This window comes from Ochotona curzoniae, unplaced genomic scaffold, assembly GCF_017591425.1.
Source record: "Ochotona curzoniae isolate NIBS_2020 unplaced genomic scaffold, NIBS_Ocur_1.0 scaffold_1037, whole genome shotgun sequence".
Taxonomy (NCBI): domain Eukaryota; kingdom Metazoa; phylum Chordata; class Mammalia; order Lagomorpha; family Ochotonidae; genus Ochotona; species Ochotona curzoniae.
The window spans coordinates 26,875,030-27,163,387 of NW_024467083.1; the positions used below are offsets into that span (position 1 = coordinate 26,875,030).

At 43.7% G+C, this 288,358-nt stretch overlaps 5 protein-coding genes and 1 non-coding gene across 11 annotated transcripts; 3 read left to right on the forward strand and 3 right to left on the reverse strand.

Annotated features, from left to right (window-relative positions):
• The first annotated feature begins 833 nt into the window (after nucleotides 1–833).
• On the forward strand, nucleotides 834–4,844 carry LOC121168550 (probable bifunctional dTTP/UTP pyrophosphatase/methyltransferase protein). The gene is made up of 13 exons (XM_040998794.1): nucleotides 834–1,131; nucleotides 1,423–1,554; nucleotides 1,920–1,967; nucleotides 2,073–2,137; nucleotides 2,301–2,362; nucleotides 2,458–2,566; nucleotides 2,766–3,048; nucleotides 3,384–3,546; nucleotides 3,629–3,810; nucleotides 4,002–4,104; nucleotides 4,190–4,267; nucleotides 4,347–4,469; nucleotides 4,588–4,844. Exons 1-13 carry the CDS (start codon nucleotides 1,039–1,041, stop codon nucleotides 4,836–4,838), a joined length of 1,692 nt encoding a protein of 563 aa, XP_040854728.1. The 5' UTR covers nucleotides 834–1,038; the 3' UTR covers nucleotides 4,839–4,844.
• Nucleotides 4,845–5,371: 527 nt separating this feature from the next.
• Nucleotides 5,372–12,573, forward strand: LOC121168551 (serine/threonine-protein phosphatase 2A regulatory subunit B'' subunit beta-like). Of its 2 annotated transcripts, none has more exons than XM_040998795.1 (14): nucleotides 5,372–5,642; nucleotides 5,876–6,022; nucleotides 6,998–7,171; nucleotides 7,501–7,604; nucleotides 7,854–7,956; nucleotides 8,088–8,162; nucleotides 8,332–8,418; nucleotides 8,819–8,960; nucleotides 9,058–9,106; nucleotides 9,187–9,291; nucleotides 9,583–9,758; nucleotides 10,497–10,612; nucleotides 11,112–11,209; nucleotides 11,535–12,573. In XM_040998795.1, exons 1-14 carry the CDS (start codon nucleotides 5,460–5,462, stop codon nucleotides 11,635–11,637), a joined length of 1,662 nt encoding a protein of 553 aa, XP_040854729.1. In that variant the 5' UTR covers nucleotides 5,372–5,459; the 3' UTR covers nucleotides 11,638–12,573. The 2 variants fall into 2 exon arrangements, with proteins under 2 accessions (XP_040854729.1, XP_040854730.1); XM_040998796.1 differs by having other exon boundaries at nucleotides 11,538–12,573.
• A 2,152-nt stretch (nucleotides 12,574–14,725) lies between these two features.
• Nucleotides 14,726–26,166, reverse strand: REG4 (regenerating family member 4). Its single transcript, XM_040999051.1, has 6 exons — nucleotides 26,100–26,166; nucleotides 22,618–22,633; nucleotides 21,623–21,701; nucleotides 20,306–20,443; nucleotides 18,177–18,282; nucleotides 14,726–14,793 (listed from the first exon to the last, which is right to left on the reverse strand). Exons 1-6 carry the CDS (start codon nucleotides 26,164–26,166, stop codon nucleotides 14,726–14,728), a joined length of 474 nt encoding a protein of 157 aa, XP_040854985.1.
• Nucleotides 26,167–44,493: 18,327 nt separating this feature from the next.
• On the forward strand, nucleotides 44,494–46,845 carry ADAM30 (ADAM metallopeptidase domain 30). Its single transcript, XM_040999052.1, has one exon. It carries the CDS (start codon nucleotides 44,494–44,496, stop codon nucleotides 46,666–46,668), a length of 2,175 nt encoding a protein of 724 aa, XP_040854986.1. The 3' UTR covers nucleotides 46,669–46,845.
• A 16,540-nt stretch (nucleotides 46,846–63,385) lies between these two features.
• On the reverse strand, nucleotides 63,386–206,878 carry LOC121168386 (myomegalin-like). 5 transcript variants are annotated; one of them, XM_040998446.1, is made up of 45 exons: nucleotides 206,476–206,792; nucleotides 172,110–172,186; nucleotides 169,285–169,408; nucleotides 168,929–169,104; nucleotides 165,721–165,838; nucleotides 134,362–134,493; nucleotides 133,613–133,732; nucleotides 133,320–133,412; nucleotides 132,985–133,197; nucleotides 131,356–131,514; nucleotides 130,273–130,386; nucleotides 129,986–130,123; nucleotides 129,128–129,307; nucleotides 128,029–128,223; nucleotides 126,595–126,762; nucleotides 125,535–125,616; nucleotides 124,878–124,969; nucleotides 120,995–121,111; nucleotides 120,642–120,779; nucleotides 120,074–120,186; nucleotides 118,859–118,986; nucleotides 108,626–108,714; nucleotides 102,421–102,653; nucleotides 99,449–99,884; nucleotides 98,169–98,361; nucleotides 97,246–97,362; nucleotides 94,923–95,424; nucleotides 92,139–92,374; nucleotides 91,035–91,086; nucleotides 88,059–88,282; nucleotides 87,293–87,394; nucleotides 84,900–85,082; nucleotides 81,382–81,633; nucleotides 79,416–79,547; nucleotides 76,586–76,705; nucleotides 74,968–75,157; nucleotides 74,327–74,451; nucleotides 71,697–71,936; nucleotides 69,430–69,546; nucleotides 68,619–68,845; nucleotides 68,297–68,312; nucleotides 67,585–67,712; nucleotides 66,124–66,262; nucleotides 65,781–65,827; nucleotides 64,250–64,373 (listed from the first exon to the last, which is right to left on the reverse strand). In XM_040998446.1, the coding sequence occupies exons 1-45, from the start codon at nucleotides 206,614–206,616 to the stop codon at nucleotides 64,332–64,334; spliced, it is 6,960 nt and encodes a 2,319-aa protein (XP_040854380.1). In that variant the 5' UTR covers nucleotides 206,617–206,792; the 3' UTR covers nucleotides 64,250–64,331. The 5 variants fall into 5 exon arrangements, with proteins under 5 accessions (XP_040854378.1, XP_040854380.1, XP_040854381.1 ...); XM_040998447.1 differs by lacking the exon at nucleotides 108,626–108,714 and adding an exon at nucleotides 114,225–114,227 and having other exon boundaries at nucleotides 74,327–74,391; nucleotides 75,049–75,157; nucleotides 102,421–102,548; nucleotides 118,836–118,986; XM_040998444.1 differs by lacking the exon at nucleotides 68,297–68,312 and having other exon boundaries at nucleotides 63,386–64,317; nucleotides 67,585–67,728; nucleotides 87,293–87,445; nucleotides 97,246–97,365.
• LOC121168949 lies at nucleotides 188,745–188,852 on the reverse strand. Its single transcript, XR_005885802.1, has one exon. It is a non-coding gene; the product is annotated as a U6 spliceosomal RNA (small nuclear RNA).
• Nucleotides 206,879–288,358: the final 81,480 nt, after the last annotated feature.

The window sequence follows — 288,358 nt, forward strand, 5'->3', positions numbered from 1 at the left end:
CACAGCTGCCTCCCACGTGTGGGGCACAATGGTGGCCACAGACATTGGACAGCGGGGTGGGCGAGGGCAGCGCTGCAACCAGAGATGCATCAAAGATACACATCATGGCACAAGAAAATGGGAAACAAGTGCTTCCAACACATCCCGAACTGGAAAAGATATGAATTCCTGAAAGACGACAACAACCTTCAGGGTGTGGGGAGAGACAGAGAGGGGGCACGGGCTCAGCGACCCTCATGCACCCAGGGTAAGAGAGGACCAAAAGTAAAAAAAAAACACACACACTATACTTAACAGGAAACCAGTATTTCAGATAGGAGGCCAACACGCTCCAAGTTGGAAAGACAGGGTGAACTTTCCTTAAAGGTAACCAAGGCAAGGCCTGCTCAAGCACACCACCAGTCTGTCGCTGCTCTGGCTGGATCCATGGTGAAGGTTCCGAGCCAGGCCAGGACTCAAAAAAACCACAAAACCCCCATAATATCCCCCCAGGACCAGGCAGGAACCCGGAAGACCAGCAAAACCCGCCCCTGGGTGGACCCCAGAGAGTCCAGACAACCCTCCGGGACCTCTCCCGCCACGCCCCGTCCTCACTCCCCGACCCCCATCACCACAAGCCCCCCGCCTGGCCCAGGCCCATGACAGCTCCTCCAGCACCACCGCTACATCCCACCACATTCCTGGGCCCTTGCCGCCGCCGCTCCGAGCCACGCCCCCCCCCCCAGGGTCCCCGACCGCCACAACCCCCTCCGCCCGCTCCCAGACCCTCAACGCAAGGGGCTCCGGTTGCACCGCCTGCGCCGCTGGCACACTTCCGCTTCCGGCAAGAGGAACGAGGCGGATCCTGGCTGTGCTCAGAGCAGCGCTACATCCGGAAGCCTGAGACGTGTTCTAGTGATTGGGTCCGGGGAAACGTGTTTGCAAACAGACTGTTTCCAGGCAAACGGACTCGGGGCACAAACACATCCGGGCTGAGCTTTGAGGCCTAGGCACTGCCGCTATCGGGCCGGCCGAGTCCGCTCCAGGGCGGCGGCCACCATGGTGCTGTCCGCGGTTATCGGGAAGCTGCAGCACAAGCGTGTGGTCCTGGCTAGCGCGTCCCCGCGCCGCCGGGAGATCCTCAACAATGCGGTGAATTGGCCCCGGCCAGGGTCGCAACCCCGAGAACACGGGAGGGCGGAGGGTCTGCGGCCCCAAGAACGGGCCGCGCGGCGAAAGGGAACTAGACGGGGGCGGGGCCTGAGGGTGGTTGATGGGAACCTGACAGGGGGCGGAGCCTGAGGCTGCGTGGGGGCGGGACCAGAGGGTGATTGACGGGAGTGACCGGGCTGGGCCAGAGAGGCTGTGTGGCTGGTGGGGAGTCTCCTGCTGGGTGGGGACCGGTCTGTGACGTCACTGCCCTGTGTTCTTCCCTCCCCGCAGGGTCTCCAGTTCGAGGTCGTGCCCTCCAGGTTCAGGGAGACGCTGGACAAGGCTGCGTTCCCCAGCGCAGCTGCCTACGCTGAGGAAACAGCAAAGCACAAGGCCCTGGAAGTGGCCACGCGCATGCACCAGGCATGAGGTCCCCCTGGGTGGTCACGGGACACAGCAGCATGTAGACGTCACACATGTGACGTCATGGTGGTGTCACGGGTGTGACTTTAAGGTTGTAGCATCATGGGTATGATGTTGTGAAGTGATTATGATAACACTATCACTTGTAAAGCAGAAAGTGGACATCATACATTTAATAATTTAGGATGGCCATGACAGGACACGGGTGTGATGTCACATATAATAAGACTAAGGTTTGGGATGTGCAAAGTAGATGTCACATGTGTGATGTCATAAATTATCAGTTGTCACTTGGGACACAGAAAGTGGTTGTCATGGCTGTGATGTCATGTCTGACGTCACACATATGATGTCATCTGGTACAGAAGGACCAGCGGGCACCGGACGTGGTCATCGGGGCAGACACTGTGGTGGTGAGTGTCCCGATGCAGGGCCCGACCCCACCCCCTCAGAGAGAACCTTGGTTAGAGCCCGGACTGCCTAGTAATGTCACCCTCTTTCCCCACGTGTCCCCGCAGGCGGTGTCGGGGCTCATCCTGGAAAAGCCCGTGGACAAGCAGGATGCCTACCGCATGCTGACTAGGTCGGGGCAAAGGCTGCATAGGGTGATGTCGGCACCCCACTTCCTGTTATCTCCCTCCCAAAACAATGACGTTATACAGTAGGGCTGCTTTGGCTCCCAAAGTCCCACCCTTGATGTCGTTACGGTGACATCATCACACAGCTCCGGCTTTCCTGTTTTGTAGGCTGAGTGGCCGGGAACACAGCGTGTTCACCGGAGTGGCCGTGGTACTCTGCACCTGCACAGGTACAAGGAGTGGGGAGGAGTGGGAGTGTGGATGTCCCCAGCCCAGCCCCCCTCTTCTTCCTCTTCCTCTTTCTTATCTTCCCCCTCCACCACAGAGGGTCGCCTGCAAACACATGCCTCCACCTTCTCCGAGGAGACGCGCGTGCGGTTCTCCGTGCTGTCAGAGGAGCTAGTGTGGGAGCACGTGCTCAGTGGCGAGCCCATGTGAGCCAGGGTGGGCTTGGGGGATGGGCCCGTGGGGGACCTGGCCAAGGAAACCCTAGGAGCTGCACTGGAGTTCCCGCAGTAGAGGGTGGGGGTGGTGGTGGGAGATGTATCTAGGTCTCTATCCCCTTGTGGGCATGGCGGGGACATGGCCATCCCATCTCGTCTCACTCCCTGTGAACCCCCTGTGCCCACTTAGGGACAAGGCTGGAGGCTATGGGCTGCAGGCACGGGGCGGGATGCTGGTTGAGGCCGTGCTTGGTGATGCACTCAACGTGATTGGCTTCCCACTGAACCGCTTCTGCCGGGAGCTCCCCGCGCTGCTGGGGCCAGAAGATCCCAAACCCCAAAACACACAGGAGGACTCCAAGCCCCTCCAGGACCCCACAGGGGATGCCGCCACCCACTCTGAGCCCTGGGACCCATTTACTGGATACCCCGCCAAACTAGTGGACCTCATGGAGGGGTTCAAGGCCTCCAAGGTAATATACCCACTATGCTCAAAGTCCTGCTGTGATTTGGCCAATGTCATGACAGTAGGTGACATCATTATGGTTGGTGATGTCACCATCATGGATGGCATAAAGAATGACATCATCCCCACAGTGGCACCATCTTCATGGATGGCGTCACCCGAGTCTCCCAATGGTCTCATAGGGTTGGTGGTGTCACCATGGTGGGTGACATCCTCAGTGTTCCTGTGATGTAATGAGGATAGATGGAGCACTGTGGTGGATGACATCATGGCTGTAGTTGCTGATGATGTCCTAGCAGATGTGCAGTTATGCTTCTGTGTGTCTCCACTCTCCACACACAGGTCCTGTTCACTGCCTGCAGGCTCCGTATATTTGACTTCCTGCAGGAGACGTCACCCCTGACAGCCAGAGAGCTGGCAGGGCGGGTGGAGGCCTCTGTGCCAGAGACGGAGCGGCTGCTGGAGGCCTGCGTGGGGCTAGGGCTGCTGGAGAAGAGGGCACTTGGTGAGGCGGGGTGGTGATGGGTGACTGACAGGCGGTAGGTGACTGACGGGTGAGTGAGTGACCCTTTGTGTCCCCTGCCCAGGCTACAGCAACTCAGCACTGGCAGCTTCACACCTGCTGTCAGGTGGAGACCTGTCGCTGCGTGACCTCGCACTGCACCTGGAAACTGAGTCCTGGCCTCTCTTCTCGCACCTGGAGGCCGCTGTGCGCAAGGGGACGGTTCCCTGGACCCAGGCACTGAAGGAGGAGGCAGGGGTGAAGCAGGTGCAGTCCACAGGGGAGTACCGGGGGGAGGGGGTACCCTCTGTCAACTAACCGCATCCCAGGCCTTGCCGGTAAGCTCGGGATGCGGAGTCCTAGCAGCAGGGGCCATGACTCAGGCCCTGGGACTCCCAGCACTGCCTACATGAGCCCCATCCATGGCCCCACCCCTAAAGACCCCTGTTCTCTTCCAGGCCCTTGGTATACCCCTGCCTGGCCTGGCCTGTCCCCACACTGCCCGCCGGGTGGCCCGAGCTCTCGACCTGTCCTGCTTTGCCTCAGCCTGCTGCACAGGAGGTGCGTGTGGGGAGCCCACCGGAGTGTGTGGCCCAGACTAGGCCTGCCCCGTCCCATACACCTTTCCCACCCTACCGTCTTGCAGGAGGCGCTGATGTGCTGGCCAGTGCCTTGGCCCTGGAGTATCCGCAGATGCGTGTGACTGCGTGGGCCGGCTCGGCAGGTAGGTGGGGCTGTGTATGCGTCAGGTGCACATCACCTGTGCATCACGTGTGCTCATGTATGACTTGTGCCCTCTCCAGGTCCCACTCCTACGCGCGACCTCCCTGCGGCTGACCTCTACGTGGCCAGTGGCCTCCTGCAGGCCCCACCTGACGCCCGCACGGAAGACGTGTTGCAGGCGCTGGCGGGGTGCTGCCCACCAGGTGGGACTACCCCATCCAGTCCGGTACTGACCCACCCTGGTCCCCCTCTGTCAGTCACCTGCCACTTACCCATCCCCTCCGTCCCGCCCACTCGGATGTCCTACTGTCCACCATGTAGGAGGCGGGCTTCTGCTGGTGGAAGCCACCACGGAGGAGGAAGAGAAGGAGACGACCCCGAGGACACGGATGCTGGCGCTGGAGCTGCTGCTGCGTGCTGGGGCGGCGCCCCGGACCCTGGCCCAGTGCCGGGAGCTGCTGGCAGGGCTCGAACTCGGGACTGTACGCATGGCCCCCGCGGGCCCTGGACTGGGCGTGCTGTTGTGCACGCGGACCCCCAACCACCCCGGACTCAATAAAGACAGCGAGTGACCGACAGGCGTGCGTGGCCGTGCGCGCAGTCGGGGATGAGGGGGCCACCGCGCGGACCCCGGCCCGCCTCTTACGTCGTCGCCGTCTCCCTGCGGGCCCGAAACTAAGTTGGGACGGGGAGCTTAACTGAGCGCATGCGTCAACGAGCGCCCTTTTGCGGGCCTGGCTTCATCAGCTCACCCTGCGCATGCTCCCACTCCAGTTACCCTCAGCCCGCAAGGACACTTTGCGCATGCTCTCGGCTCGTAGCTGCTCCTCGGATATAGTGTAACCCCTGGTAACGCTTCCCACAACTGAGGGCCGGGAGCCGCGAACTCGTCCCCTCGGGCGCAGGGCGCCAGGGACTGAGAGACTAGAAACTAGATCCGGTGGCCTCTGCCGTGTTAGCGTGAGACGGACGCGCCGGTCCCGTCGCTGCTTGATGACATCAGACGCGCCCCTTTAGCAGCGGGCCGCCGGGAAGCCCACGGCCTGCGGCCGCCTTGGCAACATCAGGACGCGCTGACGCCATTCTCGGGCGACGTGTTCGCTCTGTGGGAGCGCGCCCGTTTCGAGTTCCAGACAGAGACGCCGCTGTTCGTGCGCGTCAGGGCGCGCGGTTCGAACCCGCGCCTGGAGGCGATGCCCCCGGGAAAGCAGCTGCGGCCGGTGCTGAAGCTGAAGGTGGACGAGCTGTTCCTGCGCTGGCTCAGCGAGGCCGCCACGCAGCGCGCGCTCCGCGAGTGTCTCCGCCAGGCCCGCACGCCCGCCGCCGTCCCCCGCCCCGGGCCGTGCGGAGGCCGCGAGGACGAGGGCCGCCCCCTCGTGAGTGCAGACGGGTCCCGGGGCCTTCCCGACGGGCCGGGCGTGTTCTCGGGGGTGTCCGGTGTGGCGTACCCCGAGGCTGACGGCTGGAGGGGCGTCAAGGAAGAATGAAGCTGGTTTTGAGGGGACTGAAACCGTCCTGTCAAGAGGGCCCGCGCTCCGTGATTGACAGATGCTCTTTTGTCATTTCTGATGCCAGGATGCTCACGGTTTCTTGTGTTTCTCTGGTTTAGCCGCGGCCGTCTCCCGCCGCCTGCGCTCCAGTAGGTAGCTGCATCCCGGCTTCCCAGGGAGAGCGAAGGGAGCACGTCCAGGGCCCGAACCCTCGGCGATGCCCCCAGAGCCTCAGGAGTCTTCAGGGACACCGCTGGGGCGCTGAGGTACCAGGAGGTGGAAATGGCCAGTCAGTCAGTCAGCCTGTCACTCACTCAGTCACTCTGTCATTCAGTCAGCCTGTCACTCAGTTAGTCAGTCCAGCAGGTAGTCCTGTCATCAGTCAGCACTCCTGATCCCAGCTACCCTCTTCCTGTACCCTGGGTGAAGTCTGCGCCTTGCATGCCCTTCTCCTTTGTGGGTGTCTGACTAGATTCTGCTCCAGTCTCCCAGGGAACAAGGCCATGCCCTGTCCTTCCAAGGGAGGAGCCAGGGTGCCTGGGCGGGGATCTGGGTCTGGAGTTCCATGAGGATCTGCCTCTTCCTGTGTGTTGGCAGGCTGTCACTTTGTCTCCTTGTCTTCCTGTTCTCTGTCCACATCAGTGACAGCATGATGGGCAGATGGGTGGCTTGCTGTTCACCCACTTTGCGTTCTCCACCTACTGCACTTTCCTTCCTGCCTCTCTGGATGACTGACAGACTTGATAAGCCAAATCAGCTGGGTGGAGCTGAGAATCCAGGGTCTAGCCTGCTGTCATGTGATGCAGATGTGGGTGGAGCTTAGTGCATGGGAGTGCTCTGTGATGTCCCAGGTGCTGATGGGCATTGGCTCTGAGTGACAGTGTCCTGTGGGTGGGTCTTAGCATTGTGGGAGTGGCTTCCTGTGACTTCAAGGTATGGAGTGACAGATTTGGGGTGGCTCTAGAGGAGGGGGCATGGTCTCCTGGGAATCCCAAGTGGCCAATGGGCAAGGCTTAGTGAAGGGGCATGGCCTCGTTGCCCTCTCCATCACACAATATCTCATCTTGACCCATCCCCAGGCGAGGCTGTCCCTGCAGATGCCCCCCTCCAGCACCATTGCCAACTTCCACTTCCTGCTAGGGCAGTCCTCGCTATTTCAAGCATCCTCTGGACACAGCTTAGTGGAGGGGGTGTGGTCTGTTTGACCTCCCTGCTCTCATGACGCCTTGTCCCATCCCCAGGCCCGGCTGTCCCCATCACTGCCCCCTGCTCACGCCATCCCTGCCTTCCACTTCCCATTCGGGCGGCCCTCTGGGACCACTGACCTGGATGCTGCTGTCACACGTGTGAAGACTGCCTTCTCTGCCTTCCCCCGGCAGCGAGCCTTCCTGGCTGACATGAGTGTTGTGGCCAAGGTGGGTGGGACATGAACCTGTCACCTGAGGGTGGGGCTTCCACCTGTCATTCACCTGGGGGTGGGGCTTCTACTTGTCTTTCACCTGGGAATGATCCTTTGACCACAGCCACTGGGATGGGACCTTGACCTGTCACTCGGTGCCCCCCGTCAGTAAGAATGATGGACAGGAAATGTGTATATCAGTCATGGACAGACAGTACATCTGTTAGAAGTGGTCTCTTGTCACATGGACAAGAAGTGTGTCTGCCACTCAAGAGTGATGAACAGGAGGTCTGACAGTGATGGACAGCTGTCTGTTCCACTGACCTGCATGTTATCCTCGTCCAGGCCTGTAGCTGCCCGCTCTACTGGAAGGCAGCCCTTTTCTATGGTGCCGGTGGCCAGCGTAAGGGCTCTGTGTCTGTCCACAGCTTTGTGGCCATGTGGAGGAGGTAAGCCTGGAGGATGTGGTGAGGGCGGTAGGCAGGACCTGGAGTGCAGGATGTGGGGCTTTGAGTCCTAGGGGCAGGGCCTTGAGGCTTGTGGTGGGGTCAGGGTGATAGGTGGGGCCCTAAATCCAGGGCTTGGGACAGGGCAGTAGGCAGGGCCTGAAGTAGGCATGAAGCCAGTGGGTGGGGCCTGTAGTCCTGGGAGTGAGGTGCTGGGTGTGGCAGCTCACCCCTGGACACATACCACTGCAGGCTACTCCAGAGCTGCCATGACCCTGCTGCCCGGTTCCTACGCCTCCTCGCCCGCCCTGGGGCTGACTATCTGGAGCCAGATGACCTGCTGCCCTTTCTGCAGGTCAGTGACTCCACTCCAAGTGATAGACAGCTGCCCACCTCCTGCCTATACCTAATGGAGAGCAGCCCTTTGTGATGCGCAGCTGTCTGCTCTCTGTGTGCACCCATTAACTCACCCCACATCCCATCCAGGATGTGGTTGACACCCACCCAGGCCTGGCTGCGCTAAGGGAGGTACCAGAGCACCAGTCACCCTACATCTCCACGGTGAGCCCACCCCTACCCCATACTGACATCAGTTCCTGTGACCCTGGGCTCCAGCCCCTCCCTGCCCCAGGTGTCTGTCCTCTTGGGGTCTGTATCGCTGGAGCAGCAAGTACCGTGCCCTCTCCTGGATGATGTGTTGTGTGCTCATGTGACAGTCCTCCCTCTCCAGGTGGTGCAACGCATCTTTTACTCTGTGAACCGCTCCTGGTCTGGACGCATCACATGCTCTGAGCTGCGCAGGAGTGACTTCCTGCAGGTGGGCCCTGTCCCCGGCCCTGCAGACCTATCCTTGCCTGGCCACGCCCAGTTGATTCCAAGCCACGCCCCTTCCCAGCTGGCTACATCCACAGCCTACCAGTCCTGCCTCCGGTATGGCCCTGCCTACCCAGCCCTGCCCCATCCCTTCCTAACCCTTCCTCATTGTTCCTATACCTGCACTCTAGCCCTGGCCCTTCTACCTGGCCCTGCCCTCGGTTCTCAAGAATTGCCCCTTTCTGCGTGGCCACACCCCTTCCTCCCTGCCCCACCTTTTTGGCTTTGACCACATTCAGGCCATGCCTGCCAGCCAGTCTTGCTCATGGTGGGCATGCTCACACTTGCTGGCCCCATCCCAAGCCGCCCCTCCTGAGCCTGGCTGACCCTGCCCTGGACCACAGCATGTGTCGCAGCTGGAAGTGGAGCTCGGTGGCTGCTTCTCCTACAAGGACTTCCGGGTTGTCCACGCCAAGTTCCAAGAGCTGGACACAGATGGTGACCTGCGGCTGCGACCCCAGGACTTGGCACGCCATGCAGACCACGGTGGGGGCAGGGCCTCAGGGTGGAGATTCTGCACAGAGTTCTGGGAGGGTCTGTCCTTATGGTGGAGACTGAGAGGGCTTCCCCCGTCCTCCTGCAGCCATCTCTAGCCGGATGATTGACAGGCTGTTCTCTGGCGCTGTGACTCGGTATGGGGAAGGGGCCAGCTGGCATCCCAGGACCTTCCTCCTCTCCCATGCTCCCCCAACTGACCTGTCCATGGCCCCAGGAACACAAGGACACAATTGCCACAGGAGGCTGGGGAGCGGACAATGAGCTACGGGGATTTCGTGTGGTTTCTGCTGTCGGAGGAGGACAAGACCACGCCCACCAGGTGACCAGCGGTTGCATGGGGTCACTCAGTGGGAGGGATGGGGCCTACCCATGTAGTCATGGCCAATAGGAGGGGTTGATGATCTTCATGACCACCATTCTTCAAGCAGGGCAGGGGTGTGAGTCCTTGTCACTCAGCAGGTGGTGGGTGTGGCTGGCCCAGGGGGCAGGGTTACCTTTTATACCTGCCTGCAGCATGGAGTACTGGTTCCTGACTGAATGGGGCATGATAGGCCCTCTCCTTCAGTAGAGAGGGGTTGGGTTGACAATGGGCATGTCCTGCTCACCATAGCGTGGAGTACTGGTTCCGCTGCCTGGACGTGGACGGGGACGGGGTGCTGTCATGTTGGGAGCTTGAGTTCTTCTACACCGAGCAATGCCAACGCCTGCTTGACCTGGGCGTGGAGCCACTACCCTTTCCAGACTGCCTCTGTCAGATGCTGGACCTTGTGCAACCGCGCCACCCTGGTACTGCCTGTGGCCCCGCTCACCCACCTGTCACCCCATCCTGCTCTCTGTCCTGTCCATCAGCCCTCAGTCCCACCCACTAGGTACCTTTTGCCAACCCCACCACCTAGGTAATGCCCTTGCTCCTGTCAGCCCATGGCCCTGTCTGTCACTCCTGCTTGTCCTTCTTCCCCAACACCGATCATCCCTGCTTAGCCTTCTTTCCTTGTGCCCAAGGTCCTGTCCCTTTCCTCTGTTGCCAATCACATCTGGCCATGCCCCTCTACTTTGTTAGTCACGTGTCATCCTTGGTGGTCCTGCCCCCTTTCTATTATCTCGGCCCCACCCCTTCCTCCTCAGTGCCCCAACTCAGCCTATCAATCCTAATTGTCTACTCTTTGCCTTCCCCTCTGGGGCCATTGTGTCTGGCCCTGCCCCATCACTTCCTCAAGTCCTTATAGCCTTGCCCTCTGTGTTAATGCCAGTTATTCCTGCTGGTCCCGTCCCTTCCCCTCCATGCCTATCACTTCTGGACCTACCCCCGCCTTCCCTTCCTCCATGATTTCCATAGGCCCTAATGGCCCTGCCCCTACTTTCCTCCCCCATGTCCTTCATCCCTAGTAGTCCAGCCCCCCCCCCCATATTCCCAGTGGTCCCGCCGTTTCCCATTCACGCCTACCACATCCAGCCTGCACTCACCTTCCAGTCACTGCCTGCATCCCTATAGTCCCGCTCCCTCCCTTCCGACTGTCCCCGCAGGCCTTGTGACCCTTGGCGACCTGAAGCGCTGTGGCTCTGCTCCCACTTTCCTAGACACCTTCTTCAACCTTGACAAATACCTGGAGCGGGAGCAGCAGGAACCAGCTGGGCCCAGGGTGCGAACTGGAGATGGGGCTGAATCAAGAGACTGGGCCAGGCCTGTTGCGGGTGGGGTAGGGAGACAGGACTAGGGTGTAGGGGGACACTGCCTGGGAGGGAGGTGGAACTAGGAGAGGGCCAGGGTTACCAACTGGTCTATCCAGGGTGGGATCACAGAATCGTGGATGTGGTCACAGCCAATGGGGTGTGGCTTTGAGGCTGGGAGCTTGGGAGAGGGTAGCTAGAAAGGGTGGGACTTCAGAAGTGGGTGTGACCACAGTCAGGCCAGGGGCTACAGTGGATATGGCTTAAATGGTGTGGGCATGGCCTTGTGGGAGGGATGGGGCTACCAACAGGGGTGTGACTACTAGGAGGCAGGGTTGAGGGAGAGGGCTGGTCTGCATAGTGAGAGCAGGACTAAACAGTGGTGTGGGTATGGCTTTAAGCCTGTTGGTATGGCCTGCAAGATGGGCCTTGCTCTGCAGACCACCCAATCTCAGCCATGCCCCGCATTAGGAAGGTGAGGATCCTGTACTGACCACGTGGGAGCGCTATGTGGCTGCTGAGTTTGCACTGTTGGAGGCCGAGGAGGAGCAGCTGGAGGAAGAGGAAGAGTGAGTGCCAGTGGGATGGGGCGTGGGAAGGCAGTGGAGGCGGGGTCTGAGAATGACAGGTTGGGTGGATCCAGCCGCCATGTGAGGTTAGAGGAGTGGGCTGTCTTTAGTGTTTGGGACAGGAAGTAGAGGGACAAGGTTAGGGGCTATGTTGAATTTGATGGACAGGCCAATGCCAATGAGCAAGATGGGAAGTAGATGGGCAGGGCCAGTGCTCATGTCAAATCTCATTGAGGCACAGGAAGTAAAAGGGCAGATCAGCAGCCACATCAGGTGGGCGGTGCACTGGGAAGCTTTGTCCCTCACCCTCACCTCTCTCCCTTGGCAGGTCGGAAGTGGAGCTCAGCCCTCAGACCCGGCCCCACTTCTTCCCTCCACCTGTTGCACTTGGCCTGTTTGAGGAAGAAGAGGATGATGTAACTTACTAAGGGCTGGCAGGTGTGGGGTCATGTGTGTTTATATATTTGATAAACTTGTTCAAGCAAGCAACTGTTGTGATGTCTCCAACCTGCCTCTGGCTCTGCCTACTCTGTCCAGACACACCCACATGTACCCAGGCACTGCCCCCATCACTCATCACAAGATACCCTCATGCTCAGGCGCCGCCCAGATGGTTTGTCAATTTATGCGGGACACACCTGCAAAGCCTGGCTCCACAGATCGAACTAGAGCCAGGGTTGGGTTAGGATTGATTTTGTGGTTAGGGCTAGAGCTTAGGGTTGGATTAGGAGTAAGGATTAAGGGATAGGATTTAGGAGTTTGGGTTAGGTTAGGGGTTAGGGCCTGGGAGCGGCTGTGGCTCCAGCTGGCCGGGGAGGGGCTGAGGTGGTCACACATGGTCTCCTAGGGTCCCGGCCCATCTGTCATGCTTGTGCCCCGAGCACCCCGAACCTGCTGCCATATTGCTGGGAGCGGGCCCAGCGGCTGGCTTTGGCTGCATTTCATGAGTTAGAATGGTCCTGTCTTTTGGGTGAAGCTCAGCAAACCCCTGGACTCCAATGGGATTGTGGGAGGTAGGTGTTAAGCTAAGTTAACTATTATATTTTACCCGCTAGAACAGGGGACTGGTTGGGAAATGGGCATGAGTCAGGCTATTCTTGCCTGACTTGATGGTTTTTGATTGAGAACTGGCAACCCATTTTCTGGTAGGAGTAAGCCACTTTAAAGCTGATGAAGTTTGGTAATGAATCAAATTCTTAACAAAGAAGACCAAAAAGGAGGGAGAAAAATGTTATCCTGGTGGCTTTCATGGGCCATGGATAAAATTATACAGAAGTTCAAATCAGCTCGGTTAACTGGTATAATGTAAAGCAGGAAATACCCTGTTTTGCTTGAAACAGTCTGTTAGTGGTGGCAAAAAAAAAAAAAAAAAGATCAGCTCACCTGCTACTCTATCTTCTGTGGCTCCTTACACTCCTGTATGCACTCACCAGCTACAACATGACAGAGTTTTATCTGCTTTGTTCTCTGGTGGTTCCCAACCCTAACATGAATGCTCTGTACACGGCATGTGTCCAACAGAAATTTGTTGAATGATTTACTTTCCAGGAGAATCATTAAGATTACTAAAATCTAAGATGAATACAAGACAATCATCACAGCTGTAGATCCTAGCCTTGTGATAAGACAAGTGACTGTGTGTCCATGTTTAAATGTCATGAAGCTCCTACTGCGCATGTGCACTGTACATTCCTGGCACTTCGGAGGTTCCAGGAAGGGGACTTGGGACTTTATTACTGTCACATCGCCGAAATAATCTTAGGAGAGGAATGTTTCTCCTCTGGTGGTTAGATTGTACTGCATGGTAAGTGTGCTCTCTGGCACTTTTCAGCTTTTGCTTTTGTTCAGTTGCTGTCAGGAGGTTTCCTGTCTTGAAAGTGTAGGTGGATTAGCAGGTGAAAGTGACCTGTAGTGCCTTTTATCTGTCACAGGTGCATAGTCAGGAACAAGGGGGAAATTCTGTGTTTGGGGCATGCATGGTCTCTCCCATGGTTGCCTCGTGTTTAGTTTCCATTGGCCCGAATACAAATGGGTACCTAGTCCAATTGGTTCCCACATGGCTGCCGTGAAGCCAGTCTTCCCAATGTGCCCGTCACCTCTGTCTTGGAATCTGACTTGCCCAACCCTCTTTGCGATCGATGGTAACTGTTTTGCTGAGGCTAACTAAATGCTTTGAAAGAATGATTCTTTTCCTCTGCCTCTTACTGGGTCTGAAATCTCCCAATTAAAGAGATTTGCATTCTGGGTTGGTATGACCTTTTTAATGCTTGGGAGGAGCAACCCGTGGGTCTGATGTTTTCCTTGTTTACAAGGGCATCCTGAGAGGGAAAAGGAGTCAGGGAGAAAGTGGCTGGAACTCATGCTCCACCTGTCCCACCCCTCCTTTCTTTCTGATACCCTTCTACTAGCATGCTAGCCCCAGCATGATGAAGTGACGTAGGACTGTTCTCAGAGGATAGTGAAAGACTATATGTGAATCATAGCTGGCTGAGCACTATGGAGCAAGCAGGCAGCCACCCACTTGGTCTGAACAGCACAACCGAGCCACAGGCCTCCTGTCCTGGGTTCTATGAAATGTTCCTGTGGTTGTACCTGAGAGATGCTTATCTACAACTGTTGAGTCCACTTGGTTTCTCAAAGAGATTTGTGAGCTGAGGGATTGTATGCTCAAGAACAGAACTGCATTCTCACTGTCAGAGTAACCACCCCTTAAGAAACCCTAAACCTCACAGGCAAAGCGAATGGAGCAGGACCCCAGAGGCTGGTCACAGCAGGAGAGAGATGAGCCTCCAGGCCCAGGTGCCTCCCTGCACAGACTGTCACCTCCACATGGCAGCTGAGAAGGTGTCTCTGTGCCCCTGCTCAAGGGTTGGCAGACCTGTTGCTTCCATCTTGTCTGTTCCCCAAACTAGGACTGTTCCTAGGAGCTGGAGGCAGAGGCCACAAAGAAGATGAAGAGATACTTGGGTGTATTGTCTTATTTGACCTTTCCACTCGCATTACTACTGGACTGGAACACAGCCACCTCCTGTGTATACAGCCAATTATTGAAAGGATGTGTGGTCTCTACCAACGTCATAGTGACTGTTCTTGTGAGTGCTCTTATGGTCACAGTGAAAACAGAAGCAGATGGCTGAGGGAAAGATGGGGCAAAGAAGAGGGCAGGAGGTTCAGAAGCCAAATAGGGCCGACTTCCCTCCTCCTGTCTTCATACTTTTAAGTCCTTACAGTCAAGGACCCCTTTGGGCCACACAACCCTGGGCTGTTTGAGACAGCCAGGAAAAATGGAGGAAGAACAAGAGTATGGAAAGGGATTGTGGTGTGAACATTTGGAGATGGAAGCCACTGCTGTCCCAGTGCTGTGGCCGCTGTCTCTAAGCCTAAGGAAGTCAGTGCAACAGAGCCTTCTTTGATCTTAGTCGCAAGGTTTACTCTCAGAGATAGAGATCAGGGTATCGAGCGTGGCAGAGAAGGAAGCAGGAAGGGGCCTGTGCAAGAGGTGGCAGCATTCTTGCTCTATAGTTGGCTCTTGCACAGGAAGTGTTGGCGCAGGTTGCATTCATTGCTGCTCCAAGTTAAAAAGTCTGTAAGAAAACAAGCAGGAATTTCAGTCCATCCAATTCTGTATTGAGCTTGCCAGAGTTAGACTGTTTGGCTTGGAACTGTGGATGTTTTTACCTGTCAGCCTGTCCAGGGGATGATGCCTAGTTGTTTGGACAAATACTAGTTTAGGTATTTGTATAGATATGTAGTTTTTATTTATTTGAGAGGCACCCATGCAGAGACACAGAGACAAGGACAGAGAATGAGTTCTTGACTCGTGGTTCATTTCTCACATCCCACAATGGCTGGGACTGGGTGAGTATGAACCCAGGAGCCAAGCACTCAGTCCTGGTCACCTACTTGGGTGTCAAGGACACAGTGATTGAGCCATGGAATTCTAACTCCCTGGGTGTAGATTAGCAGGAACTTGGAATCAGGAGAGGAACAGGACTTGACCCTAAGCATTTGATAGGGGACGTAAGCATCTCCATCCGTGTTTTAACTAATAGGTCATATACCTGCCCTTGAACATATTTTTAAAAGATACCCATATCTTTTAACATTTACATTGGTAGACTTTGAATAAAGCAGATTATAAGTTGTAGTGTGGCTGGGTCGTATGCAACCAGTTGAATGCCTTAAAAACAAAAGACTGTTTCCCTGAAGAAGGAGCGATTCTGTCTACGGATTGCAGCATCAACTCTTCCGGGAGTTTCCAGTCTGCATCTGTGCTTTATAGATTGCCTAGCCTACAAAAATGAAGGTAGGGAGGGCCCTGCACAGTAGCCTAATGGCTTAAGTCCTTGCCTTGCTTTTTCTGGGATCCCATATGGGCGCCAGTTCGTATTCCAGCTGCTCCACTTCCCTTGCAGCTCTCTGTTTGTGGCCTGGGAAAGCAGTTGAGGACGGCCCAAAGCCTTGGGACCCAGCACCCACATGGGAGATCCAGGCTCTTAGCTTCAGATCAGCTCAGTTCCAGCCATTGCAGACACTTGGGGAGTGAACCAGTGGACAGATCTTCCTCTCTGTCTCTCCTCTTTGTAAAGCTCTGTAATAAAATCTCTCTAACAAGAAAGTCTGTAAATAAAAATAAATCTCAAGACAAAACAAACAAAAGAGGTCTGCTCAGGTTCACACAGCTCATTTAAGTTAAATGCAGATGGAGTGGCATTCTACCTTGAGCATTCAGGACACAGAACCTGTGCCCTGAGCACAAACTTAGACTGAGTACAAAATCTCTTTACACTGCAGAAGCCTCATACTTATTAGTAAATGTCTCACAGTGAATTGGTAGAGAATCAAGAAGGCCTGGCAACTGTGGTTTTTCAGTCACCAGCATTGCATGGTCATGTAAATGAGAGAGACCATGTGAGCCTGAGTGGCTGTGTCATAGGGCATTGATTTTTACAGACTTCCAGAGACAAAAAATTCATTCCACAAAGATAAAATGACACTGATGGGTTCAAGGGGAATGTCCCCCTCCAAGTCCATGTCCCACCAGTTTCTGTCTAATCCTTTCACTCCTGCTTTTCTGTCATGAGAGCCTGAGGAGCATTGTGATGGCTGTGAGCCAGCTGATCCACCACAGGCAAGGAAACACGATGTTCCTAAGGGCATGTATGTCAGGGTTCTGCATTCTGCTGACATCATTGAGGACCACAGGACAAGAAGGATTTTTTTTCCATTGGGAGAGACTTTGGGGGGGGCGGTGTCTGGATCAGATCTGCTTCCCCAGAGCTGATCTGATTCTCAGCCTGAGTCAGTGCTGCAAGTCTGAACCAAACACCTGTATTTTCCATTTTTAACATGTCCCTTGGTTGGTGCTTATGTGTCACTGGAGCTCCCATCCAGCATCTATAGTGTTTTTCAATTATAATGAAGATGGCAGGGTCCACATTTTGCTTTGTAACTCTAGTCATAAGTGTCTCACTACTTCCTGGCGTTGCCCCCTCTCAATATGGACAGCCCTAAATGTCCATACTTTCTTCCTTCATTTGGCTAGAAATTCAGTTCACTAGGTTCTACCTGTGGTTTTGACTGTGCACTTTCTGGTTTTTGATGACCTGGGCTTTCAGTTTGGTATTTGTACTCTGTCATCTCTCCACTTAAAAATTAATGTATGTAAGTTATTTTCATTTTTGTTGAAATGCAGACCCAGAAAGACAGAGACTATGATCTTCCATCTATTGATTCACTCCCCCAAACACCTGTAACAGCTGGAGCTGGACCAGGCCAACACCAGGACCTACCACAAGAGTAGTAGGGACCTACCTACCTGTGTCGTTACCCACTGCCTCCCTAGGTGCAATTTAGCTGGAAGTTGGAATCGGAAGTGGAGCATGGATTCGATCCTAGGCACTCTTTGATGGGGTGCAGGCATCCCAAGCGACACCTTGACCACCATGCCCACTTCTCCAGCTTCTTAATCCCTGGGATTTTCTCAGAGTTGGTCTCCTCATGTCTGCCATCACTTTTTGCTGTTAGAAACTTTCCTTGATTTCCTTTTTTGACCTTAGGAGCATGAACCAGAGACATCAGAGAACCTTGTCCCTGTTCTACTGGGACTTTCTTTCTCCTCCCCAGGCTGCCCCAGCCTTAGGGGATTGCTGTTGACACTGTGATGGCCATTGAGGTCCATTGGAAAGTGCATGAACTTTGGCATTGGTGTCCTTCCATAGTCTAGTTTTATAGTGAAATCTTCCACGTCACTTATCTGTGATTCTTGGAGATAGTGGGTGATTCTCCAGCACTCCACTCCCTCAGACTTTTGGCAATGTCTGTCACAGCCCTAGGAATGGAGCTAGGGCACTGGTGTTTACTGAACAGGAACCAAGGATAATGCTAAACCTTGCACAAGGTACACCCCTACCCCCTTCCACATCCCCAAAGAACTATAGCCTGCAATGTCATTGGTACCCAGGTTGCACACTTACTTCTGTGAAAAAACAATAATTAAATCAGGCCAGGGAAAAGAGGAAGCTTAAGTGACCAGCCACAACCACAAGGTTCTGGTCACCACATTCTGGGGATAAACTGGGGGACACAAGGAGAAGCCAGGCAGAGACTGGATTTCCAGAGCCCTTAAAGAAGCCCCATTTTAAAGAGATCAGAAACAATTACCCTGTATCTACAATTGCGTATATCTACTTCTGATGTCCCCCTCATAGTTTTAAAACGTCTGTGTTCAAGGAAGCAATGAGTGGATTTAAACAAAATATGTAGTCAACAACCATATGGCTGGAGTGTTGATAATGCCAGAGATTAAAGCTAAGCCATGTTGTTGCAAGGCCATTGTCCTGGTAAGGGCAGAGCTGTTGTGTTAAAGGGGACAGGCAAGCAAGAAAGGCACAGACATTTGTCTGTTAGTAGGATCAGAGAAAGAGCTGTGCTTTGGGAAGGCCAAGGGGCAATGAATGGAACTCACTGCTTGTGTGGCTGAGCTGTGCACAATGCTTGTTCCCGTCCACTGACGGGCTGCTCCGGAGTCTATTAAAGTATGTGGCTCCATCGATCCACTGCCAGTACTGCTTCTGCAATAAAGGAGATGGGAAAATGTGCTGTGAGCCAGCCCACGTGCTCGCAGTCAAGGTGTTCCCCTCAAGGGGCCTTTAAAGCAAGAGTGTGTGCATTTCAAACCTTGGGAAAGTACAGAAAAGCTCAAGGAGAAGAAAAAAAGGTCACTCTGTGTAATCCCTACATCAGTGATACTATAGCATATTTGCTACCAGGGTAGATACTTTTATGCAACATGCACTTAGAAGTATTACAAAATGTTATGACCTTTAAAATACATGTTAGTTTTGTATCTTGTTTCTTCTACATGGTTTTAAATGTTAAGAATGTACCATAATATGCCTTCATATTCTTCTGTTGGCTGATAGATGGCATAGATAGGTATCATAAGGAATTCCACCAGGAACAACTTTATTAATAATGTTATTTTAGTACCTACAGTTTCCTTATGGCTGAATCCAAGAAATAGAATTGATGAGTGAAAGGGCGTGCATATTCAAGGTTACTGATGCTCATGGCCAAAGAGCTTTCCAAAAGCTGTTCGTTCAGCCGTGAGAACAAAGAGCCTCATCAACTAGCACAAAGGCAATCTCCATTTTCTTAAAAATCCAACTCACTAAGACACATCCAAGTTTGATGATGTAATAAGCTAAATTATATTGTTATCTTAACTCCATCCCTCTGATCAGTGGAGATCTGGCGTGAATTGAGGAATGTTTGTCACTTATTTTCTTCAGTTCTTACGTGGCTTGACTGTGTCCCCAACAGTTCATGTATTGCAAATGTTCCTTCACACAACAGTGCTGGTGGGACCTGGAGGGAGCTGTCTGAAATATGGAGGTGAAATGTTTGTGAAAGGATCAAGACTCAGAGACTGAGTTAGCTTCAGCCAGGCCTCCTTTCCCTGCCCCGTTCCCCCAGATGCACACTTGTCTTTTCACTTTATGCTATGAGTTGAAGCAGGGTTTGGCACTTCCCTGATGTAGCCGGCCAATCCTGGACTTGCCAGCTTTGAGCACTGAGAGTCTAAATAATTCACGGAGGTACTCTGCTGTGAGGGCGTGAGTGCAAGCATTCCCCACAGAAGCAGATGTAAATACTTATCTTGTCTTTGAATGATGTTTTTTTTTCTGCTTGTTGGCAACGTGAGTACATAAAAATGTAAACTTTCTAATCATCAGAAAGTTAAATACGTGCATGAAATATTCACAACTATGGCAACTACAGCATGTTCAAGAGGAGAAAAAAACATGAAGATATTCACAGGTAGAGACATATTCATACAAGTAGATGTACAAGTCTGAGGTGTCTTCAGCTTTTCACCAAGAAGCAGGAAAAATGGGTACTCTCTGCATTTGCTGTGTCCATTTTAGCCAGCTCTAGAAGCTTCACAGTGAATCTCCAACTGTGGGCCTCACATAGACACCTAAGCACCAGCCATTCTTCATGGAACATTCCTCACAATAAGGTATTGGCCAGTGATGAAATTGAGGTCAACATAAAAAGTAACAGCATCAAGGAAAAGGATATCTAAAAGTTCCCAACTTTACCTTGAGATCTAACGGGCATTTGATCCATCTGAATCTCATTGTGGGCATGTGCGTGCACATACATACACACACATACACAAGTTTGTTTTTTGTGAAGAACATGGGAAATGCATATTGGGAAAAGTGCCAAGACTGAATTTCAAAATTATTTCGTATGAAAATATACTTCTCTTTTCCATTTTTCCAAGAACTTTTAGGAGCACTTTTATGCATAAACTTTTTCGTTGTGATTGCTTTGAACACTCTAAAAGGCTGGTAGTTGTGTATTCTAAGATCAGGAGGACCTTGATTAAACAGAAAATCTATAAAATAGTGTCACCCAAATTACAGCTTCCCCTGTGGTCCAGAACTGGGCCCTGACCTTGAGGCTTTGCCTCTGCCAGCCAGCAACCCTTCAGTGAAGGTCTGCGCCATGCCCCTTACAGGGGAGTACTGGCCATTTCTCAGAAAGGGGGTCTTGACAGCGAACTGGGTCTCATTCGAAAGTTACCTTCTGCAGGTCACGCAGGCCAATCCAGACAGGCTGGTTTCTTTGATAGCCACTTATGTACTTGGCTATGATCCTGAACTCCTTTTCGTTCAGGATGGATGCCAAGTGGGTCCCATTGCCATATGATTGACAGTCGAGCTGTGTGCAAAGCAGAGGTCATGTTAGTGAAGCCTAGCTCTTTTCTACAGTGCTGGTGTGTCAAGACAGACAGACTCAGGCAGACCCTACCTTTTGCAGAAGCTGGGGTCCAAAACCCACACTGGACTTGCTGCCACCATGGAAGCCGGCACAACTGTCACAGTGTCAGATCTCAGGAAGAGGCATCTCCAACCAAGGGCCAGAGATTGAGGATCTGAGCAGGTGCCTGGGAGCCTGGTCTCCCCTCTTCTCTGCCTACTTGATGGCATGCTGCTCCTCCCCTACACGCCCCCCAGGTCCAGCTCCCTCACAATTACAGCCACAGAAACTCTTCGCTCATCTGTCTATCAGTCAGTCATCAATCAATCACCAATCTGTCTAATTATCCAGGACTCAGAAGAGCATTGTGTTGGGACCGCCTTCCCTGGGTTGGCTCCACTAATCAGTCTCTAATCTTTACAAAGTCACTTATTTTCACTCTGCATTGAAGTTTTCTGTTTTAAGTATCAAACTGCTGCATTTATCTTGGCATGATTTTAAGAACATTTCTTTTCTTGTTGTTGCTGTTGCTTTTCTTTTCCCTGTGGCTGAGTTACAGATAGGGATCCCAAGACCATTCTGGGTTCTGACTGTGCTGCAGTGTTGCCATGGGGCTTTCCCATCAGTTGCTGAATGCCAGGAGCCATAGTTGAGGGCCCTGCAGCCCGAACTGCCTGCATCTGTTGGAGTAACTTGCTCAGAGCGTCTCTTAAACCAGGGCTCCATGAAATATAAACCATATGTCTGTGATTCCTCACAACACAGAAACCTGCCAGTGGTTCACATGGCTTAACAGGCTCCCCTGGGGCCGCTGGGGCAGGCATGTCTGCGCCCTACTCTCTCGTGGTAAAATCTTGTACAGGAATTGAGCAATGCCTCTTGCAAGTCTCTCATCTCCTTTCATATCCACATTTCTCTTTCCTGACCAAGATCTGACAGAGGGCTAGAGGCATTTCTCACCATCCTTCTGTCCTGGTAGCACCTGTCCATTTATGTAGTTATAATGTCGAGCAAGCCGAATGCACAGCCTCTTCTTTCCCTTCCCTTGGCCAGGCAGCTGCCCCTATCACTGCCAAGGACAGAGCCGGAACTCTGAGTTAAAGGAGACAGGGACTCAACCTGGCTGGCCACCTTTCTTACCTCAGCATCAGACCAGCTCCTTGGCTTCCGGAAGTATCCGTAGCAACTGGAGCCATGGTAAAACCATCCAGCAGCACAGCTGCTGATGCCTGCATGGAACAGAAAACAATTACAGGTGAGGCTAGCAGCAACTGCCAATCCCAGGTTTGACCACCTATAGAACCAGAACCCTGTGCATGAAGGGCAGGAAGGACCCTCACACATACGTGGCTGGAGGTTTACAAAAGTAAGTGCTCTCCCTGACTTTCCCAAAGAAACCAATGGCCTCTGACCAGTGACTGTGTTGGGGAAAAAGAAATCATAGCTGTCTCCAACTACCAGCACTGACTCTGAACTGACACTGAGCCCACTGGATCTCAGACATCACAGTGGCCCACAGAGGAGGGCTCATGGTGGTCGGGTGGTCAGTGAGTTGAGCTCTGATGTGCCACATGATGAGATCCTGTGGGCCCTGAATCCATGCTGCAGTTATTCCAGATGCCAATCTAGGAGGCATCATTGACACAGGCATGCCCAGCAACAGGCAAAATCCCACTGTGGTAGGGGGACACACAGCTTTGTTGGAAGGCAGCACAAGAGTAGACAAGGATGAAATTTAAAAAAAATAGCCACATCATATTTGGAAAAATGAACAAATTTGAAAGACAAACACTCCTAAATTCAAGACTTCTTTTTTTTTTAAGATTTATTTATTTTTATTACAAAGTCAGATATACATAGAGGAGGAGAGATAGAGAGGAAGATCTTCCATCCAATGATTCACTTCCCCAAGTGACTGCAACAGCCAGTGCTGAGCCGATCCGAAGCCAGGACCCAGGAACCTCTTCCGGGTGTCCCATGTGGGTGCAGGGTCCCAAGGCTTTGGGCCGTCCTCAACTGCTTTCCCAGGCCACAAGCATGGAGCTGGATGGGAAGTGGAGCTGCCGGGATTAGAACCGGCACCATATGGGATCCTGGAGCATCCAAGACAAGGACTTTAGCCACTAGACCACGGCGCCGGGCCCAAGACATCTTATTGGTTGTAATAATCAAGTCAGACTCATACTAGAATAAAGATAGAGATCAAGGGACTAGAACTGTCAAGATGACCTACAATTATAATTTGGCCTACACCTTTTGTCTGTAAAAACACAAAGATAAACCAGTTGATTATCCACTCAAAAAAAGAAACAGAAAAGTGGACAAAGGACACACAGGCAGTACCTTGAAGCATTACCAACAGGAAGCAGTCCTTTTGGCCTGGGGCCATGGGATGGGTTACATGGCAAATTGGCTGGAATTTGAGCACAGTGAGGGGAGGGTACGCTTTAAGCAAACAGGCTGACTGGGAGGAGGAATGAGCAAGACGTGCACAGGAACAGCAACACCCGAGCTTGCCTAAAGGACAGCACGTGCATCCAGGAGAGGAAGAGGGGAGCCCCAAGGCTTAGCAGCAAAGGAAGCTGTGGCTCCAGGAGGCTCTAGCTCCTCTGGCTAATGGGGTGGTGAATTCGCTGAATCCCGAAGACTTGAAAAGGAGAGATGGTTGGAAGTATAGCAAGGCCAGGGGACAGTACGCAGTCAAGGCCGGGCTGTGTGACAACGTGGCAGCCTCAGGGGGCACGCCAGTCTTGTCTTTCGCTTGAGGGTTTTCAGGACACTGCCGTCACTTGTTGGCCCAGTTCTTCTGCTCTGTTCCATCCCTTGCCTAACAAGGTCCTGGGCATCTTCTTGCTCTCTGAGAACTTCCCTGCTTATCAGCTTTCTCACTCTGGTTCTCTGACTGAGGACGTGATGCTTAAGTTAGATCTTCTGCACACTCTGTCCCTTCTACCTACAGAGAATGAGCAGTGACCAACCCAGCCAAAGCATGGCAGAAAAAAGCAGTGAAGGATTCCACAGATAAACCCAAGCAGCACAGAAATGCCTCACCTTCTGCAAATCCGAGCATAATTTTATGCTAAGAAATCACAGTGATTGCTGCTACTTCCGTCATCAGTTTCCACTCACCAAGCATTTTCTTGGTGCTAAGCCATGCAGACACACCAGACATGTTTTTATTGTAATAACAGGAACGTCGGGACACCTTTGCTAAGGTGGCCACCTGCCCAGAGTTGCAAAGTAAGAGGGGAAAGTTGCTTAGGTGGTTGCAAATATGGAAAGACATGTTTGTTTATTTGCATCTGCTGAGAAGCAGAAAGATGGGGACGGTGAGGGAGAGAGGGGATGTTCACTCCATGGGATCGTCCCCCTGCCCACAGTGTCCACAACACCCAGGCCTGGGGCAGGCTAAAACCAGGACCCAAAACTCCAACAGGGCCTCATCTGCCGTTCCCCAGGGCCTCATCATCAGCATGAGTTGGATCAGAAGCAGACCAGTGGGGACTTGAAGCCTGCTTTTATAAGGGATGCCTGAGTCCCGCTGCTTCAAGGTCCTCCACAAGATCTTAGATTAAGTAAAAACTAAATCTTCTTAAGAAGTAGGGCTGACCGCAGAGTACCACCTCCACGTGGAATGGGCTTGGAATGGAATGTCCAGGGGTCGGGACAGCCTGGACAGGCGGGTGAAGAGAGGGAGCTGGGACCTCTGACAGGAAGCCAGAGCGGCCCTGGTGACATTTCGGGACTTGCCGCTGTAGCCCGGCATTCCATGGACTAGTGTTACCTCAGGTTGGCCCACACCGCAGCCTTTACTGCCCCAAAATTCAGACACAAGGAGACCTAGAGGGCATCGTGAGCTCTCTCAGCCAACTGTCTCTGTCCCTCGGAGGATCTCTAGCTCGCTGGCTCACGCTCTCTCATCAGTCTCATCTTTCTGCTTTGACTGTCTCGTCTCTCTCTTTCCGTTCCTGTTTCTGAGTGTCTCTGCCCGGTCCCTGCCTCTGCTTCTCATTCCGTCTGTGCGTTTCTCCATCTTTCCGCTCCCCTCTCTCCGGGCGTCGCTGTGGCCCTGCGCCCCCTAGTGGACACTTTTGGTGGTACGTCCTTGTAAGTCGTGGAGAGTTTTTCCTAGAGTGAAGAGGGGAGTTTGGGATTCATTGTGGGTCATTCATGTGAAATGGTCAGTCCAGAGCCCAACATAGAGTAAAGCTTTAATAAATGATAATCAGTTAAAAGTATAACCATTAACGGTCATCACCACCATTGCTATAACTAGTGTACTGCTTTTTGAAAAAAACTAGCTGGATTGAAGCACTAAGTCATAGCAGTGCTGGTGCTAGGCTCCAGGACAAAAAAGATGAAAAAGAAAAAAAAGAATGTTAGCTGTATGAAGTTTGCAATCTGTATCAGTCATGTTACCCCTCTGTCTCTCCGAGAATTGAGTCAATGGCCTGCCTTGCATCTGGTGCTGGACAATCACAGACCGTGGCAAAAAGACAAAACAAAACAAAAACAAAAACAAAAACAAGATCGCGCCATCTGTGAGCCGAGTTACCATCTTGACCACTAGATGTCGTTCAGCGAGAACGAGCTAATTTCGGAATACCCCGCACTTCCGCCAATGTGGGATTTGACGCCCGCCCCCTCCCAGCCATGGCGCGCGGATTAGTTAGCTCATGTCATAAGGGAGGTTCTGTCAAGGAAGTGAGGACCCCTGGTGAATTTTCAGATCCCGCCTCCTCTGGGGAGAGAAACCCGAGGGTCGGTGTGATCCCAACTCGGGCTGAGATGTAGATAGGGGAATTGTGCAGCCTCCTTCAGGAAGCCTGAGGGCCCGTGTCAGAGCTGGGCTGACCGCAGAAGGCGGCTCTGTGGGAGACACCGCAAGGCAGCCTACCAGTGCCTCCCACAGCCCTGCCTGCAGCAGAAGGCCCAGTTCCTCACGCAGCGCTAAGGGGACAGAACTGCTGGCTGGGTGTGGGCGTGCGAGGCCACATGGGCGTGCGAGGCTCAGGAAGCCTCCTTCTCGTAGTGTTTCCTCCTGTGGACACCCTGCTTCCTCTTGAGACAAGTACTGACGTAGCTCTCACTGGGTCTCCCAGCAGACAGTCTTCTCAATAGATGTTTTCTCAGAGTGAGGCGGGGACAGCTTTTGCAAGTCAGCAAAATCAAATTAAGTTATCGCAGCCTCCCCCAGATACTGCTCTGCTGTGTGACCTTGGGCAGGCACGACCCTTCTCACTGGCCTCCTCGTGGAACAAAGGCATCCCGCAGATGAGCCCAGGTCTTGCGCCCTTCCTCTTCATCACAGCCTCGTTGGAGAGACTCACGGACAGCCTGCCGGGTGGCAGGAGCTGCGGCATCTCTGTCCTTCACAGTTAATACAATTTACACTTAATTGATGCTTTATTGTGGCTTACAACTACATAGCGTTGGGTATGTCTGATTCTAGAGCCTTTGGACTTTTTACACACCGTGTTGTCTATCATTCTCGTCTTTAAAATCTGCTCTCTGGTGTGCCGGTCTTTGGGGGAGAGGAGGCAAGCTGAGGGCTGCATAGAGCTGAATGTGCGAAGACTGAGCCTGACCTTGACCCAGCTAAGTGACCGGTACTCACCGCCCAGGACCTCAGTGCTGGCCACCCAGCTCAGCAGGAGAAGCAACCACATGCTTCTGGAAGCCATCTTCGTCTTCTTCCCCTGGACGCAGGAGTGCTTGGGACACCTTCACAGCAAGGAGCTCGGGAGTGCTGGCTCAGCCTCCTCTGACACTCCTGAAGTCCCGTAGCTCTGCAAGCCAAACACATACGCATCAGTGAGAGGGGCCTGGGAACTTAAACGAGTATGTTTCTGTCTAAATTCAGGTTCGACGATGACAAGAACCCCAAGCGAACTGTAGGAAATTTTAGCTTATGATATAGTCTCACCTGCAAGGCCTGCTGGAACAATGCCCGACACCCCATGGCAGCAAGCCACGCTCTGAAAGGCACCTGCCCCAGTTACATTCAGAAAAGCCAGCAGAGGGCATTGAAGGCAAGATTTCTCAAAGTGTGATGGGGACAGTTTTCACAAGTCTGCAAAATCAAATTAAGCTGTCCCCACATGAAACGTTTACATGTTAAGAGTTTAAAATGAGCGCTCAGTCCAATACCCACATTTTGCACATGAGAAACCCAGGAAAGGGACAGAAGGTGACATGTGGAGCACTGCCACCCATCCCGAGACCCAACCTGGGTTTTGTCATTCATGACCCTTACGCTCCTTTGCTGCTTTTTCCTCCCGTAAGTAAGTTTGGGGTATTTTCAATATTTTCAATGCCCCGATGTACCTTTAAAGTCGAATTGTTAGAACTTGTCAAGCCTGCGATAAAGAAGGAGCAGCATGTTTATAATCCATCTAGACATTGATTTTCAGTGTTCATTGGATTTCTGCCTGTCCTTTAACCCCCACCACCTAGTGCTGCCTGCGTCGTTAAGTGTGCAGATGAAGCAGCTGAGGGTCCCTGAGATTCAGTCCCCTTCCCAAAGTCTCACAGTGTCTAGACTGCGGGCTGAGATGAAACCAAGGCTGGTACACTGAAAGGGGAGGGAGGTGAGCAGCAAAGTCATTCTCATTCGATAACACAGCACCAAAATGCCTGGCCTTGTCATTTCTGGCCCAGGTACTAGATGCCAGAGGAGAAGAGGGGCTGGGAGCAAGCCCTCGGCCCTGGCTGCAGAGAGGGTTACCTGGCACCGGAGGCTCGGGGACCCTGGCTTTCTTCAGCGTGTTGAGTAGTCCCTGCGAGAGTTTCTGGAGCTTTTATATGTTCTGGCCCCAGGAATTAACCACCTTTGTTTTAATAATGAGCAATAATGTTGGTTATGAATAGTATTCTTTCATAAAAGCCTTATCTGTAGACCAAAGGGGGAAAAAAGCGATGGCTTGAGAACACACACAAGTGGTGCTCAGAGGGCCGGGAAGACAGCCTCTCCCTGTGGGCAAACAGAATCTTTGTTTCACATCCCTGTTATCAGGACCAACAATGTCCTGTGAGCTGTGATGAGACAATCTTCTCCTCCCTGTATTTTTTTTTTCTTGGTGGGGGAGGATCCTCCTTTATATTTATGTCTTCATTTCATTTGAAAGACGGAAAGACACAGAGACATAGCAACCTCCCATCCTCACGTTCACGCCCGCAAGTGCCTGCAACAGCCAAAGTCAGGAGCCAGAAGCTCAACCTGGGTCTCCCACATGGCAGAAACCCAGGACCTTGAGTCGTCATCTGTTGCCTCATAGGATGTGTGTTATAATGCAGCAAGATGTAATCAGAAGTGGAGCTGGACTTTGAACCCGGCTGTCCAGAGTGGACCCTCTGCCCCAGACGCCCACCCCAGGCTCCTCTGCCCCAGACGCCCACCCCAGGCTCCTCTGCCCCAGACGCCCACCCCAGGCTCTCTTTTATTGCTGCACACTCTTTTTCCTTCACTTCTTTCTTCCCAGAAAGGTGTCCAGTTCAACTCGAGAGTCCTGTTTCCACCAGCGAATTTTAGTTAATGGTGTTTTGCTCTAGCACATTTTCATCTCAGTGCATTTTAATACATAATGTACATGTTCTCCTTTTGATTTTAACATCCCAGATCTCATTCATCTCCTCTGATAAGTCTGGAGAACCCTGTTCTGCTTTATGAAAACAGTTATGGAAAGCAAAGTTTGACAAAAATACCTCCAAGTTTCCTTATTTCAGAAAATAGAACAGGCTTGCTTTCTTTTTCTTTCTTCCTTTTTCTCTCTTTCCTTCCTTTCTTCCTTTCTTTCTCTTTCTCTTTCTTTCTTTCTTTCTGTCTTCCTGTTTATGTATGTATGTATATATCCGTGTATGTAGGCAGAGATACAGCTATACAAACAGAAGTTTCCCCAGAGTTGGCTTCCTCGTGCTCTTTGTTCAGATCCTAACCCTGTTCCCACTCACTGTGTAGCACGAGTCCCGTTCCCGGTAGGCAGCTGGACGGCCATCATCATTGCTCCACGGCACAGCACAGTGAGAACGGACTGATGCCAGGTCTTCCAAGTCTCCTATGTTCCAAATCCCTGGTCCAGATCTGAGATGTAAAACTGTTATTTTGGACCCAGCACGGTAGCCTAGTGGCTAAAGTCCTTGCCTTGCACATACCAGGATCCCATATGGGCACCAGTTCGTGTCCCGGCGGCCCTGCTTCCCATCCAGCTCCCTACTTGTGGCCTAGGAAAGCAGTCAAGGATGGCCCAAAGCTTTGAGACTTTGAACCTGTGTGGGAGACCCAGAAGAGGCTCCAGGCTCCTGGCTTTGGACTGACGCAGCTCCAGCTGTTGCAGCTGCTTGGGGAGTGAGTCGTTGGATGGAAGATTTTCCTCTCTGTCTCTCCTTCTCTCTGTATATCTGGCTTTCCAATTAAAAATATTTTTAAATGGTTTATTTATGTATTTATTTAGAGAGACAGAGAGAGAGCAGGGAAGAGACAGAAAGAAAAGATCTTCCATCCCCGGGTTTATTCCACAAGTGGTCATGGTGACTGGTGCTGAGCCAGGCTGAAACCAGGAGCCAGGAACTTCATCCAGGTCTCACACATGGGTGGCAGGGACCAAGGCACCTGCACTTTCTTGCTCTGCTTTCCTAGGTGCAATAACGAGGAGCTGCCTCCGAAGCGAGTAACTGGGGTTTGAACCAGCACTCTGACAAGGACTGCCAGGAGTCCCAAGCAGCAGCCTGACCCACTGCATCACACCAGCCCTGAGGAAACAAGTGGTAAACTTTATGTAAGCTTAACACATGCAGTTTGAATGTAGACCATATGTACTGGCAGCCACATTGGGAAGCACAGGCCAAGAAGATGGAAGCAATTTTCTAGTGAAAACAGAAGATGATTTGGAACAAAGCAGAATTGCTTTTGTTCACAGGGAAGCCTGGAGACAGAAACTTGGAGAAGTTCTGGGGACTGGAAAGAATCGTGAGGAAAGCTGTAGAACTTTGATTTAATTAGAGCACTAAGCAGGAGGCCGCCTGAGGCACACACCGGTCCAAAGTCTGCCATTCCCTGATGTCCTGGAATTGGTCTGAGGCCTTCTGTATTATCCACAGCATGTTCCATTTAAGAAGCTCTGCAGAGCTCTTTCCCAACTCACTAGGCTGTAGTCTTTTTGGTTTTTTGTTTTGTTCTGTTTTATGATTTTGGACTTTCTCATTCCTATTTGCCAGAGATGTTGACCATGAGCATGGATACGAGTTAGTCCTGCAATTCCTTGATACTGAAGTAAATCCAGCCAGCAGCTAGTGGGAGGGAGGAATTGAGTCACCATGGAGGTGTTTATTAACTTCTGCAGTAGTTCTGGAGAATATTGGCTTGAGAACAGCAGGATCCATCCCATTCACTCTGCCCCAGGGTAGCAGGCAGGTTGCAAACCACCTCCCTTCCCACCGTCCATGGACCATCTATCATCTGTCTTCAGGGAGGTCTCCACCTGCCAGAAGGTATCAACCAACCTGTTCTCCCACCACCGTGTAAACTGGAAAGTCTTCATCCTTCCAGATTTTCAACAGCGGTTCAGTCTAGTCCATAAGCCTGCTTTAAACCAAGCCTGTCCTCTGCCACATTTCCCAGAATAGATGGAAGCTATTTGTTTATAGACCTGTTCTCTTCAATCGGGTGTCACTTCCAAGAAGAAAAATGTACTTGCTTATTTTTGTCTGTATGTCTGGCACTTAGGCGAGGTTCAAACTGTGCTGCTCAAGCACTAATTCCTCTTCCTGTCCAGGGCATGTGGGCAGCAGGTCCTCAGCAGCTTACCGGCCGCCCTACCTGGGGCTTGGTGAGTACAGCTGCTCTCCAACAGGACACATACAGGAAACAGGTCCTATTTGTCTGTTTGCCCATCTCATGGAGTTGCCATAAAGCTGGGTTAGGTGTGTGCAAACATCTCTAACAACCAGGATGATCCGAGAGCTGTATAGTATCTGCTCCTTCTTGGAGGGAGCTATTTAATCAAGCAGCTGTGATTGAGTCATTTTTGATTACTTGCTCTGTCTCTTTTCACTTTGGACTCTGATGGGCTTTGAAGTCCCTTCTTTTGTTTTCCTCCCAGTCTCCCTCTCGTTGTATCTTCTCCTCTTGCTCTTTAAATCATTGTCTTTTAACTTGCTTCTTGTTTAATTCTTGTCTACTGTCTTACATGTCAAGATCACTAGATGAAAATGTACTTTCCCTTATGCCAAATTCCTTTTTCAAATTTGTTGTTTTTCCTCTTCCAAGGTTTATTTATTATGTATTTATTTATGGAAAGTCAGATATGCAGAGAGGAGAAGAGACAGATAGGAAGATCTTTTGTCTGCTGACTCACTCTCCAAGTGGCTACAATGGCTGAAGCTGAGCCATTGTAGCCATCAGGGGAGTAAATAATTGGATAGAAGATCTTCCTCTCTGTCTCTCCTTCTCACTGTATATCTGACTTTCCAATAAAAATAAAATAAATCTTAAAAAACAATGGCCCAGAATGAGACAGAAGCTATTTCTAGTCACACAGGAAATCACAACTGTCCTGATCTCTTTTGCCATAGAGTCCTTTGCCTTTTTGATTTGTAATTACATGAAACAATATTGTATGTACACTTTTGTGTCTGAATTTTTTTTCACTCAACCTGAGTCTTTATGATTCATCCTCATTGTGGCCTGTATCATTTAGTAACTCACTCTTTTCTAATGCTAAGTAGCATTTCATGACATGAAAACAGCACAAGCTACTTGTTATTATTTTTATTGGAATACTTGCTACGTTAAGTAATGGTGTTGCAGATCCTGTGGGCCTCCCCATCGGGATGCAGAGGGTTGGGGTTGGGGGGAAGGTGGGTGAGCTCCATGATTCAGATTTCTTTGCTGTGTCCACCTGCTCCTTGCTGTCACACTACATCAACATGCAGGGATGCAGATGCTTGTTGCCTTTGAGGCCCTAATGGGGGGAAGTATGTTCCAAGGCTGTTACTTGAGTGATCTTGATTGTTCTTAAAAGTTGTTGCTTCAGTATGCTAGAGATAAGGAATTTCTTTGAAGGCCTGCTGGCTATCCTTGTCTATTCATCGTGACCAAAACCTAGGTGCTGGCCTGGAGCGTTGTCAAGCCTGTTCCTTCCATCTTTTGATGAGATACTCAGAAGTCTTCTGTTGCCTTAGATGAGCCGACTATTTTGTCTTTCATGTTCCCTGGATATGCTCTGCATTCTTACATGAGGATTGGCACCTGAGGTGGCCCAGTCCTGCAATACGTGCTGCCGGGTTGAATCACTTATCTATGTGATCTTCCCTGAGTTCAGAGATTTAGTTGGGAAGTCCCCTAAGAATCCTCACCTGTGAGGACCTCTGACCTTCTCATGTGAGTCAGTTGGTGCAGGTCTGCCCCCAGCTCTGGGGCGTGTAGACGGATGCTTTGACCTGACCCAGGAAGGCCTCCTCCCTTCTGAGCCACTCATTCTCCACTCCCTGATTACCTGTGTGTGCAGCGGCCCAGTAAATCATTTTATATACATCAAACATGCCCTCAGTGACCCTCATTCCAACCCATCTCCAGTCCCAAATCCCTAGCAACGCGCACCCCTCCATATGCGTGTGGTAGCAGTGATGGCAGTGGTGTGGCAACTATGCTGCCACACTAGTGTAGTTAACACAGGGTTGGCATTAATCAGGCCCAGAATGCCCATCAGCTGCTGGCTGATTTTCTCCCAGCTTGTTACTATTCTTGGTATTCATTTATAGATGATTGCCAGAGGCCTGCTCCGGCTGACTCGAGAGCTTGCAAAGGATGTGTGGATCGGCGAAATGATGAGAAGAGATGAGAAAGAGAAGAGATAGAAGAGGCATGGACCATTACCCCATGATGCTCATAATGGACAACTCAGAAAAGTTGCCTTCTTTATTTATACACAAATCATCACAAGCTTTTGCACAACATCCAATTGTTTCATTTTTACTTCATGGTTAAGAGAATACAAAAATAATTCTAAAAAATATTATTTTAACTCAAAGAAAACATTTTCAACAAACCATTACTCACTGAAACCTGCAGTCACCCGGCTGAAGCCAGGAACTCCAAGGGTTGGCAGCACATGTGGTTACATAGTGACAAGTGATTTACTTATACTCAAAATCAATTTTTACTAAACACAAACTAACTAATATTGCTTAAAATAATAAGAGTACAGAGTTAAAAGAAAAGATCATAAATGAAAGGAATTAATAAAGTCATATAACATAGATTCTTTGCTAAATCTTATAACCAAATCATGCATTAATTACCATCATCTTCACCTAGTGCTGATTCAACTGTTTTTTGTTCCGAGTGTTGATTTAATTTTTTTTTGTTCTTTTGTTAAAGGGCAGTGAAAGCGATCAAGGCAACTCAGCCAATCTACAGAGGGCCTTTACAAGAAACTTCCTTTTATCTTTATAAACTGTTTTCTTTCCCTAAATATGAGTGCCAATATAAGGTTGAAATTTTAAGCCATTTTTTGAGGGGGTTCACATTTGTTTCCCTTTAGAAGATACCCCATATACTTTCTGCTTTCTGTAGTGAGAAATCAAAATGCGTCATATCATGTGTTGTAACAGTTCGAGGCGCATGGTAAACAAACTCTTTGTACCTCCATGATTGCCATCTGTTCCAAGATATTATCAAGTCACTTCTTAAGGAAACATTACTTATAATAGGGCAAACTTCAGGACGAAGATGGGCACATAACAGGATGTTTGGAGACATTGTGTGCTCAATTGTACTATTGTGTGCTTTTAGCTGTGTGTCATAGACTTACGTCGTTAAAGATGTTTTTATCATAACATGATTGATCAATTTGAGGTGTTATACCAGTTACAGGAATCATTTCACATTAGCAGAAAAACAACAACAACACCCTCAGGAAAATTCAATGAAACATCAGAGAGGTGATTGAGTTCCATACAATGGGGTGAGGCAGCAATGAGGTGACCAGAGACATTCTGCTGGGCCTTGCCACGCAGCCAGAAACTCCTTGTAGCCTTACTAACCTAGGAACGGTGCTCATCACACACCCATGCCATCCGACCCAACCGCACGGCTCCCCACAGTGGATGGATACTCTCATTTCTGATTAAAGCTGTTGTGAACATTCTTTTACAATCTTGATAGATGTATGGTTTTACTTCATGTCAAGGAGCAGGATCTTTTTTCATCATTGGTAAGGATATATTTATGTTTGTTGGAAACTGAGAATTTGTTTCATAGACATGGAATTCCAACTGCCCCATATCCCCAGTAATACTTCACAGAGTCAGCCTTTTGAATCTTCATGTTTTAATTCAGAAAGTAAGACAGTCATTTCATGTGCTATGACTTACCACAAAGGGATTAAAAATTCCCAACTATCAAAAAAGTGAAAAGGTAACTCACAGAATGGGGTGGGGGATTATTTGCAAATCATATATCTCATATATCCAGAATATATGGATAACTCTAAGAACTCAACAACAAGAAAATAAACAATTCACTATGGAGATAAACCCGTACTCTGATGTTTATTGCAGTGTTATTCACCACAGCCACGATACGGAACAAATCTACAGGTCCATGAGTGGATGGATGGGTAAAGAAAATGTGGTGGCTATACACAATGAACCTCTATTCAGCACCCCAAAAGAAGGAAATTTTGCCTTTTTAAACAACATGAATGAAAGTGAAAGATATTACATTGCATGAAATCAATCAGGCACAGAAAGAAACCTGTTGAATGATCTCATTCATACACATCTGTATCTATAAAACATCTGTATCTATAATAAAGTTGATCTCATCACAGAAAGTACAGGGTGGAATGCTGGTTACCAGGAGAAGGGGGGTTGGGATGGGAAGCGAAGGATGATTGGGAAGATGTTAAAATGTGGAAAATTGTAGTTGGGTTGGAGGAACAAGTTCAAGAGGTCTATTATATAGCAGGTGGCTACAGTTCATAATAAATTATGTTCTTGGAAAAAATATACTGACAATTCGCTCAATAAAGCTTCTTCTCTCTTTGGAGGGTGATGTCCCCTTTTCAATCATTCTCTGGTCATTCTTTAGGGAAGAATTTTATGGGGTTGGTGCTTGTGGCATAGAGAGTTAAGTGGCTGCCTGTAGTGTCGGTGTCCCATGTGGGCTGGTGCTGTTCCAGCTCAAGTCCTGGCTGCTCTACTTCCAATCCAGTTTCCTGCACATGGTCTGGGAAAGTAGCAAAAGGTGTCCCAACTCTTTGGATCCCTGCGCTTACTTGGGAGACCCTGAAGAACCTCTTGTCTCCAGCTTTGGCCTGGTCTATCCATGGCTGTCATAACCATCTGGAGAGTGAACCAGTGGTAAAAAAAAAAAAAATCTCTCTTTCTTGGGCCCAGCGGCGTGGCCTAGTGGCTAAAATCCTCGCCTTGAACACGCCAGGATCCCATATGGGTGCCGGTTCTAATCCCGGCAGCTCCACTTCCCATCCAGCTCCCTGCCTGTGGCCCGGGAAAGCAGTCAAGGACGGCCCAAAGCTTTGGGGCCCTGCACCTACATGGGAGACCTGGAGGAGATTCCTGGCTCCTATCTTTGGATTGGCACAGCACCGGCTGTTGTGGTCACTTGGGGAGTGAATCATCGGATGGAAGATCTTCCTCTCTGTATCTCCTCCTCCCTGTATATCTGACTTTCCAATAAAAATAAATAAATCTTAAAAAAACTATAAAAAAAATCTCTCTTTCTCTCTCTGATTCTCTTTCAAATAAATAACACCTATCTCATTAAAAAAGAATTTGACCTTTTAAAAATTGTGCTAGGTTTAAAATGAGTAAATCTTATGTCGTTATTGAAAAGTTTTGCACTTGTGACCTTTTTCAGATGAAATACTTTATAATACGCAAGTTTGTGAGCTGTCTCCTCCCTTTAGGTACACATCAGAAGAGTAAACATTTGGCCAGGAAACAGATGGTCACAATGTTGGTTTGATGCTTGCAAACACAGACATCTGAGACCCTCTTATCTGAAACAGTCCTGTGAGTGCAAACACAGAGCAGGCAAGGGTTGTTCATCAGCTACTATGGGATATGCACTTCCCACATAAAGGAGCTGGAAAGGAACCAGAGTTACAGATTGGGAAAGGGGAATCAAGAGACGGCCCAGTGTCTCTTCTTACCTCATGTGGGGAGATGGTGGACCTGGAGCAGAGCTAGACCTGGCTGCTGTGCTCATAGTTAACTCAAGATCATCACCACTAGACATCAGTTTGTAGTGCAAGAGAAATCGTCCTGGTCAAGTTAAAGCACGTTGATTGAAAGAAGTGACTCTAGTCTGACCCTTGCGGGCCTTGACTGGAGAAGGAGAGCTGCTCACAGCCGAGGCTGCTGCTGACCTGGGCTCACACAGTGTGTGGCTCTCTGCACATTTATTCTCCTCCCTTGCTTCTTTACTTAGTCTGGCATTCTCTGTGTATTTTTTTTTTAAGATTTATTTATTTTTATTGGAAAGTCGGATTTACAGGGAGAAGAGACAGTAAGATCTTTTGTCCTCTGGTGCACTCCCCAAGTGGCTGCAATGGCCAGAACTGAGCCAGTCCGAAGCCAGGAGCTTCTTCTGGATTTCCCACATGTGTGCAGGGTCCCAGGGCTTTGGGCTGTCCTCTGCTTGTTTCCCAGGCTACAGGCAGCAGGGAGCTGGATGGGAAGTAGAGCAGCTGGGACATGAACCTGTGCCCATATGGGATACCAGTGGGTGCGAGGCGAGGACTTTAGTCACTAGGCTACAATGCTGGGCCTCCTCTATGTATTTTTAAAGATCTATTTGTTTATTTGAAAGGTAGAATTATAGAGAGGGGGATGTTGGATTGGTGGCACAGAGACAGAGAGACCTTCTTTCCATTGGCTCACTCCCCTATGATGGCCAGAGCAGAGGCAGACTGAAGGTGGGAGCCAGGAGCTTCTCCCTGGTCTTACACATGGGACCGGGGACCTAAGCACTGTGACCCATCCTTCACTGCCTTTCTAGGCACATTAGCAGGGAGCTGGACCAGAAAGAGAGCCACTGGGACTTGAACTAGAGCATATATGGGATGCTGGTGTCACAGGTAGAGCTTTACTCACTATGCATCAACACTGACCCCTTTCTGTGTATTTGGCATATTACTACACATGGCTGCCCACCCTCACTGCCATCTGACACTCTAGGGCGGATTGCAAAAGTGTAAAAACATGCTGACATCATATTTATTGGAATGATACCTCAAAATTCAGTGTCTCGACTAACTCTTGGCTTAGTGCTTTATGCTGGACTTTCTTTTTTTGAGCATGAACCCAGATTTTGGGAGAATTTCACCTCTGTCTCCTCTCTGCCCTAACAAGGATAATGATAGATCTACTGGGTAAGATTCCTGTGCCTGACCACTTTAATACATGCAAAACAGGTACAAGAGCAGGAGATATGCTCTTCCCTGAGGCACCGGGCCATGTAAGAAGGAGTGGGGCACTGAGTACAGTTCTAAAGATGCCACCAGGCGGGGCCCAGGTTGCCTGGCCCGGGGTTCATGTTCCAACCTGTAAGAACTAAAGAACTGGTCCTCCTCAGTGTAATGGATGGAGTCCTGGATGGCAGACCACAGTGCACATAACGGATATGGTAGCCCATTGGTGCCTGCAGAGGACATTGGTACCAGAGCAGAGAACAGAGCACATGGTCAACTACCCCAGCCAAATGATGACAGCAAATATCTGGGCGAATGGAGACTCTAAGGTCGACTGTGTCAGCCAATGGACATTGGAATGGTTTCCTCATCCATGGATTGGCAAGATTGACAGCATTTCAGAACTATCACATCCACCCAGGCAGAACCCTCGGAGCGTGCACCACATTGGAACCCTGGGCTGATATCAGGTGGCCATTCCCCATCCTTGGGTACTGGGATGATTGGGAGGTTGGATATGGCTTCTCCCTTTATCTTTCTTCTTCCGCTAGAAATGAGAAGAAGAAATAGAGAGTTTGGAAACAATAATCATACCTACCTCTCCCTAATCCTGGACCCTTCCCACCCTGAAATATTATCTAAAACAAAAACAAAAACAGGAAGCTGCTGCCAGGACACCTGCATGCCGTCCTGGAGTGCCTGGGTTTGAGCCTCAGTTCTGCTCTCTATTCTGGTTTCCTGCTCAGTGCACCCTGAGAGGCAGCAGGTCGAGGCTCATGTGCTTGGGTCCCTGTCACCCACACAGGAGACCTGGATTGGCTCTGAGGCAGTTGGGGATGAACCACAGATAAGAGATCTCTCTGTCTCTCTGTGTCTAAAAATAAATAACTAGATAGAAAGAATGGCATGGGTAGGGACACAGCAGCACCCATGACATGGTCCCATGGTGTCTCTCTCCTGCAGGCTGGAGGTAATGGTGGGAGATGCAGCCACATGCTTGGCTTCCCTGAGGCCAGGAAGATGAACAGGATTCTGGATGAGCAGGGGCCAGATGGTGGCACTTTCTTGTTTAGACACGAGGTGAATGTAATAGGATGAGAGGCAGGAACAATGTCAGGTGATTCGTTACCTGGAATGAAAATAGTGAGAAGTCCACTGTGTTTTAGCCACTGTAACTAAATACCCAAAACGAACTAGTTACAAAGGAAAGGGAAGCTTAACTAGCTCAGAGTTTTGGACGCTAACTGTCCAAATGCCAAATGCAGGTTCCTGTGCTGGATGGCAGCGTGTGAGTGCCAGGGGGATCGCATGGTGACCAGGGAAGCCTGAAGAGCGAGTGCTTAGCTCAGGCGATACAGCAGTGCGTCTTGAGACCACCTTCTGGAGGACTTGCCAGCCGGCCCCATCTCCTGGAGCTCCCACCATCTTTCATCATCACCCTAGCAGCCATACTTGTGATACACAGGCCTTTAGGACACACTCAACATCCAACCCATTACATGTGGCGTTCTTCCTCGAGTGCTCAGATGTCCTGTCCATATCACAATGCAGAATGCATTCATTCCATCCCCAGGAGTCCCAAAGTGGCCAAGTTCCAGCCTCGCTCTAAAGTCCAAGTTCAAAGTCTCTGGGATTCAAGGCCAAGTCTCTTAGCTCCACTGCAAAACCAAAAACAAGTGATACAATTCTAAGATATGGTGGTGGGACAGACACTGGATAAATCTTCCTATTTCAAAGATATGGACATTAGAAAGGAGGATGAGGGCCCAGGGCAGTAGCATAGTGGCTGAAATCTTCACCTTGAATGCACCAGGATCCCATATGGGTGCCAGTTATAATCCCAGCAACCCTGCTTCCCATCCAGCTCCCTGCTTGTGGCCTGGGAAAGCAGTAGAGGACAACTTAAAGCCTTGGGATCCTGCACCTGTGTGGAAGACCTGGAAGAGGCTCCTGGCTCCTGGCTCTTGGCTTTGGATCAGAGCAGCTCCAGCTGTTGCAGCCACTTGGGGAATGAATCAACAGATGGAAGATCTTCCTCTCTGTATATCTGGCTTTGCAATAAAAATCTAAAAAAAAAAAAAAAGAAAAAAAGAAAAAAAAAAAAAGGAGGCTGAGCATCCCAAAAAAACCTGAAACTTGTCTGTATTCTCCCTCCAGGCCACATTGTGTCAGGGCTGCCCCGGTTTACAGCTTCATTGGCTGCGGTCCCTGCAGCTGCTGTCTTAGGGCTACATCCAAGACCCATGGCTCTCCATGTTTGGCATGGCATATTGCTGGCCATGTCAACTTCCAGGAAGAGTTCCCCTCTGTGCTCCACCGTCACAGCTCTCGAACCCCATGAAGCCCCATTGTCCGGCTGCACAGCCATGACCCCAGCTTCAGGAAAGAAATCTGTAAGAAGCCTCTTCCCAAACAGACCTGTGCAACCAGAAAAGCTCCAAGACTAGAAAACAAAGACTACTGAGGCACGGACTGGGAATTTATGATCTCTGATCCATTTCATAAACTTGGAGATTCTCATCTGGAGGAAGGATGGCCCTCCAAATGCTTTCACTAACAGATGTTTTCCGTCTTACCCCAGGCCTCCATTGGAGGGCTTGCAGCATCTATGCGGTGCCTGAGTGAGGCATCAACTTCTGAGAGTCCAACTCTAAGTGTGCTCTGACCTGGGCACCCGTGGCCACCGTGAACACATAATGCTCCCGCTGCAGCTGCAGGAAGCACAGCTGGCCAACAGCCCCCTGCTGGGCTCCGATTCTGCATTTTCTGACTTTTCCCATGGTTCTATATTAGCTCAGGAGGAAGAAGTTCTCCAACAAAACACCCTTGGTGAATCCTGAGTACTGTAGAAAATGTCACATTGAGGCTGGCAGTGTGGTGACCATCCCTATGGGCACGGGTTTGTCTTCAACAAAGCCTTAACAGATAACTCAAAACACAAGCATACACCCCTTGAAACACAAACATACACTCCTTGGTCAAAATTCATAATTTTAAAGCATAGCATAATACTAAAAAAAAAAGCAATTTCTACTCAAGGAAAGCTAAAAATTCACAAAGTCATATACAAGGCAAATAACAAAATATTATATTGCGAATTGTGGATGATATTTTGAATTTGACTGAAAGTTTTACAAGTAAGAGATCATAAAGAACAGAAAGCATGAAGTAATAAGTGCTACTGATAATCTCTAAAATGGTAAAAAACAGAACCACAAAAATTGGAAGCTGGGAAATGTAAACAAGGACATTACTATGTTTCAAAGCAAGGTATCTCAAGGGAATTTTCATGGTCCAAAAAACTTTCCAAAATGATAAAAGGAAACCTATGTTTTCAGAAGCTTTTTCTTTCCTTTCTTTTTAAAAACTTTGTTCATTTAAAAGGCACAATTGAGGAGGGAGAGACAAGGAAAGATCTTCCATCCATTGGTTCATTCACCGAATGACTTCAGTGGCTAAGGGCTGGCCAGGCAGAAGCCAGGAGCTTTCCAAATCTCCTGAGTGCAGGGTTCTAAACACTTGGGCCATCCTCTGCTGCTTTCCCAGGCACATCAGCTGGGAGCTGGATCAGAAACGGAGCAGCTGGGATTTGAACCTTGCTCTTAATAGATGAAGGCATCATAGGTAGTGGCTTAACCAGTGCACTACAAACACTAAAATTCAAACCCATAGTCTTTAGTATCTGAGGAATTACCACCCAGTACATTCATAGTTAATTTGTTTATGTTGCTGTTTTTAGGACTAGGTTCTAAGACCTGACATGGTGGTTGTCCTCAATGTGTATAGGCAGATATACATAAAACTCTGAACTATTTGGAGAAAACCCAAAGTCTTTCTTCCTCTGTCATAGCCAGCACAGTTCACCTTTGGTCACCACAGTGGGCGAGGGGCTCTGTCTCCTCACACCATCAGCCAGTTCTCTGCAGGCGCTCCATGTCCTCTCACCCAGTCCCCACACTGTTTGTCCAGAGATGACGCAGTTCCCAGGGACTGAGTGCTGCTTCCCACAGGACTGGCCTCTGTACCAGATGCCTGCTAGGAGCTCCAGCTATGACTCACATTTCTGATCCACTGGTTATCCATTAGGGCCTCCATGACGTCCTCTTTGGATTTGATTAATTTGCTAGAGTGACTCATGCAACTCAGGAAAACTTTACTGATGGTTATCAACTTATCATCTTGTGCGTAAATGATATTACAAAGGAAACATATGAACAGACAGATGGGCAAGGTGTGGGGAGAGCTCTCCACCCTTCCCGGTGTCCCCCCTCTGGAAATGTCCCGTGTCCAGCTCTGTGAGAGCTCCTCTGAACACAGACTTTTTGTGGGGTTGTGAGGAGTGCTTTGCTGCGGTATGGCTCTTGCAATCCATGTGATGATGCTTTGCCAGTGCTATTTCCATTTTGAGCTTATTCTTATGAAACAGGCTATAACTGGGCCAGCTACCTAGCTGACAGTCTCCTTTCACATCTGGCCATTGATCACTGTGTGCTCATATGCAAATGAGAGACTTGTTAGCTGGACTATTTCCCTCCAAAATTGATATCTGGAAACTGAGATGACCTGCCTTCTGGTTTCTTGCTGTGACTGTGACATGGTGTGAATAGGCAGAAATGTTTAGGTCTAACTGAATTTGAGTTTTAGCCAGTCCTGCAAGGTAATGCTCTCTCTTTACCTAACAGTCTAAAACATCCACCTTCCCAGGATACATTTGCATCTAGTTTGAGACAAGAAAAGAGGAGGCACCATGATGACAACATGGATATTAAACTGCACGTAGAGGTACCATAAAGCATCCTGGATGGCTTAGGCAATTGAAGCACCACCCTCTACCTCATAAAAGACTGTTAGAATGGAGGGGGAGCCCTCTTTATGTCCAATCATGGTTGGGGTACTCTCCATTCACTCTCTCTCTCAGCAGCCCCCTGAGCCCATGGTGGGTGTTTCCTCCACGTGGGGTAGCCCACACTCACCTGTGAATGCCTTTTAAATACATCCTATTATCACTTGTACATCTACGTGTGCTTTTAATTAGAATTCCTATCTCTGTTGGCAAGTGGGTAAGAACCTGGATTTAAAAAGAAGTTACTAGACCCATGTCAACTCCACTCTTGGTGAGTATTCACTCTGAAAACACAGCAGCCCCTCTAGAGGCCTTGTGCTGGCAACTGCATTGTTAGCACCCCCCACCCATGTGAACCACATCATCTGACTCTCCACATCATCTGATGATTTCTCCTGTGAATATGCTTTGGTTGGCTAAACTCTTTGGTGTTGAGTTGGTTATTACCAATGTGAGTAATTTTCTTTTACCTATAATTTCATGGATTCCTTTTGCCTATGCTACTTTTCTGTGTGTTACAATAAGTTTTCATTAGGAAGCTCAGACTGTCATTTCATAAAAGATGCAACATAAAATAAAATAAGACCATTTGTCTTGAAAGAAAGATGATCTTGGAAGTTAAATAGTACCCAGGTGTTGGGGCAAGCAGACCACCTGACTGAACAATCCTGAGAGACAGACATCATTTCAGCAAGCAGAGTTGACTCAGTCAGCAGTAACCTACTCAAGCCTCAGCCTCCAGTTGGCCAGCCCCATCCTGAGCCAATCCAGGCAGATTCAATACACTTTATTCAGGTATTTGAAGGATTTCATGAGCTACATGTCAGGAAAAGGGGACTAGGACCAAATAGATATTTCATAATATTATAATAATTGTTTCATGACACAGGCTGACACTGAAAACATGCTTCTACTTATTGAATACAATGCTTTGCCCAACAGCACTAACGGACCTGGATTGCAGAAGTCATCCAACAAGCATTCATTGTCTCTGCTCTGCAGATTGGTCCCTCCTTGGCCGACAAGAGGATGCTGACTGTGTTGCAAGCACCTAGGGGAGTGGTTTACCAGAAACCACCTGAAAGTGGGACTAATCTACCTACTGATAGAAACACTGTACCTTGATGTGGTTCCATATTACACAAAAGAATCACAACTGGGAAGTCATGTGCAGGGACAGGCTCATGGTACAAGCAATCATGCTGCTGCTTGAAACACCCACAGTTCACAACATAGAGCCTGGGTAGTCTCGCCCTTGCTTTTGAGCCAAGTTTCTGCTGATGCAGAAGGTAGTAGGTGATGGCTTATGTACTCAATGTAGTACTGACTCCTGGCTTCAGCCAGGGCCAGCTCAGTCTGTTTATGGTCATTTGGGGAATAGCACAGCTCCACAGGCTATGGTTACAGAGAGAGAGAGAGAGAGAGAGAGAGATGAACTAAGTTTGTGGAGCAAAGCAGGTGTGCAATGTAATCAGTGACATCATTAGCCGGGGATCAATACCTGGGCTTGCGTCTCAGTTTTGTTCCTCATGGCAAAGGAGTACATCCTGCTGATCCCTGAATGCAACAGGTGATGGCTCAAAGACCTGGTCTCGTCCTTCCGTGTGCGAGACCTGGATTGAGTTCTAGGCTCCTAGTTTTGATCTAGCCCTAAAACTGTTATATTTGGGAAGTTAACTAGTAGATGTAAGATAGCTCTCTGGCTCTCTCTCTCTCTTTCTGCTTTACAAATCAATATATTTTTTTTTTAAGAAGAGAGGAGGTCTCACAGCATGAATTTCTCCAACAGATTCTGAAGTAAGATGATTGGCTAAAGAAAATCAGAAAAAGACAATCATTTATTTTAAACTGTAACTCAGTGAATGAATTGGTAAGTGCACAAGCTCTTAGAATATTTGTGTCTACAGCATACCACCCTGAATGTGCCCGATCTCATCTGATCTTAGAAGCTAAATAGGGTCGGGCCTGGTTAGTACTTGGAAGGGAGAATATCTGTATGCAAACGGCTTTAATAAATGTTGGCTACTCTAGTTTTGATTATATGTATCTGAAATGTCACAGCCCTTTGACCCTTCTCACAAGGCAATAGGCCTGAAGTCGTCCCTATGCCTTTTCGTTGCTAGGTAACTTATTTTTAAAATGTTTTTCTTTATTTCTGAGATGCAGGGAGAGGACTGGGTGGGTGGGAGGGGTGGGGGTGGAGAGTCCGTACTGATATCCCCGGCAGCGTTCAGACTCACAGGTTTTGATGAGTCTTCATTTTTGCAGTAAACAACGTAAGTGGAAAATTTGGATTCAACAAGTCCACCGAGGAGGGACCTGTTAATGGCTGAATTTCAACTTGGGTGTCCCAGGGAGCTTAGCCACAGGCTAAAAGGGCAGGCGGTGTGGAGACAGGGAGAGCCCTGGAGGTGCTGTCTGTGGTTCCCCATTTCCGATCCTGGTTTCTGCCTCTCCAAGGCAGGGGACGAACGCCTTTTTCCCCTTTCATACTCGCGCTATCTCTATTCATTTCCTCCACGTGCGCTCAACCGCATCACGCAGTGGACGCACTGGATGCGTTGGCCGCGGCGCGCGCCTACGGGCAAAGTCAGCGGGATCTGCTGCGGGAGCCTGCGTTCCCTCAGCCCAGGCGCCCGCCCTCCACCAGGGTCCATGGAGGTCTGAGCCACAGCGCTTGAGCTGCCCCCCAGCACCGCCTGGCCCGGGAACCGAGGCTGAGTCCCGAGCAGACCATGACTCCAGTCCTGCTGGGCCGAGGCCACTCGTTCCCTGTGCTCGTTCTGGCCATGCTGCTCTTGGACTCCCTGGGTGACAACTTAATCTTTCTCCCCGAATGGAGCTTTGACTCCTATGAAATCACCATCCCGGAGAAGCTGAGCTTCCGAGCGGGGAGGCAAGGTACGACTAGCCCCTTGTCCTACCTCCTGCGGTTAAAAGGCAAGAAGCATGTCCTCCACCTGTGGCCCAAGAAGCTTCTAATTCCGCGACACCTGCGTGTTTTCTCCTTCACCGAAGAGGGCGAGCTTCTAGAGGACCACCCGCATATGCCTAAGGACTGTGTCTATCTGGGCTCAGTGGAAGAGGCAGAGGATTCGGATGCCACCCTCATTACGTGCATGGGGGGTCTCCGAGGCGTACTGAACATCGATGCCAAACAGTACCAAATGGAGCCCCTCAAGGACGCTAACCATTTCGAACACGTCGTCTACCTCCTGAAGAAAGAGCCCTTCGGCAATCAGACCTGTGGCTTGACTGATGATGTGGTTCAACGTGAGATGCGCCACGGCAGAGCTGATGATAAGCTCAGAGATTATTCCAATTCTTACAAGCACCAGAAATATTTGGAGCTGCTCATGGTCTTCGATCAGGGGAGATACAAATTCGTGAACAGCAATCTTTCTCAAGTCGTAAGCGATGCCATTCTTTTGACTGCAATGATGGACACATACTTCCAAGAAATCAGTGTGAGAATAACTCTGAAAGCTCTTGAAGTATGGACAGATTTTAACAAGGTGTATGTCGACTATCCTACTTTATCTGACGTTTTAAGCAGGTTCTTGGTATATAGACAGCACGATCTGTACCCCCGACTTCCTTCTGATTGGACACATCTGTATGTTCACAGGAAGTACAGTGATGCTCTTTCTTGGTCCTGGGGTAAAGTGTGTTCTAAAATTGGCGCTGGATCCATAAGCACCTTTATGGGTGAAAATGTCCTTGGACCTGCCACCTGGACTACTCACGCAGTGGGCCATGCGTTGGGAATGCAACATGATGAAGAATATTGCCAATGCAAGGGTAGGCATAGTTGCATCATGGGCACAGGGCGCACTGGGTTTAGTAACTGTAGTTACATCTTTTATATTAAATTTGTGTCTGTTGGAGCAAATTGTCTAAATAATATCCCAGGACTAAGTTATGTGATTAAGAGATGTGGAAACAAAATTCTGGAAGACCATGAGGAGTGTGATTGTGGCTCAAAGAAGGAATGTAAAAAAGACCGGTGCTGTGAACCCAATTGTAAGCTAAAACATGGTGCCAGCTGTAGCACTGGCCTTTGCTGCCATGCCTGCGAGTTCCGTCCCTCTGGATATGTGTGTAGGCAGGAAGAAAATGAATGTGACCTTGCAGAGTATTGCAACGGGACCTCGGGGTTCTGTCCAAATGACATGTATAAGCAAGATGGAACCCCTTGCAAGTACCATGGCCTTTGTTTCAGAAAGGAGTGCCGGTCCAGATTTATGCAATGCCAGAGCATTTTTGGACCCGATAGCTTGGAGGCTCCTAATCGATGCTATGAAGCAGTTAATGTAGAGGGAAATCAGTATGGTAACTGTGAGATTATAGGAGTGAGTAGCTATAGGAAGTGTGATAAGGAGAATTCAATCTGTGGCAGGCTGCAGTGCATCAATGTGAAAAGCATTCCTGATTTGCCTGAGCACACGACTTTAATTTCCACCTATCTGCAGCGAGACAACCTCATGTGCTGGGGCACAGGGTACCATTTGTCTATGGAACCCCTTGGGATCCCTGATGTGGGTATGATAAATGATGGCACATCTTGTGGGGAGGACAGGGTATGCTATAACAGAACATGCATCAACAGCTCCGCCCTAAAGTCTGACTGTGTGCCTGAGAAGTGCAATGGCCGGGGTGTCTGTAACAATCATAAAAACTGCCACTGCATCTACGGCTGGGCCCCTCCCTTCTGCGAGGAGATGGGTTATGGAGGGAGCGTTGACAGTGGGTCCCCAAGACGGGCCAGAGATGACATGCCTGCATCAGCTGAGACTATGTCTATTATGATGCTGCGCCTGATTTTACTGGGTGCCTCTGTGGTTGCTGTATTTTTCAGGCAAGTGATCATAAAATGGTGTACAGCCAATCCTGAAATGCCAAGAGATTAAAAAACCCAAGGTAAATAAAGTCAGGAAGCCCACAGAAAAAGAAACCAAGTGATCCACAGTCATTTGATAACACAAGCCCAGTTACTTAACAAGCTAGCCCTTTATCCCAAATCACTTCCTTCTCCTGATACCTTTTAGCCCACATTTATATTATGTCAGATCAACAAATAAATGTGATTCTTGCTTTGGAAATAAATCAGTGCCTTTTATTCACCTAGCATGCACATGTCCCTCAGTTTGTGATCAAGTTTTTGGTATACTGAAATGAATGTGCTAAGGGTGTCTTGGAACATACCATTCTGAGTGTGGGAGGATTCAAGGAGATAGCACTGTTGGACAGGGCAGCCTTGTCTCAGAATCCCAGCCAACACAGGTGTGGGCTGCCATTTTCTCTCTGTCTGAACTAGATCAGTGTGAACATCTGTGTATGCAGCCCAGAATGCATGAACAATGCTGACCACACATTTTATGGAAAGAAGGCCTTTGGTACAAAGGATGTCTTGCGATAAGTACTTGCCTTGTTATGGCCTCTCTACAAGGCACTGAAATGCTGCCTCTGTGTGGTCTTTGGCCCAGGGCTTGGGGTGACCTCAGATGGTGTCTGCATCACACCACAATACAGTGTACATGGTGAGAAGGCCATTAGCAAAATTCTGTTTGGGTGTCTGCTTGCACAGGCAGGTCATGAGTGGGTGCTGAAGGACCCCTGCTTTTGGCTTGCCACACTCCAAGCTAGCACACAGGAGAGTCGGGAGTGCCCTTCACCGCCCAGGACGCCATGTTTCAGTTTCCAAATTTACTCTCTTTGCACAGAGCTCTCCGTTGGAGGCAAAGAGGACCCAGTGGCGCCTTCAAAAGAGTCAGTGCCCACCTCTTAGGTGCCATCTCTCCCAGACCTGAGTTCCTTCTGGTCTCGTCCAGCGCTGCATCTTCTGCTGTTCTCTCATCTTGTGCTGTGCTCCTTTTATCCCAGGAAGTGCTGCAGGCTCACTGTACCTCACCCTGCTCCATGCTCCTGAGCCACACAAATAGTGTCTAAACAGGAGGGTGGGGCAGGCAGCAATGGCTCTTTCACCTGATGTTCGGGCTATTTTTTACGCAGAGCAGAAAATCAAGTAAGTCAGATTTTTGTGACAATCACGCTTGTCATGAGTGACTATCACCAGAAGATGAACTGAAAGATCAAGTATGTGAGTTATGGATGATTGTCCCTAACGATGATGGAGATATTGATTGAGAGTTCCCTAGGCACCAGGCAATATACTAACAGCAAAGGTGTACTAAGGTGCATGCTGCTGAAAACAGCTCTGTGAGGCAAGTGTTAATATTTCCTCCTGTTCCAACAGAGAAATTTGAGGTACAATGAGGCTGAGTGTGTATCAAGATTGCACAACTAGGGGCCAGCATTGTGGCATAGCGGCTAGCCATTGCCTGTGATGGGGCATCCCAAATGAATTCCTGCTCAAGTCTCAGCTGCTCCACTTCGAAACCAGCTGCCCACTAATTTGTCTGGAATAGCTGCTGAAGATTCCTGAACTTCTGTGGCCCCTGCCACCCACACGAGGGACTCAATGAAGTTCCTGGCATCTTGGGTGTGGCCCAATTCCAGCCAGATGGAGAGTGAATCTGCAGATGGAAGATCTGTGTGTGTGCATGTGTCTGTGTGTGTGCACGCGCGCGTGTGTGTGTTCCTCTCTGTGCAGTTATGCCTTCTAAATTAATTTTGTTCTTCTTATTATTCAAGTACATTTATCATTTTGCATGATATAATCTTTTAGGCATAGGGATTCTTTTCTCCCTGTCTCCTCCCCCACCCCATTTTCCTCTCTCACAGGTTCCCTCCAAGTTATCACAGTAGTCTCTTAAGTAACAGTTACAAAGTTGACTTCCTGCTATTTAAATCTATGATGACATGATAAGTATAAGGAAAGGTTTTTAAAAAATCTAGCCTCATACTGTAAAATGAGTAGATACAGACAAGTATATGCAAATATTCTCACAGCTGAACTGTATAATGGAGACTAGCATACTAGAAAGTAAAGTTACATTGCAGTGCAGGTGTCTACTCCAAAATAAAAGTAAAACTTCCACTGAAACAAGTACATGAAATATTTTTCTTAAAAAAAAAAAAATAGATGGGAGCCATCATTGTGGCACAGTGAGTTAAGCCACTGCCTGCAGTGCCAGCAGTCCAAATGGATGCTGGTTTATGTTCCACTTGCTCTACTTCTGATCCAGCTTCCTGCCAAGGTGCCTGAGAAAGCAGCAGAAGATGGCCCAAGTGCTTGGGACCCTGCATCCAGGTGGGAGACCCAGAAGACGCTCTCCTGGCTCCTGTTCCAGCCCTGGTCTTTGCAGCTATTTTCAGGAGTGAACTGGCAAATGGAAGATCTCTCTCTCTCTCTCTCTCTCTCTCTACCTTTCAAATAAAAAAAAAAATTACTAAACCAATAAGTAATGACCTTATCAAAAGAAACGTATACAAATTAGAAAACTGAAATTAAGAGACCATATCTAAAGCTTTGGGTATGGTGTACAATATTTCCCATTTTTAACTATTTTCCTATGTGTAGTTCAGGAGTGTTATGTGCATCCACGTTGTCAGGTAAATCACGTCTTAGGAAACCCCCCAAGTACTGGTTTACTTTCTAAATCGCCTCAGTGATCTGGGTCTGGCCAGGCAGAAGCCAGCGTCCTGGAACTCCGTCGTTTTCATGAAAGACAATAATGTTTTATTTCTCTCTTTATTTGCTCTGTGACCCACTGTTCATTCAGGAACATATTGTTCTGTATCCATGTTGAGAATTTTCTGAAGTTTTCGTTAATTGTTAATTTCCAGCTTCATCTCATCATGAGCAGAAAAGATTGATGATGTTTCAATCTTTATACATTTGTTTTATGACCTCGCGTATGATCTATCTCATTGCTCTGTAGGCTGGTGAAAAAATATGCATTATGCAGCTGTGGGATGGAATGTTCTATATATGTCCATTTGGTCAATTTGGCCTGTAGTGTAGATTATCTCTGTTGTCTTTTGTTGATATTTTGTCTGGTTGATTCAGTCCATCAACGAAAGACAGACATTAAACGTCACCAATATTATTATACTGGAGCTTAAAAACAATTTTTTTTGAAAGGCAGAGTTCCATACATTTTGCTTACTTACAATTTCCCTTTGCATTAAAAATGTTTTTCCATCTTTTCATATTCTTTTTAAAAATATTTATTTATTTTTATTTGAAAGACAGATCTACAGAGAGAGGGAGAGACAGAGAGAGAGGTCTTCCAGCCTCTGATTTACTCGCTAAATGGCTCTGATAGCCAGAGCTGAGCTGATCTAAATTTGGGAACCCTTAGTCTCTTCCTGGTCTCACACAAGGGTGTAGGGTCTCAAGGACTTGAGTCATCCTTTGCTGCTTTCCCAGACTGTGAGCAGGGAGCTGGATCAGAAGCGGAGTGGCCAGGACATGAACCGGCATCCGTTTGCTATGCTGCTGCCACAGGGTGCAGGATTAGCCTGTTGGGACCATAGCACCAGTCCCCATAATTTCACTTTTAGTCTCTGTGTGTGTGTCTTTACTGATGAAATAGTCTTTCCTTTTCTTCTTAAACATTTATTTATTTATTGGAAAGGCAGATTTACAGAGAGAAGGAGATACAGAGAGAAAGATCTTCCATCATCTGTTTCACTCCTCAAAAGACTACAACAGAGCTGAGAAATCTTAAGTCAGGAGCCAGGAGTTTCTTTCAGGTCTCCCATGCAGGTTCAGGGTCCCAAGGCTTTGGGTCATCCTCTGCTGCCTTCCCAGGCTACAATCAGGGAGCTGGATGAGCAGTAGAACAGCTGGAACATGAATTGGCACCTAAATGGGATCCAGCAAGCAAGGCAAAGATTTCGTCACTGAGCCGTTGTGCTGGGCCCCTGAAGTATTCTTTTTGCTAGCAGCATATAGTTGAATGGATGTTTTGAATCCATTTAGTTAACCTGTAGCTTAATTAGGGCGTTTATCACATTTATATTAGAGATCATTGTTGATAATTGAATGGCCCTGCCATTTTTCCATGGAATTCCTATAGTTTATTTTCAATATCCTTTGAGACATTTCCCAGTAGGTTTCCTACCATCATGTCTTTCAGAATGCTGACTGCCACTGTCTCTGTGGGTGTACATGTTTCAGTGCCGTTTGTAGGGATACTTGAGCGGTGACGATTCTTGGAAGTTATAGAAAATCTGCATTTCAGCTTCTTGATGAATGAGGACTTCAGTGGTTCACGTGTTCTCTTGACTCCCTTGAGTAATCACGCATTCATTATTCTGAATTCTTAGGCATTTCATCCTTTTCTTCACAGTCAGATGTTAATGCACTATTGTGTTCTTTCTGGGGAGTCATAGTGCCATGATTACTCGTATGCTTTGTTTTTGGTTTTTGTGTATTCAGGAAAAATAGCGATTATATCTCTTTTAGAAGATGGTTTTGGGAGCAAGCCGATCCTCTGCCTGAAGTGCCAGCATCCCCTATGGGCACTGGTTTGTGTCCCAGCTGCTCCACTTCCCATCCAGCTCCCTGATTATGAGCTAGGAGAGTAGCAGAGGGTGAGTCAAGTGATTGGACTCCTGAACCCATGTCAGGACCCAAAGGAAGCTCCTGACTCCTGGCTCCAGCTTGGCTCCGTTCCAACTGTTGCAGCCATATGAAGAATCAACCAGCAAATGAGAGATCTCTCACGTGAGTGCATGCTATCTCTCTGTAAATCTGCCTTTCAAAAAAAGTAATCTTTTAAAAAAAGACAAAAACAACAACAATGAAAGCAAAAGGTGGGTTTTGGGGAACAGTGGAAAACTCCACTGTCTGAAATTCGAATATCTCGTATGGGTTACCAGCTCTTAGCCCAGGTGCTCCACTTTCATCTTTTAAAAAGACTTATTTTATTTTTATTGGAAAATCAGATATACAAAGAGGAGGAAAGACAGAGAGGAAGATCTTCTGTCCCTAATTCACTTCCCAAGTGGCTGCAACAGCCAGAGCTTTGCTGATCTGAAGCCAGGAGCCGGGAGCCTCTTCCTAGTCTCCCACATGGGTACAGGGTCCCAAGGCTTTGGGCCATCCTCGACTGCTTTCCCAGGCCACAAGCAGGGAGCTGGATGGGAAGTGGAGCTGCTGGGATTAGAACTGGTGCCCATATGGGATCCCAGCCTGTTCAAGGTGAGGACTTAAGCCACTAGGCTACACGCCGGGCCCTCCACTTTCAATCCAGTTCCTTGCTGATGGCCTTGGAAAACAATAATGGTAGATGACACAAATATTTGGGCTCCTGCCAATCTGGAGATGGATAAATATTTTTAAAGATGATAGGTTTTTTAAAAATATTTATTAATTTGAAAGAGTTAAAGAGAGAGTGAGGGAGATTCCACCCATTCATCACGCCCCAAGAGGCCACAACAGCCTGAGCCAGGCCAATCTCAGTAGCCTTGAGCTTCCTCTGAGCCTCCCATGTGGTTGCAGGGCTCAGGCATGTGGACCATCTTCCGCTGCTTTCCCAGGTGCACTAGCAGGGGGGCTGCCTCATAAGCGAAGCAGCCAGAACTAGAAATGGTGCCTAGTGGCCGCAATAGACTGAAGAAATGGTGCCTTTAGGTGACACTGTTCTTGCAGGCAGTGGCTTTACCTGTCACACCACAATGCCAGGCCACAAGATAGCTTTTGTGCACTGAGGATTTGTCCTGCAGATGTTGCTCTGGGTGCCGTTTTGGTTGACTATTTTGGCTTTAGTTCCAGTTAGATATTGTAGTATAATAACCCCGTATCTTTATTTGCTATGGTTGGTGGTCACTTAGAAAATGTTTCGTCAGTGGCTCATAGGTCATATAGTTGTGTCATTTTCCTCAAGAAGATTTTTTTTTCATTTCTTTAGCAACATATTGGCCATTCAATAGCATGTTATTTAACTTCATGCTGTTATGCATTTTGTATTTTTCTCCCTGTTATTGATTTTGCTGTATGTCTTTTAATTTAAGGGGATGTATAGTAGCTGTGTAATAGAGACTATCATATCCAGATGTAAGATACAATACAGTATGCATCTCCACTACCAAATCAGAGATGGACTGCCAATGAAACTGTTGAACATATCTTGACAATAAGATGATGGACTCTCTGCCATTGTCCATGCCTGCAATGTCAAAATACACCTGAACAGCAGAATGATAATCTTAGGACTGTTTGCAAATGACTATATTGTTGCAATAATATGGGGAAAATCAGTTGGCGTGGAGAGGCTTGAGAGAGGGCAAGAAGGGAAATGCAGAGCCTATGGAACTGTCTCATAAAATAATAAACTTTAAAACAATTTAAAATACAGTTGCGTTAGTATATTTATTGAACAAGTCTGTGGCCTAAAGGATTGTGTGTGAAGACCAGTTCCTCCCAACCTTAGTAAATAGGACTGTTCAGCTTCATTTGTATTTGATTCTGTGGTGTCTTCACCCTCCATTTCTCTTTGACCCTCTACTTTGTTTTATTTTATTGTGAAAGTTTGATAGGCATAGATGTCCTAAAATGAGTACTACAGATAAGTAATATATTTAACACTTTCCTTATCTATCCCATTGTGTATATGCGTATGATAAAAACACATATCTAGTTGTTTAATTCTTTACCTAATGAAATGTTAAGCTTGTGATTGAGAAGTGAAATGAAAGTATGTCATGGTAAAAGCTTAAGAGGAAAAACACCACTCACACACACAGAAATAAACAAGGAGGAGGCTGGATGGAGAATGCAGGCAGGCTAGGGGACGGGCAGGAAGTACCGTTACGTTCCTAGACCTGTCCTGTGAAATATGTGGAATTTGTTCACTTTATATAAATAGTCTTTTTTTAAAGAGCACCTGTGAGTGTGATGTGTCCAGTCTCAGCAATTTAAGAAAAAATAATTTTACTCAAAAAGATACACAGAGTTTTCCATCTGTTGGTTCACTAAAAAATAGTCAAAATGGCTGACCAGGCACCCGGTGACAGGGACTCAAGCATTGGTCGCGTATCCACTGCTTTAACGTGGAGCTGGATTTCAGGCTGGGACTTGAGCTGGCATTCTGAGATGGGATAGCATGCCCATGTCACAGGTGGTGGCTTAAACCACTGTGTCTTAAAGCCAGCCATGCTTTCAGCAATTTTAAAATAATACGCTAGCATTGGAATTCTCGTCCTGTCTAGCAGGTCTCTAGACTTACTTGTCTTCCACGACTGCAAGTTAGCATTATCTGAACTACATCGCTTCATTTCCTCCCGCTGCTCATCCCAGGTAATCACCATTATTTAATATTATTTTTGTTTTTGAGTTTTTGATTCTACATGTAAGTGAGATTATTCAGTATTTTTCATCTCTGTGTTTGGCTAATTTCACTCAACATAATGCACTCCAGTTTCATTCATGTTGTCAATATTGGCAGTATCTCGTTTTATGCATGTATACCACATGTTTTTTATCCATCCATTCATTCATTTATTGCAAAGTCAGATATACAGAGAGAAAGAGAGACAGAGAGGAAGATCTTCTGTCTGATGATTCACTGCCCAAGTGAGCGCAATGGCCGGAGTTTTCCTGATTCAGAGCCAGGAACTAGGAACTTCCTCCAGGTCTCCCACACAGGTGCAGGGTCCCCAAGACTTTGGGCCATCCTCGACTGCTTTCCCAGGTCACAAGCAGGGAGCTGGATGGGAAGTGGAGCTGCGGGATTAGAACCGGCGCACATATGGTATCCTGGCGCATTCAGGATAAGGACTTTTAGCCACAAGGCCACCGCATTGGGCCCAATATTGAGCATTTTTACAAATATTTGTTGGCCATTAGTGTATCTGGTTTTAAGAAACAGCTATTCATATAGCCTTTGTCTACATTTAAACTGAGTTGTTTGGGGTTTTGTTATTAAGTTACTAACGGCATTTTTTGAAAGACAGTCTTGCATGGAGTGGCCCCAATATTGAAGGAAACAAGAATTTTACCCTGAAATGTGCCTTTTTGACTGCAATAATTTTGAACTAATGACAAAAAGAGGCAATAGATAAAGAACTCTTTAAATTCTCCCTAATTTCCTATCTAAAGACAAGATGTAAATTAACTTTCATTGCAAATAACTTTTTTCCCTCCAAGCTAACATGTTTTTGAGTTTAACCTAAATCACAGTGGCACAGGAACAGTGAAAGGATCAACATTAACATCCATCATATATGACAGCTGAGTACAAACTTAACATCAAAGTTTCTATGCAATTACATCTTGTTTAGCATTAACAGTCATAAATTGATAAAGTTTTTTGGGGAGAATCTTTTTTTTTATGTATTTGTTAATCTTTTTTTTTTTTTATTGTTGCTTACATTGTATTATGTAGTACAGTTTTATAGGCACTGGGGATCCCCCCCACCCCTCCCATACCCCTCCCCCCATGGTGGATTCCTCCACCTTGTTGCATAACCATAGTTCAAGTTCAGTTGAGATTCATTGCTTGCAAACACAGCCTAGCATAAAGTTCAGCGTCTTATTGTCCAGATAAGTTCAGTGGCCTCTTGGGGAGACCTTCTATGGTCTGAAGATAGGTCTAACAGAGTAAAGATCCGGTCAGTTAAAAGCCCCAACAAGGCCTCAGTATCAATATACAACATTATGGAATTAATTGACATAGTATTGGGTAAACAATATGTTAAAAATAATGCAAGTTCCCTTCTTCGAAACATCTGGGTTGAGACAGTATCAATGACAGGTTCAAAAAATAACAAACAACCAAACAAAAAATTACAGGTTAAATCAAGGCAAACATGTGGTATCTAATCTTTTGGGATTCGCTCATTTCCCTTAGCATTATAGTTTCCAGTTGTGCCCATTTAGCCACAAAGAACTGCATTTTGTTTTTTTTAATAGCTGAGTAGTATTCCATGGAGTAGATGAACCAAAGCTTTCTTATCCAATCTTCTGCTGATGGGCATTTCGGTTGCTTCCATGTTTTTGCAATTACTGATTGTGCTGCAATGAACATAGGGGAGAATCTTAAGCCACCATTTAAACTTTAGAATATATAATGATTAAGCATGGTTTTACAGAACTTTGCGTTTTAACAATTGAAGAATAGAAAACTTTTAGGCAGGTGAGCAGGGAAATCCCCAACAACCCAGTGAGTGAGGAAGAATTTAACTCTACATCCTACCAGGAGAAGCAAATAGGGAGCCTGACCAGTCAGTACAGGCTGAGCGATTATAGGTTAGTTGGCCTTTTCCTTGGCTGCTCCAGACTTTCTAAATCAGTGTCTCTCTCTGTCTATCTGCAAAGCCAAATGGGAAGCCTGATCAGTAAGGTACAAGCTGCGTGATTATCAACTAGCTGACCTTTATTAGTCTCTGTCTATCTGAACTAATTTTGGGGCTCACAAGCAACCCTGATGGTCGGTGTAAGAAAGGGCTGGGAGCCAAGGCTGGAACTAGATAAGGATCAGAGAAAGCTCCTGAGTCCAGAAGGAAATTTACAACCCTGTTATCTCCAAGTGCCCCCCAGGGCGCCTGGCTATGGTTCTGATGTCACCAGACCCTTTGAGCGGGTTTTGGGATGCTACCATCCCATGTGGGAAATCCAATAGGAAATGACTGACCTCAGAGTTCTCAGCCACAGAGGGCATTCATATTCCCTGTGATCTCCTAGGCAGTCGGTATATGGTTCTAGGTGTCCATACTGACAATCCTCAGCGAAGTATCCATTGCTTCTGTGGCGAAAGCACTTGGGAGGCCTCCCGGAGTCTCCGGGAGTAGGATTGGCAATTTGGTCCTATCATTTAGCAGTGGATTGTTAATTGATTTAGTCTTCTGTTATTATTTTACTGGGATGTTCTTCACATTTGCCTTTGGTTTTGTTTGGTGCTATTCCTTTTCTCTGTCAAGAGAACATCTTGAAGTATCATTTGTAGGGCAGGTTTGGAAGAGGCATATTCTTTTAACTTTACTGTAGAAAAATTTTATTTCATTTTCAAAGACAAAGAAAAGTTTTGCTGGGTATGTTATCCTAGGTTGACAATTTTTTGCTTTTTGAATCTGGAATATGTTGCTCCATTCTCTTCTTGCCTGTCGAGTTTGCTGTGAGAGGTCAGCTGTGAATTTAATTGCCATTCCTCTATATGTCAATTGATTTTTTTTTTCATGAGCACATTTAAGGATCTTTTCATTATGTTTGAAGAGAGCTTGATTATCACGTGTTTTGGTGAAGATTGCTTTTGGTCAATCCTGTTGGGAGTTCTGTGCCCCTCTTGAATGTTGTTTCCCAATTCTTTCTGTAGATTGGAGAAATTTTCTTTTAATTTTTCATTAAACACATTTGTAAACCTACCTTCTCTTTCTGCACCTTCTGGAACTCCCATAACTCTTATATTTGACCTTTGAATAGTTCTCTTAGTTCTGGAATACATTTTTTTTTTAGCTTGATCCAGCTCTATTTCCAGTTTTTTGATTCTTTCCCCTTGGTGACAAGAAATGTTTTCCAATTCTGACATTCTTTCTACTGCCTTCTTCATTCTATTACTGAGACTTTCTATTGAATTTTTAATTGCTCTATTGTGTCCTTCATTTCCAATAATTTTGCTTGATTTTGTTTCAGGGTTGTTATTTGCTGTGTGATATATTCCTTAAATTTCTGCATGACTTCTCATTGTTGATAAGAAGCATTATAATACATGTTTTAAATTCTGTATCCCCTATTTTCTCGAGGTATTCTTCAGTTCACTCTGAGGTTGGCAAAGGCTTTTGCTCCTTTGCAGGCAAGTCTTCAGTAAAATTCATTATGTCTTTGTCTCTTCTTTGTCTCTTCTGCTTAGCAGATTCTTCTCCTTAGGGCAGGTCTCCAAGCTGTGTCACCCACGGGTCTGCAGTTCAATTTTACTTGTTGTGATTGGTATACAGTTCTTTGCAGTCTCTTGTACCACTCCCTTCAGGAAGTTTCAGATCTGGGCTCCTACATTAAACTTCCACCATGGTCTGTGTAGCCCAGTTCCTGGCTCAGCACTCTACCTCCTGTGATGCTGCACTGTTGTTACAGTGTGGTCTCTACAACCTTGCTCCCACTTTCAGTTCGCACAGATCCCAGGATTACGGAGACATCAGGTGTCCTGAATAGCTAGGTTGCTAGTGGTACTGATCTTGCCAGAACCTGCTGGCCATTAGGTCTGAGGACCACCAAGACCTATTTTGAGTTGTAAGATGCCAAAGTCAGTACCAGTTTTGATGTGGGACCAGTGCAATGCACTAAGCTCAGTGAGTTTGCTTCAAGCTCAGTGCATGTGCAGTTCACCGCTGTTCCTGCAGTCTCAAAGCCTTTGCCACATTGTACAAAATGGCAACTGATGTGCCACTTGTGGAGTTCTTGATCTGCTGGCCATTAGGTCTAGAGTCTACCTGGACCTGTTTTAGGCAGAACCTGAAGGATGCCATGTCATTGCAATTCACTGAGCAAGAAATGAGTTTGCTCTCAGCTTAGTGCACACACAGTCCTGTCCCAAAGCTATTGCCTCCTTACACAAGATAGTGCCCAATTTGGCTCTCCTGGGGGTCAGGGCTGTGAAATCCACCCTGTTCCAGCACCAGCTGTTTGGGATCTGCTGCTCTGTCTGCTCCTGGTCAAATCAAACAAACCAGCAGGACAGGCAGTTCTTTGGGTTCACTTCCTGAGTTCCCTGTGAACTCCCCATCCCACCTGGTTGCTGGTGGTGTTCTGGCCACTGGTGGAGTTCAGACTGCCACTTGTTGAATGCTGCTAGTGTATTGGTCACTGCCACACCATTTTCTCCACTGCTTTCCTGTGTCTATCAGTCTCCAGGTGCCCCTCTGCCATCGGTCTGTTCTCTTCTGTTTTCTAGAATCTGCTTCACCCTAATGTTAATGATTCTCCATCTGTTTAAACATCTCCTCACCTTATTCTGCCTTCTTGAATTTCTTGAAACCCATTTAAACCTCTTAATGTGCTGTTGAATTCAGTTTGATAGTATCTGTGGAAGAACTTCATGTGTGTTAAGCAGAGATGTTCTACAATCATGGTGGTTTATTGTCCAGATATGTATGAGGGAAATGCTAGCTTCTAAGGAAGAGTTATCTCATCCTCAGTTTTTGAAAGTGTTTGAGAAAAATAAGTTTTTATTTTATTTAAAATTTCACTAGAGTTCACCAATGAAACTATCTAGCTCTGAACATTTGTTTATTGTCTGTTTAGTTTTTTGCTTGTTTATATACTTCAGTTTTGGTAAGTTATGTATTTGTAGGTATTTATCCATTTCATCAATATTAGACAACTTATTGGCATAAAAAATACTAAAACCTTGCACTTTTTATATCTGAAAACAGTGGTTATAATGTACTCTCTTACATTAATGGAATTTTTTGTTTTGTTTTTAAAGATTTATTTATTTTTATTGGAAAGTAGACTTACAAAGAGAAGGAGAAAGAGAGAGATCCTTCATCCTCTGGTTCATTCCCCAAGAGGCCGCAACAGCTTGAGTTGTGCTAATTTGAAGCCAGGAGCCAGGAGCTTCCTCTAGTTTTTCATTGTTGATGAAGTGTCCCAAGGCTTTGGGCCGTCCTCGACTGTTTTCCCAGGCCACAAGCAGGGAGCTGGATGGGAAGTGGAGCTGCTGGGTTCAGAATTGGTGCCTGTATGGGATCCTGGGTGTTCAAGGACAGGATTTTAGCTGCTAGGCTACCATGCAGGGCCCTGTTAGTCTTTTCTAAGAATCAATTTTTGGTTTCATTCCTTTTCTCTATAACTTTTTTATTTTTATTTTTTTCATTTGTCTCTTCTACAGCGTTTATCGCACTGGTAGCCGTTCACCAGGTCGATGCAGCGCCCTTCGTTGAGGCAGGGGCTGCTGTAGCACTCGTCGATCTGGTCGCTGCAGATGGCGCCCATGTACCCGGGGTTGCAGAGGCAGGTGTAGGAGTCAATGCCATCCTGGCACTGGCCGTGGTGGCAGGGGTCAGGGTCGCAGTTGTCGATGTTCTCCCCACACAACACGCCGGTGAAGCCTTGGGGAGAAACCCACCAGGGAGATGATGAACCCTGCCAGAGCTGCCTTCCTGCCTTAGCCCTGCACACCCCGGGCCTGCAGGGGTGAAGACGGCTGGGCTGGCTCCTCAGCAACTACTTGCAGGCTCTTAGGAGGCTGGACTGGGAGACGCCGGCAAGGTGAGGACCAGTTGTGGGAGTGGGATTCAAACTTCCCTAGGACTGGGAAGTACCTTGTGGTAGGGCTGCTGAAGCCACATCCTTGCGTCTCACCAGACGCTGGTGGGCTGCGTGCTTCTCCAGAAGCTTGCATCTTCCTCCCAAACCCCACACCCTTGCCATCTCCTCTCCCTTGTTCCAAATGACAGAGAACATTTCTGTATCTCTCCCACCCCCTCCCAAAGTGCTGGGTATTTATGCTATACTTTTCAAACACACAAGGCTTAAGTAGCCCACATGTATCTTCCTCCCCTCCACTAAACCCCAGGTCAGAGTGGTGAGCCTCTCTCTAATGAAGCCCACCCACCAGAAGGCTCTGACCTGGAAAGAAAAGCCCAGAACTTCTCTGACTTGCAGTAAAGTATGTAAAAGAGGGAGAGGGAGGGAAGTAATATGGCTTCTCTGAGTTGGCCTTGGCTGAACAGATCTAATAATGGTGATGTTAACATTCTACACAGACTTGTGTGACTAAATTTACTTTTTTGTCGTCAAAAAAAAATGTCTATGGTGATTTACAACCCCTTAAGAATCCATTTTCTTTTTTTATTATTATTATTTTATTTTTCCTTTCTTTGTTAAGAACCCATTTTCTAAAATAGTGCCTTGAATTATATCTGAAACATCCTTTTCAAGCAATCGGGTAATTTAAAAGTTTATCTTTTCTAGTAATTTATAGGCACTCCCCATTATATTGGCCTGTGTAAAAACAGCTGTATAATAGGGGCTATTCAGCTTATCTAAATCCTGTTCCAGGAGAGGAATGCTGGCATAGATCGAGACATGACAAATAGTTGGGAATTTATCTGTTGAACTCTAGTAGCAGATATCCACAAGGAAGCTCAGAATGATCTCAGGAAGAGCTTGCTCCCATGAGCCCCACACCTGTGTCAATTGTTACACAGACACTGGGGTTTTTCACACTCAGATCTTGGGTTTCAAGGTCTTCCAGTTGCATGCTTTGGAAAACATGGAGACCCACCACACACTGAGAGGTCCCAGTGAAAATCAGCTTTCAATTGGGATTCTTCTGCTTCCCAGTGGAGTCAAGCAAACCTGGTGGGAACTCATTGTTTCAAAATCTGTCCCAGAAAAACACGGATACCTACTGGGACTATCTGGGCCAAGCCTCCCTTGGGGGTTGGTGTGGGGAGACAGATGTTACAGGAGGAGACCTTGGAGTACCAGGACATCTCTTGGCAAAAGCTGTCTGTAAATGCAGAGCAGCCACCTGAGGTCTCAGCCAGAGAAGCATCTTCTCCAGGCACCTGTGGGCCAAAAAAGAAGAAAGGGGGATATCCTCTGGACAGTGTACCAGCTGTGCCAATTACAAACTAAAGATGCCCAATTTAGTTTGGATGTCAGATAAAATGATTTTTACGGCTACTGTGTCTCCAATATGTATGTATGTATGTATGCTATACTGTGCCCGGCATCCTGCTTCCCGGCTTTCCTTTCTGTCCACCGGAACGGATGCCTTGTCACGTGCACCTGGTGCTCACTCTACACCGCGTTCATCAGGGAAGACTGGACGTGACGCTGTCTGAGGGGATTGCAGGGTCTTGCCCCTCAGGTCATCTCAAGGCATTCATTTCCCAATGTTCTGACTACATCAAGAGCGTTGTCTACAATAAGAAATGGCTTTTCAGTCCACCCAGTTCTTCTCCTTCTCTCAATCTCGGCAGCAATTCTATACCAACTCCCCTCAGAACACTCTCCTGATTCCACTCACATCTTCAGCCCCATCATCCAAATTGTTGTGACCCATGACTTTCTGAACCCTGGTGTTCACTTGTCCAGGACCAATCTTTCAGAAATGTACATCTGACCATGGTACATACTGGCTGAAAGCTTTCCAAAGACTCAGATTCTGAAATATTAAGTTTTGACAGAAATCCCTTTTCTGTGACTATGAGATCAGATTGTTGTTTTAAATCTCTAAGATTTCTGAATATCTGACAAAGCATGTCATATGAATCTGTGACACTATGGCAGAAATTTCAGAATATCAAAACTCCCAAATAAGTTAAAGGGGTTTACTCTTTTTCTTCTGAGGGTCATGCCCTGAATGTAACACCACCCTACACTCAACTCTAAATCTCAAGCAGAAATCTCTATGCATCCACACAAGCCCAGCTGCACACTGGTGTTGAACTTGTGATGAACTGAGGGCAGGATCTGCATTCCATAGCTGAGCTTCTGCTGGGAGGGCCAGTGCCTCGGACTCCAGCACTCCAAAATTCCAAAGATGGACAGACATGTGTCTCCATAATGAAATCTGCTCTCGGCGTCTGCAGGCCTGACCATAACGGGGAGCATTTATCAGCTCTTGCAGAGGTGGAGCTATGGACTTACACTAAGCAAGTCTGTCTCTATACTCCAGTACAGTGAGGACCAGGGCTTGCATAGAGGGAAGAAGCAGATTTCCTGCCCAGGGATGGACCCATTAACTTCCTCAAATGTATCCTGCAAGTGTACCCCAAGATCAACAGACTGATGTTGGTCTGCCTGGGGCAGAAACAAAGGTCATTGGTACTCACTGGTACTCTTTTTCATGTAAGAAAATGACATTGTTAGATACAAAGTCCTGGAAGATTAAGATTTCCAAACAGGTTTTTTTCCCCATTAAATGCTTGCTTATTTTTGTTTATTCGAAAGGTACAGTGACAGAGATGGAGAGAGAGAAAGTGCTCTTCCGTGTGCTGCTTCACTCTCCAAATGCCCACAAGAGCTGCAGCTCGGTCAAGAAGAATCCACAAACCTAGCCCTCCATCTGGATCCCCAACCTGCGTGGCAGGGATCCCAGTGCTTCCCCAAGCTATTAGCAGGGAGCTAGACTGGAAGTGGAGCAGTCAGGACACAAATGAGTATCCTTATGGGATGCCAGCACTGCAGGAAGAAGCTTAGCCTACTATGCTACAGTGCTAGCCCCTTCCTTACATTTTTGTTTCTAGGAAACAACTGTATTGTTAACTTTGTTGAAATCCGGGAATGCAAAAGGACACAACAAAGAACTTTTCCCAAGAAACAGTTGAAGATCTCATTTCAGTGTTTATGGAGTGGCTTCTCAATGAAAGGTTCTTAATCACAGTAAACCAAATTTTATTGCAGTTTGACTTAATGTTTGGGAACAATGTTTTCAAAATGTGGACTGCAGCCCATTTGCATCACCAGGGCTGTTTACATTTAAAAATACAGACCCTACCGTCTTCTCACACCGACGGAAGCTCTTGGGATTGGGGTACAGGCGATACTGCTACCACGTCCACTACTGACTCCAACAGCACAAGTGGAAGACTCACCCCTACACACTTTTACATGGAGGGAGGTCTTTAAAAATGACCCCGTCGAAGCAATCTTTTCAATGTAGACATCATATGTTAGATCATAAGCTTCTTAATAGTACTCTGTCTTTCTGCTTCTTTCACACTCAGTTCAGGGATTTGTGCACAAACAGGAAACAAAGCAGGCAGAGAAAAACTGTTTATTACTTTATACACATTGCTTTAACATCTACCAAAAAGATTATCCTTTGCTCTTGCCAACCCTGCCTACAAGTTACATTGCCCTTTGCGGTGGCTTTAGCACCATATATAAATCTGCTGCATACATTTGTACACACATACACACCATCTGTATGCACTGTGAAAACACAGGCGAGGCGTGAGCATAGTTGAAGCCTTCTCCCAGGCCACTCAAAAAAAAAAACCCCACAATTTGTTGTACACAAGAGTTTTAACAGACTAGGTATGGCCTTCCGTGCCAAATTGTTTGGGTGGATTTCAGGTGAAAAAAAAAATAGGACAGGAAATAGATCAAAACCAGGAGGAGCATGAGGCAGTGTGAAATGGCATCTGTGATGTCCCTACAGTCACCGTGTGTGACGCTGCAGGCTGCAGAGTGCTAACTGGGGGCAGGTCTGGGAGCAGCGCTCATGGAGCCCCTGACACTGTCCAGCAAGGCACTGCCACTCAGCAGTGTGCTTCTAGAACTGTCTGTGTAGCTCTGCGATGGGGACCACACGTCCTGTCTGCAGGCAGCTCGGTCCTACTTGTCTTGAGTTGGCCAATTAGGAGCAGCTGCATAGGTGAGAACCGTGCTGTGGCCACTGCTATGCCAGTGGGCTGCTTACGAGCAGTGTCACAGGGTCCTTCCTCTCTGTGTGTTTGGCTTCTTGCTGGGGCTGACAGATCTTGGCTAGTGGTGGTCTTCCACTGCCAGGAAGGCACTCTGCCTTCCTCCCTGCCCCCTCCATGACTCCTTAGAGCCCTTCTCCTGACCCTGCAGTGGGCTTGGAGGAATAGGGCTCAGCTCCTCTTCAGCAAGAAGGCAGTGGAGCTACAGGACACAGGCCCATTTCTCCTGGCTGGTTCAGAGATCTCCTTTGGATGCGCTTCCTGCATGGTTCCTGGAAGGTAAGGGTCACAAAGCTGGAGCACATGACAGCATCCTTTGTGATTTCACCTGGAGAGAAATAAAAGCCAATGAATGCTGGGTGGCTTGTTGGGTGGGTGCTGATGGCTGCCTGAGGCAGCAGTGTGAATGATGTGGACATATAAGCCAGGAGCATGATGGGAGCCAAGTAAGAGGATGCACTGAGGGGATGTGATGTGGTTTGGGAGAGCAACAGGTGCCCCCAGGTTAGAGAAAAAGCCTTCCTAATATGCGCCAAGGTCCCTGCTGGAAGCCCCTGCTTGGTGCTCTGCTGGATCCTGCCAGGTACTCTTTGAGCCCCATGGGCACAAACTGACCACCTCTGCTGGCTCCCAAACAAGAAGTGCTTAGCATGACACATGCGCATGGAGAAACAGCTTATTGCAGATGAGGCGGGGGGATGACGTTTTGCAGGGATGTCCCTGTTAAGTTTAGCTCCCAGTTACCTTAGTTAAGAGTGAGGATAGCAAGGATCCTAAAAATGATCTAAGTCCACAGATGGAGGGTCAGTAGTCTGACTGCAATTAAAGGAGCCTGCCAAAGCTATACAACCAGTTAGTGACCAGCCTGGATAGGAAAACAGGCCTCAGGCCCTGTACAAGCATCCAAGGCAACTAGAGCGGAAAGCTTGCACACTGGAGGGGCCGGCGGGGCTGGAGGCTGTGCTGTTACCTTGGCTGGGACGGGAGGAAGGCTTTACAGAGGCAATCTTGTGAGGGCTGTGCTACAGAGGCTCAGGAAAGAAAGGAATCATGAGAACAGCAGAAGGGAGTCGGAAAAAGACACACCAAGCAAACCCAGACTCATCACTGCCACACTGTGAGAAACCACATCCTCTCAGTTACACGTCTGAACAGTTCTAGCAGTGCAGACAGGAGACCCAGCGAATGACCCTACACACACACACACACACACACACTTTCATGACAATCCTTAAAGGAAAATATATCCAAATGAAATTTCTATCTTCCTCACAATTTGCCTGCAGTAAGGGTCATTATCTTGGCTGCACCTTGCTGTATTTTTTTTTTTTCAAAAAGCAGTGCAGGAAACACTAGAACACTTGCACCATGGCCCAAGATGCCCTCACTGAAAGCTGGTTCAGAGGCAGACCTCCAAAATATTATCTGTGACCCCCTCACCCCCCGCCAAGGGGCAACTGACCATTTCTCCAAACTCCTCTCATGGCAAAATGGAGGGGGCAAGTGGGATCTACAGGAGAGAGGATGACAGTGTGAGAGCAAACAGAGATGTCAGAGGAGACTGGGTGGGGTGGCAGGTGACAATGGGGATGCGATGTGGAAGACTGCTCACGGGGCCCTGAGACTCTCCAAGGGGGCCAAGAGTCCTCCCCTGGTCGAGATCACCTACATGATGACGATGGCGCTGCGCGGGGGACGGGCTCTGTGGCTCTGGCTGCCATAGCACTCTCCTTACCTCCAAATTAGTCTTTGCCTTCTTCAAAACATCATGCGTCCTGGTCACTGAAACAGAGACAGCCCGGGGGAGCAGAAATTACTCACCTTGCAGGTTGTGGGCTTTCTCAGCATGTCCTCCTGATCACCTGGTGCCTGTCCCTCCAGGCCCTCTCCCCTCTCCTCCATGCCCCCCTCCCCTGCCAGCACTGGAGGGCCAGGAACACCCCATCCTGCTTCCTCTCCCACACTCCCTGATCCCTGAGCCTCTCTTCTCACTGCTCTCTGGCAGCACAAGAGGGGCTGGTGGAGAAGCAGCCTCCACCCCCAGCATTTCGCCCCAGTCCCGGCACAAGGGCACCTACACTGGCTGACGATGAACTGCTCCAGGTTCTCCCTCTGCTGGTTGGCGGTCCGCAGCCGCTCCGCTGTGCCCTGAAGCAGCCTCTGCTGCTCGGAGACTCGGGCTCTCAGCTCGGTGAGCTCTCTTTCCACTGACTCCCCCTGGGGAGAGGGACAGAATCCCAGTCAGCAGCCAGCAGGCGCAGAGCACCTGTACCCCCACGCATCTGCACCATCCCAGGAAGGATCCCACAAGCCTTCTCAAACACTCTCTAGACCAGATTCCCTCTGCTGCGGCCTTTCGCTGAGGGCGGTTTAGGGAAGTAAGGTTGGGAATCTAGGAGCCTGCTGGCAGAGCAGCACAGGTCTGCATTTGCATGGCAGAAGGAAACCTGGCTCGTCCTAGTCAGTATGAATCTCCCACCTGGAGAACAAGACCTGAATCTCATTCTGATATGTTTCCTCTCTCCTCCTTCTCATGCTAGCTAAGCACAGCAATAGCCAGTATGCAAGTCTGTAAATGTTTGTGCCACTATGAATCCTGCAAAATATCACCTCCCTAGAATCAATCTAGTGGGTCCCACCAGGCATCAGCAACATTTATCTCAGACTGGAATCTCGGGGAGGGCATCCTGAGCCTGCTGACCCAAGAGTCCATCAGAGCTGACCCCTGAGTATTACAGCCAATGTGAAGGAGGAGCCGCCTCTTCTCACGCCTTTAAATATGACATAATGAGATATAATTGTGAAAGCTGCTCTGTTTTTAATGCATTCCCCAAAGCTCACAAACTGAAAATTTAGCCCTCCATGCAAGTGTGTGTAGAGCTAATGGGATGACTTTAGGTTGGGAGGCTCACTCCTCATGGCAGGCCGAATGCTGTCAATGTAAAAGGGAGCCTGCCTCCAAGTGGGGTTTGTTCAGCCTTTTCCTGCCATCCTCCTGCATCCTCTAACTGTGTGATGCTGTGTGGCACGTTAGGATGCAGAGAGCAGGCCCTCAGTGCGGAAGGGTCTCTGAACATGGACTTCCCAGCCTGCAGATCCATGAATTACATCATCGTCAATGTTCCCATAACACCGAACACTTGGTCTTCTGTGACACAGTAGGTGACCCAGGAGAGTAGCCCCAAGAAGCCTGCAGTCTCATGGTGATGTCCTATGATCACTCAGACTAGGTGGATGCGAAAGGAGATGCTGAACAACCCTGGCAGTTAGCTCCAAGTTCTGAGTTATAGAACTTGAACTCTGATGGACAGATGAGCAGTGCTACCAGGCCACTCAATATCCTTTCCTTCCTCTCTTCGATTTCTTCTCCCAGGGCCCAAGGCTGGGGACCTAGGAAGATGAAAGCAGCCACATGGGCTAGAGGTCTGCCTCCAGGGACATCTGTTCCAACTCACCAAGCAGCTACAGAGGACCTGGGGGTGGAGCAGTGATGGGCTGGAAGGATTGGGAGCAGCCAGGGCAGGACCCTGGCCTCTTACCGCTTTGCCTAACAGCACGGGGCTGTGGGAGCTTGGCAAGGCTGCCCGCCAGAACATGGCCAGGAGTGCGGCTGCCTCCTGCAGGGTGTGGTGCAGGGCGCTGGTGCTGCTCCGAAGCTTGCGGAGGCCTTTGCAGTCCAGCACCTGGTGAAAGGGGGCAGCTGAGATAGGAGCTTCATTTTTCCCTTCTGGGCAAAGTTTCATTTCCCCTCAAGTTGTTTAGTGATTGCAGCACAGTGCACAGTACTGCTTGAATCTGCAAAAATCCTGCGCTCTGCCACAGGGAGCACAGGGAGCTCACAGGACTGATGTGGCTTTCCTCGGAGCTGGAAATCCCATTTCCCTCTGAATAGGTCAGCTAATACCTGTTCCTTTCCTTGCTGGGATGCATGAGTGCATCCACAAGGGGGCCTTCACAAAACCTCTGCACAGTGCCCTTCACCCCTCTGGATGCCTATCTACTCAGAAGTGTGTCTTGGCCCTGAGGGAGGGGCCCCGGAGGCAGGGCCATCACATCCCCGGGCCTCCAGCACAGGTACCTCATCTCCTAGCAGGGGACAGCATCCTGAGGAGCTGTGCTGACTGCACTTGCTGCCCTGCTCACTGTGGACAAGGAGCCCTTAGCTGCCAGGCTCTCACCCCTTCTATGCACAGGGCTCATAGGACTGGGAAGCCCTCAACATCTCCGGCCATCTGATAGACCTTATTCCACCCAGAGGGCCATGGGCCTACAGCTCTGGAGCAGACAGTAACCACCCCAAGTTGCTCTGGACAATGGCACCCAAGTAAATGCTTGGCCCCTGCTGCTGCCGTTGCCGCTCAGGCTCAGACAGAAGTTCTCAGTCAACCTCACGTTAGGCACTTAGGATGAAAATAGCGGTGACCGAGATGCAGGGCCTGGCTGGTGTAAATGGAACATGTTTCTTTAGCAGCTTCAGAGAGTGCAGGAAGAAACAGAAAGCAATGGAATGGAGCTAAAGCCAGAAGAAGAAAGCAGAGGGAATGAGTGCACCTGAGAGGCGCCGTGTGCTTACCTCGGTGGCCTGAGCTTCCAGGCCAGGGAAGTCGCATGCTGACCTCAGGAGAGCTGCTACCTTCGCCACCTGCAATTTGCCCTCCTCAATTTGCTGCCTGAGGGCACTATAGTCATCAATGTGACCAATAACGTGGCGACCATGCTTATTGGCAAAACAGCCATCAGTAGCATCACCCTCCAGCTTGGGAGTGTCCTTCCTTAAAGGAGAAGTACACAAACTCAGCTCTGGAAAGGAAACACAAGATCACAGGATCCACTATTATTATCCACGGTGACTTCCTCACTTCATTGCAAAAAAACAGTGGCAGAGACCAGGACAAGAAAGGCAACCTTAAAAGTACAAATGGGTGTTTGGCACAGAAGTTCAGATGCCACGTGACATATGTCTGCATTTCAATCAGAGTGGCTAGGTTTAAGCCTCAGATTCCTACTAATTCATAGCCTGAGATGCAGCAGATAATGGTTCAAGTACTTAGAAGACCCAAATAGGATTCCGAACTTCAGGCTTCAGCTTGCCTGGCCCTAGCTGTTGCAGGATTTGGCAAGTGAACCGGTGCCTGGAAGATCTCTCTGTTACAAAGAATGGAGATACTGCCAGGCAAAGAAGACACAAAGGACAGTAGGAAACCGTAGGATGAAGAACAATGGATGAAAGAATGGAACAAAATGTGTAATGAGTAGGATTGAAGGCCTTGGGAGACACACAGAGAGAAATGTCTAAGCTGAGATAACCTCTGTATAGATGACCAGGGCTGTTTGCACAATATTTTTCCTATGTGGTCTCTGATCCCCTTGCTGGCTACACTTACCATCTCTCCTACTGAAGATGACAGTTTCTGATCCAGGAGTGGAGGAACAGGAGCTGGGGAAGTCCATGACTGGGGGATTCATGCCAACATCCCGAACTGGAGGGGAAGCAGTTGAGTCTAGGGGACAAAGACAATCACAGTTTTCAGGAACCCAGACATGCCCCGCGGGAGAGCTAAGACAGCATGACTGAGATCCGTGACCTCTTGCATAACTATCCTTCAGATCCCACACTCAAAAGCAAGAACCAAGTACCTTCAATGCCTTGAGGCCAAATACAAAAAACATATATCTATAAAGTATAGTTTGTACTTATGATAAAATATGGATCAAAGAATGAGTGGATTTATGGGGAGTTAAATCCAACAGACCACCAATGAGTCTGCTGAGTTAGTACGGGTGGAATGTTGCATTGTAGGGGAAGAAAAGAAGGATCTTTGGGCTAAGGACACCCTAGTAGAGGCCAGGAAACAGCCCCACCATGAGGAAACCGGAAAGTGTCAGAAAGAGGACAGAGCCTGTTTCCCAAGAAGGAACAAGTTTTGAGCCCCTGGATCTGTGCCATGGCAGGTGTATGGGAGCCATGAGAGCGAAAAGCCTGATTGGAGGAGAAGACATGACTGAGTGCTATAACCATCATGGCAGTCCCAGACGGCAAGGCAGCCATCCCAGGGGCACTACGCAGTTCCTGTGGACCAGGAGCTGTACTGGACAGCTCACACATATTCACTACCTAACAACCAACATGATCATTCTATTGTCATCTTCATTTGGCAGATAAAGGGCACCTGTCTGATATATAAGAACCCAGCACAACTGGAGAAAACGAGGACTCTCTTGACCCACAGATGGTAGACACAGGGGTCCGAGAGCCCGGGCAGAAGTTGTTCTTGATTAGGATCCCGTGGAGGACATACCCATGGAGGTGGTAAACTGCATGGAACCCCCAAAAGAAAGACAGGAAGGGAAGTGGGGAAAGGAACACACTTGACATTAGTATGAGACTGTTGTAAATGAGATTGAGAGGGAGAGGTCCAGTTAGCTCGCCTGTCTGGAAAGGCAGGCAGCAGCCAGGGCAGAAGTGGACTTCTGTCCCCTGGACTAAGCAGGTCCTCCACACAGGGTTTCCTCACATCCTTGCTTTCCTTAGGGACAGAGCTTCTGCCACATGCTGAATTCCCCATATATGAAAGACAGAGAAGCTAGTCTAGGCAAGGGAAACTGGGGTGACTGAGTTAGAACCTGCTGAGATGGAAGGAACAGAGATACCGAGATAGCTGGTCCTAATGTTGCTTGTGTCTCTAACACCTGTGAACCCCCACCTGTTTGCTAAAGTCTCAGGCCTTGCGTTTCCCATGGGAACTACACAGATGGTAAATCCTTTCCTACTTTGATAAAATTATGCGAGGATCCCTCAAAAAAAGTGTGTGGGAAAATGAAATTAAAAGTTTTGATACAAGTAGGCATACAGCCTCATGGTTAAGACGCCCACATTGAACGTCAGAGACCCTGAGTATGATTCCTGCCCCGGCTCCCGACCCAGCTTTCTGCTAATGCAGCTCAGATGGCTCAGGAGTTTGGGCCCCAGTCATCCAAGGGGAATCTGGATTCACGGCTTCAGTCCTGATCCAGCACCAGTTGCTGGGGCCTCTGGGGGGTAAACCAGCAGAGGGGAGCCCTCTCTGCCTTCTTTCCTGCCTCTCTGTTCCTTTGCCTCTAAAATAAGAAATTAAAATTTTAAACAAATTTTTAAAAATGTATGATCATTATGGTGCAAATATTTGAAATCCATCAAAGTTTTTTTGTAATATATATATTTTTATTGAAATTTTAAAGGATCCTTATGTGTCTGGAAATACGTGATACTTTTAAAGCACTTCTCAGATACAGAACAGGGACAGATGGTAACATATACAGTTGTTAATTATTGAGAAATTCTTATTGTACCAGGCCCTTGTAAAGTATTTCATTTAATGGCCCAAGTAGCTATAGAACATGCATATTATGATTATGCCCATGGAAAAAAAATAAGAAAACTACAGCTTGAATACCTGAGAGTTTAAACACCACACCCAAAGCAACCAATCTGGGTTTGGCAAACTCAGAACCAGGTCTAACCTAAATCCCATATTCTCTCTTAAATGCTGTCATCGCCTGTTTCAGCCTGACCGTAAGGGGGCGCCATAGAGTCAGGATTGCCCTCTTTGTATTGTACACACAAATAGAGTGCCCACTTGATGAGGACCTCCTAACTGCTCTTCAGTCCTACCTTGGAAGATGGGCTGCTTGTTTCCAGGGTCAGTGCTGGTGGTGAAGCTCTGGCTCATGGAGCAGGCACCAGGGCTGGCTTTGCCAACACCACCCTCCAATTGCAGCTCCAGCTGCAGCCGCAGACAGTTGTTCACCTGGATGCTTTGCTCCAGCTGCCCTCTCAGAACTCGGATCTCTGCCACCAGGCAACTCAAGTCACTGCTCAGAGGGGCCTGGTGGCAGGCATCCAGACCAAAAGCTAGAAGGAGAAAAAAGGACACTGAGCCAAGAACACACAAGCACTTGCTGGAACACTGCTCTGTGACAGTCCTTTCTGCTAAGGACCCCATTGTAATTCTCAGAGTCACAGCTGCCACACAGGCCAACGCGTCAATTCTAGAGATGTCATCATCTCTGGGTGGGGTCTGCAGCACACTGAGACGGCACAAGTCCAGTCTGAAATTTCCCGAAGATTCCAATAGCCCGAAGACATTCAGAGGACATGACATTGGCAGACAAAACCAAGCTTATTCCTTCATCTCCACGTTAACCCGAGTCCTGCTGGCCAGAGAGCAGGGTCCTCCAACGCAGGAGGTCAACAGGGAACTATGCAAGGGCAGGGCCTGAAGTGGACAGGGAGTTGATGATCTCTGTGCTCAGAAATCAAAGAGGAGAAGGAAGAGGAATGCTTCGGAACTGTGGTGGCAATGACGAATCAGAGCCCAGCTCTTAGAGCAAGGATCTTAAGCTCTTCCATGATTTTTAACCTCCACTCACCACTTACCATTTTACATTCTAGTGTCAAGAGACCTAAGACATACTCTTCAAGTTCACAATCTCGCAGGGAAAATTCTTCAGGCCAAACACATTTCAAAGAGGTAGAACGATGTGCTTCATAGCAAGGCAACAGGACCTACAGTTCATGTTCACCCTGAGCTACTTGGACCCACCTGCATCGGAGCCACACTCTTAGACAAACACATTCACTTTTGCAGAGAACAGTGTGAATATTCTTGCTACATTAATAAACAGACTGTGAATATTCTCTTGCCACTTCAGTTAGGTTTTGACACTAAATCTTTAAATCCGGAGAGCTTACTGGATGTGGGAATTGAAAATAAGAGATTTTGGAGGCTAAGATGCCAGGAAAGTGGTTCAGAGTGAAGCTGTTTCAGGGTCCCACGATCTTCAGTCTGGCCCTTCCTTTCCTATATTCACCAAGTTTTGCTTCTAGTTTGTTTGAAACATTTTTCCTCTGCTCATTCCCTTCTATCCACCCAGTCCATTACATCAGACTCCCTTCTTTAAATGGCCACCAAATAGGCTCCTGGGACGCTAATACCTCCCAGTTCCAGTATGTTCCACTAGATGTGGTATTTGAAATTTCTGTTTTCATCTTACACTTGCTTTTCTTTAAAAAAAAAAAAACTTTTATGATCTAGTACATAACACACTATTATCTTCATTTATCTGCTTTCTATCATACTGTTCACCTCCGTTCTGCTAACCTGATTTCTCACTCCCACTGACATTAAGTGTCCTCTACAGACCCAACACTCATCCTGACTTTGTAGTTCAACTTTCCTCTCGGCCTGATGAACCCTTAGAATTCTTTAAGTTCTAGTGTAACTTCTCTTGAAAAATATTTGGAAAACAATCAAGCTTTAGGAAGATTAAAATTTGGCTGAAGAGAGAAAACCTAATCTGAATTTCACTCCCTTGCACCCACCATATATCAGCTCGTCTTCACCTGGCAGTTCTTCCAACATGGGAGGCCAGTTCTTGCCTCCTTGTGATTTTTCCAATGCCCAAATTCCTTTATATTTTCCAATCAGCTCAGGATTTCTGGACACACACCATCACAGCCCCTGACTTCATGACATTCCCAGTTTTTCAGTGCCCCCCTTCCAAGAGGGGTTCAGCAATCTAACAAGGGGACATTCCACTTACACTATCATGTGGTCTCAAGCCGAGTTACCCACCCTTGACTAAGTGTCTCCCGTGTACTCAGGTTTGTAGCTGACTTCCTCTTCCTAAAGCCCCTGAATGGGCACAGGGCCAGGCCTCGGGAGTCCATCTGCTTAGCACAGATACTTGACCAAGCTCAGGATTCTGCTTAAATTTTTGCTAAATTTCATCACCCCTCTGTTCCAGCTCACTGTGATGTATGATACGATGTTTCAATTACCTTTCTCCACTTGAGGGATGGGAAACACACCCAAATTCTCAACTGCTGAAATATGATTTTAGCAAGGTAGGAAAATCTTCAATAAAAGAACTTTACATCTAAACCTAAGCTTAGACTCATTTTTAGTGGTATCTTTGTCTTTGTTTCTGGGTTGTCAATGTATGCTATTTATAATATTCAAGATCTTTTTAAACAATGGCAAAAGTGGTACAATCTAGATATTGCTTAACTTGTATCAAGTCATATAAGTGATTAAAGTTTAGAGGAAGGAGGGTGGGAGGGGAGAGGCGGGGGTGGGAATATTATTATGGTCTTAGAGTTATATCTACAAACCACATTGAATCTTTTTTTGAAAAAAATAATTAAAAAGTATTTTTTTTACAAACTTTGACTCCTGTGGTCCATTTTTAAGGATGCCCCCAATAAGCTTACCCCTGACAAGGAGGAGGGGGCACACATACCTTTCAGCCCCCTCTTCGAATTGCTGTGAAGTGCTTCATAGATCTGTAGCTCCGACTGGAGGCTCTGAAACAGCTGCTGCTTCTCCTCACACTGCTGCTGCAGGAGGGCCAGCTTGTGCTGCAGCCTGCCGGGTGAAGGGCAAGGGTCAGCCGGACGGAGGGGCCACTGGGTCATGCCAGGACAATAAGCTGGCAGCCAACATTTGTATTGCAGCGTTGGCCCCAAATATCAACTCAGGGACCAGGAGGCCATGTTATAGACGTGAATCAGACACGAGAAGTAGCAAGGTGACTTGGCTGGATGTCACACCATCAGGCACATTAGGCACACAGTGTTGATGCTGCTCCCTGTTTTCATGCACTTCCTGTTTTCAAGCACTTGTAGGACTTGTGTGGGAGACAAGCATCACCCAAACCCGAGCTGATTTAGAAGCTCTAGGACACAATGTCCTAGATCTCACAGGAAGCATGAGAAGGCTTTCTCCTGTCTCTGATATATGAAAGCCTCTGTAACAGAGTTTCACTCTCTCCACTTGGCCATTTTAAAAATACTTCTCTGAGAAGTCCTTGCTTCTGCTCATAGTCAGGGACAGCTAAAGAAAAACGGCAGCCGTCTTCCCTACTAACAGGCATCCCCTTACCTGGAGTCCTTTTCCTGCAGGGACAGACGTTCCTCCCTGAAATGCAAGATCTCCTGCTGCTTCTCCCGCAGGTCTCCCAAGAGCTGCTGCCTCTCCACTTTCTGGTGCTCCAGCTCCTTCTCCAGCTCTTGCAGTCGGGATCGGGAGGACAGCAGAGCCTCCCTCAGGCATTCTGTTTCCTGGGAGTGCTCTGGTGGGCAGAACAGTGAGGGTTTACATGCCAGGGAGAAAGCTCCACAGGAAGAGAAGCCCAAGCACACTGCTCCTGACAAACAGGACTAAGACCAGGAAGGCAGGCCCCTGTGCTGGTGTTGGCTGACTATAACCATCTACCCTGGGAGGCAGTGCAGTCCATCCTTGCAATGTCCTTGATCCATGACTTTCTATGGCCTCTGCTGCTCCAGAGAAAACACTCAGGTCTCCAATATTCACCATTTTCCATGTACCAGCATAGCATCTGTTTCATAAGCTACACTTAAACTTTGCAAAAGATCAACATCAAGATTTGCCTGTGAGTTTTAAGGTATTTCATCAGCTTAAATATTGGGTTATTTGCACTTTTCTGGGCTTCTGGTATCTTTATGATCACAAATTCACAAACATAATCAGTAGACACTTTTGAGAGTAAGGCTGTAGGATATACCTTTCCTCTAGGAAATGAAACTCCAGGACTCAAAAAATCGTACTAATTTAAATCAGTCATTATCTTGTCACCCAAGAGGTCTTTTCTAGAAATCTTCACAAGTATGCAATAGGATTATGCTAATTTGGCCTTCTATTAACTTCCATTACTTTTCCCACAAATGGCCTTTCTGTCCATATTTTCTTGCTCTGAGATGACTAATTCAGAAATATCTCCTGATGTATTTTTCCTCCACCATTCCTTCATTCTAGGATTAACCCTTACAGATATGCTTGGTCTTTTCTTAGAACAACTTTTCAATAAATATCTGTAAATAAATAAAAACGTTATTGATAAAAATTGACTTCAACAAGTCAAGTAACACTAAGTTCAGCTGCCTCCTTGCCACTTGGGAAATAACACCACCTATGGATGCTTATTTAATGGGGCCTGGAGATTTCTGGAGAACATTTGCTAGTACCTCTCAACACAGAATGACAGGGGTACTGACTGAAGAGGAATCATGGGTGTAGGAGTGAGGGGAGGTGAGGAGGAGGCGTAGGCATGGCAAGGTAGGAGGGACACACAGAGCTGTGGAAAGTTCAGAGAGACTTGTGACAGGAAGTAAGTTTTCATATTTCTTCCTTTCCCAGTTCCAAATCAGCTGTAAGGTATGGAGGAGGGAGAAGGGTGTAGAATTGATACCAAACTGAGAGCAGTGGGCTAGCCAGTGATGATAGGTATACATAGATGGCCTTTATAGAAGTGATAGGTTTCCTAGAGCCATTTGCCTCTGGAAGTTCAAGGGCCCTTGGTTAAAATCTTTCCTGAAGCAGCCAGTTCTAGACTGAGAAGAGCTATGGGAATTTGGGATTGGTGGGTTTGGGCAGCTCTTTTATCTCAGCCCTCCTCTCTCCACTTCTCTCTTTGGTGATTGGTGTAGCCAGGGAAGAAATGGACCCAAGGACGACCACAGTGTGCGTTTGGATCACTCACCTCTAGACACATGGCTCAGCTGGGCCTGAAGGCTCCGATTTTCTTCCCTGAGGACTTTGTTCTCATTGTAGAGCTGAGGAATGGATTCCAGGCCTTGGCCACAGAAATTTGAGGTGGATCCTGTACCCAAAAGCATACACATTGCGGTAACATATGCTTTCAAGAAATTCCCCACTCTATATATCCCAAAGATACTATCCCAACTCTGCAGAAGACTCTGGGGACCAATGACATGGAACTGAATAAAACATAAGGATCAAGTGCTTGGGTTTCTGTGCGCCTCGTGTTAGTGGGTTTTCTGATGCATTATCGCATGTCACAGCTGTGAGTGCACTGTAGATCCTTTCTCCCTAAGTAGTTGCTGTTGTCATATGGGCAGGATAATGGTGTACAGAAGGGATGGTCTCCAAGTGACCATAACTCAGATGGAGAGTGTGAGCAGAAAGGCAACTATAGTGAAGTGACTAGGGGAGGATGCTCGGGGACCACTCTCTATCACTTGCCAATCACATGGAAAATGACATGAAGAGTTAATTTGCTGATAATGTAAACAAAACTAATAGACACTCAGCTAGTCTAATTGGAAAAAAAAAAACTAGAAAAAAGACCAAATAAGTAAAAGCAAAGATGACAAAATAAATATTACAACTGATACCACAGAAATGCAAAGGATCATCAGCAACTACGGTGGACAATAGAATGCCAAGCAACAAAAATCCAGAAGAAATAGGTAAGTTTATAGACACATACAATTTATGAAAATCCTGCACAGATTAAGAACAAGGAATGCGTCTGTATCAAGAAAGAAAGGCCTCCAAACAAAGAAAAGCCCAGAAGTGGCTTGCTTCACTGCAATTTCAGAAACAAAAAATTCTTCTCAAACTATTAAAAAAATTTGGAAGAGTGGAAATCCTTCTAAACACAGTCTATGAGGCCAATACTACCTTGAAGTCAAAACCAAACAAGGACACAACAAAGCAAAAAACTACAGAACAATGTCCCCAATGCACATAGATGCAAACATTACTCAATAAGAAATTAGCAAATTATATCCAATAGCACATCACAAAGATCATCTACCCTGATCAACAGGGATTTATGCCAGGGTTGTGTGGACTGCCCAACATGCACAAGCCAATAATTGTAACATCACATTAATAGAACGAAAGATAAAACTCATATGGCTAACTCACAGACACAGACAAACTATATGATTCGATATCTGTTCAGGATAAAAGATGTTCTACCTTTGCTTATATGTATGATGCCATGAAACAAACAGCAAAAAGTTAAACTTGTAACTATCACTAAGGGACTATACCACTGCAGTAATATGGCGGGGGGGTATGGTACGAGAAGAAATCGGGGAGGGTGAGAGGAATCCCTACACATATCATAGAAAAGCATAATAATGAGTTTTAAAAGAGGAAAAAAATAAAAATCTTGAACAAATTGGGTATAAAAGGAACATATTTCAATGTAATAAATGATATCTTTGAAAAATCCATAGAGAGAACATCACATTGAATGGAGAGAAATCGGAAGCATTTCCTCTAAGATCAGAAACCAGGAAATGATGTCTGCTCTCACTACTCTTACCCAACGTAGTACCAGAAGCTTTAGCTAAAATAATTAAGCAAGAGAAAACTTAGAAACAGGAAAAGCTAACTTATTCTGATGTGGAAATGACACGATTCTATACAAAGACTATTAGAACTGCTAAAACGATTCATTAAAGTTGCAGGATTTGAAATTAACACCCAGATCTTAGTGGCAGCTTTCATAGCAATAATAAACTCACTGAGAAAGAAATGACAACAGTTCTCACAAAAACTATGAAATACCTTAAGATAAATTTAACCAAATACATGAAAAACTTCAGTATGAAAAACTTTTATAAAAAGCTAATGAAAAAAATTGACCCCTCTCCCAACAAAACCAGAAAGATTTCCAACATTCATAGAATGGAAGACTTAATCATATTAAAAGTCTACACTTCCACGCATTTTACAGATTCCCTGTATCTCTATCAAAATATCATTGACATCTTTCAAAGAACTAGAAAATAATCTTAAAGTTCATACTGAAACACAAAAAGCCTCCCTCCCCCGCACCCCAATTAGACAGTCATTTTGAGCAAAAAGAACAAATCTGGGTTATCAAGTATCTGAAATCCTACAGAGTTGTGATAACCAAAGTAGCAGGATATTGTCATGAAAATGGGCAGCACTGATTAGTGATACAGAACAGAAATCCTAGAAAGGCATCTATGCAGCTAGAATACCTGACTCTCTCTGCCCTTCCCTAAAAAGGCATCAAAACATACACTGGGGAAAAGAACCTCTCCAATAAATGATGCTGGGAGAATCCAATACACATGCACAGAAGGTTCAAACCTGACCGCTATCTCTCACCTTTAAAAAAAAAATCAACACAAAATGGATCAAAGATCTAAACGGAAAAATCTGAAACAATAACATAGTAGGAGGACATACAGAGAAAACACCTCAGGACCTTGTTGCATACAACAAATTTCTGGACAAGATCACTAAAACTGGACCAGGGGTATTAAATCCAACTGAAAAACTGCTATACAGCCAAGGAAGCAACTGTCAGAGTGAAGAAATGACCAATAAGATGACAAAAAATATTCTCAAGCTTTTCATCTAACAAAAAGTTACTAAAATGCCAGAATGTATGAAGAACTCAACAAACTCAAAGCCAACAACATCAAAACAGCCAATCATATCACAAAGGGCACAGAGAATCAGCATGAGAATGAATGCAGGTGAAAGGGAGTGAACAAAAACCAAGATCTGGGCTTCCCTACCACTGCCACGGGTGGTGGAGCTAAGCCTGTGTTCCAGCTGCTCCCGCAAGCGGTCATTAATGCAGATAGACTCCTCCAAACGCTGGCGTAGGTTCCGAATTTCACCAAGATGCTCTTCCAGTAGATCAGCCCCTGTAGGCATTTCACCAGGACACAGACAAAAGTGGAATTAGAGCGTACTGATTATCAACAGATATGCAAGGGTGGGCATGGCCAGCAGCCCCTCAACAAGATCCTAAAACATCACCATCCTTCTGCCAACCCGCCTGGTCAGACAGGTACCTAGGGGACCCAGGAAACTTTATTCAAAAGTAAGTAGGCAAGGCCCAGTGTGATGCTCAATTGGTTAATCCTTCTTGCAAGCACTGGGATACCCTATGGTACCGGTTTGTGTCCTGTCTGCTCCATTTCCCTTTCAGTCCCATGCTTGTGGCCTGGGAAACTAGTAGAGGATGGCCCAAAGCCTTGGGACCCTGCATCCAAGTAAGGAGACCCAGAAGAGGCTCATGGCTCCTGGCATCAGATAACTCAGCTATTGCAGCCACTGGGGAGCAAACCAGAGGATGGAAGACCTTTTTCTCTGTCTCTCATTTTCTCTATAAATCTGACTTTCCGATAAAAATAAATACTTAAAGACACAAAAAGAATAAATGGGCTTTCTTAACCACTGCACCATCGCGCTGGGTCCTTTTTTTTAAATTAATTAATTAATTTTTTTAGATGGGCTTTCTAAGACAGTATCCTACTAAAGAAATCACTACCACAGAACTGCCTGGTATGTGAAAGGGAGTTCTAGACATTTTAGAAAAGATACTAAAGGCTTCAGAAATCATGATCACCTCCTGGATGTGACTTTGAAAATGAAAGGAAAGGCCTCACCAAACTATCTCCTAAAACTCCCTTTGTTCCTTTCTCTTTTAAAAATTTATTTATTTTTATTGGAATGTCAGATTTACAGAGAGAAGGAGACAGAAAGAAAGATCTTCCATCCACTGATTCACTACCCAAACGGCCACAACAGCCAGAGCTGAGCCAATCCAAAATAGGGAGACCGGATCTTCTTCCAGGTATCCCATGTGGGTACAGAGTCCCAATCTTTGGGCCATCCTCTACTGCTTTCCCAGACCACAAGTAAGGAATTTGACAAGTAGTGGAGCAGCCAGGACATGAACCAGCACCAATGCAAGCACTGAGCCACTGAGCCATTGTGCCAGGCCAATGGGCACAATGGATATGTGACTGAACATTCTTTAGCAAAGGACAAAGTCCTTCCTCCCATCCTCTGATGGAAAGCTTAAAGTAAAAGTACATGACCTTCAACTCATCTTGTGTGGACAACAGTGTTTACTGAATGTTTTCCTCACGTCACTTTTAACAAGGCAGGAATAATGCACAGTGTGCATGGGTCTGAGGAATCCACAGGTGCATCAGGGGAGGGAGAAGCACCTCTAGGAAAGACACAGAAAAGCAGGGTGCTAACAGCACATCACAACCACTACGTCCATTGCTTGAGTTTGGCCAGTCTTTTTGCAAAGCTTATTACTGTCTTTCTTTTGAGGCTGTTGTGCTCCAGCATTCACCTGCTTACTAAATTCACCAATCTGATACAATTGGGTTTATGTGCAAGGCACAGGTTGTTACATATTTTTATTACAACGCCTGCGTGCTGGAAGACCTGTGAATGTCTGTGTCCAGATTTCTGGAAGAATCTAACAGAGTGGTCAGGGTGAAAAGGGAAGGGACATAAACATGAGAGCACAGAGGCAGGTCCCTGGTTTTCCCTTGTCCTTGCAGAGCACCGCGGCAAGAGAAATGAAGGCTGCATGCAGAGAGGATCATGTGTACAAGCAGCCCTTTCCTTTCATACTCTCTATGGGACCTCAAAACTGGAGGGACCATGAAAAATTCTGGTGAGAATGTCAGATTCCAAATGAGATTTCAGAGGCTGTCCCACTTGGTGCTTTACCTGTGGGTTTGGAGTGAAGCTGGAATAAAGATGAGCCTGAGGACAGGTCCCCAGACATACTCCCCTTCTGAGGTCTCATCATGTCCCACTGGCCATGGCTGCCCAGGTACCCAGGCTCCAGAATTCTGCCCAGCTCTATGGTGCCCCTTGCAGGAGACTGGGGCTGAGCAGGGCTGAGGAAGAGGGAAGAGCTGGCATCCAAATGGTTGCTTGGCAATGGAGCTCTGGAGGAAGGTGGGACAGTGCTAACACCTGGGAAGAAAGAAACATGAGTTAGAGACACAGGAAAGAAGCAACACTGACACATGCATTGCCTAAGAATGAAGACTAACTAGGGTCCCATGGGATGTCAGAGATCCTAGGCCAATGCAGGAGACCTTGTAAATGAACATGCATAACCTAGAGGCTATAGAATTTACTGTTTGTATTTCTTAGCATGAGATACAAAGAAATAGCGGACGAATCAAGCGTCTAGGGTACAGAAAGGGAAAGTCCAGAGACCTTCCTCTACTATTACTGTAATTCCCCATAATAGGATACAGGGAAATGCCAGCAGCAGAACTGACTTGCATAGTTAGGTTCCCTGGGATGAGGTGCAGGATGGAGCACAGTGAGACATTCTATGGACAGGACTAGTTTATCTCCAAGTACTTTCCTTGCCAGAAGCCAATCATCTTACCATTTCTACTCAAGAGTTTTCAGAGGAGAAAACAGACATGAAGTCCTGCTGCAAGTGGTGAAGAACTCTTTTCTGAGGTTGAAAAAGTTTCTACATGAGGTAATGGAGAAGGGTCCTATCCTCTAGGAGTCAAACAGCTTCAAATATCATTTTTTGGCCAAAGGATCGCTAAACATTATCCCAAGTGGGGAGGTGGAACCCTTCATTTTATTAGCTAATTCTGTCATTGATCATATGAAATCAAAGACTTTCCCCTCAATCCCCATAATCTTTGGGTCTATATTTAAAAAAAGAAAGAAAGAAAGAAAGAGGAAGCAGCAGCCCAGCATGAGGGAGGGACACGGAAAGAGAAAAAGACAAGACTGCAACTCGGGGGAAAAAATTAGAAATCTGTTTCTTTCAGGGATTATGAACATGGACTGCAACGTAGACACGCAGCTTCCCCTGAGCAAACCAAACTTCTCCGAAGAGTAAAATGAAACTACCACTATCAATTTTCATCCCTATCTGTAACTGCTTCTCAGATGTGGTCACACAGCAGAATAAATGAGAAGATATAAAATACGTGCTAACACTGTGATGCCCAGAGTTGCACTTGGTGGGTAAGGGATAAATCTTGAGCACTGAATGGCTTAGAATTCATGCCAGATAAATCTGATAGGCAATAAAGTTTGAGAAGCATTCTCACGGTTTTCTCCAGTCCCAATTTATAAAATTCTAGATCCTTATTAGCATCATGGAAGTTAAAGAGCAACTGAAACTACAAGCACCAACATTTTAACAGGAATCAAAGACAAGATTTTCTACCTTTTTCACACCCTATTCAATGCTGCCCCAACAAACGATAAAAGAGAGCACTAGTAGTTGTAGATCAAGGCCATGGGAAGGTTCTAATCCGCCAGTAACAACGATTACCATTCCCATGTTCCAGTGTCCTTAGATGCCCAGTCCAGAGCATAAGCCCTCAACCATGCAAAACAATCATGCAGACACTTGAACAAGAAGAGATTAGTTCCACTGCAACCCGAGAAGCTGCCATGCACCACTGTCCACGAGGACAATTTATTCACAGAAAACAATGATCAAAGTGATGGTTCCTTAGAGAGCATTTGACATGTAAGCACAGAAAGAATCTACAACTTCCTCACAAATGCCGGCACCAGCCACATTCTAAGTTAATAGCCTCATGCCAGCTAAGACTCCAATTCCACCCACAACCACAGACTCCTGCATGCACAGCGCTTCCCTGCATCTTTTCCTATCGACAAAAACATGTTGACAAACACGGGAAGATAAAGAAAAAGGGTGTGAAGTAAAGAAATGTAAGCTACCAAATACTCTTGACATTTGGGCATAGGATACACTGGTTCCCCATCAGTTGTTGGTGCCAGAACTATTAAAGTAACAGGTTTTAGGTTGAAACACCAGCACCTCCCATTGGTCTCCAATGGGAAAGAAAAGGCTGCTGTGAGCTATCTCAAGAGGTTTCGTTTTGTTTTGTTTTCAGCTGAGTTCAGTCCCACACGCTGGGCAGGACAGTAGTACATCCACCTAAACAGAAAGAGCATAACAGAAACATCAAACCTGAAGCAGAAGACTGGGTTCCACTCCATGTCACTCACTTGCTTGAGACATTTAATGAGTGACTGCACTCCCCTCAGTCTTGGGACCCTTCCTTGGTGCAATTTAGCACTTCAGAGTTTAAGGAGGCTCAAGTAGGACACAAGTCACAGGTGCTGACAGGTAAACCCTAAACAGCTCCACCTGTGTAAAGCTAATAAACAGAAGAGTTTGCCTACAGCCTGGAGAGACTCTTCTGAAAATGGTCATGTTTTAGCTAGCTCTAGAAACTCACCTAGGAACATACTACATCAAGTAGCCATTTTCAGGCTTTACAAAAGTAAGAGTCTTATTTAAATGACATTTGGGGCTTCAGTGTTACAAACTCTTGGCTGCGGTATGGGTCACAATATACCCTTGTCATCAATCTCTAGCTCATCCAAGCTCCTTTCACAGCACAAAATATGGTTCAGAGACTATTTGTGCTGATTTCTAAATTCTTTTAAAGCACCACTGTAAATTCATCATACGAGCTTTTCTCCCACTAACCTTGTAAGTAATCACACACAAAAATATGACGGGGCACCATCCACAAAATACATGGAGTGCTCTCCTAAAATATTATTGTTGCATCTGTTAATCACATGACTGTATAAAATCCTCTCTCTCTGGCCATCAGAGAACAGAATTTACACTCGGACTTCACAGCCATTGGGAGTGGCTCTAGACATCCATAAATCACCTGTCTTGGGGCTGGAGTCAACCCTGTACAATACGAAAAAGGGCTCTGTCGCATTCATTCTGATTCCCTCTACCACCACCTTCCTCCCCCCCCAAAATCAGTGATTTGGGAACTGAACTTGATTTTTGCAGGAGGAGGATATGGCAGCCACATAAAGGAGTCTACTCCATGTAGCTATACTTGTCATGGCCATGTTATCCTGCATGGCATGAAGTCTCTTTCAGACCCCAGCAGTAAGCGCCTCTCCAGTCTGTCAGGGATCCAGAATCCTTGTGGTACTGTGAACACTGAGCAAGCACCAGGTCTAGAACTTCTGGAACATGTGTACCTTATAACTGATTAGCACAAGACACACATGCCAAAGATCACAGAAAATGCATTTTCCAAAAAGCGAGCAAAGCTTTCCCTCGACCTTCCATTTGCAACGCGGACCCCTGCATTGTGTTTTTTAACTGTGCCATCAAGCTAAAGCCATGCAGAGCACCACATCGTGAGGCTGCCTCTTGCAAGCACACCAACACAGCAGTAAGTGCTCACTTTCTCCCAGCTGCTTCTGAAGCATCTGCAGCTCCTGTTGAGCCTCAGCCAAAGAGAGCACCGGTGTCTCACAGCAGCCGAGGGAAGGGCCAAGGGGGCTGAGAGGCAGGAAGCTGGATGGAGCTGAGGGCAGTGGTGCCTGGGGGAGGCTAGCCAACTTGGGCATGGAGTTAAAACAGAAGCCTAGAAATAGAAAGTTAGAGGGGGAGAAAGAAAGGAGATACTCCATTAGAGAGAAAACAAGAGAAGGAAACAGATAAAAGACGGAGAAGGTGAAACCATTTCCTGTCCAGATATCACTTTGAGGAGTGGAGACTGAGACAGTGGTCGCTGCTATCAGAGAGGCTGGGCTGGCTGTTCCTCCATCCTTTTCTCCCCAGACAGAGCTGTCCTGCTGTTCTGTGTTCAGCTTGAAGGCAAATGGCTGCAGTAAGCAAGGGGAGCTAACTGAGCTCTGTCCTAGCAATCCTGGGCCAAGATGGGTTAGCATGGTTGTACCTGAATGTTCTCAAGGGTACCCAAAGTGGATTCTTGTCCTTGTGCCTGGGACAAGAATCTCTTTGCTTTTAGAACTCTTCTGGAAGCATCAGTGCCCACCCTGAGAAGGGCTGCAGTAGACAGAGGCTGTGGGCAAATTTGCTAGTATATGCAGCTCAGGATCCTGTAGGAAACACAACTCAGAATCCAAATTCAATGTGTATATTCATTCACCTACTAAGAAATAGAGAGTTCAGTGGAGTGGCTTAGATACAATGACGGGGCATTCTAATCGATTAGGTAAAACTTAAACACACACAGATTCCTTAGGCTTTAATGCAAAACTGCAGATGTATAAACTCTGGGAATAAACTTGGAAATATGCATTAAAATGTTTTTCCCAGGTGATCTTTAGGTAGCCCATCCGCTGATACATGTTCAGCTCTGGGGCGTTCCAATGTTTGAATCTGTCTCTTCTTTGCTCACAACAGTTCCCAGGGAGCTTTCCCAGGTTGGGAGCAGACACCAAGGCTGATCTGTGGAAACATCTGATGTGTGAGTCAGTGCTTTCATCCATAATTGCAGCTCTTACCCCTTGGTGATGACACCATATAAGACACTTGAGCCAACAGGTAACATCCCAGGCATTATTTGGGAAGGAATTTGGGTTTTAAGATCTCTCTGGGACTGACATCTTGCTTAACTAATCCTCTACTTGCAAGCACTGCCATCCCACATGGGTACTGGTTCATATCCCAGCTGCTCTATTTCCTTCCAGCTCTCTGCATATGGCCTGGGAAAGCAGCAGAGGATGACCCAAAGCCCTGGGCTCCTGAACCCGCATGGGAGACCCAAAAGAGGCTCCTCGCTCCTGGCTTAGGACCAGCGCAGCTCCAGCTATCGCAGTTATTTGGGGAGTGAGCTAGTGGATGGAAGATTTTTCTCTGTCTCTCCTTCTCTCTGTAAATCTTCCTTTCAAATAAAAATAAACAAATCTTTAAAAAAAACTTTTCTTGTCAGTCTTCCTTGCTTAGATGCAAAGCAGGTAACCTGAGGTCTTCAGCTTTAGGAGAACAGCTTTTCCTCCATGGTTTCCTGGTCCACTTTGACCCCAGGACTCTTGAGGTCAGGCTTAGCAAGAGTTGGGACACTTATTATTTTCTTTATTATTTATCTCTGAATTGCCCCAGGGGAGACAAAAGGTAGCCCCGTGCTTCCCGAGAACCTCAACCAGAGTCAACCCTCACCTCAGCCCACACTGAGGGTGCCCAGTGAGTTGCAGCAGGAGGTGACAGTGGAAGAAGACAAGGTTTGTCCTATTCCCACCATATCCCTGCTGCAGAGCTGTGTGTGAGAAATTCAGCCCTGGCAGCCACACTGAGGCAAGAAAGTGAAATGTACTCTTCTGACTACTCCCAGGAGATGCACCATGTACGTCTCCAAGATCACCACTGCATCCATCAGACCATGAATGGTAACACCATCAGAACACAGCTGAGGGCCCTCAGTATGAGGCGGCACCACCTGCTGCAGAGGCGCCCTGCAGACGGAATGGGAAAGCAGGGCAGGAGATCCGCAGGTGTGCATGTCTTTAAGCCCCTTTCACCACTTTATTCCCCTCCCCCACTCCTTGGGTTAAAAGAGAAAAAGGAATGAAACTATTTAAATGATTAGCCAACCAACCATCGGTCAAACCTAGAATGCAGATCGATACCTTCTGTAGATTACTTATTTCCTAAAAAAAGCAAAACCAAACTCAAGAACTTAAAATATTTAAAACAAAAAACAACATGGGGAGTGAGGATGGCCTGTGGATTTGATGCATACGGGACCCTAACAGGCACAAGTCTGGTCCCTGGAAGAAGTCAAAAAGCTGAGAGAAAGATGAAGCTACTATTCCTCTGGCTATTGCATACCTGGCTGGGCCTGGCTGGCCTCCTTTGTGGGACTCTGGGGAGTTGCCAAGCTGATAGGGTTGCTGCTGGATTCGGCCTTAACTCCCTGAGATGCACTGTTGGCTGATGGTTTAGAAGACAATGAAGCAGAATGACTTGAATGATGGATGGAATCTACAAAATCCATGAATGAAAAAAAAAAAAACATTTGGTGGTCTGGAAAGAACTGGCATCTTGGCCTTGTATCTGACCACAGTACCAAGGCTAGAGTCTGGCTACCAGGGAAAGCACCAAGCACAAGCATCATTAGCACCCTTCATTGTCTGGCTCACAGATGGTTCCCTTAGTGAGGCAAACCACCTCAGAGTTGGGCCCCTAACCCTCAAATCATGAGAATAGCCCATCCAGTTACATCAGGAAAGACTGGCCATCTCTGTGGACACCTGAAAATACTCAGGGGATATCACTCATGAACTTCAAGTAGCAAGATTATTTCAAGTGTCATGTTCCACCTAAAAGGTGGTGGTTCATCAAAGAAAAATCTGCAATCATTTCTCCTGCTGCTATTGTCACTCCCAGCAGCACATTTGTGCTGAACACAGGGAGACAGAGTAACTTACAGGACAGAAGCAGACCAAAGATCCTAACCCACTGGAGCCTGTGTTTGCTGCTTGGTGCTCGAGCCATGGTCAGACCAATACACATCATGTGGAGCCTCAAGGCCTGGTTCCCAAGCTCTTCTTTCTTCCTCAATAAAATTGGCACAGCTCTGAAACGCAGAGGCTACCTGAGTGATTGGGTGAAGCTTTCTTCTCTTCATAATGTGTGTATTCGCTAGTAACATCCATGTCTGAGCAGGCTTCCAGCTCATCAGACAGGAAGGAGGTGCTGCTGGGAGAACGATGGGAGTCGGACAAGGCACGGCTGCTGGGGGGCGAGACAGACCGGGCGTCCAGCTTGGCCTGCAGCACCTCAATCACTTTCTCCTTCTCCTGCAGCTCCCTGCTGAGCCTGGTGGGGAAGGAAAAGCAGAAGGTGAAATCAAGGTCATACTGACTAGCCGTGGCCAAAGCTCATGGGAGAATCCTCCTAATGGTTCCTAAGGGGGCCATTCTCATGGGAATGATATAAATAACTTATCTCTAATTAGAGGTGAAGAGTAAGTGGGGTGTGCTTAGAGAGACAACAATTGCTACCCAGTGCACTAACCGTGTAATATGCCATTATATATGATAGACTAAGATATTGCTGTGGAAAGTATATGCCCAGAACAATTGCAGTTTGGGAACCTGTTATCTCCAATAAGACAAGTACAAAAATTATAAGTGGGAATTGAGAAATGTGGAGCTAGCTGCTACTGTTAACAGCACCCAAATGCATAAGTAGAATCATCCAGTTGACTGGACCACACGATAGATGAGAAATCAAAACAAAAGCAACACAATTTGCCCTTCACTGCTGATACTTGTGAGAAGTAGTCATGGGATCTAAGGTATAATCAGGTCACAAAAAATATTGATTACAACTCACTCTAAGCCCCTGCACTCCTGAGCATGCTATGTAGTGACGCACTGAGCTGGTTCCAGGGACATGGTACTCTCCCAAGAATCTGGGAAACACTCAAGGATACAGAAGACTTAAAATCAAGGTTGTTCATTTCATTTTCACTTTTTTTAAAAAAAATAAGGATTACTTTATGGGGGGGGGGGGAATCAGGAGCAATCCTAACAACCTCTTAACAGGAGAAAACATGCACAGAGCAGGGGGGCACCCCAGAGTGGAGCAGGCGGACAAGAGGAGGCTTGTATCCCAACCTTGAAGACTCCCAGATCCTCACCAAGGACTATCAGTACAAGCACCAAGGACTACATCCCAACTGCCAAGGAGACCACGAGGAATTGGAGTGCCTTCGGAGGCCAAGAACTCTGAGGTTGCCCAGCCCCACTTGGATCTACCACATGGGATGGAAGAAGCCCAAATCCTGCCTTGCAGGATCCAAGGTCATCGGAAAGATCATCAGGAGCACTGAGTGGTCCGCAGAAACAGAAGAACAGTAAATTTCCTTTGGGACTAGGGAGGGGAGCTTTCTCTGTCCTACTGGTTTGACTTTGGGTCCCTACCCTCTCTCGTAATGACCATCAGGATCACTCCAGAAACCCCTCAAAACAAACAAACAAACAAAAAATCTAGAATAGATAGACAGAGAACAACAAAGAAAGCCTAGAAACAGATAGGAAAGAGTCAGCGGGGATGCACTTACACCTCACTGGGTGGGACACAAAGATTAGTTACTCCTCACCAGGGTATTGAAGATTTCTCTGCACACCCCTCCTAAAACTGTTCACCTAAACTGTTGACATATGTCTTGTTAGAGTTATTGAGTTAAGACTACCTGAAAAACAGCCAGGTTCAGCAAAATCATGCTTCAACGCTATAAACTGCTAAATACTAAAATTAAAATAGACATGAGACAGCTGAATAGTAATCTATGGCCATTTTAAAGTGTATAGAACCCGGTTGTATATAAACTAATAATTGAAATGTCAATGAAGAAGTCACAGGATGTGGTTCAGAACTTGTATTCTTTTTTTTCTCTCTTTTAACACACTGGTTACTCAGTACCATGTCAACTAATTTCATAACGTTATAAATTGTTACTGATGTAATGTCGGGGCTTTTAATTGATTGGGATGATACTCTGCTGGCTCCACCTTCAGACCAGAGTTAGTCTCCCGAAGAAACCGTTGAACTTATCTGGACAATAAGATGCTGGACTTTATACTTGGTAGATGCTTGCAATGAAAGAATCTTAACTGAATTTGAACTGTGGTAATGCAACAAGGTGGAAGAATCCACCATAGGGGGAGGAGGGTTTGGAGAGGGGCTGGGGAATCCCAGTGCCTATAAAACTGTGTCACATAATGCAATGTAATCAATTAAAAAAAAGGATTACTTTATTCAAAAGTACAGCAGTAGTGAGTAAAACACACACACACACACATCTTCTATTTCCTGACTCATACCCCAACAGCCAGAGCTGGACCAGGCCAAGGTCAAAGTCCAGAAGTCCATTAGAGTCCTACATGGTCATCAGGAACGTATGCACTTTGCCATGGCCCACTGTCTTCTCAGGTGCATTAGCAGGAAGCTGGATCAAAAGCAGAGGTGCTAAGCCCAAACAGGCACTCTGAAATAGGATGCGGGCATTCCAAGTGGGAACCTAACCCACTTTTAGGTCAGATTGCTTCTAGGTTACTAAGCCTGGAGAATTAGTGTACCTATAGATCCAAATCAACTTACAATGAAGGATTTGTGCTAAAAACAACCTCAAGAGGCCTGAAGCAATGGCTCAATTGGCTAATCCTCCCCTTTCAAGTGCCAGGGTCCCATAATGGTGCTAGTTCATATTCCAGCTGTTCCACTTCTCATCCCTGCCTATGGCCTGGGAAAGCAGCAGAGGATGTCCCAAAGCCTTGGGACCCTGCACCCACTTGAAAGACATGGGAGAAGCTCCTGGTTCCTGGGTTCAGTCATTTCAGAAGTGAACCAGTGAATGGAAGATCTTTCTCTCTACTCTCTATAGACCTGCCTTTCCAATAAAAATAAGCAAATCTTTTTAAAAAATCAACTTTCAGGTACTCAATGAATAAAAGATTCACTACACTTGTTACTTTTCTTGTTTCCTCTGGACTTTAAGTTAAAGTCGCCCTTCTCCCCCTGTGCTTGGGTTCTAGTCCCTTTACCAGGTTCAGTTCTGAGTTACCTGAGGGCCAGTGGCTCGAGTTCAGCTTGTTCTTTCTCATTTTTATGATCCTCTGTAAACCAAATGCAGAAAGAAATAATGAGTATGAATACAGGTCCCACTCGACACATCCCCATCCCAGGGCCTCTCCGAACACAGAATAGCGACGTCTTCATGAGTACATCTGGGATGAGCATTCCGGGAGGCCCCAAGTTGTGTTTTCAGAGCAGCTGGCCAGAGAGCTCCCCTGAGCTTGCTAGGCCCATTGTCCCTGATCTGGTTACCACTATCAGAACTTCCTCTGTCCTGACTCAGAACAGAAAGTGACAGTGGTATTTGTCCCATTGACCATGAGGCACTGCACAGCTGCCCTTCTCTCACCTCAGATCACTCCAGTCTTCATGTCCTGCCACAGACTGGCTCTAGGTGGCACAACAGTGTGTCTCTTCATGGCTTTCTTGTAAACCCTGACTTTGTCTCTGAGGGGAAGCCAGACCTTTCTGTCCCAACTCTGCACCTGCCACCAGTAGATGGGCTGGTTGGGCTGAGCTTGCTTACTCCCTAAGATGTTCTCAGGAAACTCTTAAGTAAAGGGCTTGAATAGTTCCCAACATAGTCTTAACAGTTCTAGCCAGTTATCTCCACACTCGATGTACATGCACGTTATTACCATGCAATAAATGAGGAAACACAGACATTGAAAGAAGTCACTATGTTGATGGCAGCATCCAGGCTAGTGCTTGGATTTTGCAATTCAAGGATAACCATATTGTAATAAGGCCCTTGGATCTCATTTCCCTTTCCCCCCATGGAATGGAATGGAATGGAAAGATGGAACAAAATGGAAGGACGCTGCCTACTGCCAAAGGCCATATTCCATGAGTAAGGACATCTCCCTGGTTGTAAATGTGGCAGCTCTAGCCATACATGTTCCTCCTAGCCCCCCACTGGCCAGGTCTGATCCTCTAATAACCACCACCACCACGCCTCCACTCTACCCACCCCCACACATGAAGTGGAAACAGGATGCAGATTATAAAGTTGCTGTGGAGGTACATGTTGAGCACATGGGCTTGGGCTTTGGGGGGTAATCAAGAATATTCTAAAAGCCTATAGTCAACTCACTGGTGCTGAGTTTATTGGTGAGCCTCTCTGTCAGTTGGCTTCCCTGGGCAAGCTGCTCCCGGAAGCTCTGCCCCAGGTAGTAGTCAATGTCATTGCTCCTTAGCAGGTCTTCAAAAGACTTGACGGTATCTTTTGCATGCTGGATGAGAAGGTAACAGATGCCTCTCCCTTCTCGAATTTTTTGCCGAAGGTAGGAGAGTTCTCGAGCCTGATCCTGAATCAGGGAATCATATTTCCTAATGTAGGGAAGCAAAGGAAAGGGATCATAACACCAGAATTCAAGACTTGCAGTGCAATGGCACAGGCTAAGAATTCCAAAAAACAAATCCACACTCCTATAACCAACTTATCTTTAACAAAGGTACTACAAAGCATTGCTTAGACTAAGGAGAGTCTTCTCAATTCAAAAAATTGTGCTGGGAAAATTAGATTTCTATAAGTAAGACAACTGAAACAAGACCCTTACCTTACACCTCACACAAAAATCAACTGAAAACAGATGAATAAATCAACCTAGGACCTGAGACTATAAAACTATTAAAAGAAAGCACGGAGGAGACATTTTAAGATGCTCATGTAGGTAATAATATGTCACACAAAACTCCAAAAACACAGCCAATGAAAGCAAAAATGACACACGGGATTTTGTCAAACCAAGAAGCTTCTTCAAGCAAAAGAAACAATCCAAAGAATGAACAGACAACTAGCAGAATGGGAGAGAATATCTGTGAAGTTTGCAGTAGATAAAAGGTTAATATCCAGGATCTATGAAGAGACCAAGAAAGTCAACAAAGCAAGCACTCCAATTAAGAAATGGACAAAAGATCTAAATAAAAGCTTTTTAAATAAAGAAATACATGTGGACAGCAAACATGTGTTACTTAGTATTAGTATTACTAGCCATCAGGAAAATACAGGAAAAAAAAATCAGTGAAGTACCATCCAGCTCCAGTCAGAATGGCTATTAACGAACGTCAAGCAATAACACACACTGGTGAGACACACAGACAAAGGAATCCTGCACACTGTTAGTAGGAATCTAAATTAGTAGTCACTATGAAAAACAGTATGGGGATTCCTCAAAAAGCTAAAACTGGATCTACATTATGACCTAGCTATACCATTTCTTGTGGGATACTCAAAGAAATGAAGGCAGCATATCAAAGAGATGTCTTCACTCTATGTTTATAGCAGCCTAATTCACAATAGTCAAAATATGGAATCAGCCTAAACACACTCTAGAGGGCGACTAGAAAAAGAGAATGTGGTATTTCAAGACAATGCAATACTATTGAGCCATAAAAAAGAATTAAATCTTGATATTTGCAACAACATACATGGAACCAGAGATCATTATTACGCTAAGAGAAATAAACCAGTCACAAAAAGACAAATACTGTGTGTTTTCTTTCATATGTAGAAGTTAATACATATGCTTATATGTAGTAAAAAAAAAAATGTGAATGTGGGCTGGCGTTGTGGTACAGTGAGTAAAGACACTGCCTGCAATGCCTTCCTGCTAATGGCCTGGGAAGAGCAGCAGAAGGCGGCCTGAGTGTTAGGGCCCCTGAGTCCATATGGGAGACAGGAAGAAATGCCTGGCTCTTGGTTCAGGCCTGGTTTAGCCCTGGATGTTGCAGTGTCTCTTTCTGCCTGTCCTGTCTCTCTGTACTTCTAACTTTCAAATAAATAAATATTTTCAAAAATTTTTAGATGTCATATTATTTGGAATATAAATATTTATAAAACTTGTTTTCGCTGAATTACAGCTGTTATATAATAATGTACATGTCTTTACCCACTTTTTAATTTTTGTCATAAATCCCACATTATATGATATTAACATATCTACCTCTTCTCTCAGGAAAAATCATACATATGTGGGTGCATATAATATTTACCTATGAATGGGAAATAGGAAAATGTTAAAAAACTATTTAGCCTCTGAGTGTTCATTGAATTCTTTTTTTAAAAGATTTATTTATTTATTTTTATTACAAAGTCAGATATACAGAGAGGAGGAGAGACAGAGAGGAAGATCTTCCATCTGATGATTCACTCCCCAAGTGAGCACAACGGCCAGTGCTGTGCCAATCCGGAGCCAGGAGCCAGGAACTTCCTCCAGGTCTCCCACAAGGGTGCAAGATCCCAAAGCATCGGGCCGTCCTCAACTGCTTTCCCAGGCCATAAGCAGGGAGCTGGGTGGGGAGTGCAGCTGCTGGGATTAGAACCGGTGCCCATATGGGATCCCGGCATGTTCAAGGGGAGGACTTTCAGCTGCTAGGCCATGGCACTGGGCCCCATTGAATTCTTTATACTCTTCTGTATTATTTGAAGAATTTTAAAAGAAGAATTTTTTAAAAGAAAAAAGTGGGTAAGAGTGAGTGATACAGGGTGGAGCTTCCGTGGAGAATATTCTGAGAATATCCTGATGGAACTCCCCAGCACTGAATTCAGAAAAGGCATAGGGAGTATTTAAGAGTAAATTCTGCTCTGCAAACCTACTGCAGAAAAATGACCAAACAAAAGACAAACCAACAAATTATACTCCCTGCATCTCATCTGTTTTTGTGAGCTAGTCAAACTCGAAATCCATGTTAGTCCAATATGTGTTAGTGAAATGTCCACAAATCAATGGTACATTCTGTGAGGGCAGACAGTGCCTAAACAGTCTACGCTGTACCTTCCCCTGCGCTGTATTGCCTGGCCTGTCATTCTACTAATAAATGTATATCAAGCACCAATACAGACATCCTCCACCAAGGCAACGCCTGCCCTCCTTACCCTGGCCACGAGGCCGACCTCAGCTCCTCCGCCAGTCTCCCTTCCAGGCCGGTCTTGGGCAGCTGTGCCTCCAGCTGTGCCACCCTCTGGATGAGTCGCTCCAGATCCTTTTTGGCCTGAATCCCTGGTGGGTAGAAAGCCCCAGTGCCATCGGACAGCCAGCCCTCATCCTCATCAGTGACACTACGAGGTGAAGATCCTTCAAGGTCACCAACAGCCCTCAGCTTCCGGGGTCTTTCCAGGCTCGATGAGTAATCGCTTGTAACGGATAGGGATCGGACTCGGCTCTTGAGGCTTTGGATGACCTTGTTGGCACTCTGCAGCTGGGCTTTCAGATCCATGATGTCCTTCTGCAGGGCTGAGATGTCCTCTGCTTGCCCCTGAGCTTGCAATTCCTGCTGCTTCCTCCCAGGGCAGCTGGCCAGGGGGGGACCCAGGCGTCCCTTCCCAGAGCATGTCTCCTCCATGAGGATTTCCTTAAGGCTGTTATGCTCCTCACACTCTGGAAAAAGATGAGCACATCTTGCTGATTGAAGCAAAGGTTCTGCAGTGACACTGCCTTAGGTGGGAAGGCAGCTTCGGCCACAAGGACAATAATCCCTCAGATCAAAACTGAAACACTCCCCTATTCTGCCTGTTTATGCTTAACTTTCCAACAGCTCTACAAGTCTAATGATTATGTAAACGCACACTCAAAGGTAAACCAGCTTATTTCAGACCACTTCAACCAGCATGTGGCAGAGCCTGAATGCAAACTTCCCAGTGTCCTGTTATTTTCAACACATATTCATGCCTCTTTTTATGAAAATTTTTTTTATTGGAAAGCAGATTTGCAGAGAGGAGAGACAGAGAGAAAGAGCTTCCAGCCGTGGTTCACCCTCAAAATGACCGTCAACAGCTGGAGCTAAGATAATCTGAACCCAGGAGCCAGGAGCTTCTTCATGTGTCCCACATGGGTGCAGGAGCTTAAGGCTTTGGCCCATCCTCTGCTGAATTCCCAGGCCAGAAGCAGGAAGCTGGATGGGAAGCTGAGTACCAGGGATCCAAGCTGACATTCTTTTGGGATGCTGGCACTTTCCAGAGGGGGAAGATCAGCCAATTGAACCATTGCACCAGGCCCAATTTGCATGCCTCTTAAGAACTTAAGAATGATATTGATGGGGCTGGAGTTACGCTTCAACAGGCTAATCCTCCTCCTGCAACTGCCAAGATCTCATATGGGCACTAGTTCATGGGTCTCCCTATTTTTTCCCTGACACCAATTGATTATTTAGATTGTCATCTTATCATCAAAAATTGTTACAAAATGATTTAGGATTTAAGCGTTTGGGGTTGGTATGGTGGCCCATCAGGCTAATCCTTCTGCTGGCATCCCATATGGGCACTGGTTCTAGTCGGTTATTCCATTTCCCATCCAGCTCCGTGTTTATGGACTGGGAAATCAGTAGAGGATGGTCCAAGTCCATAAGCCCTACACAAGACCCAGAAGATCTTGGTTTATAGCTTCAAATCAGCTTAGCTCTGGCCATTGTGGCCATTTGGGGAGTAAACCAGCAGATGGAAGATCTCTCTCTCTCTCTCTCTAAGTCTTCCTTCCAAATAAAAAACAAAAATTTTAAAGAACTTTTAAAAGCTAAGAAGTTACTATCTGACCTCAAAAAAAAAAAAAAAAAGAGAGAGAGAGAGAGAGTTAAACTTTCAAAATGCAAAGTCAGTGAAAGAATTTCTCAAAGAAAAAGATCACTTTATAAAGACATGTCCTCCCTTCTACTGCTGTGGTAATATGAGAGTAAATGGTGGGAGCAGAAATTGGAGATAAATGAAGGGGAGGGAGGAACCTATATACTACAAAACAGTAGCATGGAGAATAATAAAACAAAAGTGAAAAAATGTGAAACAACATGCACATGTAACACACTTATGTCAAAGAACACCCATTTTTCCACTGGGGGCTTAGAGATCTTTGTCTAAGTTCTTAACAAGAACAGCGATCCTTCATTTCTGATATTTTCTAAATAAATCTTTTTAAATTGTAGCTTGCACATCTCCATTCCCTGCCCCCCCGCAAAAAAAAGCAGAGCAGATTTCTCTTTAGTAAGTAAGTCTTAGTATTTTTTTTTCCCTGTAATAGTTGGTTTTTAAGTTATCAGAAACACGCTGAAAACTAGCCTCATTTATGGCGAGAACTCTCCAAGCTTCCTGCTCTTCTCTGGTCCTCTGTCTCCTTTCCCCTTTCCACTGTTCAGGAGTGGCACTGAACAAGAGCAGCCAAATTTAACCCCAGCCAGCGAGGAAATGTGTATTCCATGATCTGTACTCTTACCAGGGCTTGTGGTCTCCTCCCGCTCAGCTTCATTCTCACTTCGGCCACAAGTCTCATAGCCCAGGTCCTGCAGGTCCACTTGGACCTGCTTGCTGTCTTGTTTCACCAAGGATTCACCTGCTTGGAAAGATACCAAAAAGTGTTACTGGGTAGGCACAGCCTCCCTCAACCTCAGTGCCACATACCCTGGCCCTTAGAGGTTGAGTGGCCGGATTCTACTCCATGAGGCAGAACTTCCCATCACTTTCACATAGACTCAGTGATGTCTGTATGTTGAGTGTTGCATACATTGGTCTCTGGAAGCCCCAGTGGACCAAAGCAGGTGTTTTACCTACAGGGCCTTGGTAACTATTTGAACAGAGCTTTACTTAGAGTAGAAAGACATCTCAGTCCAGTTACACAGTTACTGGTCACATAAAATTCATATATATTCTACATGATTATTTCATATTACATTCACTATAATTAAACAAAACTTAAAATTCCAGGTTGCACCAGCCATATTTCATGTGTTCAACTACCACACATGACAGCCATAGAGAACTTTTCCATCAGCTGCAGGAAGTTCTGGACCATGCTGACGCTAGACCAATAATGATGGTAGGTTTTTGGAAAATCTAACATGATATAAAGAGAAGCAGAAGAGAAACCATTAACCTGCGTTGAGAAAAATACAGCAATTTATTGGGTATGCACAAATGGACTGACCAACAGATGGCCATTCTTCACTACAAGCTTGAAACCTTTATTCTTCATTCTTTCTTGTCACTTGCTAGTGGAAATCAAATATCCATTTCCGTAGTTCTAGGAAGATGGTCAGGATTCAGTTTGTTTTGAGGTGCAAAAGAAAACTCAAGTCTGGGAAACACAAAGCTTCCTTTGAAGAGGAAAAACTGTGATGATGGTATTGTTGTAAGACTTACCAAATACGACTCTGTATTTCTCCAGCTGGTTCGCCTGGGCGAAGACAGTGGCTTCTGAGATCAGCAGCTTCTCTTGGAGATCTTGGTAGCGTTGTTTGCATTGTGCCAGTTGGGAGCGTAGGTGCTTGGTGGAGCCCGAAAGGCTGAGTTCTGACTGTGGCACAGGATCCCAGATCTGGGGTTTGTTATTCAGCTGTAAAAAGGGCAAGGACAGGAAGAGGGAAGTGTGAGCTTATCTCTTGCCCTCCTTCCCCCTCAGGAATCTGTGAACTCAATTCATGTGTCATCCATAGCATTTGCCCTGCCATTTGGCCATTTCTCACTTTTTGGACAGGGTTCCTGGAGAGCTGGGATGTGTTTATTCATTTCTGTATCTATAGCACAGAGCACAGCACTCAGATCTGGAGAGATCTCAGGAAACACAAGAAGAAACGTCATCTCCCTCCCTTCTTTCTACAGTGGTTATCACAGAAGCTTTTGTATTCATTTTACTAAATCCTCAGCAAAGTTGCTTCCCATAAAAGCATCCCAGCAAGCCCCTCTGAGACCCGGGAGCCACCCCTGTAGTGAGCCATAAGAAAACAATGAGAATAGGGTTGTCATTACACAGTGCTTGTTTGACTACCTGAATCCCAAAGTTTCACTACCCCACGGCAGTTGCCATGATCTTTAAAAAATAAATAAATAGGGTCTGGCGGCGTGGCCTAGTGGCTAAAATCCTAGTCTTGACATACCGGGATCCCATATGGGCGCCGGTTCTAATCCCGGCAGCTCCACTTCCCATCCAGCTCCCTGTTTGTGGCCCGGGAAAGCAATCGAGGACGCCGAAGGCTTTGGGACCCTGCACCAGTGTGGGAGACCTGGAAGAGCTTCCTGGTTCCCGGCTTTGGATCAGCACAGCACCGGCTGTTGTGCTCACTTGGGGAGTGAATCACTGGACGAAAGATCTTCCTCTCCATCTCTCCTCCTCTCTGTATATCTGACTTTGTAATAAAAAAAACTTTAATAAATAAATAAATAAAAGTAAATTAAAAAATAAATAACAGTGTGACTTGATAAAGAAGAGTAGGGCAGCCTGTGCCTGGAATCTTGAGTTCACAGCCCATTGGTGCTGTAGACATCATTCTAGGGCTAACTATGTGCACAATATTATCGTCACCACTGCTTCTGGCTCAAAGGCTTTTAACTCCTGATACAAGAGGCAAAACTACTTAAGGCAAAGACTCGCATCTCCAGCCCCTCTCCAAATGTCTTTTTACTCCATCCGTACCCACACTTACTTGATGGGCATCCCCAGGGAGAACAGTTCCGAGGTCAAGGCTCTGGGGTCTGGGGTGGGGCCTCATGCTCACATCCTCCTCCTCTTGGCACTGGTGCTTCTCAGCAGAACAAGGCAGTCCCAAGTTCCTTTTGCCGGTCTCCTTGTCATGATGCCCCAGCAGCTCAGGAGTTGGTTTGTTCTTCCCTTCCTTGCTGTTCAGCACTAGCTGTTCCTTGAGGAGGCTGATAATATGGTGGGCATTCTTCAGTTTTCCCTGCAGCTTTCGGAACTCAGACTGAAGGTTACTGTCATTGGGACCTCCTTTGGCGGCTCCGGTCTCCACCATCACCTCGCCCTTCTCCTTGTCATCGTCTATCTCCCATCCATCAGACATTGCTTCTCCCACCTGCTCTTTCAGTTCTGCGTTCTCCAGGCAAAGGCTCAGCATGGTGTTCCTGATGGAAACGCACATGGTCAGGGGCTGCAGCTGGCATCACCAGTTGCTACCAGTACCTTTACCCACGTTTAATTCCATAATTCATTCAGAGACAACTCCGAGGCTGAAGTAACCTCAGAGACTGATAACTGCTTTATTTTACAAAACAAATCAAGAATCAGGAAGGCCAAGAGACTTGCTCATACTTCTACAGCTACTTGCTAACAGCATCATCACTAAAAATCTTGGACTCAGATCACCATGAGCCTCACAGCCTCCTATGTGCCTGCTGTCAATGGCCTTTGAAAGAAAACAACAACCACCACAACCACTGGGACTTATACTGTAAAGAAAACAGGAAGAACCTTGCCTACAATAAGTGTACTCTTACAGAATCTGCAGTTACATTAATTACACCAACCAACAGTCAGTTTGAAACCACTGAATGATAAATACGAAACTAGGAACACAGCAGAAATAAATAACATGAATCAGAATGATAAGGAAATGTACTTAAATAATTATTTGCTTATGGGGGCTAGCTCTGTGGTGCTGGGAGTTAAGCCACCACCTGTGATGATGGTATGGAATATTAGCACAGATCCAAATCTCAAATTGCTCCACTTCTGATCCAGCTCCCTGTTTGTGTGCCTAGGAAGGCAGTAGAGGATGGTCCAAGTTCTCAGGCCCCTGCCTCTCATGTAGCAAACCCAAATGAAGCTCCTGGCTCCTGGCTTTGACCTTGCCTTGCCTTAACTATTGCAGTCATCTGGGCAGTGAACCAGCGGATGGAGGTTCTTGTTCTTTCTTTCCCTCTCTGTAATTCTTTCAAATAAATGACTCTTTAATGACTACTATTTATATCTTTTGGTTCAGGTGATGAGAGGCGGCCTCCATGAGAGCTCTGTATTCTGGGGATCTGCACAAGAGCCTGCCATGCAAAGCACACAAAGTTGTTGAAGACCTAAGATTGGCTAAAACAACTAACTTGCACCAAAAAAAAAAAAAAATGCATCTATCCTTTCATCACAACAGACCCTTGAGTAGAGTGAGGTGGATGCAATAAACAACATGGATTTAACAAGATTATACACGCAACCTATTTGAGCCTAAATCTCCTTTTAGACAAAATGAGGATTATAACATGATTCTAAGCGGAGTTAGTAGATACTTTAACAAAATTACATATATGGTATGGCCAGCTCAGGGGCTGCCAGAGAGAATTCAATCAAATCCATGCTGTTCTAGTTGCAGACCTAAGGAAGCAACACCTGACTTACATGAGTGACTTGAAGTGCTAAGGTGTAGGAACCTACATTTTACTTAAGCACCACAGGTGAACCTTCGGCATTCTGAAATTACACCCACTGAGCTGGAAGAGGGAAAGGAATGGGTTAAGTCACAGTCCTTAGAGCCAGCAGATGGCTGCATACCTCGACTGGATGTACTCCTGAGCAAAATAGAAATTAATTTCCGAAGGCATCTATATGTGGTTTGAATGCAGGCTCAACTATCAAATCAAAAGAGAGGTATTGTTCTTCCCTGTGACACCTCAACTAAGCTCATATACAAAAAAGTTTAAATAACCTTATGTTGTACCTTAAGTAGAATTTAAGACTGATAATTCAAAGAAGTGATTTTTCCAATCACTTGACAAAATATAAAGTACAGAGAAATCTCTTTTAAAATGGGAGGTGGGAGTATATAAAAATGAAAATATTCATGAATGATTATGCAAACTTGAGCAAGTCACTTGGAACTCTCTAGGCCTGAGCTTCTTCAAGGACATGAGGCTAGATGCTAAAATTCTCTTCAAGCACTAATAGTATTCAGGCACTCAAGTGGCACATAACACACAAGGACACAATAGGGTGCAAATTAAAATACATAACTTCACCATTGTGGTGAAAGCAGAGCATGACAACCATGGTGGGCAGGGATGAGGGAGTAAATGAATTAGTCCTACTGTATGAGCAAGTTCCTCAAGCATCAAAAATATATATATAAAACCATCATGGCCAGTGTAGCCAATGGCCAGCTATTTGCTATTTGTTGTAAATCTAACAGTGCTGCAGAGGTGACCAAGACTGTCCTGCCATGATTCAAGGACTTATGCTTCAGTGGGGGTTGAATGGAGACAGACGGGTCCCTGTGTAAACCCTCCTTGCAGGCTGTTCTGGTTCTGAACAAAGCATTGAGATATCTTGATGAGCAAGAGACTCCCCACTTGGTCAAGTCCAAAGAGTAATACTAATCACACAACTGAGAGTTTCCCATCCATCACTGTCACATGCATGACGGGAACATGGGCAATGGCAACCAGTATTATTATAGTAAGACTTGATTGATTGGTAAAACAAGTGATTAATTAGCATTACCCAATATTATCAACTTCTTTTTTCTGAAGAATTTATAGAAACATCAATGCATACAGCCTGGGATGTGGACTAAGCAGTCCCATGACAACACTAGCACCTTGGCTGCAACAGGGGGCATGCCTTGGGCACATGGCCTCATTCCCAGCAGGTGCCCCTTCTCTTGACAGAGCATCCTACCTGATGTGAGACACGGAGGAGAATCCTGCTTCCTCAATTTGAGCCTTTAGCTCCTTCAGCTCCCCCTCTGCTTTCCTCTTCTCTTCTAGGTGCTGATGAACCTCAGCCCTCAGGTGTAGCATTTCTTCCTGCAGACACCTGTTACTGTCCCCTCCGACTGGGGAAGAGGAGGAAAGAGATACATCCGGGGTGTCCACAGCTGCCAAGCTTTTCTCCAAAGCCACCTTGATGAGCTGAAAGAAAATCATAATTTTAAAAATTAGGTCATTAAAGAGAATTCAAGAAGAACATGGCATAACAAAAATATTCTGCAATGCGGACCCAAAGAAGGTAGACCTAACTGGACCCAGCAACGACTGTCTCCATCATAAGGGTGCTGAGATTGGTGCAGGTGGTGAGGAAACACCAATAACATAGGCAGACTGAGGCCAGGGGAAATAAGAGGAGCTTAGAAAGGAGTGAGAATGTACACAGATGCATGGGAAATGAACACAAATGGGTTTAGTCAGAACTGGAGCATGTGGCTACAGTGAGCTTTTCTTGCTGCAGCACAGAATTCCCAGGGAGTCTGCTTACAAGCCAGGGAACTCCATCAGTCCAGAGACACTGGAGCCCTGAACTGCGGATCACTGCACAAGATATCATTCTTGATGCCTAAGCCTCTGCCTGTAACTTAGTCTCCAAAGAGGACATCTGTCTGGGAGGATGCAGACCACAGAGAACAGCAGAGTCACAGCAGCACGGAGCTACAGGCAGGACAAGGCAAGCTGAATCTTCCTGGCAGCAGGACAAGGCAAGCAGGGGTGAAGCCACCTTGACAGCCGCCAGCTGTATGCTGACACTACCACACAAACTCTCTCTACAGATCCAAGCATGGGAGAAGGGAACAAAAAACAGTTACCAACACCTTTTTTTCCTCCCCAAGGATACTCTTGAAGGACTTCTCAGACTTTCAATTAAAACAGATTTTGTGTTTTTTTTTTCTCCAGATTGGGGTTTATCAACTTTGAGATTTTATCACTGTTCATTTTGGCTTTTCTCCAGATTTTTACCATGCTTTACAAATGGAAAAATCGAAATCTGGATATGATCATGTATTTAGAGTATGGTCGATCATTTTGGTCTAAGATTATTCTGCCTATCTGTTTAATACTAATCTGTTTATTATCATTATTTTTTATTTTATTTGGAAGACAAAGTTATAGAGAAAGAGAAAAATCTTCCACCTGCTTTTCACTCTCTAAATGGCCACAACGGCCAAGGCTGAACTGGGCTGAAGCCAGGAGCCAACAATTTCATCCGGGCTTCCCACATAGGTACAGGGGTCCAAGCACCTGAGCCATCTTTCACTGCTTTCTATGGTGTATCAGCAGGGAGCTGGGTCAGAAGTGGAGCATCCAGGTCTTTAACCACCACCCATATGGGATGCCAGCACTGCAGGCTTTATTCACTATTTCACAGCAGCAGCCCCCAGTACTAATCTTAGCACATCCTAATATGTTGGCTTCTCGGTTCCTTGGTGACAGTATTTTTAGGTTTCACTTCTGAGTAATGTGGATCTTTTGACTTGCCACTGTTTCTCCTGAGCTAAGTCTGGGTCATATCATTTTATCTCCGTAAATATTGTGATTGTGCTTATCATCTATAAATCCACTCTGGCTATACAGCTCACTTTCCAATGACCAAAATATTTGTTGTGTATCTCCACGATCCAGGATGATTTGTAGAATTAGTTCCAGGCTTTATGCCTTCACTCTGGTCACCAACACATTCAACAGCTCAGGGTCCAGAACAGAGCTGCTTTTCTGGATCAATGACTGATGGAATTTTATGGAAGGCACACTTTGGTTATTCCCCTCAATAAAGCATGGTAGAATCCAGGCCACACACACAAGGTGGGCTCTTGCAGAGCACAGGTGTGTAATGGTGGCCAGCAGTAGAGCACCTGAGGTTGTGAAGAAATGTGCACTCGTGACAAAAGAAGAAAAAGACCCATTGATGTAACTAGACAGATCCTAGGTGTCCAGTCCCACCCAGGGCTTGTAGCCTGTCTCCATGACTCTGCAGAAGTCAGGCTGGTGGCCAGTCTAGCTTATGCTGCCAATCTCCTGGGACAAAACACACACTTTAAACTAACTGATTTTATATTTCTATATAAACTCTCTCAAACTTACTTCACTAGAATGAATGCACTCCTTTCTAAAACACAAGGGTGCCTTTGGCTTAAATCTCATGTCTGACTTGAAAAAAGCCCATCTATTTATAAAGGGCCTTCTTGATATACATCACCTATTTCCATTGATTTCAAAATGCCTATTTACTTTACCAAAAAAAAATACAATCCATACATTATTTATTAATACCAGAGGAACACTGAGGTCTATTTGCTCTAATTCATGACATGAAAAATTAGAATGTAAGTCCTCGTCTAGAAATCTGATTTTTTTTTTGCCCAAGCTAAAATTTGAGCTTTCATATTTTCATCATAAAGGGGCCTTACTTTGGCTAACTTTCAAATTTAACTGAATAGTAAATGCACAAGCAGTGACTCGGGACCTAACCTTTCCATAAGTGTGTATCACCTTGGAAAAGCAGAGGTTTCTGTTCTTTGCCAGAGACTGAAGCCCAAGGCTTCTGGGATGTAAGAGAGCCAGTTGAACTGATTACAGCTTTCTGAAATCATTTCTCACTCACAAGTTTTGTTTTTTACATTTCCTAGCTCCCTGGTGCTAGTGCTTCCACACAATTTTTTGCTGTCTGGGTTCTGTCACAAGGTCAAGTCAGCACCAGGGATATTCAAAGCTAGCTTTTGTCAAGTGCTCAGCACACTAATCACTGCAGAAATGCAGAACAAACCACCATGAGAGGGTGCCTAGTATCTGTCACAACAGGTTTTCTCAAAAAGATGAAAGATGACAAGTGCTGGACGGAGTGAATGCAAGAAAAACTCTTACACACTGGTAGTTGGAAGATATATATTAACACTGCCATTGTGAAAAATAGTATGCGGTTCCCCCCAAAATGAAAAAGAAAATTACCACATGTTTCAGTAATCTGACTTTGGAGAACATATTTTAAAAACCTGAAGTCAATATATGAAGCAGATGTTGTCACTCCCATGTTCACTGAGGTACCACTCACAGGCAGTACAATTCTAGTTATCCATGACTGGATGCATGGAAAGGAAAACCTGGTGTACAGACATCACGCAAAGTGGGAGTGGTTCAAAAAGTTCGTGGAAAATGAAACTGAAAGTTAAAATACTAAAAAACTTAAATGTATCACAATAGGGGTTTTCAAAATGTTCATAAAAATGGATATTATGGAAAATGCTGTGAATTTCAAAAATTTTTATATCAATCAACAACTTTGACTCCATTTTTCCACAATTTTTTTTTAAGGATGCTTGTACTACTCTGCTTAAAGGAAGGGTGAAGGGAACCCTATGGTTTTACAATAAAAGAGATGAATCTGGAGGACCTCATGCTAGGTGAGATAAACCTAGTACCTACAGGCAAACACTGTATAATTTCCCTTACATTTGGAACCTAAAAAAGTAGAGAACAGAGCGAATGGGAACCGTTATCAAAGTGTACAAAGTATCAGACAAGTGTTATAGGTTTTCAGATGTATAGTATAGCAAGATGACTATGACCAATAATCATGTCATTTCAAAACAGGAGTCTGGCTTTTGAAATTCCAACACAAAAAGTACAGATAGGCAAGGTGTTGGATACGATCATTAATTTGCTTTAATTGTTTCACACATCATCCATTTGTGTGGAGTACAAAGCATCACATTGTATTCCATAAAAATATAAAGTTAAGATAGTAACTGTCTTAAAATGCCTTTTCTCAATTTTTCAGTCTACTGATTCTACTCTTTGTATTTGAATCTTGATTCTTGATTGACTTTTATCCAGTAAAGTTTTAGATAAAAAGCAATGGTGGGTTAGTTTCTTCCAGAGTAATGTCCTAGGTATTCATTATAGATCTTACATCCACTTCAGAATGGGATTTTGCTAAGATCCCTAGGGAATACTGCATCATGTCCAGACTTAAAGCTTCCTTGGGCGAGTGAGCACAAAAAAAAAAAAAAAAAGAAGAAGAAGAAGAAGCAAGCAATTAAACCGAAAGGTAACTCCTTGGCAAGAACACAAAACTGAATGTGTTTTTTAAGGGAATTATGTGTATGCTTGTGGCAGGAAGGGAGTTCACTGTTGAGAATAAAGCTGACTTCACAAAGACACAACAAGGAGGCACCCACCTACAGGCTAACCTTCAGGAAGTCATTCTCTGGAAACAACTAAACAAACATTTGAGAATCTGGACACAAGGTGGTATGGCAAAGCAAGCTTTATTTAATTGTTAGCAGGAGATTCACATCCTCAAACTCCAGAAAAAAATGAAGTAGTTTACAATGATTTCAATGATTTCACAAACCATAGTTCCTCCTATCCAAAGTCATTGATAAACTTTCAAGAAAATGTGATAGAAAAAAAAAAGTTGCTTACCCAAAAGATTCTTCATTCAACAAGTATATACTTTGTTTATCATGAGTCAAGTCCCGATTCAAAGGTTCCTTAATCTGTAATTACACTAGGTACCTCTTTATGTAAAGTAGCATGGCAGGCACGTATTGTCCACCTTAAACATTCACTCCAGGCTAAACTAACCATCTCAGCATGGGGTCTGGTCCTGTTCTCCATGCTAGGCTAAAGGGAAGGTGGAGGAAGAAATAATTTACAGGGCAGGTTGCCACAACTAAAAACTGGAGCAAAGGGTATACATGACTAGGGACAGTTTAGAGCATGTCGATTAGAATGTGGGTACCTCTCTCCCATGCTCATGACTCATTTACTTATTCCAAATTCATCCTGTCCCATGGTCTCTGTAATCACCAGTGATCATCCAACTTGCCAATCTAGTTTTATCTCATTCATCCTATGGGTCCTCAAGGAAAGCAAGGAACACGGGACAGAGGGAACTGCTCAGAGAGACAGTGGTATACATGATTCAGGTCACAACCATAGATTAGGAAAACTCAGAAGCAGCTGTTAAAGCAGAGCTCATGCATGAACTCAAGGCAGAAGGTCAGGCACGGCTAGAGCAACAAAAATGAAATTGTTCTAGAAGGTAAAGAAATTGTTGAGCACATGAAAAGGTATCCCAGACAAACTTACATCCTCAAAAGCCAAATTGTGTAAGATTTAGACACTGCTCACGTGAGCTCTTCTTACAATTTGTTAGATATGTCGTCTCTTCTTACGCAGGAGATGTACAGGCAGACCCAGAAAGCCTCATTTCCCCTACAGTCGTCTGAAGAGGCACCCACAAAGCCATTATTGGACAAGCTCAGTGGCTTCTGCAGAAGGATATGACCAATGATCCAGTTTCTTCTTAACAACTGAATCACAGGCATGGTCCCTCTAAGAGGTGTGACTACTCAAGACAGCGGACAAAGTGGAGATAAACAGGAGTTCCAGTGAATGCTGTGGGATCGCTATGGGTAACTTAATCCCTGATGTACATGATATTCACTCCAGGGCTTGAGAACATGCTGTTTTCCCCTTCACTGATGGCAGCAAGTGTTCAAGCCTTGGGCAACAAGTTCTGAGGCTTGACTGAGTTTGTTGATGAAGTACCACCTGCCGGTCATTGACTTCTTATGAACTAGGTGACTTTGTCAGTTGTGTGAGAGTTCCCTTTCACATAATGAGATTTCAGTTTCCCCACTTTAGAAACACTCTGATCCTCTGGAAGCTTCCCAAGGAGTATTCTTCATGTCCTAGGCCCTGCAACCACCCCAGGCAGCCCTTCCATGACTCCCTATCTTTTAGAGTGTGTTTCAGTCACAAAAACCCTGGAAGGGAAGCTCCCAGTGTCTTGTAACCAAACATTTTCCCGAAATTTTAGCTATGGGGTGTATTCAGGGGCAAAAGGTAGGTAGGTAGAGGGGTTAGGAAGCAGAAGGAAGACATTTAAGTAATAAACAAAGGGTGAATTAGGGAGGAAAGTGGAATGAGGAAGTGAGTTGAACAGGCAGCTGGAGAGCATGGGGAGGTCAGGAAGCAGCTTAGGAAACGACTTAAATCAAAAGATGATCTTCTCACTCCACGTCCAGGTGGGCCATAGGAGGCATCAGAGCCTCGGAAGGGCCGTGTACCTTCCACCCTGGGAACCCCAGAACTTGACCCTGACTTACTTGCTGGTGGCTCCTGTGAGCAGCTTCCTCCTCAATGCTGTCTGTGAACTCGGTGCTTGTATCTTCAGTGTCATCTCCTGCAGCTGAACCTGGAAGTAAGTTCAGAAAAGAAGGGTGATTCCCTTTGCAGATGGCTTCCAGACAGCAGGTTACATGTACAATCATCTTGCCATTTGCCTCTGATTTCTTTCTTCCTCCATATGCATGGGCCCCTCGCCAGCAGGGCAGGCAGGAAAAGCAGCTGTCTTCTTACCGCACTGATCATTTGTAAAGCTCAGGTCTTGGCTTCAAGATATCAGGTGGCTTTGATTGCCTGGTTCTGCACCTAAATAGCCAATGGCCACTGTGTCATCCCTCTCAGAACAGGCTAAATTCTCCCTCTCCCTGATGTGCTAGGTAACAGCTTTCCCTTCTGTAGCATGGGCTGCACAGAACAGCTTACTTCCCAACACAGTGCTGAGCAGCAGTCCTGGGATTAGGACAGCCCTGTTCCTCTCACCCTTTTCCGTTGTTAGGATCAGCTGCGCCTGGGGTGACAATCTCTCTGTGAGCCTCCCCTGTTGGGGTCCTGTGGCCTCCAGAGTCCAGATCTAGTCACACTCCAAGGTTGTTCGCAAATCCCTTCCACTGACCTCGCTTCCCATATTTCTCAAACTCCTGTTGCAGGTCAGCATCCTTTGCATGAAGGATTTCTGGCACCACTTTGTCCAAGTGGGATTTATTCCATCCTTTCACTCCTCAAGTCACCCTCGAGGACAAGTATCTACACGCTGACCAAAAGGATAAAGCACTGTGGTTCGTGATCTGGACAACGTGCTCGATCAGCTCTAATGGACAGAGCTCTCTGCAGGGCTGGCGTTGTCCACTGCCTGTGCTGCCCAACAGCAGAGCGCCCAGCTACAGGTGGCCCCTGAGCAACTGAAATGTGGCTAGCATGCCTAAAGGACTCTATTTCTTACTCCACGTAAGATCTTTTTATTTAGATAGCCACATGCACCTGGTGGTACCCATATTGGTCAGCACATTGTCTGGGACATTTCTTCCTCTACACATCAGTTAAAAAATAACCAATCAAGGATTGTGGTTCATATTACTAACCTTTTCTAAAAGTGTGGGTATTCATATAGTTAATCCATTTGAACACCAAAGAAAATCTACTGTGATGGTCTCTGTGTCTTACAGAATCTGTCCTCAGTTTCAGAATCTTCAGATCTAGTGTTGATCCTGACCTCAGCAATCAACTTGTTGAAACTCTTCTTCTGACCAGTTAAAAACTTGAACCTCAGACAAGATTAAGTGGCTGGTCCAAGGAAACACAGCTAGTCTTGGCAAGAGCTGTACTGTTTTTTGTGACAATATGTTTCTTTGCATCTTCCTCCATGACCAAGCAATCTACCTGTTCCTGAGCAGACATCCATGACTGAAAGGCTCCACAACAACAATGAGCATCCACTACCCTTGCAAATGAGGTTAATCAAAGCAGTCCACATCTATACTCCTACAGGGCTTGGTAGCTTCAGCTCATACCAGAGTGTTTGCCGTGGCCCAGGTGGATCTCCCAAGAAAACTGAGACAGTGGGCATGCTGCCCTAACATCTTACATTCCCTGGTCCTCACTGAACATTCAATCAACTTTGTACTAGGGCAGAGTCCTGACTAGGCACCTTTACCGCCCAGCATCTTTAGAGACCTATGGTGCACAATCTATTGTGGGAACTTCCGAAACACTTTCAAACAAGCTCCAGCACCATTTCATTCAGGTTGAGTAGAGGTGAATAAACACAACATCACCCAAGCACTGCTGCCTTTGATAACTCAGTGAATGCAAGATGTTCAGTCACTGAGATGTCTGCATTTTATCACAATCATTTCATGAAATCTTGCCCTGCACAATAGTAGAAAACACAGCTTTCCTGGCTGTAAAGGAAATGACCTGTCTTCTCAGTGCAGATTAAGAAAACACACTTTTCACATGGTTTTCTTTTGGAGTCCTGGGCTAGAAAACCACTCTGTGGCTGAGAAGCGTTCCACTTTCTACAAGGTAAGGATCTTCACGCCCTTACCTCTTAGTGGTGGTTCGGTCATGCCAGACCTACATGGCAAGATGACTCCTGATTACTTTCAAAGAGTAAGTAAAGTAGGAACTAGAAAAGGTCATGGTCACTGGTTTCGAAGAATTTTTGCTAACAGGCTCTGTCCTCCACTCAGCTTTGTCAGCCCTTCTGATGCCACATCTACCTTGCTGGGTAATGGTCCCTCTCTGATTCACTGGGGAGCAGGATGTTATATATGATTCTGACTTCCTCCAGAATTAAACAGAGGCAAAGGGAGAATGCCCCATCTCATCCCATACTTTAATTAATGAACTTGCTCATTTTTGAAACACACACACACCCACATACACCCACATAACCTTTGGACACCTTGAAAGCTAAAAAATCTGTCCCTTAAAGTTAACTTGATTTTTCCAAATAGATCTTTCACATTAAACTGACATTTTTATTTTAAAGGAACTATTTATCCAAAGCTTCAGTGAAGTCCTCATGTTGTGATTCTCAGAAGTTCAGAGCCTCTGACCATACACAATGTCCCTTCTCTAGATTCAAGAAAGGATGCATATTTTCTAATGGCTGCTTGACCCTACAAAGTACACAGTAATTAAATAAAAAAGACCTACAATAAACCTTGGGTGAAAATCTTAAGCATTATACAAATGTGTTCTTATCACTGAGGTAAAATATTCACACTTCCATGGACTTTTTAGATTGAGGATGCTATAACGACTAAGAACATGAACTCTAGAATTGGATTATCTAAGTTTGACTTTGCTTTTGTGACTACTTGATGTTAGGCAAGTCGTTTTTTTTGGGTTTTGTTTTTTTTTTTTGTAATTCATTTTTAGCATGATTAATTGTATTATCCACTCCAAACAGTTATGTGAACTTCAAAAAGAGTTTACTGATTTTGAAGTGCATAAAACAGAGCTTGGAACTTTCATGCAAAATATAAGATCAATAAATATATAGGTAAACAAGCATGTCATATACATGTATCTAGAGGAGCTGTATAAGGGAGACTAACATATTGAGAAGTAGAGATACGTTACAGCATGCATCTTTACTCCTGAATGAAAGAAGGACTCCCAATGAAACTATTAAATGTAGGTTGACAGTAGGATGCTAGACATCCTACCATTGTCTATACCCAGTGTCATAATACACTTAAGTAGCAGAATGATGCACTTGGGACTGCTGAGGGACTGCACTATTGAAATAATATAGGGGAAGACAGTGTGGGGGGGGTGGGGAGGACAGAGATGCAGAGGGTGGAAGGGGAAACCCCTGAGCCTATGGAACGGCATCATGAAAAGGATAGATAGATAGATGGATAGATAGATAGATAAATAGATAGATAGAAAGATAGAAAGGAAGAGTTTGGCACACAAATATGTACCCTTATTGAAAATTGTCACTCTTGTTATCAGCAAGCTAAAGAGAGCCCATGGGCAGCAAAAAGTCAGAAAAAACTCAGAAAGTCAGAGGCTCTGGACCTTAAAGGTGTCGGCAGAGGCTCCACACCTACGGCTCTTCATGATCTTGGTGGGCTCTCCCTGCACTTCTTTCTAAATCTCTTTCCCTTAGCAGGAGTTGAAATACCACGTTGCTCCCCCTGCTCCACAGGAGTTTATAAAGCACAGGACTGTCAGCGAATCAGGGCTTTACAAACGGGAGTCAGCAGCATTCCTCATCACTGCCTTCAGTGCCATGCTGATCTATCCTTCACAGAAGAACTCACTGGAGTATCGTTTCATTCTGTTGGAACAAGTCCAAACTGGGTGATCAAGATCATTTGCCTCTAACCCTACTCTGCCATCACTGTTATTTACCCCCTTTTAGTCATTCCAATGGAATCAAGAGAAAGGGGGTAATATTTTCCTGTAGAATTGATTAAAACACAGCAGGGGTAAATTTACTCATTTTGAAAGGGAATTTGAATGCTAAACCTTGCCATGCCAAGTGTCTTTTTTCCTCAGTGATGGTCTTTTGTATTAAGTTATCTCCAGCCCATCTTGCTTTCACCCCCAGGCACTGTGCCATGTACTCATTACAAGATTGCACGTTTATGTCAGGAGCCAACAATTACTGATTTCATAGTTGTATGCTGTATCAAAAAACTCAAGGCAAAAAGTCTCCTATCAATCCACCTATCAACCCCATAATTTCACCTGTATTCATTCCCTTCATGACTTAAGAAAACATCAAGAGTATATATATGTGGGTATATATATGCATATATATGTGAGTATATATATACAGTCTTCCATAGCTTCTGCCAAGAAACAAAATTCTTTATCTCAGGAGATTCTGATCTTGAAACTGAAGTCAAAGAAAATGGTTCAATTCCTTCCTAAGATGTTTTTTTCTGGAATAGTTAAGTAACTTTCAAACAAATTACAATCCAAAACACTTTTGGGGGTGTGCGATTTCACTATGGTAATTATTCAATAAAATTGGAGTCACCCATCCTTAGGCTGATGGGAACATGTGTAAATTAGAGTTGTTCTAGGCAGACATGGAGACATGACCACTGTGTTTACTCTGCAACATTCCAGAAATTCTTCCTGGAGCTAGTGCTGTGGCAGAATGGGTAAAGCTTCTGCAATACCAGCATCCCATGTGAGTGCCAGTTTGTGTCCCAACTGCTCCAGGAGTGATCCAGCTCCCTGTTAACATGCCTGGGAAAGCAGCAGAGGATGGCCCAAGTGCTTGGGCCCCTGGGTCCACATGGGAGACGTGGAAGAAACTCCTAGGATTCCTGAGTTTGCCCTGGCCTAGCCCTGGCTGCTGCAACCATTTGGGGAGATTACTCTCTTGCTCTCTTTCTCACTCACTTTCTAACTCTTTAAATTAAAATAATAATAATAATAAATCTCAAAAAAAATTTTTTTTCTGCTCATAATCTTTTTGTTTTTTCTTCCTCAAAGAACATAGCAACAGCCTTTTCTAGGAACATGTAGAGACAACACTCCCAGTGCAAGTTTCTCAAACCTCCGTCTTGCCTTCTACCACAGCTCCCAGTTTGGGCAAGGAGATTGTGGGAGGATTTCCAAGGCGAAGCGACACTTCATAATTGTGGGGAAAGTGCAATGTTGGTAATTTAGTCTCACTGCTTTGAGGAGAGAATTTCAAGTTTCTTCTTCTTCCTTAAGATAAGTAAATGCTCATTCCACAGCCTCACTTTGACTTGGAATTTTAGGACAACCATCAAGAGGCTAAATAAACAAAAAAGATATATCCTTTCTGTATTTTTCTCATAAAATTTTTAAAGTATGAAATCAAATAGTTTCTGCTGGCCTTTGATACTTTCATTCGATAAGTAATGTTCTGCTGTCTCAACTAAAGCAGCTGAAACGCTAACACTTTATTCATAAAAAGAAGTACACTGTTCCATTCAGCACAAATGTCAACAGTTTCCAAAAAAAAAATATAGCTTAATGTGCAGGGCAAATAGTGCTGAACATAATCTAACCCCAAAGTTCTGATCCGATGGCACAGTACTTCCTCCTTCTCTGTAACTGTCAGAGATCATTGCCCTCAACAGCCTATAAAACTCTAAGTGATATAAGCAAATAAAACTGCTTTTATCATCAATGGACACAGATGGAAATTCGTGATTTATAAAGCCTGTATACACACATGGCTTTACAGTTTTGAGACTGAGAAAAGTACCTTAATGATTTTTATGACTGCAATAAGCAGCAGGGCATCCTTGCATTATATACTAAAAGCAAATCTCCAAGCATTTGTTGGACAATGAGCTCTTCAAGGGAACGTGGCCAACGATCTGATTCACGTCCTTAACACCCTTCCTCTTCATAGTACTTCAGATCAGTTTTTTGATGTTGCCTAACTTTTTATTTTATCCTCCCAGTTTTACAGAAAGAGTGTGGTAAACATTTTTACATCTGAAATTTTACTTTTACCGACAGAAAAATATAGAGTAACAAGAATAATTAGCACATCACTTTTAATTATTCTATTTCAAATCTGATGAAACCAGTATTCTCAGCTGTATAGTTCGGAGTTTCCCTTCCAATTGTCATTCTTTGTCAGAGGCAAATTTTCTATTTGTGAAATTCATCCTGGCTCATGTGTTTACATAGAAAGCAACTGGGGACTTACCGTTAGTCAGTACTCAAGACTATTCAAAAGTAACTGCCATTTCCTAATCCTGTTTTATAAAGATATTGTTGCAAACAGTGAATGGCTTAAATCACACTCCAGAAATACCCCAAGACTCAAATTGTCATCCTAAGAAATTCTAACGGATTAGCCTATTGGCTCATTTCTTTTGACTTTTTTTTTTTTTTAATTATTGGGTTGTCTTATAACAGCTCCATATTTCCAATTGTTCTTTTTATGATACCAATGATTTTATGCTACCACTCCCTGGGAGTTGACCTTAAGAGAGAAAACATATACATGTCTCACCAATTGTTAGCTTAATAAAAAGGTGAGCTAATTTATTCTACTTCTAAAGCAACTTCCTGAAGGCAACGTAGAGGGCAGACTTCAAGTGTGGGTTATGGAAGTCTAACCCCTTCCTCGCAGGACCTTGGCTACAGAGCTGAAGACCACTACCTGAGGCGCCTTGTTGGAAAAGGAAACTGGAGCATTTTCAGGCTGGCAAATGTGAAGCCTCTGTCATGCTTATAAAACGATCATGAAGCCAGAAAACAATGACTTTATCCTACCACTGGGAACCAGAGCTTTCTCATTTCAGCTCAAGGAACGCAAAGGTACTATTGTTCTCTATAAGGTTCACAGTCCAAAGAAAGGAAGTTTAGGTAGATCAATCTTTATTTTACAAAGAAATGAATAATTTCCAGTGTATATGACCTTCTGTTTTTCCCTAACCAGAAGCCCTCAATCTGCCTTATAATCAAGGTAAAGAAAATTCAAATCAAATTTCTTTATCCAGTTTGAAGTTATGAACCTCTTATAACCCAGATACTGAATTAGAAGTGTAAGTAAGCTTTTATGGACATCTGCCATAAAGAATCATGAAGGTATAAACTGTGTAAGTAGAATATACTAAAGAACCTTCTAAGAGGCTTGGATCTAATACTCTACAAGATTTTTTTTTCTTTAACTTAGTAGATCTCTTATTGTACAACTGGAACATTTTTTAAAAGTATGAACAAAAATGTATTTTCCCTAAGAAGTAGAGGTACTAAAATTATTTTCCCTGCCCACAGCAGAATAAAAAGAAGTTAGTGTATAAGATTTAGGTGAAATTGGTTAATAAAAGCAAACCCCTCTGAAGTAAAAGGTTAATCTAATTAAAATAGCCCAATAATACCTCTTCAAAAAAGTCCTAATTTGGCTAGGTAGACAAAAAGAGACCACCGGGGAAATGTTGATTAGAGCTGTTAAAATGTTACTAAACTAACAATGATCAGAGTTCAGTAATTCAGTTTAAACCTGTAAAAGAAAGTTAGAGGAAATTTGTGCCATAAAGATTTCTATTTCAATCATTAAATAAATTTCATCAGTTTTTTTTTCAACTCTATATCCTAAAAAACAGACTTCATCTACCCTGACCTCTTAAAACGCTACATATTATTCAAAGATAAAATGCGGCAAAAATGAAACCTGTCTATATTTTTCACAATTTAAATTCTATATTTCTGATCATGCATGACCTAAGTAAAAATTTACTGCATTATTTTTATTTCAAGAATTCTTTATTCAAGCGCAAGATTCTATAAACACATGATGTTTTATCTAAAATTAGTATAATGTTAGAAAAGTGCCTGACAAAGGTAGAATAATCCAATAAGAGAAAGAATCATGCTCCTGGAAAGAGAATGGAATCATATTATACTAGGTTAAACATGATTAAATGAGTGATGTGTCAATCACAGCACCACCTATCGGCAGTTTATAGACAAAACTGAAACATAAAATTATAACACAAAATTGTTAAAATAGTAAGCTTCTCCTGGTAACACCATTTGCAAGCCTCATTCTTGCTCTCAAGACCAGAAAGTTAGTACCACATTTTAATTGCATTTATGGTGTCAAGATCAAACTCTTAATTCATTCTTCTATCAATCTACTTTTGTTGGAGGTTGAAGGAAGCAGGTGTACTTATTATTTATCACCATATTCACCATGAGCTCTTAGACCCACAAATCACCCACATCTGAATCTTAACACAGTCTTCAAAAGCTTCCTTTGTCTATTAGTAAAATTAAAGACAGACATCCTCTGAAGGCCTTGCTGTAATGATGTGACAGACTGGTCATTGATGGGCTGACGTTTTTACTGCTCACCTCCATTACCCACCCACCTCACTTCTGGGAAGTCACGGAAAGTTTCAAGTTGGAAAGGGTCTCTTAAATGCAGATACCTAGTTCTGTTTTTATGGGGTTTTTTTTCCCCCCAAAGTTTTTTTTCCCTTTCAATAGCTACTAAAATACTAGAATGATATATCCGATAAGGGATTATCTTAGGGGCTGGCTGTGGTGTAGCATGTTAAGCTGCCATCTATGATGCAGAATCCCATGGGGTGCTATGTGGGAAGGTGCTCACTCTGATACAGCTCCCTGCTATTGCACCTGTGGAAATCAGTGGAGGACAGCCCTGCTGTGAAGACCTGCAGGAAGTTCTCTACTCCTAGGAATTGTGGTCATCTGGGGAGTAAACCAACAGATTTTTTTTCAACCTTTCTATCTCTCCCTCTGTGTAACTCTGCTTTTCAAATAAAAATAAATCTGAAAAAAAAAGAGGTGAGCTTATATCTGCCAATCTTTGCAAACTACTTACAAGATTCCAGAATGTTTCTCCAGAAGAAGAGTTCTTCCTATCATTTTAGTCTGACTGAAGCTCTGTTACAGGAATAGGTAAAATTATGGGACCTTGGAAGGAATTCGGACTGTAATGTAAGCCATGTCAACTCAGGAATGTGAAAGAAATAAAACACTATGTAAAAACAAAAACAAAAAAAAAAGGAATGTGTTCCACCTAATTTAGAAAGGGCACTCCATCACATCTGTGGCACTGCAAAGCCTCAATCCCTATTCCAAACCTATATCCAGCAGAAATAAGAAACCTCATGGTGCTGAGTCTACAATGCTCCAAAGTTATCTAGTTACTTTCCACACTTATGACATTTAAGATACCAGAAACACAATCTCCAGTGCCCTCTACCTTCTGTCACAAGAAAGCACTGAGACAATGACTAATTTCTATGAACACCAACCTAAGACATTTCTTTCTGAACTATTCAAGCACTTCAGAAACCATAGCCTATTACTTGTTTTAATACGAAGAAAAGCATATGCACTAAATATTGACAAGTATAGGACTCCACTGCCACTACCAACTGGAAGTTCCGAAGCAATATTCTCTTCAGCCTGTAAGTTATTTGGTGAAATACTGAATTGAAAGGGAGACACTACACTTGAAATTACCTTTGTACCTTAATAATTTTGACTCTAAAAGAACTTTCTTAAAGTTCTGTTCTGAAATTAAAGAGATCAAAGAAGAAATCATTTTAAATGGAATTCAGTCTGCACCTTTTTACTTTCACCTGTTTTCAATAGCCAAGTCTGAAACAACAGTAGGGATAAAGGTTCACTGTAAGCACCTTAATGGCCTTTGCCTTGATCTTTAACTTGGCCTTTCCAACACCTGCAGTCTACTAGTACGAGACCATACCTAGTTTTGATTTACTTTGTCCTTTGAATTGATTAAAAATGCTCTCATTCAAAGAGCTGCAGTTCATTGAATGGCAAAAATAATACACACACATGCATTTACAACATGATATGGAACATATGAAATGGATTGTGAAACTGGGAAGGAATAAACTTTATTGGCCCATAGAAGGATGAGGGAATGAGAAGGGGCTAGGGCAAAGAGTGAATATGGGTGGAAAAACTAAAATGGAATGATTTAATATGTGCAAATACACTTTGTAACCTCCACCGTCAATTTATAGATAGTTATATACAGTGAGATACAGGCAGGCTAACGTGAGTTCCACTTTGTAGTTGATGCTATTTGTACCAGTTTTATCATGAGTGAGTCACCATTTGATTCTGCCGAACCAGACAAGGCTCCCACTGGTTAGTGTAAACAAGGTTTCCATCCTGGGCTGCAGGCTGACCCGCCAGTGCTCAGAAGGCATGCTCGTGACGGACTCGCACACTCTCCAGTTGCCCACCTCCAATGGCGGCCAGCGTCTCCAGCCTGCTTAAGCGCTCCAGGCTTCTTCCGAGAACTTCTTCTAGTCGACTGCGTAACACCTGGGCCCCTTCCAATTCCACCTGCAGAGTTCGGTCTCTTTCGGAGCTGATTAAATACGCCGTGTGGAAGGAAAGTGGATTAGTCATCAGGTGAAATTAATCTACATGCATTTCCCCAAGAGCCACCAGCACCACTCTAAGGCACGAGACATCCTGAAGTCACCGTTGTGTAGGACACAGTAACTGCAAGGAGCCTTTGTTGAGGACAACAGCGGTCACCACTGCCGGGCTAGCAAGGCTTACCCTCTCGTTTACAGTGAGTCCCTCTACACTGCATTCTACATAAAACTACAGCTTCTAAGTCGTACCTCACACCTCAAAAGTTCATAGAAGAGAAATTTCACCATCTAAAAGCTTTAGTTTTTGAAAAACTAAAATCAAGGAAAAGCAAAATATGTTCTCATTTGCTGTCAAACTTGACAATGCTCTGAAAAGGAACCAGTTGGAAAGACTAAAGATGCAGAGGTTCTTCAAAAAGTAACACAATCAAGTGGTCCCATCGTGTAGTTACTCTGATTATCATTATCCTGATGTGGAAGGAAAAATGTTTTTTAAATGTCAATAATAACTTAGAAGAAACTGAATAGTAAAAGAACAAAAATTTGGAAAGAAGAAAAAAGAAACTGGGTGGGGGGGAGGGGTGCAGTACTACGCAGGAAGCCAAATTAAAAAAAAAAAAAAAAGACCTAGAAAGACAGATAAAATCAAAGTCAAGTGGTATAAGAAATTGCATTGTGATGGCTCTTGTTCATCCTGGGGTGATATTTTAGCCATAACAATGAATATATTTTCTTGAAGATACTGAATGAGCATCAAGTCCATAACAGTCTCACTGTTATAATGTCCTTTAACAGGACAGGAAGCACAGGAAAAGAACATTCCCTGAGTGTGCACTCTTATGAGGCATTCTCATTTAATCTCTGCAAGAGGTATGTGAAATAGGTACCATTCCTGACTTAAGACTTAGACACCAGCTCCAATATAACAAACGACAGAAATGGGTGACTCCATTACTTATTCCTGATTTCCTTTTTTCCTCCTCTTTGGTACCACACACATCTAAACTTCATGAAGAATGAAAAGAACAGAAAATTTTTACAAAGAGTAAAAGGCAAAAAGAGTCCCTCTCTTACTTCTCTGGATGGGCATGGAACTTCACCAGACTGCTATAGAGCTGCCTCTCTGCTTGTAAGGCCTCATTGAGCCGACTCCGTTCATCTACCAGGCCTTCTAGCATCAGCAGCAACTGAGGAAAGAAGAGAGAAGAAGCAATGGCACATGGGAAAGTGAGACACAAAACTTTTGGGAGAGAAACAACAGAAAAATGCATTAGCATGTAGTGTGATTAAAAAAGCCAATGATCTTATGACCTGCCTCAGTTTCCCATAGTATATCACAGTGTGTGAATCAATGTCATATGCACTATATGTTTTTAACTTCAAAACCCTAAAAGGCAAAATTCAAACATGGGAGCAATAAGAAAGAGGAGAGGGAAACCAAACACAAGAAGCTGAAAGAAAGGATTGAGAGAAAGGAAGGAAGGAAGGAGAAGAATGGGAAAAAAGAGGGAGGGAGGAGAGGAGAGAACATACACAATATAAAATTATATTTGCTGACTCTTTCATAAGCAGCTGAGCTTGACATGTTTTCCCTTTCTTTATGCTACGGTAAAAAAAAAAGGTAGGTATTCTGATAACTTACCTGTTGTCTTCGGTTTCCTGAGATGTCTTGACCCTGGGATTCCACAGAAGCAACTTTTTCCCGAAGAAGTAAGACTTCCTGGGTCAGGCGTTCCATAGCTGGTATGTCTTCAGGATCAACCAGTTGCATTTGCAGGTCCTACAAATAAAATAAATATAGATAAAACAGTAATAATAAAACACTGTTAAGAAGCAAGGGAACCAATGCCCTTAAAACAATCTGCTGTATTTGCAAGTGGAATATGGATAAGCACTGGTCAAGGGACTCAGCATAGCCAAATACTATAGGCAGATGTCCCATGGGGATTCTGAGCTATAAACGTTCCCAATGGTCTTTAAGAAGCTTTGCGAGACCTTTATGAGATCTTCTTTGATCTGTATGTTCCTAGTGAGGGACTCCAGATCGGCAGCCTGCACCTGCAGCTCCTCCTCCTGTGCAGCCATCATGGACTGTAGAGCGGAAAGTTCCATCTGTGGAGACAAGCAATCCTCAACTTGGTAGTAGAGCAAACAATATCTGTCCCATTCGCACTTTTAATACTGAGGCAAATGCTTTCCCATTCATGCCATTATCAGCAATCAGCATGAAAGGATGCTAGAACATGGGTAGTGCTCTACTGTATCAGATCAATACACTACGTGATACAGTGCCTATAAATGCTGTATAAGAAGCTATGATTGTTGTTTGTTCTCTACTTAGCACAATAAACTACACCAATTGTTTTTAGCATATTACATCTTTCCTGTAAATACTGACAGCACATCCATACAATTTTTATAGTAATATTTAAGTTATTTTTTATTTAAAAAAAAGTTTAAATCAGCATTTTAAAGTAATTCTTAAAAATTTGGTAAGATGGGGTTGCTGCCGTGGCACAGCAAGTAAAGTCATTGCCCACGATTGCCAGTATTTCATATGACTGCCAGCTCATATCCAGCTGTTCCACTTCTGATTCAGCTCCCTGCTAATGTCCTGAGAAAAGCAACAGAAGATGGCTCAAGTGACTGGGTCCTGGCCTCTTGAGAAAGATTCAGATGAAGCTCCTGGCTCCTGGCTTCAACTTGGCCCAGCATTGGCTACCTGGTCATATGAAGAGTTAATCACTAGATGGAGGATACCTTTCTCTCTTTCAAGACAAATAAATACATCTTTAAAAATTAGGCAAGACAAGTGAAGACAAATGGAGCATATATAGGATAGTTTAAAGTGTAACCAAATTCATAAACAAAGCAGCACCTCTTTCCTTAACCACATAAAATTTAAGAGTAAAAATTTTAGTCATGCATCTTCAATTACATCAGTACGTTGACCCCTGACAATCTATTTGCTGATTCTGAATGACTGGTGTGATAGACGAAAGGCTTCTCCATGCAGAGGTCAATCAGGGTAACTGAAGTCTTTCTGAATCACGTACTCAGCTTGACAGAGGCAGAGGGACTAACCTCAAGAAGTGCAGAGGGACAGAACGAACCAGATCCCTCCCCTGGGAGGCAGCAGCCTGCAGAAAGCCTGTTGGTACCACTGCCTCCACACTGGCAGATCTCCCCGCCACACAGCGATCTACCAAGCCCACTGTCCCCAGGAACAAGGTGGGAGAGTCTGCCTAATTTGGCGGGGGAGTGAGAGGGGAGTCAGGGATGATAGCATGTTCACTTGGCTCTTGCATTAAGAGCATTTAAGATTTAAATCTTAAAATCTTTTTTTAAAAAGATTTATTTATTTTTATTGGAAAGGCGGATTTACAGAGAAGGAGAGAAAGAAAGAAAGATCTTCCACCTACTGGTTTACTCTAAGTGGCCACAAGCAGCCACAATGGCTGGAGCTGAGTTGATTTGAAGTCAAAAAGCCAGGAGATTCTTCCAGGTCTCCCACATGGGTGCAGGGTCCCAAGGCTTTGGGCCATCCTCCACTGCTTTCCCAGGCCACAAGCAGGGAGCTGGATGGGAAGTGGAGCAGCTGGAATAGGAATCGGTGCCCACGTGGGAATCCTGGCATGTGCAAGGTGAGGATTTGGCCACTGAGCCATTGGGCCAAGTCCTCCAAGAGCTTTTACCAATAATAAAGTCAGCAGGCAGAAGTACAGAACTATCTGCCATACCTTCCTTTTATTTCTCAATTCCCAGACCGGGGGCCCTCTTCAGAGACCTCTATAAGTACCAAGTATCTGCTCCATGGGAACAAAAATGAAAGTAAGACCTCCATCACAGCATGAAAAAACTCTGCAGGCAGACTGACACAGGTTTTAAGTCTGGACATAACCTCACTGACAAGCATTGAAATAGAGGCTCAGTGTCCTCAAATGGAAAATGGAAATAATATTTTCTGTTCATGGCTATGTGAGAATTAGGATAAATTATATGTAATGCATCTGGGACATACTAGGGCATCTGTGAGTGGTAAATACTGCTGCTGATACTGTTAGTGTTACTACTATTTTCGAAGAATAAGAACAATATTTAAAAATTTGGGAAAATCCATATGACAGCTGGTGAATACCTCATATTAGAGGAAATTGATAATAAATACATATGGCTTCAGACTTGGAGGTAGATAGCTGATTAAGGATGCCTGAAGATAAGCAATAGCCAACTCTCATTCAAAATACCCCTTTAAAGGCAGTATAATTTTATAATGCTGAAAATAGGACATAACCAACAAACAAGATCTAGGCTTGCTATATGTGAGAGAAAGAGAAACAGCATATAGAAACTAAATTATCTGACATAAATAACTAGATAAAGAGTAGGTAGAAACAACAACAAAAAGAAAACCAAGAGGGGAACTCGGGGATTTTTAAAACTGGCATTTTAAAATTGCCACACACTCTCACATCCTCAAAATTTACTGAGTCACGCAGCATACATTTGTGGAAAGATGGTAATGAAAGCAAGGGGTGTAATAACACAGCTCCATCCCAAGTATAGGGGTGCAATAAGACAATTCCATCACAAGTGCAGGCACAGGTTTTATACTGTAAATCTAATTATGGCAGAAAGGTAGAATAAAACTGAGGAGCTCTAGGCATTAGCTAGCTAAACTTAATTTAGCCATGATATTGGCGGATCCTCTACAGGAGATGACAGAGCAACATGAATGTTTTTACTATTAGTCTGCAACCCCTTGCTGTGGTCCTAACATTTCTTCTACATTATAGTGGGATATGCAACTATCTGAACAGGGAAGGAAAGGGGAGAGGGATTCTGTAAGGCTAAGGGATTTCTCCTAAGAAAATTATTGAGAACTTTCACTGCTAGAAAGAGTAAAGCGGGCCCGGCGCGATGGTGCAGTGGTTAAGGTCCCTGCCTTGCACGCCCGGGATCCCATATGGGCGCCGGTTCTAATCCCGGAGGCCCCACTTCCCATCCAGCTCCCTGCCTGTGGCCTGGGAAAGCAGTCAAGGACGGCCCAAAGCTTTGGGACCCTGCACCCGCGTGGGAGACCCGGAAGAGGCTCCTGGCTTCAGATTGGCTCAGCTCCAGCCGTTGTGGCCGCCTGGGGAGTGAATCATCGGACGGAAGATCTTCCTCTCTGTCTCTCTTCTCTGTATATCTGCCTTTCTGATGAAAAATAAAATAAATCTTTAAAAAAAAAAAGAGTAAAGCATAAATGATCTGAACCAGAAACAAATTCTTTGTTAAGTGTGGGTAGTCACAAAAGGCCTGAGTTTAAACATTAGTGCTAGCATTTATTAGCTATGTGGCTATTCCTCAAATAATTCCTATTTTTAAAAAGTCAGCTTTTCAGTTTCTTCATCTATAAAAGAGGACCAGTACTGTTTACTTCATGTAAAGTTGTAAAGATGAGTGCTAATTTATTTAAGTACCTACCACAGTACAACAAAACCATGAGGATTCAGTACCATCTATTGATTACACTCAAATTTCTCACTTCATGTCTCTGAAATTATTTTCACGGGTCTAATGTCATTATCACAATTTTAAGTGAATTTTTTTTCACTTTTCACAAGTGTTTGACAAGTGTTTTAGCCCCAGACGCAATGAATAAAACTATTGTTTCAGTACTTGAACATCTTTGGTAGTCTTCATTACAAAACCAAGAGCAACTTGTTGAAATAAGACACATACAATGCCATTTATATTTTTCCTCCAAAATAAAAAAGACATCCCCTTGCATCCACAATCAGGTATTGTTCTTAGAGAACTTTACTCTTTAAAATAGAAACTACTATGAAAAGAAAGTAAGGATTTAGAAATCAAAACTTCCTGGCAAACTTACGTGGCTCTCTCTCTCTTTTTTAGCCATGAGTTCAAGCTCTTCTTTGGCATTACTTAGCTCTTTTTCCAATCCTGCAATAGTGTCCAAGTCTCCTAAAATGAACACAGTTAGCTTTAATCACTATTAGCAATGTAAACTTTGCTATCTCATTTCTGAGGAATTTACTCTGAGGTATATTCCATACATTTGTTTATATTCACATAAACAAGCTATTTTACTTATAACAACAAATACTGCAATCAGCCTACATATTACAAATAATGTATACTGCCTCCCCATCCCAATACTTTTCATGGAGATGATGCGAACTCATAGTGAGTAGAGCCAGCCTTGAAAGACACACAGGACAAAGTGTCAGTCCCAATGTACTTATGTTCAAATCTGGAAACACTTCCTCCAGAATTGTTGAACCCCTGCAAAGCTATCTGAAAAAGATAACCCAGCATCAAACTGAGAGCCCAGAGACACACTCTCAATTCAGTACAGTGTAAGGTTAGCACTTCCCAGAACACATGTGCCTTTAACCTTTCAGGTCAATCTGAACATCTAGTTCAGGTATGGTAGAAGGAAAAACAAAATCTTCCCAAAATTGTTAGCACTAAGGTACAGAAAGAAAAAGTGAGAAGGTTCTTTCATGAAATAAAATGGTTTACTTACGTAGCATGGACCTGGGTGTGCTGGCATCTTCTTTGGCAGTCAATGAAGTGCTACCATCTCTGGATGATACGTGCAGTGAACCCTAAAAATTGGAAGAGTCAGGAGATGTAGGAAGATGGGGACAGGTCTTGAAATATTCTCAGACAATCTGGTATTATAATGATCAAACTGGAGTGGGAATTTGGCCGAGCTGTTAAAGATACAATGGTCTTATCCACTTAAAAAGAGAGAGAGAGAGAGATTTGGAGTCCCAGCATTATAGCCTCGTGGCTGGGGTCCTCGCTTTGCATGCCTGGAATCCTACATAGGTGCCAGTTTTAATCCCGGCAGCCCCACTTCCCATCTAGCTCCCTGCTTGTGGCCTGGGAAAGCAGTTGAGGATGGACCAAAGTCTTAGGACTCTTCACCCACATGTGGGAGACCTGGAGGAGACTCCTGGCTCCTGGCTTCAAATCGGCTCATCTCCGGCCATTGTGGCTGCTCAGGGAGTTTATCAGAATATGGAAGATCTTCCTCTGTCTCTCCTTTTCTCTGTATATCTGACTTTCCAATAAAAATAAACAAAAATCTTTAAAGAACATTTTTTTATTTGATGCCCATGTTCCAAACTGGAACACCTGGATGTGATGCCTGCCTCCATCATCTGAACCCCGCTTTCTGCAAACGCAAACCTTTACAGGCAGCAGTGATACCTCAAGTAACTGAGTTTCTCCCAAACTCATGGGAGAAACTTGGATAGAATGCCTCGCTCCAGGCTTTGAGCCCAGTCAGGGTTCACTATGGGCATTTCAGGAGTAAACAATGAATGGGAACTCTGCCTTTCACTCTCAAATTATGTGTGTGTGTGTGTGTGTGTGTGTGTGTGTGTGTGTGTGTGTGTGTGTGTGTATACACGTGGGCACATACGTAAGAACTGCCAAACTTTACACATTGAATACAAAAGGGAAAAAGACTCCTCTCTATATATCTGATTTTTTCAACAGAAATTAAAAATAAAATCTTTAAATAAAGGAAGGCAAAGAGAATCAGCATGAATACCCAGCAAGTCTGTAATTCTTACTTGCTCAGTCTGCTCTGCAAGTGGAGGGCCACTGGAGGCAACTGCAGCTTGTTGGTGAGAACTGAATGCTTGGGACATCATGTACTCTTTCCCGCCTAGATACTGACGCAGGGCCTGTAACTCTGAATTTCTTTCCATTAGGGCTTGTACCATCTTTTCTGCGGCAGCCTAATAGGAGAAAAAAACCCAAATATAAAAAGATAATTCAGTAGAAAACAAAAGTTGTATTCTTCAGATATTTCTTAAAAGCCAACTACTGACTAAAAAGCCCTTAGGAGACAAAGAAATAGCTTCCCTAGAGCTGTTCTTTCAGTCTGAACTCTCATCACTGAACATTTGTATCACTTGCTCCTTCCAGATTTTTGCCAAATGTCATCTTACCAGATTTGTCTTCTTAGGATGTACTAAGATAGCACTGGCAAAAAGACTTAAACTTTATCAGATGATCCAAGAATCTAAACAAGAAACAAACAAACAAAAAAAAAATCTAGCTTCCTTTGAAAATCAAGCAGGTGGATTCTGAGCCACTGGTCCCTGATACGCATCCACAGTTTTAAGGAGAAAGAAATCTGGAAATGAGGAAAAATTAAGAACTAACTTCGGGACTCAGTCTCGTGGGACAGCATGTTAAGCCACCACTAGCAAAGCTGGTATCCAGAGTGCTGGTCTAAGTCTCAGTTGATCGATTTCCTATCCAGCTCCTTGCTAACAAACCTGGGAAAGCAGAGGATAATGGCAAGTACCTGGGTCCTTGCCACCCACACAGGAAACTGAAATGGAGTTTTTGGCTTCAGCCTGGGCTCAGTGCTTGAAAGAGCTGGGCAATGAACTAGTGGATGGAGGATATCTCACACAATGTTTTTTTTTTCTCCTCCTCTGCCACTTTGCTTTCAAAAATATAAGTCTCTTATAAAAATTAATTTTTGAAAAAAAAGTTGCTTCTGACAAGTTGCACATGATTGAGATTAATGTACCATATTGTTATGAGATCATTTATTCTCACAGTGACTTTTATAAAGCACAGTATTTTTGCCTTAATTCAGATTTCGTAAGAATTAAGGGAAGTATGCTGACCATAAAGTTTTTCCCTATCTTGGCTAAAAATATCAACCATCACTCAAGTTTTGATCAAAGCCAAATCACTCCAGAGCCCATACTCCTTTCTCTCCAAAGGATCAAAACATCAAGAAAGAGAAACTGTCTCTAATGAAGTTTAATAGTGTTTGTAGCATTTAGGCACCCTTACAAATGTAGAGCATCCAGAAAACATTCCACATCTTGATGATGCTTATAAAACTGTAGTATGGTTAACAAACTGAAAGGGAGAAACAGAGCTGACTGTACAAAGACAGACGCATGTTACTGGGTCCAAGCACTTCCTATTTGCACACATGTACCCAGCGGCACTTCTCTGACACATGTGTTGGCCCTTACTTGGCTCTCTTGCTCCCTGGTGCTCATGGACTGCAGCAGGCTCTGAATCTCCATTTCATGCTCCACCGCTTGTTTGTTCCGATCACTTAGCAGGTCCTGCAGCATCCTCTCCTTTCGCTGTAGACGCTGGCACAGCTCCTCAGCTATTTCACTCTGCCCTGGTCCAAGTTTGCAGAGCAATGTTGCACTAAGATCCTAACACAGAAGAGACAACGTAAGTTTCTGAGGGAAACTCTTCTATGCCTCCTGCTACATACTTCTACAAACCTATCGTTACACAAAGGGCTGCGAGATTCTTGTTTTATTCCTATTTCTCCCCCAACTAGAGCAAAGGCCCTGTTTCATAGAAGGCTGTAAATATGCAGTCAGTGAGTGCACATTAACAATACAGAAAAACACCTATTCTGGCCACTAGCTACTGTTCTCTGTGATGGGTCCTTTTCCCATTTGTTCAGCGCACATAGTGATTAACTCTAATGAATAATGAGCACTCGGCTCATTTATTTATTTTCTCTCCAGTATCACTTTGTAGGGGAAGCACAAAATAAGCCGAGGAAATAACGAGCATTTTTTATGAGCAGGATTACGTGGTTCCTATTCCTGCACAGAGAGCCAGCACATGGCAATTAAAGAAGGTGCCAAAATGCCTGGACCTGTCACTTAATGAGCTATGTTACCCTGGACAAGCTCCTTCAGATGCTAATTTTCTTGTCTATAAAATAGGGCTAATAGCATGTCCCTCATAGTCTGATGAGCAGCAGTACGCCCAGACCCATTTAGCCCTTAACAGAATGCCTGACCCAGCCTGAGCACACTAATTAGTAAAGGTTAGCGTACCACTGGTAGAGGTTAGCTATAATACTGTAGACATGTATTTTTATAACTCATTAATGCTCATACAATTTCATTGAGAAAGATAATTTTTAGTTTAGCCATTTTTAGTTAACGGGTATGAAAAAAAGTTCTAGTGAAAGTCTATAGCTTGCCCAGGCACAGAGTGGGATTCTAAACAGGGATCACTGGCCTCCCGGGTGTCAGGAGTCCCTAGAGAGGCTGTGACATCACTAAACCAACTCCCGGAAAGTAACTGAAGCCTTGCCTCTACTTCCTTGTTCCTGTCATGTAAAGACGTCTGTAACTGCTGAATGATACTCTCTTGTTCCTTCTGCCAACGGCTAAATTTGGTTTCCATTTCTTCTTTCAGCCACTGGAGGTTCTGACAGGTCGTAGTTAACTGCTCCACTTCCAGGCCCTTGGCTCTCAGGAGACTCTCCATACTCTACAGGAACACAGAGGACGACTGTAAGTTTGAGGGAGACCCTGCAGTCCTCAAGACAAACAAAAAGACAGATCTATCTTTAAACACTTCCCAAGTTATCGCCCATGAATTCTGCTGCAAGAGGAGAAAACTTAGTGTATCATTTAACAGTGCCGCACTAATTAATTTATTTTTAGAAACTCTTCATTTGTGAGAGACAAATGCAAGACTATACAAACAAAGTATTTTGGAAGAAATACACAGTGTTGCAGAGAGAATGAGGGTCCAATGACAGATGGTAGATATGTAAGCTCTAAAAGGAGTCTTCCAGAAAAGCCCACAATAAACATTCGTAAACAAATGTTCTAATGATAGCCATATAATGGACATGCACATAACGATAACGAGCAGCATAGAATATCATGGTTGCACCTTGTCAATGCTGTGTGTGTACAGACAGGATGAGAAATATACCAGAACTATGTAAATACGAATCAATATCTACTGCTCCCCTCCCCCGAGCCAAGCTCCTGGTATAAAACAAGGCTGAAGTGCCAAAATGTCCCATTCTCACCTTCAGTGATGGCACTCACTGATGACTGTGATTTTTGCTTGTGTATTTTTTTTTTCCTTATAAGGTAAATGATAGAAGAGGCTGATGTTCCAGGCTTGGAATGAAGCGGGGGATTTTGCTCTTACCTGCATGGTAGCTTCGTTGGAGGAGAGGACGCCGCGCAGCCGCTCTAAGTCATGGTCTCGCTCCCGCACGGCGAGATGAAGCTGACGCAGTTCTCGTTCTTTCTCCTCTAGGGCGGAGAACTTTTCATCAATAGCCCGCTGCCAGGAGAGAAAGACTTCTGAAACCCCATAACCTCACTGTCCTGACCGAAGGATGGACAACAGCAAACCACAGCCCCAAAGAGGCAACCTGAGTAGCTGCCGATAAAGAATCATCTCCAGCCATGAGCTAAATGATGACGGTGTACCTCTAGAGCAACTGCCCGATCTTGTATCCGTTGCCGAAGTTTCTCAAGCAACAGCTCGTTTGTTTCGAGGGTTTTGTCTGAGTTCTCTCGATACTGCAGGAGCTCCTGAAATTCCTGAAGAGACCAAAAAAATTTTCCTCTATTCATTTATCTGATACCAACTGAATTCCTCCTCTGTGCCAAGCAATCTGTCAGTTATTCAGAATTTTTAAAAAATGAAATGTGATCACTCCCCCAAAGTGGCATAAGTTTAGCACAGATACCAGACACAATCAGTGGTAATATTCTGCAACACACACAGAACTGCAGACTGCTACAACATGCACACTTGGGGACAGAGGCTGCATTGCCCAAATCTGCCTGAAGGGGTCACTAAGGACCACACATGGGGGTGGGAAAGGAAAGAGGGAGGGGAGAAGCAGAGGAGGAATGGACCACAAGGGTAGGGATGAAACCCTAAATCTACCAAAACTGTATCACAGCAAAGAGAAGATAAAAACAAAAATTTAGACCAAAAAAAAAAAAAACCCAAAAAACAACTACTCTAGGTTTTCCCAAATGAGGAAGTCTTGGGGTGTATCTGTCAGATAAAATATAGACCTATTTAAAAAATTACACACTGAAGGAAATGTCAAGGGCTGTGGTATGACTGAAGTTTAGAGTGGATGGCAGAATCCATCACTCTTCTCAGTACTCTGTTTTTCCCCCTCAAACTTTCGCTGCACCACATGGTATCATCCAAACCACTCGGTAAACATCTGCGCAGGTGTCTTCCCCTACTGAGAGCAGTGACCAAACCAGCCTTCGGAACAGCCAGCGGAACGCCTAACAGGTGCATACTAATCAGTTGCTGAAAATGTACTGTTTCAGTCTTTCCAGGTCTATGTGTATTGCTTCTAACACTGGTCAGCATATTGATTCACAAAATCATATTTTCTGTTTATTTTAAATCCTCCTGATGTCCCCACACTCCACATTCTACATGGAGCAGGTACTCAACACACATGCAATAACACCTTGAAAGGACATGAAAAGGAATTCCAGAGTTCTCTGAAACCAGTTGAGGCTGAAATAGCAACTCACCTGAAGTAGCTGATCTTTGTGGCTCAGACTATGGTTTAGGTGTTGGATGTGTTGTTCCTGAGTTCGTATTTCATTGTATTTTTCAATCTCCAGGGTGCGAAGTTGGTGGCTTTTATTCTGCACGTCTCCCTGCAGCTGCTGCAAGGCTTTTCGCAATTCCTGAATTAAACATATTCCCTTTATCAAAGTCATCTAAAATCTTCACATGGTCATTAGACTTAAAAGTCTCAGCAGTTTCAAGGTATATGGAATGAAGTACAGGGAGTGGCAGAAAGCACCATGCTTAAAGCTACTGTTGGATGTTCACATGGTACAGGAACAGGATTTGGAACACTATGAAAACTGGATGGAGTAGGAAGTAAATCTGACCTTACACTTCAACACTTGTTCTTTTGCTTTACTTAAAGAACACAGATCTGTAACACTAATAGGCATGATTCTGTCTGGACCACACACCTAGATATTGTATGATAAGCTGAAGGACAGAATATTTCAATCATCCTCACAAAGACTATCACTCATCTTTCTGAACCTGTAATGTTATATCTTCCTAATAATAACATCAGTATCCCTTAAGCCATCTGATGTTTCCATTAGACAAAGAGCAAAAAAGTTAAGAATTATTCCATCCCTGTAACCACAACATCAGAAATTTTAATATCTTAAAGGAAATCCAGGGTTAAAACTGAACCAACAGGGGCCTGGCGCCGTGGCGCAGTGGTTAAGGTCCTTGCCTTGCATGCCCGGGATCCCATATGGGCGCCGGTTCTAATCCCGGCAGCCCTGCTTCCCTTCCAGCTCCCTGCCTGTGGCCCGGGGAGGCAGTCGAGGACAGCCCAAAGCTTTGGGACCCTGCACCCGCGTGGGAGACCCGGAAGAGGCTCCTGGCTTCGGATCGGCATAGCATCAGCCGTTGCGCTCACTTGGGGAGTGAATCATCGGACAGAAGATCTTCCTCTCTGTCTCTCCTCTCTGTATATCCGCCTTTCCGATGAAAAAATAATAAAAATAAATCTTTAAAAAAAACTGAACCAACAAACTATTAAGTCACAGAGATTCTTCAAAGTGACACCTTGAAATCTGAATGTTAAAAAGCCTGCAAAAGTTACACTACAAAAATGACCTTTGAACTCTTTAAAAAAAAAAAAAAGATAGCATAAGCTGCAAGTTAGCAAGGTGGAGGAACCACTGGAAGTACATGTTCTTTAAATAAATGCCTGGCCATCCATGCATTCCTCGACACGGGTTCTTTCATACCTTTCTGATTTTTACTTGCCCTTCAAGAATAACCTTAGCTGCCTACTCCTTGGTGAAGTTTTCTCTGACTCCTTTCCTCAGTCCCTCCTGGATATCCCTGTAGGATCCCAGAGACTGGAGTGTCTGTTTATATGACTCTCACACTAACAGCAAGTGGCTTTATGGGAGAGGGCCAGGGCTATTCACCCATGCATTTCCAGAACACAGTCTAATGCCTGGCACAAGGACGGTCAAGAGGACAACCAATGATGCACAGAACTGCTCAGAGTTAGTGAATGACTCAAGAGTTCAACATAAAACCATCCTGCTAAAAAAAAAATTACCATCAGGGCAAAGTCAGAGTTCAAGGCTACAAAACGGTTAATGATTTACCTGGTTATGTTTCCAAGAAGCCTCTTTCTGCTGTTCTCTCTCTCGTGCTGCAGCCTCTACAAACTGTGCACAACGCCTGGCGTCGGCCAGCTGGCGTTCCTTCTGTCGCACTGCCCTCTGGAGCTTCTGTATTTCAAGCTGACTGCAGAACAGGGCACTCTGAAGATCGAGCAGAGCTACCTGCTGCTGAGCTGGCACGGTACCCTCTGAACTCTGACAGGGAGCAGGAATCATGATCACAAACCGGGCAAGCGCAGAGCACCAGAGCAGACTGTAAAATGCACATGCAACCCGGGCCAATGGCAATCTCTCCTGTCTCATGGACCCTCACATACCTGAAGTTGTCCAAGTTGGCTCTGGTGCAGCATTTCTCGAAGCTTTGCCATGGTGTCATTTTGACTTTCAATCACCTGGTACAGCTCCTCGGTCTGAAAAGGAGAGGGAAACTCAACATATTAGTAAATGAACATGCATTCCATGATCTTACCTGTAATAGGATTATTGCAAAACACCAATTCAGGTTAAGCTCCAATTTCTAAGATGTTGACAAGATGCATGTCTACAAAATATAACATATTTGTCTATTCGTCTAATTTCCCCGTAGGTCCTTGATTGCTAGGTATTTTACCTCATTTTCCCTGCTTTTCAGAGTTTCCCTGAGGTTTTGAATGGTACTATCTTGTTTCTGCGATGACTCCTGAGCAGACTTCAGTTCATGGTTCATTTCATTCAGTGTCTCTTGAAGAATCTGAATTCAGCAAAGAGAATCAGCTTATTAGGTCAAGGATTTATTTGTACCACAAATGCAACTGTCAAGTCTTTCTCAAACTGAGGGTCTAAGCCATTCTTTGAGAACTATCACCTTGTTTACATTTTTCCACATACAGTAGCTGATAAAATCTTAAATCACTGAGCAGAAGAGAGCTGCAGGAAAAACAAAATTGGGCCTTCCATATATCACTTCCTCAGTTCTCACACACTGATGTCTGCTGTCATGGGCAGTTGTCCACAAAGGCCACTGTGGATCCGACACACAGACCAGGCAGCATCTGCTGTCTGGCACAGAGCAGGACACCACAATGGCACAGAACCCACGGGCATGAAGAGGTGTGAAGTTACATGAAACCGAAAAGCATACACCTGCTGCCCAGGTGTTTTCACAGATAAAGACTTCATGCACGTTTCCTAAAAGGTCCCAGCAACTGGACTGTGTACAGCAAGTAAAATGCCGACAAGAAACAAAGGGAAGCCCAAACCTATCCATGAAATGTTCCCTAGCTCACGAGGTGTCCACAGAATTAATCTCCCAAGTGCTGTCCAGGTTCACAGACTCTTCGAGAAACTCTGTGATCTCCAAAGGCGCAGAATCCCTCATACCTTGTTGGTGGCCTCGGTTTGTTGGATTTTCTCCTGAAGTTCAGCCAAGTGGGAATCAGGCACAGACTGTTGACTTACAGTGGTCTCATCGGAGTTCACCTTTTGTTGTCTGAGTAATTCTTCAGTCATGGGCTAAGTAGTAGTGAGAAAAGTTGAGTTAGATGAAACCAGTAACAAATGCTTTCTTCACATTCTGGCATCTTTTTTTGCCAGATATCTGGACGACTGGAGTTGTTATGTGAAATGTCCACTTGATTTCCTGAAGACAGTCCTATTCCTTATCAGTGCACCAATTCTAGGGCCAGTATTGTGGCACAGAGGGTTAAGTCACCACTTGCCATGCCAACATTGCACATGAGCACTGGTTCCAGTCTTGGTTGCTTCCTGCTAATGTGCCTGGGGAAGCAGCAGAAGGTGCTCAAGAACTTGCCCCTGCCAGCCACATGGGAGACCTGGATGAAATTTCCAGCTCCTAGCTTCAGCCTGGCTCAGTTCCAGCTGCTGCAGTCAACTGGGAAGTAACACAGTAGATGAACATCTCTGCTGTCTCTCTCTCTCACACACACACACAAACACAATAAAAAAAATCATCTTTTGAAAAAAAACAGCATTTAAAAAAGAACATTGCTTCACCTCTAGCCTTCCTACACTTCTCCCCTTCTTCTACACTCTTCCCTACCAACTCACACAAACACTACATTTTCACACAGCAAATATTTTAAAGAGAAGGAAGGGAATCACAGAGGGGAATGCTTACAATGACCAAATATTTGTTTTATCCTATTTTGCACTATTCCTAAAAGAGAAAAAGTAATATTCCATCTAACCTTTCTTAAAACATACCTGTCCATATTATTGGAAAAAAATTGGCAGATTTTAAATATGCACTACTTATTACATAACAGTATTTTACCAATACTAACATCCTAAGCCTGTGGACTTCATTGCAGTTATGTAACACACATCCTTGTGCTTGGAAAACACATGCTTAAGCATTCAGGGTAAAGGCTGCAATGCCTGCAACTAACTCCCAAGTGGTTCTGGAATATGCTTCCATTTCAAACAGAAGTCCAATGTGTGTGTGGGAGGGAGCTTCTACTTTTTTGTCTTTAACACCTCACCCTTTATCATCCTCCAGATAACAGAATCACAGGATACTTTAAAACCCTTCCTGCAAGCATCTGACTAGAAACATAGAGCTGAGAAGTATTTGCTATTTCTCTAGTACTATTATGAACATTTCTAGCATCAATAAGTGCTATAACATGTGAAGCGCCATGTGAGGAATTCGAGGCTAACTGGAGTACAGGACAGGCTTCTTGGAAGACACAAAATGTGATCTGGATAGGATCTTTGCAGGGGCTTACGGTCAATGAAAAAAAAAAGCCATTCTAGGGAGAGAAAGAGGAAAATGCAGGGTTAGTGCAAACAAAATACTGATTTTCAAAAGTTACCATTATCTAGAAATAGAATAGTACAGCAGAGCAACCTTGAGCTTGTATTTTTAGGAACTAGAGCGGGGAGTCACACAATAAAGAAATATACAGAAATATACAGAATCGGAGATAGTAACAAACCCCACCTAGTAACATAGGAAAGCAGGTCAGAGAGTTGGAGGCTAAGTGACTGTAAGGTCAGAGGACCGTCTCTGTGAGACAGCTTTACATGGGTATCTCACTAAAAAAAAGAGCCAATTCTACAAAGCTATCAGAATGTGAGTCTGAGAAACAGGAAAACCTTCATGGATAGAACACGCTTTCTAACAGTGGCTCAATTGGCTAATCCTCCCCTTACAAGCACTGGATTCCCACACGAGCATCACTTCATGTCACAGCTGCTCCACTTCCCAACCAGATTTCCACTTGTGGCTTAGGAAAGCAGTAGAGGATGGCTCAAGTCCTTGGGATCCTGCACCTGCATCAGAAACCCAGAAGACACTTCTGCCTCCTGGCTTTGGATCTGCTCAGCTCCAGCATTGTGGCCATCTGGGGAGTGAACTACTGGATGGAAGAGCTTTCTCTCTGTATTTCTCCTTCCCTATAAATCCACCTTTCCAATAAAAATAAACAAATCTCTTTTTTTAAAGAAAAAAATATAATGAAAGCCACACACAGAGATTTTAACTTTCTAGCCATTTCATTGTATAAAGGAAAAAAATAAAGAACTGAACTTAACAAAATATTTAACTTTACTACTTAAGCCCAATATATACATACAAAACATTATCAAAAATACAGAATCAACATAAACACTGTTGATACGCATTACATGATACATTTCAGATAAAGACTTTGAAGTTCAAGGCATAGCTGACATGCACATCTCAATTCAGACTAGCCATAGTCCATGCTCCATCATCACCTAAGGCTGCTGGCTAGCAAATGGAGAGCAAAGGAGAGCACAATACCATGAGGTGGACGAGGTAGACAAACAGGTGGGAGCCAGATCACAGGTGGTTTCTGGATGGCAGGGTTAATGAACTTGGATTTCATTCTAATTGAGAATGGGCTACCATGCATTTAGCCGAAAGATAATCATATTCAGACTTTGAAAATATCACTTTGCTTGGCTTTGTGCTGAATGGATTGTCCAGGGGCATCAGAAGAAAAAGAAATGGATAAAAAGGCTGCTGCAGTCAGGAGAGTGAAAGACACTCCGGGTTTGGATTACAGGGCTGGGGGAGATAAGCAAACTATCTGAATATACTTTGGAAATACAGCTACTGCTGGGGAACTGGATGGTGGAAAGAGCAAAAAGAGAAGCAAGGAGGACTCTTAAAATTTTTTTGACATTTTTGTTACGGTGGATAACAGGGAGCCTTCCCTTAAAGCAGCATGAATTATATTACACAAAATTAGTAACAACCTCCATAGATATTTAAAACAATTCTAATTAAAAAAAAAAAAACTTCTCATTTATTGGGCCAGCACAATGGCTTGGCTAGCTGACCCTTCACTTCCAAGTGCCATCATACCATGTGGGCACCGGTTCATGTCCTGGCTGCGCCACTTCCCATCCAGCTTCCTGCTAATGGCCTGGGAGAGCAGTCGAGGACAGCCCAAAGTCTTGGGACCCTGAACCTGTGTAGGAGACCCAGAAGAAACTCCTGGCTCCGGGCTTATGGCTATGGATCAGCTCAGCTCCAGCCATTGCAATCTTTAGGGAAGAGAACCAGTGGATGGAAGACGTTCCATCTCTCTTTCCATTTTATATACAAAAAAAATCGAAACTTACACATGGTAAGTAATTTGTCCAAGGTTACCCAGGGAAAGGATCCAACTAAACTAAATGCTTGGTAATGTATCTTTCATTTCTATCAACCCACTGCCTCCTATAATGCCAAAAATATTATAGAGATCAAAAGCTTCTGTTTTGTGAACAAGAACAAAAAACACACACAAACACAGGTAAGGCTGTCTCCTACTTCCTGGTCTAATATACCAACCCTTCAGTGGCTCTTAGAAATAAAAAGAAAATTTTAAGAATGTACACATATAAAACAGAAACTTTAAAACCAAGAATGCCACAGAAAAGTATATAATCAATCCAGATCTTCTCTGAACTTAACATGAAAAATAACTGGAAATTCCTAACTGTATTAGTCTAATCTATTAAGAGCTGGAAGAGGTTCTTTATTTATAATAATTTGTAATTCTACTTCTCAGAAAAATATCCTTTCTGATAATAGGCTGCCAAAGAGCACTCAGCAAGTTCCCATCAGTCCACAACTCACAATGAATTCTTGCAAAAGTATCAAGAACAGAAACGAATCACTCCTATGAAGACTTTCACAGGGTACAAAATCAGTAATACTTGACTTAGTAGAATCAGTCTTAGTCCCTAGACTAACTGCTACTAAAATTATGTGGCAATAGTAATACAGTTTTGAAAGAAGCCACTTTGGGCTCAGAGTTAACACAAATGCTTTCCAGCATCAGAGAAGAGCATGGCTTCCAGAGCTATCGCTGTCTAACGTAAAACATCTGGCTAAGTGACAGAGCTTCTGCACAAACAGTATTTTTCAAGGAACTTTCTAATATTCACAATGGTGAGTCATAGATTCAAACTGCTATAATTTTTTTAACTTATTGTTACTAGTAAGAGTCAGACAAGAACCATTCACTAGCACCAAATTAGATTTAATCTTTGATTCGCCTCTAAGTCTAACACCTTTCAAAAGGCCTGATCCATTTAACACAGCTAAGCTATGAGTGGCACACATCAACCATTGCCACAAACAAGCAAATCTTGGCATTGCAAGAACTAAAAAATGATCCGTTCATGAATTTACAGAAAAAAAAACTTACAATTGCATACAATCTAGGGCTCTATAAATCGTTACTTACTGAAAGAACCCATAGCTTTTCTGGAGCTGGACAAGCCATAAAGAAGGAAATTATCACTAGGATTAGCCTTCAAACCTTCCTGCAGATATATGAATAGGAACAGATGCCCAGACATAAAATTTATAAAGGGCAAACACATCACATTGTGTGATGCCAAAAAATAAGTACAAATTGGTTACTGCTGTTTTTCTTAAAGAAAAGAGGGGAAATAAAAATAAAAAACAGAAAGGAAAGTGGGAGTTCTGATGTTGATATTTAATACTGCATCCAACAGAGCCAAGTGGAGGATTAAACAAAGGAATCAAAAGGCCCTAACATCACCACTTCATTCTCCGGCATAATAGGTTTTCTCCCATAGAACTTAACTAAACGAAACTTTTTTCGTTATTGTTTTTTTTCTCTCTCTACAAACTAAAAAACTAAAAAGAATTTACATATTTCCATTCTTGCCACATTTTTCCAGAGAAATAGACAAACACTGCTCTGCCTTTGTTCCACATAGCTCTGGTCTTTCCCCAAAACACAGCAGCCCTCAAGGAGCTTTTTAAAAGTCAACCAGACTTAAAGAACAGATTAGATATCAAAAAAAAAAAAAAAAAGAAAAACAGAAAGAAATGGGCCCAATTTACCTATTTTCTACCTCACATACTAATTATTACAGAAAAGGGCCCGTTAATTAAGCACTGCACTTGTTAAAGCTGAGGGCTGTTTACCCCTCCTCCTCCTGTGTTATTATTATTCCACGAACAATAAAGAAGCCAGGTAGCAGCAGAAAGATCAAGTGCTCTTTGAGAACTCCAAGGTCCAACTTCAGTGGTGAAAATGGGTCCTTAACCTCAACATACAGTTACCATTTGTGCTCACCTGGGATGGCAGATTTTCTTCATAACATTTGTAAAGAGTCCTCCTGGCATCCCTAAGGTATACAAAGCGGTGTGGTGGTTTAAAAGCAGCCAATATACTTCAAACACTGTACTTATGTTGACGTATCTAGGCAATGTGATTGAATGCACGGACTTCAAAGGCCATGGCTGAGAACAGTAATTTTTTCAATTCTGCAAAGACTAAGATATTGAGCCCATAAGCTTTTCTGTGTCTCTAACTTGACTGACTGCATGAGACAATCTTCAAAAACTTTACTAACTCCAAAATTTCCCATATCCAGGCACCCCAAAATAGCATTCTTAAACTTTTAATTTTAAAAATTAAACATTAATTTTAAATTAAATGAGGAATTTAAAATTATTAAATTTTTAAATTAAATGGCCTGTTATATTCTCTACAATATTGGCCGTATTTGAGAGGAGAAAATAACTTATTTCCCATTTATCCTGCCCAGTCTACTTTCAGATCCTAATGTGAAAAGAGCACTTTTCCTTGACCCTTTATGCACAAATTAACCATGTAAAGATTGTTAAAATAAATTTAAAAATAAATAAATAAATAAATAAAAGAGCACTTTTAATTTCTGAGCATCCACATCTGGTCAGAGAAATACTGTTGAGACTCAAATGTAGCTGTTAGACCTCATAGAAAGAAAGAAAATGAAGCAACAGAAGGGAATACATTATCAGGCATACAATACTGAATACTGTATGCAAATGAAAACCTATTAATGTTTCTTTACTTTCTATAATACTTCCATAGGCATATATCAGGGTATTTCAGAAAAAGTAAAATTAAAAATGAGTTTAAGTGAAAAAAAATTTATAATGCATGGAAAATTAGCATTATAAAAAGCTGCAGGGATTTAAATTTTTTGCACTCAAATTCAGGCTTTTAATTCTACTTGCCACAAACTTTTTCAAATATCCTTGCATACTGCTTCTGATCATTGTAAATTTGAAAAGCTTTCTTTCATTTTCTGCTTCAATTCTTACTGTAACACAAATGTTACATATGGCTACTTTTCAAATTTTTCACCTAAGAGTCAACAATCTCATTTGTTATCAAACTCCAAATTCCTGGGATGATGTTGACTTTTGAAAATGTGTTCCTGAGGCCTCACCTTCACAGGGTTCTCCCTACAGAATTTGTATCAAGTGGAACAGGCCAGAATGCTTCCCAAAGTTGACTGATCCTAGCACTGACTGTTGCTGTGGAAACAAAGCAGCATCTGCTGAGCTCTGAACTCAAAGAATAAAAGGTTGGTGTGTCATCAACTGAACATACATAAGCAGCTCAGGTTAAGATCATGGGACATTCTCCAGCGATTAAGAAATACAACAGTATAATGGATCAAACTCTAGCATCAATTAGCAGACAAATTCTTTGTTACTACCGACTCTCTTCCAGCAGGGCTCAGAAGACAAAGCTGTGCAGTTCTTGCCTTAACATTTTGACTGATCATGCTGCAATTCCAAAGGCTCTTTTATCGGAACAAGTAGCATTAATCCTCAAATGATTCAGTAATCATAAAATTGCCCAAATATCATAATGCTTCATTGATTAGTTAATAGGTCTTCCCTGAACCCTCACCTGAAGCTCTAATCATTTTGAGTTACTTGAAGGCTGTAAGGTTCGCTGCTCCAGGGAGCAGCTAACTCCCTTATGGAAGGCCAAAGGGAGAGAACAAGGACAACTTAAAAACTGTTTCAGAAATGGGGAGGGGAAGGGAGAGGAAAGGAGGTAAAAGGGAAAGTTCTACTGCCAGAAGCTAGAATGAATGCCTGTCTTCCTTTTATAGGCTAAAACTGAATGGACACCTTTATGTTCTTGTTTTACAAGGTATATACTATTCTGCATAGGGAAGCCAACAGGTCTCGTTACAAAAGGACTGTGAAAAGCAAATTATCTGAGTGTGAATCAGATTTACTCAATGGGATGTACGCAAAAGGTGCACACACAAAAAAAAGCCGGCTCACTCTTGAGTTTTCTGAGGCGTGTAACAGTGTTAATCTTCATTCTAGACAAAGGTCGTGCGAAGCCCGAAGCCAGCTAACTGCAATCAGAAAGGCCCCGTGTAGCCACCTGATTTATACCTGGAACCGAAGGGGCAAATACTCTTCACAGAGATCCTCCCACAGCTCCTGCAGCTCTGAAATCTCCAAGGAGTACCCCATTGGTGTCTTGTAAAAGGGTTTCAAGGACCGGTTAAGGAAGCCGGAACTAACGCCGTCTGTGACCATTTGGCCAGGCTTGGCTCCAGGTGGGCTGGACCTCACCGGCACGGGGAGCTTGCTTCCACGGGGGCTCCGGATGGGCTTATAATCAAGACCTCTGATGGTGCTCAGAGCCAGCTCCAGCTTGTGACTGCACACAGGCTGTGCAGCTTGCTCGTCCGCACAGTAGTCACATTTGACGAGTTCCCTCGCGCTCCTCTCCGTCTCCTCCTCCTTCTGTTGCGGAGGACTAGCCTGGACACTCGCATCCAGAGATTCCACCGACGAACCCGGCGTCCCTTCCTCCATGCTTTCTCCATCCGGGGGTACCTTTGTGCTCGCGGCGGAGTCCGGGGCCCCGACCTCTGACAAGGCTGGTTCTTCAGTGCAAATGCTGGTCGACCAACGGCTAGAAGGGCCACAGGAGATGCTCCTGGCCACCTTTCGAGGCACTTTGCAAATGGCCTCATAGTCAGCATCAGCCACACGCAAAGCTGCGCAGCCACGGCATCGCCTGGGTCGGTTGCCAGGGCCTTCGGATGCATGGCAGCTGTGCGGCTCGTGGAGCTGATCTTCACTGTCCAGCCAGCACTCGAAGCCCGAATAGGCGAAGTCTTCCTGGAGCAGGGCAGAGTATCTCGCATCGGGTAAGCCGGAAATGTCAACCGTGCCGTTCCCCGCCTTGACCTCCGCACCGCAGTCGTCGTTGTTCTTCCTATACATGCTGGCGATGCAGAACTTGAGGCGATCCTTCTCCAGGAGCAGCTTCTGCAAGCGTTCGATGGAAAGGGCTTCGATACGGGCAATAACCGTATCGAACCTATAAATCCGATCAAGCATGAAAGCACACTTGCTGCAAGCAAATTCGGCCTTGCCATCGCGGGAGACATCCTTGCCTAGGACGTGCGAAAGCAAAACCTGGAGGTTGAGCTTGGACGCCGTGTGGAAGATCCAGCGCCGCTGGTTTCCACACAGCTCGCGGGCACAGATCCTGCAAATCTCCTTCATCTTGGCTCCAGAGCGAGTGCCTAGCTTCCCTGAGGCGGTGGCGGTGGCGGGGGCGGCGGCGGCGGCGGCGGCTGCTGGGTGATCACTCAGCGGCTCCCGCCTCGGCGCTCTCCAGCCGGCAAGGCACCGCAGCCCAGGGGTGTCCACTCCCGCGGGGGCGCACCGCGGCCACCCGCGCGCCGGCTCTGGGTACCAGCGTGCTCAGTCCCGCCCCTCGGGCAGGGGGCGGGCGTGGAGACGCCGTGCCGGGATGCTGAGGGACAGCGACGCCCGCCGCACTCAGACCCCCGCCGCGTCTCCCTCAGCTGCGTCTCCCGCCAGCTGCCGCCTCCCCCAGCCTTGTCGTAGTTCGGCGGGGCCGGCCGCCCCTGACGCAAAGCCTCGGGGATGAGGAGTCAGATTTCAAGATGGCGCCGGCCACTCGGCGCCTGCGGCCTCGGGGAGGTCGCTCTGGGAGCTGTAGTCCGCGGTCTGCGCATGCGGGGAGGCGACGGCGCCCCCCGCCTCACCCTGTCCCAGACCTCGCCGGCGACGCTCGAGCTGGGACTCCGGCCCCGTCTTCTGGAAGGCCACTCTCACCTGTGAAGCTCCGCCCTCAAAGGGGCAGCGGTCAGGCTCGTCCAGGAGCCTCCACCCGCCTCTGCAGGATGTCCCGCGCCCCCGCCCCTCGGTCCTCCGGCAGTGCCACGTCCCCTGGACGAAGCGGCACCGCAGCGCGCCGCCCGCCGCAGCTCCACCTCCTCTCCCGACCCAGCCCGTGGAGCGCACGGAGGGCGGGCTGCGGGAGGCTCGGCCGGGGAAAGGAGCACAAGGGTTTGTACCCTAGATGTTGGGCGGGAGCCAGCAGGGCCACTCTGCCTGTACAGAGGAAAATCACGACAAAGGACAAAACAGTGCCCCGAGAAAGGGTCCAGCCGAGACCCTGTGCCTGCAGCTGGTCAACTAGGATTCTGAAGATTTACGGAGAGCGCATGGGCTTTTTCCAAGAACGCAGCCGCCCGAGCTGTTCAAAGCCCAGCCCGGATGAGCTGCTGTCCTGAGGACTGGGGACTAAACTGACCTCAGTTACTTCCCCGAGTCTGCACTGTTGTACGCAGCCGAGGTGGAATGCGCAGGTGCCACCAGCCATTGACCTTAAGGAAGTTTCTTCCTGCCTTGGGAAAGCAGGTGCACACCGGGCACTTAACGTGGCCCGGTTACAGTGGCTCTGAATTGGACTAACCTGATCTGGTGCGATAAGCTTGTTAGAGGCCCAGATACCTCTGGGAGGATTAAATGAGATAGCTTTAGAGAAATGCTTTAACAATGTTGAATTCATTAGATACTAGCTAATATTGTTGCTAGTGTAATATTATAATAGTTGAACATTTTAAAGTAACATTAAAACATTATGGGACTCTGTACACATTAAGATTATGTTACCCTAATCAACAAAACAAAATACTAGAGCGCCACTGTGAGAATTTTACATATGTAATTTCATCTAAATATGCATATTCTGACCCCCAAAACCAAAATTGTAAAGTAGAATTCCAAGTAAAGCTACAGCTGCATTATTGCTTGCCTCTAAATATGTGAATTTCAAAGTCAAAAGAAGTTATGCAGAGGTCCACAGAGGGTAAAGCTATCACCTGTGGTGCCAGCATCCCATAAGGACAGTGATTCTAATCCTGGCTACTCCACTTGCTGGCCACCTCTGTGCTTATGTGCCTGGGAGAGCAATGGAGGATGACCCAAGTCCTTGGGCCACTGGACCCAAATGGAAGACCCAGAAAAAGCTCCTAGCTCCAGGCTTCAGAGCAGCCCTGACCATGGCCGCCATCTGGGGAATGAATCAGTGGGTGAAGTATCTCCAAAACTCTCCATGTAGCTCTGACTTTCAAGTAAATAAGTAAATCTTAAAAGAGAAACAGAAACAGAGAAAAGAAAGAAAGGAAACAAAGAAGGGGAGGAAGGAGGGAGGGGAAGGGGAAGGGAAAGAGGAATGGAGGAAAAGTTGATCTACAATCTTTGGACTTCATAGTGATTTCTAGAAAGACCAGAAGTGGGCCCAGTGCTGCAGCCTAGTGGCTAAAGTACTTGCCTTGCATGCTCTGGGATGCTATATGGGCATTGGTTCCAATCCATGCACCTTGCTGTCCAGCTAGCTCACTACTTGTGGCTTGAAAATGCAATAGAGGAGGCCCAAAGCCTTGGGATCCTGCACCCATGTGGGAGACCCTGAAGAGGCTCCTGGCTCCTGGCTTTAAATCCGCTCAGTTGTGGCTGTTGTGGCCACTTGGGGAGTGAAAAATCTTCCTCTCTGTCTCTCCTTTCTGTATACCTGACTTTCCAATAAAAATGAATAAATCTGAAAGAAAAAAAAAAAGACAGACCAGGATTCCTAAACGCACTCTGAGGGACAGTGAGGTGGCCTGCTGAGTGGTACCCTACTGCACCGCGTCTTCACTACTGTTCTACAGAGCAACGAGGACAAATGGCCCATGAAAGTGCCATGTGAGAGATCAGTCAATTATTCAGCAGCAAGCCCTGAATTAACACCTTGTGTTATTCTGTTACTTAACAGGATTTTGTGTCTGATGGATAATCTCCAAACTGCAAGGATAATATTACAGATAACTTTGTGGAGAAATACAAATCAGTACAAATGAAAAGGCAATTTATTATTAAGAATGTAGATAAAGACCAATATAATGAAAAAATATATATATATACACACACACATATCTATGTAAACTTCCAATAACAGGTAGAAATAATATTCCCACCCAACAACTGAAGAAAATTTGAAGGGAGCACTCTATCCTCTCCTAGAGAAAATATTTAAAGCCTTTGTCATAAAGTGGATGGTAAGCTATCATACAGAACTAGTCCTAAAATGAGCATTTACTATCAAAAATAATGAAATCACAACTAAAAAATTACTGGTGTATAGATAATAAAACTTCAAAATTTCACACTTAAGAGAAAGAATATAATAATTCAGCATGTCATGAGGCCCATGAGGCCTTACTTCAGATTGTAGTTAACACTAGCTACTTTGGGAGGTAGGGGGCAGAGTTGTGCTAAAGACATTCTTTTTATTCTGAATATTGCATAGCGTTCGAATTTTTGGCAATGACTGTGTACTTCAGGGATTACCATTAAATCTTAATTTAGAAAATATACTTAAAAGTTAGATCCATCTAACACTAATAGGATGCAAGTGGTTAAAACTTAAACCAAAATGAGGATTTTTATAATAAGAATAACTATTATTGTAAATCATAACATTTATATAATAATTATATAAATGATAACATTGCTTTATATGAATAAGAGTCCAAAAAAGATATGTCTAGAGTATAGGATATAGATATTTACTTTCCTTTTAGCTAATTTGTAGCCTGTAATTAAGTATTGCTTTTGTCATAAGAAAAAAAATTATTCTAAAAAAAGGAAGGATAGACACATTTTGGTATATACAACAATAGGGCCTGGCGCAGAAGCCTAGAGGCTAAAGTCCTAGCTTCACAAGTGCCGGGGATCCCATATGGACATCAGTTCTAATCCCAGCAGTCCCACTTCCCATCCAGCTCCCTGATTGTGGCCTGGGAAAGCAGTCGAGGGCGGCCCAAAGCCTTGGGACCCTGCACCCACATGGGAGACCCAGAAGAGACACTGGCTCCAGGATTCTGATTGGTGCAGTTCCAGCTGTTGTGGCCACTTGGGGAGTGAACCATCAAACAGAAGATCTTCCTCTCTGTCTTTCCTTCTCTCTGTGTATCTGAATGTCCAATAAAAATAAATCTTTTTAAAAACCAAATACTAACCAACAATAAAAAATGAACACTGCAACATGTGGCATGAATGGATCTCAAAAGCAAATCTTATTCTAATCAATGAATACCTCCTGTGTGATTTCATTTCTTGAAGTCTAACAGAGGAGTAATGATTCTGCAATGACAGAAATCAGAACATGATGGCAGAGGGAGACGCAGGTCACAGCTGCCTGCAGGAGGGCACGGGCGTTTTCTCAGCTGATGACGGTGTTTTGTATGTTGGAGGATGGTTGTATGTGTTTATTGACAAAGCTCGTTGAACTGAACATTTGGAGCTGTAGATTTTATGTGTGTGGGTATATTTCAAAGGTCAAAGGGACTAAATAAAATATATATTGCTCCAAAATTTGATTTCAGAGATTTCTTTGGTAGAAAGTACCCTTCAATTTAACATAAAATGGTTTGAAAATTTGAACGATAAAATATGCCACAGAGAAAATCGTACAAAAGGCCCTGTTTGCAAATTAAAAACGTTATAGTTCCCATCAGTATGAACTTCGGAATACAGCATACGCTTGTACACTCCACAGTTTATGACTGAAGCAAGTTGTGTTATTAAGGTGAAACGTAGGGTTTGTGAATACTTAGTGTGTGAAATAATTACTTCTAAATTTATGAAGGCACATGCCAAATGAAAATATGAGATCAAGTTTATATTATAACCAGCTATTAATCATTGATGTTGGTAGTTTATCTTCAATACGGATTGATAAATATAATGATAAGCACTTATAAGTTGTGTGTCCTATCTCAAGCCACTTTTACTGATCCTTAATTTCCTAATCTATAATATGAGCATGGTGAATTTAAACAGCGATTTTCAAGTTTTAACATGAATCAGAATCAACTAACAGGTTCATTAAAAGCATAGGTTCCTTGGACCTACCCTCAAAGTCTCTGTTACAGTCAGTTCTGGGATGGAACCCCAGAATTTGCATTCCTAACCAATTCCCAAATCATGCTGATGCTGCTGTCTGGGAACCATACTCTGAAAATCACTGCACTATCTAAAATAGATTCAGAAAATTCTCCATCAAAAGATCAGAAGTGGGGCTGGTGTGGTGGCATAACAAGCTAATCCTTCACCTGCAGTGCTGACATCCTATGTGGGTGCCAGTTTGAGTTCTGGCTGTTCTACCTCTCTGATCAGGTTCCTGGCTAATAGCCTTGGAAAGCAGCAAAGGATGACCTAGGGCCTTGAGCCCCTTCACCCACAAAGGAGATCCAGAAGAAGCTCCTGACTCCCAGCTCAGACCAACCCAGCTCTGGTTGTAGTGGCAATCTGGGAAGTAAAGCAGCAGATGAAAGATCTCTCTCTTTCTCTAAAGCTCTGCAGATAAATGAAAGCAAAATCTTACAAATGAAGAACTATTTACAGAAGCTTCACTGAATTTAGAGAACTGTATCTTCACTTAGAATAAGATTTAAATATTACTGTGGTAAATATGTGTACCATCTTTATCTAGGCTTCTGGGATTGGGCATTTGGAAAGTTATCTCTTACAACTCTTAGAACATAAACACTTTTGTGCCCACTGTGTGGCACCAGAGAAGTCATGTTTCTAAGACCTAATTCTGAGCTTGGAGGGAGTTTCCAAGAGAACCAAGTGGAAAATCCCCATGTCCCAAACCAGTTGCATTAGGTTTCACCGCCCTAGTTATGGCATTGAAAATAGCTGTTCTAATTACTAAAAACTATGCAGAAGGCAAATGAGGAAATTCAAGAATGTCAAAGTAAAACCAGTTAGGCCTTGTGGTAACACACAAGCAAATGGGTGACTTCCCCTCACATTGTGAAAATCTTTAGAAACCAGAAACAATCATGGTTCACATTAATAGACAATGCAGCATTTCAAGCACTTGTTTTAAAGCCAATAGATCTTGAGTTTATCCATGAGCAGCAATATTTGGTTTTCAGCAAAATTCTTCCTCAAGTAGTGGCCATCAGACTCTTTCAAGTTATTAAATACAGTTTGTTAAGTAAGTTTTAAAGCATATGTTATTAATAAGTAAGAATGTTTGCAACTCAGTCATTTCTGTCTTCAGCAAGCTCTCCAGTTAGCTGAAGGAAAAAATATTCATGCTACAATTAAAACTTTGATACACTAAACAGTATGACTGAAATTATCTGTGAGTGCAGAAAAAAGTTGAATTCATATGGGCTGGACCTGGCACTATGGCTCAATGGCTAAATTCTTGCCTTGCAAATGCCAGGTTCCCATGTGGGCACCAGTTCATGTCCCAGCTGCTCTATTTCTAATCCAGCTCCCTGCTTGTGGCCTCGGAAAGCCGTGGAGGACAGCCCAAAACCTTGGCAGCCTGTGCCCATGTGGGAGACCTGGACAAAGCTCCTGGTTCCTGGCTTCAGATCAGTGAAGCTCTGGCCATTGTGGCAACTTGGGGAGTGAACCAGTGGACAGAAAATCTTTCTCTCTCTCTCCTTTTCTCTGTAAATCTGCCTTTCCAATAAAAATAAATCCTTAAAAATCTCAAATATTCATTAAAAAAAGAAATGCATATGGGCTGATACAGCTGAAGGGAACAGGGTTAGCAGGAGAGATGAATGCTAGAGGGGGGAGACAAAGGAAGAGACTCCAGACAAAGAAAATAGCATTATCAAAATTACTGGAAATTGGGTAAAACACAGTGCAAGCCTGAGGGTACGGAGAGATGTCAGCAATTCTTGAGTGGGCAGATTCATTCAAAGAACATATATCAACAACCAAGTGTAAGCCAGACAACACAACGCGCCTTAGCAACTGGAAGACAATCCTCTCCTCCCCATGACTATACATACACTGCAGTTGTTTATGTGTGGGGTAACAAGGTCTTGCGTAAAAATGGAGGAAGGTGGCTATGTGAATCACTTTGAAGAACCAGAGGATCTGTGCTGGGACCGTGCAGTGGGTATGGATGACACAAAAGCATGAAGAGAACAGCTCCCTCGTTGGCAAGACCTTGAGGAGCTTCCAAGTGTATGGCAAGTCCTGGCGGATGTCTCTCCAACAGCTCCATGCAGTTTCACCCCCTTTGCATGGACACTTAACCCCATGCTAAGAATTCTGTAATCCATTCAGGCGATATTTTTTTTGCCCTTGTGAGATAGGTATTGCAACCAATGTGACCTGATAATGTCTTGGTGAGTGGGCCTTTAACAATTTACACACAGGAGCACAATTAAACCCATGTCATTTCTGGACACCTTATTATGTGCCTAACCATTGCTTCAGAATCTGGCCCAGACATGTAGCCTATGCACCTTCTGGGAAAAGGCTTGATAAGTATCCTAAATATTGATGAAAGTGATGGGAATCGCTGCTATGGCGATGAACACAGTTACTGTGATCTTAAAGGCTAGCCTGTCCTTGCAATCGTTTGTACATAGGAAACGTATCTGTTTTAGCTTCTAATATACCTTTTGGCTAGAGGAATTAAAGGATACTTTTATTAATATAGAGATATGCTTTTAATTATTGTTTGTTTCTGGAGTTATAGAGCCTGTAGTTGAAGGGGGATTTAATATTTGAAACTTTTGTCTTGGATTTTTATGTTTTTTTCCCCTTGTAACATATTTCTCCCATTAAGTGATGGGCAAGTTGTGGAAATAGAAATGTAGTAGGAATATATTACTGATTAGCAGGTAATCATATGTGTCTTGGCCTTGGAGTCCTGACTATTGCCCAATGGCTACTACTGAAGAATGAATAATTGCTTACTTTGAAAAAACTGACTGTAGTAACTTACGGAATTATCTTTAAGAGCACCTGGCTAACCATGAAGTAAAAAATCAATTAATCTAACATCTGTGCATGCCGGCTTAGTTCTGAAGTTAAAGACAATAAAATCAAATGTTTGTGCAGAGGCTTATGATGTGTCTGAGTAAATAAAAATGATGCTTCTTGAGCTGTTACGAGAGAGTACCAAGTGACAGTGTCCATATCTTTTCTTTTCGCCGACTCTACACACCCTTCTCAAGCTCCAAGCTTGGCTGGAGCTGGCCTCTGGCAGATCTGATGAGGTGTATATTATAGAAAGATTGAAAGAAAGGGAAGGAATAAATATGGAAACGTGGTTTGGGATATGGAACCTAATAGGGAAACGGCTTACACTAGAAAAAAATGTGAGAATTGAAAAATTATTTTGAAAAAAAAATAAAGAAAATTGAGCCAGGATCCTCTTCTGTGTCTTCTTCATGGGCACAGGGTTCAAAGCCCCTGGGCCCTGGAGCAGGCGGACACAAACAGGTACCTACATCAGATCCCAGCGGGTGCAAGGTAAGGATTTCACTGTTAGGCTATCATACCAGGTCCCAGGGACTTTTAATATTGTCAAATCTCAGAGAAGTTAGCAGTATAAATGAGGTCAGGCATAATATTTCTTGATATGACTGAGTGTCCCTGGGTGGATTTATAAATTGGGTGACATCAAAAACTTCAAGATTTTGGATTCTAATTCCTCAGAATCCTTCCATATCAAGCCAAACACTAAGCTCTTCTCAATTTTTTTTTAACACATTTAACATGTCTCTTGCGTCACATTTATAGCAAATTTTCCAATTCAGGTTCTTAAAATGTGCATAACTGGACTATATCCATCAGCCCTTTTGGTAGCTTTAGTGCTTGAATCACCTTATATATTGTTTCCAGAATATTCTATAGTATAGATTTATCATTGTCCACTATCTATGAGAAGAAGTCCAAAACTCTTGGCTTGGTGTCTAAGTCTATGATCTACCACTGTAACAAAATATCCAAGCAGGCTAACTTCATAAAGAAGTTTATTTAGCTCACAGCTATTGAGAACAAAAGTCTGAGATCCCTTAGTCCATTACTGCAGCCTACTGAGGACCTAGGGGATGACCTCAGATACAACTGTGTGCAAGCGTGAGACAACAATCACGAAAACCAGAGCAGAGCATGATTCGGACTGTAGGCTCACTCTAAAGGACTCAGTCTCTTAGGGGTCCCACCAGAGCAACCTTAATTCCTAACCCCTCCCAGGGCAGCCTCTCCATGATGGAAATGCCTCCCACTGTGCCTTACCTCTTTAAGGCTTCCAGGACCTCTCACACTGCCAGACTAAAAACCAAATTGCCAACACATCCATACTTAAAGAATACAAAAAAAAAAAAGCCAGACTTCTCATTATCTCTACTGCCTTTCCACTTTCAATTCAGACTTCCTTCCTAACAAATGGTCATAAGGGACTGGCATTTTGGGCACAGTGGGTAAAACCACCACCTGCACTGCCAGCATCCCATATGCCTACTGATTCTTGTCCCAGCTGCTCCACTTCTGATCCAGCTTCTTGCTAATGGGCTGGGAAAAGCAGCAGAGGATGGCTTAAGTTCTTGAGTCCTTGCTGCCCATTTGGGAGACCCAAAATAAACTCTTGGCTCCTAGTTTCAACCTGGCCAGATGTCAACTGTTGAAGTTATCTGGAGACTGAACTAGTGGATCCAGTGGATAAAAGATCTCTCTCAGTCTCTCTCTCTCTCTCCCTCCCTCTGTAACTCTTTGAAACAAATAAATAAACCTTTTTAAAAATATTGATATGGTGAATTTCTGGAATATAAATATGTCTTATTACCTGTATATCCGTATCATCCCCTTTTCCAATCTAACAGGCCCTTTGCATTCCTTTGACACAGGACTTACAGCTCCAAGAGCAGAGGCTATTAGAAGCGAGATACCTTTCTGGATGCTTATAAACTTCTAAGCCTATTGAGAAGATTAAGTAGGTGTTTAAGTGAGGAAAAGGATGGGAAGACCCCAAAAAGAGAAGAGGAGAGGGTAAGCTTTCATCTATATTGGGAAGATTGGAGTTCAAAAACAATGTACTAGGGAAGAAGCAAGATCTGAGAGAAAGCAATAAAATGACCAGAGAAAGGTTGTAGCTCCAGAAATTATTTCAATGTATCAAACGGTTAGGTTTGACCAAACCATGCTTGCTGACATAGGTCTGTTTGAGTGTGGACCAATGATCAGAATAGTCTCTTGATGCTTAGGTGCCTGTTAAAGTCAACAGAGGGGCCCAACATAGTTGCACAGTGGGTTAAGCCACTGTTTGCGACCCTGGCATCTTTGATAGGAGTTCCAATTCAAGTCCTACCTGCTCCACTTCCAGTGCAGCCTCCTGCTGAATACAGTGAATGATGACTCAACTACTTGGGCCCTTACCATGCTCAAAAGTTCCATGCTCCTGGCCTAGCTTAACCTTGACCATTGTGGCCATTGGAGAATAAACTAAAGAATGGAAGATCTAGCTTTATTTCTGTCTCTGTTTCTATCTCTACCTCCATCACTACTACTGTTGCTATCACTATCTCTCTCTAGTGCACTGCTTTTCAAATATATATGTATATAAAATTATATATATCATTTTAAAAACCAGAGCTGGCGTTAGGGCTCAACAGGCTAATCCTCCACCTGCAAGTGCCAGCATCCCATATGGACGCTAGTCCTTATTCTGACTGCTCCACTTGTGATACAGCACCCTGCTTACAGCTTGGGGAACCAGCAGAGAATGACCAATGTTCCTGAGACCTTCCAGAAGAAGCTCCTGGCTCCTGGTTTTGGATCAGCTCAGTTCCAGCCATTGTAGCCAGTTGGGGAGTTAGCCAGCAGATAGAAAGATCTTTGTCTCTCTGTTTCTCCTTCTCTCTGTAAATCTACCTTTCAAATAACAGATAAATAAATAAATAAGTCTTTGGGATCTTATAATTTTATCCATATCCAAGTCACCTTTACTTTGATGCCTTCTACTCTTCTGCACAATATCTCCCTGATCCTTTTACTCAGTTTTGCTTTCCATGGCTTTAGTTACAATCAGTCATAGTCTGGAAATAATAAAAGGAAAGTGCGTGTAATCAATAATTTATAAGTCATAAATTGAAGACTTTTAAGTAGCATAATGGAATTTCATGTTGTTCTGCTCTGCCCAAGTAGTACACAATTCATCCCTAGGGACTCCAGGCGATACACACACACACACACACACACACACACACACACAGATTATATATATATTTGTACAATCACTCAATAGTGTGGGGCTCAGGGGCAAAGAGGTCACTAAGTCAATAAGATGGCGACTAACAGTTCAGGTCACTGGCGGACAATATGGCTGCCAACGACAGAGTCCTGGGTGTGAACCAGGGCAGGAGTCACGTAGCTCCAAGGAAATACTGATTGACTAGGGCCATCTCACTCACCTACCCCTGGCCTATGGGAGGTGGCTCCTGCAGTCATTCTCCTAGTAATTGGCTCCTAGTTTCTCCCCTCCTGGAACTCCTGAAATTCCCAGCCTGAGGCTATCCCCTACCCTATATAAGAAATTGAATTTCCCCAATAAATCAGAACTGCTTAGACAGACGAACTCCTGTCCGTCTGTTTGTCTCTCGCGGGCCGGGAGGCTGGGTGGTGGGCAGCAGGCTCATCCCCTCCAGCAACAGGGTACTAAAGGAATCTGTGGGGGACACCCCGCAAATAGTCACTGCAGTCATAAGCTCAAGCATTGAGGCATATCAGTGCTCATGTTCAAGTAACCTATAGGCATCAGCCCAACACCATGGTCAAAATGCCAGTCATTCACCTCACTTGATTCCATCATGTAGGCACTGTGTCATCATCACAAGAAAAAGGATATGAATAGAGCACAGCAAGATATTTTGAGAAATAGGCCACAATCATGTAACTTACAATAATATATTTTATTATTCATCTTTATCAATTAAACTATATCATAAGAATATATGTATAGGAAAAAAGCATAGTATATATAGGGTTTCATATTATGTGCAGTTTCAGGCATCCACTGGGGAACTTAGAATAACATATCTCGCAAGGGTAAGGGGGGACTGCTATATCATGAACCACCAAACAATGGACTTTAGTCAAATTCAACCCCCACATGTTTTTGTAAATAGATTTGTATCGGCACACAGCCATGGCATTCTTTTATGTACCATGTGTGGCTGTTTTGGGGTTAGAATGGCAGAAACCTTTGTCTACAAAGCCTTTGCCTACAAAAGTATTTATCTGTCCCTACAGTTAAAAAAAAAAAAAGTTTGCCAAAACCTGCTCCTTCCTTTCTTCAATATGCTTGTTTGACGACTTACATAACTCCTTTGTTAGACTAGAAGCTCCCCGAGAAGGTCCTGCCTTTCATAATCTCCCTCTCTAGTACCAAACAGCCACAGCGCCCAGCTCTGACAGGCCTTCGATAACCAACCACAAACACCAGACACATGAGTGAACAAACTGTTCTCCATACCTTAAAACATTATTTCACTCTAACGCCTCAGCCAAAATTTTCTCCTCAATATTCACATATTGAAATCTTTTTTAAAAAAATATTCTAGGTTTTGGGCCCGACACGATAGCCCTAGCAATTAAAGTCCTCACCTTGTGCAGGTGCCAGGATCCCATATGGGCAGCGGTTCTAATCTCCGTGGCCCTGTTTCCCATCCAGCTCCCTGCTTGTGGCCTGGGAAAGCAGTCGAGGATGGCCTAAAACCTTGGGCCACCGCACCTGTGTAGGAGACCCGGAAGGGGCTCCAGACTCCTACGTTTGGATTGGCACAGCTCTGGCTGTTGTGGCCACTTGCGGAGTGAATCTTCAGACAAAAGATCTTTCTGTTTCTCCTCCTCTCTGTATATCTGACTATCCAATAATAATAATAGCTAAGTTTTTTTAATCTTTAGAATTATTTCTTAATTTGAAGGGCAGACTTACAAATGGACAGAAAGATCTTCCAACCAGTGGTGCAATCCCAGATGATTATAACAGCCAGAGCTGAACTGATCTGAAGCCAGGAGTTTCTTCCAGGTCTCTCATGTGGGTGCAGAAATCCAAGGGCTTGAGCCATCATTGGCTGTTTTCCCAGGCAATAAGCATGCAGCTGGATGAGAAATGGACCAGCTGGGACATGAACCTGCACCCATATGGAATACCAGTGTCACAGATAAAGGCTTAGCCTACTATGCCATGGTGCTGAATCTTCAGATGTTGAAATCTTATTGCCCAATGTTATGGAATTAGGAGGTGGGGGCAGCTATTAGGGTTGAGCCTTCATAACTTAGATTAGTGTCCTTTAAAAAAAATGGGGCTGGTGCTGCATCAGCATCCCATATAGGCACAACAGAAGATGGTACAGGGCCTGGTGCAGAAACCTAGCAGTTAAAATCCTCGCCTTGAACATACCGGGATCCCATATGGGCGCTGGTTCTAATTCCGACAGCCCCACTTCCCATCCAGTTCCCTGCTTGTGGCCTGGGAAAGCAGTTGAGGATGGCCCAAAGCCCTGGGACCCTGCATCCGTGTGGGAGACCTGGAGGAAGTTCCTGGCTGCTGGCTTTGGATCAGCTCAGCACCAGCCATTGCAGTCACTTGGGGGGTGAATCAACAGACAGAAGATCTTCCTCTCTGTCTCTCCTCCTCTCTGTATATCTGACTTTGTAATAAAAATAAATAAATCTTTAAAAGAAGAAGGAGGAGGAGGAAGAGAAGGTATAAACTCTTGGATCCCTGCAATCATATGAGAGACCCGGAAGAAGCTCCTACTTCTGGGTTGTTGTGGCCATTTGGGTAGTGAACCACCAGATCTCTGTCTATGTTGCTCTTTAGCTCTGAGTTTCTCGCAAAACAAATATTTTTAAATAATACTTTTTAAATTAGAAAAACAAAACAGAACAAAAACAAAAAAAACAAGGACAAGTGTTCAGTGCAGTGGCTAAGATGCTAAGCATATCAACATCCCATACCAGAGTCCCTGGGTTCAAATGACCCTTCTGATTCTAGCTTCTCCTTACAGCACATCCTAGGAGGCAGCAGAGGATGGCTCAAGTGTTTGTGTTCCTATCACCCAGCAGGAGATTCAATTTAGAGCTCCTGGCTTTGGCCTGGCTGAGCACTTTCTGTAGGCATTAGAAGAGTGAACCAGCAGATGGAAGATCTTTCTCTCTCCCCTCCTCTCTCTTCACTCAAAAGGTTAGTTAAACCCTTCTGCCTAGTGTGGACACAGCCAGAAGTCCATGAATCAGCAAGGGAGTCTTTCCAAGGACCTAGTTCTTGGACTTGACAGCCTCCAGGACTGCAGGACCATGCTCAAAAGGTTTTGTGTATGAACCACCTGTTTTTTGCTGCTCTGTTACAGCTGAATACAATATCTTCCCAGATAGAAGAGTCATTGAATAAATGAATAAAGTGGTATTTTCCCCTTTATCTTTTTAAAAATTTATTTATTTTTATTGGAAAGGCAGAGCAGCCGCAATGGCTGGAGCTGAGCCAATCCGAAGCAGGGCTGCCGGGATTAGAACTGGTGCCCATATGGGATCCCGGTGCATGCAAAGCAAGGACTTTAACCACTAAGCTATCACGCCGGGCCCTCCCTTTATCTTTATGTACTAAAATATGTCTTATTCTTTGCAGACAAAAATGCTCACTGCCTACTTCAGCCCAAGAGGATTTTTCCATCTCCCACAGCTTTGAATTGGTTTCTAGCTGAGAATTTTTTACATTGTAATCTCTGGAAGTCAGAAGTTAACCTAACACATCTTTGTATTCTTCCTTCACCTAAAAGTACCTGTGCAAGTACCTACTTCTGATGAAATTTCAAAACCTGTTTTTCCATCTCCTTTACTTGCTCAAAAGGATCAGACCTAAGATTGCTTTAGATGGTATGGCTTGCTTCTGAGACCCTCAACCAATGAGGGCTACATCTGTGAGATGGGGTACAGTGAGGATTTACAAATGAATTTCAAGCTCAATATTCATCATGTTAAGAAGGAGATACTGAAAACCTGTTCTAAAAATCTCCTTATATGATGCTGTCTGGAGCTAATAATCCTGTTGCCTGAGCTACCAAACCAGGCAAGGTTATCGGTCTCTGCTTTGAGCATTTAGAACACATTCTTGCTTTAACCTCCACATCAAATCTCTCCATGGTAACGCTGGAATGTTTGCTATTTTAGGAAACACACCTCACTGCACGCAGTGCTGTTTACATTAGGTTCCAAACAAGGCATAAATGCAAGGGCTTGAGTGCCTGCTGACTTGTGTCCAGGGAAGGCCTGGCTTGACTAACGGGTGCTCCCACACCCCCTTCCTGCTTCTGAAGTCATGCTTTACTCATAAGCCAACCAAAGTAAAATGACACATTAAAAGGTTGTTTATCTTATAGCAGAGAGAAAATGCAGAAGGAAAAAAAAAAGGCAAGGCATAGAGTTAGAATTCCTTCAGACATTTCTTCTGCCTCTACACTTCCAGGTCTGGTTTCATTTAAAAGCTGCAAAATGGTGATTCAATAGAAGAGAGTAATAGGGGTTACTGACCCAACTGCTAGATTTTCCCTGAAGGGACCAATGCAATGATTCAGTGGGTAAATCCTCCCTGCTTGCAGGTGCCAGAAACCTATGCGGGCGCTGGTTCATGTCCCAGCTGCTCCATTTCCTATCCAGCTCCCTGCTTATAGCCTGGGAAAGCAGTCGAGGATGGCCCAAAACCTTGGGACCCTGCACCTGCATGGGAGACCCAGAAGAACCTCCTTGCTCCTGGTTTTGGATTGTCTCAGCTCCAGCTGTTGTGGCCACTGGGGGAGTGAATCAGCCGATGGAGGATCTTTGTATCTCCAATCTATAGATCTGTCTTTCCACTGCAAATGGATACATTTTTTTAAAATAGTTTTTTCCTGCAACTTTGTGGAAACACTGAAAAAGAAAGACTCCCAGGGCAAAGGAGTTGGCCACTGTGCTACAGGGTAACAGATAACCGCAAAGCTCCTCAGGGCAGATGCTGAGTTCAGCAGCGAGGATCCTCTATCAGAACATCTAGGTTCAAGTTCTGGCTCCACTCCCAATGCAAGCTTACTGCTTGCTCATGTACATTCTGGGAGGCAACATATGACACCTTAAGTACTTGGGTCCCAACAACTCCATGGACATCTGGATTGAGTTACAGCTTCCAGCTTTGTTTTGATGCAGCCCTGGTCTAGCTCCAATCAGTTGTCAGCATTTGGGGAGTAACTCAACAGATGGGAGTTTAAGGTCTTTGTCCCTCTGTCTCTCATTATAAAATAAACAAAGAAGAAGCACTCTGGCATCTATAGTACCAATCTACAAGCACATCAAGGATGGGAGGGTTGGAAGCAAACAGGTGGTGGCTTCGATTTGTTGCACATCAATACTATTATGGCACTTGGTTGTTGCAGGCAATTAACTATTAGAAATTCATAAGATGTGGACAACTATACTCCCACTAAAATGAATGTTACAGAATATTTTGATATAATGGAAAGGAAAACCATTTAGAAAGAATGCGTGGTAAATTAAGTCACGCAATTTTGATAGATGTATCTCTTTTACTTGAGGGAGTAAATACTGAAGCTAAACAAAGCAAAACAAAAAAAAACCTGTTCTCAAGAATTATGCCCTAAGCAAGATTTTCTTTTTTCTTTCTTTTCCTCTTTTTCTTTTGAATTTTTATTTGTCCTGATACAGTTCCATAGATTCAGGGATTTCCCCTGTACCCCACACTTTCATATTTGGGATTAAATAAGAATTGCACATCTTTGAGAGACAGGGTAAATGAGTGCTGTTCCCTTGAGCTAGTAAAACATAGAGGTGCAAGATCTATGAGCTGTCCCTTCTTCTAAGACCCAACATGGTACTCTTCCTCCAGCATCAGTCCGGGGTTCCAGGAATGGCTTTGTTAGAGAGGAGGAAATTCTTTGCAAAGCCTCTGCAGAGCAGACCATAAGCTTGGGAAAACCTTTGCCTTCTATGTTGTAGGAGTGTGGCTCCTGTAGTGAGAACTAGCATGGAAGAGGGAGAATTGATACAGCACAGTGCAGCTAGGATTGCTACTGTTAGCAAAAATCACACCCATAGCCAAAGCTTCAGGTGACACAAACAGCCAGGTCAATGGATCATACTTTCCCTTGCAGAAGTACAGAGAGGGAACACTGTATAACTGGCGTCAAAATATTTTTTACACTTATTTAGCTTACAGAATGGAATATTTTTTAAAGATTAATTTTAATTGGAAAATCAGATAGATACACAGAGAGGAGGAGAGACAAAGAGAAAGATCTGTCTGTTGATTCACTCCCCAAATGGCCACAACAGCCAGAGCTGAGCCAATCCAAAGCCTGGAGCACAGAGCTTCTTCTGGGACTCCCACGCAGGTGCAGGGTCCCAAGGTTTGGGCTTTCGACTGCTTTCCCAGGCCACAAGCAGGGAGCTGGATGGGAAGCAGGGCCACAGGGATTAGAACTGGCGCCCATATGAGATCCTGGCACCTGCACAAGGTGAGGACTTTAGCTGCTAGGCTACCAGACTGTGCCCTACAGAATGAATTTAATGAAGCATTTAACACATGTTAACAGTGATATGTTTTCTCAAGAAAGCATCAGTTGTCTGCTCTCTAAGTAATTCTAGTCCTCATACTAAGACTGCTATTCTGAAGTATAAATCAAACTTCTCCCCATCCACACACCTGCTGAACTTATTCTTAAAATTTTCTGTTGCCTACAACATGAAGTCCTTACCTTGATATTTGGGGGTACTTTTCAGCTATGTATTTCACCACACTCTGGCACATGTCTTATGCTTAGCCACAACTATTCCCAATTTCTTCATTATCATCCCATAGTATATATTATTCCTCCTACCTGAAGATCTTCTTGTATTTTTTCCTGGGGGTATTCTTTTATTTTGCATAAATAAATACAAAGTTTTTATTTTATTTACTTTTTAAGGATTTGTTTTTGATGATGTTTACATAGTTGAGAAGGTGGCAAGAGTTGACCAGTCAGCACTTACTCTGGCGCATGTGGGCACCAGTGGATACAATCACTTAGCCCAGCGTGGCTTTCCCATAACCCAGCTCACATGCAAGCCAACAGGTGTTATAACCCTGCCTAGATTGGTCTGCCCCAGGACGCAGTTCTCATGCTCACCATCTGGAGCAATGGCCTAGCAGGGAGGGAGTCCTTGCAGCCCTCCTACCTGGTCACACCTCACCCCAGATCTTACGTGTGCTGGTGGTGCTACAGCCCAGTCTTGCATGGTCCACCTCACGTCTGCATTTGCCAGTGAGTTTTGTAGCCTGACCCGGCCTGGCTTACCCCCAGTTCCAGTGTGTCTTTGAGCCTAGCCCAGTTCAGCCAGTCCAATCTGGGTATAAGACTTAATATAAGGGCTGGTACAACGGCTTAACTGACTAATCCTCCACCTCTAAGTACCAGCGTTCCATATGGGCACCAGTTCATGTCCCAGCTGCTCCATTTTCCATCCAGCTCCCTGCTTATGGCCTGAAGAAGCAGTGGAAAATGGTCCAAATCTTTGGAATTCGGCACCCATCTGGAAGATACAGAAGAAACTCCTGACTCCTGACTTTGGATCAGCTCAGTTCCAGCCACTGTGGCCATTCAGGGAGTGAACCAGCCAACAGAAGAACTTTCTGTCTCTCCTATCTGTACCTATGCCTTTTCAATAAAAATAAATCTTAAAAAAAATCAGTGTAAGGGTGATCTCCAGATGTGTATCTTCATTTATGGAGTCCCTTAGCCCTTGATTTCCACTTCCTCATTCATCATACTGTAAACTTTCATTGCTCTAGAAGGCCTAGGAAGGCTAGTTCTTCCAACACCAGTGCTTCTGACTGAGCAACGGCATCATCTGAGTGCAGTTTGAAAATGTATGGGGTTGTTGCTTTTTTTCCCCCTATTGATGAGTGGGGCAAGAGGAATACCATAGAACCTACCATCAACAGGGCAAAAGAGTATTCCAGATTCCAACAGGTTTTCCAAAGTTTTACTGGGTGGTGAAATAGGGAATAGCACTGTTTGTAATCATCCAAACACAGAACTTAACTCTGGGGTCTATCTAAATTCAGTTTTAATCTACATTGAATTTTCCATTAGTAAAACTACTATGCAAGGCCTGGCATGATGCTCTAGTGCCTAAATCCTTTCCTGGCTTGTATCGGGATCCCATATGGGTGCTGATTCATGTCCGGCTGCTCCATTTCCCATCCAGCTCCCTGCTTGTGGCCCGGGAAAGCAGTTGAGGATGGCCCAAAGCCTTGGGACCCTGCACCTACATGGGAGACCCGGAAGAAGCTCCTGGCTCTTGGCTTCAGATCAGCTTAGCTCCAGTCATTGCTGCCACTTGGGGAGTGAGCCAGAGGACAGGGGATCTTTTTTTCTGTGTATCCTTCTCTCTCTGTATTTGCCTTTCCAATAAAAATAAATATAAATATTTTTAAAATACAGTAACCTACTATGTAAAGTAGAAGGTGTATTTTGCTTAAAAAGTTGCCAGGAATTTACCAGTTTTACATTGCCACTTGCTGGTTTTGAAATGTCAACATAAGATACCTAGGCCATACCGCAGCTGACACTGTGAGGCTCACACTGATTTTCCATGCAAGTACAAGTTCCTGTGTGTTTTTACATGGCTGTGCCCAAGAATGTCCACAGTAAAATAAGCATTTCATTATGAATTATGCCTTTATGTCTCTTTTACATTTACCTTGAGTGTTTTGAGGATTCAATTAATCAGAGTTCATAAAAAAATTATTTAGAGCAGCACCTGACACACAGGAAATACTACAACATATGCTGATGTTATTACTACATAAAAGTTGCTGAGTATGCACTAATAAATATTTTAAATTATACTTAGGTCTCTATTTTAAAATCCTATAAATTCATTTTTAGTTTTTATATTTCATTAATCTATACCATTTGAGTATACAGTTAATTGATCACCAAATGTCTTAGAAAGTGCTCCAGTAATTCCTTTTGCTTACTGAAGGAGACAAAAGTAAGATTTATTACTCATCGTGACCAGTTTTCCATGAAGCACTCACACTTCATTATGTTTCTCCTGAGGAAGAACCCCATAAACTGGAAACTGAATTGAGTCCTCACCTACCAAACAGCTTTTCCATGTGTAAAGCTCACAGGTCCAGAGAGGGAATTATGACCATTCATCTCACTAAGAAATAGCTACCACATTTATTAAGTTTATCTTTCTCTTTTATAAGACAAAGATGAAAACAATATGAAGAAATTTACAGTACGTGGCTCACTGACCACATCTTTATATCCGCAACTCATTTCTAAGAATAGCCTTATTCTCTAGTAGACAATTAACAGGTGTGCTGACAATAGTTACCAAACCTTGAACAATACTGAACAAAATAGCTAAACATTAGGTATTTCTATTTCTATTCTACAGAAGAGTTAACGGCATTCGAGGAGTCATATAGCCTATGGCAATATATTTAAAAGTGGCGATGCTGGGATTCAAATTCTGGGACCTGAGCTCAGGCAGGCACACCACTCTCCCGCCCTACTTGAGAGTCGGAATTTCACACTAACATCCTAGGAAAGAAGCAATTTTCTTTCTTTGAACTCAGACTTCTGTAAGTCAATCTGAATCAGGAGAGTATGGCTCCAAGTTCCAAGGCACTCTAGAACTTCAATATTTCTTTCTTGAATCTAGGTCATTGAGTATGGAAGAGAAAGCAGAGTGATTAAAACCGTATCCTTTCCTTTGGCCTCTGAAGATGCTCCAGAAGAAAGAAGTTTTCACAGGATTATCTGCACACTTACTCAAAGGCTGCACTCTCTGTCCAGGACAGTTTGGGCTGCTTTGGAAGTGATAATGTAAAATAATCCTGCACAAACTTAGTTCTTGGAGACTAAATTCATTTTTACCCATAAAAACAAAAAATCTGAGAACTAACATTGCTTTCTGAGAGCACCTACACTCAGAGGCCCCATGTGACAGAACCGCCCAATTTGGGTGTTTTAGCAGAGCGGGCATAAAGATGGTACTCCACTGCACAGACCGGCAGAACCCCTGGGCTTTCGGGTGGCAGTAGGCCCTGGAATGGCCATGGGCCATCACCCCTAATCATGAGCAGCCTTGGTCATTTATTTCAGGATACCAAAGATACATAATCATTTCCCATGAAAATAAATTTCTCTGAAAAAGACTGGAAGGGCCCGGCATGGTAACTTAGTGGCTAAAATCCTCACCTTGCATGCTCCAGGATCCCATGTGGATGCCAGCTCATATCCTGGCTGCTCCACTTTCATCCAGCTCCCTACTCCTGGCCTGGGGAAGCAGTAGAGGATGGCCTAAGGCCTTAGGACCTTGCACCTGCATGAGAGACCTGGAAGAAACTACTGGCTCCTGGCTTCAGATCAGCTCAGCTCCAGCCATTATGGATGTTTTGGGAGTGAACCAGAAGATGGAAGATCTTTCTCTCTATCTCTCTTTCTCTCTGTAGATCTGACTTTCCAATAAAAATAAATAAATCTTTTTTAAAAAAAAAGAAAAGAGAAAGAAAAAGACTGGAAAACATTGTCTTATGTGTTGAATAAAACATTAAAAATAGCTTTATAGCTATTATAAAACATTAATCCAGTGCATTGAAGAAGTACAGTTATTAATACAGGTTATATGAATGGGGCATTTCTTTCCTTTGTCCACTGATGCTGCAATATTCTCTTCTGATACTATACTTTTTTGTATTCTAAGAATAAATTCGGAAAGACTAGAAATAAATTGTTGTCTTTGAAATTATAATCTTTCTGTTCCTTTAGTCTGTTTTGAAAACTAATACCAAATCAAGCCCCCTTATTAGAACTGCAAATACTGAATTGTGAAATCCCACTTCAGTGCTGACCAAAGATGAAAATAAGTATATGTACACAATCATGCCAATAGTTAAGTATGCAGAAATGTAAAACTAGCACAATGGTCTCACTTCCTAGTAAAAAATGATCATGGGCCATATGTGCTATGCTATAGAAAGGGTTGGGAAACACTGGTTTAAACTGTTTTTTATCTTGATCCCAATTTTTGCGCAAGTGATCCAATTAATTAAAATTTGAATTTTATCATTGGCCTAAGACCTATGTAGCAATGTAAGATTATCTGGTAATTGTTCATATTGTGCGGGCACAGAGAGACTCACTTAGACAGTATCTTAGTAGCTAGTTAAAAGTCCATCACAGTAGAGAAATTCATTGTGAGACTATTTCCAAATGCAACAAGGTAGATGAAAATCAATACAAGTATTTTTATCATTATGGATGTCTTTACTTCAATATTTAATCTGCAGTATGCATTCTATCTAGTTACGAAACAATGTGGTTGACAAAATTCTGAAACGGTCCCTCATAATCCCTACTCCCTGGTATCCACACCTTTGTGAAAATCCTACCTCTGGAGTATGAGCAGGTCTTGTAACATGCTTGTTTTAAGGGAAAAAAAATATTATTTAATTTACCTGAGAGAAAGACAGTGCATGACAAGGGGGAAAAGTGCACTTCCACTAACTGGACCACTCTCCAACATGCCTGCAACATCCAAGACTGGGTTGGACTAACACTGGGAGTTGTGACTGCAACCCAGAAACCCAATCCCCTAAGCCATCACATCTGCACCTCAGGACTGGCATGAGCAGGAAGCCAGAGTCCAGCATCAGAGCCAGGAACTGGTACAAGATGCAACTGTTTTAACCCCTAAGCCAAATACCCACTCCAGTAACTTTATTTGAACCAAAAGCTCATGACAAAATTGATGCAATGTCACTGCATTAGTACGCCTTGTTATATGACAGAAATGAAGGGAGACTGCAGATGTTAGTTAACGGGCCTCAGCAGCTGACTTTAAGTTAACCAACTAAGATACTCAGATTAGCTTTTTAAAAGTCTAGGAGTGAGAAAGGCAACAGTGTGTTAATCTAGACTGATGGCTATAAAGAGGCAAGTTGCCAAAACTTCTACATCCACACAGAAATTAATTCTGCCAGCAGAACTTAAAAGCTGAGCTTTCCCGAAGTGTGCCTCCAGCTGTGAAAACCCAGGCCACACCTGGATTTTAGTTATGAGACCTCTTGCAATAAATCCAGCTAAACCATGCCAGGGTTCCTGCCTCACAGGAACTAAGAGATTACAAGCTAGTAATCTATTACATGGCAATAGATAATAACACTAATGCTAAAAAGTAGAGGTCATGAAAGCATAAAGCAAGTACCCCAGGACCAACAGCCCAAACCTAACCTGCACATCCATGCTGCTTGGCTCCCCCAGCAGGTGTAGCAGTCGTTGTTTCTCCTGAGACAGCTGTTCTACCAGCTTCTCCTGGGCAGCCAGGCTTTGGCTCAGCTCTTCAATTTTCCTGGAACAAAGACAAAATAACAACAATGGTTACGGTACAGTATCACCTTCACTTTTCAGCCCACTCCAAAGATAGCACATTCCAAAACAATAGATTTTTAACTTTTTAAAATCACTGAACTCTGAATCTTTTCTCCAGAAACCCATGAATTTTCTGTCTCTCTTCCCCCAACCACCAAATACATACACAAGTGATGTTTTAAAAGATTTTCTTGCTTGTTTGTTAGAAAGGCAGATCTACCAAGAGAAGGAGAAACAGAAAGATCAGCTGTCTGCTGCTGCTGATTAACTCAGCAAGCGGCTGCAACAGCCAGAGCTGAGCCAATCTGAAGCCAGGAACCAGGAGCCAGGAACTTCTTCCAGGTCTCCCACATGGGTGCAGGGTCCCAAGGCTTTGGGCCATTCTTAACTGCTTTCCCAGGCCACAAGCAGGGAGCTGGATGGGAAGCAGAGCAGCCAAGACACAAACCAGCACCCATATGGGATATCTCAAGGCATGCAAGGCGAGAACTTTCCCAATAGGCTACCATGCCAGGCTCTACAAGTAACTTTTGATTTACATATTCACCAGGCTCACGCATTCCTGAAGCCGATCACTGGGTCATAAGCCTAGGTATGTAATTTTTGGAATAAAGGCCCTTAAGTTGGGTTTTGGATTAGCTGTTGTTTTTCCATTCAAGCCAGTGTTTAGATAACTGACATGTGGACTCAATGCTCTATTGTATTGGGATAAAAAGGGGCACACATTGCCTTCTCTGTAGAAACATCAATTCTTTTGGCATGTATGCTAGTGGTTTCAGAAGTAAGAAGATACAGCTAAAAAACAAATAAAAGGCCCAGAATTATAGTAAGTGTTACCATGGTAGAGGTAAATATATGGTACATTAGTACTGCCAAGGGGCTACAGAAAGAAAAACAAAGAATTGATGCGTCATGGAGAGTCTAGGGCAGCTCAAGGGAAGATTTTAACATGGGGTGTTTTTCCAGAATCAGAAGGCAGATCTTGAACAAAGAAATGAAGATAAGAAAACAAAATATATATTTTGGGACAAGTAATTGGAAAAGCAGTTGGTGTTGGGAAAGGCAGCGATTAGAGGAGTAGCTGGACCTTCAGACTAGGATTAAGTTGCGAAAGGCCACGTATGTTGTGCTAAAGTATACAAAACAGAAGTTCAACTCCACGGTTACTGGGCCTTTTCGACATGCAAAGTATATATTTCTGCTTCTGTCTGTATGTGCTCTGAGTATTAGAGACACTTGCAAGAGCCTTGCAAATGTGCTGGACACTAGATGAAATGTCTCCAACTGAGATTATTATTTCTGTGTGAGTGCGTAAGATAGCAATAAGAACCTTTGGAGGAAAACAATTTGGCAGAAAGGTGAAAGGCACCAGAAAGTCTAGTATGAATCTCATGGACATACTATAAACTCAGGGTATATGAAGATAAACTAAATTTTGAGAATGAGACCCTTAAAAATATTAAACAAACGCAAGAGGTGAGGAAATGGGCTTAGGAGGAGAGAGAAACAAGGAAGAGAAAGGAGGGCAAAAGAGGGAAAAAATCCAACTTTCTGTAAGCCTCAAATCCCATTTATCCTTTTGATCTTGGTCTCTATGGATGATCCATTACCCTCCTCTCCCAAGTTATTCAAGATCATCTGCTATTAGCTGCTTCAACTTGCTGATTAGGTGTGCAGGCATTTCTTCCCTGAGACTTTACATTCGTGTTTAGGTTAATGAGTGTTTATTATGATACATATGTAAGAAAAGCACCTTGGGGGAATCAAGGAAAATGGGAACACAAAAACACCACACTGAGACTTGGGGCAATAACAGACATGTTTATAAAACAGAGCAACAATGCAGAAACTTAGTTCTGCTTTAAAAAATCTTGAGGGAAGTGGCCTTGATGCCTTAGTTAGGAATGAAAGATGAATAAAAGTTCACCAAGGTACCAGCACTGTGGTACAGACACTTCAGCATTCCATATGGCAGTGCCAATTTGAATCCTGGCTATTCTTTTTCTGAGTCAGCTCACCACTAAATGTACCTGGGAAGGCAGTGGAAGACAGCTCAAGTACCCAGGCCCCATGTGGCCACATGGGAGACCAGGATGAAGTTCTGAGTTCTTGGCTTCTGCATGGCCAAGCTCCAGGCATTGTAGTCATTTGGGGGAGTGAACTAGTAGATGAAAGATCTTCATTTTTCTGTCTTTTCCTCTCTTTATTGCTCTGCCTTTTAAATAAAATAAACAAATCTTTAAAATAAAACAAACAGGAGTTGGCCAGATAGGAAAAAAATAAACCATGGTGAATGTTTCCCATAGAAGAAAAACCATGAGCACAATTCTAGAGATGTACTGTAGCGTCCTGTGAGGGATCCAGAATTTGTACTCCAGCAGGACCTAAAACTCTCGTGAGTGCCAGTGTCTTCACTCACAAAGTACAGTAATCCCTACCTGCTGTCTCGGTATATTCTTGCTGTGTTCTCAGGGGTAGAAGGAACAAAATAGTGTTTGGGGGTCTCTTTAACAAAAGCACATGTCAGGAAGATGTGTACCTACCCAAAAGTCACACCCCCAATCCTAGCTTTTAGGGATTAGGAGTTCAACAACTGAATTTTTGAAAGACACCAACATTCCTGAACATAATGGGTATCTTGCTCTTTTAGTTTGGGAAAGGTGTATACGTTTCCAGGACAGCCCATACAATTATAGAACTTACTAAAACCATGTAATATGTTTATTGGTGATAGGAACTATGTCTTTCATTTCTGTAATTTTAGTGCTTAACCTTATGTGTGGCACATTACAGATAGTGCTTAATGGTTGTTTTCTGAATACATGAGTCCATAGTTTTCACTTGCCACCATTGACTATTCCATTATTCTACTTATAACTTACTAGGTTCTTGATTGTCAGAAAGTGAGTTTTCTTACTAAAAAGAAATTGTATTACTCTGAAATTTGTGGAGTATGGGGTCATAAAGTCTTGGAAATGGAGAAGATCCCACTTTGAGCTCTTAAAAGGGATTAGCGTGGCCAGCGTACGCTCTTGTCGCTCAGACCAAAGGTAAACACAAAGGCACCTACTTGTCCCTCCCGGCCAGGGCCTCGGTGTGTTGGTCAGATGTGAGCTTGTCTGCTTGCACATCCTCCATGTCCTTGGTGACTCCCTTCAGTTTCTCTGAAAGCTCCAGGTTACACTCTTTCTCTGCTTCCACCAGTGCAGCCATCCGTGCAGCTTCATCCTTTGCTATCCTGGATTCCTGCAGAAAGGAAAAAAAAAAAACTGAGAGGGTACGATGTCCCTGCCTAGATTAGCAACACAAAGACACAGAGCATCTCGTGTTGGGAAAGAAGGTAGAGGCAGAAAGGATGACTGCCAGAAGGCAGAGTAGTAAGGGAAGAGATGAAAGAACACCCCAAGCCCTTGAGATGCCACCCACCTCCTGCAGAAGTTGGATCTTGTTCTCCAGGAGCTCATACTGGCGCTCCGTCTCCTGCTGCCGCTCCTCATACTGGCGCCGGAGCTCAGCTTCACTGTGGTTGTTGAGATTCTCCACTTCGGCCCTGAAACCACACAGCATCAGCCTGTTAGCACCAGATGCAGAATTTAAAGAGTGTTCCTGTAATTCAGAGCCACACTACAGAGAAGAAAACTTCACGTATTTTTTTCCTCAACAATATCTATAGAACTGCTCTTTGCAACCTTTTCCTGCCATCTTTTAGGAACCCTGAATTTTTGGTGGCTTGTTAAGCAGGATGTAATTATTGGCTCCCTCGAGGCTTCTGTTTTGCTGTATCTTCAGCATAAGAAACTTGCATTCAGAAAGCAGAAAGACATCAAATGGTTCAGGACTCAACATTTCCACCCACCATCATCTGCCCCTGGATCCTCCCATTGAGACTGCTTCCCCAATATGCTTTACTTGTTCCTTTCCGTCAAGCTGCACGACAGGAAATCAACGTGGACAGTCACAGACATGCCATCCTTCCTTACCACCAACAGCACACGGGGAGCTGTTCTCATTCTCAGCCATTTCTCCAGAGTTCTCTCTGGATTTCCCAAGGTCCCATAGAGACAGCAGAAATTTAATCTGGGGATACTTGGGTTTTGGCAGAGCTTGGCTTCTCTGATATCCGTAGGAATGAATGTTCTGGCCTAGCACACCCAGGGTAAGGTATCACCAGTTTATTTATAGCAAACAACAGCTGCCCTTGGATGTCTGAGGATTAAAAATTGGGGGGTGGTATCAGGTGCTGAATGATTTTAATTCTGGCTTGATTTTATTTCTGTTCCATGACATTTATTGAGAACTATAAGCCACCTTTTCGATCAGGATGGAGAATGATATTAAACCTTTTAGGCTCATCCAGCACTAAGCCCAGGGGTGCTTTATTATTTGGTGCAGCACATTGTGTCCGTAGAGAAGAAATGGAGCCTTTTCTAGGTACACTTGAGTTTGGTGCTGGGTATTCTGTTCTCATTGGCTTATCATCCTAAATATGAAGAAACAGTGTAGACAGAATAAATGTCAGGTCACATTGAATGAATATTCATCTCAAGATATTGAAATTTTTGGGACCAGCATGGTGGCAGTGACACAATAGGCTAGCCCTACTCCGTGCGGCACTGGCATCCCATATGTGCACTGATTTGTGTCCCAACTGCTCCACTTCTGATCCAGTGCTCTGCTTATGGCCTGGGAAAGCAGTGGAGATGACTCAAATCCTTGAGACCCTGCACCCAAGTGAGAAACCTGGAAGAGGATCCTGGTTCCCAGCTTTGGATCAGTTCAACTCCGGCTGTTGTAGATATTTGAGAGTGAACCAATGAATGAAAGACCTTCTTTCTCGATCCCTTCTTCTCTCTGTAAAAATCTGCCTTTCATATACAAATTTTTTAAAAGATACTAAAAAGGTTTCATAATATTTATCATCTAAAACTAGCTTATAAATATACCTCTATCTTACATACTAGGCTTTTAAACTTTGCCTATATTTACCTTATCACGATACAATTAAATAACAGAAAACTAAATTTGTAACTTGTACTAAGGGGCTATTCTACTGTGGTAAAGGGGGAAAATGACAGGAGGAGAAGATGGGGATAGAGATGGTGGGGGAGAGGGATGAAGCCCTATACCTACAAAATGAAGGTGGAAAACAACAAATATTATAAATATAAATTAACAATATATACGTATACATAGCCAAGTCTTCTCCCCTGATGTAAGCAATGTTAAAGAGTTTGGTGTGGTCCTCCAGTTTTTTTTCTTCTTTTTTCTTATACATAATTAAGCAAGCAGTGTTCACAGAAAGGACTCTCCATCCAAAGAGGCTTATACCACAAGCCCCACTCAGCCCTCTTGCTGCGTATTCAACCTATCAAAGACACCCATGATCATACGGAGATGAATCATCCCTTTACATATTTGCTTACTCATTCACAGGATGATTATCCTGAAGCCTCTTTATTTGTTGCCCTTTGGACAGATCGTTGTACCTCATTTTTCCCCATTACAAGTAATGATGAAGTAAACATCCTTATCTATTGATTCTCTTACATAGTCTGCATTTACAAGGAACAGAGTCCTTCTAAGGACCATCTGATCAAGCACATGCTTCTCCCCGTAAGTAAAAACACATGCTGGGCCTGGCGCAATAGCAGTTAGCGGTTAAAGTCCTCGCCTTGAACGCTCCGCAATCCCATATGGGCGCCAGTTCTAATCCCGGCGGCCCTGCTTCTCATCCAGCTCCCTGCTTGTGGCTTGGGAAAGCAGTCAAGGATGGCCTAAAACCTTGGGACCCTGTACCCACGTGGCAGACCTGGAAGAAGTTCCTGGTTCCTGGCTTCAAATTGGCTCAGCTCTGGCTGTTGCAGCCGCTCACGTGGGGAGTGAACCATCGGAAGGAATATCTTCCTCTCTGTCTCTCCTCCTCTCTGTATATCTGCCTTTCCAATAAAAATTAATAAATCTTAAAAAAAGAAAGAATACATGCTAAAAACGTCATAATTTACACTCTCACCAGTTTATCATTTTAGGTCTAGTGGCTCTATCAATCTGTTGTAAGGTCTTTCTAACTTAGTACTAGAAAACTCTAAGGAAAGAACACATAGGAAAACCTACTGTTTGGACCACTGAGTTGGAAACAGCATTCACACGTGAGAAACAAAACTAAGGATTTTAGTTGCACATGTGTTGCTCTCAGATTAGTGAGCCAGGCCCTGGGACACATTAGTGTTCCTCTCGTTCAGACTGCAACTCACCATGTTTTATCCAGATGCTGCTTCTTGTCCTGGAGTTCTCGCTTCAGGCTCTCCACTTCAACCTTCAGCTCGATGTTCTGAAAACCACAAAGCCATTAACCATGAGAGGCTGCCCGAAACCCCCTATCCAGGACTCAAGTCTGAGCTTCACTTTGCACCTTGGTGAATCATCTCAGCGTCCTTCGGGTGAGAATGTGGGTTCCCCCAGGCAGCAGCCCAAGGAAGGATGAAAATACTGTCAGCCTCAGAACTCCCCAGAGCTCCTTACCCATCCTGCCAACTCCATCTTCACGACCCTGGATGGTGAGACCTGCCCACACCTATTTGCTCTCAGAGGCACAGAACAACACAGTGCATATTACAAGTTTTTCTTAAAAGTATGAGTCTTTTTTCTTAAACCAAATGCTGGATCAGCACATAGAATTATATTTTAATGTACCAGAGAATGTCATTATTTAAAGAAATTACATAGTGAATGTTTCTGAAACTGTTCTGGGTTTACCATAAAATGGGATTTTCATAAGTTGGGTTTAATAATGGGAGAGGGCACTCTGTAAATCTATGCAGGAAACCATTTCTATTGAAATGACCAGGAGCAAGATTTGGCAGACAGAAAAGTGAGGTATCCCAAGTGAAGTAAAATACAAAATAAAGGATGTGTGCAACATGTCTAGTTTGAATTAAGTGAAATGTGTGGTGAGGAACAAATCAGTCAGGAAAATAGTTTTCAGCATGTAGGAAAGACTGAAGAACATGAGCAGTTAAGGACTTCAGGTACAGTGCCGCCATGGTCAGGTCTGTGTCGAGGAAGAAACTTATGGCAGATGTGAAAAAAGTTAGGGAGCACTCTGGCAAAATAGGGATGGGGGCTGAACAACCAAAGAGGTGCAGGGAGAAACACTCTGAAGACCATTCGAGGCTGACTCGTGAGATCTGCATTAGCGGAAGAGCAAAGACCCCACCGTGCATCCTGACCTGTGGAGGGTGATGTGCCTTCTATCAGAACAGAAAGAGAGCCGTGGCTGTGAGGATACCCAAGAAAGAGTGCCCGAGAACAACTAAGCCTTTCCTGCTTGGAGCCTGGACACAGAGGAATCAGTCCCTTCCTTGATGAAGTCCTTAACACAATGTTAAGCAGAACAAACATTATTCATTGAAGAAGTAAAGAAGTCATACACAAAAGGTTGACAAAGTGACTGGAAGAGCCAGAAGCATGGAAAGGTGTGTGGGGGAGGCTGGGACAGGAGGAGGGATTCACCCCACTATCACCGCGTGGCAGCCATGTTTCTGGGAGTCCGAGGCCAGATACCACACCTGCCTTATCAGCAAAAGTATTTCAAGTGTGATTTCTCATGCACAGCAGAGGCAGCATCAAGAATAATACATGGGGAAAACAGAGATGCTGTTTGGGCATTTAAAAGTTTCTTAGAATCAGGAGCCAGTACAATGGCTTAGCTGGCTAATCCTCCACCTGCAAGCGCCAGCATCCCATTTGGGGGGCCGGTTCTGGTTCACATCCCAGCTGCTCCACTTGTGATCTAGCCCCCTGCTTATGGCCTGGGAAAACAGCAGAGGATGGCTCAAGGCTGTGGGCCCCCGCACCCACGTGGGAGACCTGAAAGAAGCTCCTGGTGATGCTGGCTTAACAGAGAATATAGATTGATGTTAGGTAAGCTTGAATATCTTAGTGTCTTTAATAACATGGAGATAACTGTATTTTCCTCACTCATAGACTTGCCTTGGATGATTGTCAAAGGAAGATAATTAATAAATCTTAGGAATTAGGACAGTGTTTAGAACACAAATGCAATGATAATCACAAATTTAAGTAACATGTTAGTATAATTTGTAATTATCAATAGCAGCAGCATTGTCATCTGGGGACAGCAGTTTGTTTTCCATGAGACCATGATATTTCAAAGTGATTGAGTACTCAGGAAAAAAGGTTGAGAAACAGCACTTCTAAGTTGATCATTATTTCTCCACCAAGTGACTCACTTGTGTGATCTTGAGTAAAATCATGTTACAGCTTCTTCACCTGGAAAGCAACAAAAACTAAAAAGTAGCTCAACTCTCATCTGACAAAATATATACTTTATAATTATAAAGTGATATTGCTTATTGTTGGCTAAATTATTAAATCAGAAAAGTCCAGAATTTTGCTAAGCTACCTCAAATAAGTCAAAAATGCTGGAGTACATAAAAAAAAAAAAAAAAACCTCGTGTTGGAAAACAATGTGATGTTTCAAATGACTGGAGTTACATAAACGTGTGTGGCTAATTTTCAATCCCAGACAAGAGGACAGACAGGAAGAGAAGAATAACTTCTCTAGGCTTTAGCATCATGTCTATATCATGTCTGTTCAACAGGCAGTAGGTCTATGAACCTCACACAAAACTGCTAAAATAGCTTTCATGTAACACACTGAGCCTATATTGGCATCAAAAGATCCCAGAGGAGTCCCTTACTGCCATTTCTGGATGAGAAATCCTAGAATATGTAACCAGGGCATAGAGGAGGCACTGTGCAACAAGAAGAGACCCAGAAAGGGTGAGATGCAAGCATGGCTAGACACTTACCTGCTACAGAACCTTAGGCAGCTTATTTAATCAGGGCCTTAGCTTTCTCACAGGAATAGTGCAGCTAGTTATTATTATTATTATTATTAAGTCATAGCTGTTTCACAAGGGATTTAGTGAGGATTAAATGAGATATTACGTACAATATACCCAGAACACTGCTTTATGAGCAGTTATTCAACAGCTTTGGTTCAGTATACCTTCATGCCTACTCTAGTCAGTACCAGAGACCTCAATTCCACTAGAAAAAAAAAACATTGAATGAGAAGAAAAATGAAAGACATAAGTGATGTAGATTCTATACATTCTAAATCCCAAATGAGAAAATGAAGTCAATACTTGGAATATTACGGCCAAAAATTCAGTTTTGAAGACCTTACCCAATACCTATTCCTCATTTTAAAGATAAGGCAGTTAAAACGTTTCCTCTAAGGTAAGAGCAATGACTCAAACCAGCACTTCGGCATTTCACCAGAGAGACTGGCTCAGGAAGCTCTGCCCAGTTTTGTATGATTTAGTAGAATATGTTAAGTTAGAGAAGTAGAGAACGTGCTGCATGAGATTGACTTTGTTGTTTTTTAAATATATGCTGGCCATAAGGATAATGCTCAAATCCTCAAAAATAAGGTAAGGGCTTACCTGTTTGCAAAGTTTCTATCTCCTCATCCATCAAGGAATCTATCTATAACAGTACCATCTCATGTGGTTACTAAGGGAATTAAAGGCATAAAAGGCATGTTACATGGTACGTGCAGTAAGCTACCATTTCATAGCTACTATGGATTATAAAAACTGAGATATGCCCTCTCTGTCTAGGATGGCTGAAGTTCTCAGACACAATGACACAGGAATGTTAAAAAGTAAAACCTATCACTTGCAATACTAGTATCCCACAATTGAGCATCGGTTTGAAACCAGGCTTCTCTGCTTCTGGTCCAACTCCCCACTAACAAACCTGGTGACACAGCAGAAGACTGCCAGGTTCAGACCTCTGCCACCCAGATGGAGTTCTGGTTCCTGGCTTTGCTCTGGCCAAGTCCTGGTTACTGCAGCCATTTAGGGAATAAACCAACAGATACAAGATTTTTTTCTCTCTCTCTTTCTTTCCCTCCCTCTCTGCTTTTCGAACAATTAAACCTTTTTTCTTTAAAAAAAATTAACATTATGTAATAAAAAGGAAAAAATGATCACACTACAAGTGGAATATAAGATATCTACACAAGTACATATCCTTTCTGAGCATACTTTGCTTAATCTTTTTGAGGTAAGTAGGAAAGAGAAGCAAAAAAGAAGGAAAGATTTTAAAAAGGACAAACAAAAGAACTAAAATGCCTTCTCTGAGTTCTAGTGTTGTATCTATTCACACAGGCAATGAGGTTTACAAGTCTCATACAGAGCTGCTAAAATAGCTTCATCTCCCAAAGATTAGATCCTACATCCATGATTAGTTAATTCAGTAAGTCGGTCATGGTACACAATCTAATCACAGGGAAATTCAAGTGCAAAGTAATTTATAGCATCAAAGACAGTGGGGCTTGGAAGCAGCATGTCTTCTTTTCCACATGTCCCCAGAAGAATATTCAGCCAACTAACTAGAAAAAGTTCAATGACGAAAATGAAATTAAACTCTCATAATACCTTGAAGCAAAAACAGGACCAACAATGAATAATGAGATTAACTACATTTAATTAGACTCTCTGGCAGCTTGTTTTGATTCCAGAAACACAAACAGAATCTTAATAGCAATTCATGGTCAACACAGGACTATACAGAAATGATTGCCAGGCAAGCATTTAGTGCAAAGATGAATACAGGATGGTTCAAAGGAGCCAGCAGAAATCAATGACTTGACTTCTTTCCAAGGCTACATGTTTAACTCCACAGACTTATCATCTACTCAGACAGTCCAGTGTGCCTATCTCTTTTGAAAATAAGAAGATTTACAACATGTTGCTCCAATTGAATCCTATGGAACAAAACGGCGACAGGCATTTGGCCTAGTGATTCAGACACCACCTAGAACACTCACATCTCGGAACAGAGGGCGTGGGTTAGAACCCTCCAGCTATGCTCCTGACTCCAGCTTCTAATGGGGGCACTTGGAGGCAACAGGTGGTGGTTATTAGTTCCTTGCCACCCCAGTGGGAGACCGGGATTGAATTCCTGGCTCCTTGATTCAGCCTTAGTCCCTGCTATTTGCAGACATTTGAAGAGTGAACTAGTTAGTAGGAATTCTGTCTCTCAAATAAAAATAGTAAATATTTTTAAAAGAAGACATGGCTTCTTTGAGACAGGAAAGAACAGGATTCATGAACTCAAGTCCCTCCTGCCTGACACCTATTCCTCTCCTGACTTGACTACATATTCATTTCCAACTCTAAAGCAACCCAGAGCAACTGCAACAGCTGGAACTGAGACAGTTGGAAGCCAGATGTCAGCAGGTGCCCAAGGACATAGGACATCCTCTACTGCCTTTCCAGGTCATAAGCAGAGTGCTGGATGGGGAGTGGAACAGCCAGGACATGAACTGGTGTCCGTGTGGGATGCCAGCACCACATGCATCAGCTTTTGATACCCTTCACCAGGCCCCAATTTTTAAAAATCTTAATACAAAAATATTTCAGTCATTTCATTATTAGGTGCTAATTAGTATCCGTTATGTAAATCAGGTCAAAGTTTGCACATTGTCTTCTACATAATCCTAACTTTCCACAAGATGTTTCTAGGAGCTGGGAAAGGGAAGTTCACATTAAAAGAGTGTAGCTAGGGAATATTAAGTCTCTGACTGGCACAACACCAGTCCTCCAAACACTGCAACATTCTTAGTCTTCAAAGGGACTTAGAAAATACTATGGAGAAGCATAAGGATGTCTAACACTTCGAATGCTTGCACTCCATTTGAGGAGATAAGAGCAAAATTTCAAGGTATGGATTGCTGGGGAGAGAGTTCCTGAAAGAAGTTGTCAGGAGAGTGAAACTAGCCAGGAATACTCGTTATGAAGCTTCTACCTCTTAGTTTTATGAGAATGGAACAGGAACTTCAGGATAGGTAGATATAGATTCAAATGCCTTTATCCCAATTCTCAGTTTGGGACTTTTCTTATGTAAGTTATCTAATCACTTAGAACCAGATTTCCCCATGTTAAGTTGAGATTTTAAAATATAACCTTAAACTCCTCTGTTGGAATACAGTCCCTACAGGTGAGCACAAGAATTGAAGGCCAGCAATGAGGGCTGGCCCATGGAACCACGAGTACATGCAAGACCTGGCACAGGGAGAGGTTCTGAAGGAGAAGTTTGGGACCCACCATCATACATACGGCATAGGTGGGGGGCAGACCAGGCTGAACCCGTTCACATCAACCGCTGACGAATCCGAGTGCCAGCATAGAGTGTGGGTCAGGCCAGCTTTAGTTGCAACACATACCAGTGCACATTAAGGAATGCCAAGGTGAGGTGAGTCATACCAGATGTGGCTGCAGCGCCCAAACAGCACATGTGAGAACTGGGGGGGAGCAGGCAAAGCCGGCAGGGGAATGTGGGCTCCCCTGCTAGACAACCACTCCCACTGGAGAGCATGAGTTGGGATGGGAGCAGACCAGAGCAGGCAGGACTACAATACCTGTGGGCCTCATGTGAGCTAGATCAGGGAATGGCCAGATTGAGCTGACTGTTCCAACTGGTAGAAGCAAAAATTAGAGTGGGTGAGGTTGGTTGGGTTTTGCTGCAGCATCAGATGGCAGAGGTTGGCACTGGGGGCTAATTCTGTCAAGTTAGGTGCCAGAACCACCTGGAGAGTGCATAATCCAGAAGTGGGAGTGTCCTAGTAGGGAGATAGTGGGCACCTCCCTTGTGGGTTACCACTCCTGCTGGAGAGCACAAAAACCAGGACAGAAGCAAGAGTGGCTGGACAGAAAGGCACCCGCCAGTATGTGTGTGGGCTGGATAGTAGATTGATTGGGTTGAACTAGGCTTCAATGCCCATTGACAATAAGAGAGCCAAATGGGATGTGGGACAGACTGAACAAGCCTGTGGTACATACTGGCATGCGTGGGAACCAGGGTAGGGGGTAGGCCTGTTGAGGGATATAAGGAATTGACCCAACTAGGCTGCAGCTCCCACTGGTTTGCATGAGGACCGAGTATGAAGTGCGTAGGATCAAGTTGGACTACAACACCCATTGGTTCAAGTGGAAGACAGGGCTGGAAATAGAACTGACCCAGCAATTGCAATGACCAGCATGTGCATAAGCTGACTGGAGCAATAGATGGTGATGGACTGGGGAAACAGATGGTGGCAAACTCACACAAGAATCAGATCTGGGATCATTTCAGATGAAGTTTCTTTGGAGATCCCTCCAACTGAACTGCTGATTACAGAATTCCAACCATGAAGAGACTATGTCAGCCAGTGGATTCTGAATAAGTTTCACCGTGATTGGAACGGTGAGATTGGCAGCAATTCAGAACTGTTGAACTATCAAAACTGCTTAAGCAGGACCCTCGGAGCATGCCCCACATTGGGCGTCTGAGATGGATGGGAGGCTGGGTGAGGCTTTTCCCTTTGCTTCTCCCCGGACCCCAGATACAGGGAAAAAATGATGATATTAGTGTGGAAACAATGGTATTACCCACTTTCCTAGAGCCTTGGATCCTCTGTACCCTAATCAACTAAATAAGATTATTTTAAAAATATATATTACATATAAATAAGTAAAATAATACCTTGAAGATTATAGTGAGGGAAAAAATGAACCTATAAGCAAAGTGCTAAGCTGTAAGCTATAACCAAAGCTCCCTAAACAGAGAGCTAGATCAGAAGTGAAGCAGCAGGCTTGGTACAATGACTCAACTGGCTAATCTTCCCCCTTCATGTAGCAGGATCATATACAGGCACCAGTTCGCGTCCCAGTTGCTCCATTTCCCATCCAGCTTCTGCCTGTGGCCTGGAAAAGCAGTAGAGTATGGCCCAAACCCTTGGGATCTTGTGCCCATGTGGGAGATTTGGAATAAGCTCCTGGCTCCTGGCTTTAGATTGACTCAGCTCCACTGTTAGAGCCACTTGAGTAATGAACCAGGGGAGAGATCTTTCTCTGTCTCTCCTCTCTCTATAAATCTGGCTTTCCAATAAATATCAGTAAATCTTTGAAAAGAAGAAGTAAAACAGCCAAAACACAAACCAGGACCCACTGGAGGATTAGCCTGTTGTGCCACTATACCAGCCTTGCTGCTTCATTTCTGAACCAGCTTCCTATTACTGCACCTGGGAAGGCAGTAGTACCTGGGCTCCTACCAACTGCATGGGAGACCAGCATGGAGTTCTAGGCTTCTGACCTCAGTCTGGTGCAGCTCTGGCCTTGGCAGCTATTTGGGGAATGAAACAGAAGATTGATAGATAGAAGACTGATTCTCTTTCTTTTGTTCTCTTTTTTTCCCTGCAACTGCCTTTCACATAAACAGATAAATCCTTTTTTAAAAATGAAGAAACTAACAAGTTACAGATGACAAGAGGCAGAAGAGGGAACACTGATGTTGAATACAGGAAAAAAGAATAGGATAATACTGTGAGACTATGTTAAAAACTGTTTAAGATTTATTCATTTATTTATTTATTTTATTTTTATAAAATAAGGTTAGATATATAGAGGAGGAGAGACAGACAGGAAGGTCTTCTGTCTGTTGATTCACTCCTCAAGTGGCCATTAACAGCCAGAGCTGAGCCAATCCAAAGCCTGGAGCCAGGAGCTTCTTCCTGTCTCCCACATGCTGATGCAGGGTCCCAAGGCTTTGGGCCATCCTCAACTGTTTTCCCAAGTCACAAGCAGGGAGCAGGGTAGGTAGTGGGACAGCCAGAATTACAGCTGGCGCCCATATGGGATCCTGGCACGTGCAAGGTGAAGACTTTAGCTGCTAGGCTACCATGCCGAACTCAATTTATTCATTTTTATTAGAAAGGCAGATTCACAGAGAGAAGAAGAAACAGAGAGAAGGATCTCCTGTCTGCTGGTTCACTCCCCAAGTGACTTTAACGGCCGAAGCTGAGCCAATCCGAAGCCAGGAGCCAAGAGCCTCTTCCAGGTCTCCCACGCCGGTGCAGGGTCCCAAAACATTGGGTCATCTTCAACTGCTTACCCAGGTCACAAGCATGGAGCTGGATGAGAAATGGAGCATCCAGGACGGGAACCTGCACCTATATGGAATTCTGGTACTTGAAGGGGGATGATTAGCCAACTGTGCCATTGCACCAGGCCTTCTGAAGCCTTTCAAAGATATTTTCAGTTCTAAAGTTAAAATATTCTCTAAGAGATATATTATGAAATCATTGAAGATAAAAGATTGCTAAAATTGAGGTTTAACAAGGAGAAATTATTAGCTCCAAGGCAACTCTGAGTCACTAGGCATTCTGAAAACAATGAAGGACTGCAGACTCCCTTCCTCCCCACCGCTCCCCCTCTGCTGGGCTCAAGGTGCTATGCCTGAGCACTGAGCAGAAACTCAGAGATACTGATCAAGGTTTCCAGGTTTTAAAGAGGACATGTTAGAGAGAAAATCAGCTGTGAACTAAATATTAGATGGCCTGAACGAGCCATTTTTAAACTCTTTACAAAGACTAGGAGTGGTGGGGAAGATGCAGCCTGTGGACAATGAAAGGCTTGCAAAATCATTTTTTTATCTGGCTCCACCACATCTACCAAAGCCAAGACTCAAACTTTAATAAATCTGTAGGAGGCAAATTTTTAAGTTGAGAGTATTTTTTTTAAAGATTTATTTATTTTTATTTGAAAGGTAGATTTACAAAGAAATATATACAGAAGGTTTTCTTTGTGCTGGTTCCTTCTCAGGTGGCCACAATGACAAGAGCTGAGATGCTCTGAAGCCATGAGCCTCTTCTTGATCTCTCACATGAGTGCAGGATTCCAAGAACTTGGGTCATCCTGTACTGCTTTCCCATGTAACAAGCAGAGCTGGACCAGAAGCAGAGCTGTTGGAACACAAACCAGCGTCCACATCGCATGCTGGCACCACAGGGTGAAGGATTAGCTCCAAGCCACGACAACAGCCCCTAAACTGATAACTTGATGTAACCACAAAAGAGGTTATAAATATCCAAATGGCCCTTAGCAGGAGAAAAAAAACACACACCACCGCTGCTAGGGTTGTGTTGTGAAGTCTTTGCAGACGCAGTGCGTGCTCGCCGTGGGAAGACTGAAGCACAGTGCAGGCTAACTGTGAAAGCAGCATGCTGGGAACTGCTAATGCTGAGGACGTGGGTTTCTGGACATGGGACGGGCATGTGGGAGGAACTCTTCTAGAACTTTGTGTACACTTGAAAATGTTCATAATGAGAAGTCAAGAGGAGCTACATTACCACAGAAAGGTAAAAGTACATATCATTACTTAATCCTTTTCGTCTTCATTTCTGGAATTGCCTAAACACTAAGGCTGTAAATGGCAAAGAACTCCTGGCTCCCTGTGGTGGCTTCTTTCAGCCAGTGCAGTTAGTAAAGCAGTAAAGACCACCTCCCCTAACAGAGGGCCACAGGTAAGACAGCTGCCCCCAGGTGCCTCCCATCTCAGGGGATGCAGAACACAACCTCACTGGCACAGGAGGAAAGGAGAGATGCAGAAATCAAATACACACAGAATGAGCTTACAGAGGAACACTCAGATTCTTTAACTGAATTAATAAGAGCAGTTCACCCATTTCACCCCTTACTGATTCAACTCTCATGCCACCTCACTGTGCACACAATCTCCCTTTGACCTCTCTGGGCTTGAACTGACCCTTCTGACCTGACACAGGATCACGGTGACATGTGTCGTTGCCAGGAGCTCTTTTTCTTCCCCCTGACAATCACAGTTCAGCAGGATGGTAATTCACAGTGAGATCCACCTTCAATGGTACCTGCCTCCTCCAAGCGCAAGGACTTTGATGACTGAGAAACTAACCAGGCAAGTGTCCTTTATGGCCACCACGGCTTTACCTGGACTGTCCCCAGACTGTGGTGTCATCACTCTTTCTAAACCTGTTTTTCAGCAAGGTTTAGCCCCACCACGTGCCCCTCAAGGAAACTCTCCAGACCCCTACTCAGAAACAGCCATTCCTTTCTTTTTACTCCAAACTACAGGGCAATTTAAGAGCCATGCTGAGACTCTACGCAAATAAGAAGGGGCATTATCATAATTATTTCCAGGGTAATAAGCAAAAATCAGGACCACTCCGGGGAAAGCAGGACTCCTGGTCCTCCCATGTCTGTCTCTAGCCCAACACTCACTGAATCTTGTCTGCATTCATTACGTGACTATCTGGTTTCCCCTCTAGCCTTTAGTGTCTAGAAAAGTACTTTGCCTGCAATAGCTCTCAATATAAGTTTATGATGTAAAAATGATCATTTGTCCTAAGTTTTGGGCTTAAATCTTTGTCTTGCATTTCACTTCACACTCCTGCATTCACTTGTGGCAGTTTCAACTAATAAGCAAGCTGTTTAAGGACAAGGGCCATGCCTTAGGTTCAGTTGCAGCCCTCACAGTCCACTCCTGGACTGGCACCAGGTCTGAAAGAAATAAAAAGGGAAAGAAATTCTGACAGCACAGAAGCATACATTCACTGATAAAAACTGGCAAGCCAAGTATTTATTGGAGAAGAAAGGTTGCCAAAAACCAGTATTTTTCTTGGCATGAAGTCCTTGACCTCGATGGCTGCTGAGTGTAAGAAGAGATAAGTCAGGGTCAGTGAGTGCAAAAAATGGACACTGCCCCTTTGTAAGACTGTAAGAAACCAGCCAGAAAACAGTTGGCCTTCCACAACAGAGTCTTTATATGGGACCAAAAAATAAGGTTGAACTCCACTCTAATCAGGTCTGTAAATGCAAAAAATTCACAAACAAGTGGTCCAGCAGGAAGAAGAGTCCTAAAGTCTTGCGACAGCTTCCTCCCAAGGTTCCTAATATTCATGCAAAGTGAAAGGCAACAGGGTGCATTTTCCAGTCTCTGCTTTCTGAAATGGTATCTCTTCTAGGAAAGCACAGCTCATAAGCGCTTTTTGCATGCAGAATGACTTTCTTTTCCAGAATTCTCTGATACCGTTGGAGCAAGACCATAGCTCTACTGAATAGGGTTAAGCCTAAGTATCTTCATAGGGATCCTATCTGTACTGGCTATGAGTCAAGAAGCTGCTCTATGCATGATCCCTAGAAATGTATTTTTGTAGCTTCCAAGCAAGTTCTTTCGTAGATGAAGTTACTTTCCACTCACTAAGTTCCAGAGTGGAAACAGACCCTGTTGTCTCTAGAGAACTGGCTCTGTCTTTGACTAGCCATGTGACCTGGGACTAGTCATCCCCAGAGCTTTACATATCTGCGCAGCCAATTAACATGAACAGAGTCCCTCTCTTCTGCTCATAAGAACTGTACTGCTCTTTGCATTACACATCTTCCACACTCCTGTGAGACATCTTGCCAGGTGTATTCAAATGTAAAACATTAGTTTTTAGATTTCACCGTGGAGTGAAGGAAAAGCTTGATTCAGAGGTGCAATTCCTCTCTCCCTTTCTATAGGATGTATGGTCACCGTCTTTGCTAATGCAATTAGGCTTTAGGTTAGGCACATAAGTGGCCCTGACATGTCACTAGTGCCCTTCATCGCCAGGGAGAGGTTAGCAGGGCAGTATCCTCAACCTCAGTAACCAGAAGAATGTACAAGGCCAGGGCACCCTCCTGCCAGAGACTGCCCTAGTGGCTAGTTCCCTAAACAGATGGGAAAAGAGCAAGTGGAAAATTTTCAGCTTAAACAATGCAAGGATCCACATCCCAATGGCAAAATTTCTCTCTTCAGGTCACTGTTTCAAATCCATCCTATGTCAGGTTTTGCCAGGGGCCTGAAAACAACACCATTCTTTTCCCTTCCCTGTCTACCTGGACTGAAATGAATACACATATCGACTTCTGACTGCAGATGAGATCTAAGGAGATTAGGTGTTTGGACAGCTGGTTGTGTGTGTGAGACAAAGAGTTCACTGGGTGGAAGACAGCTGATTTGTAAGATGGTAACATTTGGTTATTTGTGATTTTTTCATCAAATATCTAATGAGTATCTATTTTATATTTGCAGGACATTCTAACAGGTATTACAAGGAGCAAAACACACAATCACAGTCCTCAGAGTTTACATCCTGTGGGGGTGGGTAATTAAACAATTGTTTATTACAGAATGTAATAAGCAGAGAGTGGTGTGGAAACGTGCTCAGGTCGAAGATATAAATAGCAACAGACACACACATCAACCCAGATCTGCAGATCTGCACAGATTTAGTTACCAAAGAAACACTCATAGACCCAAGTCAGGAAGACCATCCCTTGATCTGCTCTTCTTCAGAGTCCCAGACTTAGGGAACAGGTATATTAAAGGAAATCTGAAACTTTTAGCACTGCCAAAAGAAAAATAAAGAATCCAGCACTTAGAGCTGCAGGATATGGAACAATGCAAAGTGTGGATCTTACAACTAAATTGGCCTGGTTCAAATACCAGCTCTCTCACATTTTTAGGTTGGACCATATGGAAATGCAGGGGCTCAACTATTTTTATAGTTTCACGTAATTCATTCTCTATATTTTACAGGTAAATAACTTTAACCTAAGTTCCAGTTCATGGAATTTCAGGGACATTTTGAATATTAGTTAAGAAAATACAAATGAAAACACCTAACATATAACAGACATTCAGCCAATATTAGTTTGCTCAAGGCAGTCGCATGAATCATAAACAGAAAGAGTTAAGTCTTGACAACATTGAGTTTGGGGACCCAAGAAAAGAGATTAAAATTAGGCTTGTTTGGATTTTAATAATGGTTGTATATGTATGAGTATGTGCACGAGGGAGGGGATTATATAGGAAATCTCTAGACCTTGTGATAAATTTTACTATAAACCCAATATTGCTCTAAAACTAAGGCTCATTTTTTAAAATGAGATTTTTATTTTTTGTATTTAGACTCAGAATTCATGTCTCCCAAGAAAGATGTTGCCTTGACGGTCACACTGACCTCTAAGTAAATGCTTCACAGTATATGACAAGGTATGCATTCCCTGTGGTGACTCTGTTAACATCCTGGTTGAGTCCCAGAAGTCTCTGTGAATAGGGCCCAACTCAGCAGGCTAGTGAGCAAACATACACAAATACCAATGATCTCAGTGGCTCTCCCCTCACCGCCCCCAGGACATTCCTCAGCAGGACAAACCTCTTTCATTTGGCTGGAGCCTCTCAGTTCAAAAATAGACCTCCCTGAGCTTAATTTAGCAAAATGCTGGCTCCCTGCAAAAGCCAGGGTTGAGGCTGGAGCCCCTGAAATCCCTTGGACACCTTGCATGCAGACAACAACCCAGCCCCACTGAAGGAGCTGGTAGGGATGCCTGGAATGATTCTCAGCTGTTTAGGAACTGGAACTCATGGAAATCACTCTTTGCTTTCCTTGACTTCTCACACAAGGAAGCACTGGCAGAACTGGGAATCAAAGTAAAAATGTGAATTTTCCTATAGATAAATTGGAGCAACAGAAAACCTACGGCAGGCTGAATGTTTTTAAATGAACTGTCACATCTAACATGATTTGACATTTAGCCCCAAATTCAGTTTTCAATTCTAGATTGACACTCACTTTCATCTAGTCTCCAAAAAAGGAATGAACCCACTCATTGGTATCCTGCAAAATCTAGGGCATATCTTCTTACATGCTGCTTACACAATACACCATCATCTGGCAGTCACTCCTTCCTTGGAAGCCCGGCTGGGTCCTGAAGCCAGCCTCCATGACCAAGCAGCTTTTCCACAGCCTTGCTCCTGCTCAGAATCAGGGCCAGTACTTACCACAAAGACCCTACAGCTGACGTAGACATGAACCCCATGTGGCTACTAAACTCCTGAATTGAAACTGGTCCTAACTGAAATGTACTGTAGCACCTCAAAGAATTGCTACATTCCGGATTTCACAACACAAGAATGTACATCTCAGTGATCATTTTTAAATGTATTTCATTTTGAGATGACATACACTAAATATATTATTAACATGGTTTCTTTTTATCTTTTTAATGTGAACATCAGGCAATTTTCTATCACATTATGGCTTACATAATATTTCTGTTGGACAGCATTGTTTTACAATACATATCAGGAAAAAGATGTACCGGCTTCAAGTATGTTGTGTGAAGACTTGTTCTGACTTGCATCACTGTTAATCCTATGGTCAAACAGCACATTAGTGTTTGGAAACATGGTAGTAGCCATCATCCATCAAAATACAGAAGTGACTCCAGCTAATTACAAGTGAAATTGAGAGAGGAGTTAGACTGGGTAGTAGGCAGTTAGTGTATTCTGGGTCCCCAAGTCATTTTCTCAAATATAAAATCCCCCACCATGTCTTAAATTCACCAGAGCACGTCTCTTCCAAGGGACAGGGGTGCTATTAGCATATCAATTCCCCACCTGAAGTATTGGCCACTACCTCTGGCCATTGTGGGAGGGCCTCAGGCTGATGATCTCTTTATCACTGAAAAGAGGGCAGGAAGAAGTAATACACATCTGCCCTACGCCTGGAATGTCCTATGTCTGGCACCTCTGTGGCCTTTTGTCCCAAGGCCAGGTACCATGGAAAACAGGAATTTTCTTTGTTCATGGAGAAAGATCTTTGAAGGAAACCTTTAAAAGGTGCATTCCCCACCATTAATACGGGTTCGTCTTGTCCTCTGCCACTATGGCAGAGGACTAGGGTTCGTCTTGTCCTCCTGCCACTATGGCAGAGCACTAGGGTTCTTCTTGTCCTCCTGCCACTATGGAGGACTGGGGTCTTTTTCACTTTTCCTCCTGCCATTATGGCAGGGGGTAAGGGTCTTTTCTATCTCAAAACCCCCTCCCGTCACTAGGACGGGAGTTTCTCTTCTCAGCTTTTCTAATAAATCTTGCTTTAAAACTAAACTGTGTCCATGCGAAAATTCTTCTTTCCTGCGAGACAAGAATTGAGGTTGCTGCCGTATTCGGGGTCAAAAATCCTGCAACAAAATGAAACCACTGAAAGGTATGGCAGGAGTCACAGCACTGCTCAAACTATGTCCGACACTAAACTGCAGGCTTATGTGGACAGGGTCTCGCCTCTGTCCTTGCACCACTGTGTTCTCCTGGCTAGCCCAGTCTCCATAAACAGTGGGGTCAAATGAAGGGGTGCTGTTTGAAGTAAAAACACAGCCCACCCAAAACACTATCCTCTGCTTCTTTCATCAATGCATTTGTTCCCTCCATCCACCAGTCTATCCTGGAGAGACTGCCCAGTTTCAGGAAGAGTCAGAAATGAAATAAAGGTGCATCAAAACCAGTAGCTGATAACTTACTCCAAGAATGCGTTTGAAGATACATATTGAGCAATATGTGTTGCTGTTGAGGGACTGTTTGCTACCTAACACTACTGAAACAACCAGAATGAAACCCTGACAGTTTTCTGCCATCATGTCCATCCATCTGCCAGAATCTGGGCTCACATACTCTGTCTTTCCACTTACAGGTCAGCTACTCACGCTCCTATCTGATGCCAAACTTTCATAACTTCCATTCATATCTTAAGTCCCACCATGCAGAAGGTCTTCCCATCTCCCTTTCATAAATATTTCACTTACTACTGAAAATTTCTATTGATATATGAGCATACTATTATTTAGGTAGTCTTAATAAATAGATATTATTTATCTATCGTCAAATAAAAATCACCCATGGACAGACCAGCATTGTCTCACAGAAGGTTAAGCAAGCATCTCATATAGGTGTTGGTTCATGACCAAGCTGCTCCATTTTCAATACAGTTCCCTGATAATGTGCCTGGGAAAGCAACAGAGGATTACCCGACTACTTGGGCCACTGAATCCCACACTGGTTACCCACTTGTGGCTCCTGGCTCCTGGCTCCTGGCTTTGATCCAGCCCAGCCCAGACCTGTTGTGGCCATTTGCAGATTGAACCAGCAAATGGAAACCCTCTCTCAGTACCTCTGTCTTTCAAATACATAATTTTTAAAAATATATGGAATGATTTATGAATTTTGCGTGTCATCCTTGCGCAGAGGCCATGCTAATCTTCTCTGTATCGTTCCAATTTTAGTATATGTGCTGCCACAGTGAGCACTCAAATAAATAACTTTTTAAACATCTTCTATGGGTTCCATACCTTTACCTGTTTCTGTCACATTTCTTCCTTCTGCTTTTAATCATTTACACTCTTGGATTCCAACACTTCTACTCTCATTTGTTTTTAAAGCCACCATATTCAGGTTTCGACCTTCACCATTCATACTATACTACTCAAAGGCCCAGCACAATGGCTCAACGGCTAAATCCTTCCCCTGCAAGCGCTGCAATCCCCTATGGGTGCCCATACATGTCCCGGCTGCTCCATTTCCCATCCAGCTCCCTGCTTGTGGCCTGGGAAAGCAGTACAGGCTGACTCTGCACCAGCGTGGAAGACCCAGAAGAAGCTCCTGGCTTCAGATCATCTCAGCTTCAGCTGTTGCAGCCATTTGGGGAGTGAACCAGTAGATGGAAGATCTTTTCTCTTTATCTCTCCTTCTCTCTGAAAAATCGATGTTCCTTTCCAATAAAAATAAGCAAACCTTTAGAGAAAATAAAAGATCTCTGGCATCATTCATATCATCCATTCTGTTAAACCCAAAGGTCAATTCTTGGTCACCATACTACTCAAGTTTTCGGCAGCATTTCAAAAAGCTGAACCCCTCCTCTTCCTTGATGCACTTTATTTCTTAACTTCTCAAACCTCAGACTCTCTTGTTTTTTCTCACACTTCACTCACTTGTATCTTCTCTGTCACTTCTACCTGTTTTTCCTCTTTTCTCCAAACTATTAATGTTAGCATGACCCAGGGTTTATCTTTGCTCCTTTCTCTTTCCCCTTAGTAAGTTTCATTTTAGTGACCTCATGTAGTCTCACAACTCTCAAATTTTACTTCCAATCGCATCCCTTCTTCCAAACTTCAGACTTGTATTCTGTACTGCTTACATAATATTGTCACATGAACTATCTTAACAAATATCTCAAACGCAAAATGTCTGAAACAGAACTCCAGCTCTCCACACTCTACACTCCGTTTGTAGCCTTCCCCCAGCAATTACAGCAACATCATCCTCTTAGATGCATAGGCAACAAACCCTGAAGACTTTTTTGATTCCTTTCTTTTATTTTGCAACCTTCACCATTTCCTTCCATATCAATTACTATTTCCTAGTATGACCACCATCATCCCCTACATAGATTATTGTAATACTTGCAAATAGGCCTCCTCATTTCTATCTTTGCCCTTCAATAGTCAATCTGCCAGACAGGATGGCCATTTGTTAGATTATTTTTATGCTCCAAGCTCTTCAGTGGCTTCCCATGCCACTTACAGTAAACACTGAAGAGTCTAAGATTATACAAAGACCTCCCAGATCTTCACCAGCCACTTCACCAGGGCCTCCTCTACCAGGATTCTCACTATTCCCTATGCTGTCTGTAGTCACAATGGTTTTCCTGATGTCTCTGTATATCCAATATCTTCCCCTCAGTCATCTGTTGAGCTCAGTTCTTCAACTTCTTCAAGTGGCTGTTTTAAAATCACTTTCTAAGACATAACCACTTTGGAAAAGAGTTTGAAAGTATGTTATACATTAATTACATGCTTAACTTATGACCTAAAATTTTGACTACTGGGTATTTATTTATACAGAAGAAACACAACAATGAATTTTACTTGACCATTCACAGCACCATTACTCATAACAGCCAATCACAGGAAACAACCCATATTCATCCACACAGGTGAATGGATACCCAATCTACATCACTGGCAAATGATGGACTCAGCAACAAAAACAAATACACTGCTGATACAATCAAAATAGATGAACTTCAAAACTATTATGCTAAGTAAAGGAAACCAGATGCCACAGTCTATACCATAGGATTTTATTTACATGAAACTGTAGCATAGACAAAATTGATCTATAAACAGAAATCAGATTGATGATTTTCTGTAGCTAGAGGTGTGAGAGGAACAGCACCAATAGGACATTGGTAACTTTCTTTGGATGACAGAAATAATTTATCCCTTGATAGTATGATGATTGTTACAATGCTGTGTGTACTTGTTAAAGCTCACCAAATGAGATATCTAATTAAACAAAAAAGATGAAAGGCAAAACAAAAACAACCAGGGGATTGGCAATGCAAAAATTTGAGTGCAAAGGGTAAGGAGCTCAGCCTGAAGACCACCAATCCAGGATATGCTGGTGCTGTTGGTGGGTTCCTATTGCAAATCTTCCTCCAGGGTCCTACTCATGTTTATTTACTTCCCTTTACATTCCAACTCCAAAAATATATTGGGAGGCAGTGTGGTGGACAGATTGGCACTTGGCTCCCTGGGGTGCCTTGCTACTGTGTTCCGGCTTGTGAGGAATCCCCGCTCATGGGCATGGGTGGGACCTGAGACTAGCTGCTACTAGGACATGGCAAAGGGGATGGAATGTCACAGCTGTGATTGCAAGATTTTTTTTACACACACACACAAACACAGAGAACTCCCATCCAATAGCTCATTCCTCAGATGCCCCAAGGCTGGGCCAAATGCTGGAGGTGGGAGAGAAGAATGCATTTCAGGTCTCCCATTCTCCCATGTGTTAAGTTTTGAAATTTGTTTTGCTAGTACACTTGCTCTAGAGCTTCGTGTTTACTTGAAGAGGCCACAGAGAGGGAAGCCCATATGAAAAAAAAAAATAGTAGATGCGTCAAAGAACCCCAAGCAGCTTCTAGCCAACATACAGCAAGACATCAGGGCCCCAGACCTACCATTGCAAGGAAATGGAATTTTCTGACAACCTGAGAGGGAGCACAGAACCAGATTTTTCCCAGCTGAGCCTTCTAAATGAAAATGCAGCCTGTTTAATATTTTGGTAGTAGCTTAATGAGATGTGAAGTGGAGAAGCTAGCAAACCTATACCCAGATTCCCTGCTTTCACACTATGATGTAATAGAAGTGTTTATGTATTTGTGTGTTTGTATGTTTGAAATCATTTTCTAATATGACACCCTTTAGCCCCTTTCTTGTCATATGCTCTCCATTCGTATTTTTGGCCTCCTGCCCTGTTCTACTTTGTTCTTTTTTTTTTTTTCAAAAGAACTTTCCCATTCCAACATTTTATATATTTTATTAATCATAATATGCATTGTTCATTATCTGTGAATGATAGAATATAAGTTCCATAAGAGCAGGAATGCTTGTCTGTTTTGCTTATTGATAGAATTAATAGAACTTAGAACATAATGTGGGTTCAATATATACTTTAAAGAATACACTATATTGTATTACATTATATCAAGACTTAAATTAGCGTCAAACTATTTATACTTTCAGCAGGAATAGAGAGTAGATAATTATCACCAGTCATATAATGAACATTTGCATACCTAAAATACAATATTAGGTCATCTCTGTGGGAAAAAAATCCCTGTTCTATTTCTCTTTCTCATAAACCTCACTTTCTATGCTTCAGTTTGCTTTCAACAATTTCCTATTTCCTCTGGATTTCTAGCCCAAGTCTGATAGGACAGTATGTGGGTGATAAGGCTAGCCCAGGGACTATAATGCCCCACGTGGCAATTTGCACCTGCTTCACAAGTGAAAACGAGGTCAGCACCAGCTATCCCTGCTGAATTAGCAAGGAGACAATGCCACCTCTTCCTGCCACAATCTTGCAGAAAGTCACCATGTAAACAGATACTGTTTTACCAGAGCTCTTCACTGAAAAACACCATTTGCATCTGAAAGAGTGACTAAATTCTACAGTAGGTGCAAGGCCTTTTTTATTAAGAGCAAAATGAGGCCATGCCATTTCTGGGATACCAGGTGTACTCCTTAAGGCTATTAATAGCCAATTTGGTTCCAAAATGGGGACAAAACAGTCAATTCATAGGGCAAGTTTGTGGTTGCTATTAATTATATGTAAAATGCATAATATAGTGCCTAATTCAGAGTAAATACAACCTACATTTCTTTTGCAGAATTCAAATGAAAAACACTTTATGTGCATGAGAAAATTGGGGAAAAGGAGAAAGAGGCAAACATAGGGCAAAGAAGGTCAGAAAGATCATAGGAATTTGAGAGAATACTAATATTAGAAGGTGGGGCAAGATCTGGATCTAGAAAACTCCCCTGGAGATAAGTAGCTACAAATGATAAAGGGCACCCAAGCTGTTTACCTAGTGACCATTTATTTCCACCCCATCTTATCTGAAGGCTGTTGGGTAGAGGTTAAAGACTACAGCCCCGGGCCGACGCCATGGCCTAGCGGCTTAAGTCCTCACCTTGAAAGCCCCGGGATCCCATATGGGCGCAGGTTCTAATCCTGGAAACCTCCACTTCCCACCCAGCTCCCTGCTTGTGGCCTGGGAAAGCAGTCAAGGATAGCCCAAGGCCTCGCCCTCACTTGGGGAGTGAATCATCGGACGGAAGAACTTCATCTCTGTCTCTCCTCCTCTCTGTATATCTGACTTTCCAATAAATAAAAATAAATCTTAAAAAAAAAAAAAAAAGACTACAGCCCCGGGACAGGTCCCCTGCAGCATAAGTGGTCAAGCCTATAGCACCAACATGGTTCATGTTCCAGCTGCCCCACTTCCAATTCAGCTCCCTGCTAATGGCCTGGGAAAGCACTGGAGTACAGCCCAAAGACTTGGGCGCTTGAACCCAAGTAGGAAACTGGGACAAAGCTCATGTTTCTGGCTTCAGAAAGGCTCAGCTTTGACTGCTGTAGCCTTTTGGGAGTGCACCAACAGGTGACCAATCTCTGTGTATCTCTCCTCTCTCTGCAATTATGCCTTTCAAATAAACATTTGAAAAATACAGACTCTAGCCCCTTAAATAAGCAGAAACACCAGAGAAAGAACAGAAGTAGAAGCTGACAGTTGAGGAACAAACAGAAAACTTGCAATTGAATTCATTTCCCAACTGACATAATCACTTTCTACCTGCACGAATTCATGCAAGCCTCTCTACAGGGCCCCTAAGAACCAAGCTTTCACATGATAATATAGTGCCAAATTCATAGCAACACAACTAAAGGACACACTCCGCTCCCTGAGGAGGATGGCAGTGTGAGGAGTAATTCGAATATCCCATTTTGGACCTGGCTCCACTTCCCGCTTCCCCTTTCTCACAGCTCGCAAATGTGCGCTGCTCCAGTTACCCACCAATGAGATGTAACCTCATGGTGTCTGACCTAATCCCCACCCACCTACCTGTGGCTCAGATAATCTCAGTCACCAACCCCTTGGGACCGCCCACAGCTCCTCCCAACCAATTCCTCACACTTCCCTACCCTTCCCCCCTTTTACCTGGCTTTCCCTGGCCTCCTCCATCTTGCCCCCTTCCCCTGCCTTGGCAGCTCCTCAACCTGTCACCACGGCAGGACACGTCTTCCTTCATTTTCTCCCCTACCCACCCCTCTCCTATCCTGTTGGAACAAAGGACCTCCTAAACACTTCGCATTTTGACTTGCAATAAAATTATCATGAAAAGAGAACCTGGCTGCGAGAATTAGCTGCACACGAGAACTTAAGTGTGTCTAAAAACTAAACACAGAAGATGGTTACTACTATCCTCAGACTCTGGGTCCTCAAAGTTCCAAATGGTTTAGCAGTAAGCCAGGAAGCTTCTGCATTCTAGAATGAGCTGCAGAGCAGAATAAGTCTCAGGATGGATACTGTTCTCCACCTCTAAGGCACTCCTGCTCTGAGCCTCAGATGTTCACCACCTTCATCTGTTATTTGTGCGGGGAAGACCTCAGCATCAAGCTCCAAGCCCAGCACTTCTCAATGCAGGCACTGAGTAGTGTTAGCTGGGCAAAGCCAGGTCCGTGTTTGCACCAAGCAAGACACTCAGCTTGACTGGAGAGAACCTGGGCAAGGAGGTCTGATAGAATCTCTGAGTGTGGCAGCCACCTCTGTGGCCTCAGAGGGAAGGGAGAGTCACCCGTAGAAGGGAAGTAGAGGGCTGGTTTGCTTTGGGCTATCTGCCAGTGTGGCATCACTGCTTCTGCAACTGCAGACCACAGCCTCTCCCCTACTCACTCAGGGACTTAGAGGAGGACTTCCCCTCCCCAGGCCTCCATGAGGGCTTCCTAAGTCCTTGTGTGCTTGAAGAGGAGGCAGCAGGGCTAACAGGAGGTTGGCAGATGAAAAGGTGGCATTAACAAAGTAGCCTGTGCCTTCCATTCACTCCCAGCTTCTTCCAGCCAAGTTTCCAAACAGCAGGAACGGTAACCACCCAGTGTGGGTCCAAGTCTCTTCTGCAGTTGCCTGGCAAAAAGCCATCTGGCTATTAGCTCTGCAGAGAACGGCATGTACCAAGGCAGACCTTCGGTGTGTGGGTGGATTAGCTGCTATTTAACATGATAGGGTGGGTCCCTTTCAAGTTTGGATTAGTCTGCACTATGCCTTCTCCACATACGAAGGTGCCTCATGTCTCTGCACCATTAGCAAGTTTAGATGAGATGGCAAAAGCCAGAGCAGGAAACAGAGCAAAGAAACACACACACACACACACACACACACACACACACACACACACACACACAATGCTCACAATGGCTTTTAAAAATACCCATGAAACTCTAGCAGAGGAACTAAATATTTTTTTTTTTTGGCAGCAGGCATGGGGTGCAGAATCATTTTTCTGTGAGTTACTCTAGCTCCTGAATGTTAATGTTCCGCTTTAGCTCAGAAATGCAACTTGGAAGAAAAGAAAAAATTCTTTCAACAAGCTCATCTATTTCTAGAATGTTTGTTTTTGAAGACTGGTAGTTTTGCTCAACAGCCTGGACAGGTAGTTAGGCCTGGTGATTGCTGTGTGACCTCAGGCAAATTACTCTGTTATTAGTGGAGAAATCATAGAGATAATCTTCAAGATCCCCTGAAGATTCTGTTTTTTATTTATCTCCCTTCAGGTGAAAGTCCGTCTCTTTTTCAGCTCCCCAAACCTAAACCCATGTCAAATTTTGCCCCACTCATCTTATCTGAGGAAAAAGATGGATCGGCCCCAGCACAAACCCATTTTCTGTTTTAACACATCCTGCACCCTGAGTAAAAATGGAATCCTCCAAAAAACACACTGAAAACACCCTACCCATAACCTACTAGGCTCCTGCAAACAAATCAGTTCATTCAGCAGGAACAAGCTGCTTCGGGCAACGAATGCTCACAGAATCTCAGCTTTTCCCTAGTAACTGTGCTAATTATAACTCCAGCTACCTGGTAACAGCACTAGATTTCCCGACATTGGCTGGCAATACTAAAGCCATCTCAGCTCTGCTGGAGAAAGAAGCTGACAGACTGAGTTCGGGTGGGGCAGGAGAGAAGGACAGAGCTATGGAAAGGGGAGCAAAAACGGCCAAGAGGTCACCCAGACTCACAGACCTCTTGAGCTGGGAGGGTGTCCTCATCAACCCTGGCCCATGTTAGACACAGAGACCAGCAGCCCAGAAAACAGAGCTTATCCTAGCCAGCAACCTGACAGTCTTAAGTCCTCTCCTTCAATTCTCTCATCCCATCCCAAGCAGCCATCAAGTCTCATATACAGTTTCCTCTCAAATTTTTCCAAGGTCAGCTTCTCTCCTCATCTTCTTGGCTTGGTAGGTCAGCTCTCCAGGCTTCCTGCCCACTCGATCTGTCTTGCCCCAACTTTAACGTGTTCCTTGTGGCTTGAAGCCCAGTAGTGGGCTCACTAACCTGGGGATAAAGGCCCCACTTTCTAAAATGGCACAAAGGATGTACTCTTCAGGTTCCTTCTGTGCCTGCTCAGCTCCAACAACACAAAGCCAGGTAGATTTCCCTTTGGAAGTCCTTTGATACTTTGCCTTTAGGCTTCTGCCTACAGCAAAAATTCTCCTTTCCTCGCTACCTACTGAGGACTGCTCATTCACCTTTGAAGACAAGACCAAGCTCACAAGTTACCTCTTCAAGGCACCTTTGTGGATTGTCCTTCCACTGGTTCTATTCATTTGGGATAGCAAAGCCATTTTGTGGATAACTTTATTATTGCACATTCTGTTACCTGTGTTGTACTGATCTCTGAAGCCTCAAACCCCAGCCTCCTACTTTTGCCAGGCAGTAAATGGATAAACATGATGATCTGCATTTTTCCCTAAACTTCCAGCCTCAGCACTCCACCCCACCCCCAACACCACATGTCGCGGCCACACTGGCCGGGAAACTGGCCAGGCACACAGCACTTGTCACTCATGCTTCAGCGCCTTTATACAGGGGTCTTCAAGAAATTCATAGAAAAGGCATATTATTTTTAAAAAGGACACACATAGAATTCAATTTTTTATACCAAAATAAACATCTTTTAATTTTATTTTTAAAAGTCCCTCCCCCTGTATTCTGTTTCTTCTATTTGAAAAGCCTTTTCCTGTTCCTTTAAAGATTTGATTTGGAGTCTGTGTTATGACACAGCAAGTTAAGCCAGCAGTCATGACACCTGGCATCCCATATGAACCCAGTTGAAGTCCTGGCTGCTTCTTTTGAGCCAGCGCGCCCAGCCAACGGACTGGGAATGCAGCACAAAATGGTCCAAGTACTTGGACCCCTGTTAAGCCATGTGAATGACCCAAAAGCCTCCTGCCCTCATTGTGACCATCTGCACATGGAAGATTTTTTTCTCTCCCTCTTCCCTGTAACTCTGCCTTTCAAACAAATTAATCTTAACAAAAAAAAAATTGACTCAAACTGCACACAGGACCTTTCCCAGTGGATTTTATACCTCTGAGTACTATGGAAGCATCTCTGCATACGTCTTTGGTAGACGTCATTACACCGTTTTATTTGCTGACATCAGTATCAGCATCTAGCATGGTGGTCACCATATGGTATAAATAATCCAAAGTTGCTTGATTGAATATACGAATGCATGTGTGCAAGCATGAATAAATGAAAGACCATGATGATATCTCAAATGAGGAGAGTATTTGAGACAGGAATTTAGAAGGCCTATCCTTTAACTGTAGCGATCTTTATAATAAATTCAGAGAAGTTATACAGATGTGGATCAGAATTTAGTTGAGTGATTTGTTTCCCAGTTACTAGAAGAAAACAATTTTAAATATTCAATAAAGCACTTCTCCTCAATGAGGAAGTATTATGAATTATAGTTAAAACTTCTTTTCCTTTTTAAATGAGAAAGTTATACTAAGCAAAAATAGGAAACTAAAGTTTTACTTTTGGCCAAGGTATTCTATTATTTTTTTCAAAAATCAAAGCCCAGAGGGCTGGAATTTCATTTGGGTATTGTGTGTGGCAGGCAGGGTCCCAGGCACTTGGGCCATCTTCTGCTGCTTTCCCAGGCACATTCACAAGGAGCCAGATTGGAAGCTGGGCAGTCAGGACTTTAAATGGTGCCCATATGGCATGCCAGGGTTATAGATCACAGCTTAATCGGCTGTGCTGCAACACCAGCTCCCAGAGGTTCTGTTATCTTTAAAATATTATGACAGACACATAAAAAAAAATTCCCAAGAAAGGAGTTGTAAAACATACCTTACATAAACATTTCAATTTTAACCATTTCTAAGTGTACAGTTTTGCAGCATCAAGCACATTCAGATTGTTGTATAATTATCACCATCTTCTGACTCCAGACGTTTCTCCCCAACTGAAACTCTGTGCACACTGAACACTAACTCTCCCTTCCTTCCCCTGCCCTGCCACACCCATCGGCAGTCTCCACTCTCCCATTTGATTATGTATTTTTGTAAGCAGAATCATGTAGTATTGCCCTTTTATGATTGGCTTCACTTAACATAAGATGCCCTTGGTTCACTTATGTTATACCTTATTTTGTAAGTTCCTTTCTTTTTAAGGCTAAATTGTATTCCATTGTATAAATACTCCATATTTTATTGATACAATCACCTGTTAATAGACGTATTTTTGTATATGTCATTGTTTTTGTTATTTTTGGATGTATATTCAAAATGAAATTATTGGATTATAATGTAATTCCATGTGTTTTAAAGTTTTATTTGTTGTTTTTAGAAAGAGAGATCTTCCACCTGTTGTTGCACTCTCCAAATGCCCTCAGCAGCCAGGACTAGGACAGGCTTGAATACAGTCTGAGTCTCCCACATGGAGGGCAGAAATCCAAGTCCTTTAGCCATGACCTGCAGCCTTCCAAGGTGTGCACTAGCATGACGCTGGACTCCGAAGCAAAGCCGGGACTGTTACCCACACATTCCAACACGAATCACATTGTCCCAGGAGTGTCTTAACCAGTGCACCATTTGCTTAATATTTTGAAGAGTCTATATCATTTTCTACAGCAACTGTACCATTTTACACCCCAATGCATCTATACACAGAAGTTCTGCTCTCTCCATATCCTTGCCAACACCTATTTTTTGTTTAAAGACTTTATTTGAAAGGTAGGGTTATAGAAAGAGAGATAGTGAGACAGAGAAATCTTCCATCCACTGATTCATTTTTCAAATGGCTACATATCTGGGGGATGGGCCTAGTCAAGCGCAGGAGCCAGAAACTGTATCTGGGTCTCCTATAAGAGTGGTGGAAGACCAATCACTCAGACCATCCTCCACTGCTTTCTCAGCCACATTAGCAGACAGCTGGAACACAACCAGAGCAGTCAAAGTTCAAGCTGGCTTTCACACGGGATGCTGGTTTTGTTGGTAGTGGCTTAACCAACAGAGACACAGCACCAGTCCTGTTATTTTGTTTTTAATATATAATATAATAGATAACACATAATATTCATTCAATGGATGTGAAGTTCAATAAAAAATATTTAATGAATGGAATCTCCGTTTTCTTAATTTCCCACCTCCCAAAAGAAGAAATGGATAAGAATGCCTTCACAGACCTCAGAGTGCTAAGATCAGAAATCATCACAGCAAGTGTGCACAGATTCAGACATACCTGGACCATGGCCACGCTAGACTACCAGGAGAACTGCTAAAAAAGTTTGCCTAATTAATCTTTTATCTGCCTTTACTTATGTCCCTCCCTTCCCGAACATACATATTTCTTAAGACTTATGTAAATAAGAAGAGGGAAACTAGTAGCCAACTGTAACAACAAAAGAAGAAAGAAAGAAAGAAAGAAAGAAAGAAAGAAAGAAAGAAAGAAAGGAAGAAAGAAAGGAAGGAAGGAAGGAAGGAAGAAAGAAAGAAAGGAAGAAAGAAAGGAAGGAAGGAAGGAAGGAAGGAAGGAAGGAAGGAAGGAAGGAAGAAAGAAAGGAAGAAAGAAAGAAAGAAAGAAAGAAAGAAAGAAAGAAAGAAAGAAAGAAAGAAAGAAAGGAAGGAAGGAAGGAAGGAAGAAAGAAAAAGAAAGAAAGAAAGAAGGAAGGAAAGAAAGAAAGGAAGAAAGAAAAAACAGAGTTGGCGCTACTAAATATATTAAATATAAGAAAACCATTAACTCTGGCAACAGCAGTCGAAACAGTCACATTAGATGATAATCTGAGAAGGTACAAACTGTTTCCAGATATGCAGATTAGGAATAAGAATGCTTTCCATTTATTTAATAACTAATACATTAAAATATGCTTATATGTGAGGAGGAAAGAATTTCAGGAATTTACCCCTCCAAATCACAGAAGTCAGGCTACAAGAAGCTTAGTGACATGGCCCAAGTTGTGTAGCTAAGAAATAGTAGATAATGAATTTCCACTTCTTTACTGAGTCTAACACCCGAACCCCTACATTTTGGTAACCTTCCAAGAAACAAATCCTTCTCTGATAGCCTTCTGTTGATTCAGGTCAATATTCCCAAATCCGATAGTCTGATGGTGCTCCCAAATTTCCCGGAGTGTTGAGCTGCTTAATTTACAAGTGTTTATACACTGTTACCATCTTGTCTTTTGCCCAGAGAAATCTAACCAGTGTTAAAACAAATAAGCCAACAAGCTGGAAAGAAATTTAACAAATCCAGGCTTTCTTCTATTTTCTCTGAAATGGGTATTTGTATCTGAGGCTTCTGGAGTAAATTTAGTGCAATGAGGACACTTAGGTTATATGAGGTTATTTCTACATGAGCAAACTGAAAATGGAGAGCAGAGACATGACGAGCGGTCCCACTTCCTCTACTGAGGAAAAGGAAACTGATTCACAATAAAATGCAATCCAAATTAAGTTTGTGTCCAATTAAGTGATTTTGTCATTTCTCAACTTGTCACAAAAACTGGTAAATATTATTGCTAGTCATTGCACTGAGTTCAACTAATTGGTTCATCTGATCTTTTCCCAGACCCAGTAAGATGGTTATTATTGTATCTCTTTTACCTCAGAACAATTACAGCATTTGCCCACATTAACAGGGTCAAAAGTATGTGGCAGAACCAAAACTCCAATCCAAATCTATCTGATTCAGAGCTCTTAGCTATCAAACTCAGCAATAACAGAATAGCAGCGGAAGTAAGCTATGTTCCACAGGCACAGAAAATGCTGTATGTAAAACTCAAAGATTGCTCAAATACTGTCCAATCTAAAAAAATGATAAAACTGAGGAAGTTCTTTCTCAAACAAGGCAGGCAGTTTTTGTCTCTTAAACAATGGAATACAACTCTTGCAGATCCCACCTAAAGGTAAAATCCACTTCCTAACATCAATTACCTCATATTTAAACATCTACACCATCTGATCTGAAATGACAGCATTGTCTTTCACTATCAAGTCTTGCTTTGTCATATTTTAAAGTCTATTCTTAACCTGGAGTTTTAAATGCTTTTTAGCAACCCTGGGAACCAGTAACTGCACACAAGCTGAACAAGTGGTCATCACCAGGTAAGGCACACTGGGTGGTAGCTTTGTGTGCTGTTTGTTGATGGAGTGTTCACCACACAGCAGTGGATTTCACAAATTCAGGGCCAGGCATGTTCCTAGTGGCAGCATGCAGCTAATACAAAAAGATGCTGGATTAGGTAATCAACAATAAAGAAGCTGGCCAAGACCCAGAAATGTCTTGTCACAGCAGTTGCCATCCAGAAATGCTAACAAGCCAATCTCCCTGGGAGTGGGTGACTCTGTGGACCCCTGGCAGCATCTTCTCACTTTACATTGCTTCAGATGGGGAGTTACTTTGGCTGCAATGATACCCTCTTTGCTTGCCTTTTATGTTTAGTCTTCCCCAAAACCCTGAACTTACAATTAATGTTTGCTACCAATAGGGGGCAGAAGTATCTAATCACATCAGTATACAAAAGATTTTCCAAAAAGTCATGGACATGCACACTATGAAGAAAATATCGAAAAAAATTTTTGCGCCAAAATAAATTTACTTTTAATTACATGAAGCATCCTCATACATATATTTGAGCAGAGGTAAGCCATCATCTTTTTTTTTAATCACTATTTATAAAAAATAAAATTACCTTAAAAGCTCAACTTATAAAGAATAATCAATCAGGCCACTGTGTGGTGCAGCCGACTAAGCCACAGATTGTGAGTACAACACATCAGAGTCCCAGCCTGTTCCCTACAGATTCAGCTTCCTGTTAGTGAATGTGGGAAAATAACAGAAGTACTTTATATCACCTCATGTTTGACATGGCTCTGCCTTTCAAATAAATAACTTTTATTAAAGTAGTCGGTTTCAGTGAACCAATTTCTACTTTATTAGTCCATGGTTAATAGGATTCTTAAGACTTTTGTTTTCAGGCGAAGCAAATGAACAGACATTTTCCAAAGAACAGATTCAATTGGCTAACAGACATATGAAAAGATGCTCAGGCTCCCTAGCCATTAGGAAGATACAAATAAAAATCACATTGAGGTTCTAACTAATTCCAGTGAGGCTGGCCTACATTCAGAATTCTATTAACACCTGCTGATGTGAATGTGGGGAGAAAGGTACCTTCCTCCACTGATGGTGGAAGTGTAGGATAGTACAACCATTATGGAAATCAGTATGGAGAGTGCTTAGAGAATTGCAAATAAGCCTGCCACATGATCCAGCTATTCTACTCCTAGAATATATCCAAAGGAAATGAAAACTGCATATGAGAAGGGGATCTGTAATCCTATGTTTATAACAGCACAGTCTACGATAGCATAGAAACAACCCAGCTGCCCTTCCAAAGAGGAGTTAAAGAAACTGTGGTGCATCTACTCTATGAAATATGACTCAGCCATTAAAAAGAACGAAATTATACCATTTGCAACTAGATGGTCCCAACTAGAAAACATTATGCTCAGTGAAATAAGTCAATACCAAAAGGACAAATACCATATGTTCTCTCCGATATAAGGTGACCCTCATGCAAACTGTAAGATCAATAACCCTTTTCATACTGTTTTCGCTACATCCCATGTGTTTTGATGATTTGTTTTCATTGTCATTTCTTCCAAATAGTTTCTTTTCTCTTGTCAAATTCATTGCTGGCTCATAGATCGCATGGTGGCATTATTTTACCCAAGAGGCTTTGCGTTTTCTTCACCCATTCATTGGTTATTCAGTGGTGCGTTTTTTGACTCCATGGTGCTGTAAATGTTCTGTTTTAACTTCTACCTGCTGACTTTGCTGCATGGCTCCTCATTTAAGGGAATGTATAGTGATAGTGTAACAGACTATCACATTCAGATGTGAAGATGTAATGCAATATGCATAACCTACTTCCCAACCAAAGATGGACTCCCAATGAAACTGTTGGACATATCTAGACGATGGGATGCTGGACTGTCTGACATTGTCTGTACCAGCAATGTCAGGGAACACTTAAGTAAAAGATTAATGGACTTATGACTGCTTATGAAGGGCTATACTATTGTATTAATATGGGGAAAATCAGTCAGGGGGTGCGGATTTGTGGGGAGATGGTTTGGGGAAATCCTAGACCTTACAAAATTGTACCATAAAATTCAAAATTTTAAAAAAATGTAAATATATAAAGATTTTTGGTTTTAGTCCTCTGAATAGCTGAAAGAACCCCTAAACTCCTTTTTTTAATTGCTTTTTTAAAGTTATTACTCCTAATTTTTAACATAGTTTTCTGGTTCTTACAACTACTCTTACAGTAAAAATCCTTTTAGCTTCCTTTTCAGTAATAGATTATATATCTCGTTTAGTCTCCCTTTCACCCAATTACTTAAAGGAGAACCTGTCATCTGAAAAGACAAGCACAACATTCTCTCTCACCCTCTGACCCCAAGCGCTTCATATATCCATGGCTCACTCTCTCTCATCGAAACAGTAATTTTTCACTCTTAAGTAAAAACAGCTCAATAGAAGTCTGCAGTAACAAATATGCAAAACAGAGAATTAATCTTGATTTACATAGTATGTGTTTCATAAACCTTGGTCTTCTTAAACAATAATAATGTATACAGCACTCAAACTATTGCAAATGCTAGTGCAGACATGAGTTAATGTTTTTACTATGTCTATTTTTCATGATGTGTCTTTCCAACACTAAAGAAACATCAAGCCAGGTTTGGTAACAGATTCGGGCTCTAAAATCTTGTTGAAACCCCTGACATACATGGGATGGAAGGCATACTACCCTTGATGTCTCCACCAACACTGCTGGTGATCAATCTCCCCAATCCTGTGGAGTTACTATGTGAATGAAAAGGATGAGCCTATGATGCATTTGTGGAAATACACGAGAGTGAGGTTATTAAGGATCAAGCTCTCACAGCTTTAAATATCATAGCGATAGATACTAACAGAAATGTAACCACTATCCCCTCATAGAAGCATGATGCTGCTAAGCTAACAATGATCTTCATGGCTGCCAGGTAGGCACTGTTCTCAGTGCCAATGAGACACTGGAACAGGTTCAAGGAGGGCAGGCTACATACCTGTGCCCCCTGGTCATTCAGAAGGACTCTTGATTTGGTGACTTCCTTATTCTTTGTCCTTCCATCAAAATGGATCTGCCTGGCTTCCATCAACCCTCCATCCCTAGGTTGTGTGGTAGACTTATTTCAAGTGCTGTTAATGGCCAATAATGGTTTTATGTGTTCTGCTGCCCCTATAATAGGAGGATATTAAACTAAATCTTCCATGTTTTTCAAATAATAGTAACCAAATGCACAGAGGGATGCCACAGACAGACTGACCAAGGTTTGACGAGAAGGGAAAGAAGAGGATATGTGGCATGAGATCCAGCAAGACAAATAAGGCAGTAGGTGCCTGACTAACCTGCTCATAACTAAAACTAGGCAGCAGAGGGCTGTTATCCACACCCTGAATAGGATCCTGCGGCAACACAGGAGTCTAGTGAAAGCCTGGTCACCACTGTGTGTGAAAATGCACATGACTCAGCTCCCACCACTCTCCCTCTTGTGCAGCAACTCTAATCTGCTCACTCACACTGCTCCAGAGGAGAACTGGCACTTCTCACACACCACCCAGAGTGTAGCATAGAAGGTGCAACCAAACGATTCAGTCACTAGACTCCAGCTGAAAGAAATCATTGCCTCCAAACCAACTGAGACTTTGCTCTTTCCTGCTGCCTTTAGGAGACAGAGCTAAAGAGAAAACTCACTCCCTCTGCAAAGTCAACAGATTCATCCTGTCTTCCCACCCTCAGGTAAACACTGCCACTCTCCTTCCAGCTCCCGACCTGACAATGCCCTCCTGGACCCTCAGTAGTGCCAATGACACTAACGCGGCAAAATGTCAATGATCTTCGCATTCTACACGCCATGTAGAAGATGGCGGGCTAGTCCATGCACATTTCAGGAAAATTCAAATTAAAACACAGGCACTGGAGAAAGACTAGAAACAGTCTCTGGTAGATTTCACTACCAAGTCAGAGACACCAGCACATCCTGTGACCCAAGATGTTATCCACAGCCTCCAGAGCACCACAAGCTACTTCTTAAAGGAGCAGCACACACAGGGCATAATCATGTCTGCTCAGTCCTCTGATGGGAACAGCTGCTGATTCAGAATCTGACAAAGTCAGACAACCAGCCCCATGCCTCTGCTGGCCCAAAGATGCAGAGGGTTGAGAAAATCAGCATGGCGGCGGTCAGTTAGGTTGCCTGATCCTCGTGACCTGTGGTCTAACGTCCTCCTACTGAGGACATTACCTCATGTCATCCTCAGACATGCCCATCAGTCAAGACAGGGCAGGCGTCATTCCTGTCCCATGCTGGACGATGAAGTACCCTCTTCAACCTAAGATGATCTATTCCTAAGAATCTCTCTTAGAAAGTGTATCTACCTCATCATCTTCGAAACAAACATGGACTTCTCAAGGAACAGAAAGTATCCTCAACCCTTGGTCTCTTCTTCATGGTGTCTCCTTTGAGCCAAAGCTAAAGAGGCCTTTCTAGTGGAATGTGTGGTGTGGAAGCCACTTGCATGAGTCTCATCTCTGTGTTAGTATAAAAATGTACATATCCAAGCTTCCTCTTTCTGTTACCAAGTCAAATTCCCAGGAACTGGATGGAATTTATAGTTTAAATTGGCACCCAAGGTGACTGTTACACACAGCTCCAGACCAGCCTTTGAAAGGATCAGATTTTAGCCAGCTTTCCCTATGGAGAAGGATAGTAGCAACAGGCATAAGAGAGTTCAAATGGGCTTTGCCAAAGTTATGATGGTGTTAAGGTGACCAGACCTGGACCCCATTTCTCTTGCTGACCTACACAACACCAGCCTTAAAAAAAAAGCCTGGAATAGAATGGGCAAGCAAATCCCAACCGCAGCCCCAACCCTTCTGCCCTCAGCAAGGCCATACTCACCCTCCTGTAGATGTCTTCCTGGCTGGCCTCATACTTCTGTTGCATGCGCTCCTCCAGGAAATAGATGCGCAGCTTGAGGCTGAAGTTCTCCTTCTTCAGGTCATTGAGGTGCTGGGACAGAGTGCGATATCCATTAGACATGGTGGGCAACCCATGGGGAGCAGCATGCCCTAGCAGCTCTCACCCTAGGAACATGGTGCTGCTGCACCTCAACATGAAAAGAGCCTGTTGGGCCGCACCGAGGCTGTGGGGCCGCGAGGGAGGCCGGGGCTACCGCAACATGGCCCGGACCGCTGGCGTGCTCTCCAGGTCTTGGGCTCACTGCTCTCTGAGCGCTGGAGTGCAGTGCACTTTCTTTTTTTACCTCGGGGAGATATTTGCGGAATCCCTGACAGAGGAACATGCTGTGTGAATTCAGACACAAGTGTTGTAACCCGATTCCCAGCAGGGGATTGGGCTGTCACCCTCCTGGAGTCTTCCAGGCCCAACCGCAGGCAGTTAACAGCTTCTTGGCAAGGAGGGGAGTGACCCCCCAAGAAGCTTCCAGGAAATGGGGATGGGGCATAATTCAAGGTAGCAATCGGCTGCAAAGAGAAGAACATAGTGGAGTCCGGGAGGAGGAGAGGAGCAGCTAAGCTCCTGGTGACTGACATGGACACTAAAACCCAAAGGCCCATGGCCAGAAACAAGAAATGAGTTTGCTATGGACAGCACATGTACAACAAATGGCCCACAATATGTGGGTCAGTGTGAAATACCCCTTTTTGCCTACAGAGCTATTCACATCATGAGTTTTTCTTTTGAAAATTTCCTTTGAAAATCCAGAATTCCTCTCTCAGGTTTCCTCCCTGTGTTTTTCCTAGCACCTCCCCTCAGTTAAATTACTGTTAGCATTTATTACCGTGTTCTACTCATCTTCACCCCCGCTACTTCCAAAGACAGAGGAATTTTCTAGCGCAGGGGAACCATTGCAAATTCTGTTTACTAGTTACACAAACTCCCAAGGGCTCCTCCCTCCATGGAAGAGGGGTTGGGGAGAAAACAGTGTGGGAGGACCCAAGGAAAGGAGCCACCATGCTGGAGCCCGGCAATTTCAGCCAGCCACTGGTTTTTAATTCGGACACCTGCCAAGTGCAGCCGGGCACTCATCACCAGATCCTGCTCCTAAGCAATTTAAGATCCTTGAGTGACAGCTGCAACATTAGCAGGAAGTATTATTTATACCACATCACAGGGACATGCATGGAAGGTGACTGGGAGATAACCTCACAGCACAGATAACAACCACAAAAAAATGACATGTTAAAAGCTCATACTTAATTTAAGCACTCACTCCCCTTCCAACCTATCTGCTTTCATTCTTTATATTCTTCCCAAATCTTAATAATAACCCTATGCAGTCCTCAAAGACCTGGGGGTCCATAAACTGTTAAATGCATGTTAAGATACAAATCTCACACTACAATCCTCGAAACTGTTTTTTAAACTTCTTTTCTCTCACAATACAAAACACACACTCTTACGTGGAGTAAATTTTTCACTCTTAAGTAAAATAAACCAAATTTGTCATAGGTGTTACGTGTAATGTTCTCAGATCATTTCTATATTTTTTCTGGGTATGATTGGCTAAGTTGACTTCATTGCCTACTAATAAGTTCTAACCTGCAGTTAAACAGATTCTAGGGAAAGCCAAAAGATCAATTGCTAAGGGAATGTCAAGGAAAGTTTCACTAAGTATTGAACCTGCATTTTGCCTGCAAAGAGAAAAATTGTGACTGAATGAAGTGACACAATTGGAGCTGATTGTCCTTCCAAATGGATTTGGATTGTAAACAGGTAACCACGCACAGCATTAACAGAGAGAATTGATAACATAAGCCAAAATATTCCCTACTTTAAAAAAATATGCACACTCAAAGTTCATTTAACTATTTCCATTATATCTTAGAATAATGAACTTTATTCAGGCTTAGTTAGGAACCATGATGAAAAGATAAAACTCTATTAAACCTCCAAGGATCTTCTGGTTATGGCAAGGAATACTCTACAGCTACCTGATCTTGGAGGTGTACTCCTCTGGAGGCCTACTTCTACTCATTTATTTGTAAGAATGCAGAAATGAGTGATTTGTAAGTTCTCCTTCTGGCCTTTCCATCCTAGATGAGTGTTTAATCATGCTTTAGCCATCTACCTCAGTGTCTTTTTATTGTCTAAGATAGCTTAATAAAAATTTTTATGGGAAATGAAACAGTGTTGTTATCCAACCTCAACTTTCTGCACATTTATGTCGACTTCCTTTCAGGCCCTGTAATACCTTGTCCTGCTCCTGTCTCTGGTCAATGTTTTAGTTTTTTGGGGGTGGCATGGGGTTATTCCTTAGAGTGGGTATCTAAATGATAGGAAGCTCTTACCCTTCTCCATTTTTTTCTTTCCACACTTTCTCCCTGAGAGATCTGGTAAACTTCTAGGAGTGTAGCTTTTCCCTCCAAACAATTCTCCAAATCTCTCACCCAAGTCCTGGCCCTACATATCTAACTCTCTGCTACACAGTTCAATTTGAATAGCCCATTCTCCCAACAAACTTCATGGCAAACATTTTTGCAGGGATCTTGGTCGGGTCTATTAGAATCACGGTGGTCATCCATTCTCCTCAGGACAGCCACAGTCAGGTTCTCAGAACTTTGCATCTTCTCCTGTCACCTCCCTTTCTGAAAACATTTCACAGGCAGCTCACTCCTCTAAGAACACTCCTTTCAAATAGCCTATCCCTAATTCTCCCTAAGTCTTAGTTGGAATTTCACCCAAGCAAAGCCTGCCTAGCTATCCCAGCCTGGAAAGAGCAATTTCTAAGGCAAGTGTTCATGTTTAGCAGAACTTCACGTATTCCCTTGTGATACTACTTCTGTTGCTCTGCAGAGGTCTTCACACTTCTCAGTTATTTGACTGGTCATGGGTTTGGTTTCTCTACAGGAAAAGGTCGCTGACCTAGGTTTTCTTTTTCTTTAATATTTTTTTTAATTGGAAAGGCAGTTATATAGAGAGGAGGAGAGACAAGAGAGGAAGATCTTCCGTCCAATGACTCATTCCCAGAGTGGCTGCAACAGCCAGAACTAAGCTGATCCAAAGCCAGGAGCCTGGAGTCTCTTTCAGGTCTCGCATGTGGGTGCAGGGTCCCAAGGCTTTGGACCATCCTCGACTGCTTTCCCAGGCCACAAGCAGGGAGCTGGATGGGAAGCGGGGCCGCCGGGACATGAACTGGTGTCCATGTGGGACCCCGGGCACATGAAAAGCAAGGAGTTTTAGCTGCTATGCTACTGTACCAGGCCCAAAGGTTTTCTAACTCCTATGACTTTCCTAACAACCTCAGGGGCCTCCATCAGTCATCTTGATCCCACTATGCTGTTGCAGCCACTCCCAGTCATCTGCACCAAAGTAGAGTGTTTTAAGTCTGGAAAGATATTTTATATCTTTATATTTTTTGTGGCCCAGTATTTAAGCAGCACTTCCCAAGTATTTGTGAATTTGATAGATCAATATTCCATAAATACGTTTTGCTGATTTTCTTAGATATTTATGGACTAGTCTACTTGTATTAATATTTCATCAATTTTGATAATGCCTAAAACATTACATTTGATAGGATGGTGATAAAAAGGCTTTGTTCACTTAAATTTCTAATCTAGGGGCTGGAACTATGGCCTAGCAAATCAGACTTCCACCTGTAGGCCGGCATCCCATATGGGCACCAGTTAAAGCCCTGGCGGTTCCAATCCAGCTCCTCACTTATAATCCAGGACGGCAGCAGAAGATGGCTCAAGTCCTTGGGTCCCTGTGTTCCCATAGGAAACCTGGAAGAAGCTCTTGACTCCTGGCTTCCGACTGGCTCAGTTATAGCCATTGTGGCCATTTCAGGAGTAATCAGTGGAAGGAAGATCTTTCTCTGTCTCTCCTTCTCTCTCTATAACTCTGCCTTTCAAATAAAAATAAATAAATATTTTAAAATATTTCTAATCTCCCTATGCCCATTTCTTTGACTACCTTATGCCCTTCTTTGAATACCACATGATTCCCAGCTTCCTAGTACAAATATTCACATGAATGTAGACATCTCATACTTGTGATTTCAAAAACTGATCTTCCCCAAGCAAGTCCCTCCCTCATCGAATCCCATTCCAATTTGTAAAGTTCAAGATGTGCAGAATGAGCTATGAATTCTTTCTGACACAGTCTCACTCATATGAATCATCTTACCTGTCTGTAATTCTTACTGTTTCTATCATATATATACAAGAATATTTCAGGAAGTTCATGGAGCATGTACATCACCTTTTAGTTCCATTTTTCAAGAACCTTTTTGAAGAACTTATGTGTGTGTGTGTGTGTGTGTACACATACGTGAGGTGCTTCCAAAAGCTCATGAAAAATTGAATTAAAAGAAAACCTTATCTTGATGCAAAAGTTCTTGAAATCCAAGCATATTGGGGGGTCTTAAAAACATTCATGAAAGATGCATATTATGAAAACAATACATGGATTTTTTAAAGTAAATTTATTTTTTAATTCCATTTTCCGACAATCTTATTGAAGAACCCTGTACATATCCCATTGACCACCACGACTACTCATACCTCCACCACTCATCTTCCCCTCACATTATTTGAATGGTCCCCTTATCTGATTTTCCTACTGCCAGCCTTTTTCCTTCTGGTCTATGTTTAATACACAGTGGCCCTTTGAAAATATGTCAGAGTATTCCTGCACTAGAGCCCCACTGGCTTCCTTTCTTCTGACAGAAGGTGCTGTCACTTCACCTGCCAGTAAGGCATGAGACCTAAGTGGTCTGGAGCCTCTTTCCTCACCCTTCTACCTACCTTTGGCTTTTGTCATGGCTCTCCCAAACACACTTTGCTCCAGCCACACAGTGTGACCTGCTGCCTTCAAACACCACAAGCACTCTGTCCACAAAGCCTGTGAGCTTCCTAAGCCTTTGGCATAAGATGCTCAGTTCATTGACTGCTGTGTGATTTTCTCCTTCCTCTTCTTCATCTGTCATCCAATGTCATCCTCTCAATGAGGTGATCCTGCTTAAAATTATAACCCACTTCCGGCATTATCCCAATGCTTCCCACTTTCCTTCATTGTTGCTGCTGCTATTTCCAATTCCATGGTAATATTGCTTTCTGAAATATTAAGTTTACTGATTTTTGGTTTCTTTCTCTCTCCTCACCAGCATGTAAGCCCCACAAGAAAATTGAGATCTGGGCCTGTTTTAGTCACCACTGTACCAACAGTGCCAAGAATAATGCCAGATACATAGTAGACTCAAATAACTGTTGGGAAAGAATGGATGAATAGGAACCAGCACTGTGGCACAGCAAGTTAAGTCATCACCTGTGCTGCCAGCATCTCACAGGGCACCAGCTCAAGTTCCACCTGCTCCACTTCCTATCCAGCTCCCTGCTAATGCACCTGGAAAGCAATGGAAGACGGTCCAAGGGCTTGGCAACTACCCATGTAGGAGAGCTCTCTGTGTGTCTCACCTTCACTCTATAACTCTGCCTTTCAAATACATATTTAAAAGAAAAGAATGGTACCAAAGTATCTTTGGTAATAGCCACTTATAATAAGTATCTATATACAAGATCAAGCATGCTTGTTTGAGGCTAAAGAACACACTTAAGGAATTTTTCTTGACGAAGAGGTCATTTTATAAGTAAATCAAGCTATTCTAACACACTAACATTAATACACAGCATAGAATCTGGTCTTCCAACAAGAATTCTGAACAAACAGGGAGCACTATGTGACAAATCGCAATCAAAGGACTCTGTGAAGTGTACAGATTTAAAAAAGAAAACATAGAAATGAGGGAAAGTTTTTCGGGGATGTTTCCACAGGGAACTGGCATCTCAGCTCCCTTTAAGGGACAACTGCAACTTGGATATGCTTACAGTCAAGGAATGTAAAGCAATCCAGACAGGTGGGACACAACCAAAGGTGCAGGCGACCAGCAACATTGAAGCAGAGAGCACAGCCTTCCCTGTAGTAGAGAAGGGTGGGGAGAGAGAGAAACCGTAGCTATGAGTTCTTCAAAGCTAGAGAAGAGGTTTGACTTTGGGTCTCCACTCTGGCTCTCAAATTAGGAGAAGGGCAGGAAAGAGGCCATGGGGGTGGGAGAGAGCCTGACACTCACTGCTCATCAGCAGAATGACTCTGCTACTGTGTTTATTGCCAGTGCTTTGCCTTTCTTGATTTCTGTAGCCCTAACAAACGAAAGCGCCCATACACTGGCCACTGGGAGCCCCAGTTTGGTAGGACACTAAGCCTACTCGCAGGCCTATATGTTTTGCTGAGCTCTGCATTGCTCCAGAGCCAAGGACAAAGCTTCTGTCTTTATTCTTTCTTTGTTCCATAGAAAATATAAAATCTTTTCCCTCAAAATATTATTTGCACCAAATATTAATGGCTCTCTTTTGCTCTTAATTCCTTCTTTCCAACTCTTCCTTGATGCATTAGACTAGACTGGAAATAAGACTTTAATAATGACTCAATCAATTCCAACAATAGTAGGAGGATTACAACCCAGCTGTTCTGTGTCATGCTCCATTAACATAGCCAACTGTCAAGTCAGCCTTGAAAAAAAACTCCCTTGACATTTGCTTAATCATAGTCAGACCCCCCAGACAGTTCTGATAACAGAGTTGCCTGCAAATATTAATCTATTACCAATCTCTCTCTTAAGTGTAAAGTTCCACTCCTACAAATGATTAACCATCTTCATGGACATATTTTTTACAAAGATAATACAACTTCATAAGTAAACATTCTGCTAGTTTGATATCTGTGATAATTTACATCTTCACATTTTCCTTGAAAATAAACAGCATTTTTAAATAAGAGAATAAAGTAAGCAGAGAACTGGGAACTGATGCTTTCAATATTCCTTGATACTCAGCTATCCCTTTACAAACAGGCCATTAATATTACCATTACACACATGCTTCTCTAGGCAAGGTAGACTGAAAATGCAGAAAGAGCAATAGCTTTTAAACCAAGCAGACCTAGGTTGGAATATCCACTCTGCTATTCTCTAGTTACATAATTTTGGGGAAAATCACTTAGTGAAGTGTAGGAAAGCAGTTGGGGGCAAAGGCAGACAGGCTGCCAAGAGGGTTATAACCTGTGGTGCCAACTTTTTTTTTCATTTGAGGTAAATAGAAAGAAAATGGTTTTTTTTGGTTAATGTTTAAGTGGGTCTATGGTCAAGCACTTTACTATTCCTTACATATTCTCATTGTTACTGAAATAGTCCATATTAAAAAAAAAAAAAACCTGCTGTAAAGAAAGTAGAACTAGGACTTACAGGAAGGCAGTTCTCAAATATAAAGATAACCTTTCTAGCATTCAACATTTTTAGTTGGGTGGAACAAATTTATAGTTATTCTCCATTCATACATGTATATATAAGATTTCTGCATTACAAAAAGCAATAAATTTCCTATTATAAAAAGATTTTTGGGCCTGGCATGATAGTGTAATGGTTAAGGTCCTCGCCTTGAACGCCCGGGATCCCATATGAATGCAGGTTCTAATCCCAGCAGCTCCACTTCCCATCCAGCTCCCTGCTGGTGGCCTAGGAAAGCAGTCGAGGACGGCTCTAAGCCTTGGGACCCTGCACCATGTGGGAGACCCGGAAGAAGTTCCTGGCTCCTGGCTTTGGATTGGTTCAGCACCCGCCATTGTGGCTACTTGGGGAGTGAATCATCAGATGGAAGATCTTCCTCTCTGTCTCTCCTCCTCTCTGTACATCTGCCTTTCCAATAAAATAAATAAATCTTTAAAAAATTTTTTTCATTAACAGCAAAGAGCCACCTGTCAGGGGTGCTGTTAAAATACCACACATCTGGGCCCAGCGCCGTAGCCTATTGGCTATGGTCTTCGTCTTGCATGCGCTAGGATGCCATATGGGCATCAGTTCTAATCCCAGCAGCCCAGGTTCTCATCCAGTACTCTGCTTGCAGCCTGGGAAAGCGGTTAAAGATGTTTTGCTTTTTATTGGAAAGACAGATATATAGAGAGGAGGAGAGAGCGAGAGGAAAATCTTCTGTCTGATGATTGACTCCCCAAGTAGCCACAAGAGCCAGAGCTGAGCCAATCTGAAGCCAAGAGCTTACTCCAGGTCTCCCATGTGGGTGCAGGGACGCAAGACCCTGGTCTGTCCTCTATTGCTTTTCCAGGCCACAAGCAGAGAGCTGGATGGAAGCGGGGCTGCTGGGACACAGGCACCCTTATTGGATCCTGGCACATGCAAAACGAAGACTTTAGCCAATAAGCTTCTGTGCCGGGCCCTCTCATAGAAACAATTTTCACCAATGAGAGAGCTTCCACTTTATGAAGAATCTCAGCTCCTTTACAGCCCTAAAAGCTGATGGGCGTCCACCTGTTTCAACTGAGAACTGTGCCTGCCCTGTGCCACGGAAGGGATGAACAAGCGCAAAGGACAAGGACAGGCTCAACGACAGGACCCAAAGGTGATCTCCAATCGCCCATGTAACCTGGAACTTTGCTCACTGTCATATTTTCAAAGCAACCCTATGGAAAGGGCTCACAAACACCTAAGCACATTTCCTACTCTAAGCATCTTTCTGCTGTGAGATACAACACAGGAGCCCTATTTATTTTGGAGTGGGGAATAGAAACCACAGAGACAGGCTATGCAGAGTTGGTTTGTGTCATAGGTACATATTTCAGTTATAATACACCCATGTGTTCGAGAGTCCCTATGCTGTTCTGATAAAATCTGAGACAACACAAATACAAAAGTCTAATTCCTGGTTGTTTCCAATGATTTGGACTTGTATTGAAGAATTAACGGAATACAATTATACTACCTCTGTGACAACAATCACTTGCATAGACTTTGGTACAAAACAGTTTCATGTGTAATTTTTCATTGTACCTTTTTCAGAAACTTTGTAGGGAAAAGGTTAAAGATTATTATTCTTATTAAAACCTTTTTATTGCCTAGGGAAGACATTAATTAAGAGATTCGTTGCCTTTCTCATTTAGAAAAGAAAGGAGCTCAGACTGCAATGTCCAATAAATTGGCAGACAGGATCTCTGTCTCTCTCACTCTCTCTCTCTCACACACACACACATGCATGCGCACACAAATATTTTTTAAAATTCAATTAAAGGGCCTTGCACAAAAACCCAATGGCTAAAGTCCTCACCTTGCACTTGCCAGGATCCCATATGCGCATAGGTTTGTGTCCTGGCAGTCCCCCTTCCCATCAAGCTCCCTGCTTGTGGCCTGGGATAGCAGTCGAGGACAGACCAGGGCTTTGCAACCCTGTACCCACAAGAGATACCCGGAAGAAACTCCAGGTTTCGGATCAGCACAGCAATAGCCATTGAGGCTACATGGGTGAGTGAATCATCAGACAAAAAATCTTCCTCTCTCTCCTCCTCCTGCTCTCTGTATATCTGACTTTCCAGCAAAAATAAATAAATCTGTTTTTAAAATTCAATTAAAGTTTGACCTGGCTTGATACCCTTGTGGGTAAGTCTTCGTGTTATATCTACTGGGATCTCAAACAGGTGTCAGATCATGGCTGGCTGCTCCACTTCCCTTCTAGTTCCCTGTTTGTGGCCTGGGGAGGCAGTAGAGGATAGCCCAAAGTCTTGGGACCCTGCACCCATGTGGGAGACCCAGAGGAAGTTCCTGGCTCCTAGCTTCAGATCAGCTCAGCTCAGTCATTGCAGCCACTTGGGCAGTAAATCAGTGGACAAAAGATATTGCTCTCTGTCTCTCCTTCTCTCTGTATATCTGACTTTCCAATAAAAATAAATAAACCTTTTTAAAAATTTTCAATTAAATTTAAATTCAATTCAGCTAAAGGCAAGTGGATTAGAACTGATCACTGATCATGTCTAAATGCTTTATATGTTAATCCTACATAACACAAGTCCTCACTACTAACTGCTTATACATTATTGCATTTTTTAGCCCTCAGATAAAGCAGATAGGTATATTTCATCCTATATTTCAACACAAGAAAAAGCCTGCCCATTATGTCATCTAATGAATTATGCATAAAATTTGCACACCACATTCGAACAGGAAAAAATGTCAATTTGTTCTTCTACTCATTAAATGGCCCTTTGTCTCCAACACAGCTTCTGCCCAATTTCTGAAGCCAGTGATTTACAGCTGTCTTCAAAAGTAGACTGTGAGTCCTGTGAAGATCTGCCTTATTTTCCTTCAGGTTCCATAACAAATGAACAGGTCTCTCTGGGGGAAATGCTGCTTCTGAAGTTTGGGAGTCTTTTACATGCTAAAGCAATAATACCATGCCATTTCTTCCCCTAAAACTCACAAGCATACTGCAAGTCATCCTCTACACAGACTTTTCTTAAAATAGCTGGCCTGATGACAAGAGTTAACAACAGAACTATTGCATCAGGTTGATAGATAAACCTATCTTAGGCAGCTTCATCATGTGGGTAATAAAGAACAGGAGTTCAGATGATGGTCCTGCTGTCTCCTCCACCACAGATACACGCCCCCAGTTCTAGAATTATAAGATGTTGTCAACATCATCACACTAGAGCACTGTGAACTATATAAAACCATCACAAACAACAACTAAAAAAACAACACAAATAACAACTAAAATGTCACTGCCCACTAAAAATAGACAGCCTAGCCAGAAATACTACTTCCAGCACAGAATGACTGTTGCATTAAGGTGATGCTGAGAGCTCCAAAAGCTCCTAGACTTTAACCTAGATTTAATTTGGCCAGTCAATGACAGCAGAGTTTAGTATTTGTCCATAAGTGATTCAACTCCCAAAGATTATTTGCTGAGCTTCTGGAATTCATAGGGAAAATACTGTACCAAACTATGGCTTCACCTCTCCCTCTGGCCTTTCAGTAATCCTTGGTCCATCTTTCTCTAGGAGTGAAGGAAATTTTGAAGGCACAACCAGCATATGCTCTAGACAACAGAGATGGAGTTCCTAGTGATATCATGAATGGCCACGGGTATAACAATGCTGCCTTAAACAGGACGACAGGGAAGTCAGAACCAGAACAAATGCCAATCAACACCTACAGCCCCAAAGTGAGAAAAGTTTTGCTTCTTTTTCTAAATTCACTTTGCTCCTTCTGTTATCTGCAACACTTTGAATGTGGCATGAAATGTCACTACTCTTAATTCTCTACAGAGTCTGATTCATCACATTTGGATGCTATCGGCTAAACAAAATCTATCTTACCCTAAAACCTGGGCAAGGACCATTCTGGAGTGTTTCTACCACACTGTTTACCTACCCTTATTTTGGTCTTTATCCCAATAAATTGGAATCATCTGTTTGGCTATCTCCTAGACCAGAATTAGGGCTCCTAAAGAGCAAGACAAATCTACTCTGATGTAGGATGCTAGTGTTTTAGCCAGCTTCTTAATTGCTAATGAAATGTCTTCCCCCCACTGTTGCTTGATAAATGTATTACAGTTGTTCTTAGTGAACCCAGGAGCTTCCCAAGCAAGAAAGGCTGACATCATTCATTCATTAGAAACAAAACAGAAGAGAAAGGCATGTGTGCAATGTACCAAGCACTGTTAACCCACAGCAAGTAGCAATGACAAGCTTCCATGATAGATCTCAGATTCTAACACAAAAGACAGGCTCTGAACAATTCACTCATGTTCAAGGAAAAGCTCAGCGACTCAGGGACTTTACAATAGGGTGGCAAACTAGTGTGGAATAGATGAGCTGGTGGTCAGTCATCCTTAAACTCCTACTGCTATACTTGTCCACGTATATTTAATAGCTTAGCTTTGTCACGTCTGTCTCTGCTTTCTCCTCTCATGTGTAATTGGCTCATTTGTAAACTCTTATATCAACATCTCCACCATCCTCTGCCTGGGATGCTTGCTAGTGACCTAACAGTCCTCTCTTCTTTTAGACTTTACATCTCCAACCCAGAGCCTACACAGAAGGCAAAAGCATTATCCTAAAAGGAAATTTTATGAATTCACCCGCCCGCTTAGAAGTTGTCAGTGGTTCTTGTTGAACTTGGTTAAAACTTAAAACCCTTTGAATAATTTGCAAGGCCCTAAATGCTCACTTCTCTCTCCCTTTTCCTCTAGTCTCAGCTCTTCTGCATATATCTAGCATCCCATGCTTTAGGAGTCTTGGGAACAGTCTTTACTCTTCCATTCCCAAGCAATTAATAGCTAACTCTATCACTCCTTTAAGTGCTTTCCTATGAGAAACTTTCCCCAACTCCGCTCACTCAGATTGAGCTAGAAGCCCTGGCTACATATCCCTTATTTCTACCATAACCATCACATTCTGTTGTAATTTGATAAACTGTAAATTCTGCAAAGGCAGGAACTATGTTTGCTCATTCGTTATTGTACCTACGGTTCTGAGGACATTCTGCTGCACATGTGTGTTGAATAAACATATTACTAAAAATCAAGTGACATATAAAATTATGAAGAAAACAAAGATCATGGTTAATGCATCACTCAGACATAACCACTATTAATATTTGGAGACATAACTTTTGTGACGCTTCCATTTTTTGACCTCAAGAAAAAGATTACATTTTATGTAATATTCAGTCAAACTGTCATTGTTATTGCTTAAATTTGCTATTAATAACACCCTTCCAAGTCAGAACATTGCCCTACAATGTTCTGGTTTTTTTTGAAGATTTATTTATTTTTATTGGAAAGGCAAATATACAGAGAGGAGGAGAGATAGAGAGGAAGATCTTCCTTCCTATGGTTTACTCCTCAAGTGGCCGCAACAGCTGGAACTGAGCCAGTCCGAAGTCAGGAGCCAAAAACTTCTTCCAGGTCTCCCATAAGGGTACAGGGTCCCAAAGCTTTGGGCTGTCCTAGACTGCTTTCCCAGACCATAGGCAGGGAGCTGGGTGGGAAGCGGGGCCGCCAGGATTAGAACTGACGCCCATATGGGATTCCGCTACATTCAAGGCAAGGTCTTTAACCACTACGCTATCGTGCCAGGCCCGCCCTACAATGTTTTGCCATATGTAATGCTGTATTTGAAATAATCACTCCATGTCTTGGTGGATGATGCTAAAGATTATTTCTAGCATTTGTTAGCATGAAGAATGCTAAAATAAACATTTACCTTTAAACACACATCTCCTACGTTCACAATCACCAGGATCAGAGACTGGTGTGCAGGGTACACCCACATTCTGAGTGGATAAGTAGACTAATAAATAAGATCATCCATCAATAGAAAGCCATAACACAATGTGCCCAGGAGAGCAGGCCCTGGAGTCAGTACACTTACGTTGAAATCCCAGGTCTAGCACTTTCTAGTTTCAGTATCCCTCTTCATAGAAATAAAGATAGTGGGTTATATCAATCTCAAATGAAAGCTGTGAGAAATGAACAAGCAATGTAAATCAAGTGTATTTACAGGGTCTGGAACATTGTAAGCGCTCAGCAAATATTAACTGGTGTCATCATCTTTTAATTTTTTAAATTTATTATTTATTTATTTAAAAGAAAGAGAGAGAGAGAGTTCTCCCATCTGCTGGTTCACTATCAAAATGCCTGTCGCAGTCACACCTGGGCCAGAACAAAGCCAGGAGCCTGGAATTCCATCTGGGTCTCCCACACGGGTGGAAGGAACTCAAGTACCGAGCTGTCACCTTCTGCTTCTTAGGCACATTAGCAGGAAGCCGGATTGAAGCGGAGAAACAGGGAGCATGAACTAGCACTCCAGTCTGGTTAGTGTGCATCCTAGCAGTGAATTAACCTGCCGTACCACAACTTCTGCTTCTTCGTTGTTACTTTTAAATTGGTATTGGGATAGAATTAGGATTAGAATGGAAATTCTACCTACTCAACAGAAAGAACAATAGCGTTTCTCTTTATACAGTGAAGAAAGAAATAAAATTAAAAATTCTAGCGAGAAAATAGAAGTGAGATTTTTTTCAAAATAACAAAAAAATGTTGTTGTCTCATCCACTTACCCCATACATGGACATATATCCTTCTCAGCTATATAAACATCATCAACAAGAAAATAAATTTATTATTAAAAATAAGTGAACAAAAATAGAAGACAGAACAAAAACAAAAGTAAAACCAGTTAAATTATTGTAGTTCAGGAAGGGACTAATGATGACCAGGGCAAAAGGAACACGACAGAGTTAAAAAATAATGTAGGCTTCTAGTTGAGGTTACGGATGTGGTAGATGAGGTTAGAGATCGGGACACACAGTATTTTATTAATGGATGAGCAAATAAATGGCTGCCAATCAAGAAGTGATCATTTTAAAAAGCTTGGAAGAAAAAAAAGAATTCAGAATTACAGATAATGCCTTTACATTTAAGTCACACACATGGTCCTTTTCTCTGTGCTTTCACACAGCTCTCATTTTGACTAGAACTAAATGGCTAAGAGTTTGGAAAAATGGATAAGGAAGGATGGATGGGAAGAGAGCCAAAGAGCAAGCTGGCTATAAAAACTACATTTGTGCATGTATACCTGTCTCTCATAGTCAAGATGTTGCTAATAACGATTCCATGTAAAGGTATTATCTTTTTATGGAGTTGCTTCCATTCCATCAAAGTTATTGTAAAAATAAACTCTTTTTATTTTGACATCTACATTTAAAAAATAACAAAAAAAAGGGACCGGCGCCACAGCGTAGTGGCTAAAGTCCTCTTCTTGAACACACCAGGATCCCAAATGGGCACTGGTTCTAATCCCGGCAGCCCCACTTCCCATCCAGCTCCCTGCTTGTAGCTTGGGAAAGCAGTCTAGGACAGCCCAAAGCCTTGGGACCCTGCACCCACGTGGGAGACCTGGAGGAAGCTCCTGGCTTCGGATCAATGCAGCTCTGGCTATTGCAGCCACTCGGGGAGTGAATCAACAGACAGAAGATATTTCTCTGCTTCTCCTCCTCTCTGTATATCTGACTTTCCAATAAAAATTAAATAAATATTTAAAAAAATAAAATAAAAGAATTATTCTTATTCAGGTGCTTTATTCTCTGAAAAGTGATTGCTATCTTTTTGTCTGGGAAACAATAGCTTTTAGATTCCGAGACCCAGAGGAAGCTCCTAGCTCTAGCTTTAGAACGGCTCAGCCCAGGCATCAAGGCCACCTTGGGAAGTGAACCAGAGGATGAAAGATCTTTCTCCGATCTCTCTTCTTTTCTCTGTAAATCTGCATTTCCAATGAAAATAAATAAATCTTTTTTAAAAAAATAAAAGAACTTGTGTCCTAATATATAAGTTTCAAAGACATAAATTAAGGCAGTTACTCCAAGCCTTAACATCTCATCCATTCTTGTCTTAGACATTGCTTAAACTATTTAAGTTAACTCTTGCCTCTAATCATATTGTATGCTCTGTGAATGGAAAGTTAGATACAGCTTTGAATCCTTTACAATACTGAGCTTCATTTCTTTTACTCTGTAGCTCCTCAGGAGGGAAAAATGGTTGCTCTGATGTGTATCTTTGGCAATGTTGCGAATGCATGAAAACTCGAAAGGTCTATGGCATGACGGCAGATGTAAGCCCTCTAAAGGTCATGTTCAAAAAGCAGAAGAAATAACACTGACAAGTGCCGAATGTTTAGGGTTTTCCACTTCCACTGAATTTCTGAACATCCTAAGATACCAGTGAAAACAAAATCAGTGTGCTTGGGGCACTGTGGTTTTAAAAGCATCAAAGCCTTTTCTTTTGAAAGAGGAAAATGGACTTCGCCAATAGCATTCATTTTTTAAGGTCATTATTACAGGGAAACACTCAAGCAGCGCTGAAAATTGCAAACTTAGAGACAGCACTGACATGACCCAGCTTCACTTAATTCATCCCAGGGAACCTAGGCTGTGACAACTTGGACCTCCACCAAAGCAAAAGGGCAAATGAGCCCCGCAATTCTAGCTCTACTTTCCTTCTTCCCTTTCACCCCACTACATCGTTCAAAATCCAAGTGGAAAAGTTTGCCAGGATGGATGGTACCATACCAGACTGACTCACTGTGGTGTGGTTACGTGGAGACCGCCAGGGAGAGCCGGCCTCAGACTATAGTGAGGCCTAAGAGGCAGCCGGTGTTGCTGGCATTTGTGTGTTAAAGTCATGATTATCAGAACATGTGCAAATAAGCAGAATGGTGGAGGCCCAACTTGTTTCTACAAGTCTTCCAACCTTCTCTGCCTTTTCTATAGCATCTGCCACTTTGAGTCTATGTTGAAAACCAAACTGCATGCCTTCCACCAGTGGAACCTCGTCTCTGAAAAGTCTTCCCATGGGAACCACTGCGGCTCTCTCAGTTCTGTCAGTTTATACCCATATAACATTTGTTAAGTGGCTTAAGCCTTTGTTTCTTCCCTAATATCTGTTTCATAAGAAAATTAGCAGGAATAAAGTATGTTCAATATCTAGAGAACCCTGGTATACAAAAAAAAAAAAACCCTCAATAAATATCAGTTATTATGATTGGCTACTGTTAGGATATTCTTTTAAAATCCTGTCAAATATTATTTTAAAATAACTCTATTTCTTTGCTTTCCTTTATCATTCTATCATTTCAGTCTAGATGAAAAATCATATACATATCTTGACTTCCTGTGTCCCATCTTATTAGATGAATTAACACATTAGTACCCTCTGTAGAAGCATTTAACTTGGGGCCTGAGTTTTGATGCAACACCTTCATGCAATCATCCCATGTAGATACCAGCTGAAGTCCCAGCTACTCCTCCATTTCCAATCCAACTCCCTGCTAGCATGCCTGGTAATGCAGGAAATGGCACAAGTACTGGGCCTCTGTCACCTATGTGGGAGACCCATACAGGATTCCAAGCTTCTGACTTCAGCCCCAAGTGTTACAGCCTTATAGGGAGTGAATCATCAGGTGGATGATCTCTCTCAGTGTTGTCCTCTCTCTTTGTAACTCTGCCTTTTAAATAAATAAATGAATATTTAAAATAAAAAGGAAGCATTCAAATTATTGTGAAAACCAAGTAGAGATAGAAGAAACACAAATTCAATAAAATACTTAACCTTCAAAACTTTAACAGGTTCAATTTAGCAGATGAACATTTATGAAGCACTTACAAATACACTACATTAGGCTAGATTGTAGAGACTGAGTGATAAGGAGCAAGAAATGTCTTCCACCCTCAAAGAGTTTTAGAGACTGGGTATACAGTCTAGATTAGATGGCAAGAGAAAGCATCCTGAAAAAATGGCACCTGACCTGACATGTGCAGGGTAAGCAGACCTCAGGTAGGTCAAAAACAGGAAATAGGAAAGAAAAGCCTTTCCAAGAAGAGGGTACAGTACGAAACAGATCTGAATTGCAATTAGTTTAGAATTGATGAAATAAAAAGGACATTATGAACAATACTGGGAGATAAGAATGGATTTGCAATTTGCCTAGCAAAGACAGAGCCTGGTGGAACTCCAACCTGTGCCCATCTGTATAAGAAAAGCAACGATTTTATTCCCACGTAAGCCAGCACCATCACCTGAACCAAACTCTTACTGCTTATTAGCCCTTCAACCTAGAAAAGGAACTATTACCACAAAATTGGCATACATTTTCAGGCTCACCATAGGAAACATTAGGCAAATCCCTTTGTTACTCTTTGTGTCCACAGTTGTAATTTGAGATTATGCCATGCCCTCTTAACTGGGTTGTCTTAGCATTAAATGAGATAATGTTTTTGCATACTCAGAACAGTACTCAACACAGAAAGTGATTACAAATGCTACAAATGCTGGCACGTGTGACCGCAGTGCCTCTTGAGTCCCACTCATCCTAAAGTCGCTGAGGATATGCACTCAATCCATGAGAAACACACACGAAGGAATTTTCTTAACATCTCACCATAGTCATTGGTCAGTAAAGACAATGATCTCACCTCTGGGGATTTGCAATCTATGCATAAACATTATCACCCTGAGGTCAGAAGCACTATCAGCCCAGCTCCTCCTCCTTGAAAAATTGGGACAGAGATACAAAGACAAAAATAAGGCACTCAACTAACTACTCAAGTCTACAGATCCTCCCTTCTCCAGGAGATGAGGAATGGAGGGCTGGAAACCCTTTTTCACCCTAGTTGATAAAGCTTAAAAATTAACTAAACCATCCACTGAAAATATAAAGGAAACATTTCTGCTGAGCAACACTCTTTTCTTCATCACAAGATGACCTCAACCCAACAATGTTTAGGGTTAACAATTTAAATTACAGTCAGAAGGATGAAGTCCAAAAGATCAACTTTGCACTCCTGCCCAAACATCTTCTCCTGCCCATCATTCTTCACCCCATAGGAGTAGGGGTGGTGAGTCACAAAAGCAAAGCAAAAACCACTGTGTGTCTGCCAGGTTTTGCCCTCTTTCTTTCTTTTTCCTTCATCCACACAAATGCTGGCTGTCATTTTCAGTTGTTAATGAATTCATTAATACATAAAGAGTCAGCACTTGCAGTTTCGGTTTGTTTACTCTAGGGTCAACAGATTTCCCCCTAGAAGGTTCCACCTTAGCAAACATCTTAGAAGCAATTGTTGAAGACACTGGTTAGGTGTATAACTTTGCTCTTTGTTCTAATGCTCCTATCTTCCTGCCCTCTAGCACAGTCTCTCTTTGACTCAACTCATCTTTTCTCCCAAATTTCCCCCTCTGTATGGAATATGACCCTTTTCTTCTCTGACTAGTATAATTGAACTTATTCAAGGATCTCATTCAATATGCATCCCCAGCATAGGAATGCACTGGTAGGAGGCCCTTCCCCCTTTGCTCTAATAAAATTAAACATTTCCTCTTAGACTCTTAGAGTAAGCTGTCCTTATCTCCGTGAAAGCATCTGTCACGTATACTTTAGCTAATGCAGTATCTGCACTTCCTAATGTACAGTAACTAAGGACAGAAATGCATCATTTGAAGTGATCAAACGCTCAATTGCTTCGACGGATAAAATGAGAATGGACTTCTGGAAGTGCTTCCCAGCTCTGTATTCCTTTCACACTGGTGAGGCCTCTGCAATATAACTTCTGGCCTGTCCCTTTCTCTCTGCCCCAGAGCAGTTACCCATTTCCTTTACCAACATCGGAGGACACATTTTTAAAATACAACAGAAAATATGTTGTTCAGTACCTAACTCTTTATTGGGTGGGATACTGGAATGGGTCCCTCTTTCTCCTCTATATTTTCCTAATCAGTGTGGCTTCTAACATTCCAGCTCTCTCATGGAGTTCTTCATATAGTAGAGGCAGCCACTGAAATCCCCAGGATGGATGAACAGATCCGAGAATGGACAAATGTATGAACCTAGCATAGCTTGGTGTAATTGCAATAACTTCTTTATACCAAAGAAAGGTTTGTTGTATACTTGTTGTTACTTATTATTTAACTCACAGATGTAAAAGATTTAAAATATCTCTTACTGGCCTTTTCTCTATATCCTGGCTGGGGTTCTGTCAGTAAGTTCCAGCACTGGGAAAGATGGACTAATCCACAATACTAGACCCAAACCCCAAGAAAAAAGGACTTTATGCCTAAAAATTGATGACTCACACTCATCATCCAACTCGGCTCATTATTTTCCCTCTTCCCCTAGCACCCAGCCATTGATTCCATCCGTGGAGGTGGCACCTATCACTTGTATGTCCTAAGTCACCTTTCATCTGAAAGGAACAGGTAAGAGACTTTCTCAGAGTGTCCTCGCTTCTCTGAGGAGCCTTTCTGTGCTGCTGCACATTCAAAAGGTGAAGGAGGGAGGGATTGGGTGTCACCACATCCACTTCCACCACCAGTGCGACACAGCTGTTTAGAGGTTTCATCTTCAAAAGCCACTTAATACCCTGCACACCCTCTACGTCTCAAACAACTACCACCCATGACAATGACAAAGACCACGACCAGGCTGACCAGTACTGTCCACAGAAATGTCTGCTCGAATATACAAGAAGCCCCTAAGGGAAACATTTGTATCTACAAGGAACAGTGGCATGTGACCACCTGCAAACAGTACTTGTTTAAGTGAAACTTTATTATTTCACGCCCAAAGCTGTCAATTCAAGAAACCAGCCTTACCTCTGGACCTATTTACACATCCCTCACTGGCAGCCCGCGCTCTGGGTATCCCCCAGGGGGCACCATAGACTTGTTGCTTTTTTTAGAACACACAGGCAAGAAATTCTAGGTGTGTCTCTTAGAGTCTACAAGCCCTACTGTACAGGCTTCCTGGCACCAATCCAGCTGACAGGGAGCTGGGACCTGCATAACCCGAACAGTGACTGCTTTTGGCCAAATCTAAACAAAAATCAGAGCTCTTGGAGTTGATTCAAAAACTTCAAGCAACATGACAAGATGCTTGTGGAGAAGCACATGGCAGTGTTAGAGCCACCTCACACTGCAGATGAGAGCAGATGTCTAGAGGAGCCCAGACAGGCCACGGGGAATTATGCTGCTGACGGAGGTGCCGTAAGGCCTGGGCTCAGTGTCACGTCCACAGATTCTCAGTGTCACTGCAACTTCCTGACATGAAAACCAAGGGCAGCAAGGGGCAGCCAGAATTCACCAGTACAAGCAGCTTATCCCTGAGCCACAGCCTATAGCACAGGACTAACAGAACGCTCACCCACCAGGCTTAAGTTCTCAGGAGAGTCACTATTGTAATAACAACACCCCTAATCCTGATTAGTTGGGGTCATTTTTATTCAGCAAATGGTTAATTTTAGTGAAAACCGTTAAGAAATGTCTAACTAAATATCTTCCCACATACTGTTGGTGGATTTAAAGACTCCATATTGCAAAGACATCAATTTTTTAAAAACCAATTTACAATTAGTGGTAATTCTCATTTTTTTTTTTAAAAAGAATACCTTGTTGAGAAGAACTTAACAAGCTAATTTCTATTATATGTGGGAACTCAAAATCCCAGAATGAGCCAGACTATTTTGGAGGAAGAAAAGCAACTGAGGCCTTTGCCCTTTTATGTATCAAGAGTGATTAGGATGCTATTTTTTTTTCAACCTGGATCATATTTTTGTATGACATCACTATTGCCCAGTACTGTTTCTAACTGGAATAATAACCACCCCCCCTAAGACTCACCTTCTCAAAGTCTCGAAGAGCTTGCGTGTGCACCTGAGGGGTTTTCTCAAACGCTCTCAAGGAATGCGCCTGCCCAAAAGGGGTCTTCTCCCCACTTCTCCAGGTCTGTGACTGTACGGCAACACCTCGATCTTTAACGTCACCAAGAAAAGCTGTGAGTGAAACAGATTAACAATTGAAATGTCTGTATGTTAATACACACCATGATCATTCTAGCTGGCACTTTCCAGCTAAATTTGATTTCTACAAAATACAGATGCGGGAAGAGTTTACATAAAGGGTCCCACGGTGAATGGTGTAAGTCACGGTCTTCAGGAAACGAAACTAGTTTGTGCTCACGCCCTTTTGTAAAGTGCTCATTCTCTTCTGGTAGAGGCTATTTATCCACCCATCGATCTGGGATTGCCCAAGGGAGTTATTTCGATGAACAAAACATGGAGATGATGCTGTATGAGTTCTAGCTTTGCATTTCTACATTGATATTTGTAGCACAATCACCAGACTATGAAGAAGCTAAGTCTACCTAGCAGAGGTGGTAAAGCCAAGCTCACAGAAATAAAGTACAGCACATCTGCTGACACCAGTCACCCACAGCCAGATGTGTGAGTAAGGCCATCTTGGCCCCTTATTCCCAATCAAGCTGTTAGATTATCACAGGTTGATCCGACTGATCCACAAAATGGCAGCTGAAATAACGCCCAACTTGCCACCACAGAATTATGAGAAATAATAAAGCAACCTGGCTGTAAGACAGGTGGAGCAAACTCTCCAATGCTTGTGCAGTATATGAGATTTGTGAACCATATTCTGATTCTGTGGTAACTATTCCACCTCGCCCTCAGAGCTCAAAGTAGACATAGACAACATGTAAAGAATAAGCATGACAGTGTTGCAGTAAAACTTCATTTGCAAAAAGCATTGGCCCACATAAAGTTTGCTGATCCTTATTCTGAGACACTAAGCTTTGGAATGGTTTCTCACATGTCAAGTTATCAGGCGTGGACACAGCATAGTAGCTAAGATGCTACTTCGGACTCCCCACATTGCAGATGCCAATGCCTGGGCTCCCATGCCATCTCTGTCCTTGATTCCAACTTCCTGCTCATGTGCAGGTGGCAGATGACAGCTCAAGTACTTGGGTCCCTGTCACCCACATGTGAGAATCGGATTGAATTTCCTAGCTCCTGGTTTTCGCCTGACATAACCCTTGCTATGTAAGCATTTGACAATGAAAGATCATTCCTTGCCTGTCTATTTGTCTTCATGTCCTTCTCTTTGTATCTTGTATTTAAAAATAAATAAATAAAAATTTAAGGGGACAACATTGTAATGTATCAGGTTAAGCACTTGTGATGTAGCATCGCTAATGGACACCAGTCTTAGACCTGGCTATTCCACCCCCAATATAGCTCCCTGCTAATGTGTTTGGCAAACCAGCAGAGGACAGCCCAAATACTTGGACCCCCACACGCATGTGGGAGACCCAGAAGCTCCTGGTTTTGGCCTGGTCTAGTTGTTTGGGGAGTGAATCAGAAGATCTGGACAATCTTTCTCTCTGTCTCTCCTCTGTCTTTGTAATTCTGCCATTCAAATAAATTTTTAAAAAATAATAAAACTTTTAAAAATTAAGTAAAAATTAAAATAATAAATTTAAATTTAGAAAAAATAGCCAAAGCAGCTTAAAAAAAAAGTTAAGCTAATAGCTACAAAGTATTTCTATCAATCTTTCCATTTAAAAAAATTAGGTTGCTATTTAGGAATAATCATTAAACTCTTTTAACATCTTTTAATAATCATTAACATCTTTCAAATGGCATCTCACAGGGGCCTTGGATCCCAGTATCACTACTGGAATGGACATCTGTGTCCTAGTTGCTCTGCTTCCGATTTACCTTCCTGTTAATGCACTAGGGAAGGCAACAGAAGATGGCCCATATGAGAAACCAGGCTGGAGTTCCTAGTTCCTGTGTTCCAACTGGCCCACATCTGCCTGTCGTGAGGATTTGAGGAGCTTCTTCTGGGTCTCTCACATGGGTGCAGGGTCAGAAGGCATGGGCCATTCTCTGCTCCTTTCCCAGGCCATACATAGGTAGTTGGCTCAGAGGTTAAGCAGCAGGGACTACAGTTGGCACCCATATGACATGCCAACACCACAGCAGAGGATTAGCTTGCTATGCCACCATGCCAGCCCCCAGTCATCTTTCTTAGCAACATTCTCATCCTGTGCCATTTTAACCACCAGGGAGATCATAATAGGTCTAGGCATGAGGAACAAACAGGCAGAGGGGCACTGACTCAACCATTCCCTCAGCTAATGGAAGCATTGCTCTGGGAAGCCCTGTTAATGTTAGACCTGCATTTGAGACATAACACTGTGAAAACATTAGAAATCAGAGTCTCGGTCATACCCAACACACACAGAACTGTGGACTGGGATAAGACTTAGGGTTACAGACTCGGCAGAAGACACAGAGAATGTTGTCTGCCAGAAGGAAATAAGTAGCTCTTACTACTGGGCATTTTTTTAACAATTAGAAATAGTGACAACCAGCGTAATATCCTGAGTTCCACAGTGTAAGGACACATCAAAACCAAGAGGGCCCTAGGTGACTGTTCCCACTGAGAAAATAGTGGGATTTTCTCATACGGGTAAAGGACACCCAAGAGAACAAGTGACAGAATGACAGAAGAGGTTTTTCCTTTTCTTCCTTCTTCATTTTTGCAAGCTTACCAAGTGAAATACAAGTAAAAGTATCCACAGGCAACTTCCTAGAATTATTTTTTAATGCTCAGAATGAACCAACGACAATTCACGTGTGCTGAAAAGAATTGGCAATCTAAAGACTGGTGAAGTGAACACAGACATTATGCAAGAGGAAAAATATATATATTTTCCCTGCAGAAGGAAACAAAAACAGAGAGAAGTTCAAGGATTCCTGTGTACCTGAGGCTTTCTTAAGCCATTTTCTTGATTTGATCTGAAAACAGCCTTCACAACATCCAGATGACCCATTTAGTAATGTTGATAGAAATGGACGGAAAGAAATCAAAAACAATGGCTGCTGATAATACACAGCCTGAGGAAAGGAAGGTTTTCAAGACAAAGAATGGTAAATAAAGGAAAGTCTGAAGCAGGGAAAAAAGAAGCTGTTAAAAAGCTGAGGGAATGGAGAGGGAAGAGCAAGGATCAGAAACATGCTGGTAAAGAGAAAGATGAAGGCGAAGAAAAAGAAAATTTTGACCAATGGGGTTTTCCAATGCAATTTATTTTTCATGCCTAAAAGAATTTAACTACCACACCCAGCGCGGTGGCCTACAGCTAAAGTCCTCACCTTGAGCGCACCGGGATCCCATATGGGCGCCAGTTTTAATCCCAGCAGCCCCACTTCCCATCCAGCTCCTTGCTTGTGACTTTCCAATAAAAATAAAATAAGTCTTTAAAAAAAGAAAAAAAAAGAAATGATGAAACTTGCACAAACGATTGTTCTGTTATTTTCACACCGCTCTGTGATTGTAAGTAATATGCTGCTGCTGGTGTTCTGTTGCTACTCCGCGTGTTTATAGCTAAATGCAAACATTTTAATGTTTATTTATTTATTCATTTTCATCCACTTGAAAGGCAGAGCAACAGAGAGAGAGCAGGATCTGCCATCTGACGGTTCACCTCAAATGACCTCAACAGTTAGATGAACCATTTCTTTCACATGTGCCCGAATTAAACTAGGCTGATAAGCGAAGGGAAAGATGATAAAACAATCCATGTACAATACAACTAGATGAGTGGGACTTTGTGGGAACAGCAGAGATTTGGGGTTGGATTTGAATCCTTAGCACTTGCTACGTGTGGGGATTTAGACAAATATCTTAATTTTGTCAAGTTTCCCACAACTACCTTGAAGAGCCTTTATACTCTCAAATACATTAAGCGATGTTATTACTGAAATATCCAATCAAATGTCTGCATACAGTAGACATTCCACTGGAAACCCCTTTTCCATTTTTGCCCTAGTCCTTTGATCTTCTACTTAAAATTCAGAATCTTGTTACTCAAAATGTTGAGTGTAATAATATTTAGAGCTACAAGCCAGTTTAGACTACCTTAAAATCTGCCAAGTTCAGTAAAAATTATGCTTCAACACTATAAACTGCTAAACACTAAAATGATAATAGACATGAGACAGCTGAATAGTACCCTATAGCTATTTTAAGTTGGATAGAAGCTGGTCATATATAAACTAAAATTGAAATGTCAATGAAGTAGTCACAGGATGTGGTTAAGAAGCTGCATTTTTTTTTATTGGTTACATTGCATTATGTGACACAGTTTTATAGGCACTGGGATTCCCCTAACCCCTCCCCAAACCACCCACCATAGTGGATTCCTCCACCTTGTTGCATTACCACAGTTCAAATTCAGTTGAGATTCTTTCATTGCAAGCATCTACCAAGCATAGAGTCTAGCATCTTATTGTCCAGGTAAGTTCAACAGTTTCTTCGGGAGACCATCTCTGGTTTGAAGGTAGAGCCAGCAGAGTATCATCCCAATCAATTAAAAGCCCCGACATTACATCAGTAACAATTTATAACATTATGGAATTAGTTGACATAGTATTGAGTAACCAATATGTTAAAAGAGAAAAAAAAAGAATGCAAGTTCCAAACCACATCCTGTGACTTCTTCATTGACATTTCAATTATTAGTTTATCTACAACCGAGTTCTATACAACTTAAAATGGCTATAGATTACTATTCAGCTGTCTCATGTCTATTTTAATTTTAGTATTTAGCAGTTTATAGCGTTGAAGCATGATTTTGCTGAACCTGGCTGTTTTTTGGGTATCTAACTCTATAACTCTAACAAGGCATATGTCAACAGTTTAGGTGAACAGTTCTAGGAGGGGTGTGCAGAGAAATCTTCAATACCCCAGTGAGGAGTAACTAATCTTTGTGTCCCACCCAGTGAGTTATAAGTGCATCCCCACTGACCATTTCCTGTCTGTTTCTAAGCTTTTCTTGTTAGAACCTGCATTTTTTTTTAACATATTGGTTACTCAATACCAAGTCAATTAACTCCATAATGTTATAAATTGTTGTTGATGTTATGTTGGTGCTTTTAATTGATCAGGATGATAATCTGCCAGCTCAGCCTTCAGACCAGATGGTCTCCCCACGAAACCGTTGAATTTATCTTGACAATAAGATGCTGGACTCTATGCTTGGTATATGCCTGCAATGAAAGAATCTTGACTGGATTTGAGCTGTAATATTGCAACAAGGTGGAGGAATCCACTATGGGGGGTGGTTTGGGGAAGGGTTAGGGGAAATCTATAACCTATGAAACTGTGTAACAAAATGAAATATAATCAATAAAAAAATTTGGAGTTTATGAATACTCTCAACAATAATTTTAAGTGATTCTAATATTGTTAGGTTACTTAGGATAAATCCCTCTTTCCACATGATAAATCATATGGCCTTCAAGGCTGGTTTAAAAAAGGAAAATCATTTTAGGAAGTGAGTAAAAATCCCCCATCATGAACAAGTTTTTGTAAAAGTGATCCCCCTCAAATAGAGCCATTTTTACTTTGGTTGTGTAACTCATATAGGTCTCTGGCTAACATCACTGCAGAAATTAGTGGATTACCATTACAAATGCATTACAGAATTATTAAAAGTATGAAGAGTTCAAATAAGTGTTTCATGTATAAATTACTTAAACTGGGCAGCTTCCCAGCACATATTTTTATATGGAGCATGTCATTCCAAATGGTGCGGCAATTTTTGGAAATTCACAAGCGTTGGGTATGCTAGCATTGATAAACCTACAAGATCCATAGTTGAATGGAATTATGACGAGCAGGAAGCCTGGAGTTGAGCAGGTAAGGCCCACAGCATCCTTACCTGTAGCCTGACTTGCTCTGGGTATCATCTCCCCACCATCCTCAGCAAAGTAATCTCTGTGGAGGAAAACATATAATTAGTTAATGAGGCACCACTCCCAGAGCCGGATCCCCTTGGCACAAAGCAGCAAAGTGCACAAGCAATCACAGAGCGTCCACTGTGTACCAGGAACAGTGTCATGTGCTGACACAAAGGCAACTGTCAGGAATGGCATTAAAATGCAACAGGCTGGGATGCCACCTGTGACTCAGGCAGCACATATCAAAGTGCCACTCAAGCCCTGGCTGCTCCAGTTCCCATCCAGCCCTCTGCCCTTATGCCTAGAAAAGCAGCAGAAAATGGCCCAGTGCCTAGGCTCCTGTCGTCCACAGGGGAGACTCAGATGGAGTTCCAAGCTCCTGGTTTCAGCCTGACCCAGATCTGCCCACTGGAATCTTTTGGGGAATAAACCAGCAGAAGGAAGACATTCTCTGTTTATTCTCTCTCTCCCTCTCTCTCTCTCTCCTCTCTCCTTAACTCTTCTCTCTCCCTTTCAAGTAAAATGAAAATAAATTTTTTAAAAAACATAAACTTTGGGCCTGGCAGTGTCGCCTAGCAGCTAAAGTCCTCTCCTTAAACACGCTGGGATCCCATATGGGGCACTGGTTCTAATCCCAGCAGCCCCGCTTTCCATCCAGCTCCCTACTTGTGACCTGGGGAAGCAGTCGAGGACGGCCCAAAGCCTTCTGACCCTGCACCCATGTGGGAAACCCAAAGGAGGTGCCTGGCTCCTGGCTCCGGATCGGCGCAGCACCGGCAGTTGTGCTCACTTGGGGAGTGAATCACCGGACGGAAGATCTTCCTCTCTGTCTCTCGTCCTCTATGTATGTCTGACTTACCAGTAAAAAATAAATAAATCTTTTTTAAAAAATGTAAACTTTGTAAACTCAGAAGACTTGAGTGTCAACCAAATGAAGGACAGAACAGTATTTCATTAGGAAGGAACAGCAAGAGCCTGAGTCCAAAAACCTCGGTGTGTCAGAGCGACTGACAGTGGTGCCACAGGACCATGCAGAGCCTGTGGGATGGAGTAAGGGCACTGAGCTTCATGTAAAGAGCAATGCGAAACTATTGATGCTTTTTAAGTGAGAGCATGATGGTTAAAAAGGACACGACTTAGATTTTAAATCTGCCGCTGAGGGAGACTGTGTGGATGCGGCAAAGCAGATGGTGTGGATATATATTCCAAGTAAGATGTTGAATTGATTTGAACTGAAGGAAAAGGAGAAGGTGGTGAAAACTACAAAAATTCAAAACATGCTTAGGGAGTAAAGCTGACCCAGAAAGCCCGAAAGACAGACAGTCCATTCATGGTAAAGCCAGTAACACTCCTATTTCAGCAGCAAGAACAAGCTGTCCCATACAGCAGGCAAACACCCTGCCTCGCAGAGCGGAATGAAAACATAGTCAACTAGTACCTGCCAAGCACCTACTAGGTTTTTAGAAACTGTTTTTAAGTGCCAGAAATGTAGCAGTGAACCAAACATAACAGAAGTCTTGTAACGGTGGAACCTACCTAAGGGAAAACAAGGAAAGCCTGTATGTAGTCCAGCAGTCAGGCAGAGTACTAATCAAACCGTGTAATCAGGGCTGGAAGTGCTGCAGGGCAGGGAGGCAATTCCCAACACACAGAGCTTCTCTGAGAAACAAGTGTAGCCAGTGGGGTCTCTGGAGAAGGAGTGTTCAGCACAGAGAACATCAGATGCAAAAATCCCAAAGAAGAAGGATAAATGTGCCCGTGAGAGCCTATGTGGCAGGGCAAAGGACGTGTGCTGTGTAGAAGGTGAAGAAATGGGAGGGCGGGGCAGCATGCAGATTGCAGAAAGCCTTTCAGGCCACTGGAGTTCTGTAAATCAACAAAAGAGATGAATAGTTTAGGGGGCTGCTTACTGTTTTGACAACAGCCTTGCAGGGTAGGGAAGGCAGGGACACAGCAGCCAGATTTGCAGAGAGATGCTTTCTCCACCTCACTAAATCTTTTAGCCCTTGGGCCCTCCCGGTCAGTTGTAACCAAACAGAAGTCTGTAGACAGATTCAGAGGGCTTCTCCTCCTAAAAGGAGATATTCAGGAGTTTTTGGCACTTGTTTGGGAAATTGATGCTGTCCTCTCTCCTCTGCCTCAGGGCCGGATCTTTGCATAAATCTTCACTTTGTTAAGTCCCACATGGATGAGAAAGTACAATACTGGGCACATTGAATTACACATAACTGGTATTTCTTTAGGAATCAAAAGCAGATCACCAGCTTAAGATCCTTCTAAGCCCCCTTCCCTCACCTTTCACCTCCTCATTAAAAAAACTTTCCTGCAAGTGATGCATACACTACTGGTGGATTCGCCTCTGTCAAGGTGTAGGAGGTAAGGATGTTGAAAACATCATCCAGGAAAATGTCTTGAAGAATCTGTCATAGGGAGCTTTTCATTGAGCATTTCATGGAGCTCAGCCCACAGACAAAGCTGATGGTTTATTTGCCATTAGGAGCCTTGCCAACCCCCAGGACAAACCAGTCAATCCAACCTGCTTTATCTAGCACACACAGGGTGGACCCATTTCTAGCTTCTCTCAGAAAATGGGAGGATCTGACAACCCCCAGCCTTCCTTTCCACACGATGGTGGAGGGGCGGGGGAGGAGAGGCAAGGAGAGGACAGCTTGTCCTCTGTAAACAGTGCAGGCAACGTTTTCTCTGGTTTGCCACAGTCCTTCTCATTTTCTGTCTTTGTAGTTTAGCTCATCCGCTACTTGTTTGTGATGCCTGCTGGTTCCTTGCAGGTTTCTAAGGCTGTTACCCTCATACAGATCAAGACAATGGAATCTCATTTCTGCATTAAAACACAATCTTGAGAAGCCCACTGGATTCAATACAATATTCATTGATTTGTGGTAACGACCTATTAGATGGGTTCTACGTCACATTTACCTTTCTGACTTCAGTCTCCCCAAGTATTTGCAAAGGAAGGGTATGTACTTTTTAAGGATACTTGCAATAATCATGCAATTCTATTCTAATAAATACTTAACAGTAAAACGCACTTCAATGCTTTTAGAAGTGAGGGTACCTTCCAGACAGGATCTCACTCCATTTTCCCTGCTCTGCAGATTTCATGTTAAAGCTAGGCAACACCTATAAATCCAACCAGATACCCCGTCTTCTCCACCCATCCAACACTCCTGCTGAGCTTGCTGCCTGCCCAGGATAAATCAATAACCGGAGATGGGAGCTCACTCTAGATGGGTACTGAGTTAATAGGCATACTTGTAATCTCTCAGGAGATTTTTAAAATCACTTTAGCTCGATTAACAGCTCAAGTTTCCTCTCTAACTGCTAGAGTGAGGCTCATGCAACTGCTTCTAAAGCTACAGAACGAATGTGATGCTCCCCTAGGGAGGGAGCTTGCAATGAAAAAATACAGTGCTTGTCCTGGGGAGCATTGCAACATTTGATAAACCCAAAGCATAAAGAGAATCAGGGCGTGACCAAAACAGATTCAAGTCTGGTCCCACACAAGCACACATAGAAACAAGTAATTTATATATGTGGAATAATATGGAAGATTTCACCAACATATATGCACAGATCAGGGCAACGGAACCTCATTTCTACATTAAAATACCATCTTGAGAAGCCCATTGGCTTCAATAAATTAGTTGTTAATTTGTGGTAACAACTTATTAAATGGTGATATCGGTAAAATCTTCCATATTATTTTAACCTCCAAAAATTCATATTCACATTTGGGGGAAAAATGTATATCCTTGCCCTGGCTTCTCACACTCAAGTGTTTCCAGATCTTTTAAAGGCATCAGCTCATGAGTGACTGATGCTTAGCCAGCACGTGGGTCACCAGGATATTTACAGCTAATCTATACTGTTGTCCATATATGACCTACCCTCCAAGACTTATTTTAAAGTTGGGTTTTCTGGGACCTGGCCCAGTGGCATAGTGGCTAAATCTTTGCTGTACATGCGCCAGGATACCATGTGGGCACTGGTTTCTGTCCTATAACTGCTCCACTTCCCATCCAGCTTCCTGCTTGTGACCTGGGAAAGCAGTGGAGGATAGCCCAAAGCTTTTGGGATCCTGCACCCACGTAGGAGATCGGGAAGAAGCTCTCGGCTCCTGGCTTCGAACTGGCTCTACTCTGCCCATTGTGGCCACTTGGAGAGTGAACCAGTGGATACAAGATCTTTCTGTCTCTCCTTCTCTCTGGAAATTTGCCTTTCCAAGAAAAATAAATCAAGCTTTTTTAAAACTGATTTTTCCTGTACAAAGAAACCATATTTTCACAATAAACCTCACCATTCTTTTTCTTTCCACTTCCTGAATTTATCAATTCCAATACCAACTCCACTAAAAAAATCAAGCACCTTTCAATGTTCTTGCCAAAGCACTATGATGCTTAGTTAAAAGAATGAAGCATTTCCTGAGCACAACCTGCTCAGAAGCTCTTCACCTTTGTGGTGGTATAGCATCCATACTTTCTGGATTGGTTACTAAGTATCTATTAAGATATTAAACCTAAACATTGTATCAACACCCAATGTCCTCTATTACTTGCTTGTCTTTTAGTCTTCCAAGATAATTTGGTTGAAAACAATCAGAAAATGATTGCTCCTTCAAAGGCTACCTGTCATCTCCTGATGGTCTGACGCTGTCAAACTGTACTTCTTCCAGTACTTTTCTAAGAATGGTAGTTTCTACTATGGCCAGAAATACACATCCCAGGCACTCAATTTTGCTTTGCTTTAAATTGCCTACTACTGATACAGCTCTTTTGTTAATGTTTTTTTTTAAGGTTTTATTTATTTATTTATTTATTTATTACCGAAAAGTCAGATATACAGAGAGCAGGAGAGACAGTGAGGAAGATCTTCCCTCCGCTAGTTCACTCCCCAAGTGGTCACATGGCCAGAGCTGCACCAATCCAAAGCCAGGAACCAGGAAACTCCTTTGGATTTCCCACATGGGTGCATGGTTGGAAGGCTCTGGTCCATTCTCAGCTGCTTTTCCAGGGCACAAGCAGGAAGCTGGATGGGAAGCGGGGCTTCTGGGACATGAACTGGTGCCCATAACGGGATTCTGGTGCGTTCAAGGTGAGGACTTGAGCCACTAGACTACCGCACAGGGCCCTGATAAAGCTCTTTTCAAGATCAAGCATCTCACTGGACCCAGCAATTTAGTCTCTCATGACATTTCAACAGGACTACAAATATTGTTCCTTCTTTAGCAAAGGGTGCCACCATGAAGGAGTCTATAGAGAGGCATTTTCTGTACAGTGTGTTCAGACTTTTCTTTATAATGGATGTTGGTGTGATTGCTTTACTTGGGCCTGTTTAGTTGCTGCAGATCATCTTATCTGCAAACAATGACAAGATGGTAAGTGCTTACAAAGCAGGCTCTTGCACAAACGCTGGAATAGTTAGGCAGCAGCACCCCATGACCAAAAGTACCACCAGAACTGAATTAAGGCGTTATCAGTCTCACCTATTATTCTCAGAAGTTCCAGGTTATTTCATCCCAAACTCCTAAAGGGGTGGTTACTTACGGACCACCCCTCCCCCAGGCCAATTACATACACTTGGGCTATTCTAAGCACCACATAGTCTGTGCTCACTTCACCACACACCAGCACCCTTGCCAAGTGTCTTACAAGTCTGGGGACAAAAACCAGCTTCTAGAACATTTTTTAATCTCCCTAATTTCTAATCCTGGCATTTTTTAAAAATTTCTGTATTTTGACAATATTTACATAGTTGATGAAGGTGCAAAGGGTCAAGGGCTAGGGAAAGTGGGTAAGGCTATTGTTTCCACACTACTGGTTTTTTTTTTTTTTTTTCTGTATGGGGTGAAGAGGGAGATAAAGGGAGAAGCCCAACCCAGCCTCCCACCGTTCCCAGGTCCCCGATGTGTGGCATGCTCCGAGGGCACTACTTAAGTGATTTCAATAATTCAACAGTTTTGCATTGTTGCCAATCTCACCATTCCAAGCACGATGAAATCTCTCCAGAATCCACTGGCTGACACAGAACACCTTAGAGTCTCTGCCCAATTTTTCACTGCCAGCACATAGCTGGGGTAGTTGATTGATCTGTTCTGTCCTCCATCCTCTATTGTGGTACCAGGTGTCCTCTGCAGGTTCTAATGGACTGTCATATCCTCCATATGCACCTGGGTATGTTGTCCACTGCTCCGTCTGAGCCTCTGAGGAGGCTCAGCTCTGGCACTTGCACTCCATGGCAGACCATGGAACCTGCACTTCTCTTCATGGTTAGGGTTCTGAGGCTGGTAGTTCAATTGCGGAGATTCCCAAAGAAACTTCATCTAAAGTGATCCCAGATCAGATTCTTGTGTGTGCTTGCCAGTACAGGGCCTGGCACAGTCCGTCACCCCAATCAGCTGGTGGTTGCAATTGTTCCAGCCCTGTCTTCCACACAAACCAATAGGTGTTGCAGTCTGATTCTGCCCACCACACACTCGGCCCGCACACAAACCAGTAGGAGCTGCAGCCTAGTCGGAGCGATGTACAATAACCCCCACCAGGCCCACCCCTGCCCTGGTTCCCATGCTTGCCAGTACGTACCATAGACTTGTCCAGTCTGTCCCACATCCCATTCAGCTCTCATACATGTTGATGGGAATTGAAGCCTAATTCAACCCAACCAGCTCCACTATCCAGCCCACACACATGCTAGTGGGTCCCATTCTGTCCAGCCAGGTCTGCCCCCATCCTGGTTTCCATGCTCTACTGTGGGAGTGATAATCCAAGAGGAAGGTGCCCATATTTCCCTCCTGGGCCCACTCCTGGATCATGTGCTTTACAGGTGGTTCTGCAGTTAAACTTGACAGAATTAGCCTCCAGTGACAGCATCTCACATCTGACGCTGTGGCAAAGCCCAACCAATCCTCACCCATTCTGATTTATGCTTGCACCAGAAGGAACAGTCAGCCCAGCCTGGCTCACATGAGGCCCACAGGTATTGTAGCCCTGCCCGGTCTGCTCTGCCCTCATCCCAACTCATGCTTTCTTGTGGAAGTGGTGTTACAGCAGGATCATGGTATTCTTATTGTCAACAGAAATTCAAGAGGAACAGTCTATCTTACCATTGCTCACATCACTAATCTGGGCCTGAATTGCTATTTTAAAGTTTTTAAAAATTCCATTTCATAAACTTTTTAAAAGTGTGTTTACTGGGTTCAGTAAGATGGCTCAGCGGCTAAATCCACACCTTCCACACACTGGGATCCCACATGGGTATTGATTCATGTCCCAGCAACTCTGCTTCCAATCCAACTCCTGTTTGTGGCCTGGAAAAGCAGTGGAGGATGACCCAAAGTCTTGGGATCTTGCACCCATATGGAAGATCCGAAAGAAACTCCTGGCTCTTGGCTTCAGGTAAGCTCAGCTCTAGCAGCTGCAGCCATTTGGGGAGTTAACCAGTGGATAGAATATCTTTCTTTCTGTATCTCCTCTCTTTAAATCTGCCTTTCCAAAAAAATAAATAAATCTTTTTTATTTTTTTTTAAGATTTATTTTTATTATTTTTTCATTGGAAAGGCGGATATACAGAGAGGAGAGACAGAGAGGAAGATCTTCCGTCCGATGATTCACTCCCCAAGTGAGCGCAACGGGCCGATACTATGCCGATCCAAAGCCAGGAGCCTCTTCCGGGTCTCCCACGCGGGTGTAGGTTCCCAAAGCTTTGGGCTGTCCTCGACTGCTTTCCCAGGCCACAGGCAGGGAGCTGGAAGGGAAGAGGGGCTGCCGGGATTAGAACCGGCGCCCATATGGGATCCCGGGTGTGCAAGGTGAGGACCTTTAACCACTTGCGCCACCGCGCCGGGCCCAATAAATCTTTTTTTAAAAAAAAAAGTTTATGTGTTTATCTATTTGAAAGTCATAGTTACAGAGAGAGAGGAAGAGACAGAGACTCTTTCATTTGCTGTTTCACTCCCCAGATGGCCATTAAGACTGGGACTGGGCCAGAACAAAGCCAGGAGCCAGAAGCTTCACCTACCTCTCCCATACAGATGGCATCCTCCACTGCTCTCCCAGGCCATTCTCAGGGAGCTGGATTGGAAATGGAGCAGCCAGGACACAAAATTGTTGTCCAAATAGAATGCCAGTATCACAAGTGCAAGTTTACATACCACACCACATTGCCGGCCTCCATTTGTAAACATTTGTTGAGAATTCATTCATTTAGAATGTTCTCATATGCATAACAGTGAGAAGCTGCATACACAATCATCAAAATGTTCAGGCGGTACTGGGGGAGGCCGATGTGTGATTCCAATATATAGTTATTTTAATTATGAGAGTTCACAGGGATTCCAAAATGCTCATGAGACAGCAATTAATTTTGTTCTAGTAGGAAGCTGTCTAGGAAACCCACCCCACTACCACCACCAAAAATGAAAAAGAGAACATTTGATCTACATATTTTACAGCTATAAATGCGCAGGAAACATGAAAACGCCCCAATAGGAAAGTGACAATAAAGGTATGTCCAGGGGAAAAATAGCAATGAAGGAATGTTCAGGGGTTCCACCTCCCGCAGCTCCCCGACACAGACACACCACTCCCATTCTACCTAGACATTCATAAACAGCTCCTAATAAGTCTTTCCAATTTTCCCTGTTCTTAAGCTTTTCTCTCCTTCAGGTTGGAATGTTAAGAGGGAGAAAAAAGCAGGAACCATTTCTTCAATGTCACTGCCCTTTTCAAAGATACAGCTTTATGTAATCACTTCAAACTCCCAATTGTGGTTTAAGATAAAGTCAGCAAAAAAGGTTCAGCACTAGTATTTGCACCACCACAAAAACCACCTATAGACACAGACCAGAAAAGAACCTGGATAACTAGAAAGCCAGTGGCTTAGGACAGGACAAAAAGGTGATTATCTTCTCTCTCTTTTAATTCTAGTTTTTTAAAAAGATTAATCATTATTATGAAAAATTTTGAAAAATGCATTCTGATTTACCTGACATGGGTCTTCCTAATTACTGACCTTGACCATAACTGGACTACATGAGATCCGATTCAGTACGACCTTTTCAAACAGTGAACAGCATGTGGTACAGAAGGCAGATGGCTAGATGTGCCATTTCTAGAGAGCCTCACTGTATTAGGCCTCGAACCAAGCACATATTCTGTTCTGGTTTCCATACTGCTGAAGTGCTAAAGTCTAGTTCCAATGAAACAAATATCTCTGATGCTCAAAGATCCACTTCTTACGTTTTTTATTTACATCCACTTTCAACCCCGACAAATGCCAAAGGTTAGGGGGAGAATTGTGGTCTACTTATTTCTGCGGGTTGTTTTTTTCCCTTTCTTTTTTAGTATGTGAAGCTCAGGCCCCGACGATTTATAGGTAGTAGGATTTCACAAATGGTGTCAGCTTAAAAACTAAGACATCCACAGAAACAGTTTTTGGACTGCCTGTTTCCGACTTAATCATTCAACATGTTTTCTGTTTGTTTTTTTCTGTTACGTAAAAGTTCTCTTTGACTTTATTGACCATTATTAGGGTCAAGGTCACCACTGCCACCACTGCCGCCGCCAACAACAACAACACAACCTTTACACTTTGTCAAGTGGCAGATACTTCCCAGGCATTTTCCCATCCAAACCTCTCAAAATTCTGGAAAGTACTGCTCTTCCTACTCAGAGATGAGGAATCAAGAAGCCTGGTAGCATGACATTAATTTGCCCCAGATCACCTTGATGTAAGGACCTGAACTTGATATTCGATTTGACTACAAACCTTACTGTTGGCAACAACCCTTATGTCTTCCCACTCATTAGCAGGGAAGCTCCACGGCACCTGGCTGAAGTGAAAGGAATGGTGACTTATCTGCTGTGCCAAGGCGGTGGGATTTAGACCCAAATCCCAACCCAGAGTTGTTTCTCAGGAATAAAATTCATTCAATTCCTGCTGGATATAGTTTACATCGGAACACCTGAGTGCTGTGTGACAAAGGCCATGTGACAAGAAAATTTAAACCCCAAAAGGGAAGTGGCTTTTTTATATGTCTTGAAAGGTGAGTCATCCATCAGTTTTGTCAATTTATCCTTTATTATTGCTAACAAGTGTCTCCAGAATATTCACACCGCCGCCCCCCCCCCCTCCCCGCCGCCCCCAGGTGCTGGAAACAAGTGAAAAAGGATGTGAGCACACAAGCCTGATGTTTTCTCTCCAGCAGAGACACTCACTGAGTACATCTTCTTGGTTACACCAAAATACCCCCCACTTGGCATCAGAATTGCAAAAACACATATTCAAATGCAAATGGAAGCAGAAGTCACAGATGCAGAACACCAGACTATTCTGTAACAACCACAGTGAGATGATCATTTTCCTCCTCTCAAGAGCTATCATTACATTCTCTGCAAGCTGGGACGCTGAACTGGCAAAGCCCTCAGGAGATAGGCAGCAGCACCATGGTCCCCCTCTGCACACTGAGCGTGAGCCTGCTCGGCACCAATCCAGAAACTTCCACTCCCCTCCAGTGCGGGCTGTAATTACAGCCTTCACTCAGCACAGTCTATTCACGGAGAGTGACCGCCACCAGACGGAGTTCTGCAAGGCAGCTGCCTGCAGGGCTAGGGCCCCAACAGCTGCAGTGAGTGACATCCGTCGAGGCGCATCTGCAGCAACTTCTCTGGTTTTTGAGACCTTTTCATTTTTCTGCTCCTGCACTAAGTCTTCATCCTAACATAAATAAACACAAATGCTTCTGGGTGCTGCCTGCTAAGACTCAGAGAAATCACATAATATGATAAAGACACACAGGGGATACGCTAGTGGAGGCTTTCTGAGTCTAGCTTTCTGTTAATGAAGGTCTTTAGGAGCAACAATGATGGCACAAGTAACTGGATTTCTGTCGTCCCTATGGGAGGCCTTGGATTGAGTTCTGAGCCCCCAGGTTTAGCTCTGGTGCAGCAGCTAAGGAGTAAATCAGCAAATAGGAAAAATAGGAAAAATGGGCACTCTCTCTTTTTCTCTCCTCTCTATTTCTTAAATAATTTTCTTGTTAGAATTATATTCATGAAGGGGTGGTGCTGTGGTGTAGTGTGCTAAGCCACCACCTGAAGTGCCTGTGTCCCATGTGAACACCTATTTGAATCCCTGATGCCTCTCTTGTGATCCAGCACCCAGCTAATATGTCTAGAAAAGCAGCAGAGAATGGTTGCTTGGGACCCTACACCCACATGGGAAACCCAGAAGAAGTTCCTCCTAGCTCCTGGATTTGGAGGAGACCAATTTGGGGAGTGAATCAGCAGATAGAAGATCTATTTATTGGTTTGTTTTTATTGGAAAACCAGATTTACAGAGAGAAGAGACAGAGAGAAAGATCTTCCGTCTGCTGATTCACTCTCCAGTGGCTGCAAAGGCCTGAGCTGAGTCGATCTGAAGCAAGGAGCCAACAGCCTCCTCCTGATCTCCCACATGGGTTCAGGGTTCCAAGGCTTTGGGTCATCTTCCACTGCTTTCCCAGGCCATAAGCAGGGAACTGGATGGGGAGCGGAATAGCCGGGACATGAACCAGCACCCATATGGGATCCTGGCACATGCAAGGCATGGACTTTAGCCACAAAACCATCATGCTGGGCCCTTTCTCTCTTTCTCTCTTCACCTCTGCCTCTCTCATTCTGCCTTTCAAACACATAAATACATCTTAAAACAAAACAAAAAAAAACAGAATAGTATAATGCATGTGGCAGCAGAGATCCAATACTTGAGTCATAACCCACTGTTCCCCAGGAAGTGCATCAGCAGGAAGCTGGATGGAAAGCAGAGGAACCAGACTGGAACCAGGTACCCTGAGATGGGATACAGGTACATCGTGGGATGTTTTAACTGCTGCACCAAAGGCTTACCCCTCTACCTGCTTGCTTGTTCATATAAAATATCATTGTTTCTTTCCTTTATATTTTCTATTTTTAATAGTTGTAAAAGCATTAACGCTCCTTGCAGAAATTCTGAAGAGCAGAAAATAGTACAGAGAAAAATCAAAATAATTTTTAGAAGAGCAATCTCCTGAAGGCAATACTAATAAAAATGTTTATGCATTTACTGTTAGCTATTGCTCAAGTACATTGGCCTATGTGAAGTCTACAAATGAGAAACAGCATTGATCATACATGTTATGCCCTGCATCTATTTACACTACTGAAATCGAAGGCCAAGAGGGATATAATTTTAAATTTTTTTGTCTTTTTTGTATTTATGAGGCAGATTGGGAGAGAGAATGACCAAGAGCTTCCATCTGCTGATTCACCCCCTAGATGCCCAAAAATGCCAAGAGTAGGTTCACGTTCAAAGTGGAAGCCTGGAACTTAACCCAGATTGCCCATGTGAGTGACAGGAAGCAAGTTACTTGGACCATTACCACTGCCTTCCAGAGTCGGCTAGCAGGAAGCTCCACTCAGAAACCAGAGGTTATCGAACTCAGACACTCTGAAATGGACTAAATAGCCACCCCAGGGATGTATTTTCAGGGCATAAGGGAGGGTCAAGGTAGAATAGGAGAAGGTCAGTGAAAGAGAAGACTTTCTGAATAGCATGACTGACCTATGTGAGATAAAGAAGACTGAGTCAAGAGTCCTCCTACCCAGTGTAGTTTCACACCGTAATAAGACAAAATTTATAGCATCCCATAGGATCGTAGAATTGGCTGAGGGGTACCAGGGGTCGGGGACACTAAAACAATCAGAGATTCTAAAGCACTACAGAGAATCAGATAGCAACAGCTGAGGTCTGGTCCAGGAGAGAGATGAAGAAAAGAACAGAGCAGATGGTCCGGAAGACATCGAAGCAATCAGGAGCTGGGTAAGTGCCAAGATAATCGAATGTAGAGAAAGAATGGGGAAATGAAGGACCTGGCCTGTGAGCTAGAAGTATCATTTCAGAGTTCAAGACCCTGAAGGTGAGGAATGTGAGTAAAACGGCTGTCAGGTTCAGGTGTGATGATGGAAGTGCTTGTGCCTGGTGACCCTCTAGAACGTGAGCTCCTGAGACAAGGCTTTTCTATCACTCACAACCTGGTATCTAGCACCACAACTGAAATCTGATGCATATTTCTCTCTCTCTTTTTTAAAGATTTGTTTATTTTTATTGGAAAGGTAAATTTACAGATAGAGGGCGAGACAGAAAGATCTTCCATCCACTGGTTCACTCCCCAAGTGGCCATAATGGCCAGTGTTGAGTCAATCCAAAGCCAGGAGCCAGGAGTGTCTTCTAGCACTCTCATGCAGGTACAGGGTCCCAAGCTTTAGGCCACCCTCCACTGCTTTCGCAGGCCATAAGCAGGGAGATGATGGGGAATGGAGCAACCAGAGCCTGAACTGGTGCCCACATGTGTTGCCAGCAATTGGAATTGGAGAATTAGCCAGTTTAGTCATTGCATTGAGCCCCGCTGTATAGTTCTTAAGCAATGACAAACATAATGCAAATATGTGATGGTATCAAGCCTTGATAACCTGTTCTATATATTCAATAATAAGGAGATATCCTACCAAACAGATACTCTTTTTGGCCCTTCAGAAAATATCCTCTGGAAAGTTCTTAACTGAGGATCTACTTAGAATTAGAAACATCATTGGATGCTGAAGATTTAGAGGCAAAAGTCAGTACATTCTTCCAATATGTTTAGCATTTGCCAAATAAGCCATCTAACCGCATGCTAAACAGAGTAAGCAGAACATGTTCTGGCTGTAGAACACACCCAGAACTAGGTCCTAAAAATAATTCCCAAAGGAGGTAATGCTGAATCTAACTGTTAAGGATAAACAAAATTATCCTAGCAGAGACATGGCTAGGTATGTAGGTGGGAACAGCCGGGATATGACAAGCCCACTCATAACAATTTTAGCTCAGGATGAATAATGTAACAACCACTTTACAACCAGCTCCCGAGGCCTGCTGGCAATAATGCCATTCCTGGGCCCGGCGCGGTGGCGCAAGTGGTTAAAGGTCCTCACCTTGCACGCCCGGGATCCCATATGGGCGCCGGTTCTAATCCCGGCAGCCCCGCTTCCCTTCCAGCTCCCTGCCTGTGGCCTGGGAAAGCAGTCGAGGACAGCCCAAAGCTTTGGGAACCTGCACCCGCGTGGGAGACCCAGAAGAGGCTCCTGGCTTCGGATCGGCATAGTATCGACCCGTTGCGCTCACTTGGGGAGTGAATCATCGGACGGAAGATCTTCCTCTCTGTCTCTCCTCTCTGTATATCCGCCTTTCCAATAAAAAAAATAATAAAAATAAATCTTAAAAAAAAAAAAAAAAAATAATGCCATTCCCACTGTGCCAATAACCTGAACATCACAAAGAAATCACATTAAAAAAATCTCTAAAATCAATTCGGCTCCAAACTTTACATATTGTCCTTTGGTAAGCAGAATGAAATTTTCTGTTATTAAAAAATACATTGGGTGTTGCTCATAATCTCAAAACCAAACGCAGCACCTATTTTCTTCTCTTTCCTTGCAACAGACATCCTAAGATGCACACATTATTTTAAAGTAATTTATATCTACTTTTACTTTTTTGTATTAAAATTATCTGAATAAGAAGCAGGTGACATTTTGGCATAGCAGGCTACACCAACATCCCATATAGGTACCAGCTCAATTCCCAGAAGCTCCCACATCAAATCCAGTTGTCTATTAATTCTCCTGGGAAAGCAGCAGAGGATGACCCAAATGCTTGGGGCCCTACACCCATGTGAGAGACTTGGATGATGCTCCTGGCTCCTGGCTTCAGGATATGTGCCAATTTGAGGAGTGAATCAGTGAGTGGAAAATATCTCTATCACTTCTCCCTAATTCCCAGTTCTATATTAAATGAATACATCTTCAAAATAAATAAACAATAAACAAAGCAAGATTTTAGTGTACCACTTAAGAAGCTTCTTGGGATTTCTTCACTCTGTATCAGAGTACCTGGTTTCAAGTCCTGGCTCTATTTCTAGTTCTAGCTTTCTGCTAATGGATAACCTGGGAGGCAAAAGATAGACTCAAATCCTTGGGTCCTTGCCATCATGTGGGAGACCCGGAGGGAATTCTGGGTTCCTGGCTTCAGCCTGGCCAGCAGTCCCAGTTACAGCAGGAAAAAAAAAAAAATCAGTCTCTCTCTCTCTGTCCCTCTGCCCTTTTTCAAATAAGGTAAAGAGTAAGTAACTAAAATTTAAATTTAAAATCATACAGAGAAACAATTCCAAAACACACACGAAACCACAAATGCAAAAGATAAAGAAGGTCCTAGACAAAACAAAATAATACAAAGCCAAAGACACGATTCCTGACTTCCAAACACACTACAAATTAAAATAACATGGTACTGGTATAAAAATTGACAGAGCAATGGAAACAAACATAGAACTCAGAACCTGGTCCACCTGCATATGCTAAATGATTTCTGACAAGGGTGTCAAGAACATGCATTAGAGGAAGGATAATCTCTTCAGTAAACGGTGCTGGCGAAACTGAACATACACGTGAAAGATAATGAAACTAGATCCTGCCTCTCGTCATATACAAAAATCAACTCAGAATGGATTGAAGAGCCAAAATCAGGACTTGAAACCATGAAAGTGATAGGAGTAAACATACAGAAAACATTTTAAGACATTGACATATACAGTAGTAACAACTGGTATAGGCAAAGTCTCCTGAGTAATACCCCCAAAGCAAAGGCAAAAAAAAACAAATAAATAAAAATAGACAAAACAGGATTATATCAAGCTAAGAATCTTCCATATCACACAGGAAACAATGAATAGGATAAAGACACAATAGTAGGAAAGAGAGAAATACGCATTACTCAGCAAGGGACTCACAAGCAGAGCATGTAAGGAATTCAAACTCAACAGCAAAAATCCAACTAATCCAATTAAAATGACAATACCTGAACAGACACTTCTCCAAAGAAGACATACACATGACCAACAAGGACATGAATAATTCTCAATATTATTAATAAACAAGGAAAGTCAAATCAAACCTCTGAGAGATCTATTCACCCCAATTAGAATGGCTATTACTAAAAATAATAATAACAACAACAAATTCTGGTGAGGATGCTAAGAAAAGGGAACGCATAATACACCACTGGGAGAATGTGAGTTAGTACAGCCACTATGGAAAACAGGATAGAGTTCTCTAAAATTTTCAAATGGATCTATCATATGATATACAGTGGCCCTATTATTGGATACAAACCCAAAAGTGAGTAAATAATAATATGAAAAAAAATACTCCCAAGTTTATTGCAGTGCTATTCACAATAGCCAAACTATGAAATCAACCAAGGTGTCAATCAAGAAATGAATGTATAAAGAAATATGTCGAATAAACAGAATGGAATGTAATTCAGCCATTAAATGAATAAATCGTATCATCTATAGCAAACAAATGAAACTAGAAGACATTATGCAAAGTGAAATAAGCCAGACATAGAAAAACAGATACTTTGTTTTTTCCTTATGGGAAATCTAGCAATCATCATCATAATAAATGTGGATCTGAACACAGAATAGTTATTACCAGATGCTGAGAAAGGAAGCTCAGATAATCTGGTAAGGAGTACTAACACACACACAGCTACATGAGAAGGAAAATTCCAAATGTTCCACAGCAATGTAGGATGACAACAGCTCATCATAACGCATTTTTGTGATTTTGTTATGAAGACCCATAAAAGAAGAATCCAAAGGCTTCACACTGTATACACGTGTTGAATCACCACACTGCATTCCATACACATTATCATAATATGCTAATCAGAAGTTAAAATATTAAATGTTTGTTCATTACTATGTCAGGAAACATTTCACAATAGTAGCAAACATTTATAGCAGTGGTGATGCCTTTCACCCTGGAGAAGAGTAAATGTTGGGCACGTGACTGAGAATTCACATTTGATATCAGTGCGCTTCACTTCCGTGTCTGCAATATGTAGTCAGGTCATGAAATGATACACGCAGTGAATGCAAGAGCCTTGGATGAATCTACAACTCTAAGTAACTTGCAATGTATTTATTTTTAAATTTATTTATTTATGACTATTTTTACATAGTTAATTAGGGTGATAAGGGTCAATGAGATCATTATTTCCACATTCTCTTTTTTCCTCCCAGTATGTGGAGGGAGGGGAGCGATCAGGCGAGAATCCACACTCAGCCTCCCAAACACCTCTGCACCCTAGGATGGAGGACAGTCACCCGACACCACCTCAGCGTCTCCGATGTGGGGCATGCTCCAAAGGTCCTGCTCAAGAGGTTTTGATAATTCAACAGTTTTGTATTGCTGCCAAATTCATTACTCCAAGCATGATGAAGTCTCTCCAGAATCCACTGGTTGATATAGTCTAACCTGGAGTCTCCATTTGCCCAGATATTCATTACCAACACTTGAGTGGGGTAGTTGGTCAATTTGTTCTGCTCTCCTTCCTCTGTTATGATATTAGGTGTCTTCTGCAGGCTCCAATGTACTTCCATATCCTCCATGTGTACCTGGATATGCTGTCCACTGTTTCATCTAAGCCAATGAGGGGGCCCAGCTCTGATATTTGCGGTTCACAGTCAGACCATGGAACCTGCAATTCTCTCCATGTTTGAGGTTCTGAGTTCAGCGATTCAGTTGGGGGATCTCCAAAGAAACTCCATCTGAGGTGACCCCAGACCTGATTCTTGCGTGTACTTGCCAATATAGGCTCTGCCACAGTCCATCACCCCAGGCACATGCTGGGATTGCAACTGTTGGGTCAGTTCTGTCACCATCCCTATCTTCTAGCTCAATCCTGCCCACCACACACTCAGACCTCACATAAACCAGTGAGAGCTGCAGCCTAATTGGAATGACCCACAGTAACCCCCACCAGGCCTGCCCCCTGCTGTGGTTCCAGCATGTACAGCCAACTGGATCAGTCTGTACCAGATCCAATTCAGCTTTCATGCATGTCAATGGGCATTGAAGCCCAGTTCAATTCAACCAACCCCACTATCCACCCAACACACATGCTGGTGGGTACCACTTTCTGTCTAGCCATGCCTGCCTCAGTTCTGGTTCTCATGCTTACCAGTCAGAGTGGCAACCCAAGAAGGAAAAGCCCACTATTTTCCTACTGGGCCCACTTCAACTCCCAGATATTTTTGCAATATTTTTTAAAGACTTATTTATTTATTTGGAGAGGCAGATACACAGAGACAAGGACAGAGAAAGATCTTCCATCTACTGGTTCACTCCCCAGGTGGCTATAACAGCTAGAGCTGAGCCAATCCGAAACCAGGATCCAGGTGCTTCCCTCAGTTTCCCATGTGGGTGAAGGGTCCCAAGGCCTTTGGTCATCCTCTACTGCTTTCCCAGGCCAAAGCAGGGAGTTGGATGGGAAATGGAGAAGACGGAATATGAACCGGCGACCATATGGGATCCTGGAGGATGCAAGGCTAGGATTTAGTCACTCGGCCATCATGCCATCCAATGTAGTTTCAATAACTAAAACTGTCTTGGTCATTCTATTTATGAACATTTATGAATCAAAAATAATCCTATAGAAAAAGATATTTTATGGCCCTAGGTGTTTATCATGTATCATTATTATCCATACAACTAAATTATCATGTATTATTTATATAGTTAAAAATTGGAAACTCACAGGTGTCAGTATAAAAGGATGATTAAAGCATTGTAACTCCACATGACATGTTATTCTCCATGGAGTACACACACCACTCTGGGAAGCACAGTCTTAAGTGGTATAGGATGCTTGTTTGATTTTCTTTGTCAGTTCATGATCTCTGAATATCAGCAGTTCTTGCTTCTTTATGCGCATATCCCACCATCTTGGCCATCATGAAAAAAAAACTAGTTGCAAGTCCCTTCTTCCCTAAAAGGTCCTGGAGAAAGATGTTTCTACAGAATGTAACAAGTAGAAACAGGCTGAAAATAACGAGACAGATTGAGAGAAAATGTTTCATAGGCTATTAAAGTGCTATGAAAACACAAAATATTACGATTATAAAAATTATTAATAGTCTTTGACTAAAAGTACTTCATCCAACTGGACTCAGAAAATAAACACTAGGTCATATTTGTCCTTTTGGGCACAGAACTTAGAAGATGGCTCTGCGATGGAGGAAAACAAGTCCCAAGTGCGTTTGAATGTTTAAAATTAGAACTGGAAAGAGCCAGCTTGGGTCATCCCACCATCTCTTATTCTAGAGCTTCTTCTAACTTTAAATGCCATTTGAATTTTGGTAAGGCACAACCTGTGAAATGCTCTGAGCTCAGTTTGGAATATTATTTATAAAGTGGACTCAATGCCAACAGAACTGGTGTCCTGGGACATCCACAGCCTGAATGAATGCTTGACACAGCCACAGTCACTTAGCATGGAAAGGGCCATGTGTCGAGGGCAAGGTGAGTCATCCTTTCAAAGACAAAATCCGAAAGGGTACTTATTGGCAGCACTGAGTATTCTTTACTGATAAAAGTATATTTTTATTTATTTGAAAGTTATATATAGAGAGAAGAAGGTAGAGAGAGAGAGAGAAGAAAGTACAGAGAGAGAGAGAGAGAGAGAGAGATCTTCCATCCCCTGCTTCATGCTTCAGATGGTTACAACAGCCAGGACAGGGCCAGGCCAAAGCCAGCAACCTGGAACTCCATCCAAGTCTTCCAGGTGTATGGCAGGGGCCCACTTAGGCTATCTTCCACTTTCTATCCAGGTACATTTACAAGGATCTGGATTGGAAGTAGAGAAGCCAAGGGCTCTAACAGTGTCACAGGCAACAGCTTACCTGTGCCACAACACTGGCCCCAGAAGCACTCAATATTAAGAAGGAAATTCAACATCCAAAGATGTTTCAATAATTTAATTATGAAAGCAAACATTTTCATGACACAAAATGTTATATCCCAAGTGCCAGCACCTTAGTAAGCAAACATTGGAATTAACCAGACTTCCATTTACCAGTACACACTAGCTGTCAATGCCAGGAAATCGTTTAACTTGTCTAGCCTCAGAGGCCATATCTGCAAAATAGCCCAACTTGACATCTCTGTCCATAAACTTTTTTGTGAATCTAAAGAGAAACAAATGGCCCCAAACTCCTTTAGGTTAAGTATTTATATAGGGCAAAATGAGCATCTTTTCTTTCTTGAAGGACTGTACTGCATGTGCCAGAGAATAAATAAAATCAAAATTCCTCTATTTTGAATCTGGACTATTATTTTTCTTGGATGGTAATCAATTCTTCAAATTTTCAGACATAATAAGCAAATACAGTTAACACTTGATTTTTTTATATCAAATTACAGTGTAATATAAAACAAAACAGACTAATTCATTTTCTTTTCTTTCTTATCCCTCACTCTTATAGGTTTTCCTGAAATGTTTTAAGTTTCTCTGGAGTTGTTTTTTGAAGTGTGTTATGTAAGGTTCCTATATGATTTGCCTGACTTCTATTCAGTTTTCCCACACACTAGGAATAAGAACATTCCCAACTAAAAGGGGAAGTGAATTAGTAATGATTTTCCAGCATTAAGCACTGTGGTAGACTGAGTAATGGTCTTCCTAGGATATCTACATTCTCAAGCCCTAGGCTGTGTACATGGTGCTTTGCTTGGCAAAAGGAACTTTGCAGATAGGATTTTAAATGAGATGATCCTGGATGATTTGGTTGGGCCTATGTCTAACTATCTGATGTTTCCTTGCAGGAGGAGCACTGAATGTCAGAATGAAGGGGGAAGCAACTGATGATGGAAATCAAGGCCACAGAGAACCTCTCCCTGGGGAAAGGCCAAAACTCAGGGACATAAACAGCCTCTAGAAGACAGAAGAGCAAGAACCATATGTTCCCTTGTACTCTCCACAAGAGAAGGAGGGGAGTTCTGCTGACCCCTTCATTTTAGCCTTAGGGAACAATGGTAAAACTTCTGGCATCCCTCATTGCAAAGTAATCAAGTTACATTGTTCTAAGCCACTGTGATTGTTGTGAATGTGTTATAGCAGCCACAGGTAATTAATATCAACAGTGGCCTAGATATACTCTAAGACTCTAAGATTGAAGGTGAGGACGTTACTAGTCCAGACAGATGAATGCTAAAAATTTAGAGCACAAGTTCATTACCTGACTGGCATTACATCTACTAAGTCAGAAAAATTACCATCATCACCAAATTCATCATTTCCATAAACATTCCTTTTAATGCAAGAGTCTGCAATTCTTTTTCCTCCATCAGGTTTACATCTTGTGTCCAAGAAAATTGAGGAGCATAGATAAGGAAGAGTATGTAAAGCAGAAAAGGCTTATTGAAAGACAGCAGGAAAGTTAAAAGCAAGAATGAAGGGGCGGGGGGGGGGGGGGGGGAAGGAATCTTACAATTCAAAGCGGGGATCCCTGAAAGAGAAAGAGCTGCCTTCAAGCCCGATTGCCTGGGGAGTTTACGGACTATAAAGGGGAAAGTTCTTGTGATTGTCCTGGAAGAGAAATGGTTTTAATTTCTAAACAGTTGATGGTTCAACTGAGACTCAATGGAAAACACACAAAACTTCCCCCCCAGGACACACAGAATTCTGGTTATCTAGGTCTGTTACAACAGCACAGAAGAAACTTGATTACAAGGTCTTGACATGTACATCCTTCCCAGAAGTCGATTGCTTGGCTTGTTCTCATCTCCACATACTAGGGAGGGTCCCCTGGACCCTGTCTACAAAGCCGGCAGTCTATCACTTTGACAACCCCTACTTTATTTATCAATATCAATTTGACTAATGAGCAAATTAACTTCCAAGAAGGCCTGTATATTCAGGGGAAATTGGCTGTTCCAGAAACACCCATGCTGTTTCTAGATTATTTAGCCAAAAAGCCGGGCAAGTCAGCAAAGCTGACTCAGAGGGGAAGGAGGGACACTCTGAGTGTATAAAGGGGCAGGTGATATGCATCTTGCAGTAGAGGACATCTAACTTTGGTAATGTAGCTACCCACCACCCTGTGCTCTTGGTGGATTAAACAAGTAAAGAATGTGAGGGTTCTTGTGAAGAACCTATTCCGCTCATCCAACAGAAGTGTAACACACGTTCATCCTCAGATGTGTACAGGACTGTTCATGCCAACACTATTTTCAATAGCTCCAAACTAGAAATTGCCAAAATATCCACTAACAATAGCACGGATGAATAAACATAATGCATTTACACAGACTAGACACAGAATAAAGTGAATTGCAAATAGATTACAACAATGTAGAAGAACCTCAACAGCATACCACTGAGTAAGACAATCTGAACACAAAAAGAGTATATCTAGTATAATTTTATTTCCTAAAGTTCAGAGAGGCTTTTCTGGAGTTATGCAAAGCAAAATTTGGAAACAGAACCACCGTCGCATGCCTATCAATCAGCAAAATATGCCAAGACAGACCCACCTCAGAAACAGGATTACTTTCAAGACTCAACTCAAGTAAAGCCAGTAGGAGCATACATTTTGGAGTTGGATAGTTTTGGGCTGCTTTGCTTCCTAAATTATGTTTGTCACTCTTGGAAAATTACAAAACACCTCTAAAATTTAGTTTGCTTGCCTTAAAAGTGGAATAACATTTGCATCACAGGACTGTGAGGATTAGATCAAATACAGTGTGAAAACGGATTCCAAAGGGTGTTTAATTATTGGAAGCAGTTGCAGTTCACTTTTATTCTGTGACTCCTCTAGCATGCCTCTCCTTTGTGTTTCCACAGCCAGTGCGTATCCCTGCTCAGCCCTTCCCTATTAAAATTACATCTGATGAGAATAGAAAGCCCTCAAAAGCAGAGCCCTGATTGCTTTGGTTGTCTTATCCTCAGCATCTGGCCTTTTTGGGGTTTCAACTTTTCAAGAAGTATTTATGAACTAATCTAATCTCTGAGTTAGGAAAGATATGAGACATCAGCCATGATCTACAATTATATGATTTTTCCAACTATGACCCATTAGGTGGTGAAATACACTTAGTGAGTCACAACCAGATTTGCTATTTAAAGAAAAAGAATAAGAAAATACAAGGGCAAAACACATGATAAGGTTGATTATTGTTACATGAAAGTTTTTATTTGTTCATATGTAAATGCACTTGCCTGCAACATAAAGAGATCACTTCCCTTAACTGCAACCCTCTTTTAGAACTTCTTCCTTTTTAGAGCTTTCTCTTCAATAAACTTTACACCTCTAATAACAAAGAAAGAAAGAAAAATAGTGTGAATGTTTGAATTCCTCTCCATAACATTTGGTATTTTCTCTTTTTAATCTCAGCCATTCCAATTTGTGTGTGGTATGGAATCTTTATTTTTTTCTTAAAGACTTATTCATTTTTATTGGAAAGGTAGATTCAAAGAGAGAAGGAGAAACAGAAAGAACTTCCATTTGCTGGTTCATTCCCAAATGTTCACAACTACTAGATATGAGCAGATCCGAAGGCAGAAGCCAGGAGCCTCCCTGGGGTCTCCCACCTAAGGAAGGCTCCCAAGGCTATGGGCCATCCTTTCCCATGCCACAAACAGGGAGTTAGATGGGAAGTGGAACAGCCAGGACACAAACCAGCACCCACATGGGAGTATCTTTTTATTATATCTTGGTCTCTTACATACAATCTTTAGAAAACTCCTTTACAAATACTTTAGAAAACAATTTGGAAATATTTACTAACACTGAACATGCATTTTCTGTCACCCAACAATCTACTTCTGTTTATCCGACAGAAGTGTGTACAAATGTTCATCAAATGAGATGTACAGAAATGTTCATATTAACAACAGTTGCAATAACTCCAAAGTGGAAATTATCCAAATACCTATCAACAATAGAATGGGTAAACAGTAAGTTGATATCTTTATAATCAATGGGAAATTACTTCGAACCACACACAACAATGTTATAGAATCCCAAAAGGATAAGATAAAGTGAGAGAAGCTGGACATAAAAAAGTAAACCATATATAATTTCATTCACATAAAGTGCTAAACTAGGCAAAACTAATTGATGTCAAAAATAAGGATGACAGCTACCACAGGCGTTCTAAGGAGGACTTCAGAGGCCTGAGGATGTCCACTTTCCTGAGCTGAGAGCCCATCATGTGTGTGGAATTAACTGGACTACCATCAGATGATTTGTGATTTTTCTGAATTTGTCTGAATTTGTGTGAAAGTCTTGTGTATGTATATATATATATATATATAATGTTCAAAATTAATAATTCTTGTTTTCTAATCTGAAAAGTACTGGAATTCCTGGATACACTCACTTTCATTACCACCAAATGCTCATCTGGCGTCGACTTGAAGGACCCCAGGATCAGGACTGTCATGGCCCTGGCAACTCATTGGTTGGAAAGCCTTTTCCCTACACTCAGCTTTAGCTTGCCTGCTAACCCCATCATCATAATGTGCCTCCACAGGCTGCTCTGCCCTTGCAAGAGAGAAGCTAAACTGGTCTAAGTCTCTTCCACCAACTGTACTTCAGAAGAGAACTAACCTCACACCCAGCCTGCACACTTCAGCCTCATGTTTCTCTCGATTCAACTCTTTCATCTAGCAATGCCCAGGGCAGAGCCATCCTCCACAAGAGGCCTGAGCAGAATCATTATTAATAAATCCAGATTTTTTTTAATCAATATACCCCACACTTGAATTTTCCCTTTAAAATCGACTCTAGAGCATGCATTCCCATTGAGTTCAACAATTGCAAGTAGTGTTCAGCCTCAAGTTCGCCATCTGGATCTGCACTGTCTGCAGTCGGTCAGAAGTCAGACACTGGAGACAGAAGCAGAGCTGCTGCAGAACTACCTTGGGGATCCTGTCTCCACACCCGCTCTCCCACTAAAAAAACCTAAATGAAGTCTTTGTCCTCATACGTGGTCTCTCATCCTTAACCCTTCCTTAAGTGGGCTCCATTTTGATGTACATCTGATGAGAGCAGTGGGTGATGGAGGAGTAGGGATTGCTCCCATTGAGTGTCTCCAAAATCTAACCTCCAAAGCTGACTGTCCCAGAGCCCCAGCAACATCTCAACTACACAGGCTCTCCTCCCACTCTTCCCTTCTCCTAGTCTCTTCTCCCTCTCTCCTCTCCCCAAGTTGGCTCCAGCTGAGGGCCCCCTGGACATGAGCACGCATGGCTTGGATCACTAAGTTCCCTCTGCCTTTGTGTCACGAGTGGAGGGTGAGGTTGGGAAGGAAAACGTGGCAGGGCGAGGGCGAACCTAATGTTGCTCCAAGTGTCAGAAATCAAAGGTGTCTCTAGAGAAACACCCACTGTGAAAAAGACAGCCCTGGCGAACGAGAAAGAGGCTGAAACCTTTCCACAAAAAACTTCCAGGCAGACTCGCTGGATATTTTTAACATGCAGAGGAGGTGGCAGGGAGAGTCATCCAGCGAGGGGAACACCAGAGAACAGAGCTTGTGCGGGAGGACCCAGGGGTGGGCTGGGAATCAGATAGGCGGAGGCAAGGCATGAGGGGAAGACACAAGGGGGTCGAGGAGCGACCCGGGGCCCCAAGTGCGGAGGGGCGACCTCTGGCCTCGGCGATGGAGTCAAGAATGCGACCGGAAAGCCGCAGCTCACCTACCTCCACGTCTGCTCCATCTTCCGGGTGCTTTCCTTACTCTCCAGGCGCTGCTCACCCGGGAGTGGCAGCCGCTTGGGAAAAAGAGAAGCCTTGCTCAAGAACCTCCAGGGCTAGCAGCCACAGCCTTCTCCTCCCGGCTCCTTCTTTCGGTGGCGGGGGCGGCGGCGGCGAGCTCCGCTCCTGCTCCTCCAGAAACCCGATTTCCACGGCCGAGCCTCCTCTCTCCGTGCGAGCCGCACAAGGGAGGGACTGTTCGCTGGAGGCTGCGCGCCGAGCGCAGCGCCACGGCGCCCGGGGCTGTGCGGGCAGCCTCCCGAGCCGAGACGCGTCTGGCTGGCACGAGCCGCGCGCCACCAGCTGAGCTGTCAACCGCGAGCGGAGGCGGGGCTCCGACTGCCAGCGTGCGCAAGAGGTCACCGGCTGCCGGACACACCCTCGCGGCCCCGGCACTAGGGCAGACGGCTTCCAGGGTGCGGTAGTGTGTCCCGTCCCCTGCCCATCCCAAGGAGGGGCTTTGAATGAAACCAACCAACCGCGGGCAGAATCTGCAGAGGCGATCCTCCCGCTGGGCTCGCGCATCCCACCCACAGGGAACCCCAAAGCCAGAGACTGCTCTGCAGGTTTAGGTGCAATCACAGTTCAATGCAGACGGAGCACTAGATGGCCACATCACGACGCAGTGATGTGTTTCGTACAAGTCTGACCTGACAGTTTTGCCACTAAATCTAGGGACAGCGACCTTCCCAGGAAGGGAAGCCTTGCGACCTTGCTAGTCCTTCCATCTCGTGGAGTTCCCCTTCATTGGTTTGCAGTTTCCACAGCAACAAGGGTCCAACCGCAGCTTCAAGGAGGCAGCGGACTTCTGAACTTCCTAGAACGCTAGAAAAGCTTGAGATGGTGGCCCTGAGGACGGGGAGTCTCCAGAGCGCCTGTTGTAAGATCGTGGTAAAGGGGTCTTTCTGAGATGGCGCTGTCTGAGCCTTTGAACCATCTGCTTATGCCTGAAGACTCCAACAGGCAAGACAAGCTATAATTAGAGTGCTCACAGCCCCCAGCTCCTTTTTATTAAGTGACATAATCACTGTTATTATCAGCATCACCACTGACCTTTTTATAATTTGAAAGAAAAAAAAAAAGCTTTCTAGTGCCTGCATGTGGCGATGCGGACCTAATTACACTGACTTTACAGAGAAGCTGAGTGGAACCCCAGGAGCTCAGAGCCTCGTCAGAGGAAGCTCCCCTAGCCAGGGCATGGGCCTGGAAGATGCATTCCCTGCACTTCTGAAGATGGAACCAACACGTCTTCTCCCTGAAGCACCTGAGGATTTCCCTACAGAAAGGTTCCAGCAAACCCCAGGGCTGACAAAGCTGTGGCCCTGGCGACAAGCCAAGAGTCTTTTTCCTCACCAGTCCAAGAAGGCGTGGGGAGGACAGGAAAGCAAAATGTTTGAGGCATAAAAAGTCTCAAGAGTCCCCAGTCTCGAATCCCACAAACTCAACACTTATTTAACAGAGCAGACCACCCTGCCCCTGAGCTTAGAATGTTGGGGGGTGGGGGGGGGGGATGCACAATCCAATTTGACCTAACAGGCCACCTGTCTTGAGAAGAACCTCCTGTCGCCTCTCAGACGGAGGGAGAAAAAAAGGCAGCAAGAGTCAGATTTCCATCCTCCACACTAAAGTTGGTGCTATATTTAGTTTTGTCTCAACTCAAATTATGGGCTAGTGGGGCTGCGCAGAGGAATGCTGTCTACAGGCAGACAGGCACTGCATTTAAGAATGCTAGCACTAATTAGGCAAGCTGCGGGGGCTCAGAAGGGAGGTTAGAAAATATGCACCTTTAAGTTATTTATCTATGAGTTTATCTGGAGAGAGAGACAGAGAGGACTCCCGTGTAATGGTTCACTACTCAAACACTTGCAACAGCCAGACCTGGGCTCAGTCTGGGTCTCCAGGTGGATGTCCTAAGTGGGCATCCTAAGTTGTCATACCCACCTCTGTAACAAATGCCAGCCCCTCACTTGTTTTTAAAACAACTTTCATCAAAAGTTTATGACACATTCACTGTACATCTGAAAAAAAATGCAAAGTAAATTGTCCATAATACCCAAAGATAACCAATGCTGCTTGTCAAACATCTTAAAAGTACATAAAATCTGAGGGAAATCCCAGAGTCTATGGAATTGTATCATAAAATAATAATAATAATAAATGGAAAAAGATAAAAAAGCAATATGAATTTTTAAAAATGTATGTGGCTTTCCACACATGCTTGTAATCAATTATTCATATCTGCTGATGGCTTGATGTTGAACATTACATACTTTCATCAGCTTTTGTTTCTTGTGAATATTTTTTTATAACATGAATGAGATTCACTAAGCTATTCAGGTGGCAGCCATATCATCGTTTGTAAGGAAACCAGATTTGGGGAATAAAGAACAAAACAAAACCTATTGCACTATTTTAAAACTTTAATGCGACTCTATTTGATAAAAACAAGCACTGAAATGTACAACAGATTTTCAAAATAGTGAACACCAAGCCTGTTATGTTACAGAATGGATTTTGAATCAATTTTCTCGCCTCAGAACGGATTTAATCTTTTTTATCAACTTCTCTGAAATATGAACACTTACTCAGTTTTACAGACAATAATTAGAAATGCTAATGAACAAATGGTACTAAATCTGTGGTGTTTCAGAACCAGTTTAATGGCCCAGTATCCAGAGATTGCAAAATGAGTAATTCAGAAAAATAACATGATGTGCTTATGTTTAGTGAATTAAGATTGTCTGCCTATTCTGCAAAAAAAAACCAGAATAACAAAGATTAGTCGAGTATTGAAGCTAACAAAAAGATTACAAACTGCCTTAACATCAGTGATAATGATAACCCATCATATCAAATTATAAAGTTGTTAAATGTTTTATTCTCTAAGACTTTATAAATAAACAAGTAACTTATAAAATGTTCATTTATAACTATTTTTATATGTTTCCCGTATCCAGATTCTGTAGAAGGTAGTACTTTAAAAATAATGTACAATGCTGTTTAAAACATGTACAGATTATTGTATTAAGATAATTAAGAGATAAAAGTCACTAGGTTTTATGCTGAACTGCTAAGCCTTAAATCTATTTCCCCAAACATCTTTGAAATCTATCTATCTACCATGGTATAACAAGCTAAGCCTCCGCCTGCAGCACCAGCACCACAGGTGAGTGCTGGTTCAACTCTCAGCACTTCCAATCCAGCTTACTACTTATTGCCGGGGAAAGCAGTGGAGGATGGCCCAAGTGCTTGGGCCCCTACACCCACATAGGAGATCCGAAAGAAGCTCCTGATTCCTGGCTTAAGACCAGACTCCCTCCTGCTGTTGCAGTCATTTGAGGAGTGAACCAGTGGATGGAAGATCTCTCTTTTTCTGTCTCTCTCTATATAACTCTGCATTTCAACTAAAAATAAATAAATCTCTTAAATATGTATATGCATGTAATTTGGTCAAAACACTGATTTGCTATCATACATGGGTATATACTTGAAAAGAAAAATACATTTGTTGTTTTCAAGATTATGGTTGTTGACAAACAAGTTTTTTATGGTAAACTTTAAAAGAAAAACATTCATGAATATAGCCACTCCTCCAGGACAAATGTTTCAATGATTTCATGTGATTCTTGACCATTATCCATATGCATTAAATTTCTATTTATTTAATTTTAATTGCATCTTTGACATGAGTTTCTACTCTTCTTTTTCTTACTTAATTTTTTCCGGGGTGGGTGTTTGGTATAACTGTTAAGACAATACTTTGGGCACCCTCATCCCCTGCCGCTCTCGTGTGCATCCTGGTTCCATTTCAGATTCAGCTTCTTGCTTATACACATCCTGAGAGGCAGCCCACACTGAGTTCCCAGATCCTGGCTTCGGCCTGCCCCCACCCTGGCCACTCTGGTCACTCTGGACATTTGAGGAATGAGTCAGTAGATGGGAGATCTCTATTTCAGTGTGTGTGTGTATAATAAGCCAATAATTTTGAAATTATATATTCCCAAAATATTATTAAGGAATATTTATAGTTACTATTGCAATAATCATGTGACATTTTATAAGACTACAGCTTTCTTAATAATACTCTATTTTTGTATATTCATACTATTTTCAATGTAAGACTCTTACAAATACTGCCTAAATGAATTTCTTCTGTATTGATCATTTTATGTTTTGGAAGTACGATACAGATTGAATGTATGTGTTCCTTCAAAATTCACATTGGAGCCTTTGTGGAGTTGATGAAGTACCTCACCTTCAGGAATGGGGTCAACCCTCTTACAATAGAAGCTGAATTGTGACACATCAGATTGAGCCTCTGCTTAAGGACAAAACATCTCCCATCTTAGAGCTGTCACATCTCCCATCTCAGAGCTGGCTCCCATCCATGCTACTCCATTTCCCACCAAGCTTACTACAAATGCACCCGACAGGACAGTGATAACAGGCCAAGCACCTGGTCCCAGTCACCCACATGAGAGGCCTAGATGGAGTGCCTAGTTCCTGGCTTCAGCCTGGTCCTGTCCAGCTGACTACAGGCATCTGGGGAATGACCCAGGGATGGACAATTTCTCTCTCTATCTCTTCCTGTGACTGTTTTTGAAATAAAACAAATTCTTAAAAAATGAATGAATAAAAGTGGTGAAAGGGAGTCCCCCGTCTCTTTTGCCCCACTGTCTTTCTATCAGTTAAGTTCACCCCCTCTAGAGGCTGCAGGAACAAAGAATCATCTTGGATATGGAAAGCAAGGCCTGACCAGACCCTGAATCTGCTGGCACTTTGATTTCACACTCCTCAGCTTCCAGAACTGTGGGAAACACAAAATTCTAAATGTGTTATTGTAGATAATAAGTTTCCATTATTTACACATTTGCCAGTCTAAGGTATTATATTGTAGCAGCAGAAGCACACTAAGATAACTATTTTCCTGAGCTAAATTTGGAGGCATGGGATGTTAGAGTGAAGGACTAGCTCATTTTATCATCTTAGCCTTATCAGCACTGGAATTCACCACCTACATTTCATTCTTATTTGATATATGCATCATTTTCATAGTTATAATATTTATACCTAGTGGTCTTTTAACTTTGGGGAGTGTTTTGTATGAGAGTTGATGCAAACCAAAACCCAGCTACAACCCCATTGCATGTCACTCCGTGAATGCTGACGATGGAAGGAATGTCTTGCCTGCAGTAAACTGTTACCTCTGGACTGAAAATCTGGGGAAAAAAAAACTTCATTTTATTCTCTTGAATAAATCAAGGAAGATGAGTGTGCTGAAATTCCCTGTGAATGGAGTGTATCAACTCAGATTTCAGAAATTGAGTTTGGGTTTGTGAAGAGCGGCAATCTACATCCCATATTACTTGCATCATCTACACAGGCTCCTGTCCGGCCCCTTCTTCATGAGTTATAAGCTTCGCAAACTGGCACTGAAATATGTCCACTCCTTCTGCACTGAGTTTTATAAACTTTCACAGTGCAATATTTGTTACTTTTCTAAGGTAAATCAAAGACAAATGTCTCAAGACTTCTGTGGTCTTCGTGTGCAGCATTTGATGGAAGATCTTTCACACATTTGTAACCGATGAAAGTAAACCAGAATCCAAACCCTTTTTGGAAAACAAACAACAAAACCATGCCGTGAACCAGGTTTTTGGTAAAAAAAAAAAAAAAAAAAAAAAAAAAAAAAGTTATAGAGTGCTAAATTTAAAAAGTGTTCTATTAACCAATATATAAGTGTAGTTATGTTGAAATAAAGCTGTAAGACACACAGAATCAAGAGCCAAGCTGGCTGATGCAACACGCTAATCCCCCTGCCTGTGGTGCCAACATCCCAACTGGGCTCTGGTTAGGTTCCAGGCTGCTTATTTTCAATGTAGTTCTCTGCTGATGGCCTGGGAGAGCAGTGAAGAATGGCCCAAAGCATGGAGACCCTACACGTGCATGGGAGACCTGGAAGAAGCTCCTGGCTCCCAGTTTCAGATCAGCTCAGCTCCAGCCATTGAGTGAGTCCATTTAGGAGGTAAACCAGAGAATGGAAGAGTTTCTTTCTCTGTCACTCCTTCTCTCTTCATAAAATCTGTCCTTCAAATAAAAACAAATAAAGCTTAAAAACAAATAAAACATGGGGCCAACATTGTAGCATATTAGAATGAGCCCCTGCCTCCTACACCAGCATTCTGCATGGGCACTGGATTGAGTCCCGGTTGCTCCGCTTCTAATATAGCTCCTTGTTAATGGCCTATGAAAGCAGCAGAGCATGGCCCAGGTGCTTGGACCCTGCACCCATGTGGGTGACCTGGAAGAAATTCTTGGTTCCTGAATTCAGATAAGCCTACCTCCAATACTTGTGGCCATTTGGCGAATGCAACCAGCATAGGGAATAACTCTTTCTCTTTCCTGCTATCTCTGTAATTTTTCCTTTCCAACAAATAAACAAATCTTTTTAAAAATGTATTTCTGTAACCATACATAACTATGTCAAGAAGTTCATGGAGGATGAAATGAAGATTCCCCTTCCTGTCTATTTTTCTACTTATGCACTTATCTAGTATAGAAATAACTGAAAACCATATGCTTTCACTTTAACTATTGTAGAATACTAACTAGTAAGTTCCTATTTCATATGCCTACTTGCCAACCATGATCTGTAACACCTAGTATTCAGAAAAATCCTGCTGTGTTGAATCACTGTATTACTCATCTTTCTGCTGAAACAATGCTACTTCACAAAAGACTTCCAGAATCTCAGTATTATACAACAAATATCCACTTCTGCCTCAAAGGCCTATGGTTTAGAGATTGATTGGCTGAGCACGAACGTGAGTCTGCTCCACACCTCTCTCATTCTAGGGTCCACACTAATGCAGCATCAGTTGCTTGGGGAATAGTCTCGGTAGAGTGTAGGCGTGCAAGAGAGCTGACAGAGATTCACAATGTCTCTTACAGTCTCTGCTCAGAGCTGGCACACTGTCCCTTCTACAACACTTCCCTCACCAAATTCAACCACAGCCAAGTCTAAAGCCAGTGGGGCAGAAACATGCAGTCTGATCACAGAGTACAAGAGGGAAGAGTACTTGTGGAACAATTATACAATTTTGCAGTGTGCAGCATTGTCTGGCTTTTTGTTAAGCTTTTCTCCTAATGAATACATGGTTACTTTACCCTTCCCAACTCCACTTAAAGTGAGTGTGGTCATTAGCCAATGCAACTCGCCTTGGACATTGAAATGTGAGAGGAAGTCTCCTAAGGTCACTTCTACGTAGAACTCAGATGTTTTTAATCTGGTGCTCAGTGGACCACAGTCCATTTCCACTGTTGTATTAATCCTTTGGGGATCAATTATGTGTATGTCAAGCTGGAGCATTCATCAGCCTAAGCCTCTGAATGAATGTAAGCCTTCCTGCCAACCCAAACTGAATATGTGAAACTGGAAAGAGGCACATTTCTACTGTATTCAGTTACTGAACACTATTTTTATAGTAGCATAGCTGGACATATCCCGAGCTATGGTTTTTGAATTCTCATTTTAATCTCACAGGGATTGTCATGTAGCAAGTCATCTACATACATCCAGTACATCTGATCCCAGTTGTCTGGATTACAACACAAATAATCTGGGTTGATGCTGTGATAAATTAAACCAGGTATGTTACTCCTTCCTGAATGTCCTGCTCTTAATTTGGTCCATTGAATACATAAATTATTGATGATAAGATACAAAAAATACATACAAGGTGCTATAACTTTATTTTCAGCACCATAGACGTTAATAATACTTTTGCCTTCTATTCAGTTTTTTAAACTTTTTCCATTTCCTTCTCAACAATGAGTCTAATGAAAAGAACTATTGATTTTAATATACATGACTGCATGATCTACAAAGAAATAATAAAAATAACCAAATCTAATATATATTTGCCAAATTCTCTGCTAAAAGTGATATATATACATATATATAATACACACACTATTCCCTTTCATGTGCACAAATTTATGAAATAGGCTCTAGTAATCTCTATTTTATATCTGTTTAATATGGATCACAGAAAAGTACAATATATTGCCTAAATAAACAAAGCTGATAGATGTAAGACCAAGAGTTTTCAACCAGGTTAGCCCCAGTTAAGTTCAATAACAGTTAGTGCCTAACCATTCTGCACACCGCTTCTCAAGTTTTTTTTTTTTTTAATTGGAAAGGCAGATATACAGAAAGATCTTCTGTCCACTGGTTTACTCCTCAAGTGGCTGCGACAACTGGAGCTGAGCTGATCTGAAGCCAGGAGCCAGGAACTTCCTCTGGGTCTCCCACATGGGTTCAACGTCCCAAGACTTTGGGCTGTCCTCTACTGCTTTCCCAGGTTACAAGCGGGAAACCAGATAGGAAGTGAAGCTGCTGGGATATGAACCGACACCCATATTGGAATCCCAGTGTATGCAAGGCGAGGATTTAACCACTAGGCTATCATGCTGAGCTCGCTTCTCCAGTTTTGACACATAATATTTACTGGACACTTTCACAAGAGGACAACTTGCCTGCAACACCTGTTATTTCACTGATCACTGTTGTTTATTCCACTGGCTCGGTCAACAAGTGTTTCCTTTGTCTCTTGGAGCACCATCTCTCTCTCTCTCTCTCTCTCTCTCTCCTTCTCTAAGATTTATTTTTATTGAAAAGTCAGATTTACAAAGGGAAGGAGAGACAGAGAGGAAGATCTTTTGTCTGCTGATTCGCTCCTCAAGTGGCCACAATGGCCAGAGATGAGCTGATCCAAAGCCAGGAGGCAGGAGCTTCTTCTGGGTCTCCCACATGGGTGCAGGGTCCCAAGGTGTTGGGGCTGTCCTCTACTGCCTTCCCAGGCCACAATCAGAAAGCTGGTCGGGAAGTGGAGCAGCTGGGATATGAACCAGTACCCATATGGGATCCTGGATACATGAAAGGTATGGACTTTAGCCACTAGGCTACCACACTGGGCACCAAGTCCATCTCTTTAAGTTTAAAGTTTAAACAATGCTATTTCCAGAGACAGAAGACGACTCTAGGGCCTGCGGTAGATTAAAGATGATCAGAATACTTATCTGGCAGGGGAGATACCATGATCATAAAGATGATCAGAAATTCTTTACTCCTTCAATAGAGAAGTTGAATTAAATTAGTCTCTTTTTCTTCTGATTTGATCTTAAGGGACAAGAAGGGTCCTACCTGGACCATATCCTGTATTCCCCATCAAAGTGCCAGGTAACGTGTGAAGCAGGCCTCCATCCACTGGACACAATTAAGCAACCCTGTATGTGACCATTATGAAATGGCATTGCCCAGCTCAGCCAGTCTAGAATTATTGATTACCTAAATCATGAGATTTAATTAAATTATTACCCAAATCACAAAATTTAATTAAATGATTTTTATGCTAAACCATCCATTTTTTAAGCCATAAATTTAAGAACAGTCTCTTAGTACACCTTCTGCGATTATAACACAGTACCCAAGGCTGAGTGATTGACAAAGCAAAGGGATGCCTTAGGCTCACAGTTCTGAAGACTGAAATGACCAAGAGCATAGTAGCCGGTTGCTGGTGAGGGCTTTGTGCTGCTTCACGTATGAGAGAAAAACAGAATGACAGGGAGGCACATGCAAAAGACAGAGAAGGAAGTCAGACTTCCCAGATACTAATGTCCCACAAGCTTTTATTCAATCGTGAGAGTAGATTCCACATGACCCAGACAGTTCTTAAAGGTGCCGTCCCTCCCCCTAACAACACTGCACTGAGGAATTCAGCCTCCACATGAATTTTCAGGGAGATAAACCATATCCAAACCACACCACCTCGTTTTCTAGGTGGAAGTAGATAACTGCAACCAAATTTGGTATTTAGAAGTGGGATATGTGGGATATTGCTATAACATACCCCTAAAACAAGCAATAAGACCTTTGGCACCAGGATGCAGCAGGAGCTGGAAAGACCTCCAGAAAAGTGTGAGTTCTCCTGCAAGCACATCAACCAGACTAGCAAGGAAACTATTTAGGACAGTGAAGAAAGTGTTATCACGAAGCTGAAGCGATGATCAGTGATGCGGTGGCAAAAAAACTCATCAAAAACAGTGAGCAAAATAGAAAATGTACCAAATAAATGAGTGGGTTTCTGACTAGCGAGATTTTCAGACAGAATTCTAAAAATGCTAGTGTGCTTCTTTTTAAAAAAAGATTTATTTATTTTACTTTAAGGAGTTACAGAGAGAGAGAGAGGCAGAGACAGAGAGATCTTCCATCTGCTGGTTCACTTCCCAAATGCTTGTAATGGTCAGAGCTGAGCCAAGCTGAAACTGGGAACCATGAGCTTCTTTCGGGTCTCCCAAGTGAGTGCAGGGTCCCAAGACATTGGGCCGTCTTCTGCTGCTTCTCAGGTCATCAACAGGGAGCGGGATCAGAAGTGAAGCAGCTGGGACTAGAATCAGTGTCCATACGGGATGCTAATACCTTAGGGAAAGGATCAGCCCACTCTGCCACCACACAAGCTCCTAATCTATTTCTTATAGCCATATTATGAAATATAGACATAAAAAGAAGCACTTAAAAATTAAGAAATAAAAGAATAAACAAAAACAAACAAAAAAACCCCAGCCATTTGGTTTTTAAGCAAATTTGCTGAAGTATGAAAACTATGATGTGGTAGGCTAAGCAGCAAAGTAACTCTCATTCCCACTCTCTCCACAGAGTAAAGGTTTTCAAAAATAATGGCTTCAGAGCAGAAATCTAAACCAAGATGCAAGTATTTGGGCCATGGCGATAGGATGCCTTTCAAATGTATAAATGAACTATGCCAGCATGAATTGGAAGGGATTAAGCCAGTACACAATCTTAGATCCTCAGCCTGCCACTGAGCAGAAGAGTAAGCTAGACAGCCACAAGCAAGGATTGTTTGCTACAGAAAAAAACAAAACAAAACAAAACAACAACAACAACAAAACTCAAAGTACAGAACCAAGAGCCAAAAGAGCACAACCAAGAGTCAGAGAGAATCACTCACAGGAGTAAAAATGGGCCCTAATTAAGACACTGTTACTATGTACTCAGATCTCAAAATTTCAGTGGATTACTGCCTGCTACATACTCCTGTTTTCTCATTTCTATTTTTTGTTTGTTTGTTCTTTTTTTTTAAGATTTATTTCTTTATTTATTTGAAAAGCAGAATTATACAGGGAGAAAGAATCTTCTAGTCACTGGTTCATTCCCCAAATGGCCACAATAGGAAGTAGTAATTCCATCCAGCATAAAATGCTGCATAATCCAGCATAAATCTCCCATGTGGATAGCAGAGGCCCAAGCACTTGGGCCATCTTCTGCTGCTTTCCCAGGTGCATTAGCAGGGAGATGGATTGGAAGAGAAGCAGCCAGGACCAGACAAGTGCTCATGGGGAACCCACTATCAGCAGCCCCTTCTCTCACTCTTTGAATGGGGGTGTCTGTTACAGTCATCCTATCTCTGTTGCACTGTTGTGCGCTGAGTGTGAAAAGCCAGTGGACTTCAGGTCAGAGGGTCCCACACTGAGCGAGCAAAGCCCCAGACGCCTCTCCATCACAAGAACCTGCTACAGATGGTGAGATCTTAGGCTATCAGGCAGAAAAACCGGAAACACGGTGACTCTGTTGGGGGCTTTGGGAAAGGCATGTTTATTTTGCACATGGCAGTAATGTTTGTTGCCATGGTAGATTAAAGTTGGCTTCAAAAATTTTTTGCTACTTCTCTAATTTAAAGGTGAAATCAAATTCTCCTTCCTTGCATCTGAGCTGGTCTTAGTAACTTGCTTGGCTAATGCTCATGGGAGTGCATTTCATTCCCACAAACTGATAAAACTCAAAGACAATCGGGTTATCTTGGTTCATTCAATTCAACTATACAGCACATGTTCAGGGCTTATGCTGTGTATTTAAAATCTGCTATGAAAAGCCATGTAGGCGTTCATCAAACCATAATACAAATCAGATTGTGTCAAGTGTTCCAGCAGAACACACACACACACAAAAAGGAATGAGTAATTAAATTTGACTCCAGAAAGTAACCATCTAAGCTAGTGAAAGATGCTAGGAAGTACAAAACTTTATCATATATTAGGATTGCAAAATATAATTATTTTATTTGAAATGATGAGCTTGCTTTTATGGTTCTATAATGTATATACATATATCAAGCCAGCACATTGCATCTCATAGATATAATGATTATTTGTCAATGAAAAATTATAAAAATAACTGTAGTTTCAAAGTATCATTGAGAAAAAATTTAATGTTCAGAGTAAGAATTAAAAAATGCTCCTAGTCTCCCCTCAGTGACTACTTAGGGTCTTATTCATTGGGAAGGGACATGCAGCTGATGTCATTAGCAGCCACTACAACACAGCAACTAAGAAGACCAGATCCAGAGCCAATTTTGAGGCCTGTGACTTTGTACAAATTGCTTAAACTGTGCAATTTACTTCCTCATTCCTAAAGTAAGGTCAACAATAATAACTACCTAATAGGGTCTCTACTAGATAGACAAAAATGAGGTCCATTTTTCATTCATTGCCCAGCACATTTTAAACATTCTACAAACTGCACTTATTATTATTATTATTAATGTTTGCACACCAGGCATGAGTCCAGTCCTGTAAAGAAGTCATGAATTTTCATTTCAGTTCTGCTGCACACTGCTCTCTAGGGCTAGGCCAGTGACCCAGATATTTTTTTCAGCTTTCTGATTTATCTCAGGAGATGAAAGCACTGTTGAGGAAGCTCAGCAAACAGCCTCTCTCATTTGCTGGCTGGAGCACTAGGGACCAAAAGAAGTAGGCAGCTTCTCCATCTCCTCGTCTTCTCCCCTGCCTGGAGGGGTGTGTGCGTTCACACCCATCTATTTCATTGGCTAGCCCCGTCTGTCAGCTGTAACAAAAACTCCCAGGAAAGAAATTATGCCCAAGCCTTCAGACAGCTGGTGGTAATTTACCCACACAATCCCCTCATCCTTTCAACACCCACTATTTATATGGCTCTGATGTTGAGGGAGAGAATCACGCAAAAAATGCGGCATGTAAATTTCTCAGAAGGAGGTTGGAATAACAACGAAACACTTGTGTGAATTATCTGAATAATTCTCCTTGCTCTGCACATAGATACCAGATCTTTAAAACTGGACAGACTGTCGGTAATCAATGACTAAAGTTCTGGAAACAATACTGACATTACTTCATAAATGGTTTCCAAAGCACTCTTTACAATCACATCCCAAGTAAATTCTGGATCATTTCCGACTACAAGGTGAACAGTTTCACTCTAAGCCCAAGGGACTTACGTCAATCTGTTTAAAAACCCTTGAAGACAATAATAACTAATGAAATGCACAGTCCCAAATTGTGAATAAGAAAAAAATATTGCTAAAACAAGGCAGCCATAGAAAGCCATGGTCCTTGTCTTCGTGTACTGGGCCATATCACCTACTAGCTTGTCCCTTGAAGATAAATATATGGATAAATACACAGAACATAATACTTTTTGCAATTTTTCCACTAAAAAAAAACTTTGACACTTTAAGCATACTGAAAATTTGCAAAAATAGCATATTGAGGCCCGTAAATTCTTCGCTTGAGTCATCCTTTGCCAACAATTTGCCACATTTGTTTTCTCTATGCACGTATGCATACACATTCGAGTGCATCTGCCTGACTGTTACTCTAATGAACCCTGTCAGAGTAACAGGTGGATTCTTCACTCCTAAATATTTCAGTCTGTATCTTTCAAGAAAAATTAAAACAATTAAATAACAGTGATAGTGTCAAAAAATGTACCACCATGCTTTGCAGGGCAGCTTTGTCCCTACTCTCAGCAGAACACTTAACATGCTTATATGAATATCTTTAGTGAATGACTTAACTTGTGTCAGGAGCTAACCCAGGATAGATACTTGGATCACATCTGCACCACAAAAGGGACTCATCTAAACAATCACTCCAGGACATCGGCAGCCATACAACAAAGACAAATACCCTCAGCTACACTGATAACTAGTGGAAACCAATTTCTTGGCAGTTGAGAACAGATGCTTTGTCCTTCCTTCCAGCTGGCGAGCATCCAAAGATAATCAGGAAGCAGCCTCAGAACGCCTCACATAAACAAGAAAAAATTCAATGAAAAGAATCTCACATTTATATATTCACTTTTCGTTTTAACATATGAGAAGTCAAAACACCAGGCTGTTAAGTTCAGAACCAAACAGCTGGCAATTCTAGACAAAAGATGAACAAAACCCCAACAGTCCTTGCAAGTTTCAAGTGAGGGTAGAGGCTATAAGAATTAATTCCATCCGTTTCATAAAACACACACACACATTAACCATTCTAAAGCCTTCCAGCTAAAATGATTTTTTGTAAGATTTATTTCATTTTTATTGGAAAGTCAGATATACAGAGAAGAGGGGAGACAAAGAGGAAGATCTTCTGTTCATTAATTCACTCCCCAAGTGGCTGCAACGGTCAGAACTGCACCAATCCAAAGTCAGGAGCCAGGAGATTCTTGTAGGTCTCTCACAGGGTTCCAAGGCTTTGGACCGTACACCACTACTTTCCCAGGCCACAGGCAGGGAGTTGGATGAGAAGCTGAGCTGCTAGGACACGAACTGGCGCCCATATGGGATCCTGGTGCTTGCAAGGCGAGGACTTCAGACACTAGGCTATCGCGCCTGCCCCTAAAACAATATTTTTAATGGTTCTTTTACATTTAAATTTTTTTATTTGGTCACTTTATTTGCAAGTTAGAGAGACAGGCAAGTCTTGCCTACTGGTTCAGTTACCCAGCAAGAACAAGACCAAAATGAAGACAAAGGCTGGGAACTCATTGCAGGTAGGTGGCAGGCACTCGTGTACTTGAGTCTCCTGCTGCCTCCCAGGTGCACGTTAGAAGAAAACTAGAATTGGAAGCACAGCTGGGATGGAAAATAGGACTCAGACATGGGATGCAGATGTTCCAACCAGTATCTTATCCAAAACAATAAACCCCTATAACAATATTTTAATCAGATGTTATTAATCAGCTAAAAGGATCCCATGACTATGTCTGTGATATAAAAAGCAGGTTTAAAAATATTAGAACTGACACAAAAAAATTATAGTATCCACAGAGAGATACTGAGTTAATACATCACCTAATCTTGACTTTTCTTAGTTTTCAGGAGGTGAAAGGAGGTAAAACTCAAGGTCAGAAGATCCTGGTGCTGACAGACTGGGTCGACACTTCAATTTTCTGATTTAACTGTGAAAACATTCAGAGCTAGAACCACAGTGAGGTACCACTTATGTGCAAGATTTAAGGAACTCCAAAAATACATTAATGCACTATCATAGAAAAATTAATGCCAAAAATCCATGACTATCAGAAGATAGAATCTAACTCTGCACTTACAATAACCTGGAAGTAAGTGCTGCATTTACTTTATTCCAGTCTGGGCCTTGGTTGTTTATCCTCAGATCAAATCTATGATGCATTCCTTTGTTGTTTTCTACTACTGGGTCCTACCTTTTGGACAACATCCTTCTGTATGTTCAAGTGTGTCAGACATCAGGTGGTACCTTCATGACACTACAAGACAAAAGCAACTCTGAGCCAAGGCCGGCTCTTCCAAATATCCCTCCCAAATACATCTGTAAGCCTCAAGGGCAAGTCTCCGTGCTATATAGGACGTTGGGGAGATGGTGAGAGAGGGAGGAGTGAACAGTTCCCTTATGAGTTACTGCTCACATAACCAAAACGTAGTTTTTCAAGAGCCTGCCTTTTTGAGAAAACTTTGAACCCCTAACTCTTAGTCTGAGGCATCTACCCACTCAATTCATGCACCAAATCTGCCTCACCTCTACTCTTCTGGTCACACATTCTCAAGTAGGTTTTGTAAACCAAAGTAGCCAAGCTACATCCTTCACACAGACTGTGGTAAATCCAAGCTATTCAGGAAATCTCAAACTAAAGTCTTCTCCATTATCCATATATACCAAGCTTGACCTAGGACAACAAAAGCCATCTGCAGGTGCCCCCTGCCGGCAGAACTATCTTACACACTTGGCCTCAGACAACTCAGGTTAGTCAGTCACAATGTTACCCACGGTTGTGCACCTGACCTGCTTCACTTAGTTGTACCTGAGTGTAGGAGAGAGAGAGAGACAGAGAGAGACAGAGAAGGGAAAAGGGAAATATGGAAGAGAGAAATATGAGAGGATGTCAACTATCTTCTATCTGCTGATTTACTCCCCGATGACTCCAATGGCCAGAGCTGGGTCAGGCCAGGCTGAAGCCTGAAGCCAGGCACTCAATTCAATTAGCCCCATGTGGGTGACAAGAACCCAACTACTTGAACTCATCACCTGCTGCCATCCAGGGTATGTATTAGTAGGAATCCAGAATCAGGAGTGGAGCTGGCATTGAAATCCAGGCACTGTGCTTATTTCGGCGGCACATACACTAAAACTGGAATAAAATCCAGGATTGAGGGGTCCTAACTGATGTCCTCACTGCTGTGTCAAATGTCCACATCTGCTTTGTTAAGTCCCCTTCAAAGCCCCTGAAATCAGGGGCCATGTGCATTTCCCTGAAGATGGCTTGTCTGGGACTTGGGGTGGGCACCTTATGCCTGCCTCAGTGCCTCTCTCCTCTTGTCTACTTTATAGGAACAGTCATTTGTTTGACCCAGGGGAATCAGTAACTTTTTTTTTTTACCTGTCTGGATCAGACACTGGAGCTTAGCCTTGAACCTCAGCCTGGAGAGTCGGCACATTGGTACCTCAGAGCAGATCCTCCTCCCAGTCTTCTTCACCTGAAGTATGCTAGTAAAACTCCAGACCCTGGATCTTGACCTCTGCTTAATTTCAGTAACTCAGCCCCCTCTGGTCCTGCTTGATAACCAGTTCTGTCTGTGATTCTAAAGCAGTGCAGATCTGTCCTGGGAGCATAGGGTAAACAGAAGGGAAGTCCTGACCTGACCACAAGTCAAGACAGGAGAGAAGGAAGACACAGAAAAGTCTACAAAGGAAAAAGAAAAACTGCAGCCAATGAAACGTTCAGTCCAAAACAGACTAGCTCCTGTGTCACACGAGAGGGCAACAAAGAGGCTGCCAGATTCAGAGACTGCCCAAGTCCAACACTGCCACTGAAGAAAGGCTTGCCATCGGCTTTGAAGCAACAAGCAGCTGAACACTTCTTTCAATCTGATTTTTACCTCTCTGAACTTATTCTGGTCAGCAGAATTTGTCAGTGATACAAATAAAATATGTCATTTGGATTTTTGTTGACCACTGAATATCTCTCCCCAACACAAGTATTCCAGATACAATTCAGAATGAAAATCTGCTTATGTGCGTTGCATCTTGAAATTCTGTTCATTCATCAAAGCATAATTCTGTTGCAATTCTTATTTATTTATTTAAAAATAAACAGTCCCTAATTTAAAAATATTTATTTACCTATTTGAAAGACTTTCAGCAAGAAAGGGAGATACAGAGATCATCCATTCACTGGTTCAGTCCCCAGATAGCTGCAACAAGCAGCGCTAGGCCCAGCCAAAGCCAGGAGCCAGAAGCTGCGTGTGGGTCTCCCACATGGGTAGCAGGAGCTCAAACTTGGGCCATCTTCCACTGCTTTTCACACATCATTAGTAGAAAGCTGGTTTGGACATGGTGCAGCCAGGACTCAAACCAGCACCCATATGGGATGCCAGCATTGTAGTTGCGATCTGTACCCACTATACTACAACACGGGCCACTCTGTTGTAAATTTTTGAAGTGAGGTGATGCAAAAACAAATAATGATTGTGAAAGCTATTCATTTAAAATATGTAGTAATTATTATGATTAATAAATATTATAGGTAGTAGCTAATACTAACTGCCAATATGACCACAGGTTCTTGCTCTACCAAGCCCTGATCACTCTCAGCTAATTCACATATTATAAGCACACTCTTTTTTGGTGGCAAGTTCCACAACGTTAAAGTGTATGGGAAAGACAAGCAATAGGTCAGCTAGAAGCTTTTGTCAGGCAAACTAGAGAAAATGAATATTGACTTGAAGGACATCACTGTAACCATTCAACCAGTGAATCCACTGCACCTTAAACAGCTGAACTTGTGTGATTCGTGCAACTTTAATGCATCCAAGAAGACAGCCACATTCCCAGGGCCGGTCACTGCCAGCAATCTCCTCCAGGAATGTTTGGGCATGACGAAGCCAGCAGAGCCCGAGGTTGTGATTGTTCTGAAGATAGAGCGGAAAATCTGAAACAGGCGTCCTTTAGCCTCAGCTCTCCTTACACCCCAAACCCTATGGTTTTGATGCTTGATTTGTACTTGCCTGTTCCAAAGCAAAGAAGAGACAGAATGAATCCCGCTGTTTCATAGTTTCCAGGAACTCAGGTAAGGGATGTGGTAGGCACCCTTTACAATGAACCTCAGTGATCCCTAGTAATCAAACCTTTGCATACAGTCCTCTCTCCTTAAATCTAGGATATAATGAGTGGCTGCCTTCTAGTGAAGAGTGTAAGGTTCAACATTTGGTTTAAAACCCAGCAATCTGTGGCTTCCAGCTTGAGCACACTTATTCTTTCTTTTAGAGCGATTTTGCTTGGGGTAGGGGGCGGGGAATCCTTCACCATGTTATAAGCTATGATTTGCATAGGAACTAAGGAACTCAGCCCCAGAGCTTGTGAAGAATGAAAGCCTGCCAACAACCAGAGAGGGAGCCTGGAGGAAGTGTATCTCCCAGAGAAGAAGAGTCCAATGTTTGACGACACCTCATGAGAGTCCCACAGCCAATGGCACTCAGCTCAGCTGCACCCAGATTCCTGATCTGAAGCAACTAGGAGATACTAAATACATGTAGTTTTCAGCCACAAAGCTTTTTTGCTATGTGGCAATAGTAAAAGAAACTACAACACAGACTCCTGAGCCTTCCCTTCCTCCAAGGTTGTTTGTAATGTAGAGTTTGGGATCCAGCCCTCCCATTCACAAAAAATAAATAAATAAATAAATAAAAATAAAACTATGATTTTCTCTTTGGTTTTATTGTAGATGACGAAGAAATCAGAAATGTTACTGTAGGCTGTACAATAGGAAACCAATTGTTTGTGAAAATCAAGGGGGTGAGAATTAGCAACTGTGTAACATCATCCTGTAGAATGGATGCGCTAAACATCCTCTCTCCAGAACATGTTTTCAATGACCATCAAGATCTTTCTTCTCTTAGAAGAAATGCACTATCCATGAAAATTTTTGTTGCTGAAATAAATTTTAGTTGCAATATTTAGATGGGAGATTTCAAACTCAAAGTATTGGATAGTGAAAAGATGTTGTAGATTGGACTTTTACACAGTCAAAAAGGATTCTAAACTAGAGTAATGTTTGATTTGTCTCCTGGGGTCACTGGTCCATGTTAACATTTCTTGCCTTGGCCCTAGGTTTTCTGAGCTGACCTGGTAAGGTTAGATGTAAGTGTGGAGGAGCATGCAGACACTGGACAAAATTTGCCCACATCCCTGCAAATGCATGTGCCTGTTATTTTGGGCAGGAAGCCCAGGTTGCTTTAAGTCTTTGTTATTTGAACAGTGTCCCAGATTCTCATTTCAAATGATCCGTTCACCCATTTTTAATAACCTGAATATAGAACTTGCTGATGTTTTTTTTAAATGCATTCTTGGTCATGTCAAGGTACATTTTCTTTTACCGGTCATTTCGCTATGCTGACCTTCAGAGATTTTGTCATATACATTAGATAGCAAATTCTCACAAGGCCAGACTTTAGTAATGTAATTTATTATTTTAAATAGATGATATTTTCAGGTTATTTCTATCCATATTCTACAAAAAGGCTTTTAGCTTTTGTTGTTGTTATTGTAGTTCATTTGTTTGCTTGTTTTTAAAAGAAAAGAAGGGCCCAGCATGATGATTCACTGGCTAACCCTTCCCTTGCATTTACCAGCATCCCATGGGGGCACTGGAAGAAGCTACTGGTTCCCGGCTTAGGATCGTCTCAGCTCAGGGGAGTACACTAGTAGATGAATGATATTTCTCTGCCTCTCTTTATTTCTATAAATCTGCCTTTCCAATAAAAATAAATTAATTTTTAAAAATAAAAACAAACAGGGCGATTAAAAGGAAACTTTTTAAAAGATTTATTTACTTTTATTGAAAAGGCAGATTTACAGAGACAGAAAGATCTTCTGACTATTGGTTCACTCCCCAAGTGGCCGCAACAGCTGAAGCTAAACCAATCTGAAGCAAGGTGCCCAGTGCTTCTTCTGGGTTTCCATGCAGGTGCAGAGTCCCAAGGCATTGGGCCATTCTCTACTACATTCCCAGGCCACAAGCAGGGAGCTGGATGGGAAATGGAGTAGCTGGCACATGAACCCATATGGGATCCAAGTACTTGCAAAGCAAGGATTTAGCCACTAGGCCATTGTGCCTGGGCCCTAAAAGGGAGTGTTTTTAAAATCTACCAGATAGTGTGCCAAGGCTTTGGGCCATCCTCGAGTGCTTTCCCAGCCAACAAACAGGGAGCTGAATGGGAAGTGGGGCAGCTGGGACATGAACTGGCATCCATTCAATAAAAATAAATAATAAATCTTTAAAATAATAAAAAATAAAAATAAAATCTACCAGATAGAAGAAAATTGTAACTCTGAAGCGCATGTAAAAGAAAGTTCATACTGTCAACCAAGCATAAGCTCTACCACTCCATAACTGGATAACCTTGTCAAATTATTTAACTTCCCTATGAATATGAAGATAACATTAGCCTCCCTTTTAAAACATGAGTCCAGAAACATCGCTTTCTAAAATAATTATTTGAAAGGTAGAGACAGAGAGACAGATAGACCAGCGGTGGACTGCAGAGGCATCTTCCATTCATTAGTTTACTCCTCCAGGTTCTACAGTGGCTGGGACAGGGCCAAAACAAAGAATTCCATCCAGCTCTCCCCTGTCAGTGGCAGAAGCCCAATGCTTAAGCTGTCACTGCTGTCTCCCAGAGTCTACATGAACAGCAACCTGGAAGCTGGGTACCAAACCTGGAAACTCCAATGTGTGATGTGAGCATTTTTAGCCAGCATCTTATCCACTAAGCTACCTGCCCACAGCAACTGCCTCTTTATCACAGAATTTGAAGTGAGAACTAAATGAAATTATGCTTATAAGGATGTTTAAGACGGAGGCTGGTATATAACATAAACTCAATAAATAGTAATAATGCAAATTAAAATTATTGATGAATCAGCAGGCCAGAGACCACTGTGGACAGCCACATCCCATATTGTAGTGCCCAGTTCAACTCACAGCTCTGCTTCTGATCCAGGTTTCTGTTGATGCTCATCTAGGAAGAGAACAAGTGATGGCTCAAGTACTTGTGTTCCTGTCACCCACATGGGAGACCAGGATTGTCCCATGCTGCTGGTGTTAGCCTGGCCGGATCCCAGCTAATTATGTGAGCGTTTTAGGAATAAACAAAGGATGAAAATACCTCTTCTCTCTCATTATCTCTCTCTGTCTTTCTGTTTCTGTCTCTTTCTCTCATCATCTCTCCTTTCTTCTTTCTCTGCAGTTCAAGTAAAAAAAAATCGAACAAAAATTTTACCATATTTATGGTGCTAACAATAATGTAACATTATAGGATGTCAGGCTCACAACATAAACATCATTATGGAATTCTACTTGGAACTTGTGCAAGATCTAGTGTGATTCAACTAATACTTATGAAGTTGCTCTGAAATATAAGATTCACAGAACAGAAAATTGGAAGAGGCAAGACACTCCTACGAGAATATCAACATCTGCTACTCATTCCTACCCCAAGAACATTTACTACCATCTGGTCACCATAGGCAAAATTCTGTGAAGATTTTCTCTTTAAGATTTGTTTATTTATCTCAAATGCAGTTACAGTGAGAGAGAGAGAGAGATCCTCTGTTCATTGGTTCACTTAGCAAATGGCCACAAGAGCCAGGGCTGGGCCAGGCTGAAGCCAAGAGCTTTTTCCAGGTCTCCCATGAGGGTGACAGAGGCCCAAACACTTTGGCCATCCTTCACAACATTCCCAGGGACATTAACAGGGAAGCTGGATTAGAAGTGGATGAGCTGGGACATGAATGGGCACAAACATGGGATACTGGTATCAAAGGCAAAGGCTTTACCCACTACAACACAATGCCAGCCCCTCCCAATATATACTGTATTTTCTCCAGGATCCTCAACATTGGGGTAACCTCCATCTCTTCATCCCACTACTTAACCACTCCCACAGCAAATAGGAATAAAACCTCAACGATGATCAACTACCCCAGCCAATCATTGGCAGTGAAGATCTGGGCAGATGGAGACCCTACGGTGGACGATAGCAGCCAGTGAGTGGCAGGATCGCCAGCAATTCAGGACTGTTGAACTATCAAAACCTCTTGATAAATGCATGGTGTTATAAATTTCTATTTTTATTCCTGTCGTTGATTTTGTATTGTGGCTTTTCATTTAAGAGGGATGTGTGGTGGCTGTGTAATGGAAAATATCATGTCCAAATGCGAGGATGCAGTGCAGTGTGCATCCCTACTTCCAGGTCAAAGATGGACTACTAATGAAACTATTAGCTGTATCTTGACAATAGGAAGCTGGACTCTCTGCCACTGTCCATGCCCACAATGATGCACATGTGACTGTTTATGAAGAGCTATGCTACAGTAATAATATAGGAGAATTTGTCTCTCTCCCTCCTCTTTCGAGAGGCATCCCACCTCCCGGTTTAATATGAAAAGAAAAATCCCAATGAAAGTTAAACAGAAGTTCTTACCCAGAAGCCTCAAATGCAGCTTAATACAGAAATTCTAACAATGGAGAGGGCTCCCTCCATCCTCACTTAACTCTCCTTGCTGGATTTATCATCAGGATGTGCAAGGTACCAAGTTAGTTTCTAGGAAACTTATGTACATTCTCTCCCAGGTTTATGTCCCGTAGAAGAAGGGCTCTCTTCCAGGAGGATATATAGAATCTTGTTCAGAACATCATGAAGCCACGTCCCCACCCTTGGGCTAATTCCTGTGACTAGGCAGAAAGTCACCTTTTGAAAAATGTCTATGGAACTTCCTCTTTTCACTTAGCTCCTTCTCATGCAAAACAGCAGCAAATTCTGTTACTCCAACTCCAAATCTATGCCATCACTTCTTACCCATCCCTCTGCTACAACCATGATGTAACTAACTCACCACTATCTTTACTACACTATTTAAGCAACAGTCAATAAGGCAGCCTCCCTTGCCTTCTTAGCCTCCTAAAATCTGTTCTCCACTTGCAGAGTGAAATTTTAAAAACATTTTCCAGTTCATATTATGCTCCTACTTCAAGTCCTTTATTGGCTTTGCAATGTTCTTGGAATAAAATCAACTCTTAAGACCAACAAAGTCTCACATGATCTTGCTCCTGCCCATTTCCTGCCACTCTTATTTTTTTGTTTTGTTTTGTTTTGAAGAAGCAGAGAGGCTGAGAGAAAGAGAGACAAAGAGAAGGAGAAGGGGAGAGAGAGACACAGAGAGACAGAGAGTTCTCATTCACTGGTTCACTCCCACAATGCTGCAGGTTATTTATTTATTTATTTATTTGTTTATTTATTCATTTACTTACTTATTTATTTCTACAAACTAACAGCATAGCTTGATATGGTACAACAGGGCAGACTGTGTCTGGAATGTTGAGTTCACAGACTGCTGCTGCTGGTCACCGAGATCAAACTCTGAAAGCAATGGTCTGCAACACCAAGGTTGGAACTGATAGATAAGGGTCCACGGTTGGACAACAGTCCAGGACTGAAGAACAGTGAGCTTGAGACAGTCATGTACTGATTTCTGTACAGGAGCCATGCTGTTGCTTTCTGATCATCAAGAATTGGCTGGTTAACATCAATATGGGATGTAGCTATCAACATTCGTGCCACATCAACTCCTATAATTTGACTCCTCAAGCAGTTCAATAGAAGACTGAAGCAGCGAGCCTTCTAGGCTGACCTCCTTCCTCAGAGAAGGGGGCTTCTCTCTGGCAGCCCACTTTCCTAGTCTTTATCTTGTGCCTGCCTCATTTTTTCTTTTCTCAATTACATGTCACTACCTCTCCAATCCTGTTCATGCCACACTAGTCACAGTAACCAATGTCTATAACAACTGAAACTGAGTCATTCCAAAGCCAGGACCCTGGAATTCAATTTAAGCCACTTACACTGGTAGCAAGGACCCAACCACTGAGTCATCATCTGATGCCTCCCAGAGCACATTAGCAGGAAGCTGGAATTGGATGTGGAGCACTCAACTTCAAGCATTCCAGCATCATGGGATGCCGACATCCCAAGCACTGTCTTAACTGCTGCACCAAATGCCAGGCCCAACTTATTCTAAAGTGAAGCACTTCTTCACCTTGGAAGTAATCTTGGGTGACAAGAGTTCTTGTCTGTTCTGTGAATTAACTAGACAAGTTACCACCACCGAGATACTCCAGTTCCCAAACTTTGTGGGCCACTTCCAGAGAATGAGATAGCCTGATAAACTGAGCATCATTCATTTGCCAAAATTTCCCCTCCTGGACCAACTTCATTAAATACCAATTGGACAAATGACAAGGCTTCTTTCAGACTCCATATGCCTCTGGGATGGCATCTAATGGCTAGATACTGGCAGTTGATATGTACTGATAACATGAAGAGGATGTGCCTGAACATATTGAGTTATTGGATTCATCTTAGGTGCAGGTTCCACTTGATTTGCAGTATTTGGATTATTCCAGACACATCAAAACTATGAAGGAGGGAGGCAGCTTAAAAAATAATAGAAGAACATGCCACATGTAATTAGCATGTAAAGTTTGCTTCGTGACTACAAGGTCCAGTTTCAACTTCATACCATGAAAACTGACCTGTGGCTTTATGCCCTGCACACCCACACCACCGCAAAGTGAAACAGATCCTTGGACACACCACCACAATCTGTGATTACTTTCATCTCACTGACTGAATCATATCTAGCAATAAAAGCTTCTGATTTCAGTTTCATCATTCTAATCTTAGTTCCAATCACAAAATAGGATTTGGTATGGCTTTGCCTTCTGGTCAGACATAGCCTTGTTTGGTAGTAGCTGGGGAAGGTCTAGGTACTAATGAGTTTGGAGTCACAATTTTGAGCCAACATGATGGCAGCAACCATGGAGCTTGAACGGATGTGGAGACTGCATGTCAGAAAGTACTCCCAGTGTGGCTGTCACCTCTGCTCGCACTCACAGGCTTGCTTTGAACAAGCAAAGGAACAAAAGTCAGATGTACAGTATAGACAATCAAAGGCAGGTAGTAATGCTGAGAGTCCTAAGAAGCAGATGGCATGGGCTAAGGAACAGCAGACAAATTGAGGCGGGACAAGCCTGGCACTCAGGGATGGCTTCTGTGCTGGAGGCTAGAATTTGTCACAGCTGCCTCAGTCAAGAGCACAGCAAAATGACAATTTTCTTGATTATATACATGATCACTGGTCTTCAAATACTTTGTCAAAGAGAATTATTATCTAAAGAAAAATAACAATGTAGGCATATCATAGGGTTTATGGCACATGCAATACTAAAAATGTGTGACAAAATAACACAAAGGCCAGGAGAAGGTAAATAAAAATGTATTGTTGTGGAGCCAGCACGATGACTCAGTGGGCCAATTCTCCACCTTTAAGTGCCAGCATCCCATATGAGCTCTGGTTTGTGCCCCAGCTGCTCCACTTCCCATCCAGCTCCCTGCTTATGGCCTGAGAAAGCAGTGGAGGACGGCCCAAGTCCTTGGGACACTGCATCCATATGGGAAACCCAAAAGAAGCTCCTGACTCCTGGCTTTGAACAGGCTCAGTTCTAGCCATTGAGACCATTTGGGGAATGAACCAGCGGATGAAAGATCTTTCTCTATGCCTCTCCTTTTCTCTGTAGAAGTCTGGCATTCCAATAAAAAAATAAATAAATCTTTAAAAAAATGTTTTTGTTAAGTTCTTATTCTATGTGTGAAATGCTGTTCCTTGGAGGTGGACTATGGTAAGTGAAAAGTTACGAGATTATATCTATTACATCTCTATATCTCTATATAAAACAATATCAAAAGCAACCACCTTCCATCCTCATACAGAAAGAATTCAAACAAATAATTTATTGAAGGGGGGCAAAGTGATATCACCAAGCATTCAATTAACCCGAAAGAACACAGAAAAAGAGGGAAAAGGCACAAATGACAGAAAAAGACTATAATAAATATCTTGCATCACTAGTAATCTTTCTTTCTACTTAAACACACCAGTAATCAAAGTGAATATAAAACATGTAAAGATTACAATCAAAACTCAGAGATTTTTTTACATTGGATAAAAAGTAGAACCCAACACTTTCTGCCCATAAGTAAACCAGTTTAAATATAAAAATGCAAATAGGATAAAAGTTAGAGCTGGAAAAAAATCATATGTGTAGAAGAGTGTGTGCACAGCAGGCCCGACTGCCAGCCTTCGAAAGGTCAGCTTGCAAGCTTGGCCTTGACTGACATTCAGCAACTTGAATTTGGGAGGACTTATATCTCCCTAACTAGATGACCTGATCTGTCTCAAACATGTTTTTTTTGTGGATAACAGCTCACACATCAGAAGAATTCAGTGCATTCTGTGTGACTGGGAGAAGATACTTGGCAGTGTGCACCTCGTTTCTTTCCTAGTTGGCTCTGTATGTCTCTCCTATGGGATGGCCTGTGTGGCCTCCTTCCACTGGGCTGCCTTGCAGCTTTGAGTGTGACCACACACTGAGCTCTGCCTGTGCTCCTGAAGAAGCACTCAACCTGAAGGCCATCTTAGGGACCTTTGCCACCAAGCAAAAGAAGGCCGGAGTGGCTTTATTGCTACCAGACCAGACAGACAGGATGATTATTAGTGATAAAGAGACTAGTATTGTAATAATCAAAGGTAAATGTATCTATGGAGATAGCAATCCTAATATTCATGTTTCTAATAATAGTGCTTCAAAATACATGGAACGAAGACAAATAACAAATCCAAAATTCATATCAGTAGATTTCATTGTCCTTCTCTCAGTAATTGCCAAAATGACTAAACATAAGATCAGTAAGAATAGAAAAACTTGAACAACACAATGACCCAAATTGGTGTAATTTATCTTCACACAACACACCCCTCTATGCCAGCGGAATGTACATTCTTTGCAAACACACAAGGAACTTCTACCAAGATAGATCTTAACCTGGGCTGTAAAAGAAGTCTCAGTAAGTTTAAAATTATTCTAATCACACAAAATGCTCCCTAACTACAGTGGTATGAATTTAAAAGCACAACACAAAGCAGTCTGGAAAATCATCAAATATTTGGAAACTACACACATTAGCACACACAGGCAAATAAAGCAGTTCTTGGAATGAAATTTGTAGAACTAAAACACCTACATTCAAAAGAAAAACATGTCTTCTTAAATGAATAAGTTTCCACCTTAAGAAACTAAAAAAGAGGCAGATTTGGAAAAATACATGCATGTGTTTTCTTACTTATTTTCCAAATCTGAGTGAGACATTGGAGAACATGTTCCTTAAGATGCTTCCATCTGAGCCCAGCATGATGGCCCAATGGCTAAATCCTCTCCTTGCACATGCCACGATCCATATGGAAACTCATTTGTGTTCTAGCATATGGGCCATATGGGGTCCTGGCATGTCCAGCTCCCTGCTTGTGGCCTGGGAAATCATTAGAGTATGGCCTAATCCTGAGACCCTGCACCTGTGTGGGAGACATGGAAAAAGCTCCTGGCTACTGGCTTCAGATTAGCTCAGCTCCAGTCATTGCAGCCATTTAGGATGTAAACCAACTGATGGAAGATCTTTCTTTCTGTATCTCCTTCTCACTGTAAATCTGCTTTTCCAATAAATAAAAGCATCAATCTCTCTCTCTCTCTCTCTCTCTCTCTCTCTCTTTCTCTCTCTCTGTTAAACTTCTTCTAAATTCCTGAAACATTCCACTCTAGGATAAATTTTTTGTGTCCCTAGCTATAACTGACCCTATATCTGTTCCTAGATATAACTGACCAGCTCCAATAACCTGCTATTCACGTGCAATGATATTCCAGTGTTAACACTTGATATGTGTGTCATTACTTCAGCTTACTGCAAATGCAAGTGGACCTCAGAGAGGGCAGAACTGAAGCCAAGGCTTCTTCCCACTTCCTGATGTGCACCAGGCTCTTCCAGCAGGAGCCAAGTAAGTCTTCACCTTATTTTATTCACAGGTGTTATTTTAAATTCCAGGAAACCAGGTTGTGAAAGCCAAGTCACCCCCCTCCTTCCCACATCACTTACTCCCCAGCTTGGTTGCAACACAAGAAGAACCCACAGTTGTACTAACAGAGTAGAAGAATTCCTATCTCAGAGTATCCTTGGATAAGTAATTTTTGAGGACCTTTGGCCTTTGCCTAACTTCTGAGCCACAACTTAGTTGTCCTTTTTAAGTAAAAATTGTATCCAATGTTTCACAGCTTTTCTGCTAGCATTCTTAAGAATCGGGCCCGGTGTGGTAGTCTAGCAGCTAAAGTCCTCCCCTTTCACGTGCCAGAATACCATATGGCCATCAGGCTGCCTTGCTTGCCATCGAGCTCCCTGCTTGTGGCCTGGGAAAGCAGCCAAGAACAGCCCAAAGCCTTGGGACCCTGCACCTGCATGGGAGACCTGGAAGAGGCTCCTGGCTCCTGGCTTTGGATTGGCACAGCTCCAGTCGTTGCAGCTGCTTGAGGAGTGAATCAGCAGATAGAAGATCTTCCTCTCTGTCCCTCCTCCACTCTGTATATCTGACTTTCCAAAAATAAAATAAATCTTTTTTTAAAAGTCATAAACATAATCTATTCCAGTTCATAGCAGTATCTTGAAAGCTAGAATCTGCTGGCTAGGCCTGCACCTCCAGTCTTACGGCTTCCTACATGTTGGAGAACTTGTAAATACCACAGGCTATAACAAAATGTGAACAGATTGTATGACGCACATTTTTAGAAATTCTAAGTCAGAAACGCAAACTTTTCCACTATGCAGAATGGTCAACCGATAAAATACGGTAATATGAATTTTACCAAG

What these genes read in the sequence shown, in the direction of transcription:
- LOC121168550 (XM_040998794.1), top strand. Translation starts at nt 1,039, where the DNA reads ATGGTGCTGTCCGCGGTTATCGGGAAGCTGCAGCACAAGCGTGTGGTC. An exon ending in TCGGGGCAGACACTGTGGTG is followed by an intron (nt 1,968 to 2,072) that starts GTGAGTGTCCCG and finishes GTGTCCCCGCAG; the next exon opens with GCGGTGTCGGGGCTCATCCT. An exon ending in AGGGGTTCAAGGCCTCCAAG is followed by an intron (nt 3,049 to 3,383) that starts GTAATATACCCA and finishes CTCCACACACAG; the next exon opens with GTCCTGTTCACTGCCTGCAG.
- LOC121168551 (XM_040998795.1), top strand. Translation starts at nt 5,460, where the DNA reads ATGCCCCCGGGAAAGCAGCTGCGGCCGGTGCTGAAGCTGAAGGTGGAC. An exon ending in AGGACGAGGGCCGCCCCCTC is followed by an intron (nt 5,643 to 5,875) that starts GTGAGTGCAGAC and finishes TCTCTGGTTTAG; the next exon opens with CCGCGGCCGTCTCCCGCCGC. An exon ending in ACATGAGTGTTGTGGCCAAG is followed by an intron (nt 7,172 to 7,500) that starts GTGGGTGGGACA and finishes ATCCTCGTCCAG; the next exon opens with GCCTGTAGCTGCCCGCTCTA.
- REG4 (XM_040999051.1), bottom strand. Translation starts at nt 26,166, where the DNA reads ATGGCTTCCAGAAGCATGTGGTTGCTTCTCCTGCTGAGCTGGGTGGCC. An exon ending in GGAGCTGGTCTGATGCTGAG is followed by an intron (nt 20,444 to 21,622) that starts GTAAGAAAGGTG and finishes CTTTGCACACAG; the next exon opens with CTCGACTGTCAATCATATGG. An exon ending in ACAGCTCAGCCACACAAGCA is followed by an intron (nt 14,794 to 18,176) that starts GTGAGTTCCATT and finishes GTTTTCTTACAG; the next exon opens with ACTTTTTAACTTGGAGCAGC.
- ADAM30 (XM_040999052.1), top strand. Translation starts at nt 44,494, where the DNA reads ATGACTCCAGTCCTGCTGGGCCGAGGCCACTCGTTCCCTGTGCTCGTT.
- LOC121168386 (XM_040998444.1), bottom strand. Translation starts at nt 206,616, where the DNA reads ATGTCTAATGGATATCGCACTCTGTCCCAGCACCTCAATGACCTGAAG. An exon ending in AAACCGAGGCCACCAACAAG is followed by an intron (nt 133,733 to 134,361) that starts GTATGAGGGATT and finishes TGCTGAATTCAG; the next exon opens with ATTCTTCAAGAGACACTGAA. An exon ending in CCAACGAAGCTACCATGCAG is followed by an intron (nt 129,308 to 129,985) that starts GTAAGAGCAAAA and finishes GTGTTCCTGTAG; the next exon opens with AGTATGGAGAGTCTCCTGAG.